General features: G+C 50.5%; 7 protein-coding genes and 1 non-coding gene across 18 annotated transcripts; 5 read left to right on the top strand and 3 right to left on the bottom strand.

The window, feature by feature from the left end:
* Positions 1-55,851: 55,851 nt before the first annotated feature.
* Positions 55,852-146,042, top strand: LOC122393307 (protein GUCD1-like). Of its 8 annotated transcripts, none has more exons than XM_043389212.1 (7): positions 55,852-55,872; positions 138,258-138,385; positions 139,368-139,539; positions 139,764-139,896; positions 140,238-140,457; positions 141,510-141,584; positions 144,103-146,042. In XM_043389212.1, the coding sequence occupies exons 2-7, from the start codon at positions 138,280-138,282 to the stop codon at positions 144,198-144,200; spliced, it is 804 nt and encodes a 267-aa protein (XP_043245147.1). In that variant the 5' UTR covers positions 55,852-55,872; positions 138,258-138,279; the 3' UTR covers positions 144,201-146,042. The 8 variants fall into 8 exon arrangements, with proteins under 8 accessions (XP_043245147.1, XP_043245153.1, XP_043245152.1 ...); XM_043389218.1 differs by lacking the exon at positions 55,852-55,872 and adding an exon at positions 132,660-132,882 and having other exon boundaries at positions 140,292-140,457; XM_043389217.1 differs by lacking the exon at positions 55,852-55,872 and adding an exon at positions 132,798-132,882.
* LOC122393306 lies at positions 66,254-74,041 on the top strand. 3 transcript variants are annotated; one of them, XR_006258676.1, is made up of 3 exons: positions 66,254-66,767; positions 66,875-73,736; positions 73,844-74,041. XR_006258676.1 is itself a non-coding variant. In XM_043389208.1 (2 exons), the coding sequence occupies exon 2, from the start codon at positions 67,597-67,599 to the stop codon at positions 73,165-73,167; it is 5,571 nt and encodes a 1,856-aa protein (XP_043245143.1). In that variant the 5' UTR covers positions 66,254-66,767; positions 67,059-67,596; the 3' UTR covers positions 73,168-74,041. The 3 variants fall into 3 exon arrangements, 2 of the variants coding, with proteins under 2 accessions (XP_043245143.1, XP_043245142.1); XM_043389208.1 differs by having other exon boundaries at positions 67,059-74,041; XM_043389207.1 differs by having other exon boundaries at positions 66,875-74,041.
* LOC122393308 (mitotic spindle assembly checkpoint protein MAD2B-like) lies at positions 133,123-137,670 on the top strand. Of its 2 annotated transcripts, none has more exons than XM_043389220.1 (2): positions 133,123-133,274; positions 136,244-137,670. In XM_043389220.1, the coding sequence occupies exon 2, from the start codon at positions 136,335-136,337 to the stop codon at positions 136,953-136,955; it is 621 nt and encodes a 206-aa protein (XP_043245155.1). In that variant the 5' UTR covers positions 133,123-133,274; positions 136,244-136,334; the 3' UTR covers positions 136,956-137,670. The 2 variants fall into 2 exon arrangements, with proteins under 2 accessions (XP_043245155.1, XP_043245154.1); XM_043389219.1 differs by having other exon boundaries at positions 133,133-133,259.
* Positions 146,043-151,652: 5,610 nt separating the features above from the next.
* Positions 151,653-185,343, bottom strand: LOC122393303. Its single transcript, XM_043389202.1, has 4 exons — positions 185,189-185,343; positions 154,335-154,767; positions 153,561-154,277; positions 151,653-153,464 (listed from the first exon to the last, which is right to left on the bottom strand). Exons 2-4 carry the CDS (start codon positions 154,674-154,676, stop codon positions 151,653-151,655), a joined length of 2,871 nt encoding a protein of 956 aa, XP_043245137.1. The 5' UTR covers positions 154,677-154,767; positions 185,189-185,343.
* Positions 185,344-214,353: 29,010 nt separating this feature from the next.
* LOC122393302 (uncharacterized protein K02A2.6-like) lies at positions 214,354-222,121 on the bottom strand. The gene is made up of 3 exons (XM_043389201.1): positions 222,107-222,121; positions 218,006-218,359; positions 214,354-217,608 (listed from the first exon to the last, which is right to left on the bottom strand). Exons 1-3 carry the CDS (start codon positions 222,119-222,121, stop codon positions 214,354-214,356), a joined length of 3,624 nt encoding a protein of 1,207 aa, XP_043245136.1.
* Positions 222,122-226,019: 3,898 nt separating this feature from the next.
* On the bottom strand, positions 226,020-230,426 carry LOC122393305 (isochorismatase domain-containing protein 1-like). The gene is given in 6 exon segments (XM_043389206.1): positions 226,020-226,470; positions 226,694-226,810; positions 229,009-229,142; positions 229,145-229,208; positions 229,500-229,625; positions 230,350-230,426. Coding segments are annotated over 5 exon segments (582 nt in total). The 5' UTR covers positions 229,623-229,625; positions 230,350-230,426; the 3' UTR covers positions 226,020-226,326.
* A 17,693-nt stretch (positions 230,427-248,119) lies between these two features.
* Positions 248,120-286,504, top strand: LOC122393309 (neurofibromin-like). The gene is made up of 48 exons (XM_043389222.1): positions 248,120-248,328; positions 248,894-249,034; positions 249,548-249,719; positions 250,047-250,161; positions 250,802-251,027; positions 251,262-251,390; positions 251,932-252,061; positions 252,212-252,324; positions 252,675-252,865; positions 253,561-253,711; positions 254,096-254,227; positions 254,585-254,778; positions 255,235-255,418; positions 255,704-255,798; positions 256,452-256,543; positions 257,162-257,203; positions 258,813-259,039; positions 259,209-259,384; positions 259,623-259,794; positions 259,959-260,098; positions 260,362-260,577; positions 260,873-260,989; positions 261,602-261,774; positions 262,045-262,159; positions 262,557-262,653; positions 263,094-263,304; positions 264,200-264,338; positions 264,534-264,667; positions 264,994-265,168; positions 265,460-265,584; positions 265,957-266,071; positions 266,285-266,452; positions 268,804-268,926; positions 269,207-269,345; positions 269,522-269,686; positions 269,945-270,184; positions 270,383-270,563; positions 270,899-271,082; positions 271,589-271,745; positions 274,340-274,501; positions 274,895-275,153; positions 276,322-276,472; positions 276,913-277,133; positions 278,432-278,565; positions 279,832-279,972; positions 285,844-285,931; positions 286,219-286,389; positions 286,497-286,504. Exons 1-48 carry the CDS (start codon positions 248,269-248,271, stop codon positions 286,502-286,504), a joined length of 7,191 nt encoding a protein of 2,396 aa, XP_043245157.1. The 5' UTR covers positions 248,120-248,268.
* Trnal-cag lies at positions 285,641-285,724 on the top strand. Its single transcript has one exon. It is a non-coding gene; the product is annotated as a tRNA-Leu (tRNA).
* Positions 286,505-288,358: the final 1,854 nt, after the last annotated feature.

The following is a 288,358-nucleotide window of genomic DNA, read 5'->3' as shown; positions in this document are numbered from 1 at the left end:
GCCCCTGATGGAGCTAGAGCATCGCGAAAAAACGGGCGTGTGCGCCGTTACGAGACACAGCGACTGGTACCCGATTTTAAGGTCTCAGGTCAACCGGTGAGGAGAAGTCAAGTGGCCCAAGGTACGTTTTTTTTTTTTAATACATAACTTCGCAATAAACGGCCGCAGAGCCGCGATTCTGGCATCATCGTGTTCGCCTCGCTCAGGCACGTCGAATGGTATACTTTTTGTTCGGGTGAGGTCAACTTAAGATGTTGACCTCGGGTCACGGTCAAGTCAGCCCCAGGCCCCCAGAGGTCACGAAATTGGTCGAAGGTCATGTCGCATATCATTCGATTCGGCAGGTCTTCCTGAGCCCATTGGTGGCTTTCCCGACTCGCTAGCTCAATTTGATCAGGTGTTTTTGACGAAAAGATCTTATGACCCTAGCTAGTGACGACATAAATGACGTCACGCTAGGTCAACAATGCAAAAGCGAGCATCAAACCTTGTAAGGAGTGCATGAAATCACGATTCCGTGTGTTTGAGATAGTTTGAGATCGTTCCCGGAGCCAACATAGCAATTTTCATTTATCCCCATTGACTGATAATGGTGAGGTCATGTGACCGACCTGACCTTATGTGACCTTTAGGAAAAATCCGAGATATTCAAGTTGTGAGAACTCTGGAAGATACTAGGTCCTGTATGTTTCATCTCCCTGTGAAAGCTCCTCTGGCACTGAGGGCGTTGCGAAGTCGCGACATCTGAAGGCCATGCAGAGGCGCATCTGCCGGAGTCGACCGACGACTTCAGCTGCGACCGAGTCGCACACCGTCAGCGCGGCCCCCGAGTGGGGGGCTGCGCCTAAATGAATAGCCGACGGGAACTGCGGTCCGCGTCCCGACCACTGGGCGCGGACCGCGCCGGCGGCGATGCGAGGGGAGGCGCTGCCGCCGGCCACAGGAAGGAGAAGGAGGACGAGACGCTACCGACAAAACCAGAGACGGACACCAAACAACCCACCAGAAGAGTCACCAGAGCCATGACAAGACAAGAAGGAACGGCCGATGCCCGAGCAACTGCAACCACTGAAAGTGCAACTCTGCGTAAGGCAATGGCGCAGCTTATCGAGGCAGGAAAGCAGTGTCCCACGGAGGACTTCCAGTTGTGCACAACCGTAGAGGCGGAGACGCTACGTGAAACGATGAAGCGACTCATCCAACGGGGCAAACAGTGCACGGAGGAGGAATTCCGACTCGACAGTGGACTGCTCGAGACGTCAACAGACAAGACGGAACCTGAACCACAAGACATGCCAGCCTCCGGTCCACCGAGACGTAACTCACCTCGCAACACCCGAAGACAAGACACTCGGAGCCCTGCAGGGGACACACGCGAGGATCGGCCGAGGGACGGGGTCGTGGAGCAAGCCCAGCCGGAGAGGCCCCGTCCCTTCGCCGCCCTTGTGAGTGCAGCCAGAGCGCTCCCACAAGAGGACTACCGGCCACCAGAGCATCTGACACGAACAATACGAAGTACAAAACTAACTCACAAGGCAGAACTACACATAATTCAGTTGAACGCTAACGGCATCGGTGCAACAGAGAAGAGGGCAGAAATCCTACGATACGCCGAGGAACAAAAGGTAGATGTCCTCTGCCTCCAAGAAACCAACCTCCGACAGGGACAGGAGACCCCGAAGTTCGAGGGATGGGAGGTGGCGGCGCGGGCTGACAGAAGACAGCATCGAGGAACGCACGCCGGAGAATCCCATGGGTACGGAGGTGTCCTGACCCTGGTCCGTAGAGGATGCGGCTTCGGCTTCGAACCGATAGCGTACGACGTACGAGACAGAAACTCCGACGCAGTCATGATAGATATCCAATCAACGACACGAACTGTAAGGCTGCTAAACGCGTACATAGCCACAGTAAAACCAAGTAACGAAGACACGAGAAGGGACGAGTTCAACCCGGACAGCCTCCCGCAGGGAAGAAACGTCATCATCGCAGCGGACATGAACGCACACCACGAACTCTGGGACTCCAACCGTGCGAGAGACCCCAGAGGGGGCAGGATCGCCGAGTGGATGGACCAACATGACATGTGTGTGCTCAACTCCGGAGCTCCGACGAGACATGATGCGAGCGGTAGAGGCACCACACCAGACGTCACAATCTGCCATGCCGCCCTGAGCGGCGGGATCGAGTGGTGTATCGGGGAAGACCTGGCGTCGGACCACCGCCCGCTACACATCAAGGTGGAAATGCAAGTCAAGACGCCGCCCCCAGCAAAGAGAAGAGCGAGACTGTGCCTGCGGAAAGCAAACTGGACACTGTACCGAACACTGACCGACCACAAATTCAAGCACAAGCTACGCCGCATGACATCGACCGAGGCAGCGACAAGAAAACTCACTAGAATCATGGTCCAAGCGGCAGAGAAAGCCATCCCTCGCGTGCCACCCCGGAGAAACGCGAAAGCATGGTGGTGTGAAGAAGCCGAAGAAGCCGTGCAGCAAAGAAGGGAAGCCCGAGACGCCCTGAGGAGAGACCCTGGAAACGAAGATCTGATGGCACAATGCACAGAGAAAACCGCACAAGCGAAACAAGTTGTAAAACGTGCAAAGCTGAACGCATGGGCCCGCGAATGCGAGAAGATGGACGCGGCGACAGACAACTCGCACCTCTACTCCACAATCAAGGCGATGGATGGACGCGGGAAGAAGCAGGGATCGACAGCTATCCTGAAAGTGCACAGAAGATCTGCAAAAACAGCGAAGGAAAAAGCAGATGTCATGGCTAAACACCATGCCCAAGTCAGCCAATCACAATACTCAGCCTCAAACCAGGAACTCAGAGACCACCAGAAGGCCAGACGACAGGCGGTGAACAAGGCGGTAGCCCAACCATGCAAGCAACACCCAAACTGCCGGGGCAAAGTCTGCCGTCCCTACAGCCTGACGGAGCTGGAAGTGGCCCTGTCTCACATGAAAACAGGTGCCCCCGGCCCGGACGGAGTGATGCCACAGATGCTGAAGGAACTCAGCACGGCGGGCAGGAAGACGCTCCTCAGAGTGCTGAACAAGAGTCTAGCATCGGGAGAGGCGCCCACCGCCTGGCGCAGAGCCAAGATCATACCGATTCACAAGAACGGGAAACCCCCGGAACAGCCGTCGTCGTACCGCCCCATCAGCCTCACCAGCTGCATCTGCAAACTGGCCGAACGCCTCCTCCAGGGCCGACTGGCGTACCTGCTCGAAGCGAATGGTACCCTCGTCCCAGAACAGGCGGGCTTCAGATCCGGCCGGTGCACAGAGGAGCAGATCGCCCGACTCGGCCAAGATATCATGGATGCCATGGAAGCGAAGCCCACCAAGAGAACAGTCCTGGTGGCTGTAGACATGACTGCCGCGTACGACCGTGTCAACAAAACCAGTCTGCTCTACAAGATGACGGACATGGATGTTCCACCATGTATGATGAGGTGGATCAGGAACTTCCTGGCAGATCGAAGAGCCAGGGTGGCATGGGACGAGACGGCATCCGCAGAGGTGAAGATGCGGGAGGGCCTGCCGCAGGGAGGAGTGATCTCACCGCTCCTGTGGCTCTGCTACATCAACGACCTGGCACCAGTGCTGCGGCGGCACGACGTGCAGATCGGCATGTACGCAGACGACCTGATCATCTACGCCAGTGACAGCAGCGTCCCCACAGCCCAGGCCAAGGTGCAGGCGGCAATGGACGAAGTAGAGGAATGGGCCTACGCCTGGAACATGACAATCAGCGCCACCAAAACCAAGACAATCTTATTCACCTCCAACGTACACGAAGTAAACTCAAAGAAAAAGGTGGACATCTGTCTGGGGGACACGACCATACAGCAAACCAGCGAAGTCACAGTGCTGGGAGTCGTCTTCGATACCCAACTGTCTTTCACCCAACATGTACAGCAGCTGAGGGGCAAGCTGGCAAAGCGACTGCAAGTCACCAAGGCTCTGGCGGGAACCACGTGGGGATGCAGCTCAGTAACCCTGCGAAGGATGTACTGCCAGTTCATCCAACCCGTAGCGCTGTATGGAAGCGCGGCGTACATGTCGCTGAGCCGGAAGACGAACAGGGAGAAGATGGACCAGGTCGCGGCCGCCGGAGCCCGAATCATCACGGGCTGCCCCGCCGGCACGAGGACGAGGGTGGTGATGGCGGAGGCCAACATCCGGAGCATCTCTTCTCTGGCTGAAGAACAAGGCGCGATCCTGCGAGAGAGGGTCATCCGTCTCCCTGACAGCGTCCCGGCCCGACAGACGGTCACCAGGAAGATGAGGAAGCGGCTCGTGAACCGGCAGACCTGGCGCGAAGAAGCGACCAAGATCGCGAAGGAAGCGCTGCTCGAGGAGGCGGAGAGGGAGGCAATGTCCCTGCAACCGCGTCCCCCGTGGCTGTCGATGGGGAAAGGAAGGATCAGCTTCCACACGGAATCTGGTGACACCACCTCCAGACATGATCCACCGGAAAGAAGGCGAGCGGCAGCGGAGCGCGTCCTGGAATCCCTGCCGCCCACGGACTCAACCTACTACACTGACGGTTCCACGGAGAAGGGGTTTGGAGTTGGCGGAGGGGGAGTTGTCCGCATCGAGCAAGGCCGAGGCAACGCGACCTGGAGCGTACCGGCCGGCAAGTGGTCAAGCTCGTACCGGGCCGAGCAAGTGGCTTTCCTGGCAGCTGTGAGGGACGCAGCGGGAGCCCCAAAGGAAGTCAAGACGACCCGCCTGTGCACCGACTCACTCTCACTGGTAACCTTCCTCAAACAGGGTACCAGAGGGCCCGCCCCAGAAACCCTTACCGAGATATGGACAGGCCTGAACCATCTCAGTCGCAGAAAAGTGAACGTGCAAATCGTCTGGATCCCTGGCCACGCAGACATCGCGGGAAATGAGCAGGCAGACCAGGCTGCAAACACCGGAAGGACCCTCCCTCAAGAAACGGCCAAGATCGACCTCCCGTCGGCGAAAGTGGCCATCCGTGGTGTGTGCTGGAAGAAATGGTCTGGCACGTACCACACCACCGTGCCCCCGGAGCACACACACCGGAGAGCGACGGACGGGCGCTGCCTGAAGTATGAGAGTGAATGGGCCAGACGGGACCAGGTTCTGCTCCATCAGCTGCGAGCGAACCGCTGTCCACTGCTCCAAGCCACACTAGCCAGATGGAACAGGCCGGACACCGACGGCCTGTGTCCCGAGTGTGGCGTGCCGGAGGACACGGAACACGTGGTCTGTGAATGCCCGAAATACCAGGCGGCGCGGTCTGCGCTCCTCGGCCACACCCCGACACTGACGGTGCTACAAGAGGACCCGGACGCGGTGCTGAGGTTCTTCAGGAAGACTGGCCTCCTGCCGGAGGCTCGATGATCGGCCCGCCGGAATCGCCGGACAACAGAAGAAGAAGGCCATGCAGAGGTCACTTATGACGTCAATAGGTCAGTAACCTGACCTGACCCGAAAATGCGGTAGGTGTCACAAGATCCGCTTTGAATCAATGGTCAGTTATGCCAAGATTCAGCTCTCTATCGCCAGCGTGTTAAAAGCTATCGCGAAAAAAAAAACATAGGGAGGCGGCACCCACCCTCCCCCTCGGCCGGCGAGTATATTTAGGGGGGTCGAAAGGACACCCCCCTCGGTTTTTCGCGAATAGCTCGCGTAAAAAGCGGCCGATCGCGACGAAACTTTCAGTACCCTCCCGTTAAAGGTAGTGTGCCAGCTTTCTTGGACCGTATGGAGTTAATGGCCCAGATAAGGAGAACCGGATTTTTAGAACTTATCCATACCTTCAAAACTCATGGAAACGTCTTAAATTCTTCAAATTTTGAGTACCCCAGTGCGAAATTCGCCCCGACGGGTTGTCGGTCGTACCCCAACCACATTTCACACCACTATGAACAATAAATGCACACACTGAAATCGCTATTACCGATATGCTCATCCAATCAAGTTTCGATAAACCCGTTCATCATCATCTCCTGCGGTTTCGAACACGCCTGTTAGGTGGCTTCTGATGCTCGTCGAGGTCGGAATTTCCAAATACGCGTGGTGCGTCGGGCCGCACGCTCTGACTTCGGCCAAGAAAAATGCGTCAGCTGATCATTGTCATTTCTGCCACTTGCGTGTGGTGAAATGGGGTCATAACTTATAAGACGGCTTTTTCATATCAATTATTTTACATAAAATCATATTTCAAACCATAAATAATGTTCGACAGCCAAATAAAAGAAACAATACCAATACGGGCTTACAGTTTAAGGCTCGACATTGTGTTGTCTACGATTAGACAGCTGATAACTCATTCCCGTACGTCGTATGGTCGTAACACTATAATGACCTTTGCTTATTGTCACAAGTGCGCCGCATTCGCGATTGTTGCCCGACGCCTGTTTGCAGGTGAGCCCACTACAGTTGTTATACATATCTAAAAACCGAAAAACTTTTAGGCGAAAAAGGCACTATTCCAGGCCCATTTTTGATTTTTTTTTGCGATATTAGGTAAAAACAGAAGCTTCTTATCCTAGGAAAAATAAAATGGGAAATCTTTCAAAGGTGGCACACTACCTTTAATCATTTTTACATCTAACATGAAAAATTCATGACCCTGACCCAAATGACCTTTGACCTGTGACCTACTTTTAGAGACCAAGTTTGGCCGGAATCGCGATTCGGCGTATGTCGGCTCGCATTAGCTGGGCGGTTGCAGTTTTTTCGTGGTTTCAAGTGTTCAAACGTGATATGCTGTTGCCCCCATGCATTAGGGTGGGTGTCAAGGTCACCTGAAGGTCAGGTTAGGTCATTGACCTTTGATGACCTCGGTTCACTTTTTCGAGTTTTAGCTGTTTCTAGGCTAGTTTTTAGAGCTGAATTCGAATTTAGCAACCATATGAACATTTACGAAGTAGTTTTGGTGTCTTCGTAACATGTTACGCAGCTGCCAGAGACGGTTGACACCTACTACGAATACCCGGCATGACCCATACTGGTTGACCTGACTTGACCCGACCTGGCCTAAATGCATGAACACATCATCTGTGATCAAAACTAACATCAAATTCGTGATCAGCGCCCCGAAAAAAAAAAACATTGCAGCCACACTGTTTTCCCCACTTTTGGGTCATTGACCTGACCTGGAAGGTCAACCAATGACCTAGGACCTTAAAATTGGAAATCATCGGCTACCTCTCGTCACGGGCAACACGCTCGTTTTTCCGCGAAGCTCTAGCTCGATCAGGGGCGAAACGGCAAGGGGGGTCCAACGGATCTCCCCCCCCCCTTATACGTTCGCGGCTGGAAAAACACCAATAAGGGCGAGGGTTAACCCGCGCCGGGCCAGTGCTCGGCGCCAACCGCGACGGGCCGGGGGAGGGGGTGTTTGAACAACCCCCTCCCGGCTAGCTCGGCTTCTGGGCCACGTAGCGATACGCAATAAGCGGCATTCGAAAGAGCGTCAAAAAATAATGACCAGAAGACTTCGGTCATTCTTTAGGTCAGGTCAAAGGTCAGGTCGCCAGAGGTCATCAAATGTCAAATTTTGTCCATTTCAACAATTTTGGAAACTGCCAACGGCTAACTCCGGAACCGATAGAGCTACAACACCGCGGAAAAACGCATTCGATAGCTCTTTTAGCGTTCTTTCGCCGCCATGTCCTCAGATTTGACATCGGTTTAGCGTCCACTGAGGGCAAAAACTCCAGAAATAGCCGTTTTATGGAAAACGTTTTTTTCTGCAATAACTTTTGACTCGAGGAAGTGACGACATTTATTTTACCAGCATCGTGTTCCTCTTATCAAGACGCGTCGAATGAACTATAATTTGACCTTAAAAGATCATTTCGAAAATTTGACCTCAGGTCAAGGTCATGAACTGACAGAAAAAGGTCATGTTGGATATCAGTCGATCCGTATCGTCGAGCTGAACACAACTGAGGTGTTTTCATCGCTCCATTATCTCCATCAAAAGTTATGGCCAAAAAAATTATGGGGACCTTACATCACCTGACATGACCTCAGAGACATCAGACGAGGTCACAGGCGCCATTTTTCGGTTCAGCTTGTCGAGTTTACATGAAACACGATGTTTGAGTGTTTTGAATGACGTTCGTTAAAAAAAAAACGCGCCTTTCAATTTTTTTCCAATGAATTGCAATGGAGAGGTCGCCGCCGTTTTTGGCACACCTGTTCATGCATCTTTTCCGCACATGTAAGAATTTCAGACCCAGATCACCTAAGGTCAGGTCACCAGGTCACGTCAAACTAGGTCACTTGACGTGACCTGGTGACCTAACCTTAGGTGATCTGGGTCTGAAATTCTTACATGTGCGGAAAAGATGCATGAACAGGTGTAACAAAAACGGCGGCGCGATATCTGCGAAAAACCGCAGGGGGGGGGGGGCGGGTTAAAGGAATTATTAGAGTTCTAGAAATATAAGGAGACCGGCTTGTTTTTGTTATTGCTGGATTGCTCAGGCTAATCTGATGCCAACAAACAAAAGCTCTAAAAGTGCCAGATTATTCCAGGACAGCCATTGCCATTCTCACTTTCGTCAGTTCGAGTGGCTCAGCACTATTTGTAAACAACCAGGGAAGAAGAAAGCGATTTATAACGGTTTAAACCTCGCCCGTGTAGGGGGGGGGTCGAACGGACCCACCCCCACCCCCATGGCATGGCTCAACGTCATGCCCTGTACTCGTACATGTTTACATAACGATACAACGCTCGTGGAAGCTTTCCAAATCAGATTTGTCGAAAAAGGCCATATTTCTGTTTCTGACGAGCGTTCTCAGCGAGAAAAGCAGAACACGGTGGGTTTGCCAGAACTTGCTTTTAATTCTGCATGTCATACTTGCAATGCAAGACCTTGGAACGCACAAAGGATCGTTTCAGGCAAAATAAAGGTATCTCGTGTTAAATTTTCAAGTTTCAATTTTAACAATTTTCAAAGAAACCCTCAATATTATTCAAAATAAAGATATCTCCACTATGAACTTTACTACCAAGATATGGATTTTAGAGCAATAGCTGGAGTCGGATACACCACAAGACAAGTACCTAACTAATGCTTAACCAAAAGCTGTATCAAACTTATCAAGTAGGTACAGCCCTCAGTAGACTGCGTGGTAGGTATTCTTTTTTCGACAAAGCCGATAATAGCTCAAAGGCTATGTTATCAGTCGGTCGGAACTCACTGCAAATAGATGCGCCATGCTCCACTCCTTCGAATGGGTCTATCACGCCTTGTGTGGCAGCAAAATGCAAAAGTTTGTTTTGGGGACAAATATAAACTTTTGGGCTTTTGTTGCCAAACTCGATGGACAATGAACAAGATGATAATGCCAATATAATGCCGACATTGCTATGATGGTATGCAATATGCATATAATGCAGGTGAACTGAAAAACACGGAGCCTAAAAAATGGCATTTATCTTACCTGCTGGGACTCTTGAGCTTCTCTCACTTTGTTTCTTGCAAAGTCAATGCACGATGTACAAATGTGGCGTACTGGCTGGCGTGATATCCCGAAATAATTCAGCACATAGAGCTTGACGTTTAAGCTGTCAGTCCTTCGAAAGGCACGGCCCGCATCAGGGAAAAGCTGTGCGACACTTGCATGTTGCTTACTGCAACAACGCTTTGGTGCTGGCATATTTGTGGCTGAAACACGAAAGACATTGGTAAGTTGTAACATTTGCATAACATAAAGTCGTTATTGCACATCATTTCAACACAAAATATAAGTGTGTTAAGCAATTGTTTCACTTTTCAGGCAGGCACACCATGTGCAAACAGCACTCAGAGTCCAGACTGTCAAAAGCAAAACAACATCAGCGCCAGCAAAGCTGAGTTTATGTTTTCAACTTCACCTTGGGATCCGAAAGCAAAGGAGATGTAATAATTTGAAGGGAACGACAGATATACGAGGGTTGACTCAACTGACTTGCCTGGTTGCGTTCCTCGTCGCTACTGTACAGTCAGTAGGGTACAGCACTACATACAGGGTGTCTGAAAAGTCCTGGCGCCTCTTTTGGACGCCGTCTAACGCGTGTTTTGATTATTGGACATTCAGTCAATCACCATAGACATGACACCTCGTTGATTTCTCAGCTAGGGGTCATGTACCTACATATGCCCTCGAAATCGTTTTCAGTGATGGGTTGATGGGCAAAGATGCACCTTGTCGCTGAATGCCTGCGCGCGGCGGCAGGGTGCGACTTGAACGAGGCGCGAGTTGCAGCGCGATGCGGCGTTTTTCGACAAATGGTTGAGCAGGTTAGCCCTCGCCGGCACAGGGGGGGGGGGGGGTTGACGCAACACCCCCTAAGGTTTTTCGCGAATAACTCTCGTAAAAAGCGGCCGATCGCAACGAAACTTTCAGTACCCTCGCATTGATCAATTTTACACCTACCCTGAAAATTTCATGACCCTGGCCCAAATGACCTTTGACCTGTGACCTCTTTTCCGAGACCATGTTTGGCCGGAATCGCGATTCGGCGTATGTCGGCTCGCATTAGCCGCGCGTTTGCAAGCTTTTCGTGGTTTCAAACGTTCAAACATGTGATTTGATGTTGCTCCCATACATTAGGGTGTGTTTCAAGGTCACCTGAAGGTCAGGTCAGGTCATTGACCTTTGGTGACCTCGGATGACCTCGGTTCACTTTTTCGAGTTTTACATGTTTCTAGGCTAGTTTTTGGAGCTGATATCGAATTTAGCAACCATTTGAACATCTACGAAGTAGTTTTGGTGCCTTCGTAACATGTTACGAAGCTGTCAGAGGCGGTTGACACGTATTACGAATACCCGTCACAACCCCTACCGGTTGACCTGACCTGACCTGACCCGACCTGGTCTAAATGCTTAAAGATATCATCTCTGATCAAAACTAACACGATATTCGTGATCAGCACCCCGGAAAACCACATAGCAGCCACACTTTACGACTTTCTAACAGGTCCCGATTTTCCCGGTTTTCGGGTCATTGACCTGACCTGGAAGGTCACCCGATGACCTAGGACCTTAAAATTGGGTATCATCGGCTTCCTCTCGTGACGGGCAACACCCTCGTTTTTTCCGCGAAGCTCTAGCTCGATCAGTTGCCAAACGCGGGGGGGTCGTACCAACTCCCCTTGTGCCGTCGAAGGACGCAAAATGGCCTGTGCCGGCGAGGGTTAAGGTTTATCTGCTCGGAAATTCCTTAGAAAATATCCTCAGACCGGTACGATCGCGGTATGTCAAAACTGCCGAGAACGTAGCAGCATTTCAGAGGTAACCGAAGAAAATCCGGGGGTTTGATGGACAAAAATGTTCCATCGTCTTCGTCAATGTCAAATAAATGAATAACAGGCTGGTCCACGAGCACTGGCGGATCCAGCTCAGAGTTTTGGAAGGGGCAAACCATAACAATTTAGCGTTTCTTTTCATGCACTGACCACTGTCTATAGGCGTGATGCTAAAATTTTGCCGTTTGGGAGGAGCAAATACCCTATTTGCCCTACCCAGCCCTATTTGCCCTCCCCTGGGTCCGCCACTGTCCACGAGGGGTTCCTGGACAGGCACATCAACCCGAGGGTCAAGGCGAGTTGCCCTGAGGGTACTTCGCATTTCAACAGCACGGAGCGCCCTCCAACCGCCGCCGTCCAAGCCAAACTGACAGAGGGGCCCGGCGTGCCAGATCACCGTGGCGAAATGAGATTAGGCTGCCTTATTCTTCTAGCCTTACCCCGCTCGACTAAGGCGTGCTACGCGTTTTGCAGAATAAGCTCTACGCCACCTCTCATCCCAGCCTGGAGTCGCTGAAGACTCGCATCATGACAGCATGGGAGGACAGGAGATGTCCTGCATCGTCCAAACCCGCAGGCGTTTCCGCCCTTGCGTCGAGGCCATCGTCACCACAGACGGTGGTTACAATGAATGAGCACTTAGCGGAAGTATGTAGCTTGGTGTTCCTGGCCATTGTTTTGATCTATTGTTGAGAATCTATGACCCAAAGGCATTTGTTTTAAAAAGTGTTGAAGTGCGCCAGGACTTTCCGGACACCCTGTACAGCAGTGCAGTCTGTACCAGACTTAGAGCCAGTTATTGGCGAGAATATAGACGAGTGTGGGAAAGGACATTGGACACCACTGAAGAGACGCGCCAGACCGAAAAGTAGGTAGGGGAGACCCGGGAGGTATGGGCCCCCTGGAGGTATGGGCCATCGCAGTTTTGAAGAAGTGTTGCGTGTTTTTACACATTTGACGGCGTTAACTGGTAGTAGCCATTCCATTATACAACCCACGTGATTTTCAAAATCTTCCTCAATCTTCTTTGGCAATGAGCGGTGATAAACTGTTTTTGCCCTCTTCGAGTTAAATACGGTACATACAGAAAATTCATGATAAATTTGAACCAGGCTCGTTTTATGATGTCAGACCATCGCTAACATAAAGTTTAAAGTATGGAAATTATGACTGGATAGACAATTTGAAGCTTGCTAGCAAGATTATGAGCTGAGATGCTACGCACATTCTGGCGTCCTAACCGGGAGGTTCGGGCCACCCACCCCGTTGATCCTAAATAAATAAAAACATGCTTTCATTGAATGTCCCAGTCAATAGGTTTTAGTTTTGTCGCGCAAGGTCGAAAATTTAGTTTCAAATTTCATTCGAACAGAAAAAATATTATTGATCTTATTTCATGGTGCATGATTGAGTTAACCAAAATACATATGTGCCCAAGTGACCTTCATGAAGTAAGCTGTTGGCCGCTTATGCGGTCCCTGGGCTCTAAGAGAGATCAAGGTAGATAACAGCAACGAGTATTGTTCTCATTATCGAGAAAAGAATATGAAACATGGCGCCGGCCCATACCTCCCGAGCCATGGCCCATACCTCCCGGTGTATTTTGATGGATCGAAAAAGCACATGATGTATTGAAAGTTATTTCGAGACAAAATATAGTTGATCCCCGATGCCTAATATCAGGCACACGTTGCAAGCGAAAGGCAATTTCACGTACACAGAGTGAAAACCGGGTCTAGCCACTGCCCACTGGAAGAAAATTGTCTTTTCACAAAACCGGCCCATACCTCCCGGGTCTCCCCTATGGCGGTGCGTCAAGCTTAGCCCATTATGTCGCCCGGGCAAGTGCGTCTTCCGGTGAACTGAGCAGAGTGAATAAACCTGTGTCTATTGTAAGTATCCCTGCATCGGTGTGATAAGCAGAATAGTGAAAAGTAACAGACTCGAAATTCGAATTGTGAAGAAGGAAACTCTGAGGTACCTATTTCATTCATGATGAGTCATCGAGTCAGCCATTGAAATACTTGAAGGTAGATATTTTAGAACTAATCTGAACATGACAGTCTTCAGCGGGGGCAATGGAAAAGATATTAAATATCTGCTGAGTAAAATGTCTATACTCTATCAGCTTTATCAGTTAATTTTATAGCTTCATCCTTAATCAAAGGACATGATTACAGGGTTTGGTGTGTGTATACGAGTATTTGCTCATGAACACTGAACGGTTCGTGAACAACGTGTTTGTTTGTTTATTTGATAGTTCACTAATTCCTCCCTTGAAGGATGTAACGAAAGTTGGCACAGATTCAGCACAGATTCAGCACAGCACAGATTCTGTAGGGGGAAAAGGACCGGGAAGGGGGAAACCTTTATGACCCGTTTTCCCTTAGAAATTATGTCACAAGAAGATTAAAAACTACACCAATCGTCGAAAGCTCTCGTTAACCCAGACACAGCTGTGCAGTAAAATTTCACTTTTTGCCTATACGAAAGTTTTACGGGAAAATCAAAATTTTGGGTCAATGGGGGTCCCTCCCGATTTCGTTCAAAATCGGCACACAGATGCCCCACCACCAGACGAGCAACTTTCCCCAAAACGGTCCCCGTTGCATTGACGTTTAAGGCCCGTTAAGCCCCCAAAACTCGTAATATACCTATCCGTAAAATCGCCCTTGTACGGCCAAAAAAGGGGCGATAGGGTAAAAATGGGTATCAAACGAAAGCTCCCATTTACCCAGACACAGCTGTGCAGTAAAATTTCACTTTTTCCCCATAGGAAAGTTTTTACGAAAAATCAAAATTTTGGGTCAATGGGGGGTCCCTCCCGATTTCGTTCAAAATCCGCACACAGGTGCCCCACCACCAGACGAGCAACTTTCCCCAAAACCAAGGCCATACCCAAAACAGTCCCCGTTGCATTGACGTTTAGAGCCCGTAAGGCCCCAAAAACTCGTAAAATATACGTAAAATCGCCCTTGTACCTACGGCCAAAAAGAGGGGCGATAGGGTAAAAATGGGCATCAAACGGAAGCTCTCGTTTACCCAGACACAGCTGTGCAGTAAAATTTCACCTTTTCCCCATAAGTAATGGTTTCAAGACTCAAGTTATTTATAGTAATAGTTTTTATAACGCTGAAGCCTAAATTGTACATTTCAGAACTTGCATGACGTCATGTATGACGTCAAAAAGGTTGTTTGGAGCAATCTGAGCCTTTCGCTGATAACTCCCGATCAAATTGAGCTACAGAGTCGGTTAAGCCATCGATTGACTCTGAAAGAACTGCCACATCGAATGATATGCAGCATGACATCATCCACGCAGCTTTGTGAACTGAGTGGCTTTGACCTGACCTTGACCTGAGGTCAACATCCAAGTGACCTAATCAAAACAAAACGTATATCATTCGACGCGCCTGGCCACGACGAGTACGATGGGGGCACAATCGTGGCTCTGCCACCATTTGAGGCGAAGTTATTTCCCGGAAACCAAACCCCACATAATGACACTTGACCTGACTTCAGAGGTCACCGTTTGGTCCAAGACCTTAAAATCGGATACCAATAGCTGTGTCTCGTAATGACGCACACGCTCGCCTTTTTCACAAGGTTCTATCTCAACTGGGAGCGAAACGGCTAAGGAGGGGGTCTATCTACCGCCTCTTTACAGTGTTTGCAAACAGTTCATGAACGTTCGCGTACTGTTAGCTGTTTGTTTACGAAAATTTGGCCGATGACGTCACTTGTTCGCGACCACATTTGTTCGTTAACAGTTTGTTTATGTTTGTTTACTTGAAAAATCAAATAAACACCAAACCCTGCTATATAGTTGTGCTCAATGACGATTGTCGAAATGGCTGTTCAAACATTTATGGTTAATGGATAAATTCAAATGCAAAAAGGTGTAGCACGCAAAAGGTCCGAATAGGTTGTAGGTTTGTAGGTTGATAAATGCATACACTTGTAAGAATTTCTAAAAGAGCTTAGGTCAAGGCAAAACAAGACAGCTATGTGTGCTCATCGTCATCAGTATCTAGTCTCCTGTATTAGCATAGGTAGGTACCTACTGCATAGGTAGGCGAGCGCCTGATGCTGCATGACAGCTCGTTCCACGCCTAGACAGCTCGTGCCAAGGCCGCTCGTGCAACCTGCGTGCAATAAACGAGCGTATCAGTGGGGCGAATGGGGCCTTGGGTGGGGCCAGTCAATATACCCTGGAGCCAGTTGGGGCAGGGGGTACTCATAAGGCAGGGGTCACACTTGTTTTTGCAACCAAGGAGAGGTGCTATACCTGGGTCGGAGATGCTTCTTTCTAACCAAACCAAACCAAAACAAAACAAACCTAAACCTAAGCTACAACCTGAAGCCTGAAACCTGCAACCTTCTTGCCTGGTCGGGTTCCCTTGTTCTGCTTTTTATTGAAGGAGGGGTCAGGAAAGGACAGGAACCCTACGCAAGACGTGCCAGCCACAATACAATGGTCAACATCTGTATGGTCCTCTTGATGGCATGAGGTGTGCGTCTCCCATGTTGTTAACACGTGCAAGTTATATTCAAATTAGCTCAATATAGCCTAGTGCTGGCAATTATGAGAGCATCGTATGTAAGCGTAACAAATATGTGATAATACTACACAGAACACATCAGCTACAACTCAGTGACACAAGTCACAATGTCAGAGGCTTGGAGAAAAAAAAAATACTTCATAGACAAACAGGTCATCATGATTACAATCATTGATAAGTTTCTTAAGCGATGTGATGTTTGCAGCTAGCGCGGCTTGGTTTGATTGATAGTTGGTTCCATGTTCCGACACATCGCACGGCAAATGATCGCTTGCGTAAATCAGTTGCTACGGACGGCTGAAATAGCTTTAACGCATGTCCTCTAGTCATGGATGAGTGCGGCCGAGTGAAGAGACAATCCGGGTCAATGCAGGACCTGTTGTTTAGCACCTTTCAGTATTGTAACAAATCTGTGCGCAATAATCGTCCTTTGACTGAATACAAGTTTAATGAGCTGAGACGTTCGGTGTAAGACATGCTGTGGAGTCCATCTATCTGTTTGGTCCAACGCCTTTGGACCCGTTCAAGGAGAGAAATGTTTGTGACGTAAGCCGTGTTCCATACGCAAGAGCCATACTCGATGACAGGCCGGCAGTGGCGTAGACAGGGGGGGGGGGGCATGGGGGCCATGGCCCCCCCCCCCTTTCCGCCCAGCCGCCCAGATGGCGCCCCACTTAGCGCCGACTAGGCTGATGCCGTTTTACAGAGGGAGCATGAATTAAAAAGCGATGTGCAGGCAGGGATCGAACTCAATATCTCTTTAGGGGTGCCTGGACACCCCAATGTTCTCCAGGGCACCCCCAAATAGGACCTGAGCCCCCCCCCCCCCCAATGTTTAAGGGCGCCCCTCCGGAAACCAGAATAGGTATTCCGAACCCCCAGGGTCGATGGCGCCCCTGAAAGCCGCTGGCACCCACCAGAACGGAACAGTCGCCCCATTTAAGGTTAATTGCACCCCTCTGAAGTTCATAGCTGCCCCATTTGGCCCCATCCAAGGTCGATGGCGCCCCCTGAAACCACTGGCGCCCCTCTAAAGCACCCGCATTCTTCTCAAGATCACAGTCGCTCTATCCGAGATCAATAGCGCCCTCAAGAGTCACTAGCGCCCCCCTTGAGACTGAAGTCGTCCCGCTTGAGACTAAAGTCGCCCCATTCAAGCCCAATGACGCCCCTCCAGAGCGCCCGGTGCGCTTCTGAAGATCACAGTCGTCCTCATCCGAGGTCGCTGGCGCCCCTCAAAAGTCACCGGCGCCCATCTAAACGGAGATCACAGCTGCCCCATCTTAAGATCGATGGCAACCCTTTGAAACCAATGGCGCCCTTCTAGAGTTTATTCGCCCCATCCGAGACAACGCCCCTTGAGACTACAGTCCCCCCACCCAATTTCAAGGCGCCCCTCTAGACTGTCCGGCGTCCTGCTGAAGGCAACAGCGGCCCCATCCATGCCCAATGGCGCCCCTCAACGCCCCTCTAAAGATCACAATTCACAGTCGCCCCATCAATCCAAGGTCGCTGGCGCCCCTCAAGAGCCACTGGCGCCCACCTGAACCGGCACTTCAGTCGCCCCATCCTAAATCAATGGCGCCCCTCTGAAACCACTGGTGCCCCTCTGAAAATAACAGTCGAATCATCCGAGATCAATGGCGCCCCTACAGAGCGTCCGACGCCCTACTGAAGGCAGCAGTGACCCCATCTAAGCATTACACCCCTCTAGCCCTATTAGTGGCAGGGGGGGGGTTGTTTTTTATCCACCCCTCAGGTTTTTCGGGAATATCTCCGAAACCGCTGAAGCTACGATGCTGAAATTTTCTGACTTTTCCTAAAACTAAATTGGGCACATTCCCTGAAAATTTCAAGTTCATAACTTTACCAGGGGCGGCTCCAGAGCACTGGGAATTGGGGGTCCTATTCGTGAAGCGAGTCATTTGGGCGAAGATCACGATGCTGCACCAGTTTTACGAACAGTGAATGAAGGGTATCATGTGATAACATATACAAAGTTATTGTGCATCCTCTTTTGACACGTTTTTGCTATAATAGGCGGATCCAGGCGTCCAAAAAGGGGGGTTATTTTTTACCTCCCAACATAGGTGCCCTGACACCGCCTATGCATGACCAATGCAATTTTAGTCGTTCTCTCATAAGAAAATTGTAACATAACAAGACCATTGCCACCCTTTTTAGAAACAGTACCAACAAAAACCTTATTTACTATACTTTTTGTGTACCCCCAATCTCAATGATCTGTATCCGCCTATGATTTTTGAAAATGCATATTTTTAGGATCCATGTGAATTCCTGGTTCATTCTCTATCGATCGGCAAAAGTTGCGTTAAGATTGGTTCAGAAACCTGGCCGTGATAAACAGTCTAAAATGTATCTGCAATTTGCCCGTTTTTACCCCCCTCTACCCCCCTATTGACATTTTTAATTTTATTTTTTTTAGAAATGTAGATCTCGTTGAGCCAAATCGAATGCCGTTTGAATTTTGAAAATCGGCCGGTTAGATCTCGAGATATCAAGGGGGGGTCGTAAACAGCCCCCCCCCCTGCCACTAATATGGGGTAGCCAGGAGCCTGCCACTAATAGGGCTAGATCACCCGGTGCCCTTCTGAAGATCACATTCGCCCTATCCGAGTTCGTTGGCGCCCTCCAGTAGTCACTGACGCCCATCTGAATGGAGACTTCAGTCGCCCCGCCCCATTCAAGATCGATAGCGCCCCCCCCCCCCCCCGAAACCACTGACGCTAGGTAGGTAATTATTTGACAATGGGGCTGTCTCATCGACACCAAGGACCCTTTTCAAGATGCAGCAGCCAGGCGGCGCCGAGCTGGGCTAGGATGTGCCAAGCGTTTCTTATAAGGCAGCCTCGTTAGTGCCACCCCTCGTTGCTATACCGCCCCTCAATGCGACGCCGCCCATTCACCGTACAATGCCACCCCTCAATGCAAGTGCTGCCCCCAGCGCATTGCCCCCCATTATTGTGATGCCGCCCCCGCCTAGCAGTGCGGTGCCGCCCCAGCGTACGCCACACCGACGGAACGATCACTTTTAAAACTATCAGAGATTGATAAGACTAACAATATGTATAAAATGTTTATCTCGGGCTTTTGATATCCATGACCTAAGGTCAGGTCAATTTTGCGACTTCTCCATTAGGTATAAGTCAATTGGAGAAAATTGAAATGCGCCTCTTTTGGACGAATGTGGTTCAAAACCCTCTCAAACATCGGTACATAGGTAAACATAACACACTGAATCGACAAAATGCACCTGTGACCCTTCTGTGTGCCCCTGAGGTCATCTCAGGTCATGAACGGTCACCAGCATTTCTTTGGCTATACCTTTTGATAGAGACGTGCTAAAGCGGTGAAAACACGTCAGATGTGTTCAGCTCGACGATACGGATCGAGTGATATGCAGCATAACCCTGTCCATCAAGGTCATGACCTTGACCTGAGGTCAAATTTTCAAAATGACGTTTCAAGGTCAACGTATAGTTCATTCGACGTGTTTCGACGAGAGGAATACGATGCTGGCAAAATAAATGTCGTCACTGTCTTGAGTCAAAAGCTATTGCAGAAAACGATTTTAATAAAAACTTTTTTTGGAGTTGTTTCCCTCTGGAGGCGTGGCAGTCAGTCACTGGAGGCAGTCATGGATGTCCACAAGTAGGGGCTGCACGCACTAGACATCGCATTGTAAAGGGGATGTGTGGAGAAAAAATCCAGAACGTATGTCAGCGTTCGGTCGCCTCTGACTGCAGTCGCTGCTGGTATGACAATGAGTTGGGATCTCATGGTGGATCTCATGGTCTTAAATGTTCAAGTCTTTCCTTGATTCCAATTTAGGCAATAAGTCGCAGCGTGTATCCTACATACGTGCGCTCTGATATTCTAAACACGGCAACCCCGGTCGACCACAGGCTGCAGCCCACAGGTCACTTCGGATCAGTGAGTGAGCCCGTATATTTTTCTTTTCTTTTTTTTTGCAAAGAATAAAGATTCTGCCTATCGATCAACGTATCGTTATTTTACCGTTTCGAATTCGCATGGATGCGTATTTTGAGAATAAAATGTCCGTAGCCTGAGCTCGTTTCCTATATCATGCTAAAAATTCATCTAGATCAAGGTTTTTTGATAAAAAAAAACACCAGGCTGCAAATTGCATTAATTGGACTTTATGAAAATCAGCGAAAGCTGGTTCTTATTTTTTGACCCGTGGGTATTGGGTTGGTCTGCGTCGATTTGCTTGGTAGATATCCATTTCGTTCGATTGCTTTTTGACGGCCAAGCATTTTGTAAGAAAACAAAAAGATACATCGCATCGAGGTGCCCGTGTCGTATTATCATGCGTTCTACTTAAGAATGATTCGAAAACTGGCGTGAAGTCTTTTGAGGGCCATCGATGAATTTCGCTAAAAATGACAATGTAATGGTTTGGAACATTTACATTTTTTAAGGATACTGTTGCTAATCATGCAAAAATGAAGAGTGAATATTGGACAGAATTGAATGCTCTATCCAATGGTACCATATTCAATTGCCAAAGGTATCAGGTTATGCAGCAAACCCCGTGTGATTAATAAAGTGGCACAAAATTGACAAACACCATTTTCCCCTGTGATTTGCACCACCTTGATTTGGATCAATCAGCTTTTCACAATTTTTATATGAGAGGCGGTACCTTTCTCTTGCAAATAGGCGTTGATTCAACTCGCTCCGTTTAACGGTCACCTAAAAATAAAATCAATTCCAAAATCCGTCCAAAACGTCAATTTTCAACATAAAAGTGCCTTCCCCGGTGCACGTGGCGCGTGCCATCCCCTGCACCGCATACCATTCGATAGCCCGTTCAATTATCTACACGATGCTGTTTTCCCCGTGCTGATCGGGCCCACGGTTACCGAGATATTGCACGGGGATCGGACCCGTGTCGGGCAAATTTAGCCATTTTTGCCCGATTTTGCAAGCCGATTTATACATGTAAAGTCTATGACGCGAATTTGCACTTTTTGGACACGCGCCACGCGCTCCCTATCGACCCGATCGAGCTCAGACCCCTCAAAGGCACGTCGCGCATCCTTGATCTATGAGTTGTGCAAATTTCACCAGGCTAGGTGCAACGGTCTGGCCTGTAGTCCACGCAAAGCACCACCAAGTCGGGACCTCGGTAACGGACAGACGCACCCTCCTCAAATAGTAATATAGACAAGATATCTTGGCTCGCTCCGCGTCGCTTTGGCCATAAAAAGATTCGGGAGAAAATTTGGGATCGAATGGTGTTTTCCCGGTGACGATCGGACGTCTAGAAGCTTCGATATTGGCGAAAAACTTGAACTTGCAAAAGTACTTGGTACTTGCTTGGTACTTGCCAAAGTACTCGGTACTTGCCAAAGTACTTGGTACTTGCTTGGTATTTGCATAAGTACTCGGTATTTGCCAAAGTACTTGGTACTTGCTTGGTATTTGCATAAGTACTTGGTACTTGCTTGGTACTTGTAAAAGTACTTGGTACTTGCTTGGTACTTGCGAAAGTGCTTGGTATTCGCAAATGTACTTGGTACTGCACTTTTGTATGTTTCGACTACCTGGTCTGTTTTGTATGTTTTGAACGTTGTATGTTACGACTTCCATGTATGCTTTGATAAGTGTACGCTGCGGTCTTGTATGCGCCAGACTGCGGTTGTACCGCTAGGTGGCAGCAGCCACCGGTCCGGCCGCCCCAACTGCGGTCCAGGTGGCAGCAGCTGCCGGCAGACTCGGCAGTTTTTCCCGTCGTCGGGCGGTCGGCGGCGAATCTCCGCAACGGAGGGACCGCCACCGAGTTTGTCACGTGAATCAGCCGCATTCCTGTGAGGCGCGCAATGCTGAAGAGATATGTGTGCACGCAGCTATCTCGCAAGCCCTAAGAGAAAAAGCTCGCTGCAAAAACTCAGCGTTTCAAAAAACCCGAAATCCTACTCAAATGAATAACTAAACAAGCGGCTGCGCCACTTGCTTTGCTGCGTGGTAGGAAAAAAATTGCGGCACCAGCCAATTTGCTTTCGAACGGTGGTCGATTCAAATCGATGTGTCGTCTAGAAGCATAGATATGGGCGGAAATGTGAAGAGAATTTAAAAAAAGAACTGTTCTGAGGGCTTTGTTGGATACAATTTGGCTGATACGGGGTCAAGACGGGTCAAAGGGGTCAGCCCCGGTCGCTTTGGGTCAGGCCAGGTCACATAGGTCACCTCTCGTCCGCTGGGATCAGCCCGGGCCACTGTTCTACTTTTGCCTCCACCACTACCCCTACCCCTACCACTACCACTACCCCTACCCCTACCACTACCACTACCACTGCTCCTACCCCTACCCCTACCACTACATCTACCCCTACCCTTACCACTACTACTACCCATACTCCCACCCCTACCACTACCCCTACCACTACCCCTACCACTACCCCTACCACTACCCCTACTACTACCCCTACTACTACCCCTACCCCTACTACTACTCCTACCACGACCCCTACCCCTACCCCTACCCCTACCACTACACTACCCCTACCACTACCCCTACTACTACCCCTACCCCTTACTACTACTCCTACCACTATCCCTACCCCTACCCCTACCCCTACCACTACACTACCCCTACCACTACCCCTACCCCTACCCCTACCCCTACCAACACCGCTGGGTCATGTCAGGTCACAGAATAATTGGATCCAATCAGTACTAAAATATCAGACTTAAAGTGTTCCCAGCCCTGCCCCTATTCGTGCCATTCCATTACCCTTACTCGATTTTGTCGGAAATGGCGCTTTGTGGCAAATGTGGCGCATTGCGGCAAATGCGGCGCATCTGTACCTGTTGTTTGAGCATGCACCCTTGCACCAAATTGTACCCTTATCGGGCCATATTTGACAAAACTGTGCGAGCTGCGGCAAAAATGGCGCCTTGTGACCAGTGTGACGCATTGCGGCAAACGCAGTGCGTTTTTATACTTGTATCACAAACTCTTCCCATTGAATGAAAATTAACACATTTTTTCGCCACTTTTCATTCAAATTAAAACTTGCCCATCCGCCAATGCGAGGCACCCGCCGCCGATCGGCATGCATTTAGCTCACAAAGTTTGTCGACCCCGGCTCTCAATGAAGATCTACGAACCGATCAAAATTTCATTGGCGTTCTTCCAGCGCGCCCCACGCGCGAACCGTACACCCCAGCGAGTCGGAACCTAGAAAAGGCGCTGACTCGCTCTGTCACCTAGAGGGTGTGCAAATTTCAACCCCCTACGTCGTACCGTCTGCCCTGAAGCCGTAACAAATTGAACCCACTACACGGCGTGGCGGACACACACACTCACACACTCACAGACAGACGGATTCTGTTGGAATAGTAAGTTAGATGTATTTTGCAACACCTAGTAAATCATGCATGAACATGACGTTACATTTTAGACTGACGCCCCTGTCACTAGCTGACAATGGCGCCCCTCTCAAAGGAAAAAGTCGCCCCCTCGAGCACCATGGCCCCCCCCCTTTCGCTGATCTCTGGCTACGCCACTGCAGGCCGGATATGTGTCTTCCACAGAAAGAGCATGAACTCTGGTGACCGAGAGACAGTAGACTTTAAAAAGTTGTTTGTAAGAGCATTGGCTTTACGTGCTGCGTCATGGATCAGGATATGATCATGGAACTTCAGTTGTTTATCTATCGTAACACCCAGATCAGTGTGCTTGTCTACAGAGGGGACAATCGAGCCATCAAGGAAGTAGGATGATGGTGTATGTCGTATGACGCACTTGACGGGAGAGGTGGAGGACCTCACATTTTTTCGTGTTCATGTTTGAAGCCCCAGGACCTTGCTGTGGTGAACAGGATGTCAATAACCCTTTGAAGATTCAGGGGAGAGTAGGGCAATCTTTGATTAGTCGGGTGAGTGCACACATAAATCTTCAATTAAACCTATAACCTAAAACCTACAACCAAACAACCTACAGCACCTCTCCTCAGTTGCAAAAACGAGTGCCCCTACCGGGTAGAGTTGGAGAAAAACTACGAGGCATAAGTCTAAAATAATCGATCGATCACGAAATGGATTTTATATGACCATATATGAGCCTCACTGCAACCCTGGCTATTACAGGTAACCGCAGGTTGTTTGAAAAGACAAACACTATTCGTTAGAATTGTGTTTTTCTATTGAAAAACAACCGGAGCGGTCCTTCTCCGGGCTATGTTTTGCATGGTTGGCAGCGAATTGGGGCAACTTGATTGGGGCCTAAACGCGTCGTTCAATCTTCGTAAAAATTTCAGGGTACGGGCTCCCGGCGGTGATCTACCTGATGGCACCGGTCGCTACTCGCTCAGAAATCTTTTGCGCGTGGCACGTGCAATTCCATTTTTCCTATAGTAAGTCAATGGGGCTTTGAGACACTTTTTGCGCGATCGCGAATGGCGGAAAAAATAGCCGTAGAAGGGTTGGTTTGGTTCCCACCGTCTCGTAGCCCACACGTTCAGGTGCACGCCCGTGTGCGCGGTGTACCCGTCAGAACTCATTAACTTGAGTTGCACGACTTTGAAGTTGAACTTTTTTCGCTCCCCATGTTAAGTCAATGGACAATTTTGCAGACGTATTTTCATTCGTTCATTGTACAAAATTATATGATACGATTTTGTTTAAACTTTCAGGACTTGTTGAGCAAAGACCTTAGAACATGTTGTTATGCTTCTTTAAGCTGTGCAAATTCGTTTGTTCTTTTTAAGCTCGTTTAAAAATGATTTTTTTTAACATGGAAAGCCAATGGGAGCGTCTTTGTCGCTTAATAACTTTTTACGTTAAAGATATATTTAGGTAAAAAGTTGATAGGATATACAACTTTTCATGTTCTTTCCAATGATATATAGTAACCGCAGGTTGTTTGAAAAGACAAACACTATTCGTTAGAATTGTGTTTTTCTATTGAAAAACAACCGGAGCGGTCCTTCTCCGGGCTATGTTTTGCAAGTCTGGCAGCGAATTGGGGCAACTTGGTAGGGGCCTAGACGAAACGCTCAATCTTCGTAAAAATTTCAGGGTATGGGCTCCCGGGGGCGATCTACCTGATGGCACCGGTCGCTACTCGCTTAAAACCTCGTGGCACGTGGCACGTGCGATTCCATTTTCCCCATGTTAAGTCAACGGGGTTTTGGACACTTTTTGCGCGATCGCGAATGGCGGGAAAACGAGCCAAGGAAGAGGTGGTTTTCTTCCAAGAATTTTATGGCAAACACGTTTGGGTACACGCCAGTGTGCGCCGTATACCCCTCAGAACTTCGTAACGTGTCTTTGCACGAGGTCAAAGTTGAACTTTTTTCGCTCCCCATGTTAAGTCAATGGGCGTTTTTGCAGAGACATTTTCATTCGCTCATTGTACAAAATTATATGATACGATTTTGCTTTAACTTTCAGGACTTGTTGAGAAAAGACCATAGAACATGTTGGTATGCTTCGTTAAGCTGTCAGAATTCGTTTGCTCTTTTGAAGCTCGTTTAAAAATGAAAAATTTTAACATGGAAAGTCAAGGGGAGCGTCTTTGCTGCTTAATAACTTTTTACGTATAAGATATGTTTAAGTCAAAAGTTGATATTTTATACAACTTTTGATGCTCTTTCCAATGATATATACAACGTTATTGCACGTGCTGCCGTTTTTGAGAAATATAGTAAAAAAGCACGACATTACCGAGATTTGAGCTCAGACCTATATCGTTACGGTGTCAGGCGGACACGAGGACAGGTGGCGCCGCCGCCGCCCGCATAGCGGCGGGAATGTGAACTAACCTGTTTACCATCTATGGTATGGTACCATCGGGGGACCGGCCGCCGTCGGCACCATTTCGGGACTTTGCATCGCAATAAAAGGCTTATTTACAATTGAAAATGGACTAGCGAGATTCGTTATGGAATCAGAATTTGATGCTCTACAAAACTAGGCTATTTTCATTGTGATGGCATCACAGACTACACCGCTAACCCCAATAAAGCAGATTTATGTCGCGTCATCGATGATTACATGTAATGTTTCTTTGGTATATATGTTTGTAGTCGGGTCTTTCAGCTGCCTCCCTCTCCTCCCTCGCCGCGCCGGCGGGTCGGCCATCCGCGGCTTGCCGCCCGCCGGCTGCTGGCCGGTCAGCTGGCCGGTCAGCTGGTCGCCCGCGGCTGTCGGTGCAGTGCGGGATGCCTACTTGCGGGGGGCCGTCGTGGCGGCGGCCCGGGTGGACTGGGCGAGCAGTGAGTTGGGGAGCGCTGCGCTGTCTGGTGCTCTAGTTTGTATTGCGCTCGCATGATACGGCTTGAGCCAATACAGAGTGAACTAATTGAGCTGAGCAAGTCTTTATATACATTGAAAAGTAAAGCACTTTTTACTGCATCTACGGTGAGATGCTAGAGAAAATTTATGGCCTACCTAATGGTACCCATTACTTAACAATTAAGTGAATCATTCTACCTGATGGCATTAGTCGCTACTCGCTTAAAATCTCGTGGCACGTGGCACGTGCGATTCCATTTTTTCCATAGTAAGTCAATGGGGTTTTGGGGCACTTTTTGTGCGATCGCGAATAGCGGGAAAACGAGCCAAGGGAGAGGTGGTTTTCTTCCCAGCATTTTATGGGAAACACGTTCCGGTACACGCCAGTGTGCGCCGTACACCCCTTAGAAGTTCGTAACGTGTCTTTGCTCGAGGTCAAAGTTGAACTTTTTTCGCTCCCCATGTTAAGTCAATGGGCGCTTTTGCAGAGACATTTTCATTTGTTCATTGTACAAAACTATATGATACGATTTTGTTTAAACTGTCAGGACCTGTTGAGAAACGACCATAGAACATGTTGTTATGCTTCGTTAAGCTCTCAGAATTCGTTTGGTCTTTTTAAGCTCGTTTAGAAATGAAAAATTTTAACATGGAAAGTCAATGGGGGCGTCTTTGGTGCTTAATAACTTTGTACGTTGAAGATATATTTAAGTGAAAAGTTGATAGGATATACAACTTTTGATGCTCTTTCCAATGATATATAGAGCATTATTGCACGTTGTGCCGTTTTTGATGAATTTAGTAAAAAAGCACGACATTACCGAGATTTGAGCTCACACCTATATATGGTCTTGCTCAGACAGTATACGAACAGGTGACGGGGATACCTCCCATTGAAGGATGCGATTTAATGCTAAATATTAGCGGCCGGCCTCCGTGGGGACGTTTTTGCACGACTTATATCTCCGCAAGCAGGGGACCGATACACTTGCAGTTTTTTGTAAGGGGTAGCGTATACCCTTCTTACAAGTACTTCACTATGGACGATGCATGCGGGTGACCCCTATTGCACGTGACACGTGTAAAACGGAGAGGTGTCAGTTTTGTAATAAGTGCAATAACTCGGTAATTACTGGGCCGATTGCGCTGAAACTTGGTATGGAGGTAGTCACCTACTAGGCGATTCATTTTTATGTGCCACGGTAGGGGTGCCGCTGCACGTGCGCACGTGCAGGGTGACGCTTCCAGATCTCGTGACCGGCCGGGCCGATTGAGTTCAAATTTGGTACACCGCTAGAGACCGGTTAGTAGGGTGCCGTGCGGAGGTCAGTAAGGACCAATCTTGCACGTGCGCACGTGCAGGGTGAGGCTTTCAGATCTCAGGAACGGCCGGGACGATTGAACTCAAATTCGGCACACTTCTAGGGACCGATCAGTAGGGTGCCGTGCACAAGTCAGTTAGTATGTATTTCCATGTGCCCAGACTGGGGTGCAGCTGCACGTGCGCACGTGCAGGGTGACGTTTTCAGATCTCGAGAACGGCCAGGCCGGATGAGCTCAAATTTGGTACACCGCTAGAGACCGGCGAATAGGGTGCCGTGCAAAAGTCAGATGGGACCATTTTGCACGTGCGCACGTGCAGGGTGTCGTTTCCAGATCTCGAAAACGGCCGGGTCGATTGCACTCAAATTTGGCACACCGCTAGAGACCGGTTAGTTGAGTGCAGTGCACGTCAGTTCGTAGCACACCCACTCTGATCTGCACGTGCAAGGCTCATCCTCTCGTTTGGCGGCGGGCGTTTTTGCGGCGTTACAGAGGTGCTTGCTCAAACAACCTGCGGTCCCGCGATGCGGAGCCCAGCATCGCAGATGCTGGTAACCGCAGGTTGTTTGAAAAGACAAACACTATTCGTTAGAATTGTGTTTTTAACCGCAGGTTGTTTGAAAAGACAAACACTATTCGTTAGAATTGTGTTTTTCTATTGAAAAACAACCGGAGCGGTCCTTCTCCGGGCTATGTTTTGCAAGTCTGGCAGCGAATCGAGACATCTTGACCGGGGCCTAAACGTGCATTGCGATTTTCGTAAAAAGTTCAGGGTATGGGTTCCCGCAGGCGATCTACCTGATGGCACCGGTCGCTACTCGCTTAAAACCTCGTGGCACGTGGCACGTGCGATTCCATTTTCCCCATGTTAAGTCAACGGGGTTTTGGACACTTTTTGCGCGATCGGGAATGGCGGAAAAAATCGCCGATCAAGGTATGGTTTGCTGCACACCATTTTATGACTGACACATTCAGGTACACGCCCATATGCGCCGTCTACCCGTAAGAAGTCGATATTTTTTGTAGTACGACTTTGAAGTTGAACTTTTTTCGCTCCCCATGTTAAGTCAATGGGCGTTTTTGCAGAGACATTTTCATTCGCACATTGCACAAAATTATATGATACGATTTTGTTTAAACTTTCAGGACCTGTTGAGAAACGACCATAGAACATGTTGTTATGCTTCGTTAAACTGTCAGAATTCGTTTGTTCTTTTTAAGCTCGTTTAAAAGTGAAAATTTTTAACATTGAAAGTCAATGGTAGCGTCTTTGGTGCTTAATAACTTTGTACGTTGAAGATATATTTAAGTGAAAAGTTGATAGGATATACAACTTTTGATGCTCTTTCCAATGATATATAGAGCGTTATTGCACGTTGTGCCGTTTTTGAGAAATTTAGTAAAAAAACACGACATAACCGAGATTTGAGCTCACAGCTATATATGGTCTTTGCTCAGACAGTATACGAACAGGTGACGGGGATACCTCCCATAGAAGGATGCGATTTAATGCTAAATATTAGCGGCCGGCCGCCGTGGGCACGTTTTTGTACGACTTATATCTCCGCAACCACTGGACCGATACACTTGCGGTTTTTTTGTGTGGGGTAGCTTATACCCTTCTTACAAGTATTTTACTACGCACGATGCGTGCAGGTGACCCCAACTGCACGTGACACGTGTAAAACGGACAGGTGTCACTTTTGTTGTTATGACAATAACACGGTAAGTGCTGGGCTGATTGCGCTGAAACTTAACAAGGTTGTAGGCACACACCGAACCATGCGTTTCCATGTGCTACGGTTGGGGTGCAACTGCACGTGCGCACGTGCAGGGTGACGCTTCCAGATCTCGAGAACGGCCGGGCCGATTGAGTTCAAATTTGGTACACCGCTAGAGACCGGTTAGTAGGGTGCCGTGCGCAAGTCAGATGGGACCCATTGGCACGTGCGCACGTGCAGGCTGACGCTTCCAGATCTCAAGAACGGCTGGGCCGACTGTACTCAAATTTGGCATACCGCTAGAGATTGGTTAGTAGGGTGCCGTGCACAAGTCAGTTAGCATGTATTTCCATGTGCCACGGTTGGGGTACAATTCATGCACGTGCGCACGTGTAGGGGTCGCTTCCAGATCTTAAAAACGGCTTGGCTGATTGAGCTCAAATTTGGTACACCGCTAGAGACCGGCGAATAGAGTGCCGTGCACAAGTCAATTGGGACCCAGGTAGCACGTGCGCACGTGCAGGAAGTCGCTTCGAGATCTCGAAAACGGCCGGGCCGATTGCACTCAAATTTGGCACACCACTAGAAAGAGGTTAGTGGGGTGCCGTGCACAACTCAAATTTAAGCATCCTATCCCAAAGCTCATGCGCACGGCTAACTCTCCCGCTCTTTCCTTTGTCACCCTAAAAGGCGCGTTGCTGGTATCAACCCTCACCGGCCGAGGGGGGGGGGGGGCAGGTGCCGCTCCCCAGACCTCAGACATCGGAACCTCGCACCGCCCTCAGAGCCAAAAGAACTTTCACAGGAAGATGAAACTTACAGGACGTAGTATCCTCCTGTTAGCAGAAAGTGACCTACCGTGACCTTTCATGACCTGACCTGACCTGGACCCGTGCTAAGTATGGCCACTATACGCACATGACCTGGCCGTGACCTGAAAAATTCGAAGTACAAGTTTGGTACCCTCAGGGTACGCATGTATTCATGACTGTGTAAAAAAAAAATCGAAAATGAGCCTGATCTGGCTTATAAGTTGGTGGTCAGACACCAAATAGGTAACCCGCGCCCTGGTGGGGTCTGTTAATAACGCGACCTGGTGGGGGGATAGTTAACCCGCGCCTGGTGGGGTCTGTTTAAAACGCGACCAGGCCCGATTTCACCAAGTGAATATATTCTTGGTCTACTTTGGAAAAGTACACCGACAGTACAATACTATTCTGTTTCACCCATTAGCGTCGCCACGGGGGGCAAGTGGGGCAGCTTGCCCCCCAACCTCCGGCCGGACACCCCCTGAGATCGATGCAGATTTGACGATACAGATACAGATACAGATACAGATACAGATACAGATACAGATGTATTCAAACAGGATCCCCTCTGAGGAGGGGCTTTTCACATGTTCACGTCAATGAAAAACCGAAAATACAAACAATGAAGCGCATACATAACTCTTTCACGCACATGCATTCGTTCAACATACGTTCATGTCGATGGCGTGGCCAGCAGCACATTTTTGACTTTATAGCGGTACGACAAAATACCTGGCTCGACTCCCAGCTCGTTCAAACGAGCTATGCCACGGTAGCAGAGCCTACGGCGGCCTGCTTCCGTACGAATGGATGGGAGTGTAAAATAGTAGGCGCGCCTGCAGTGTCGTGTCTATGACGCTGGCTAGCCCGCTGGCCAAGTGTACCTCGGAGATATTCGGGCTGTCCGGACGTGATGATGCGCTCTACAGCGCTCACAGTGTGATACGTTACTGTTTGGCAGTCAACCACTTCAGCTCCTTAATGACTGCCACAACATTATCGCGACGCCGCCGACCGGATACGACACGCGCACAAAAATTTATCACTTTCTGCAGTCGGCAAAGCTGCGTCTCCCCACACGATGAGATTTTGGGGTCGCCAAAAAATGGGGGTAGTTTTCGAAAATGTCCTGTGAAGTCAAAATTGGTCAGAGTGGAGAGTCCCAGCGAGTGAGAGTCACCAAAATCTTCCGGACTTTGACTCCAAACTCGGACATGTCAATACTTTGATTCAATGGATGTATTGGTTGGTTTTAGCTGAGTTCAGGTGGCGCCGCCGCCGCCCGCATAGCGGCGGGAATGTGAACTAACCTGTTTACCATCTATGGTATGGTACCATCGGGGGACCGGCCGCCGTCGGCACCATTTCGGGACTTTGCATCGCAATAAAAGGCTTATTTACAATTGAAAATGGACTAGCGAGAGTCGTTATGGAATCAGAATTTGATGCTGTACAAAACTAGGCGCCTATTTTCATTGTGATGGCATCACAGACTACACCGCTAACCCCAATAAAGCAGATTTATGTCGCGTCATCGATGATTACATATAATGTTTCTTTGATATATATGTAGTCGGGTCTTTCAGCTGCGTTCCTCCCCTCCCTCGCCGCGCCGGCGGGTCGGCCATCCGCGCCCTGCCGCCCGCCGGCTGCTGGCCGGTCAGCTGGCCGGTCAGCTGGTCGCCCGCGGCTGTCGGTGCAGTGCGGGATGCCTACTTGCGGGGGGCCGTCGTGGCGGCGGCCCGGGTGGACTGGGCGAGCAGTGAGTTGGGGAGCGCTGCGCTGTCGGTGCTCTAGTTTGCATTGCGTTCGCATGATACGGCTTGAGCCAATACAGAGTGAACTGATTGAGCTGAGCAAGTCTTTATATACATTGAAAAGTAAAGCACTTTTTACTGCATCTACGGTGAGATGCTAGATAAAATTTATGGTCTACCTAATGGTACCCATTACTTAACAATTAAGTGAATCATTTCGTCGCTAAACTCTCGTAAATTCGTATGTCCGCCTCACTATGGAGTTTGGACCGTAACGTATGGTCTTTGCTCAGACAGTATACGAACAGGTGACGGGGATACCTCCCATAGAAGGATGCGACACGATTTTACTGCTAAATAGCGGCCGGCCGCCGTGGGGACGTTTTTGTACGACTTATATCTCGGCAACCACTGGGCTGATACACGTGCGGTTTTTTGTGTTGGGTAGCTTTTTTCCTTCTTTCACATAGTGTGCTACTCTCGATGCATATGGGTGACCCCTAACGCACGTTCCACGTGCAAAGCCAAGAGGTGCCTGTTTTGTAATAAGTGCAATAGCTCGCGGTAATTACTGGGCCGATTGCGCTAAAACTTGGCATGGAGGTAGACACATTCCAGGCGATGCATTTCCACGTGTCTTGGTAGGGGTGCAACTGCACGTGCGCACGGGCAGGGTGACGCTTCCAGATGTCGAGAACGGCTGGGCCGATTGTGATCAAACTTGGCACACCGCTAGAGGCTGGTAAGTAGGGTGCCGTGCACAAGTCAGATGGGACCCGCTATGCACGTGCGCACGTGCAGGCTGACGCTTCCAGATCTCAAGAACGGCTGGGCCGACTCTGCTGAAATTTGGCATACCGCTAGAGACTGGTTAGTAGGGTGCCGTGCACAAGTCAGTTAGTATGTATTTTCATGTGCCACGGTTGGGGTGCAGTTGCACCAGCGCACGTGTAGGGGTCGCTTCCAGATCTTGAAATTGACGGGGCTGATTGAGCTCCAATTTGGTACACCGCTAGAAACCGGCGAATAGAGTGCCGTGCACAAGTCAATTGGGGCCTAGGCTGCACGTGCGCACGTGCAGGGTGTCGCTTCCAGATCTCGAAAACGGCCGGGTCGATTGCACTCAAATTTGGCACACCGCTATAGACCGACGAATAGGGTGCCGTGCACGTCAGTCCGTAACCGCAGGTTGTTTGAAAAGACAAACACTATTCGTTAGAATTGTGTTTTTCTATTGAAAAACAACCGAAGCGGTCGTTCTCCGGGCTATGTTTTGCAAGTCTGGCAGCGAATCGAGACATTTTGGGTGGGGCCTAGACGAAATGTACAATCTTCGTAAAAAGTTCAGTGTATGGGCTCCCGGAGGCGATCTACCTTATGGCACCGGTCGCTACTCGCTTAAAACCTCGTGGCACGTGGCACGTGCGATTCCATTTTCCCCATGTTAAGTCAACGGGGTTTTGGACACTTTTTGCGCGATCGCCAATGGCGAGAAAACGAGCCAAGAAGGAGGTGGTTTTCTTCCCAGCATTTTATGGCAAACACGTTTGGGTACACGCTAGTGTGCGCCGTATACCCCTCAGAATTCCGTAACGTGCCTTTGCACGAGGTCAAAGTTGAGCTTTTTCCGCTCCCCATGTTAAGTCAATGGGCGTTTTTGCAGAGACATTTTCATTCGTTCATTGTACAAAATTATATGATACGATTTTGTCCAAACTTTCATAACCGCAGGTTGTTTGAAAAGACAAACACTATTCGTTAGAATTGTGTTTTTCTATTGAAAAACAACCGAAGCGGTCGTTCTCCGGGCTATGTTTTGCAAGTCTGGCAGCGAATCGAGACATTTTGGGTGGGGCCTAGACGAAATGTACAATCTTCGTAAAAAGTTCAGTGTATGGGCTCCCGGAGGCGATCTACCTTATGGCACCGGTCGCTACTCGCTTAAAACCTCGTGGCACGTGGCACGTGCGATTCCATTTTCCCCATGTTAAGTCAACGGGGTTTTGGACACTTTTTGCGCGATCGCCAATGGCGAGAAAACGAGCCAAGAAGGAGGTGGTTTTCTTCCCAGCATTTTATGGCAAACACGTTTGGGTACACGCTAGTGTGCGCCGTATACCCCTCAGAATTCCGTAACGTGCCTTTGCACGAGGTCAAAGTTGAGCTTTTTCCGCTCCCCATGTTAAGTCAATGGGCGTTTTTGCAGAGACATTTTCATTCGTTCATTGTACAAAATTATATGATACGATTTTGTCCAAACTTTCAACACTTATTCAGAATAGGCCGTAGTACATGCCGTTATGCTTCGTTAAGCTGTCAGAATTCGTTTGTTCTTTTTAAGCTCGTTTAAAAATGAAAAATTTTAACATGGAAAGTCAATGGGAGCGTCTTTGCTGCTTAATAACTTTTTACGTTAAAGATATATTTAAGTGAAAAGTTGATAGGTAATACAACTTTTAATGCTCTTTCCAATGATATATAGAACGTTATTGCACGTGGTGCCGTTTTTGAGAAATTTAGTAAAAAAGCACGACATTACCGAGATTTGAGCTCAGACCTATGGCCTTTGCTCAGACAGTATACGAACAGGTGACGGGGATACCTCCCATAGAAGGATGCGACATGAATTTACTGCTAAATAGCGGCCGGCCGCCGTGGGGACGTTTTTGTACGACTTATATCTCCGCAACCACTGGGCCGATACACTTGCGGTTTTTTGTATGGGGTAGCGTATACCCTTCTTACAAGTATTTTACTATGGACGGTGCATGCGGGTGACCCCTACTGCACGTGACACGTGTAAAACAGAGAGGTGTCACTTTTGTTGTAATGACAATACCACGGTAATTCCTGAGGAGTTTCTGCTGAAACTACACAAGGATGTAGGCACACACCGGGCCATGCGTTTCCATGTGCTACGGCTGGGGTGCAACTGCACGTGCGCGCGTGCAGGGTGACGCTTCCAGATCTCGAGAACGGCCGGGCCGATTGTGCTCAAATTTGGTACACCGCTAGAGACCGGTTAGTAGGGTGCCGTGCACAAGTCAGATGGGATCCATTTTGCACGTGCGCACGTGCAGGGTGACGCTTCCAGATCTCAGGAACGGCTGGGCCGATTGCATTCAAGTTCGGCACACCTTTAGAGACCAGTTAGTAGGGTGCTGTGCACAAGTCAGTTAGTATGTATATTCATGTGTCACGGTTGGGCTGCAACTGCACGTGCGCACGTGTAGGGGTCGCTTCCAGATCTTGAAAACGGCAGGGCCGATTTAGCTCAAATTCGGTACACCGCTAGAAACCGGCAACTAGGGTGCCGTGCACAACACAATTGGGACCCAACTTGCACGTGCGCACGTGAAGGGTTCCGCTTCAATATCTCGAAAACGGCCGGGCCGATTGCACTCAAATTTTGCACACCGCTAGAGTGGTTAGTAGAGTGTCATGTTCGTCAGTTCGCAGCACACCCACTCCGGTCTGCACGTGCCAGGCTCATCCTCTCGTTTGGCGGCGGGTAACCGCAGGTTGTTTCTTCATTAGACAAACACTTTTGGTTAGAATTGTGTTTTTCTATTGAAAAACAACGGGAGCAGTCCTTCACCGGGCTATGTTTTGCATGGTTGGCCGCGAATCGAAATGTGTTTGTGATTGCAGTAGAAGACTAGACCAGGAAGCAATCGGTGAGTTTGCTACCAAAACACTTTAACCTCCGCCTGAGTGGGGGGGGGGGGCGTTTTTAGCCACACCTATCAGTTTTCTTGCGTTTGTTAAGAAAATTACTACGCGCATTGTTATAAAGCTTTGTATGATAGATCAATTTCAGCGGCATGGTTGGACCTCTATGTAGATTGTAGGCACACACCGCCCACCGGCGACAACGGCTGCGCCAATTGCGCTTAAATCTTCATTCATGCGGCTACATACGGAAGAGGTGGCACTGCGGCGCAACATGCTTTCAGGCGTTTGACACTTCTGCGTCATCTAGCGAGTAAAAGGGAATGTTTGGCTAAAATGCCAGACGCATTTACCACAATCGGTAATCGTCCTCTAAAGCTTCAGTTTCGTGCGAGTCATCAGTACTAAAGAGATAGTGGTTTTCCCGGATCCCTCATTACTCCGCCATTCATTTAGGCGGTTATATACAATAGAGTCGGCATTGCGGCACAGCATACATTCAGGCGTTTGACGCTTCTGCCATCTAGCGAGTAAAAAGGAATGTATGGTGTTTTCGGCTGATATACAGATCCGTTGAAGCATCAATATTAACCTTGATATTCGGCACAAGTCAATGACTCTGATTCGAATGGTGACGTCGACGGCGACCGTGACGTCACCATTGCGTCAATATTGATTAACCCTCGCCGGCAGAGGGGCAGCACCCGCCTCTTCCCATGGGGTTTTTCGTGATAGCGCGGGACACGCCAGCTACAAAGTGCTGAAACTTGGCATACCTAACCTATGATTCAAGCCGGATCTTATGACACCGACCACATTTCCTGGTTAGGTAAGGTCACTGACCTATGACGTCATAAGTGAACCTCTGCACTGTCCTCAGAGGTCGCAACTTCGCACCGCCCTCAGTACCAGAGGAACTTTCACAGAAAGATGAAACTTACAGGACGTAGTAACCTGAGCCTCCCAGGATGTCCAACTTGTATAACTCGTATTTTAAAAGTCACATGAGGTCAGGTCGGTCATGTGACCTCACTATTATAAGTTAATGGGAAATATGGAAAATAGTATTTTGGCGCTGGAAATGATCTAAAATTATCTCAAGCGCATGAAATCGTGATTTCATGCATTCTTTGCTAGGTCCAATGTTCTATTTTTTAATTGTTGACAATGCGTAACGTCATTTATGACGTCACTCTAGTCATATGCGTTTTCTGTCAATAACTCCTGCTAAAATTGAGCTAGAGAGTCGAAAAAGCTACAAATGGACTCTGAAAGACCTGCCGAATCAAATGATATGCGATATGACCTCCTTCGACCAACCTCATGACCTGAGGGGCTCTGACCTGCCCTTGACCCGAGGTCAATACCTTAGGTTGACCTAACCCAAACAAAAAGTATATCATTCGACACGCCTTAGCAAGGTAAGCACGATGATAGCGGTTAGTAGAGTGTCGTGCACGTCGGTTCGTGGCACACCCACTCCGGTCTGCACGTGCAAGGCTCGTCTCCTCGTTTGGCGGCGGGCGTTTTTGCTGCGTTCACGGGTTATGCGATATGACCTCCTTCGACCAACCTCATGACCTGAGGGGCTCTGACCTGCCCTTGACCCGAGGTCAATACCTTAGGTTGACCTAACCCAAACAAAAAGTATATCATTCGACGCGCCTTAGCAAGGTAAGCACGATGATAGCGGTTAGTTGAGTGTCGTGCACGTCGGTTCGTGGCACACCCACTCCGGTCTGTCTATTGAAAAACAACCGGAGCGGTCGTTCTCCGGGCTATGTTTTGCAAGTCTGGCAGCGAATTGGGGCAACTTGGGTCAGGCCTAAACGCGTCGTTGAATCTTCGTAAAAATTTCAGGGTACGGGCTCCCGGCGGTGATCTACCTGATGGCACCGGTCGCTACTCGCTCAGGAATCTTTTGCGCGTGGCACGTGCAATTCCATTTTTCCCATAGTAAGTCAATGGGGCTTTGAGACACTTTTTGCGCGATCGCGAATGGCGGAAAAAATAGCCGTAGAAGGGGTGGTTTGGTTCCCACCGTCTCGTGGCCCACACGTTCAGGTGCACGCCCGTGTGCGCGGTGTACCCGTCAGAACTCAATAACTTGAGTTGCACGACTTTGAAGTTCGAGTTTTTTTGCTCCCCATGTTAAGTCTATGGACGTTTTTGCAGAGACATTTTCATTCGTTCATTGTACAAAATTATATGATACGATTTTGTTTAAACTTCCAGGACTTGTTGAGAAAAGACCATAGAACATGTTGTTATGCTTCTTTAAGCTGTGCAAATTCGTTTGTTCTTTTTAAGCTCGTTTAAAAATGAAAAATTTTAACATGGAAAGTCAATGGGAGCGTCTTTGTTGCTTAATAACTTTTTACAGTTGAGATATATTTAAGTGAAAAGTTGATAGGTTATACAACTTTTGATGCTCTTTCCAATGATATATAGAACGTTATTGCACGTTGTGCCGTTTTTGAGGAATTTGGTAAAAAAGCACGACTTTACCGAGATTTGAGCTCAGACCTATATATGGTCTTGGCTCAGACAGTATACGAACAGGTGACAGGGATACCTCCCATAGAAGGATGCGAAACGAATTTAATGCTAAATATAAGCGGTCGGCCGCCGGGGGCACGTTTTTGTACGACTTATATCTCCGCAGCCACTGGACCGATACACTTGCGGTTTTCTGTGTGGGGTAGCGTATACCCTCCTTACAAGAATTTTACTATGGACGATGCATGCGGGTGACCCCTACTGCACGTGACACGTGTAAAACGGAGAGGTGTCACTTCTGTTGTAATGACAATAACACGGTAATTGCTGGGTTGATTGCGCTGAAACTACACACGGATGTAGGCACCCGCCGGGCCATGCGTTTCCATGTGCTACGGTTGGGGTGCAACTGCACCTGCGCGCGTGCAGGGTGACGCTTCCAGATCTCGAGAACGGCTGAGCCGATTGAGCTCAAATTCGGTACACCACTAGAGACCGGTTAGTAGGGTGCCGTGCGCAAGTCAGTTAGGACCCATCGTGCACGTGCGCACGTGCAGGGTGACGCTTTCAGATCTCAAGAACGGCTGGACCGATTGCACTCAAATTCGGCACACCTCTAGAGACCGGTCAGTCGGGTGCCGTGCACAAGTCAGTTAGTCCGTGTGTCACGGTTGGGGAACAATTCATGCACGTGCGCACGTGTAGGGGTCGCTTCCAGATCTTGAAAACGGCTTGGCCGATTGAGCTCAAATTTGGTACACCGCTAGAGACCGGCGGATAGGGTGCCGTGCACAACTCAATAGGGACCCAGCTTGCACGTGCGCACGTGCAGAGTGGAGCTTCCAGATCTCGAAAACGGCTGCCGATTGCACTCAAATTTGGCACACCGCTATAGACCGGCAAATAGGGTGCCGTGCACGTCAGTTTGTAGCACACCCACTCCGGTCTGCACGTGCAATGCTCGTCCTCTCGTTTGGCGGCGGGCGTTTTTGCTGCGCTTACAAAGGTGCTTGCTCAAACAACCTGCGGTCCCGCGATGCGGAGCCCAGCATCGCAGATGCTGGTAACCGCAGGTTGTTTGAAAAGACAAACACTATTCGTTAGAATTGTGTTTTTCTATTGAAAAACAACCGGAGCGGTCCTTCTCCGGGCTATGTTTTGCAAGTCTGGCCGCGAATCGATAACCGCAGGTTGTTTGAAAAGACAAACACTATTCGTTAGAATTGTGTGTTTCTATTGAAAAACAACCGGAGCGGTCCTTCTCCGGGCTATGTTTTGCAAGTCTGGCCGCGAATCGAGACAAGTTGAGCCTCTCCTAAACGAATCCCTCAATCTTCGTAAAAATTTCAGGGTATGGGCTCCCGCAGGCGATCTACCTGATGGCACCGGTCGCTACTCGCTTAAAACCTCGTGGCACGTGGCACGTGCGATTCCATTTTCCCCATGTTAAGTCAACGGGGTTTTGGACACTTTTTGCGCGATCGCCAATGGCGGGAAAACGAGCCAAGGAAGAGGTGGTTTTCTTCCCAGCATTTTATGGCAAACACGTTTGGGTACACGCTAGTGTGCGCCGTATACCCCTCAGAACTTCGTAACGTGTCTTTGCACGAGGTCAAAGTTGAACTTTTTTCGCTCCCCATGTTAAGTCAATGGGCGTTTTTGCAAAGACTTTTTCATTCGCTCATTGTACAAAATTATATGATACGATTTTGTTTAAACTTCCAGGACTTGTTGTGAAAAGACCATAGAACATGTTGTTATGCTTCTTTAAGCTGTGCAAATTCGTTTGTTCTTTTTAGGCTCGTTTAAAAATGAAAAATTTTAACATGGAAAGTCAATGGGAGCGTCTTTGCTGCTTAATAACTTTTTACAGTTGAGATATATTTAAGTGAAAAGTTGATAGGTTATACAACTTTTGATGCTCTTTCCAATGACATATAGAGCGTTATTGCACGTTGTGCCGTTTTTGAGAAATTTAGTAAAAAAGCACGACATTACCGAGATTTGAGCTCACACCTATATATGGTCTTGCTCAGACAGTATACGAACAGGTGACGGGGATACCTCCCATTGAAGGATGCGATTTAATGCTAAATATTAGCGACCGGCCTCCGTGGGGACGTTTTTGTACGACTTATATCTCCGCAAGCAGGGGACCGATACACTTGCGGTTTTGTGTGTGGGGTAGCGTATACCCTTCTTAGAAGTATTTACTATGGATGATGCATGCCGGTGACCCCTACTGCACGTGACACGTGTAAAACGGAGAGGTGTCACTTTTGTTGTAATGACAATAACACGGTAATTACTTGGCTGATTGCACTGAAACTACACAAGGATGTAGGCACCCGTCGGACCATGCCTTTTCATGTGCTACGGTTGGGGTGCAACTGCACGTGCGCACGTGCAGGGTGACGCTTCGAGATCTCGAGAACGGCCGGGCCGATTGAGTTCAAATTTGATACACCGCTAGAGACCAGTTAGTAGGGTGCCGTGCGCAAGTCAGTTAGGACCCATCTTGCACGTGCGCACGTGCAGGGTGACGCTTCCAGATCTCAAGAACGGCTGGACCGATTGCACTCAAATTTGGCACACCTCTAGAGACTGGTTAGTAGGGTGCTGTGCACAAGTCAGTTAGTATGTATATTCATGTGTCACGGTTGGGGTGCAACTGCACGTGCGCACGTGTAGGGGTCGCTTCCAGATCTTGAAAACGGCTGGGCCGATTGAGCTCAAATTCCGTACACCACTAGAGACCGGCAACTAGGGTGCCGTGCACAAGTCAGTTGGGACCCAGCTTGCACGTGCTCCTGTGAAGGGTGCCGCTTCAAGATCTCGAAAACGACCGGGCCGATTGCACTCAAATTTTACACACCTCTAGAGTGGTTAGTAGATTGTCCTGTTCGTCAGTTCGTAGCGCACCCACTCCGGTCTGCACGTGCCAGGCTCATCCTTTCGTTTGGCGGCGGGTAACCGCAGGTTGTTTCTTCATTAGACAAACACTATTCGTTAGAATTGTGTTTTCTATTGAAAAAACAACCGGAGCAGTCCTTCACCGGGCTATGTTTTGCATGGTTGGCCGCAATCGAAATGTGTCTGTGATTGCTGTAGAAGACTAGACCAGGAAAAAATCGGTGAGTGCTACCAAAACACAATAACCTCCTCCCGATTGGGGCGGGGGCGCTTGTAGCCACACCTATTAGTTTTTTTTTGCGTTTGTTAAGAAAATTACTACGCGCATTGTTATAAAGCTTTGTATGATAGATCAATTTCAGCGGCATGGTTGGACCTCTATGTAGGCACACACCTGACACCGGCGACAACGGCTGCGCCGATTGCGCTTAAATCTTCATTCATGCGGCTACATACGGAAGAGGGGGCACTGCGGCGCAACATGCTTTCAGGCGTTTGACACTTCTGCGTCATCTAGCGAGTAAAACGGAATGTTTGGATTGAAAATGCCAGACGCATTTACCACACTCGATAATCGTCCTCAAAAGCTTCAGTTTCGTGCGAGTCATCAGTTCTAAAGAGATAGTGGTTATCCCGGATCCCTCATTACTCCGCCATTCATTTAGGCGGTTATATACAATAGAGCCAGCATTGCGGCACAGCATACATTCAGGCGTTTGACGCTTCTGCCATCTAGCGAGTAAAAAGGAATGTGAGGTGTTTTCGGCTGATATAGATCCGTTGAATCATCAATATTAAACTCGATATTCGGCACAAGTCACTGACTCTGATTCGAATGGTGACGTCGACGGCGACCGTGACGTCACCATTGCGTCAATATTGATTAACCCTCGCCCGCACATGCCATTTTCCCATCCTGGAACGCACATTGGGGGGGGGGTTGCCAACCCCCCCCCCGCGCCATTTCGTTCCTGTTGGAGATAGAGCTTAGCGGTAAAGACCAAAAAGATTCTTTGGGAAGAGACAAATCCAATGGTACCCAGTTTTACCTTCTCAGGTCAGTCATTGGCCTTCCAGGTCAGGTCAAACTAAAAAATGTTGCTGTTTTGGGTCTCCGTTGGATACCAAGTGCGCTGCTTATTATATACCGATGACGATGCCGTTTTCTGGTGCCAAGCCAGCTAGAACCTCTTTCCCACACTACCCGACCAGGTTTTTGCTGCTGAGGTCATTTCAGGTCAAGTTAGGTCAAGGTCAGTTATATGTGTTTGTATGTCTGTGTGTCTGTGTGTATACTGATGTGTGCACCGAATGTTTATGTGTCCATATTACATGAAATCATGATCTGAGAAGCTTTTACCAAAAATGCAGTCAAAAAACTTCACAAAAAGTAAATTCCGCTTGCCTAAAACGCAATTATCTTAGATGACCTAGGTTGACCTTGACCCTGACCTTGACATATGTACATCGTCGAACAACATGTTCCATGATAGGTGGGAGATAAGACTGGCAAAAAAGGCCGAAATCAAGGTGTCAAAAGCTCACAAGGCCCATAGCCAACGCAAGATGTTGGGAATTGGCCATTTGGGTCATGACATGACCTGAAAAAACAAGGCCATATCTCCAAAACCAAAAACCACAGAAACTTGAAATTTTCAGTGGACATCAAGAAAGGATAGAGGAGCAGCTATACGAAAAATCAGCCTTCTAGCTCAAACAATGTTGAGTGCAGAGCAGAAAGACTACCTGGGGGGGTGGCACCCCCCCCCCCCATGTGCGGTCATCTAGCGAGTAAAACGGAGTTACGGAATGTTTGACTAAAATGCCAGACGCATTAACCACACTCGGTAATCGTCCTCAAAAGCTTCAGTTTCGTGCGAGTCATTAGTTCTAAAGAGATAATGGTTTTCCCGTATCCCTCATTACTCCGCCATTGATTTAGGCGGTTATATACAATAGAGCCGGCATTGCGGCACAGCATACATTCAGGCGTTTGTCGCTTCTGCCATCTAGCGAGTAAAAAGGAATGTAAGGTGTTTTCGGCTGATATACAGATCCGTTGAAGCATCAATATTAAACTTGATATTCGGCACAAGTCAATGACTCTGATTCGAATGGTGACGTCGACGGCGACCGTGACGTCACCATTGCGTCAATATTGATAAACCCTCGCCAGCAGAGGGGCAGCACCCGCCTCTTCCCATAGGGTTTTTCGTGATAGCTTGGGACACGCCGGCGACAAAGTGCTGAAACTTGGAAAACCTGATCTATGATTCAAGCCGGATCTTATGACACCGACCGCATTTTCTGGTTAGGTAAGGTCACTGACCTAATGTGCCACGATTGGGGTGCAACTGCACGTGCCCACGTACAGGGTGACGCTTCCAGATCTCGAGAACGGCCGGGCCTATTGTGCTCAGAGTTGGCACACTACTAGAGACCGCGTAGTAGGGTGCCTTGCACAGGTCAGCTAGGCCCCAGGCTGCACGTGCGCACGTGCAGGGTGACGCTTCCAGATCTCAGGAACGGCTGGGCCGATTGCATTCAAATTCGGCAAACCTTTAGAGACCGGTTAGTAGGGTGCTGTGCACAGGTCAGTTAGTATGTACATTGTACATATATTCATGTGTCACGGTTGGGGTGCAACTGCACGTGCGCACGTGTAGGGGTCGCTTCCAGATCTTGGAAACGGCTGGGCCGATTGAGTTTAAATTCGGTACACCGCTAGAGACCGGCAACTAGGGTGCCGCGCACAAGTCAGTTTGGACCCAGCTTGCACGTGCGCACGTGAAGGGTGCCGCTTCCAGATCTCGAAAACGGCCGGGCCGATTGCACTCAAATTTGGCACACCGCTAGAGACCGGTTAGTAGAGTGCCGTGCACGTTAGCTCGTAACACACCCACACCGGTCTGCACGTGCAAGGCTCATCCTCTCGTTTGGCGGCGGGCGTTTTTGCGGCGTTACAGAGGTGCTTGCTCAAACAACCTGCGGTCCCGCGATGCGGAGCCCAGCATCGCAGATGCTGGTAACCGCAGGTTGTTTGAAAAGACAAACACTATTCGTTAGAATTGTGTTTTTCTATTGAAAAACAACCGGAGCGGTCGTTCTCCGGGCTATGTTTTGCAAGTCTGGCAGCGAATCGAGACATCTTGATTGGGGCCTAGACGAAATGTACAATCTTCGTAAAAAGTTCAGTGTATAGGCTCCCGGAGGCGATCTACCTTATGGCATCGGTCGCTACTCGCTTAAAACCTCGTGGCACGTGGCACGTGCGATTCCATTTTCCCCGTGTTAAGTGAACGGGGTTTTGGACACTTTTTGCGCGATCGCCAATAGCGGGAAAACGAGCCAAGGAAGAGGTGGTTTTCTTCCCAGCATTTTATGGCAAACACGTTTGGGTACACGCTAGTGTGCGCTGTATACCCCTCAGAATCTCGGAACGTGTCTTTGCACGAGGTCAAAGTTGGAATTTTGCTGTGTCCCATGTTAAGTCAATGGACGGCGATGTCGAGACTTTGCAGAGACATTTTCATTCGATCTTTGTACAAAATTTTAGAGATAGATTTCGCCCAAACTCTTATATCTTGTAAAGGAAAGAGCATAGTACATGCCGTTATGCTTCGTTAAGCTGGCAGAAATCGTTTTTTCTAATAAAGTTCGTTTGAAAATGAAAATTTTTAACATGGAAAGTCAATGGGAGCGTCTTTGTTGCTTAATAACTTTTTACGTTACAGATATATCAAAGTGAAAAGTTAATAAAACATACAACTTTCGATGCTCTTTCCAATAATGTATAGAACGTCACTGCACGATGTGCCGTTTTTAAGAAAAGTTGTAAAAAAGCAGGGCTCGACTGTGACTTGAACCCAACCACATTAGAGTATACGAATAGGTGACGGCGATACCTCCCGTGTGCGGATGCGACACTGATTATTGCTAAATATTAGCAGTAGGCCGCCTGTGGGGTGCCTGTACAAACCTTATATCTCTGCAACCACTGGACCGATTCACTCGCGGTCTTTTGTGTGGGATAGCTCCTTCCTTTCTTACACGTAGTGTGCTACTCTCGATGCGTATGGGTGACCCCTAATGCACGTGCCACGTGCAAAACGAAAAGAAGTCAGTTCAGTAACAAGTCTAATAACTCTGTAGTTAGTTTGCCGATTGCGCTGATACTTGGCATGGTTGTAGGCACCCGCCGCGCAATGCATTTCCATGTGTCACGGTTGGGGTGCCGCTGCACGTGCGCACGGGCAGGGTGACGCTTCCAGATCTCGAGAACGACTGGGCCGATTGTGATCAAAGTTGGCACACCGTTAGGGCTCGGCGAGTAGGGTGCCGTGCACAAGTCAGATGGGACCCAGTTTGCACGTGCGCACGTGCAGGCTGACGCTTCCATATCTCAAGAACGGTTGGACCGACTGTGCTCAAATTTGGCATACCACTAGAGACTAGTTAGTAGGGTGCCGTGCACAAGTCAGTAAGTATGTATTTTCATGTGCCGCGGTTGGGGTGCAGCTGCACGTGCGCACGTGTAGGGGTCGTTTCCCGATCTTGGAAACGGCTGGGCCGATTCAGATTAAATTTGGTACATCGCTAGAAACCGGCGAATAGAGTGCCGTGCACAAGTCAATTAGGGCCCAGGCTGCACGTGCGCACGTGCAGGGTCACGCTTCCAGATCTCGAAAACGGCCGGGTCGATTGCACTCAAATTTGGCACACCGCTATAGACCGGCGAATAGGGTGCCGTGCACGTCAGTCCGTAGCACACCGACTCCGGTCTGCACGTGCAAGGCTCATCCTCTCGTTTGGCGGCGGGCGTTTTTGCTGCGTTTCCAAAGGTGCTTGCTCAAACAACCTGCGGTCCAGCGATGCGGAGCCCAGCATCGCAGATGCTGGTAACCGCAGGTTGTTTGAAAAGACAAACACTATTCGTTAGAATTGTGTTTTTCTATTGAAAAACAACCGGAGCGGTCCTTCTCCGGGCTATGTTTTGCAAGTCTGGCAGCGAATCAGTACAACTTGGTTGGGGCCTAGACGAATCGCTCAATCTTCGTAAAAAGTTCAGGGTATGGGCTCCCGGAGGCGATCTACCTGATGGCACCGGTCGCTACTCGCTTAAAACCTCGTGGCACGTGGCACGTGCGATTCCATTTTCCCCATGTTAAGTCAACGGGGTTTTGGACACTTTTTGCGCGATCGCCAATAGCGGGAAAACGAGCCAAGGAAGAGGTGGTTTTCTTCCCAGCATTTTATGGCAAACACGTTTGGGTACACGCCAGTGTGCGCTGTACACCCCTCAGAATCTCGGAACGTGTCTTTGCACGAGATCAAAGTTGGAATTTTGCTGTGTCCCATGTTAAGTCAATGGACGGCGATGTCGAGACTTTGCAGAGACATTTTCATTCGATCTTTGTACAAAATTTTAGAGATAGATTTCGCCCAAACTCATATATCTTGTAGAGGAAAGAGCATAGTACATGCCGTTATGCTTCGTTAAGCTGGCAAAACTCATTTTTTCTTATAAAGTTCATTTGAAAATTAAAATTTTTAACATGGAAAGTCAATGGGAGCGTCTTTGTTGCTTAATAACTTTTTACGTTGCAGATATACCAAAGTGAAAAGTTAATAAAATATACAACTTTCGATGCTCTTTCCAACAATGTATAGAACGTCACTGCACGATGTGCCGTTTTTAAGAAAAGCTGTAAAAAATCAGGGCTCGACTGTGACTTGAACCCAACCACATTAGAATATACGAACAGGTGACGGGGATACCTCCCGTGTGCGGATGCGACACTGATTATTGCTGAATATTAGCAGTCGGCCGCTGTGGGGCGCCTTTGCAAAGGTTATATCTCCACAACCGCTTGACCGCTTCACTCGCGGTCTTTTGAGTGAGATAGCTTCTTCCTTTCTCACACGTAGTGTGCTACTCTCGATGCGTATGTGTGACCCCTAATGCACGTGCCACGTGCAAAGCGAAGAGGTGTCAGTTCGGTAGCAAGTCTAATAACTCTGTAGTTATTTTGCCGATTGCGCTGATACATGGCATGGGGGTAGGCACCCGCCGGGTAATACATTTCTGTGTGTCACGGTTGGGGTGCCGCTGCACGTGCGCACGGGCAGGGTGACGCTTCCAGATCTCGAGAACGGCTGGGCCGATTGTGATCAAACTTGGCACACCGTTAGGGATCGGCGAGTAGGGTGCCGTGCACAAGTCAGATGGGACCCAGTTTGCACGTGCGCACGTGCAGGCTGACGCTTCCATATCTCAAGAACGGCTGGACCGACTGTGCTCAAATTTGGCATACCACTAGAGACTGGTTAGTAGGGTGCCGTGCACAAGTCAGTAAGTATGTATTTTCATGTGCCGCGGTTGGGGTGCAGCTGCACGTGCGCACGTGTAGGGGTCGCTTCCAGATCTTGGAAACGGCTGGGCCGATTGAGTTCAAATTTGGTACATCGCTAGAAACCGGCGAATAGAGTGCCGTGCACAAGTCAATTGGGACCCAGGCTGCACGTGCGCACGTGCAGGGAGACGCTTCCAGATCTCAAAAATGGCCGGGCCGATTGCACTCAAATTTGGCACACCGCTATAGACCGGCGAATAGGGTGCCGTGCACGTCAGTCCGTAGCACACCGACTCCGGTCTGCACGTGCAAGGCTCATCCTCTCGTTTGGCGGCGGGCGTTTTTGCTGCGTTTACAAAGGTGCTTGCTCAAACAACCTGCGGTCCCGCGATGCGGAGCCCAGCATCGCAGATGCTGGGTAATTAAAGAGATAACAGGCCAGTACTTGGGGTATGGGGTCCACCCAAAAGATTACTAATAGGGTCGACCCAAGGCTACTTTACCAATAGTAATAACATAGCCTTGGTAATAACTGTAATAACTAGGTAAATATTTACTAAGCTCTTTGGAGAAAAAAGGTTCAATTTTCCATATGGATTAGGAATGGAGCGCTATGAGCAATATGAGTGAATTGGAATACCTGATGACATAAGCGTAGGAACCATGGGTGCAAGGGTACAGCTGCACCCATAACACTTCTCCAGTGGGTGCAGACAATGTATTCTGCGAACCAAAAACCCCTTTTCTCATCAACACTACTTCCCATGCAGCACGGCAAATTCAGGATATGTTGCCTACTATCCATCTTCCGAAGCATTTGCTACTGTGCAGATGGTCTTCAAACTTACATTTGTGCTGAAGAAAAAAAGGAATGGAGCATGTGATTGAACACATACCTAACCGATGACCCACTGTCAAAATTTTTAGCCCGATATCTTCGAAAATGGCTAAGTTGGCCGCTTTTACTTTTTGCGGTAGTCAATATTGACAATATTAACCCTCGCACGTGTGCGGCGTTTTCCAGTGTAGGGGGAGGGGGGGGGGGGGTCGGTCGGACCGCCCTGCTGTTCGGCCCCTGATCGAGCTAGAGCTTCGCGGAAAAATCGAGGGTGTTGCCCGTGACGAGAGGAAGCCGATGATACCCAATTTTAAGGTCCTAGGTCATTGGTTGACCTTCCAGGTCAGGTCAATATTCCAAAAGTCGGGAAAATCCGGACCTGCCAGAAATGCGTAAAGTGAAGCTGTTATCGGGTTTTTCGGGGTGCTGATCACGAATATCTGATGTTAGTTTTGATCACAGATGATTTCTTCGTGCATTTAGGCCACATCGGGTCAGGTCAGGTCAGGTTAACCATGAGGCGTCCTACCGGCTAGGTATCCATAGTAGGTGTCAACTACCACTGACGGCGTCGTAGCATGTTACGAAGGCACTAAAACTACTTCGTAAACGTTTAAACTGATGCTTAATTCGAAATCAGTCTGAAAAACTACCCTAGAAACATGTAAAACTCGAAAAAGTGAATCGAGGTCATTAAAGGTCAATGACCTGACCTGACCTTCAGGTGACCTTCACACCCACCGTGATGCATGGGACGAACATCATTTCACATGTTTGGACGTCTACAATCACAAAAAGACTGGAAGCGCACGGATAATGTGAGCTGACATACGCCAAATCGCGATTCCGGCCGAACATGGTTTCGAGAATCAGGTCACAGCACAGGTCAAAGGTCTTATGGGTCAGCGTCATGAAATTTTCAGAGTAGGTGTAAAACTGATCAACTCGAGGGTACTAAACGTTACGTCGCGATCGGCCGCTTTTTGCGCGAGTTATTTGCAAAAAAAAAAACATGGGGGGTTCATCCTACCCCTTACACATGCGAGGATCAATGCTTCCAAATGCACTTATCGGTCGGTACCTTTTCGAAATGGTACACCCTCAAAGCTCGTAACGAGCCTTCGCTCGGGTGTCCCTCCCTACCCCCCCCCCCCCCCCGCTTCACCCGGCCATGGCTAGATTTCTGCACCCATGCACCCACAATGTTCCAGCCGTTCCTACGTCCATGCTTGATGAAACTTGGCGAATTCATTCATTCGAAAATGGCGATCTGATTTTTTTCCCCCATAGTGCATATGGTGCATACCTATCAGCATTATAAGGATTCAGATCGACTCAGACCGACTCAAACTAACTCAGACCAACTAAACAGACTCAAATCGATTCCGATCGACTCAAATCGATTCCGATCGACTCAGACAGACTCAGGCAGACTCAAACCGAATCAGACAGACTCAGACCGATTCAGATCGACTCAGACTGACTCAGACCGACTCAACCGACTCAAATCGATTCCGATCGACTCAGACAGACTCAGAACGACTCAAACCGACTCAGGCAGACTCAAACTGACTCGACCGACTCAAACCGATTCAGATCGACTCAGACCGACTCAAATAGACTCAGAATGACTCAAACTGACTCAGAATCGGTTTTAGTCGGTTCAGTTTTCAGTTCAGTTCATTGTATTTTATCATATGTAAACAAGAACAACGAACAAAACAATAGAGGATTGGCGCAAAAGCAAAAAGCTTAAATCAAAGGCGCCTCTCCAATTAAGTTAAACAAAGAACACATGACCAAACCAAAGTATCAGAAAGCGTCGACCCCGCCCGAAACCCGCCGAGCCAAAAAAGCAGACAGTACCCGGCCCCAGGCCACGGTTCGTCGGAAGGTCATCTCAGGCTCAAAAGAAACGATATTTACCATTCGAAAGCTGACGGTGAGCTGAATCCAAAAATGTAATTTTTATCAAAATCGATCGATGGCCTTTTTTGAAAATTGCGTTTTTGTAAAAACTTAATATTCTTTTATTCAACGAATAAAAGAAACGAAACGAATGTCCTGGACATTCTTGAAAACATAAACATGTATTTTTGAGTTCCAGTGAAAGCTGAATGCCAAAAGAACAATATTTAGCGAAGCAACATTTCCAAACATTAATATGCGTCTCCCACAGCCGAAAATAAGGCGCAATCACACAGCTCAGTGTCACGATGGACCACAGTCAGCCACACAGAAGCGTGAAATGACCCTTATCGACTCGCAGACCCGGCGCTCTAGGCCCGCCTGACCGGCCACGGAAAGAACGTTCGGCTCTAGTTCTACTAAACACGGAAAACACGGCCACGGAAATGTCATATTTGTCAGTTTAACTGTCCACATCGCTATTAAAGTTATTCAGGATACCTGTGAAGAAAATTCATTGTTCTGTCATCCTCACATCATGCATTAATTTGCATTTGTTCATGTCTACTTTGCTCAATTGAGCTTGGTATCATGCCCATATAAGGAAAATTGGCCGCGCTGAAATGTCAGAGGCTGCACCGGCCTCAGCTCGGGTGGAGTGGGGGTAGCGCCCGGCGGGGCAGGGTAACCTTTGACCGGTCGCACGGCCGAGCAGCTGTCACCAGTACAGCCTCTGACAGTGAAACCCCGCTCACTTCCCCTGCGCGGGCACTGATCGCAGCTGGATGGAACAAAACATGCATAAGAAAAATGTAAATTAAAGCATGCTGTAAATCGAGCAGAACAATGAATTTTCTTCACAGGTATCCTGAATAACTTTGATAGCGACGTGGACAGTTAAACTGACAAATATGACATTTGTTTAGTAGAACGAGAGCCGAACGTTCTTTCCGTGACCGGTCAGGCGGGCCGAGAGCGCCGGGTCTGCGAGTCGATAAGGGTCATTTCACGCTTCTGTGTGGCTGACTTTGGTCCATCGTGACACTGAGCTGTGTGATTGCGCCTTATTTTCGGCTGTGGGAGACGCATATTAACGTTTGGAAATATTGCTTCGCTAAATATTGTTCTTTTGGCGTTCAGCTTTCACTGGAACTCAAAAATACATGTTTATGTTTTCAAGAATGTCCGGGACAGCCCGTTGAATAAAAGATTATTAAGTTTTTACAAAAACGCAATTTTCAAAAAAGGCCATCGATCGATTTTTATAAAAAAAATACATTTTTGGATTCAGCTCACCGTCAGCTTTCGAATGGTATATACCGTTTCTTTTGAGCCTGAGATGACCTTCCGACGAACCGTGAGGCGCCGGACGACTCCAATCGGGCCAGCTTGCGTCATAGTGTCATGTTTTGTGTTTTGTAATGTAATGTAGTGTTATGTAAGCAGTGTGTTGCATTAATATCAATGGTACTTAAATGCACTAACTAAACAGTTATGTTGTATTGGTAAACCGATTTGTCTCTACAATAAATGTCTGAAGGTGATGGGTGATTTGTGTGCCTTGATGCTTGTTTAAGTCTTTTGCAAAGAGAAGGGTATCAAGTTTTAATTTTGCTGAGAAATTGTCAAAATTTGGAGTGATGATTCGAACTGCTTTTATAAGTTTTACTCTTTGTGTATGGTAAAGTGGGCACCAGAGTATGAAGTGAGTTGTGTTCTCATCGTGATAACCGCAAGCACATACTGGGCTGGGTGTGTTGGGGTGTTGTATATTGAACAGGTGTGCCTTGAGAGTCGTCATGCCCACTCTCAATCGTGTGTGTAGTGTGTTACGCGTTTTGTTGCCGAAAGAAAAGAAAGTGGGTGGCTCTGGTGCCCCAAATCGCTGCCAGACTTGACGAGCAAAAGCGGAGCGGGATGTGTTACGCAATGTGTCTGGGAGAGTATTCCAGAGTCTTATTGTCGAAGGAAAAAAGGCTCTATAGAAAGAAGTGAGATTGGTAGGGGGAAAAGTAAGAGATTGAGCATTGCGAAGTCTAAGTCCCGTGGCGTCTTGTCTGGTTTCTGTCAATATGTCTGTAATGTATGAAGGGAGAGGAGGATGATTGAAGTTAAGTCTGTGAAAGAATAGAAGCTTATGAATTAATCGTCTTGTCTCAAGTCGTTCCCATCCTAGTTCGGTTAGTAATGCGGTAGTTGGTGTTCGATAAAGCGTCCCTGTTACAAGTCTGGCACAGCGGTTCTGAAGCGTCTGGAGTCGGATGGCGTCAGTTGATGTCAAATGTCCGTCGTAAACAATATCACAATAGTCGAAATGAGGTGTTATATAGGTAGAGTAAATGTTGTTCAAGACTGGTCTAGGAAGAAGCTTAGCCACGGGATATATCGGTCCTAGGAGAATGTTAATTGTCCGAATGACGTTATTGATGTGTGCGCGAAAGTGAAGGTCCGTCGAGAGTGTCAGTCCGAGATGTTTATGACTTGTCACGGTCGGTATGTCCTGCCCGTCAAATGCAAGTGCTGGAGGACAGCTGTCTCGTCGGTTTGTAAATGTCTGTTGTAGTGTCTTTTTAGCGTTGAAGGTGATGGCCCAGTCAGTCCCATATCGTTTAATCTCGTCCAGGTCGTTCTGCAAGGAGCGTCTGTGATCCTGACTGTCGTGGTGATGGGAAGAATAAAGTGAAGTGTCGTCAGCGTAAAAGAGAGCGTCATTTTTGGTCTTGTTTGATAGATCGTTGAGGTAAATTAAGGCCAGAAGAGGTCCAAGCACCGAGCCCTGGGGGCAGCCGGATAGTATTTTTTGGGATGATGATAGACTGTTTCCAACTCGAACAACCTGTTCGCGATCTGTAAGGTAAGAGTTAAGCCAGGCTAGCAGAGAACCGGAAATATTGCACTCGATTTTGCATTTTAAAAGGAGTCCATCATGCCAAATTTTATCAAAATATTTCGAGATGTCAAGATAGATAGCTGTAAAGTTTTGACTTTTGTTTAGAGCAGAGTATAGTTGGTGAGTTAGATACAAGAGCTGAATTTGTGTGCTATGGCCCGGACGATATCCACTTTGTTTTTCTGAAAGTAAGTTGTTTCCATTCAAATGAGAATATATCTTAGAAAAAACGATTTTTTCAAGAATTTTAGAGAGATTGGGAAGAAGACTAATAGGACGATAGTTTGTTGGATCTGAGCTAGATCCCTTTTGCTTGAAGATTGGAGTGACACAGGCTTTTTTCCAAAGTGAGGGGAACCTTCCTAGTTGAAGTGATTTGTTAAAGAGTTTGGACAGAGGTTCAGCAAGTAAAAGTGCACACATTTTTAATAATTTGTTAGGAATTTTAATCGGTCAAGTCAGTTTGAGTGTGCCTGAGTCGGTTTGAGTCTGTCTGAGGCTGTCTGAGTCGTTCTGAGTTTGTCTGAGTCGATCGGAATCGATTTGAGTCGGTTGAGTCGGTCAGAGTCAGTTTGAGTCATTCTGAGTCTATCTGAGTCGATCTGAATTGGTCTGAGTCTGCCCGAGTCAGTTTGAGTCTGCCTGAGCCGGTTTGAGTCTGCCTGAGTTGAGTCTGAGTCATTCTGAGTCTGTCTGAGTCGATCAAAATTGATTTGAGTCAGTTGAGTTGGTCCGAGTCAGTTTGGGTTGTTCTGAGTCTATCTGAGTCGGTCTGATTCTGCCTGAGTCAGTTTGAGTCTGCCTGAGTCGGTTTGAGTCTGCCTGAGTCTGTCTGAGTCGTTCTGAGTCTGTCTGAGTCGATCCGAATGACTTGAGTTGGTTGAGTCATTCTGGGTCAGTCAGTCATTCTGAGTCGGTCTGAGTCAATCTGAATCGGTCTGAGTCTGCCAGAGTCTGTCTGAGACCTGAGTCGATCGGAATCGATTTGAGTGGATCGATTAGTCGGTTGAGTCGGTCTGAGTTAGTTTGAGTCAGTCTCAGTCAATCTGATTCAGTTTGAGTCGGTCGAGTCAGTTTGAGTCTGCCTGAGTCAGTTTGAGTCTGCCTGAGTCAGTTTGAGTCTGCCTGAGTCATTCTTTTTACGTTATCTTCTATCACCAAGTGACGTCACAGCATGCTTCGGCCTGGCACGGCGGCCTAATGCAGGAAATCTTAACCTCGGACGAAAACGCTACCGGTGACGCCAGGGTTAACGATGCCTTTCTTCCTATCGCCATTTTCTAGTGAATTTGCCGAATTCAATCAAATCATGTTAATCCCTAGTGGAAAATGGAAGCCTCTTCTCTCTGATAAGTGAACACAATACGGCAAGTACCAGCAGTCAGCACGTTATACCGTTTTTCACCCGTAGTAGCGAGGGCTGCATTTATGCCCATGCAATATATGGTCATCAAGAGTCTATTGACCAATCAATTTTTGGATCTTCGCCTCGTAGTTTCCCAAAGGTAAAACTTTTTTCTATTAAACAAAAACAATTTTGATGATCTTAACTGCTTCTCCATGGCTAATTACATCAAAAACAGTTTCAAAACACTTTGCTTCGCAACACTTACCGAAATATAATAAGACATCCCACCTTCCGTACGCTACGTACACACTTGGTACACACACACACTGCCGAGGCCCGAGACGCTTTTTTTAGTGGCGACGTTGTTTTGCCTCTGTTGCGCCAGATATATATTGGATGCGACTACTAAATAAAATATCCCGATATTTGAACTGTTTACATCCAAAGGGACACTGGGAAATACAGGGTGTCCCAGAAGTCTTGAAGCTTTTTTATTTTTGTCGTGTGACCTTGCTATGCCACTGATTAAGGCGAATCATGCCTCAAACGAAAGAGAATGAACTGAAATTTTGTATTTTCATGCGTAGAGCACCACTTTAGTCAGGTGGCCCCCGTTGTGAGTCGCACAAGAACGAGCGCGAGAGATCACGTCTTTCGCTGCCGCCAAGATCTCCCGGTTTGCGAAACACCGGTGTCGCCATGCCCGTTTCTTGTCAGCTTCAGAGTCTTATTCCCTGAAGCGAGCGACATAATATTAGCGACATATATTTGCGACGGGTTGATATTTGTTTTAGTACCATAATAATGCGACGAATCAAAGGATTACAACGGGCTGTTGCTTAGAGCGCTCAAGCAGCTGAGCCTTATTTTCGTAATGGATGCGTGCAAACATGTCAGGAGACTTTCTGATCAGTAAATCATTATGTTGCTAATGTTTTCTCGGAGATCCAATACTCTGTTTCCTGGCTCGCTTCATGAAATAAGGCTCTGAAGCTGACCAGAAACGGGCATGGCGACACCGGTGTTTTGCAAACCGGGAGATCTTGGCGGCAGCGAAGAACGTGATCTCTCGTGCTCAATCTTGTGCGACTCACAACGGGGGCCACCGGACTTAAGTGGTGCTCTAGGCATGAAAATACAAAACTTCAGTTCCTTCTCTTTCGTTTGAGGCGTCATTTGCCTTAATCAGTGGCATAGCAAGGTCACAGGACAAAAATAAAAAAGCTTCAAGACTTCTGGGACACCCTGTAGTATTTTTTTTTTTTTTGGGTGGGGAGAATTTTTCGATTCCAGAGGGAACAAACATAACCTAACAAAACCTCACCTTATCTTACCTTACCTTACCTACCACGTTTCCAGTGGTTCGCGCGCTAAGGACGAAAAGGAGTACCTATATCTTAGGTAAGGGGGTTTATCTTATAGCCTTTGGGTAAGGGTAAATGGAAAAATTCCATTTAACCCTTACCTAAGATATCCCCTATTTGTGGCCAAGGCCACATCATTGCTTCGCGTCGCTAGCAAACATGTTTCACAATCATCCCCACCTGGGCCCCACAAACCCCGATTTCCCAGTGTCCCCTAGCCCCTGGGGTGAAAATAGTCTATTATCGGCATATTGTATTTAGTAGTCGTATCCAATTCTTTTAGGTTACATATCTGGCGCATTAGAGGCAAAACAACGTCGCCATTTTGCGTACGCATGTTTTTTAATCCCACCCAGAAATGACAAACAAGCTCCCTGATTGGCCAGTTGCCGGCCAGTTGGACTTGAGCAGGGAGGCACCGGTTCTGACGTCACACGAAAATATCAGTCGGCTGGTTGTGGCACTGCCCCCTGCCGGCGCGACTGTGCTGCCACCTAGCTAAGCCTAGTCAGCCTAGGACGGGACGGTTTTATTTGTTCTCGTCTAGTGGTGCAGCTTGCGACGACACTCGGTCGACATAGCTGTGCTGCAACATACCCCAGGTTCGGAGTCTCTCGGACGGCCAATCCTGTTCCATAACCACAGCTAAATCCCCGCTGACCTTAACCAGGATTGGCCGGACGACGTTAAATCTTCGTAGTTCGAGAGACACCGAACCCGGGGATAGTCTATCGAAGCCTTGGCGGCTGAAGAAAGGCTAGACATATCTCACTTGATTTTGGCGTGGCCAGCCTCACTTCTGTAGTTTTGATTCACAGAATTCTGCGTCCTATTGAGTTTCCGGTTACGTAGTACACGACCACGTTCAGGAACTCGATGTTTTTTTAGATACATCACGTAATGACAAACTTTTGGCAGCATTTACATTGGTTGCCTGCATATTTTGGTGAGGAAAAATCGCTATCGCAGTAGTACAGTCAAGACATACCACAAAGGATCAGAGCTAAAGCAGCATTACCGCGCCCCACTGGGGGGGGGGGCTATTTATAGCCCCCCCTCCCGTTTTTCTGCAATAACTTCCAAACCGCTTGACGAATCGACGCCAAACTTTCAGTACCTTCGGCTGCATCAATTTGACACCTTGTGTCAAAATTTGAACTTCGTAGCTACCATAGGTCGGCCGGAAATGACGTCAGAGTGACGTCATGTTCGTCCGATTTCGACGCAAAACATTGAACCACGGCAATCGCTCCCAAGAGCTCAGTTTTTAAGCTAGATCCAATTTCTTTGCATGAAAGAACTCAGAATTGACCGCGCTATCAAACTGCTATCTCGGATTTTCAAAATTTTGAAAATTTCGAAAATTTTATATAATAATATTCAAAATTTATATTTTTATATTTTTTTCAAAATTTTTTTGACTTTTCAAAAAAAAACGGAATATATGTGACAGAACGCATGATTATGACTAACTCTAGCAAGTTTTAGCTAAATATCTTCAAAAATGGCCAAGTTATACGCATTATTGCAAAAAATTCACAATTATTAATTTTTCAAATCAATTTTTTAGTACGTATTTGGCATCGTACACCAATATAAATGGCACCATCGTGTTCCTGAGCTCAAACTGCATCCAATAGACACCTTTTTTGTTGAAAAATTTTAACTTCAAAATTTGACCTTTTTTGACCTGAAAGTGACCTGACCTAAGCTAAATTCGACTCAAAATGACCTCGAATGACACAGACGATATCAAATTCGAAATCTATGGCCTAAATGGACCATAAAACATGTGTCACGTGACCGACGCATGATATAATATTTTCGTGACCTGTGATGACCTGACCCTGACCTGAAAATCAAAGTACAAGTTTGGTACCCTCAAGGTATCTAGAGCATCTGGTCACGAGTGTGGAAACCAAAAATGAGCCTGATCTGACTTGTAAGACGGCGGCCAGAGCCCAAAATGTGAACAAGCCAAAGTGCTAATAATTTTTACTTTGACCTGACCTGTGACGTCATCGGTGACCTCGAGGTCAATGAAATTAGGTTTCGCTCGACAGTTTTTCCGGGGCTATCAGACGCCGTTTGAATTTTGACGATCGGCCCAGTAGTTTCGGAGTTAGGAGGGGGGGCTATGAATAGCCCCCCCCCCCAGTAGGGCGTGTTATTCACAGACCCCAGTGGGGCGCGGGTTAACCAAAAGTGTATTGCATTGATCACCAGCATGTTCGTAAAATAAAATACATCAGGAATAAAGATGACAACCAAGCCGCATGGACACTTATAACAAACATGAACGATAAAGTGGCAACACAAATGAAAGAGAGAAGATGAATCTGCCCTTCGCAATCGTCAACTTAAAATAAAACTTCAAATATACAACAGACCTCTGTGCATTAAAAGAACACGAATACACTCGCTTTGTCGTCGACACATAATGGGAACATCCTGGCAGCCCAGCCAAACAGCGCGCCCGCCTTCGAGTAGGAAATAGCAGCGGCCGCAGAAGTGGCCAACAGATAACTACCACATTGTTCGTCACGCCACCTGCACTGGTCTGAAACGTAACAGCTATTTGATCGTGAAATGTAGCTATCCATCCAAAAATGCTGCACTACACCAGCACCACCGCACAGTTAGCAGATAGGTACGGAACGCAGGTCCTGGTCTCTGTCTCTTCCGAGTAGGGTCTCCGGACCGGTCACCAGCGCCACCATCTCCGCGCGGTAGCTAAAGCACAGCTCTCCGGCCGGGGCCCGCAGTTCCTCGGCCTCTTCGTCCAGCCTTGTCCTTGTTTTGACGTGAGTGAATGTGCAAATGTTTTGAATGATTAGATCAGCAGCCGCGGATACGGATTCTGAGCAGTAATCGCCACGCACTTTGTATGTGGATCGCTCTTAAATGTAAATACAAATACAAATACAAATACAGCCAGACCAGCACGGCTCCCGCCCAGCACCTGAAGACTCCGCCCTCCGCAGATCCGTCCGTCCAAAGCCGGACAGCACACAGGGGCAGGAACGCGAGGTGCAGCGTAGCCACGCTTTCCCTTTCCGCCGCCGTGGCCCCAGCCCGGATCGGGCACACGTCCAACCGGAAGGTGACGCCAGCCGTCTGTTGACACGGTGGGATTCTCGCTCTCGCCCAGGCCTGGCGGCCTTGCAATCTCCAGCCTCGGACCGAAGACAGGCGCGCCGGTGCCGAGGCCTTGGCGGTCGCACGCAGGGGGTCCCCTGATGGCAGAGCCAGCGCCCTCCCCAGCAGCCTGGCAGCCAGCGTCCAGCTTCTCTCCTCCATCGGAGAAAGTCGGGCTTCCGCCATTAGTGCGTGGCACGGTGTTGAGCGCGGACACAGGTGATGATGCAGCCGCCTCTCGCAGTCCTCGCTCCAGGAGATTCACGTGCGAGGGGGCGGCCGCCGGCAGCCACGCGACGGCAGCGTGTTCGAGCGCCCCTCGGACGTAACCGATTGGCCACCGTACTAAGGGCACCCTCGTCCAGGCCCCAGCTATTCAACCAGGTCGACGGCGCCGTAGCCGTCACTCGAGCCACGCCACAGAGCTCACGCCTCAAAGCGGTTGGCTCTCCGGTCCTCGGCATCCGGCATCCGCAGTGATTTGGCGTAGCCAGGACAGGTGAGATGCCGGCCTCAGTCATAACCGGAAAGCCTGTAAAAAAAAACAATATGTGATTGACAAATGGAAATATATTGTAAGCATAGAGTTGATAAATCATGACGCACACTGCATTGTGACAGTAGATACTTTAGTGCGATTGGCAGAGGAGGGACTTATTGTAAGAAAACAATGAGCAATTGAGGCATTGATTTGGTTCTGTAGGTAGCTACCTACCCTTCACATATGAATGTGGATGATTTGTACCATTGAGAAAAACCATAGGCGTAGGAGCGGAGGGGGGGGGGGGGACATGCCCCCACTTTTCAGCTATGCTAATTTTTAAAGTAAAATATTTATTTTTCATTTAAATTCAAAACTAAGAGCAAGAAATGGTTCGGCAAGGTGAGATGAGCACGAAACTGCAAAGAATTTGTTCATAGGGGTATTACGGTTCCCACAAAGTGACATTGAAGTTCTCTGCCCCCCCCCCCCCCCAAACTTTACGTGAGGTTCCTGCGCCCATGGAAAAAACACATTGCATTATGTGCATCAACACTTAACCCTTGCACGAGGGCCACAAAGCCCACTATAAAGCCCACAAGACACCATCTGAAATCAAAGCATGACAAATGATAGCATGTAGGCACCTGACGGCTGACCTACTACATATAACCTACTGAACAAAACATACCACATATATCAATATGTATGTGCAGATAAAGTATGAATGCTAGGTTGATACCAAGGCTGTTTAGTAGGTTGTAGGTATGCTGAAAGGATGAAAGATGGGTATTTTTTCAAAAAAATATCTGATCTACAGTTCATATGAACATGCAACATGGGGTTAGGTAAGGTTTGATTTTTGTTTTGTACCAGACTGGAAATAATACACGTTATGCCTTATATGTCTGGCATAGTGGCGGCATTGCGCCGAAAATTTCAGCGCATGTCCGGCGTAGGTAACTTCGCATGCGCCGAATTCGGTGCATGGTGGCAGACGCCAAAGCCTTGATATAGCCTTGATCGGTAGATGTGCACATGTGCTTTATATAAAAAGGGTTTAATTTTTGCACAAATAGGTACCTAATTTTTGGCGCAAATTACACAGAAATTTCAGTGTCTGCGTACCCACCTTCCTGTCAAGTTGATACTTGACACACCATCCTGTATGTATGTATTGTATTTGTATGTATTTACGATCATGGGCGATCCACACATGGCGTGGCGATTACTGCCCAGAGTCTGTGTCGGGTATATGCATGCAGGAACAAAGATCAGTCAAACAACAACAACACACACACACACGCACACACAGGAAGACTATATGCACGATTTCTAACATACCGTGTACTTATATACAAGACGAGTGCCTAATTCAGGTTATCACGATGGTCTATCGTTTTTCCACAGAGACTTGACAGCGCGTGCGAATTTAGAGGGTGGCAGCTGTGAAAGTTCGGGAGGTAGGTCGTTTAGGAGCGCGGCGGCACGGTAACTGAAACGCCGCTTACCGGTTTCTAGTCGGGTACGCTGGAGCTGGAGAAGGTTATCCTGACGTGTATTTCTATCCCTGGTTGAGGAGTCCCGGTTTCTGGCAAACATAGAGGCAAGTGCTACCGGTTCGCCGTAGTGTATCGCCTTACGTGCAGTGGCCATAGTTTGAAGTTTGTACATATATTCGGGCGGCATCCAGTTGAGTTTCTCGCGCAGGTCAGTGACGTGGTCGAATTTGCGGCGGCCAAAAATAACTCGAGTAGCGAAGTTCAGGATCTTTTGGAGTCGATTCAGGTTCTTTTTTGTTCCATTTCCGTAAACTGAGAGGCAGTAATTTACTCGGGAGATGACTAAAGCTGTAACAATGGTTTTGATGACCCCATCGGGAAGACAGTGCCGCACATGGGAGAGGCCGATGAGCAGGCCCATACACCTCCGGCTGAGCTCGGATACATGGGCTTCCCAGGTCAGACAGCTGTCAAAGACCACGCCGAGGTTTCCTGCCTGCGCACATGGTTCCAGCTCAGCGTCACGAAACGGTACGACGACTGGGGGCAAGTGTTTCAGATTTTGACGGCTGCCGAATATCATAAGTTGCGTTTTGCTCGCGTTAACCTTCAGGGCGTTTGAGTGGAACCATTTGTTCAGTGCTTCTAGTGAGGCCTCCATGCGCAAAATAAGGCCACTTACATTGTTTTTTGGACCACTCACTAGAAGCTGGGTATCATCTGCATATTGGAAAACGCATGCATCATCGGCGTGAAGCGCCAAATCGTTTGAGAAAATCGTGAATAAAAGAGGACCCAGGGCCGAGCCTTGAAACACGCCCATAGTGTTAGGGAGTGGTCGTGACAGTACCCTGCGCTGGAATCCATCGGTCATTGAAACGCTTTGTGTGTGACCTTTTAGATATGATTTAAACCAAGGAGTTTCGATGCCGTACAGTGCGAGTTTGTCGAGAAGGAGTTTGTGATCTATGACATCGAAACATTTGCTGAGATCGATAAGGCATAGGAAAGATATTTCTCCCCTGTCCGTGGCCGCTAGGATGCGGTCGGTGACGGACAAAAGTGCTGTTTCAGTTGAATGCTGGGGTCGGAAGCCATGCTGACTAGATGCCAAAAGGTAATTTTGAGAGAGATAGTGTTGTAGCTGCTGCTGGATGACTCGTTCAACAACTTTCATGATAACTGGTACTAGAGAAATGGGTCGAAAGTTGCTGGGGTCAGATGGGTTTCCGGATTTGAAAATGGGATGGACTATGGAATGCTTCCATTGGTCGGGGATGTCAGATTTCGAGATGCAGGTGTTTACGATGTGCTGTATGACGCTGCCAATAGCCAAGAAACTGGTTTTTAGCATGCGGATGCACACACCGTCCGCTCCGCAGGCGGCTGAGTTCCGCATTCTGAAAACCGTGCATTCGAGCTCACCGAGAGAGATAGGCCTCGGCTGAAAACCGCATGCGCCGACGCGTGGCAGCCGTGCGTTTGTGTAGGTACCTGTGTTTTGGTTTCGGATCTCGGTAGCAATACGGGGGCCTACGGACACGAAAAATGAGTTTAGTTCGTCAGCGGTTACATCGGGTTGAACTGTTTTATTTTCTTTTTTACCAGCTATGACTGATTTGATTCCCTGCCACACCTTGCTGGGGCCACGTTCGCTAATTTCCCGCTGAATCACGTTGCGCCGGTCACGGCGAACGGCAGAACGAACTGAACGATTCAGGTCTTTATAAACTGTAGATGCCCGACCATGCAGACGTAGTGCGGCGCGCCGTTGGGCCATGATATCACGGGTGGAGGCTGAGACGGGGGGAGCGGTGGGGTTTCTAATGGTCAGGTTCTTTAAAGGGGCATGGTCATCTAGGACGGGTAAGAAATTAGTCAGAAAAGCTTGCCATTTGTCATGCACGGTCATTGCAGTGAACACTTCGTCCCACTCGATGGACATCAAGTCATGATTTAGGGACGCGACATCGACACGGTTGATTGAGCGGGTAGTGATGACAGTTGCAGTTTTACGCTGTTTAGGTACGTTAACTAGCACGTTTACCAACTTGTGTGGGCTGAAGTGACAGTGTTTTACATGACAGTCGAGCACGAGTTCACGGGTTTTGACAATACATACGTCTAGGAGCGAGCCGGAGCTGTACGTGGGTGCAGTTACCAGTTGATCGAGAGAGTAGTCCGATAAAAAGTCGCTTAGGTGAATACGCGCGCGGAAACTCCGGTGTTTCAGCAAATCGCAGTTTAGGTCGCCGCAGATGACAAACGGAACCTTGGGGTGGTCGATCAGGATCCGTTGCAGCTGAGACTCGAGATCGTTGAAATCAGCGCGTAGGGCAGTGTCCGAGTAGCGGGGCGGTCGGTAGAGCGAGCAGACAATTAGCTGACGATCTTTCTCCAGTTTTAGGAGGATCCACTGGGATTCAAGCTGACTCTCACGGCACGGCGGAACTGTGAGTTTTAGCGCTACAGAGGTGATGGAGTTTTTGGTGGCAATGGCGACTCCACCGTAGCCACTGCCGTCGGGACGATCCTCACGGCTAAGTGAGTACCCGGGTAGCACAACTAGCCGACTGGGCGTGCTGGGTCGCAGCCAGGTCTCGGAGAGTAGGAGAACGTCGAAGTCTTGACTGCTGACCACGTCGGTCAGTTCGAGCAGCTTCGGCTTAATGCTTTGGATGTAGAGCGCGCCGATGAGCAGACCGGTATTGGACAGTCGGTCAGATTGTAGAGTCGCCGCCTCAGTACGACGCGTGCCCCTCCCCCTTCTCCCCCGCGCTCCGCGTCGTTGGGGTCTTCTCCCGCCGCTGCGGGCCGCGGCCGGCGGCCGGCCGGCCGCCGGGGACCGGCCAGGCGGCGAGCTGAGCACACCCCTTCGACCTTGAGAAGGGGCGGGCGTCGCGCCGGCGGGCGATTCAGGGGACTCGGCGGAGACGCGCGCGGTCGTCCTGGGGGCTCGGGAAGATTTGAAATCTGGCGTCCGTTTGGTGGCCGGATCGGAGGCTGAATTCTGGTCGCGGGTGGTGCACGGTGATTGGTAACGAGTATCACGAGGGAGCACTGGTTTTCGGCTGCTGACATGGTGTCTTAGCTTTCCGTCGGCTCCTCCATTTGCTGGTCTAGGTAGCGGCGCAGGGGCTGGGCAGGCCACGATAGTAACGACCCGCACAACCGCCAGCAGGGCCAAAAGGCGGGCAATGTCGCGATGCATGATGAAGAGGCGATGTACGCAGAAAAGAACTTGATTCACCAAATTCACGGGTGGCACGGTAGTGCTATCCTGCTATCTGAGGCGGCCCAGGAACCAGCTCAGGCAATTACAATGAAAGTCAACAGTCGTGCGGGAATTACACCACTCCCCATTAAAATCTGATATCAAGTAATTAGTTAATGACGATAATCCCGCCACCACAAATCTTATGAAACACATCAACATTGACCTTTGATATTCCGAAAAGAAATACCCATAATGATTTAAAGCGAATGTGTTCTTACGCAGCTGTGACATAAGCTGCGCATACGAAAAACACCAGCTAGACCAATTGATGGCGAATAAACCTGTTGATGAAGAAATACTTGTCTCCCATTGGTCTGTGAACACAATCTGCAGGAAACGCAGCTTAAACTACAGCAAAATTTTGCAGGAAATTCTGCAGAAAGTAAGAAAAATGCAATTTAAACATATTTAGCCAATGAGTCTGGCTAATCTGTTGGTATATTCCGATAGATATTGAGCACGATCAGTCATTTTGAAATAATTACGGTCCGACTCTCTTTATTTTTAAAGCAATGACGCATAATATGATTATTGAAAAATTGACAAATATATTTTCTTGGAGGGAAAAGTGGGACTAGCGTTAAGTTAAAAATCAAAACTAATACACTGATCGAGACCTCGCTTTCAAAAGTATATATCAGTGCATTTTCGCATCGAATCTCTCTCAATCATGAACAAACTTGGGCAAAAACAGCAAGATTGCCTGTTTTGTCAATTCACACATTTTCATATTTGGGGGCAATTTTAAAGTTGATGGCCAATGTTTTCAAAGTCAACATTTCCACAGGAAAAAATACAGCTATTTTTCTTCCAAATTCATTCATTTGTAGAGTCCGACTCTCTCTTGTTTTCTCGCAGTTTCCGTTGTGATTTGAGAGAAACGAGCATGTGTATCATAAGCGTTTGGCTCACTTCAAGACGGCAGAATTTGCACTTGCATTTTCTGCCGTGTGGAAGACCAGAGGGAGTCAACTAATTTATGACAGAATGTGCTTAAAAAATGACTGGTGAATAATATCTTTTGTCAGTGCCTGACAAATATTTATATTTTAAATCACGCTCTTCAGCTGTCAAGTGAGCTCCAAATGGCCTAAATTGTCAGCTGTCTATCATCCTAGGTCAGCTCAAGGTCACAGACGTCAGCTGAAGAAAGTGGTGACCATTGGCCCTGTGTTGAGCGGACAAACCGGTGTTACCTAGTATTCTATGTACCGTGGAAGGGGGGTTCGCTCCCGTGCCTTCAGCATTACGAAAAATGGCAACAGCCCGTGAGCAGCATCAGCGCTCACGCACATGTTCAAGGAAAACGACATGTAATGGACTGCTAACGACGGCCCTCTCCACCAATCAGCGCTCGGCATCTCGAGCGCTGATTGGCTGGTAGCAAACGCGTCATATGTGGGTCTCATTTTTTGCGATCAGTGAACGCGTTATTTAATACACAGTGGCCTATGAAGAATGGCACGCGGAACTGAAGGTCAGTGTTTTATTGCTTCGTGCATGCGAATGGGGATATTTGAGTGGCATTTGACACCATTTTCAAAATCTACAGTGAATTTCTGATCGACTCATGTATATATTTTTATGAATTTGACAGTATTAGTGCTACATAGTCGGTGTTTTATGTTGGTGTTGTTTCTCTCGACCTTTGTCTTGGACTCTTATTCTATCTTTTCTCGAAAATGCTTGCCATAACCAGGTCTTAACTGTATCTGTATAAAGGGAATATGTGTTGAATATGAGGAGAAGGTAGTAATGACCATTCTGCCTATCAAACTGCCAGAAGGTGTGCTTGTAAGGTGATTGAAACTGCAGTACGGTTGCAGATGTGGGTTTGACATTATCATTGTTGTTGTAACCCCACTTGCTCTAATAAAATGGCAACATGGGGTTATGTACCCACTATTGCACAGCCTAGTATCAAGATGGTTGATATGTGGAGGATAATGAAAGCATAAAAACTTTTCTTTAGTGAATAGGAGCGTTGTGTCTTGTGACTTATGTCAAGTCATTTTAAATGAAGAAATGATTGTGATTGTAACTTTTACTTCAATTAATATTATTGCTAGTTTTGACCTTTTTAATCATCAAGTTTTATGTGTACCAATTTCATATGCCTGTGTAATGTCTGTGCGGCTTTGTGCAGTGAGCGTGTCTTGAAACAAACCAATTTATTTTGTACCTTTTTTTACTTCAACAAATGTATGTCAAAGGACAAAAATGTCATGTCTATTATCATTGACACTACTACAGTTAACTTTGCCTATATTCCTATCTTTCAGAGGCATTCATCTGCTTTCCAGTGCTGTTAGTGCGCCTGTGAGCCGCGCGCCTGTGTGCGCGTGACGGAGGAGTCATGCGTCTGCAGCGACACCTGCGCCTTACGGTCTGCGCGGTGCGGTGGAGTTTCCCAGACAGCCGCGAGATGGAGCAGCCTGCCCCTTCCTGAGCCGTTCCCGTCCCCCCACGCTGGCTTCGCGCGGTAGCTTTATTGGCCGTGTCTCAGACGGCGCGAACAGCTGATCGATACTTTTGCCCATCTCTGTCGCGGGCGGTACTTGTTCGTTGCGTACGATATATGTGTTATCTTTTTGTGTTGTGTTTCGCGGGATGAGTTTATACGGGGATATTTTTCTGTTATTCCGCATGTTATTTGTTTTACGGATGAGTATGGCATGCTCATGTGTTAATGTTTATGTCCGCGTGTCTGCAGTACTTGCGGGTTCCCGTGACTGGCGGGCTCTAAGTCAGCCGCCATACTCAGTCCTTTTCATGGTGTACTCCGTCGAGAATGGAGGCATGGCGCCTGAGTGGACGAAATCGTTGGTAAGAATTGAACATTATGATTTATTGCTTTATTGCTTCTAGATTATCGCGCTCTTGAATTTGTTCTATTTTTCCGTATCGTTTATTCAATGTTTTTGCCTTTGCAGAAACCGCTAGATGCATCGTTGTTTACCGTGCCTACCTGCGCTAGTGCCAGTTTGAGTTGCCACGCTGCTTCATATGCTGCACCTACGCATCAGTATTCGCTAGTCGACCGCATCGTGACGAATACAAGCAACGCTCTGGCTACGGTGTTCTGCGCGTAACAACGCTCGTCAATCTACGGCTCAGGCGACAATAGTTTCAACGATCGTCTTCATCATCGTCTTCCGGGGGCATCAGCATGTCTGCTTGCTGATTCCGTCGCTACCGGCCGACGCATGACCGCTGCAGACGCGATTGCCTGCCGCCGTGGGGACTGGATCCAGGATGGAGGTTCCAGCAGCCTAATGTCCCTGCGGTGGCGGAGGTTCGCGTCTGCTGGCTGGCACCTACTGGGTGGACGCCACTGCTACTGATGGTGGGTGCTGCTGCTCCTGATGGCAGGGAAAGAGGTCTGACCAGTGATCTTTTCTGTTTGTTAAGACTTTTGAGGCATGCATGGAACAGGTGCAATGATGTGGTGTGTCTGAACCATATGAGGCTGACATTCGTGTAGGTATTCTCGGTGCTAGTTTGACATGTGTTTAGCTTAAGGTTGAAGTGTTCATTCATAACTTATCGTGCCAGCAACCCTATCCTTCTGACCTGCCCAGCCTGACCCACATGACCCCCTCACTTGACGTTGACCTCGCTTGACCTTGCTTGACCGTGTGTGTCAACGATAACCATGGACCTTGACAAGTTGACAAAGGAGGAGCTGGTCGGGGAGTTGACTAGGCGTGGAGAAGATGTGCGGGGAAGAAAGCCAGTCTTGTTGGAGAGGTTGAGAGAGCTCTTGAAGGAAGAAGAGTTCCAGAGTCAGGGAGCTAGGAAGCAGGCCAAGGAAGAGACCGATAAGCTGCATGAAGAGTGTGAGCCGAAGAAAGCCGATGATGGGAAGAGTGTGAAGTCGGGATCATCAAGATCTGGAGGTGGAAGTGCGGCAAGTTCCAAGCCTGCCTCCAGTGTCCGAACATCGGTCAGCATCGTCTCTGCCAGGGCTTTGGAGAGAGCGAGGCTGGCTGGGCTGTCTGCCAAGAAGGAAGCCCTGAAGAAGAGGCACCAGCTTGAAGAAGAAGAAGCTGCATTGAGAAAGAAGAGAGAAGAGCTGGAGATCCAGGCGGAGATAGACGAGAGTGAAGCCAAGGAGAAGGTCCTGGAGGAGATGCTGAAGGTGGAGCATGCGACAAGAGCTGCAAGTATGTGGTTGCAAGGGGCTGCTGCCGCCGACACAGTCCAGCCACAGGAAGCTGCGGTGACAAGAGCTCTGCAAGATGCCGCAGCTCAGCAAGATGCTACATCTCCAGCGGCATCTCCACAGGAAGTGACACCAGAATCCGTTCTGCAAGACGAGCCAACACAGCAGCAAGTAGCTGGCGGGGCTCCGGCTCAACACAGCACTGACCTGCAGATGGTAAGGCGTCTCCACCTGCCATCACTTGACCTGACCACTTTCAGGGGTGACACTTCGAAGTTCAAGCCCTTCCTCAGGACCTTCGAGTCCAACATAGCAAGAAATGTGGACTGTGATGCTGAGAGGCTCCTGTACCTGCTTAAGTTCACCAAGGGAAAGCCACACGACCTCGTTCAGACCTGCGTTCATCTGCCTGAAGAGCAGGGCTATGCCCAAGCTGTCATGTTGCTCCGCCGCAGGTACGACTGTCAGGCTCAGACCGTAGCTAGTCTGGTGGACGAGATGCTAGCCCTACCCACCCTTAGAGCGGATGATGGAGACGGACTGGATGACTTTGGCATCTTCCTCAGGGGCTGCATGAACGCGCTCGAGAACCTGCCACACGGTGTGGGGTCTGTTGACTCGAAGACCATCCGGAGACTGCTGGAGAAGCTCCCGTATCACCTGACTGAGAGGTGGCGCCGGAAAGCTGATGCCATCGAACAGGAAGGGAGACGTCCAGCGAACTTCAGTGATCTTGTCCAATTCATCGAGACTGAAGCAAGGATTGCAACGAACCCCTCGTACGGACGACATGTGCTGTGCCCAGGAACAAGAACCAAGAAAGATGACACAAAGCTGAAGGTGCAGCCCTCAGGAAGGGTAATCGCTGGAAGAACTCTAGCAGGAAGTGTCCAGCCCATGGAGAATGCACACCCATCATGTCTCTTTTGCCAGGGAAAACACCAGATCGAAAACTGCAAGAAGTTCGAGTCCAGGACGCACGAGGAGAGGAGCAAGTTCGTGAAAGAGAAGGGCCTCTGCTTCGCCTGTCTTCAGCATGGCCACCGCTCCAGGTTCTGTAAGGAAAGGAGGACCTGTGAGCGGTGCAACAGAAGCCACCCAACTGTGCTCCATGAAGATAGGATAAGTCCAACACCAAGTGCTACAACAGGCCATCTGGCGCCCAGCGGGGCGGGAGGGGCCAAGCTCCAGGTGCTGAAGGTGATGGTGGGGCTAGACAAGGAGACTGTGGTAACTAACGCCTTTCTGGACAGCGGTAGCACACACTCGTTCATCTCAAAGCACCTGTTGCAGAAGATGAAGGTGACGCCGCAAAACAACTCATCACTGAGGGTGTGCACGATCAGGGGAGAGGCGGTGATGGACAGCTGTCTCGTTCCTGGTCTGGTCATCAGAAGCCTCGATGGGGACAACTGCATGGAGCTGCCGCCTCTGTATGTCCTGGACCACATCCCTGTGACGTCTGAAGACATTCCATCCGAAGAAGATGTGAGTAAATGGAAATACCTGCAAGATGCTGGAGTATTTCTGGAGACACTATCAGGTGACCAAGAGATTGGCCTCCTGATAGGAGGTAACGCGGCCAGTGTGATGGAGCCTGTGGAAGTGTGTCCGAGCCGAGATGATGGTCCCTATGCTGTGAGAACGAGGTATGGTTGGGTGCTGAGTGGTGTCGGGAAGTTCACCAAGTCAGTCAGCATCAACCGCATCAAGATCGTGGACGCACTGGGCCCAGAAGAGCTGTTCGAGGACCGAGCCGACACAAGAAGAGGTCTGTCGGTTGAAGATGTAAGATGGTGCACACAGATGGAGACAGGCTGCAGACGAAGAGAAGGGAGATACGAGATCAAGCTGCCCTTCAGGGAGAGCAAGCCGCTTCTTGACAACAACCGTCAAGTTGCTCTCAAGAGGCTCAATCTTCTGAAGAGGGCCTTTGAGAAGGACCCGAAGTACGCTGAAGAGTACAAGGCTGTGATGGCAGACCTGCTGGAGAAGGGGTATGCGGAAGAGGCCCCAGACAACGATAAACCAGCATGCAAGTGGTACATCCCGCACTTCGGAGTTCGGCATCCGCAGAAAGAGAAGGTTCGGGTTGTGTTTGACTGCGCGAGCAAGTTCAACGGCGTGTCTCTCAATGACACTCTCTTGCAGGGACCTGACCTGACTAACCCACTGATTGACGTGCTCATCCGTTTCCGTGAACAGCCGTACGCCTTCACGGGGGACATCGAGGCCATGTTCATGCAGGTGTTGGTCCCCGAACATCAACGAGACTACCTGCGGTTCCTGTGGTGGCCACGAGGAGATGTCACCTGCACGCCCAAGGAATATCGCAATACAAGACATCTCTTCGGTGCTACGTCTTCACCGAGCTGCGCCAACCTGGCGCTGCACAGGACAGCTGAGGAGTTCGGTCAGAAGATGGAGGAGGCCAGAGACACCGTGAGACGGAACTTCTATGTGGATGACGTCCTGAAGTCTGTGGGAAGCGAAGGAGCCGCGGTCAAACTGGTCGGAGACCTCAAGGCGCTCTGCGCCGAGGGCGGCTTCAAGCTTACCAAGATCAGCAGTAACAGTGTCGGAGTCCTGAGATCTGTGCCCAGAGAAGAGAGGACAAAGAAAGTGAAAGAGCTCACGCCGGGGACAGACGCTCTTCCAGTGGAACGCGCCCTGGGAGTACTGTGGGACACTAACTCCGACATGTTCAGCTTCCAGGTAGACGTCAGCAAGTTGACGAAGAAACCGAAGACGAAGAGGGGGATGTTGTCGGCTACGGCGTCCTGCTACGACCCGCTGGGACTGGTGACTCCATGCATCGTGAGAGCGAGGATCTTGCTCCAAGACCTGTTCCGGCTGAAAGTGGGCTGGGATGAGGAAGTGCCCAAAGCTACGAGAGAATCCTGGGAGCGATGGCTGCGAGACCTGCCGCAGTTGTCTCACTGTTTCTTCCCCAGGTGCGTTACGGCGGGAAGACTGGACGGGACGGTGGAGCTGCACCACTTCGCGGACGCGAGCGAGAGAGCCTATGGCGCCGTCTCCTATCTGCGTACCGTGACGCCGGAAGGACGCGCTCACTGCGCTCTGCTCGCCAGCAAAGCTCGACTGGCCCCCGTGAAAGCGCTCACTATCCCCCGACTCGAGTTGGCTGCTGCCAAGCTGGCGGTTGAGGCAGGACAAGAGCTGGTCCGCGCACTGGACACCCGAGTTGAACAGAACTACTGGACTGACAGTACGACAGTACTGAAGTACATCCGCAACACCAGGACACGGTTTCATGTATTCGTTTCGAATCGGCTCGCGGCTATTCATGACGGGTCGAGCGTCGAACAGTGGAGGTTTGTGCCCACAGGTCAGAACCCGGCGGATCTGGTCTCCCGGGGAGTGGACGCCCAAACGCTGATGGGCAGTAGCCTCTGGAGAGCCGGTCCTCAGTTCCTGAAGGGGCCGCCGGAGACGTGGCCGAGCGACCCAGAAGCTGGAGAAGGAGTCTCCGAGCACGATCCGGAGGTGAAGACATCTACATGCCTGAGCAGCGTCGAGGGCAATGCCGACGCCGTCAGGCCGATGAAGAGGCTAGTCAACCACTACTCGACTTGGAGACGGCTGACCAGGGCGGTGGCATGGATCCGCCGTGTGTTGCGGATGCTGAGGGACAAGAAACGTGGCGGCATCATGTCGTCGCCGGCCGAGCTCAGCGTACAGGAGATTGCAGACGCTGAGAAACTCATCATCTTGTCGGAGCAGGAAGCGAGCTTCCCGCAGGAGATGAAGGACCTGAGAGCGGGCAAGGAAGTACGTCTGTCGAGCCCGCTCGCCCGCCTGGATCCCGGCCTCCAGGATGGCGTGCTGAGAACTCGGGGTCGCCTGAGGAACTCCGCGCTGTGCCAGACTGCCAAGTGCCCAGCGATCCTTCCGAAGAAGGGGCGCGTCATTGATATGCTGATCGAGGACTTTCATTGCAGAGCCGGCCACGAAGGAAGACAGCACGTCATGGCTGACATCAGTAGGTCTTACTGGGTGCTGGGAGCTAACTCGGCCGTCAGGCGCGTGTTGAGCCGCTGCCTGAGCTGCCGCCGAAGGCAGAGACCGCCGGAGACTCAAAAGATGGCCGACCTTCCGGAGGATCGGGTTCGTGAAGGCGAGAAACCGTTCACCAGGACCGGTGTCGACTTTTTCGGCAACTTCTACGTCAAGAGGGGCAGGTCTCACGTCAAGAAGTATGGCGTAATCTTCACGTGCCTCGCAACGCGAGCGGTGCACATAGAGGTGGCGGAAAGCTTGTCAACTGACTCGTTCCTGTGCGCACTGCGCAGGTTTGTCGCTCGCCGAGGCGACGTACGCACCTTGCGCTCTGACCGCGGTACAAACTTCACGGGCGCAGACCGAGAGCTCCGAAACGAAGTCGACAAGCTGCAGAACGACAACAACCGGATCCAGAAAGTTGCCCTGGACATGAAGATCGACTGGAGGTTTAACCCGCCGCACGCATCGCACTTCGGCGGAGCCTGGGAAAGGCAGATTCGCACTATCCGCAAGATCCTGAACGCCATCCTGACCGAACAATCCATGACAGACGAGACGCTTCACACACTCCTGTGTGAGGTCGAATGTATAATTAACAACCGGCCTCTGACGCCGGTCAGTGCTGACCCCAGAGACGAGACTCCGCTCACACCTAACCACATCCTGCACCTCAAGTGTGTAACGCTTCCCAGCAGCAGCGCTACTACAGACTGCGACCTAGTCGGTCGCCGCCAATGGAGACGAGCCGCCTACTTGGCGGAGCAATTCTGGCGCCGTTGGCGCAGGGAGTACCTGCCGTTGTTGCAGACGAGAGCAGGACGATCTACAAGAAGCACGACGAACATGAAGCCAGGGGACATCGTGCTCATGGTGGACGACGCCGTTCCTCGCGGAACTTGGCCGCTCGGACGCGTAGAGGCGGCGCCGGCGGCCGCGGACGGACGAGTTCGCACCGTGTGGGTCCGCGTCCGCGGCACGACTTATGCGCGACCCATCACCAAGGTGGTGAAGATTATCGGCGCTACCGAGGCCGAGTGAAGAAGGAAAGTTTAAGTTTGTTTTGACGGCGAAGTCAAAAAGGGGCGGGTGTTAGTGCGCCTGTGAGCCGCGCGCCTGTGTGCGCGTGACGGAGGAGTCATGCGTCTGCAGCGACACCTGCGCCTTACGGTCTGCGCGGTGCGGTGGAGTTTCCCAGACAGCCGCGAGATGGAGCAGCCTGCCCCTTCCTGAGCCGTTCCCGTCCCCCCACGCTGGCTTCGCGCGGTAGCTTTATTGGCCGTGTCTCAGACGGCGCGAACAGCTGATCGATACTTTTGCCCATCTCTGTCGCGGGCGGTACTTGTTCGTTGCGTACGATATATGTGTTATCTTTTTGTGTTGTGTTTCGCGGGATGAGTTTATACGGGGATATTTTTCTGTTATTCCGCATGTTATTTGTTTTACGGATGAGTATGGCATGCTCATGTGTTAATGTTTATGTCCGCGTGTCTGCAGTACTTGCGGGTTCCCGTGACTGGCGGGCTCTAAGTCAGCCGCCATACTCAGTCCTTTTCATGGTGTACTCCGTCGAGAATGGAGGCATGGCGCCTGAGTGGACGAAATCGTTGGTAAGAATTGAACATTATGATTTATTGCTTTATTGCTTCTAGATTATCGCGCTCTTGAATTTGTTCTATTTTTCCGTATCGTTTATTCAATGTTTTTGCCTTTGCAGAAACCGCTAGATGCATCGTTGTTTACCGTGCCTACCTGCGCTAGTGCCAGTTTGAGTTGCCACGCTGCTTCATATGCTGCACCTACGCATCAGTATTCGCTAGTCGACCGCATCGTGACGAATACAAGCAACGCTCTGGCTACGGTGTTCTGCGCGTAACAACGCTCGTCAATCTACGGCTCAGGCGACAATAAGTGCAGTACCTAGGAGGCTGCAACTGAAACTCGCACAAAGGCAACCAAGTGTCACTTCATCAGCCTACAGTAACAGCCCATCTGTAATCAAGATATGGGTGAAGTGGCGAAGAACAACCAGTAAACATGAAAAGATGTATTTTGTTTTGAACCATTTCTTAGCATAACTGAACAGCAAAGTGCACACTTACTGCTTTTATGTTTGCCCTGTGTGCACTGTGCAGTTTTGAATTATTTTAACTATGAAATGTTTTTTGCTAACTACTCTCTTTACATAAGCTTCCTTTGTCATGCCTGTGTAGTGTGTAATTTTGAGTTTACATGCATGATGTAGGCATGTTAGCATGTATTTCCCTTGGCTTCATAAAACTACTTCCAAGCATTTGTTATGGACATTGGTGCTACCTATATATGATGCTTCAGATGTGTCCAGTAGTTGATCAAGGGAGAAGAGTAATGACAGCTGATAGGCTGATAGCTATTACCAAAAATATGTGCTTGTCTGCACTTCGGGCTGTTCCATCATATGCAGCCTCTATTTACTTTCTTGCGTTAGAAACACCCCATCTTTTGTTTCTTTTCTGTGCGCCCATTGTTTCCGTGGTGCAGTGTCCCAAAATTCCATTCTGGCTTGGGTGTCGGAGGGGAAAATTTCTCAGCAAAAAAGGGGGATGTGAGTGCAAAATTGCTGGTCAGATAAGGCCCAAAAAGAGTGATAAAAGGATAGGTAACATCATAGATAACAGTAGAACAGTAGTTCTACTGTTATCTATGGTAACATAAATTTCTATAAGAGTGTGGTAAAATGTACGATGCAAAATGGCCATCCTCACAATGCTTTTCTCGGTAATGTTGACTGTTGAGAGTAGAAAATTGTTTTGAAAAGTTGGAGGTGAGAGTGGAAAATGACTTCAGCTGGATGTCATTTCGCACCCAAATCAACAAATTTTGGGACGCTGCCGTGGTGCTATAAACGTCAAGTTTGAAGTTGGTATCCAAGTGAGCAAAATTTGCATTATTTCAGGCCGTCTTGAATCATTCGTCTTGAATTATATCCCTAACTGACATCCTGTTATTTGTCCTGCAATGTCTGTGCCTGTGTCCGCCCTTACCTCCGGCTCCAGCCTCCAACCAGGCCTGCTGAGCTCTGTCGCCGGCGCGGTGTGTCGCAACGTGCTGTTTCTCCACTCCACCCGACAGCTGCTAGGAATCATCCTGTGCCATGCGCCATGCGACACAGCAATTGTAAGCTGCAGGTCACATTCGGACTGATTGGCTCCGCATATATCATCCGGCCGAGTGCTAGTCGATATCAGGGACGTGGGTCGGACTGTTGTGGCGGCGTGCACTGTGTTGGTTGAAGTTGTATTTCTGTTAGTGAAAAGCATTAATACATAACCGTGGCCGCAGCCCAATGTTATTGTGGATTTCAGAGGGAGTGACCAGTCAGGAGGGCCCCATGTGGGTATAGATCCAGTGTCCAGTGGGATTGGCTAAGATTTCCGGCGATTGATAAACGCTTCTATGATAGTAAACCTATTGAGTTATGAGGGGAGGTCACGTGAGGGACCTGACCTTACTAAACTCTTGTGAAAACACGACACATACGAACGGTAAGAAACCGACAGCTCTTCTTTCTGCCAAGTGTCATCTTTCTGTGAAGGATTTCTTGGCACTGAGTGTCCAGAAATTGCGTTGCTTTTGGACTGTGTAGAGGCTCACGAGCGATAACATAGGTCAACAACCTGACGTACCTTAAATATGCGACTTATACCAGAAGATCCAGCTTGATCAAAAGATTGTACATGTCAAATTTCAGCTCTTTAGCTCAAAAGAATTTTGAGTTATCGTAAAAACCGTCAGTGTGGCGCCGTATCGCCTCCCCGCGCGGTCGGAAGGTAAAAGTTCGCCGGCTTTAACTAAACAAATAGTTGTCGTATCGCAAATTCATTGACGGCGTTCGAAGCGTCGTTCAATTTACTTTCGAAACATATCCTAACATTAACATTTATCTGCCTAGCGCAATCTCCAACAAGCAAAAGTTCCGTGCATGCATCCTCATACAGTGTTAGCGGCCGCCGGCCGCCGGCCGCTGACCCACATTCGCGTCATCAGGGAATGCCGCAACTAATTTATTGTTTCCAACTTTTTTCCCGGAGCGTTCTACCTGGTTTATATAGCCTTGGTACCTACCACGGACGTATAATTAAACTGGACCCGCAACCGCATATTTACGTCTGGACAACGAGTTGCGGGGAAAAGTGCTGATTGTGTTGCAGTTTTAGGAGCCGGTGATTAGGCTGGATTTTTTGGTTACTTTTTCGTACCGATTCATGTATTTCATAGTGTTTGGCTTTTGAATATTTTAGTTCTTTCAGATAAATATTACTTGCCTTACAACTTTTGTAAAAACGTTTCATTTTTTTATAAGCCGACGTTCAGAGTCCTAAAAATACATCAGCACTACAATCATTGTAAACAAACAAATGGAGCACCACTTGGCTCTGTTCCAAGGCCATTTTTTAGTTTATCTGGTGGTTTTCTTGCTCTTGTACGTCGTTTTGTTGGATAACGAGGCTTGAAATGATCTCACGCATGTCAAAGTGTTTTTATTTTAGGCAAAATAAATATCTAAAACAGTAAAACAAGCTTTCGGCTTGTTTTACTGTTTCATTTCAGTTCATGTTGTTTTCATCAGTACTGTTTCAGTTCATGTTGTAGCGTACGTAATGATACATTGTTCTACATTATTTACTTGCCATGTGCAATGTACCACACTATTTGCAACGTATTGCAATACGTTTAAAAAAGTGAGCTGCTATGAGGATGCCTGGAACAATATGATTGTGCTCTAGCTTTTGAAAATCAAAAACATGTTAATTTATTCAAACTTGATGATGGCGTAATGCCGAAAGCTTGTTTTACTGTTTTAGATATTTATTTTGCCTAAAATAAAAACACTTTGACATGCGTGAGATCATTTCAAGCCTCGTTATATTAATAATAATCATGTCATCCATCCTCGCCCACATAAAAAGTTTTGTTGGATGTTTTGAATCCCTTAAGATTGACTTATATCATAATTAAGAAGCATGTTGATTGAAAACAATCTGAAGTATCCAGGAGGCTGACAGAGGTCCTGACTACTGAGCAATATCAATATCAAGTTGAACAAGTTATGAAATTTTGGTTGATAAACGCAAGTTGATCGGGCTCATATATCAGCAAGAAAAGGTAAAATTAAAAGAGCTTATTGTCCAAAAACAAGCTATAATATTGCAGACCTTGGAGCCATACTGAAGAGCACACTGAGCAGGATCATGCCAGAAAATGTTGACTGATGAGCGCATATTGATGTATTGGTATGAATATTGAATAATAACTTACAACAGCAAGATAAATTAGTGCTAACTATCAAGTTAAAATCTAGAATGAATGGACTTGGGCAGTTTTACTATGCTTAGATGCTATGCAGATTGTAATGTGCATCAGGTACTCAGTGTCTGGCAAATGAAACATGTGATCATTCCATTGCTACTGGAGGAGAAAGCTTGGATCACTAAATCCACTTTATGTTGATTTTGATGTTAATCATCATCACTGTATTTCTTGAAAAAAGGATTGTAGTAAAATTGTCAATGTGACAATCCATGCAGCGATGTGATCATATTATGTGTTCATAGTCATTCGTGATAGCCATTATTGGTCCAATATACAATGGCAAAGCTCTCAGTCTCAGCGTTTCTTCCTGTGGATGGCCAGCAGTGACTCCGAGCTTAGAAGTATTAGTTTTCTTCACAGGGCTGGGATAAAAAGTACTGAGGGTAATCTTCCACCAAGGAACTCTACTTTGACATGGTATGAGATGTAGGCACAAGTAGGTAGGTGCTCAGTTCCTTTCCTATAGTCAGTAGTTATGTATGTTTAGTTGGGTTAGCTTAGATCAGATTGCTAGTTTTTTAATTTGCCAAATGTCCAGAAAAATGTGACCTGAGCAATGAGCATACCCGAACCTGACTAACCTGACAAGTGACAGCTGACCTAACCTCAATCATCACACATATTTGCAGCCTACCCAAGACCTGAGGGTAATCTTCCACCAAGGAACTCTACTCACCAAGATGTACTCACCAACAGGTGAGTTAAACCTGCATGGCAGTAGCACCCAGTTATAGGTAGGTACTCACCCTAACTCAATCTTACCTGCTAACCTTCAACTTGCCAAAAGTTAGCTCACATTGCCAAGCTGTGTCCAGGGAAACAGAATGAGGACAGAGGAACTGGCTCATTGGGTGGCTGGTGTGAGTCTGTGCATTTTAAGTGTTTCTTCTCTGAAGCTACTCTGCACTGCTGTATGTCATGTTAGATGCTCAGAAAATGTGGGAAATGATTACTAAGCTACTTAAGTGCTTTATTAATGCTCGAGACATGAACAAGTACAGATCCTGCAGGGTACAGCTATGAGTTAGGTGCTAGGTGAGTATGTTATGTGAATGTGCTGTTCCCTGTTTGACCGTAAGTATACAAACAAGCACAGGGTCACAGTTATATTCAATCTCCACATAAACATACAACAAAAACGGCCATATAGCCTAACTCCGAACACACCACAGATAACTTAAGCCTTTGAAGGCACAAAAATGTTTTGATTAACAGGACAGGTTTACAATATATCCTCTGTCCTTGGGGGATCTTGCTGCCAAGTTGAGGTATGATGACTGAACTTCAGGATTGATCAACCTTTTCTTAGCCACTGCTTATACATATACGAGAAAGACCAAATGCTTGTTTGTTTTGATTTACAGGACATGTATACAATATATCCTCTGTCCTTGGGGGATCTTGCTGCCAAGTTGAGGTACGATGACTGAACTTCAGGATTGATCCACCTTTTCTTAGCCACTGCTTATAAACGAGAAAGACCAAATGCTTGTTTGTAAACTGCGTTGAAAATTTAATGATCCACCTTCAATTCTGACATGAAGGCACAAATGAAATAGTTCCCTCTCCTTTTGGAATACACAAAGCAAAATATTTAATAAATTTTAGTGGATGGACAAGAGCAATTAGCACAGCTTTCCCTCAAGTTAACTTCTGGCACTGTTGATGAATTACACTGACGCTTATTCGCTTCATATTTTGTAACAAACGCGCTAAAACTGCAACATAACAGCACTATATGCTTCTTGACAAAATGCAATAGTATTAAAAATTTAGCCCTGATGGCATTCATTCTTGGTGGAAACGTAACTACAAAATATTTTGTAGTAACATTTAAATTCTGGCCGAAAACAGTGCACGGTTTAAAAAAGAATCATTCCAATGACGGTCCATTCTTGCGGTCCTGAAATCGCCACTATTTCCGGCCTCTCCAACGCAACTCGTTGTCCAGACGTAAATATGCCCCGCAACCACCTCCATTCAGGTGAAGCCGACAAGGCGCCATTTTACGTTGCCAAAAACCCATGCTCTGAAAGGTCATCGAACCATTACAATTGGAATTGCGTCTAAACGGATGATCGGATCGAGATGCTGGTGGTACTGTTCGATGGGTAATGCTTTGAGGCAGGTGATGATGCATGACACAGGTCATTCGGTGTCACGTGGCGCGTGCCACGTGCCGACAAAGTCGGTAAGGGCAAAAACCTTTAAGCGACGCTCCAAATTAAACGGTGGACGGCACAGGTGCCAAATTCACAGGTCACATGTCCCGGTGTTTGACCATTACCATATGGTATGCTCGGCAGCAGGGGGTGCGGAATGCACGCGCCAGGGGCGAAAAACATGTTTTGAGGATGCATCCTCCGATTCCGGAAAACCTTGACCTAGGCACACCAAATTTGGTACACTGACACTGATGGACACGCGCTTTAAGGTGCTGTATAAATAGGCGTGCTTGGGTACACGGTGCACGTGCTGTGCACGTGCAAACCTTTTGATGTTGTTGCACTCTGTGTCACACATGCGGGTAGGGCGGGTAGCGCTGGCAAGCTCAAAGTGCCAAATTTACACAGGCCACCCAGAATGCATTCCAGCATAGTTATTGAGCATATCTATCTCCTGGTGGACCCCAAAGGTGCGCTCTGCACGTGCAAAAAATTATCCGCGCCGGGCGGTGGGGATGCTTGGACACCCCATGTAGGTTTATGTAAATATCTCGAAAACGGCGTTGTGGAGCGCCGCCGTTTTTAGCACACCCTTTCATGCATCTTTTTCACGCATGCTGCATAACTTTCAGACCCAGGTCACTCAAGGTTAGGTCACCAGGTTACGTCCAAGTGGCCTTACCTTAGGAAAAGTTATAATGCCCGTCATAGCTACACAGACTGAACAATCGGTCTAAAACGTTGGCGGCGATTATTAAGAGCACCATATAGGTATACGTAAAGTATCTTATCCATAGTAAAGTAGCTTATCCATAGTAGGTGTCCACCACCACTGATGGCGTCGTAACATGTTACGAATCCACTAAAACTATAACTTCTTAAATGTTGAACTGAATGCTAAATTCGAAATCAAATCAGCTCCAAAAACTGTCCTAGAAACATGTAAAACTCGTAAAGGTGAACCAAGGTCATTAAAGGTCAGTGACCTTGACCTAATTTTCACGTGACCTTGACACCCACCAATCACCATATTGCATGTGACCAACATCACATCACATGTTTGAACGCTTGAAACCACGAAAAGACAGCAAACGCGCTGCTAGTGCGCGCCGACGTACGCCGAATCACGATTCCGGCCAAACATGGTCTCGTAATAATAACTTAATATCAGATGCTGATTTACCGCTACTCAGTCAAGTTGGAGCCATTTCTTCTTGGCCGCGGTCACCGGTCCAGGCCACCACATAATCGTATTACACCGCGCTTGCTCAATGCTCAGTTCGTATTGTAAAAGCACTGCGGCACAGCATAGATGCAGGCGCTCTGCTCCTGCCATCTATGGGTGAAAGATGAAGATAATGGTTATTGCGGTACAGTATCACTACAGGCGCAAACAACGTGGAAACAAAGATGCCTATGCTGCGCTATCGGGCGATGGTAGCGTAAATTTGCGTTGCTGGGTAGCTAAAAGTTTTGGAGCCCGAATTTGATAAAAGAAATGGTTTGCCGTTTTAAAGACCGTATCAAACAATCTGCGGTTACTCTCAATTCTTGTTTTAAGATAATCGGTGATTTGTTTATCAAACTGTGGTACTAGCTATTGCCAGCACATAACGAACTTCTTCAGGCGACACCGCTCGTCTATGTTTTGTGTCCTTTGCCTCACGTGAGGGTGATGGGTACCTACTGGAGTAGGCAAAAGTGATATCATATCCCATTTTCAAATGGATCAGCACCTAAATGGTGAGCCGACCAGGGGGACCGACGAACGTTGTTGTTGTCGTCATCATCGACCATAGGTGGCCATCGACCATCGACTATCGACCATCGACTATAGGCCAACGTTTTAGACCGATTGTTCAGTCTGTGTAGCTATGACGGGCATTATAACTTTTCCTAAGGTAAGGCCCTGGTGACCTAACCTTGAGTGACCTGGGTCTGAAAGTTATGCAGCATGTGTGAAAAAGATTCATGAAAGGGTGTGCTAAAAACGGCGGCGCTCCACAACGCCACAACGCCAAAAAGAGTGATAAAAGGATAGGTAACATCATAGATAACAGTAGAACAGTAGTTCTACTGTTATCTATGGTAACATAAATTTCTATAAGAGTGTGGTAAAATGTACGATGCAAAATGGCCATCCTCACAATGCTTTTCTCGGTAATGTTGACTGTTGAGAGTAGAAAATTGTTTTGAAAAGTTGGAGGTGAGAGTGGAAAATGACTTCAGCTGGATGTCATTTCGCACCCAAATCAACAAATTTTGGGACGCTGCCGTGGTGCTATAAACGTCAAGTTTGAAGTTGGTATCCAAGTGAGCAAAATTTGCATTATTTCAGGCCGTCTTGAATCATTCGTCTTGAATTATATCCCTAACTGACATCCTGTTATTTGTCCTGCAATGTCTGTGCCTGTGTCCGCCCTTACCTCCGGCTCCAGCCTCCAACCAGGCCTGCTGAGCTCTGTCGCCGGCGCGGTGTGTCGCAACGTGCTGTTTCTCCACTCCACCCGACAGCTGCTAGGAATCATCCTGTGCCATGCGCCATGCGACACAGCAATTGTAAGCTGCAGGTCACATTCGGACTGATTGGCTCCGCATATATCATCCGGCCGAGTGCTAGTCGATATCAGGGACGTGGGTCGGACTGTTGTGGCGGCGTGCACTGTGTTGGTTGAAGTTGTATTTCTGTTAGTGAAAAGCATTAATACATAACCGTGGCCGCAGCCCAATGTTATTGTGGATTTCAGAGGGAGTGACCAGTCAGGAGGGCCCCATGTGGGTATAGATCCAGTGTCCAGTGGGATTGGCTAAGATTTCCGGCGATTGATAAACGCTTCTATGATAGTAAACCTATTGAGTTATGAGGGGAGGTCACGTGAGGGACCTGACCTTACTAAACTCTTGTGAAAACACGACACATACGAACGGTAAGAAACCGACAGCTCTTCTTTCTGCCAAGTGTCATCTTTCTGTGAAGGATTTCTTGGCACTGAGTGTCCAGAAATTGCGTTGCTTTTGGACTGTGTAGAGGCTCACGAGCGATAACATAGGTCAACAACCTGACGTACCTTAAATATGCGACTTATACCAGAAGATCCAGCTTGATCAAAAGATTGTACATGTCAAATTTCAGCTCTTTAGCTCAAAAGAATTTTGAGTTATCGTAAAAACCGTCAGTGTGGCGCCGTATCGCCTCCCCGCGCGGTCGGAAGGTAAAAGTTCGCCGGCTTTAACTAAACAAATAGTTGTCGTATCGCAAATTCATTGACGGCGTTCGAAGCGTCGTTCAATTTACTTTCGAAACATATCCTAACATTAACATTTATCTGCCTAGCGCAATCTCCAACAAGCAAAAGTTCCGTGCATGCATCCTCATACAGTGTTAGCGGCCGCCGGCCGCCGGCCGCTGACCCACATTCGCGTCATCAGGGAATGCCGCAACTAATTTATTGTTTCCAACTTTTTTCCCGGAGCGTTCTACCTGGTTTATATAGCCTTGGTGGTATGGGGGACTCGGCCGGCCTCGTTAGGTGTTGAATTATGTGTTTCGTTGTGCTAGATATTGCCAATTTGCTTTGATATTTGATAAATAACGTTGGCTCATTCTTTGGTGACCTTGCATACTAATGCGACGATATTTTGATACCGATTATTATGCATCAAACATCATGAGACAAATGTGGCGATTTCCACACCCTTTTGCAGTGCCCCCTCCCCTTGTGTAGTGAGTTAACAGGCTTGTAAGAACCAAGTGAACCATTTTTTAGTCAAGTGGTCATGATCGTCCCTACATCTAATGGATAATAGTCTTGCGCAAACTTATAAGGTACTGGCGGAAGCAGAAGTTACGATTTTGGAGTACGCAAACTTGATATTAAAAAATCTCAGGTATTTTGGCTATATAAAGTGAGAAGAAAAGTTCAATTGATCATTTTTATTACAATTGCAATAATGATAATATCATGATAATTGTACTGTCAGGTATTGATAATAGTAATGTCACGTCATGCCACTAACCAGGCACACAGACACAACACATTTTCATCTTTATGTATCTAGGCATAAGGTATTACAGGCATGTTTTTGCACACCTCTCATGTGCGAGTGGGCATGGCCTCCTTCACAGTTAAGTTTTGGCTGATTGTGCTCAAATTTTGTAAGTACCTACATGCCAGTCTGCAAAACATGGCAGGGAGCTCGACAAGATTTTCGGGGCAGACAAAATCCTGCCCCGAATCAATGCTGAGTCAGAGGCAGCCCAATTCCCACCCCTAATTTTGTCTGCCCCGAATATCTCGTCAAGCTCCCTGCCACCTTTTGCAGACTGGTCTGTGAAAATTTTTTAACTTCTCCACCAGATTTTCCTGTTTCTGCCCCAATATTTCTGAAACCTGCCCCTATTTCTGCCCCGACCTGTGGTGTCTGCCCCGACGAGATCTCGTCGAAGCATGCCACGTTTCGCAGACTGGCCTACATGTAAAGGGATGTAGATACAGTTAGTTGGGCACTCTTCTTAATTCAGTTTTGTGCACCACTTCCTGCTTTCACCATGCTGTGCCCACTCTGCTTTACAGTGGACAGCTGCTTCTGTGACACGCATTAATCTTGCGTTCATTGAAACACTTAGTTTTGAGTGTTTTGACTCAGTTTTGTTGTAACGTTACCTGTGTTTATGTTTTCAATAACTTGTTTTGGGCTTCTCATATTTATCTTTTTTTCTTGGCTTAGCAGGTTTAGTGTAAAACAAGTTTTAGCTGACATTTTACATGTTAAGATTACATGAGTGCATGCATTTTATAAAAGCTATTTCAAAGTACTGTAGCCATGTGTAACATGCATATGTCTTAGTGAATGACTACTCAGCATGCTGCTTGGTGCTCAATGGTAATAGTTTGATTTGTTTTTGACATCAAGTAAGATTTGATTTTTGTTTCTGAGATTCCAATGTTATTTGTGGCAAATATTGTCCAAAAATCCTCCATCTAAAGCTTCAACTGAATTCTAAAATGCCTGCATTTTCTACCAGAAACATTATCATTGATTCCTCCTACAATATTTCATTTTGTCACCAGGTACCTGGACTGGTGAAAAGTGAAAATCATAGACGCTTCCGAGACGAAATCATAGACGCTGCAGTGTGGAGAACAGCTTGGAGGTACCTTCGTCGAATTGACTGCTGACGAGCAGGTGAGTATATTCCTCTTGAAGGAATCGCAGGTGAGCCACAGTCACCGTGGTGATGTCGGCTATTGCTGGGTCCGACGTCTCGTAGGTGGACAGCAGCTTCAGGACTGTTTCCTGAAATCTGGCAGATTTCTGTAGCAAATTGAATTTTGGGAGATCAGGCCTGCTGACTCCGGCTCGGCTGTCCCCGACAGTCAAATCAGGCGGCAGCTTGATTTTCGCGACACTCTCCTTGATGGCGCGGAACTCGCTCTGTAGCTCACAGTATGAGCCTTGGACAGCACTCTGTGTCGACTGACGCTGCTCGTCCACGGTGACGTGCCGACGACCGGCGCTGTCAATGTTCTCGCCGGCTGTTGCGGCGCACTGCTGCCCGACGGCGGGCGTGTTTGCAACCAAACTCTCAACAAGCGCCTCCAGACGCTGGAACCTGGATGACAGCTCCGACACACTGTCTGCCAGGCTATCCAAGGTCTTTTCCGCCATTGGCAAGCGGAAATGACGTGGTCGCCTAAAATGACGGCGACCACACCCAAACACACAGGCACAGCACAGCGCACCGGCGCACGCGCACCGGTCGGAGAGCGGGACAGAACTGACCTCGCGAGCGGTCAACCGCTCGCGCATGTAGCGCCTCTAGCGCCGAGTGCCAGCAACGTTGGTTTCTTGAAACTGAAATTCATTCATGTCACCATTATCCTACGACCTACCCCTAAATGGAATTGATCTTGTCTCACAAATGAGTTGTACATTGTACAATGTCTATCAGCTGATGTCTATTGTCTATCCCTCTTTCAGCACAGAAGATCCTCAGTCATAGTTAACAAAATGGAAAAAAAATTAGCTGTCTTTTTAAGATTCCAGTGGTGGCCATCAACTGCTCAGGAAAGCAGCCCAGAATCACTTCACAACAGGTATGTTGATGCATGTACATTGTGCATTGACATCAATGTCTGAATGCTGAAGAATTGTTGAACAGGGAACACATTTACCTAGCCTCTAAAAACCACAAATCCTACATTACTTACATAAACATTTTTCTATAGAACTTATATTATCTACTTTCATCTGGCTAAGGCTTTTTTTTACATTATATTCCCTCTGTTAAACATGAAAATATGAGTTATAGACTAGTATAACAAGCTGGTAATTATATCTGCCTTGTCAGCTTGGCCAACATCTGCATCATGTCTATCACAAAATATGACTGCTTTCCTGACATTTGCATTTGTTCCACTCACCAATTGACCACTTCTACCATCTGCTTGCTCTATGCACAGACATTGTCATAGGGTCTGTTCCAGTGGCAGCTTTCGCCCCTACAAAGTCAAGAAGGGCCCTGCTCCAATCTCCTCTATCTTGCTCTTTGAGGAGTTTAGATGTGTTAGGAAGTGCGACTGGAGCAGACCCATAGCAAAACAGTTTCATCTCCCTGAGTCTGAACTGTCTTTTTCCAGGTTTCCAAAGGATCATCATTCATCAGCACAGAAGGAAGGGAAAGAGAAGGCTGTTCAAATTCTGAAAAGCCAGAGCTGCAAAGGAGGTCAAAGATGCAGTGCAGTTGGCCCACTCAGTAGAGTTTCACTAGTGGTTCTGATGTGGACTGAAGATTACACGCTGGATTGAAGTGGCCGGTCTGGAGCAGCTGTAGTTCATCGTTCTTGCTGATTGTGGACGAGTAAGAGCCCGCGTTGGCCCCGATCGGCGATCGCTGGCCAAAGCCCACCACCAGTTTGGTGATAGGCGTTGGCTGTGATATCTAGTGTCGCCTATGTGTGAAAGGGACAAGTTGATAACAAAACCTGTTGCGCCATGTTATTAACCCGCGCCCGGGTGGCCCTCAGCCAACTTGGTGTGGGGGGGGGACGTGTATTCGGCCACACCAGGTTATCTTGGAATGTAGCAAAGCTGGAAAGACGCAGTAAAATCAATCTATAGATCGCTATTTTTCTTCAGAATCATGCAGGTCATTTTTGATCAGGTCATCGCTGAGGTCACTGGAGGTCACCAAAAGTAAAATGATGACGAATTTTGGCCCCCGATTTTGACAACTTCACAAATTGGTCCATAATTCGGGAACCAAAGAAGCTACAGCGCCGCGGAAAAGCGAATTCGATAGCTCTTTCGAAAATCTTTCAGGTTCTCAGATTTGAGCTAAGGTCAACTAGGGTTAAGCCTCCAAAGGGCAAAAACTGAACAATCGGCTTGCTTCGGAAGTCGTCTTTTCTTTATTTTTTTTTTTTAACTGATACCAACCTTTTATTACGTTGATTTTACCGGCACTGCGTTTTTCTCGTCTTCTTGGCCTAACAAGGTCAGCTTAATAAATTTGACCTCAGGTCAATGTCGCAGAAAATGCCATTTTGCATGTCATTGATTCGTTACATTGAAATTGAGATTAACATCAGTAGCGGCGGAACACCTTCAATTAAGGGGGCATTGCCGACTTTTGGTCTCATTCTTTCCATGCAACGCCCATAGGGCTAATGTTAAAATGCCAAAATCAAAGGGGGCACGGTGCCCCGGTGCCCTCGGCCTGTTCCGCCGCCTATGATTATGATGCTTTTAGCGCTCTGGCCACGTTCCATCTAAAATCGATGTACAAAAATAAACTGTTGGGAGGCGTTACATGACCTGAGATGACCTCAGGAGCATACGATAGATCCCGATGTTTGAGTGCTTTTGTTTCAAAAGCAGAACATTTTGAGTTCCTCATACTGACTGAAACTGGAGACGTCGCAAAGTTGACCTGACCCTAGGTCACCACCGATATCAAAATTAAAGATATTCAAGATGTTGGTACTGATTCTCTCATGCAATAGCTCGAGTTTCAAACTTCTACTTCATGGTGACCTGACCTGACCTTAGGTGACATGGGGTTACTTTTTTCACAATTGACGTGAATCGATGCATTATACATAAGCTATACTAAGTTTCGTGTCGTTTTATCTATGCAAGCACAAAATTGTCAGGTGTGGCCAAAAACGCCCCCACGGCCCACCCACCTGGGGGACGTTAAAGCAGTGATGTATTTTTTTTTTTCGGTGTATTCCACGATGCATCGATCGGTGTACTTGATAATGCATTATTTATTGCTGCGTGTGTACGCTTTTCCTCTGTTCAGTTGTGATCTGTGATAGGAAAACTACCGATATATCTCCACGCGCATGACTGAAAGAGCTGGCGTGATCTATAATATTGGGTGTCTGTTTTTGTTTGGCATTTTATAAATACTGAGTCAGCTGTGATCGTTTGATGAGACACTGGGACAGCCGGCCTGTATGATCAGCGAACGGCAGGCGGCGGGGCAGTGGTCCGGTGGCTGCTGCATGGGACTGACACCAGCAGATTCAGAGCTGCGATATGCGGACGTTATGTTCACAATACCTTTGCAAAATAATATCTGATAGATATCATGTCCTCGAAAATGTTCTTCAATCTCCTGGCTTATTCCATGGGGGGCCGAAACCGATCGTTTTATGCACGCCTTTTTCTGGGCCTCGTTCTCCTCTAAATGCGTGTAGGTAGCAATTTTATTCAAGGGACGATTGAAAGTGCCTCCGATTGGTTTTCAGCGTAGGTGGGATATGGCCGTTGAATGCGAGGCAGTCGATAAGGAACGTCGAGCTGGAACGGTCATTGGGTAGGTACTAGGTAAGGTATGTGAAAGGCAGCAGTGGAAAACAAGGAAGGGAGGCATTTGGTGTGAGGTTTCAAATGCTCTATGCATAAGAAAAGTTCATTTGATTATCCCGCGCCCTGCTGGGGGTCCTGGATTTCCACGCCCTGCTGGGGGGGGGGGGGGGGTGTTTGAACACCCCCCCCCCTTCTAACTCGGCTCCTGGGCCACGTAGCGATACGCGGAAGGCGGCGTTCGAAAGAGCGTCAAAAATAATGAGGAAATCACTTCGGTCAATTTTTTGGTCAGGTCAAAGGTCAGGTCACCAGAGGTCATTGAAGGCAAATTTTCGCCGATTTCCAGGTCGAATGTCGAAAATTTCCAAGAAGCCAACGCATAACTCGGGAACCAATAGAGCTACAGCGCCGCGGAAAAGCGCATTCGATAGCCCTATTAACGCCCTTTCTGAGTAATTTTCTCAGATTTGACCTAACGTCAACGGTTTTGCCTGCAGGGGGCAAAAACTGCAAAAATAGCCGATTTTTTCGGAAACAGTTTTTCTGCAATAACTTTTGACCCAAGCATTGTACGAGCTTACTTTTACCGGCATCGTGTTCCTCTCGTCAAGACGCATCGAACGAACTATAATTTGACCTTGAAAGGTCAACTTGAAAATTTGACCTCAGGTCAAGGTCATGACCTGACCGGAAAGGGTCATGTTGCATATCAGTCGATCCGTATCGTCGAGCTGAACACATCTAAGGCGTTTTCATCGCTCTAGCATGCCTCTATCAAAAGTTATTTGCGAAAAACTGTTAGATACCATTCGTGACCTAAGATGACCTCAGGGCATAAACAGGGGTCACAGACACCATTTTCATGTTCATTGTGTCTAAACCACTTGTAATTCAGTGTTTGGGAGTGTTTATAATGTCTTTCGTCCAAAACAGGCGCATTTCAATTTTCTCCCATTGACTTATAATGGTGAGGTCGCAAAATTGACCTGACCTTAGGTCATCGATATCAAAATTCTGAGATATACATTTTGTACATGCTAATGCTCTTAGCAATCGCTGAAAGTTTCAAAGCGATCGGTCACTCGGTGTAGCTATGACAGACATTGAAACTTTTTATGAGGTGAGGTCACTTCGAGTGACCTGGTGACCTGACCTTGAATGACCTTGGTCTGAAATTTTCACAACATGTGTAGAATTGATGTATGATAAGGTGTACCAAAAACGGCGGCGCTCCGCGCCGCCGTTTTTGAGATATTCGCGAAAAACCACAGGGGGGGGTGTTCAAACACCCCCCCCCCCCCCCAGCAGGGCGCGGGTTATATGACACCGTCCTTTTTATCGCGATACGTGAGCAACGCATGAGACGCTCACTGTTCAGACTTGTAGCGTTAGAGACAGGCTGAGAAGGGCTATTTCCGGGAAAGGATATTCTGGAATTTGAATTGAAATGCACTTAGTTTTGAAAGCATCAGTACTTCTTAACACGATAATGACTCATTTAAAATTTCAATTTTTCCCCATTGCGATAACATAAGAAACAGAGACTGCGGTGTCCCCGTACGCAGGATTCTGGAGACTGCCAGGCGGATGTTAGTAGCTAAAAGCTTTTGTTCTTTATTTAACAGATAACAATCATTTCTTTTAATACTTTGTAACACCTAACTCACTAGAAACAATCTGTACGGGCTTCCAAAAATGCTATATTTTACATGTTAGATCCATTACAATATTTTAGCTGCCCTAACCTGTAAATGTAACGGATGCGTCATTATTGAAAACGTGCTAAAGCATAGTATTCTATTGCTGACAAATATTAATGTAACGGATTGAAGAGGGGCATATTTACGTCTGGACAACGAGTTGCGGGGAAAAGTGCTGATTGTGTTGCAGTTTTAGGAGCCGGTGATTAGGCTGGATTTTTGGGTTACTTTTTCGTTCCGATTCATGTATTTCATAGTGTTTGGCTTTTGAATATTTTAGTTCTCTCAGATAAATATTACTTGCCTTACAACTTTTGTAAAAACGTTTCATTTTTTATAAGCCGACGTTCAGAGTCCTAAAAATACATCAGCACTACAATCATTGTAAACAAACAAATGGAGCACCACTTGGCTCTGTTCCAAGGCCATTTTTAGTTTATCTGGTGGTTTTCTTGCTCTTGTACGTCGTTTTGTTGGATGTTTTGAATCCCTTAAGATTGACTTATATCATATTTAAGAAGCATGTTGACTGAAAACAATCTGAAGTATCCAGGAGGCTGACAGAGGTCCTGACTACTGAGCAATATCAATATCAAGTTGAACAAGTTATGAAATTTTGGTTGATAAACGCAAGTTGATCGGGCTCATCTATCAGCAAGAAAAAGTAAAATTAAAAGAGCTTATTGTCCAAAAACAAGCTATAATATTGCAGACCTTGGAGCAATACTGAAGAGCACGCTGAGCAGGATCATGCCAGAAAATGTTGACTGATGAGCGCATATTGATGTATTGGTATGAATATTGAATGATAACTAAAACTTACAACAGCAAGATAAATTAGTGCTAACTATCAAGTTAAAATCTAGAATGAATGGACTTGGGCAGTTTGTTAGATGCTATGCAGATTGTAATGTGCATCAGGTACTCAGTGTCTGGCAAATGAAACATGCGATCATTCCATTGCTACTGGAGGAGAAAGCTTGGATCACTAAATCCACTTTATGTTGATTTTGATGTTAATCATCATCACTGTATTTCTTGAAAAAAGGATTGTAGTAAAATAGTCAATGTGACAATCCATGCAACGATGTGATCATATTATGTGTTCATAGTCATTCGTGATAGTCATTATTGGTCCAATATACAATGGCAAAGCTCTCAGTCTCAGCGTTTCTTCCTGTGGATGGCCAGCAGTGACTCAGCAGTGACTCAAGAGCATAGAAGTATTAGTTTTCTTCACAGGGCTGGGATAAAAAGTACTGAGGGTAATCTTCCACCAAGGAACTCTACTTTGACATGGTATGAGATGTAGGCACAAGTAGGTAGGTGCTCAGTTCCTATAGTAAGTAGTTGTGTATGTTTAGTCGGGTTAGCTTAGATCAGATTGTTAGTTTTTTAATTTGCCAAATGTCCATAAAAATGTGACCTGAGCAATGAGCATACCTGAACCTGACTAACCTGACAGCTGACCTAACCTCAATCATCACACATATTTGCAGCCTACCCAAGACCTGCATGGCAGCAGCACCCAGTTATAGGTAGGTACTCACCCTAACTCAATCTTACCTGCTAACCTTCAACTTGCCAAAAGTTAGCTGAAGCTCACAATCACATTGCCAAGCTGTGTCCAGGGAAACAGAGTCAACTGAGGAACTGGCTCATTGGGTGGCTGGTGTGAGTCTGTGCATTTAAAGTGTTTCTTCTCTGAAGCTGCTCTGCACTGCTGTATGTCATGTTAGATGCTCAGAAAATGTGGGAAATGATTACTAAGCTACTTTAGTGCTTTGTTAATGCTCGAGACATGAACAAGTACAGATCCTGCAGGGTACAGCTATATGAGTTAGGTGCTAGCCGCTAGGTGAGTATGTTATGTGAATGTGCTGTTCCCTGTTTGACCATAAGTATACAAACAAGCACAGGGTCACAGTTATATTCAATCTCCACATAAACATACAACAAAAACGGTCATATAGCATAACTCCGAACACACCACAGATAACTTAAGCCCTTGAAGGCACAAAAATGTTTTGATTAACAGGACAGGTTTACAATATATCCTCTGTCCTTGGGGGATCTTGCTGCCAAGTTAAGGTATGATGACTGAACTTCAGGATTGATCAACCTTTTCTTAGCCACTGCTTATATACGAGAAAGACCAAATGCTTGTTTGTTTTGATTTACAGGACATGTATACAATATATCCTCTGTCCTTGGGAGATCTTGCTGCCAAGTTGAGGTACGATGACTGAACTTCAGGATTGATCAACCTTTTCTTAGCCACTGCTTATAAACGAGAAAGACCAAATGTTTGTTTGTAAACTGAGTTGAAAATTTAATGATCCACCTTCAATTCTGACATGAAGGCACAAATGAAATAGTTCCCTCTCCTTTTGGAATACACAAAGCAAAATATTTAATAAATTCTAGTGGATGGACAAGAGCAATTAGCATAGCTTTCCCTCAAGTTAACTTCTGGCACTGTTGTGATGAATTACACTGACGCTTATTCGCTTCATATTTTGTAACAAACGCGCTGAAACTGCAATATAACAGCACTATATTCTTCTTGACAAAATACAATAGTATTATAAACTTAGCCCTGATGGCATTCATTCTTGGTGTCAACGTAATTACAAAATATTTTGTAGTAACTATTGAATTCCGGCCGAAAACAGTGCACGGTTTAAAAAAGAATCATTCCAATGACGGTCCATTCTTGCGGTCCTGAAATCGCCACTATTTCCGGCCTCTCCAACGCAACTCGTTGTCCAGACGTAAATATGCTGAAGAGGGGGCCCAGCAGTGCTGCCAGATTTGGAGGATTTCCGCAAATCTGGAGTATTTTGAACTCTATTTGAGGACAAATTTCGCTTTTGGAGGATTTTTGATTCTGGAGGAAAATCTGGAGGATTTGTCGCCCGATTATTATATTCAATTTCATGGAAAAATATAACACATTCAAGACTAAAAAGGCATTTTCCTGCCCAGCGTCACCCTACCCGTTAGGATATATCACGTCCTTTATCACCGTGAGACTGCAGAATGTCTCAGTCTGTAGCTATATCTACGAGGGTACCAAACTACTGGCGGATCTAAGGGGGACAATTGAGGCAAATGCCCCCGGCCCCCCTGCAGCGCCTGAAATCGACGAAAATTTTCGTCGTTTTAGGATAAAACGAAAACTATAAACAACTTTTACAAGAAAAAGTATCTTTTAAACTGCACAGCAGTGCGAAAGGATTCGAAATCCGATGAGTTTTTAGAATTTGGTGAAACTTTTTTGGGGGTATAGCCCCCCGCAGCGTCCAAGACCGCCTTTTTATATCTACCAATAGGATTCGGAGGAATCTGGAGGATTTTTGTAACTGATCTGGAGGATTACAGCCTTCCCCATCTGGCAGCACTGGGGCCCAGGAGAGTGTCTGTGCAAATTTTGAAGAAAATCGTAGGGGCCGCCCCATTGGGCCCCAAATTTCAATTGGGTCCCGTGGGCCCCAGGTGGGCCCCATCGAAAAATGTTACTTGGGTTTTTTGTTTGGGAAATTACGCTCTTTTTTTTAATGATGTGCATATTGCCGGGGTCGGTCGCGAAATTAGGGGCAATACTTAGAAAGGGCCTCTTTGGGGCCCTCTTTGGGCCCCTTACTTTGGATTCCCCGGTAGGTTTCTTCAGCCAGATTGAAGAGGGGGCCCAGGAGAGTGTCTGTGCAAATTTTGAAGAAAATCGTAGGGGCCGCCCCATTGGGCCCCAAATTTCAATTGGGTCCCGTGGGCCCCAGGTGGGCCCCATCGAAAAATGTTACTTGGGTTTTTTGTTTGGGAAATTACGCTCTTTCCAATGATGTGCATATTGCCGGGGTTGGTCGCGAAATTAGGGGCAATACTTAGAAAGGGCCTCTTTGGGGCCCTCTTTGGGCCCCTTCCTTTGGATTCCCCGGTAGGTTTCTTCAGCCAGATTGAAGAGGGGGCCCAGGAGAGTGTCTGTGCAAATTTTGAAGAAAATCGTAGGGGCCGCCCCATTGGGCCCCAAATTTCAATTGGGTCCCGTGGGCCCCAGGTGGGCCCCATCGAAAAATGTTACTTGGGTTTTTTGTTTGGGAAATTACGCTCTTTCCAATGATGTGCATATTGCCGGGGTTGGTCGCGAAATTAGGGGCAATACTTAGAAAGGGCCTCTTTGGGGCCCTCTTTGGGCCCCTTCCTTTGGATTCCCCGGTAGGTTTCTTCAGCCAGATTGAAGAGGGGGCCCAGGAGAGTGTCTGTGCAAATTTTGAAGAAAATCGTAGGGGCCGCCCCATTGGGCCCCAAATTTCAATTGGGTCCCGTGGGCCCCAGGTGGGCCCCATCGAAAAATGTTACTTAGGTTTTTTGTTTGGGAAATTACGCTCTTTCCAATGATGTGCATATTGCCGGGGTTGGTCGCGAAATTAGGGGGCAATACTTAGAAAGGGCCTCTTTGGGGCCCTCTTTGGGCCCCTTCCTTTTGATTCCCCGGTAGGTTTCTTCAGCCAGATTGAAGAGGGGGCCCAGGAGAGTGTCTGTGCAAATTTTGAAGAAAATCGTAGGGGCCGCCCCATTGGGCCCCAAATGTCAATTGGGTCCCGTGGGCCCCAGGTGGGCCCCATCGAAAAATGTTACTTGGGTTTTTTGTTTGGGAAATTACGCTCTTTCCAATGATGTGCATATTGCCGGGGTCGGTCGCGAAATTAGGGGCAATACTTAGAAAGGGCCTCTTTGGGGCCCTCTTTGGGCCCCTTCCTTTGGATTCCCCGGTAGGTTTCTTCAGCCAGATTGAAGAGGGGGCCCAGGAGAGTGTCTGTGCAAATTTTGAAGAAAATCGTAGGGGCCGCCCCATTGGGCCCCAAATTTCAATTGGGCCCCGTGGGCCCCAGGTGAGCCCCATCGAAAAATGTTACTTGGGTTTTTTGTTTGGGAAATTACGCTCTTTCCAATGATGTGCATATTGCCGGGGTCGGTCGCGAAATTAGGGGCAATACTTAGAAAGGGCCTCTTTGGGGCCCTCTTTGGGCCCCTTCCTTTGAATTCCCCGGTAGGTTTCTTCAGCCAGATTGAAGAGGGGGCCCAGGAGAGTGTCTGTGCAAATTTTGAAGAAAATCGTAGGGGCCGCCCCATTGGGCCCCAAATTTCAATTGGGCCCCGTGGGCCCCAGGTGAGCCCCATCGAAAAATGTTACTTGGGTTTTTTGTTTGGGAAATTACGCTCTTTCCAATGATGTGCATATTGCCGGGGTCGGTCGCGAAATTAGGGGCAATACTTAGAAAGGGCCTCTTTGGGGCCCTCTTTGGGCCCCTTCCTTTGAATTCCCCGGTAGGTTTCTTCAGCCAGATTGAAGAGGGGGCCCAGGAGAGTGTCTGTGCAAATTTTGAAGAAAATCGTAGGGGCCGCCCCATTGGGCCCCAAATGTCAATTGGGTCCCGTGGGCCCCAGGTGGGCCCCATCGAAAAATGTTACTTGGGTTTTTTGTTTGAGAAATTACGCTCTTTCCAATGATGTGCATATTGCCGGGGTCGGTCGCGAAATTAGGGGCAATACTTAGAAAGGGCCTCTTTGGGGCCCTCTTTGGGCCCCTTCCTTTGGATTCCCCGGTAGGTTTCTTCAGCCAGATTGAACAGGGGGCCCAGGAGAGTGTCTGTGCAAATTTTGAAGAAAATCGTAGGGGCCGCCCCATTGGGCCCCAATTTTCAATTGGGTCCCGTGGGCCCCAGGTGGGCCCCATCGAAAAATGTTACTTGGGTTTTTTGTTTGGGAAATTACGCTCTTTCCAATGATGTGCATATTGCCGGGGTCGGTCGCGAAATTAGGGGCAATACTTAGAAAGGGCCTCTTTGGGGCCCTCTTTGGGCCCCTTCCATTGGATTCCCCGGTAGGTTTCTTCAGCCAGATTGAAGAGGGGGCCCAGGAGAGTGTCTGTGCAAATTTTGAAGAAAATCGTAGGGGCCGCCCCATTGGGCCCCAAATTTCAATTGGGTCCCGTGGGCCCCAGGTGGGCCCCATCGAAAAATGTTACTTGGGTTTTTTGTTTGGGAAATTACGCTCTTTCCAATGATGTGCATATTTCCGGGGTCGGTCGCGAAATTAGGGGCAATACTTAGAAAGGGCCTCTTTGGGGCCCTCTTTGGGCCCTTTCCTTTGGATTCCCCGGTACGCTTCTTCAGCCAGATTGAAGAGGGGGCCCAGGAGAGTGTCTGTGCAAATTTTGAAGAAAATCGTAGGGGCCGCCCCATTGGGCCCCAAATTTCAATTGGGTCCCGTGGGCCCCAGGTGGGCCCCATCGAAAAATGTTACTTGGGTTTTTTGTTTGGGAAATTACGCTTTTTCCAATGATGTGCATATTGCCGGGGTTGGTCGCGAAATTAGGGGCAATACTTAGAAAGGGCCTGTTTGGGGCCCTCTTTGGGCCCCTTCCTTTGGATTCCCCGGTAGGTTTCTTCAGCCAGATTGAAGAGGGGGCCCAGGAGAGTGTCTGTGCAAATTTTGAAGAAAATCGTAGGGGCCGCCCCATTGGGCCCCAAATTTCAATTGGGTCCCGTGGGCCCCAGGTGGGCCCCATCGAAAAATGTTACTTGGGTTTTTTGTTTGGGAAATTACGCTCTTTCCAATGATGTGCATATTGCCGGGGTCGGTCGCGAAATTAGGGGCAATACTTAGAAAGGGCCTCTTTGGGGCCCTCTTTGGGCCCCTTCCTTTGGATTCCCCGGTAGGTTTCTTCAGCCAGATTGAAGAGGGGGCCCAGGAGAGTGTCTGTGCAAATTTTGAAGAAAATCGTAGGGGCCGCCCCATTGGGCCCCAAATTTCAATTCGGTCCCGTGGGCCCCAGGTGGGCCCCATCGAAAAATGTTACTTGGGTTTTTGTTTGAGAAATTACGCTCTTTCCAATGATGTGCATATTGCCGGGGTCGGTCGCGAAATTAGGGGCAATACTTAGAAAGGGCCTCTTTGGGGCCCTCTTTGGGCCCCTTCCTTTGGATTCCCCGGTAGGTTTCTTCAGCCAGATTGAACAGGGGGCCCAGGAGAGTGTCTGTGCAAATTTTGAAGAAAATCGTAGGGGCCGCCCCATTGGGCCCCAATTTTCAATTGGGTCCCGTGGGCCCCAGGTGGGCCCCATCGAAAAATGTTACTTGGGTTTTTTGTTTGGGAAATTACGCTCTTTCCAATGATGTGCATATTGCCGGGGTCGGTCGCGAAATTAGGGGCAATACTTAGAAAGGGCCTCTTTGGGGCCCTCTTTGGGCCCCTTCCATTGGATTCCCCGGTAGGTTTCTTCAGCCAGATTGAAGAGGGGGCCAGGAGAGTGTCTGTGCAAATTTTGAAGAAAATCGTAGGGGCCGCCCCATTGGGCCCCAAATTTCAATTGGGTCCCGTGGGCCCCAGGTGGGCCCCATCGAAAAATGTTACTTGGGTTTTTTGTTTGGGAAATTACGCTCTTGCCAATGATGTGCATATTGCCGGGGTTGGTCGCGAAATTAGGGGCAATACTTAGAAAGGGCCTGTTTGGGGCCCTCTTTGGGCCCCTTCCTTTGGATTCCCCGGTAGGTTTCTTCAGCCAGATTGAAGAGGGGGCCCAGGAGAGTGTCTGTGCAAATTTTGAAGAAAATCGTAGGGGCCGCCCCATTGGGCCCCAAATTTCAATTGGGTCCCGTGGGCCCCAGGTGGGCCCCATCGAAAAATGTTACTTGGGTTTTTTGTTTGGGAAATTACGCTCTTTCCAATGATGTGCATATTGCCGGGGTCGGTCGCGAAATTAGGGGCAATACTTAGAAAGGGCCTCTTTGGGGCCCTCTTTGGGCCCCTTCCTTTGAATTCCCCGGTAGGTTTCTTCAGCCAGATTGAAGAGGGGGCCCAGGAGAGTGTCTGTGCAAATTTTGAAGAAAATCGTAGGGGCCGCCCCATTGGGCCCCAAATTTCAATTGGGTCCCGTGGGCCCCAGGTGGGCCCCATCGAAAAATGTTACTTGGGTTTTTTGTTTGAGAAATTACGCTCTTTCCAATGATGTGCATATTGCCGGGGTCGGTCGCGAAATTAGGGGCAATACTTAGAAAGGGCCTCTTTGGGGCCCTCTTTGGGCCCCTTCCTTTGGATTCCCCGGTAGGTTTCTTCAGCCAGATTGAACAGGGGGCCCAGGAGAGTGTCTGTGCAAATTTTGAAGAAAATCGTAGGGGCCGCCCCATTGGGCCCCAATTTTCAATTGGGTCCCGTGGGCCCCAGGTGGGCCCCATCGAAAAATGTTACTTGGGTTTTTTGTTTGGGAAATTACGCTCTTTCCAATGATGTGCATATTGCCGGGGTCGGTCGCGAAATTAGGGGCAATACTTAGAAAGGGCCTCTTTGGGGCCCTCTTTGGGCCCCTTCCATTGGATTCCCCGGTAGGTTTCTTCAGCCAGATTGAAGAGGGGGCCCAGGAGAGTGTCTGTGCAAATTTTGAAGAAAATCGTAGGGGCCGCCCCATTGGGCCCCAAATTTCAATTGGGTCCCGTGGGCCCCAGGTGGGCCCCATCGAAAAATGTTACTTGGGTTTTTTGTTTGGGAAATTACGCTCTTTCCAATGATGTGCATATTTCCGGGGTCGGTCGCGAAATTAGGGGCAATACTTAGAAAGGGCCTCTTTGGGGCCCTCTTTGGGCCCCTTCCTTTGGATTCCCCGGTACGCTTCTTCAGCCAGATTGAAGAGGGGGCCCAGGAGAGTGTCTGTGCAAATTTTGAAGAAAATCGTAGGGGCCGCCCCATTGGGCCCCAAATTTCAATTGGGTCCCGTGGGCCCCAGGTGGGCCCCATCGAAAAATGTTACTTGGGTTTTTTGTTTGGGAAATTACGCTTTTTCCAATGATGTGCATATTGCCGGGGTTGGTCGCGAAATTAGGGGCAATACTTAGAAAGGGCCTGTTTGGGGCCCTCTTTGGGCCCCTTCCTTTGGATTCCCCGGTAGGTTTCTTCAGCCAGATTGAAGAGGGGGCCCAGGAGAGTGTCTGTGCAAATTTTGAAGAAAATCGTAGGGGCCGCCCCATTGGGCCCCAAATTTCAATTGGGTCCCGTGGGCCCCAGGTGGGCCCCATCGAAAAATGTTACTTGGGTTTTTTGTTTGGGAAATTACGCTCTTTCCAATGATGTGCATATTGCCGGGGTCGGTCGCGAAATTAGGGGCAATACTTAGAAAGGGCCTCTTTGGGGCCCTCTTTGGGCCCCTTCCTTTGGATTCCCCGGTAGGTTTCTTCAGCCAGATTGAAGAGGGGGCCCAGGAGAGTGTCTGTGCAAATTTTGAAGAAAATCGTAGGGGCCGCCCCATTGGGCCCCAAATTTCAATTCGGTCCCGTGGGCCCCAGGTGGGCCCCATCGAAAAATGTTACTTGGGTTTTTTGTTTGAGAAATTACGCTCTTTCCAATGATGTGCATATTGCCGGGGTCGGTCGCGAAATTAGGGGCAATACTTAGAAAGGGCCTCTTTGGGGCCCTCTTTGGGCCCCTTCCTTTGGATTCCCCGGTAGGTTTCTTCAGCCAGATTGAACAGGGGGCCCAGGAGAGTGTCTGTGCAAATTTTGAAGAAAATCGTAGGGGCCGCCCCATTGGGCCCCAATTTTCAATTGGGTCCCGTGGGCCCCAGGTGGGCCCCATCGAAAAATGTTACTTGTGTTTTTTGTTTGGGAAATTACGCTCTTTCCAATGATGTGCATATTGCCGGGGTCGGTCGCGAAATTAGGGGCAATACTTAGAAAGGGCCTCTTTGGGGCCCTCTTTGGGCCCCTTCCATTGGATTCCCCGGTAGGTTTCTTCAGCCAGATTGAAGAGGGGGCCAGGAGAGTGTCTGTGCAAATTTTGAAGAAAATCGTAGGGGCCGCCCCATTGGGCCCCAAATTTCAATTGGGTCCCGTGGGCCCCAGGTGGGCCCCATCGAAAAATGTTACTTGGGTTTTTTGTTTGGGAAATTACGCTCTTTCCAATGATGTGCATATTTCCGGGGTCGGTCGCGAAATTAGGGGCAATACTTAGAAAGGGCCTCTTTGGGGCCCTCTTTGGGCCCCTTCCTTTGGATTCCCCGGTACGCTTCTTCAGCCAGATTGAAGAGGGGGCCCAGGAGAGTGTCTGTGCAAATTTTGAAGAAAATCGTAGGGGCCGCCCCATTGGGCCCCAAATTTCAATTGGGTCCCGTGGGCCCCAGGTGGGCCCCATCGAAAAATGTTACTTGGGTTTTTTGTTTGGGAAATTACGCTCTTTCCAATGATGTGCATATTGCCGGGGTTGGTCGCGAAATTAGGGGCAATACTTAGAAAGGGTCTGTTTGGGGCCCTCTTTGGGCCCCTTCCTTTGGATTCCCCGGTAGGTTTCTTCAGCCAGATTGAAGAGGGGGCCCAGGAGAGTGTCTGTGCAAATTTTGAAGAAAATCGTAGGGGCCGCCCCATTGGGCCCCAAATTTCAATTGGGTCCCGTGGGCCCCAGGTGGGCCCCATCGAAAAATGTTACTTGGGTTTTTTGTTTGGGAAATTACGCTCTTTCCAATGATGTGCATATTGCCGGGGTCGGTCGCGAAATTAGGGGCAATACTTAGAAAGGGCCTCTTTGGGGCCCTCTTTGGGCCCCTTCCTTTGGATTCCCCGGTAGGTTTCTTCAGCCAGATTGAAGAGGGGGCCCAGGAGAGTGTCTGTGCAAATTTTGAAGAAAATCGTAGGGGCCGCCCCATTGGGCCCCAAATTTCAATTGGGCCCCGTGGGCCCCAGGTGGGCCCCATCGAAAAATGTTACTTGGGTTTTTTGTTTGGGAAATTACGCTCTTTCCAATGATGTGCATATTGCCGGGGTTGGTCGCGAAATTAGGGGCAATACTTAGAAAGGGCCTGTTTGAGGCCCTCTTTGAGCCCCTTCCTTTGGATGCCCCGGTAGGTTTCTTCAGCCAGATTGAAGAGGGGGCCCAGGAGAGTGTCTGTGCAAATTTTGAAGAAAATCGTAGGGGCCGCCCCATTGGGCCCCAAATTTCAGTTGGGTCCCGTGGGCCCCAGGTGGGCCCCATCGAAAAATGTTACTTGGGTTTTTTGTTTGGGAAATTACGCTCTTTCCAATGATGTGCATATTGCCGGGGTCGGTCGCGAAATTAGGGGCAATACTTAGAAAGGGCCTCTTTGGGGCCCTCTTTGGGCCCCTTACTTTGGATTCCCCGGTAGGTTTCTTCAGCCAGATTGAAGAGGGGGCCCAGGAGAGTGTCTGTGCAAATTTTGAAGAAAATCGTAGGGGCCGCCCCATTGGGCCCCAAATGTCAATTGGGTCCCGTGGGCCCCAGGTGGGCCCCATCGAAAAATGTTACTTGGGTTTTTTGTTTGGGAAATTACGCTCTTTCCAATGATGTGCATATTGCCGGGGTTGGTCGCGAAATTAGGGGCAATACTTAGAAAGGGCCTCTTTGGGGCCCTCTTTGGGCCCCTTCCTTTGGATTCCCCGGTAGGTTTCTTCAGCCAGATTGAAGAGGGGGCCCAGGAGAGTGTCTGTGCAAATTTTGAAGAAAATCGTAGGGGCCGCCCCATTGGGCCCCAAATTTCAATTGGGTCCCGTGGGCCCCAGGTGGGCCCCATCGAAAAATGTTACTTGGGTTTTTTGTTTGGGAAATTACGCTCTTTCCAATGATGTGCATATTGCCGGGGTCGGTCGCGAAATTAGGGGCAATGCTTAGAAAGGGCCTCTTTGGGGCCCTCTTTGGGCCCCTTCCTTTGGATTCCCCGGTAGGTTTCTTCAGCCAGATTGAAGAGGGGGCCCAGGAGAGTGTCTGTGCAAATTTTGAAGAAAATCGTAGGGGCCGCCCCATTGGGCCCCAAATTTCAATTGGGTCCCGTGGGCCCCAGGTGGGCCCCATCGAAAAATGTTACTTGGGTTTTTTGTTTGGGAAATGACGCTCTTTCCAATGATGTGCATATTGCCGGGGTCGGTCGCGAAATTAGGGGCAATACTTAGAAAGGGCCTCTTTGGGGCCCTCTTTGGGCCCCTTACTTTGGATTCCCCGGTAGGTTTCTTCAGCCAGATTGAAGAGGGGGCCCAGGAGAGTGTCTGTGCAAATTTTGAAGAAAATCGTAGGGGCCGCCCCATTGGGCCCCAAATTTCAATTGGGTCCCGTGGGCCCCATCGAAAAATGTTACTTGGGTTTTTTGTTTGGGAAATTACGCTCTTTCCAATGATGTGCATATTGCCGGGGTTGGTCGCGAAATTAGGGGCAATACTTTGAAAGGGCCTCTTTGGGGCTGTCTTTGGGCCCCTTCCTTTGGATTCCCCGGTAGGTTTCTTCAGCCAGATTGAAGAGGGGGCCCAGGAGAGTGTCTGTGCAAATTTTGAAGAAAATCGTAGGGGCCGCCCCATTGGGCCCCAAATTTCAATTGGGTCCCGTGGGCCCCAGGTGGGCCCCATCGAAAAATGTTACTTGGTTTTTTTGTTTGGGAAATTACGCTCTTTCCAATGATGTGCATATTGCCGGGGTTGGTCGCGAAATTAGGGGCAATACTTAGAAAGGGCCTGTTTGAGGCCCTCTTTGGGCCCCTTCCTTTGGATTCCCCGGTAGGTTTCTTCAGCCAGATTGAAGAGGGGGCCCAGGAGAGTGTCTGTGCAAATTTTGAAGAAAATCGTAGGGGCCGCCCCATTGGGCCCCAAATTTCAATTGGGTCCCGTGGGCCCCAGGTGGGCCCCATCGAAAAATGTTACTTGGGTTTTTTGTTTGGGAAATTACGCTCTTTCCAATGATGTGCATATTGCCGGGGTCGGTCGCGAAATTAGGGGCAATACTTAGAAAGGGCCTCTTTGGGGCCCTCTTTGGGCCCCTTCCTTTGTATTCCCCGGTAGGTTTCTTCAGCCAGATTGAAGAGGGGGCCCAGGAGAGTGTCTGTGCAAATTTTGAAGAAAATCGTAGGGGCCGCCCCATTGGGCCCCAAATTTCAATTGGGTCCCGTGGGCCCCAGGTGGGCCCCATCGAAAAATGTTACTTGGGTTTTTTGTTTGGGAAATTACGCTCTTTCCAATGATGTGCATATTTCCGGGGTCGGTCGCGAAATTAGGGGCAATACTTAGAAAGGGCCTCTTTGGGGCCCTCTTTGGGCCCCTTCCTTTGGATTCCCCGGTACGCTTCTTCAGCCAGATTGAAGAGGGGGCCCAGGAGAGTGTCTGTGCAAATTTTGAAGAAAATCGTAGGGGCCGCCCCATTGGGCCCCAAATTTCAATTGGGTCCCGTGGGCCCCAGGTGGGCCCCATCGAAAAATGTTACTTGGGTTTTTTGTTTGGGAAATTACGCTCTTTCCAATGATGTGCATATTGCCGGGGTTGGTCGCGAAATTAGGGGCAATACTTAGAAAGGGTCTGTTTGGGGCCCTCTTTGGGCCCCTTCCTTTGGATTCCCCGGTAGGTTTCTTCAGCCAGATTGAAGAGGGGGCCCAGGAGAGTGTCTGTGCAAATTTTGAAGAAAATCGTAGGGGCCGCCCCATTGGGCCCCAAATTTCAATTGGGTCCCGTGGGCCCCAGGTGGGCCCCATCGAAAAATGTTACTTGGGTTTTTTGTTTGGGAAATTACGCTCTTTCCAATGATGTGCATATTGCCGGGGTCGGTCGCGAAATTAGGGGCAATACTTAGAAAGGGCCTCTTTGGGGCCCTCTTTGGGCCCCTTCCTTTGGATTCCCCGGTAGGTTTCTTCAGCCAGATTGAAGAGGGGGCCCAGGAGAGTGTCTGTGCAAATTTTGAAGAAAATCGTAGGGGCCGCCCCATTGGGCCCCAAATTTCAATTGGGCCCCGTGGGCCCCAGGTGGGCCCCATCGAAAAATGTTACTTGGGTTTTTTGTTTGGGAAATTACGCTCTTTCCAATGATGTGCATATTGCCGGGGTTGGTCGCGAAATTAGGGGCAATACTTAGAAAGGGCCTGTTTGAGGCCCTCTTTGAGCCCCTTCCTTTGGATGCCCCGGTAGGTTTCTTCAGCCAGATTGAAGAGGGGGCCCAGGAGAGTGTCTGTGCAAATTTTGAAGAAAATCGTAGGGGCCGCCCCATTGGGCCCCAAATTTCAGTTGGGTCCCGTGGGCCCCAGGTGGGCCCCATCGAAAAATGTTACTTGGGTTTTTTGTTTGGGAAATTACGCTCTTTCCAATGATGTGCATATTGCCGGGGTCGGTCGCGAAATTAGGGGCAATACTTAGAAAGGGCCTCTTTGGGGCCCTCTTTGGGCCCCTTACTTTGGATTCCCCGGTAGGTTTCTTCAGCCAGATTGAAGAGGGGGCCCAGGAGAGTGTCTGTGCAAATTTTGAAGAAAATCGTAGGGGCCGCCCCATTGGGCCCCAAATGTCAATTGGGTCCCGTGGGCCCCAGGTGGGCCCCATCGAAAAATGTTACTTGGGTTTTTTGTTTGGGAAATTACGCTCTTTCCAATGATGTGCATATTGCCGGGGTTGGTCGCGAAATTAGGGGCAATACTTAGAAAGGGCCTCTTTGGGGCCCTCTTTGGGCCCCTTCCTTTGGATTCCCCGGTAGGTTTCTTCAGCCAGATTGAAGAGGGGGCCCAGGAGAGTGTCTGTGCAAATTTTGAAGAAAATCGTAGGGGCCGCCCCATTGGGCCCCAAATTTCAATTGGGTCCCGTGGGCCCCAGGTGGGCCCCATCGAAAAATGTTACTTGGGTTTTTTGTTTGGGAAATTACGCTCTTTCCAATGATGTGCATATTGCCGGGGTCGGTCGCGAAATTAGGGGCAATGCTTAGAAAGGGCCTCTTTGGGGCCCTCTTTGGGCCCCTTCCTTTGGATTCCCCGGTAGGTTTCTTCAGCCAGATTGAAGAGGGGGCCCAGGAGAGTGTCTGTGCAAATTTTGAAGAAAATCGTAGGGGCCGCCCCATTGGGCCCCAAATTTCAATTGGGTCCCGTGGGCCCCAGGTGGGCCCCATCGAAAAATGTTACTTGGGTTTTTTGTTTGGGAAATGACGCTCTTTCCAATGATGTGCATATTGCCGGGGTCGGTCGCGAAATTAGGGGCAATACTTAGAAAGGGCCTCTTTGGGGCCCTCTTTGGGCCCCTTACTTTGGATTCCCCGGTAGGTTTCTTCAGCCAGATTGAAGAGGGGGCCCAGGAGAGTGTCTGTGCAAATTTTGAAGAAAATCGTAGGGGCCGCCCCATTGGGCCCCAAATTTCAATTGGGTCCCGTGGGCCCCATCGAAAAATGTTACTTGGGTTTTTTGTTTGGGAAATTACGCTCTTTCCAATGATGTGCATATTGCCGGGGTTGGTCGCGAAATTAGGGGCAATACTTTGAAAGGGCCTCTTTGGGGCTGTCTTTGGGCCCCTTCCTTTGGATTCCCCGGTAGGTTTCTTCAGCCAGATTGAAGAGGGGGCCCAGGAGAGTGTCTGTGCAAATTTTGAAGAAAATCGTAGGGGCCGCCCCATTGGGCCCCAAATTTCAATTGGGTCCCGTGGGCCCCAGGTGGGCCCCATCGAAAAATGTTACTTGGTTTTTTTGTTTGGGAAATTACGCTCTTTCCAATGATGTGCATATTGCCGGGGTTGGTCGCGAAATTAGGGGCAATACTTAGAAAGGGCCTGTTTGAGGCCCTCTTTGGGCCCCTTCCTTTGGATTCCCCGGTAGGTTTCTTCAGCCAGATTGAAGAGGGGGCCCAGGAGAGTGTCTGTGCAAATTTTGAAGAAAATCGTAGGGGCCGCCCCATTGGGCCCCAAATTTCAATTGGGTCCCGTGGGCCCCAGGTGGGCCCCATCGAAAAATGTTACTTGGGTTTTTTGTTTGGGAAATTACGCTCTTTCCAATGATGTGCATATTGCCGGGGTCGGTCGCGAAATTAGGGGCAATACTTAGAAAGGGCCTCTTTGGGGCCCTCTTTGGGCCCCTTCCTTTGTATTCCCCGGTAGGTTTCTTCAGCCAGATTGAAGAGGGGGCCCAGGAGAGTGTCTGTGCAAATTTTGAAGAAAATCGTAGGGGCCGCCCCATTGGGCCCCAAATTTCAATTGGGCCCCGTGGGCCCCAGGTGGGCCCCATCGAAAAATGTTACTTGGGTTTTTTGTTTGGGAAATTACGCTCTTTCCAATGATGTGCATATTACCGGGGTCGGTCGCGAAATTAGGGGCAATACTTAGAAAGGGCCTCTTTGGGGCCCTCTTTGGGCCCCTTCCTTTGGATTCCCCGGTAGGTTTCTTCAGCCAGATTGAAGAGGGGGCCCAGGAGAGTGTCTGTGCAAATTTTGAAGAAAATCGTAGGGGCCGCCCCATTGGGCCCCAAATTTCAATTGGGTCCCGTGGGCCCCAGGTGGGCCCCATCGAAAAATGTTACTTGGGTTTTTTGTTTGGGAAATTACGCTCTTTCCAATGATGTGCATATTGCTGGATTTTGTCGATGTTATAGGCCTGAAATTGTTGAAAACTTTTATTTGTGCCCCGAGGGCATACTCCCGGGCCCATATATTTGAAGCTGTTTTGTTCGGTTCAGGGGGGCGCTAGCCCCCTAAATTTGGTACCGTTGCACGTAAAATTTTGTCCTCTTTCGAATGACGTGCATTTTTAGCTGTTTTGACGGCTAGAAGTAGGGTTTTCAAAGTTCGTCGATTGTGCCCTGAGGGCATACTGTTTTTTGGGATTTGTGGCCCCCCTGATGGATTCCCCGCATTTTGGCACTAGGATTTTCGATAGAGGACACCATTCTGCACCTCTCCACCAAAATTCAGCGAAATCGTAGGGGCCGTCGATCCCTGCTGAATCCCTGCTGAACCCCTGCTGAATCCCTGCTAACTTCCGTTACATTGCTTTGCGTACGTAGCGTAGGTACATTCGTGTGCGAGACGTCGGCGGGGGAGGAGCTCGAGTTTAGCTGCGATCTCTCGCGCGTTATTGAGGGTGTTGGAGATTGGGTTCATTGGTTTCTATTTTCTGTTTCGTTTGCAAGGCAAGTTCTTTCTTTGAAGTAAGAGGTGATGCAGTGATGGATCGGAGGCGGCCCGTAAAGCGGGTGCGACCTGACGAGTTTTTCTTTGACGGAGGAGAGTCCAACAACACAGGGTCTTTCTTGAAGGTAAAGTTGTTATCTGATGTTTCATTTAAATCAAAGGGATGGCCTTGGGTTCAGCTCGGAATCAGAGGGATACTGGGACCTGATGATAGGTTGGCTAAAGCTAGCCTCTTGGCTGATGGTGGGCTGCTGATGAGGACAAAAAATGAGTCTCAGACTTCCAAGCTTCTGAAAGTTCAAATGTTTGCAGGTGAGGAGTGTCAGGTGATCAGGGATGAACGGCTCAACACCTCCCGGGGTATCGTGCGGGCCCACGACCTGATGGAACTGTCTGAGGAGGAAGTAGCTGGGTGGTTGAAAGAGTTTGGTGTCACAAAGGTCAAAAGGTTCACAAGGAAGGTCAATGGGCGCACTGAAAGGACAGCAACACTCCTTCTAACTTTTGATACCCCCACCTGCCCTTCTAGGATTTCTTTGGACTATGTCACTTACAAAGTTGACCAGTACATCCCAAATCCAATGATGTGTTACAAATGTGGTAAATTTGGCCATTCTGAAACGACATGCAAGGATGATCGTGTGTGTCTTGTCTGTGGGGAACCGAGTCATGAGGGAGAGTGCACTCCAAAGTGCATCAACTGTGGCAAGAGTGGCCACTCCTGTCAGGATAGGAGGTGTGAGATATGGGTCAAAGAGAGGGCAATATGTAGAATGAAAGTAGAACAAGACATTTCCTTTGGGGAGGCGAGGAAAAAATTTGAGGAACAAGCACAGAAACAGAGTCCAAAATCATATTCTGAGGTCCTTAAGGTACCACAGAGCTCATCCCCACAGGAGGAGGAACTGAAAACCAGGGTGGGTAAGCTTGAAGATGCAGTGACAGAGCTGGTGGGTTTGCTCAAGCAGGTTCTGGGCAAACAATTGGATCCCAAAGGCACAGACAAGGAGACAGAGCCTGCCTGCATCACTGACAGCGGTGCACAGGGTGTAGAGAGTAGTGGTGAGATTTCATGCATAGAGACAGAGAGTGATTCTATGGAGGTTCAAAAACATGGTGATGTCGACTCAGATGAAAGACCAGTGACTGGCTTTGACAAGGAGATTGGGAAGTGGCAAACTGTGAGGAAGGGCAAGGGAAAGAAGGGAGGCAACATGCCTGTCCTTCCAGCACTGACTGGGGATGACGAGATTTCGCCGTCCCCCGAGCTGACTCGATTCACTCGAGCCCCAGGGCGAGGTGAACGTGGTCGGCTCAAACCAATGCAGCGGGCCCAAAGTGCTTCGCGACTTCCTTCGTCCAAACAGTGTTGGCAAAACAGTTCCCATCCCCCCAACTCTTAGACAATACCCAGCAAAAGCATCATTTCTGTGTTTGTGGTTTTTTCTGGCAAATATCGAACAATTATTTCCAGTGATTACAGTTGCCTGCGTTTGTCGCAGGTTTTAGTCGGTACCCAGATTATGTATTATTTATTTCCTTATCCTGATTTGCATCTGGTGTCTGGTTCTGGTTTCAGTATCTCATGTGTTATATTTGATTTTGTGGTGGTCGTCGTCAGTCTGCCAGGCGATCCTTTTTTGGGTCGGTTTGGCGGCGGGGCTGATGAAACGGGCGTGTTCTGTCGGAGCCGGGATGGTTCGACCGGGGCCCGGGGCAGTGGGGCAGGTCACGTGACCCGATGTTATCGCGAGGTCGGCGGGCCGGCCCCGGGGCTAGGCGTGGGCCCGGTCCTGGGGCGCGGCGTGAGCCCGACCTCAGAGCCGAGAACGAGCGCAAAGGTGACCTTGACCGTGCTGGGTACTTTTCCGTCGAATAGTTAGTTAGAAACAGCGTTATGGATAATAGTGTGAGGAGTTTTACCATCATGCAATGGAATGCTCGTGGAATGATTGGAAAATGGCCGGAGATTAAACCTGTGCTACTGGAAAAAGGCAAAGATGTGATTTGCATCCAAGAGTCACATTTTCTCCCTAATGATCCTTATGATTTCCGCCTTAATAATTACACTCTTTATAACGCATTTCCCAATACGGACAGGAGACAGGGAGGAGTCAGTATTTATGTTAACAATAAACATCCCCATTGTCAGATAAATCTGAATACTTGTCTACAAGCTGTTGCAATATCGGTCCCAACTGGCAGATGTCGGCTGTGTATTTGTTCGTTGTACCTTCCGCCGAACGAGCGTCTTTCGCAGCAGGTTCTCAGTGGTCTGGTGAGCCAGCTGCCACAACCTTTTATTATATGTACAGACGCTAACAGCCGACATTACATGTGGGGCGCAGATCGTTGTGACCAGAGAGGAGTCATATGGGAACGAGTTATTCGTCAACACGCACTGAATATTCTTAACGATGGCAGCCCGACACGGCTCGATGAATACTCTGGACTATGGTCCCATATTGATTTAACATTGAGCACGGGTAATATAGGTCAGTACTTGCAATGGTGTACCGACTCTGATCTATATTCCAGTGATCATTGCCCAATATACATAACATTTGATCTGCCTGGAACTGACACCTGTCGGAACACAGATTTCACGGGATGGAATACTAATAAGGCCAACTGGTCTGAATTTACTGAGAAGTGCGACTTACGATTTTGTGAAGGAATAGGAATGGAAAACTGCACAGCTATGACCGAAGCCTTACTGAGGGCTGCGGAGGATAGCGTACCTATGAAACGGAACAACTCAAAGTACACTTGTCCATGGTGGACTGAGGAATGTAAAGAGGCGATTCGTAGTCGGCGACGAGCACTCAACCGGTTTCGTCGTAGCCACCAAACTTTACACCTCATGGAATATAAAGCTGCTAAAGCAAGAGCAATGTTGGCAAGCGCTTTTTTGAGGCTCATTGTAAATAAAATGATAATAAGAAACCGTAGCCTCATAATAAGGTTCAATATATTGCCGAATATAATTATAACAAAGTGAGACGACAGTTTCGGGCGTAGCCCATTATCAAGTCTGACATATTTTTTGAAATTTCAAAATGTCTAGCTCACTCGCAAACACAAACATTCATTGAAGCGCATCTTCCTTTTTCTGGGATATCAAGCCTGATATATCTCTCAAACACAGCTACCATACATCAATGCATAAATACACGAAACATACAATGATGCACACATGCAAGATCAGATCGATTCGGGATATTCGTGCAGTTGTGTTACAATACACAGGTGCCGGTACTGAAATGATGAATGTGTCGGTGAATGAATAGGCAACAGAGTGAATGAGTGAATGAAACTTTATACAGTGTCTGACAGCCTATATATGGCCTACTGAGTGCCATAAGGTGGTGGGGCTATGAGTTTCCACGATGAGTTTTGCGTGTTCAGCTTGGGATGAAGGTCTCTGATGTATTTTGACTCTGTGATTTTAAGGGATGCTACGTCTTTACATTTCCGAAGGATTTCTAGATGCATTGATGTTGCTGTTATATCGGTGTCAGGATGATGGGTGCGTACATGGTCACCAAATGGTGTGTCCTCTGTCTTGTTTTTTGCGTCACGAAGATGTTCGTTGTATCTGAGTCTGATTGGTCTTTTTGTTTCGCCTATATAGTCTACATTTTGGCAGAGTGTGCAGCAAATTTTATATACCACGTTTTTAGTGGTGCATTTCCCTTGAAGTCCTGCTGTACATGCGTGGCACTTTTTGTTGCCCGAAGGGCAGATAGGTGGGTTAAGCGCAGAATGAGTGAGTATGTTTGATACTGTTGGTCCTTTTTGCCAAGCTATTTTGATGGGGAGGCCTGATGAGCGAACTTTTGCATTAATTTTGCGGGTTAGGTCGTCGTCAATAAATGGGAGGGAGATGAAGGTGATGTTTTGGTCCTTTTTGTCCTTTCTGTCATTGTGGTTGTTGGGGTGTTTTACCTTCCAGATAGCTCGTTTGATGATCCTGAGTGGATAGCCATTGCCAAGAAAAAGGTCTACGATTTTTTGTTGCCCTCGTTGTATGGCTGCGTCATTCGTTCCCAGTCTTGTCGCACGCGTAAGCTCTGAGTGGAGGACGGCTAACTTTACTTGCATAGGCTGTGCTGAAGTAAAGTGGATAATGATTGGAGAGGCCATAGGTTTGATGTAGAGCTCTGTTTCGTACTGACCTGTGGGTTTCACTGTGATAAGAGTGTCCAAGAATGGCACGCTGGAGAGGGAAGCGGTGTTTGTTTTTTCTAGCGAGAACTTCAGGGATGGGTGAACAGAGTTCATAAACTCATGATATTTGTCGAGTGACTCTTCCCCGTGTGTCCATACGCCTAGGATGTCGTCGATATATCTCAGGTAGACTTCTGGTTGTTCACGAGGGGCCGATAAGATCAGGGATTCAATGGCGTGCATGAAGCTGATAGCTAAGGGTGGTGCTACCCTACTGCCCATGGCTATTCCTTTCGTCTGTTGGTAATATTTGTCGCCGAATCTGACATAGTTATTTTGTAAGCAATGGGTGAGGAGGGTTCTGAAAGCGTCTAAAGACAGACCGAATAAGTCAATTTTATCTCTGTGTGCTTCGATCATGTTACACACAGCGTCGATGGCTTCGTCTGTAGGTATGTTGCCATATAAATTTTGCACGTCCATTGTAAAAACAATGGTCCCGGGCGGGAATGAGTCGGGGTATTTGTTTTTCAGAGTAGAAAGATATTGATCTGTGTTTTTTAGATGCGCCGGTACAAAAGCAAGGAGCTGTGTGACTATTCGTTCGAGGAACCATGTGAGCTTATCTAAAGGGTCGCCGCACGCTGAGACTATGGGCCGAAGGGGTACATTGTCCTTGTGGGTTTTGGGGAGTCCATAAAATTCTGCTGTGCGTGACGCCTGAGGGATGATGTTTTTGACTATCTTTTCATCGACCACTGAATCCATCGTATCATGGATGATCCTTTTTGTTTGGGCTTCGAGCTTTGGTGTTGGGTTTTTTGCCACTGGTTTGTACTCATTTACTATTGATGTGGCCTTAGATATGTAAGTATCTTTAGACATAACTACTAGGCCCTTACATTTGTCAGAGCGCTTGAAAATAACTGAATCATCCTGTTTAGCAGTATTTAGAGCTTGTTTCTCTGACTTTGTGTGGTTTTGTGCTTTCGTCTTGTGTGATTTGTACGCAGTGAGTATTTTTTGCTTTAACGTTGTCAGACTATTTTCTACCGGCTGTGAAGCTACTGGGGCCATTTTTGCATTGCTGTCTGAGAACCTAGGTATAATGTTGAGAGTAGCTGGTGGTGTCTGAGTTTGGGTGTGGTCGTTTGAGTCGTCAGTGTCTGTCTCTGTACGTCGCTCTTTGTCGCCGTGTGCGTTGCTCGTCTGTGCCTGTCTCGACTCTATGAAGTGCCGCCATCTTAGGGCAAAGGCACCTCTTTCGAGACCAATTTCAGCGTCTTCTATTACCCGATTAGTGATAGTTCTGGATAGCGCAAACTTGGGCCCCATATCTAGAAGTCTGGTCAAGTTCGGTGGAAGTGTGGTGTCAGTGAGATTTTGAGTTTTTCCGCTGTCAGAGCCTTTGCCGAGTGTTGCGTTTTCTGACAACTGTGGCTTGTTACAGAGTTCAGTATCTGGGTGTGTTTCCGCTGCTCGTGTTACCTGCTTTGTAGATGTGCGCTTCGACTGGTCTGGTGTACTGCAGGTGAATTGGTCTCTTATCTGTCCATGATCAGTAACATTTAATATGCCTGTGACGTCTAGCATTCCTGACCTATCAAGGCTATCCTCCGCGTCATACCACATCACAGAGTCATCTAGAGTCGCAGCATGATCAGTGAGCGTTACCGACGGAGCGTGGGTGCTGACATCAGCTTCGTTGCCATTGTTCGGTGCTACATAACTCAGGTAAGCTAGTGCATCATACCAAGGTAGACCATCGTCATAGCTATCATCGCTCTTTATACAGTTTGTCGAACTACTCGTTATTTCGGACCCTTGTTCCGTATTGTTGGTTGTTACCAGACTACAACTTCTGTCTCCGATAGCGTCAAACCAAATAACATCAGAATCATCAGGATCGTTAGCGGAGATCAAAGTAGCTACCTTATAGGATTCAAGAGAACTGTGTGCATGACTTGGATCTAGTTTCTTTCCTGTGGTTATCCGGCACTGAGTGTGGATATCACTCACCTGGTGCATTTGTCCTTCTGATGCACCATACCTTGCAGTGAACTCCCCATGCTGACGGATGGTACGATCTTCTTTCGGGTGTGTCCCATAATAGAGAGGCGTGCTGGATGTCCTGTGGTCCGAAGTATTGTTGAGCTGGTGCGCTGGCATTTGGCTCGGCTCAGATGTGTCTGCTTCCGTCGTCAAACTGTCCGTCGGCTGATGGTCGCCTTCTGCTTGGATGTTGTCGCGATTGGTGCTGTGAGCCGTAGGTAGGTTGGACTCTGGTGCTGGTGCTTGAGATTGCTGGTTGACTCTGTGTTCCGTTTTATAAGACGATGTGTTCCGCTGAGTCTTGTATTTTTCGTTTACAAGTTTCTGGTATTTTCTCTGGAGCCTCTTTCTACATTCTTCTGAGTTGACCCAAAATAATCTTTGGGCTTCATGAATTGCCCACTGCGTCATTGGGTCGTGGGCTGCATCTATCTCTTTCATCAGTCTTCGCTTTTGCCGCCACAGAAAGGCTCGCCGACGGAAAGCATCTTGAATGGCTTCTTTTAGTGCCGATAGGGAGAAGGTATCCACTTTTTTGTGAAAACTCTCATTCTTGCTTATCTTCTTTGCATGTTTGATCGTATCCTGGATGAATTTCGGGATGATGTTTGTTTTCTTACATTCCAGGAGGAAGATGATGCGCTCTTGTGTGTTTGCTTGTTTGGTAGCATTTTTTAAGATTTCTATTAGCGCTGAAGAATGGTTAGGCTTATGTTTGATAATGTTGGCAAGCGCTTTTTTGAGGCTCATTGTAAATAAAATGATAATAAGAAACCGTAGCCTCATAATAAGGTTCAATATATTGCCGAATATAATTATAACAAAGTGAGACGACAGTTTCGGGCGTAGCCCATTATCAAGTCTGACATATTTTTTGAAATTTCAAAATGTCTAGCTCACTCGCAAACACAAACATTCATTGAAGCGCATCTTCCTTTTTCTGGGATATCAAGCCTGATATATCTCTCAAACACAGCTACCATACATCAATGCATAAATACACGAAACATACAATGATGCACACATGCAAGATCAGATCGATTCGGGATATTCGTGCAGTTGTGTTACAATACACAGGTGCCGGTACTGAAATGATGAATGTGTCGGTGAATGAATAGGCAACAGAGTGAATGAGTGAATGAAACTTTATACAGTGTCTGACAGCCTATATATGGCCTACTGAGTGCCATAAGGTGGTGGGGCTATGAGTTTCCACGATGAGTTTTGCGTGTTCAGCTTGGGATGAAGGTCTCTGATGTATTTTGACTCTGTGATTTTAAGGGATGCTACGTCTTTACATTTCCGAAGGATTTCTAGATGCATTGATGTTGCTGTTATATCGGTGTCAGGATGATGGGTGCGTACATGGTCACCAAATGGTGTGTCCTCTGTCTTGTTTTTTGCGTCACGAAGATGTTCGTTGTATCTGAGTCTGATTGGTCTTTTTGTTTCGCCTATATAGTCTACATTTTGGCAGAGTGTGCAGCAAATTTTATATACCACGTTTTTAGTGGTGCATTTCCCTTGAAGTCCTGCTGTACATGCGTGGCACTTTTTGTTGCCCGAAGGGCAGATAGGTGGGTTAAGCGCAGAATGAGTGAGTATGTTTGATACTGTTGGTCCTTTTTGCCAAGCTATTTTGATGGGGAGGCCTGATGAGCGAACTTTTGCATTAATTTTGCGGGTTAGGTCGTCGTCAATAAATGGGAGGGAGATGAAGGTGATGTTTTGGTCCTTTTTGTCCTTTCTGTCATTGTGGTTGTTGGGGTGTTTTACCTTCCAGATAGCTCGTTTGATGATCCTGAGTGGATAGCCATTGCCAAGAAAAAGGTCTACGATTTTTTGTTGCCCTCGTTGTATGGCTGCGTCATTCGTTCCCAGTCTTGTCGCACGCGTAAGCTCTGAGTGGAGGACGGCTAACTTTACTTGCATAGGCTGTGCTGAAGTAAAGTGGATAATGATTGGAGAGGCCATAGGTTTGATGTAGAGCTCTGTTTCGTACTGACCTGTGGGTTTCACTGTGATAAGAGTGTCCAAGAATGGCACGCTGGAGAGGGAAGCGGTGTTTGTTTTTTCTAGCGAGAACTTCAGGGATGGGTGAACAGAGTTCATAAACTCATGATATTTGTCGAGTGACTCTTCCCCGTGTGTCCATACGCCTAGGATGTCGTCGATATATCTCAGGTAGACTTCTGGTTGTTCACGAGGGGCCGATAAGATCAGGGATTCAATGGCGTGCATGAAGCTGATAGCTAAGGGTGGTGCTACCCTACTGCCCATGGCTATTCCTTTCGTCTGTTGGTAATATTTGTCGCCGAATCTGACATAGTTATTTTGTAAGCAATGGGTGAGGAGGGTTCTGAAAGCGTCTAAAGACAGACCGAATAAGTCAATTTTATCTCTGTGTGCTTCGATCATGTTACACACAGCGTCGATGGCTTCGTCTGTAGGTATGTTGCCATATAAATTTTGCACGTCCATTGTAAAAACAATGGTCCCGGGCGGGAATGAGTCGGGGTATTTGTTTTTCAGAGTAGAAAGATATTGATCTGTGTTTTTTAGATGCGCCGGTACAAAAGCAAGGAGCTGTGTGACTATTCGTTCGAGGAACCATGTGAGCTTATCTAAAGGGTCGCCGCACGCTGAGACTATGGGCCGAAGGGGTACATTGTCCTTGTGGGTTTTGGGGAGTCCATAAAATTCTGCTGTGCGTGACGCCTGAGGGATGATGTTTTTGACTATCTTTTCATCGACCACTGAATCCATCGTATCATGGATGATCCTTTTTGTTTGGGCTTCGAGCTTTGGTGTTGGGTTTTTTGCCACTGGTTTGTACTCATTTACTATTGATGTGGCCTTAGATATGTAAGTATCTTTAGACATAACTACTAGGCCCTTACATTTGTCAGAGCGCTTGAAAATAACTGAATCATCCTGTTTAGCAGTATTTAGAGCTTGTTTCTCTGACTTTGTGTGGTTTTGTGCTTTCGTCTTGTGTGATTTGTACGCAGTGAGTATTTTTTGCTTTAACGTTGTCAGACTATTTTCTACCGGCTGTGAAGCTACTGGGGCCATTTTTGCATTGCTGTCTGAGAACCTAGGTATAATGTTGAGAGTAGCTGGTGGTGTCTGAGTTTGGGTGTGGTCGTTTGAGTCGTCAGTGTCTGTCTCTGTACGTCGCTCTTTGTCGCCGTGTGCGTTGCTCGTCTGTGCCTGTCTCGACTCTATGAAGTGCCGCCATCTTAGGGCAAAGGCACCTCTTTCGAGACCAATTTCAGCGTCTTCTATTACCCGATTAGTGATAGTTCTGGATAGCGCAAACTTGGGCCCCATATCTAGAAGTCTGGTCAAGTTCGGTGGAAGTGTGGTGTCAGTGAGATTTTGAGTTTTTCCGCTGTCAGAGCCTTTGCCGAGTGTTGCGTTTTCTGACAACTGTGGCTTGTTACAGAGTTCAGTATCTGGGTGTGTTTCCGCTGCTCGTGTTACCTGCTTTGTAGATGTGCGCTTCGACTGGTCTGGTGTACTGCAGGTGAATTGGTCTCTTATCTGTCCATGATCAGTAACATTTAATATGCCTGTGACGTCTAGCATTCCTGACCTATCAAGGCTATCCTCCGCGTCATACCACATCACAGAGTCATCTAGAGTCGCAGCATGATCAGTGAGCGTTACCGACGGAGCGTGGGTGCTGACATCAGCTTCGTTGCCATTGTTCGGTGCTACATAACTCAGGTAAGCTAGTGCATCATACCAAGGTAGACCATCGTCATAGCTATCATCGCTCTTTATACAGTTTGTCGAACTACTCGTTATTTCGGACCCTTGTTCCGTATTGTTGGTTGTTACCAGACTACAACTTCTGTCTCCGATAGCGTCAAACCAAATAACATCAGAATCATCAGGATCGTTAGCGGAGATCAAAGTAGCTACCTTATAGGATTCAAGAGAACTGTGTGCATGACTTGGATCTAGTTTCTTTCCTGTGGTTATCCGGCACTGAGTGTGGATATCACTCACCTGGTGCATTTGTCCTTCTGATGCACCATACCTTGCAGTGAACTCCCCATGCTGACGGATGGTACGATCTTCTTTCGGGTGTGTCCCATAATAGAGAGGCGTGCTGGATGTCCTGTGGTCCGAAGTATTGTTGAGCTGGTGCGCTGGCATTTGGCTCGGCTCAGATGTGTCTGCTTCCGTCGTCAAACTGTCCGTCGGCTGATGGTCGCCTTCTGCTTGGATGTTGTCGCGATTGGTGCTGTGAGCCGTAGGTAGGTTGGACTCTGGTGCTGGTGCTTGAGATTGCTGGTTGACTCTGTGTTCCGTTTTATAAGACGATGTGTTCCGCTGAGTCTTGTATTTTTCGTTTACAAGTTTCTGGTATTTTCTCTGGAGCCTCTTTCTACATTCTTCTGAGTTGACCCAAAATAATCTTTGGGCTTCATGAATTGCCCACTGCGTCATTGGGTCGTGGGCTGCATCTATCTCTTTCATCAGTCTTCGCTTTTGCCGCCACAGAAAGGCTCGCCGACGGAAAGCATCTTGAATGGCTTCTTTTAGTGCCGATAGGGAGAAGGTATCCACTTTTTTGTGAAAACTCTCATTCTTGCTTATCTTCTTTGCATGTTTGATCGTATCCTGGATGAATTTCGGGATGATGTTTGTTTTCTTACATTCCAGGAGGAAGATGATGCGCTCTTGTGTGTTTGCTTGTTTGGTAGCATTTTTTAAGATTTCTATTAGCGCTGAAGAATGGTTAGGCTTATGTTTGATAATGTTGGCAAGCGCTTTTTTGAGGCTCATTGTAAATAAAATGATAATAAGAAACCGTAGCCTCATAATAAGGTTCAATATATTGCCGAATATAATTATAACAAAGTGAGACGACAGTTTCGGGCGTAGCCCATTATCAAGTCTGACATATTTTTTGAAATTTCAAAATGTCTAGCTCACTCGCAAACACAAACATTCATTGAAGCGCATCTTCCTTTTTCTGGGATATCAAGCCTGATATATCTCTCAAACACAGCTACCATACATCAATGCATAAATACACGAAACATACAATGATGCACACATGCAAGATCAGATCGATTCGGGATATTCGTGCAGTTGTGTTACAATACACAGGTGCCGGTACTGAAATGATGAATGTGTCGGTGAATGAATAGGCAACAGAGTGAATGAGTGAATGAAACTTTATACAGTGTCTGACAGCCTATATATGGCCTACTGAGTGCCATAAGGTGGTGGGGCTATGAGTTTCCACGATGAGTTTTGCGTGTTCAGCTTGGGATGAAGGTCTCTGATGTATTTTGACTCTGTGATTTTAAGGGATGCTACGTCTTTACATTTCCGAAGGATTTCTAGATGCATTGATGTTGCTGTTATATCGGTGTCAGGATGATGGGTGCGTACATGGTCACCAAATGGTGTGTCCTCTGTCTTGTTTTTTGCGTCACGAAGATGTTCGTTGTATCTGAGTCTGATTGGTCTTTTTGTTTCGCCTATATAGTCTACATTTTGGCAGAGTGTGCAGCAAATTTTATATACCACGTTTTTAGTGGTGCATTTCCCTTGAAGTCCTGCTGTACATGCGTGGCACTTTTTGTTGCCCGAAGGGCAGATAGGTGGGTTAAGCGCAGAATGAGTGAGTATGTTTGATACTGTTGGTCCTTTTTGCCAACGAAAAATACAAGACTCAGCGGAACACATCGTCTTATAAAACGGAACACAGAGTCAACCAGCAATCTCAAGCACCAGCACCAGAGTCCAACCTACCTACGGCTCACAGCACCAATCGCGACAACATCCAAGCAGAAGGCGACCATCAGCCGACGGACAGTTTGACGACGGAAGCAGACACATCTGAGCCGAGCCAAATGCCAGCGCACCAGCTCAACAATACTTCGGACCACAGGACATCCAGCACGCCTCTCTATTATGGGACACACCCGAAAGAAGATCGTACCATCCGTCAGCATGGGGAGTTCACTGCAAGGTATGGTGCATCAGAAGGACAAATGCACCAGGTGAGTGATATCCACACTCAGTGCCGGATAACCACAGGAAAGAAACTAGATCCAAGTCATGCACACAGTTCTCTTGAATCCTATAAGGTAGCTACTTTGATCTCCGCTAACGATCCTGATGATTCTGATGTTATTTGGTTTGACGCTATCGGAGACAGAAGTTGTAGTCTGGTAACAACCAACAATACGGAACAAGGGTCCGAAATAACGAGTAGTTCGACAAACTGTATAAAGAGCGATGATAGCTATGACGATGGTCTACCTTGGTATGATGCACTAGCTTACCTGAGTTATGTAGCACCGAACAATGGCAACGAAGCTGATGTCAGCACCCACGCTCCGTCGGTAACGCTCACTGATCATGCTGCGACTCTAGATGACTCTGTGATGTGGTATGACGCGGAGGATAGCCTTGATAGGTCAGGAATGCTAGACGTCACAGGCATATTAAATGTTACTGATCATGGACAGATAAGAGACCAATTCACCTGCAGTACACCAGACCAGTCGAAGCGCACATCTACAAAGCAGGTAACACGAGCAGCGGAAACACACCCAGATACTGAACTCTGTAACAAGCCACAGTTGTCAGAAAACGCAACACTCGGCAAAGGCTCTGACAGCGGAAAAACTCAAAATCTCACTGACACCACACTTCCACCGAACTTGACCAGACTTCTAGATATGGGGCCCAAGTTTGCGCTATCCAGAACTATCACTAATCGGGTAATAGAAGACGCTGAAATTGGTCTCGAAAGAGGTGCCTTTGCCCTAAGATGGCGGCACTTCATAGAGTCGAGACAGGCACAGACGAGCAACGCACACGGCGACAAAGAGCGACGTACAGAGACAGACACTGACGACTCAAACGACCACACCCAAACTCAGACACCACCAGCTACTCTCAACATTATACCTAGGTTCTCAGACAGCAATGCAAAAATGGCCCCAGTAGCTTCACAGCCGGTAGAAAATAGTCTGACAACGTTAAAGCAAAAAATACTCACTGCGTACAAATCACACAAGACGAAAGCACAAAACCACACAAAGTCAGAGAAACAAGCTCTAAATACTGCTAAACAGGATGATTCAGTTATTTTCAAGCGCTCTGACAAATGTAAGGGCCTAGTAGTTATGTCTAAAGATACTTACATATCTAAGGCCACATCAATAGTAAATGAGTACAAACCAGTGGCAAAAAACCCAACACCAAAGCTCGAAGCCCAAACAAAAAGGATCATCCATGATACGATGGATTCAGTGGTCGATGAAAAGATAGTCAAAAACATCATCCCTCAGGCGTCACGCACAGCAGAATTTTATGGACTCCCCAAAACCCACAAGGACAATGTACCCCTTCGGCCCATAGTCTCAGCGTGCGGCGACCCTTTAGATAAGCTCACATGGTTCCTCGAACGAATAGTCACACAGCTCCTTGCTTTTGTACCGGCGCATCTAAAAAACACAGATCAATATCTTTCTACTCTGAAAAACAAATACCCCGACTCATTCCCGCCCGGGACCATTGTTTTTACAATGGACGTGCAAAATTTATATGGCAACATACCTACAGACGAAGCCATCGACGCTGTGTGTAACATGATCGAAGCACACAGAGATAAAATTGACTTATTCGGTCTGTCTTTAGACGCTTTCAGAACCCTCCTCACCCATTGCTTACAAAATAACTATGTCAGATTCGGCGACAAATATTACCAACAGACGAAAGGAATAGCCATGGGCAGTAGGGTAGCACCACCCTTAGCTATCAGCTTCATGCACGCCATTGAATCCCTGATCTTATCGGCCCCTCGTGAACAACCAGAAGTCTACCTGAGATATATCGACGACATCCTAGGCGTATGGACACACGGGGAAGAGTCACTCGACAAATATCATGAGTTTATGAACTCTGTTCACCCATCCCTGAAGTTCTCGCTAGAAAAAACAAACACCGCTTCCCTCTCCAGCGTGCCATTCTTGGACACTCTTATCACAGTGAAACCCACAGGTCAGTACGAAACAGAGCTCTACATCAAACCTATGGCCTCTCCAATCATTATCCACTTTACTTCAGCACAGCCTATGCAAGTAAAGTTAGCCGTCCTCCACTCAGAGCTTACGCGTGCGACAAGACTGGGAACGAATGACGCAGCCATACAACGAGGGCAACAAAAAATCGTAGACCTTTTTCTTGGCAATGGCTATCCACTCAGGATCATCAAACGAGCTATCTGGAAGGTAAAACACCCCAACAACCACAATGACAGAAAGGACAAAAAGGACCAAAACATCACCTTCATCTCCCTCCCATTTATTGACGACGACCTAACCCGCAAAATTAATGCAAAAGTTCGCTCATCAGGCCTCCCCATCAAAATAGCTTGGCAAAAAGGACCAACAGTATCAAACATACTCACTCATTCTGCGCTTAACCCACCTATCTGCCCTTCGGGCAACAAAAAGTGCCACGCATGTACAGCAGGACTTCAAGGGAAATGCACCACTAAAAACGTGGTATATAAAATTTGCTGCACACTCTGCCAAAATGTAGACTATATAGGCGAAACAAAAAGACCAATCAGACTCAGATACAACGAACATCTTCGTGACGCAAAAAACAAGACAGAGGACACACCATTTGGTGACCATGTACGCACCCATCATCCTGACACCGATATAACAGCAACATCAATGCATCTAGAAATCCTTCGGAAATGTAAAGACGTAGCATCCCTTAAAATCACAGAGTCAAAATACATCAGAGACCTTCATCCCAAGCTGAACACGCAAAACTCATCGTGGAAACTCATAGCCCCACCACCTTATGGCACTCAGTAGGCCATATATAGGCTGTCAGACACTGTATAAAGTTTCATTCACTCATTCACTCTGTTGCCTATTCATTCACCGACACATTCATCATTTCAGTACCGGCACCTGTGTATTGTAACACAACTGCACGAATATCCCGAATCGATCTGATCTTGCATGTGTGCATCATTGTATGTTTCGTGTATTTATGCATTGATGTATGGTAGCTGTGTTTGAGAGATATATCAGGCTTGATATCCCAGAAAAAGGAAGATGCGCTTCAATGAATGTTTGTGTTTGCGAGTGAGCTAGACATTTTGAAATTTCAAAAAATATGTCAGACTTGATAATGGGCTACGCCCGAAACTGTCGTCTCACTTTGTTATAATTATATTCGGCAATATATTGAACCTTATTATGAGGCTACGGTTTCTTATTATCATTTTAAAGCAAGAGCAAGGCGAATTATTAGACAGGCAAAACGGGACTCTTGGGAGAAACTGCTACATATGTTCAAACATACCACCCCTATGCGACAACTATGGGACATAATACGGCGTTTTACAAAGAAGGAGCGCTACCAGCGGCCATTGCCCGTATTATGCATCAATGGCAATATGACAGACGATCCCAAAGAAGTCGCTGACGTGCTCGGGAATTTCTTCTCGGGGATGTCGGCGTCCATTAATTATAGAGCTGCCTTTAGGGAAAGAGAGAGTGTTTTGCTCGAACAGCTTCCATCGTTTGCGAGCGACAACGACGAGTGCTACAATGACATGTTTACTATTGATGAATTGAGATGGTCAGTTTCCCATTGTGGAAATACCTCTGTTGGGCCTGATAAGATTCACTACATGTTTTTTAAGCAACTTAATGATGAGCAATTGACACAGATCCTAAAGCTGATTAATTACATTTGGCTTTCAGAGCGTCTTCCCGACACTTGGAAACATTCCATTATGGTGCCGATCCTTAAACCCGGGAAGCCAAGTCACCAACCCGAATCTTACCGACCTATACAGCTTACATCATGCTTCAGTAAGGTCATGGAACGAATGGTTACCAGACGGCTGGCGTGGTTTATTGAAAACGGAGGAATGCTTTCAGCCATTCAATGCGGATTTCGGAAGGGACGGAGCACAGCTGATCATTTACTACGACTGGAGTCCAATGTTAGACAGGGCTTCTTTTACAACCGGTATACTTTAGCTGTATTCTTGGATTTTAAGAATGCGTTTAATCTTATTTCGACGGCGGCCCTGCTGACCAAGATGCACGCACTTGGTTTCAGAGGGCGAATGATGCACTTCATTCGATCCTACCTTGATAACCGAACCTTTCAAGTCAGAAATGGCTGCCTCTCCGATACATTTGAACAGGACAATGGCTTGGTACAGGGTGGTGTAATTTCTCCGGTGTTGTTTAACATCATGATAAACGACATATTTGATGGAGTCCCCGGAAACCCAACATGTGCGCTGTACGCTGACGATTGTACCATGTGGGTGCAAGGAAGGAGAATTGCACAATTAGTTGACCGAATGCAGTTAGCTCTCGACCATGTTAGTTCATGGGCTGACAGATGGGGCTTTGTTTTTTCACCGCACAAATGCAATGCCATTATATTCAGACGATATATGAAAGCAAGGGAATTAGCCACTGTGCCCCGATTGAGACTTTACAACGAGCACTTGAGCTACTCCGAGGAGGTCAAGTTTCTCGGGGTTTTGCTCGACACGAGACTGAATTTGAGCAAACATATTAAATATGTGAAGGGAAAGGCAACTAAACGTATATCAATCCTAAGATGTTTGGCCGGAGGGAACTGTGGAGCGGATAGAACGATACTTTTGCGAATTTACAAATCAATGATACGGCCAATACTTGATTATGCATGCCAGATACTGGATGGTCCACGAAACAAAACAGTTGAGTCGCTTGATAGCATCCAGAATGCATGCGTGAGGATTGCTACGGGCGCGCTTAGAACCTCCCCCATACTACCTCTGATGGTGGAAGCAGACGTACCTCTTCTGAGATTAAGACGGTGCGATTTGACCTTACGGTACTGCTTGAGAGTGAAGAGTGACCCCAACCATCCATGTCTTGAATTGATATCACGCGGTGCATCGCTGCCTGCCATTGATAGTGATTATTTGAAGCGAATCGCAGGCTTCCCTGTGTATGAGAGGCTCTCGGCTATATGCGCTGAGACAAACTTTGATATGCCGAACGAATTGACGTCCTTATCTGGTACCATCCCGCCTTGGCACTTGCAGAAATGTGATCTGATTCGACTAACAAATGAGAGAAAAGCAAACTTATCTGATATTGAAGTGCAATGTCAGTTTAATGACCTCAGAGAGAGATATGCAACGTTCTCTTTCTGCTTTACTGATGGATCAAAGAACCATGATGGTGTTGGATGTGCGTATGTACTTGGAAACCGACGTGAAAGGTTTAAGCTGCCAAATAACTGCTCTGTATTTACGGCGGAAGCATTCGCTATACTACGGGCACTGTTATTTGTGGAGGAAAGTGGTATCATGAGATGTGTCATTTGCACGGACTCCCTGTCCGTGCTGACTGCTCTTCGTGGGCCGGTCACTTCCCATCCTACTATCATGAAGATTTTAGAGACCTGTCATCGATTGATTACTTTGTCTGATCGCGAACTTGTTATTTTGTGGATCCCTGGACACTGCAGCATCACTGGGAACGAGCTAGCTGACCGTCAGGCCAGGGAGGCTATCTCGCTGGATCAAATAGTAGTCCTTGAAATGGGTCCCAAAGAGCACTATCCCGATATTGGGTTATCTGTCCGTCGCCTGTTCAATCAGTGCTGGCAGCAGTATAACTCAAACACCAACTTGAAGTTGATAAAGGATGAAGTTGGACCATGGTCATCTTGTAAACGCGCCAGTCGCAGGGAGGAAATCTTGTTATGTCGCATGCGAATAGGACATACACGATTCACTCACGGACATATAATAGATAGAGACCCCAGGCCTGAATGTAACCGATGTTTGTGTCCCCAGTCAGTTAAACATATACTTGTGGAGTGCCCAGTGTATGCTACTCACCGACAATCGATTGTTCAGAAGTGCCTTCAATTGGATGTACCACTTACCCTGAAAACTCTTCTGGGTGATCAACACCCGGACATCACTGACGAGGTTTTCAGGTTCCTACGTGCTACCAATCTCTTCAAAAAGCTGTGACTGCGATGATCTGCGATGAACTAGCTGTGATTATTTGTGTTTGAAGCTATCATGTGCAATTATTGGATTATGTTAGTCTACCTGCCGATTGGCGAACCCCGTCGCGACTGATGCGGAGGGCATGGCCGTCGATCTGGCACATTGATGCGATCTCCTGCTTTTGTAATTTGTGTTGATTGTTTACTTTATCGTCTCTCTGGTGTTTTGTGTTATGTGCTGCGACTGCTCTGTGGACGTCCTCATGTGTGTAACAGTCGTGCATTGTGTGGAAATGATTGGATGAATTGAGATTGAATGTTGAATGAGAAGGATGCGGGAGTGGAGATGCATCGGTGTGAGAGATGGATGCAGTTAGTGGATGAATGAAGAGCAGCCTGTACTGGTTTGCTACTGTAGTTTCTTTTTCTAGATTTCTCTTGGATGTATACCTTCGTTAATCTTTTTTGTACCATCCGGTCCCTTCTTTTGTAGAAGTAGTCGCATAGTTCCGAAGTTGAGGCTCGTTATGATCGGTATGATCATGAGACATGAACCCTCCAACGCAAGTTGATAACTGAGTGAGGTACCAAGAGCAGACTCGTGCCTGAAGATCCTTTTGAACTGAATGGCTCGCTGGACAGATGCGAGGTCAAGAGCGTTATGATTGAATGACTCATAACCAGAAACCATCCTTTTTGTTTCTATTTTTAAGTTTTTAATCAGTTATATGTTAGAAACTAACCGTTACTAATATACTTCACCGGACATTTCCTGCCTGGACATATCCGAAGCCCGCGCATACATCCCCATGCTAAACCTATCATTTTCCTTCATCTGCTTAGTTTCCCTCTGCACCATCTGGCTGCAACCGATTGCAACATCTACTCGATCGAGACAAGAATGGCGCACTGATGACAACAACTACGGACGCTTGAGCCCAACGAGGCTATGCGCCCTAACCCAACAAGTACAAGTAAGTAGCGTAGGTACCACGGACGTATAAATAAACTGGACTGACGATCCCAATGGACCTCCTATGGAAGATAGTGAAGCCGACAAGGCGCCATTTTACGTTGCCAAAAACCCGTGCTCTGAAAGGTCTACGAACCATTACAATTGGAATTGCGTCTAAACGGATGATCGGATCGAGATGCTGGTGGTACCGTTCTATGGGTAATGCTTTGAGGCAGGTGATGATGCATGACACAGGTCATTCGGTGTCACGTGGCGCGTGCCACGTGCCGACAAAGTCGGGAAGGGCAAAAACCTTTAAGCGACGCTCCAAATTAAACCGTGGACGGCACAGGTGCCAAATTCACAGGTCACATGTCCCGGTGTTTGACCATTACCATATGGTATGCTCGGCAGCAGGGGGTGCGGAATGCACGCGCCAGGGGCGAAAAACATGTTTTGAGGATGCATCCTCCGATTCCGGAAAACCTTGACCTAGGCACACCAAATTTGGCACACTGACACTACTGGACGAGCGCTTTAAGGCGCTGTGCAAATAGATGTGCTGGGGTACACGGTGCACGTGCTGTGCACGTGCAAACCTTTTGATGTTGCACTCTGTGTCACATATACGGGCAGAGCGGGTAGCGCTAGCAAGCTCAAAGTGCCAAATTTACACAGGCCACCCAGAATGCATTCCAGCATAGTTATTGAGCATATCTATCTCCTGGTGGACCCCAAAGGTGCGCTCTGCACGTGCAAAAAATTATCCGCGCCGGGCGGTGGGGATGCTTGGACACCCCTTGTAGGTTTATGTAAATATCTCGAAAACGGCGTTGTGGAGCGCCGCCGTTTTTAGCACACCCTTTCATGAATCTTTTTCACACATGCTGCATAACTTTCAGACCCAGGTCACTCAAGGTTAGGTCACCAGGGCCTTACCTTAGGAAAAGTTATAATGCCCGTCATAGCTACACAGACTGAACAATCGGTCTAAAACGTTGGCCTATAGTCGATGGTCGATAGTCGATGGTCGATGGCCACCTATGGTCGATGATGACGACAACAACAACGTTCGTCGGTCCCCCTGGTCGGCTCACCATTTAGGTGCTGATCCATTTGAAAATGGGATATGATATCACTTTTGCCTACTCCAGTAGGTACCCATCACCCTCACGTGAGGCAAAGGACACAAAACATAGACGAGCGGTGTCGCCTGAAGAAGTTCGTTATGTGCTGGCAATAGCTAGTACCACAGTTTGATAAACAAATCACCGATTATCTTAAAACAAGAATTGAGAGTAACCGCAGATTGTTTGATACGGTCTTTAAAACGGCAAACCATTTCTTTTATCAAATTCGGGCTCCAAAACTTTTAGCTACCCAGCAACGCAAATTTACGCTACCATCGCCCGATAGCGCAGCATAGGCATCTTTGTTTCCACGTTGTTTGCGCCTGTAGTGATACTGTACCGCAATAACCATTATCTTCATCTTTCACCCATAGATGGCAGGAGCAGAGCGCCTGCATCTATGCTGTGCCGCAGTGCTTTTACAATACGAACTGAGCATTGAGCAAGCGCGGTGTAATACGATTATGTGGTGGCCTGGACCGGTGACCGCGGCCAAGAAGAAATGGCTCCAACTTGACTGAGTAGCGGTAAATCAGCATCTGATATTAAGTTATTATTACGAGACCATGTTTGGCCGGAATCGTGATTCGGCGTACGTCGGCGCGCACTAGCAGCGCGTTTGCTGTCTTTTCGTGGTTTCAAGCGTTCAAACATGTGATGTGATGTTGGTCACATGCAATATGGTGATTGGTGGGTGTCAAGGTCACGTGAAAATTAGGTCAAGGTCACTGACCTTTAATGACCTTGGTTCACCTTTACGAGTTTTACATGTTTCTAGGACAGTTTTTGGAGCTGATTTGATTTCGAATTTAGCATTCAGTTCAACATTTAAGAAGTTATAGTTTTAGTGGATTCGTAACATGTTACGACGCCATCAGTGGTGGTGGACACCTACTATGGATAAGCTACTTTACTATGGATAAGATACTTTACGTATACCTATATGGTGCTCTTAATAATCGCCGCCAACGTTTTAGACCGATTGTTCAGTCTGTGTAGCTATGACGGGCATTATAACTTTTCCTAAGGTAAGGCCACTTGGACGTAACCTGGTGACCTAACCTTGAGTGACCTGGGTCTGAAAGTTATGCAGCATGCGTGAAAAAGATGCATGAAAGGGTGTGCTAAAAACGGCGGCGCTCCACAACGCCGTTTTCGAGATATTTACATAAACCTACATGGGGTGTCCAAGCATCCCCACCGCCCGGCGCGGATAATTTTTTGCACGTGCAGAGCGCACCTTTGGGGTCCACCAGGAGATAGATATGCTCAATAACTATGCTGGAATGCATTCTGGGTGGCCTGTGTAAATTTGGCACTTTGAGCTTGCCAGCGCTACCCGCCCTACCCGCATGTGTGACACAGAGTGCAACAACATCAAAAGGTTTGCACGTGCACAGCACGTGCACCGTGTACCCAAGCACGCCTATTTATACAGCACCTTAAAGCGCGTGTCCATCAGTGTCAGTGTACCAAATTTGGTGTGCCTAGGTCAAGGTTTTCCGGAATCGGAGGATGCATCCTCAAAACATGTTTTTCGCCCCTGGCGCGTGCATTCCGCACCCCCTGCTGCCGAGCATACCATATGGTAATGGTCAAACACCGGGACATGTGACCTGTGAATTTGGCACCTGTGCCGTCCACCGTTTAATTTGGAGCGTCGCTTAAAGGTTTTTGCCCTTACCGACTTTGTCGGCACGTGGCACGCGCCACGTGACACCGAATGACCTGTGTCATGCATCATCACCTGCCTCAAAGCATTACCCATCGAACAGTACCACCAGCATCTCGATCCGATCATCCGTTTAGACGCAATTCCAATTGTAATGGTTCGATGACCTTTCAGAGCATGGGTTTTTGGCAACGTAAAATGGCGCCTTGTCGGCTTCACCTGAATGGAGGTGGTTGCGGGTCCAGTTTAATTATACGTCCGTGGTAGGTACCAAGGCTATATAAACCAGGTAGAACGCTCCGGGAAAAAAGTTGGAAACAATAAATTAGTTGCGGCATTCCCTGATGACGCGAATGTGGGTCAGCGGCCGGCGGCCGGCGGCCGCTAACACTGTATGAGGATGCATGCACGGAACTTTTGCTTGTTGGAGATTGCGCTAGGCAGATAAATGTTAATGTTAGGATATGTTTCGAAAGTAAATTGAACGACGCTTCGAACGCCGTCAATGAATTTGCGATACGACAACTATTTGTTTAGTTAAAGCCGGCGAACTTTTACCTTCCGACCGCGCGGGGAGGCGATACGGCGCCACACTGACGGTTTTTACGATAACTCAAAATTCTTTTGAGCTAAAGAGCTGAAATTTGACATGTACAATCTTTTGATCAAGCTGGATCTTCTGGTATAAGTCGCATATTTAAGGTACGTCAGGTTGTTGACCTATGTTATCGCTCGTGAGCCTCTACACAGTCCAAAAGCAACGCAATTTCTGGACACTCAGTGCCAAGAAATCCTTCACAGAAAGATGACACTTGGCAGAAAGAAGAGCTGTCGGTTTCTTACCGTTCGTATGTGTCGTGTTTTCACAAGAGTTTAGTAAGGTCAGGTCCCTCACGTGACCTCCCCTCATAACTCAATAGGTTTACTATCATAGAAGCGTTTATCAATCGCCGGAAATCTTAGCCAATCCCACTGGACACTGGATCTATACCCACATGGGGCCCTCCTGACTGGTCACTCCCTCTGAAATCCACAATAACATTGGGCTGCGGCCACGGTTATGTATTAATGCTTTTCACTAACAGAAATACAACTTCAACCAACACAGTGCACGCCGCCACAACAGTCCGACCCACGTCCCTGATATCGACTAGCACTCGGCCGGATGATATATGCGGAGCCAATCAGTCCGAATGTGACCTGCAGCTTACAATTGCTGTGTCGCATGGCGCATGGCACAGGATGATTCCTAGCAGCTGTCGGGTGGAGTGGAGAAACAGCACGTTGCGACACACCGCGCCGGCGACAGAGCTCAGCAGGCCTGGTTGGAGGCTGGAGCCGGAGGTAAGGGCGGACACAGGCACAGACATTGCAGGACAAATAACAGGATGTCAGTTAGGGATATAATTCAAGACGAATGATTCAAGACGGCCTGAAATAATGCAAATTTTGCTCACTTGGATACCAACTTCAAACTTGACGTTTATAGCACCACGGCAGCGTCCCAAAATTTGTTGATTTGGGTGCGAAATGACATCCAGCTGAAGTCATTTTCCACTCTCACCTCCAACTTTTCAAAACAATTTTCTACTCTCAACAGTCAACATTACCGAGAAAAGCATTGTGAGGATGGCCATTTTGCATCGTACATTTTACCACACTCTTATAGAAATTTATGTTACCATAGATAACAGTAGAACTACTGTTCTACTGTTATCTATGATGTTACCTATCCTTTTATCACTCTTTTTGGGCCTTATCTGACCAGCAATTTTGCACTCACATCCCCCTTTTTTGCTGAGAAATTTTCCCCTCCGACACCCAAGCCAGAATGGAATTTTGGGACACTGCACCACGGAAACAATGGGCGCACAGAAAAGAAACAAAAGATGGGGTGTTTCTAACGCAAGAAAGTAAATAGAGGCTGCATATGATGGAACAGCCCGAAGTGCAGACAAGCACATATTTTTGGTAATAGCTATCAGCCTATCAGCTGTCATTACTCTTCTCCCTTGATCAACTACTGGACACATCTGAAGCATCATATATAGGTAGCACCAATGTCCATAACAAATGCTTGGAAGTAGTTTTATGAAGCCAAGGGAAATACATGCTAACATGCCTACATCATGCATGTAAACTCAAAATTACACACTACACAGGCATGACAAAGGAAGCTTATGTAAAGAGAGTAGTTAGCAAAAAACATTTCATAGTTAAAATAATTCAAAACTGCACAGTGCACACAGGGCAAACATAAAAGCAGTAAGTGTGCACTTTGCTGTTCAGTTATGCTAAGAAATGGTTCAAAACAAAATACATCTTTTCATGTTTACTGGTTGTTCTTCGCCACTTCACCCATATCTTGATTACAGATGGGCTGTTACTGTAGGCTGATGAAGTGACACTTGGTTGCCTTTGTGCGAGTTTCAGTTGCAGCCTCCTAGGTACTGCACTGGAAAGCAGATGAATGCCTCTGAAAGATAGGAATATAGGCAAAGTTAACTGTAGTAGTGTCAATGATAATAGACATGACATTTTTGTCCTTTGACATACATTTGTTGAAGTAAAAAAAGGTACAAAATAAATTGGTTTGTTTCAAGACACGCTCACTGCACAAAGCCGCACAGACATTACACAGGCATATGAAATTGGTACACATAAAACTTGATGATTAAAAAGGTCAAAACTAGCAATAATATTAATTGAAGTAAAAGTTACAATCACAATCATTTCTTCATTTAAAATGACTTGACATAAGTCACAAGACGCAACGCTCCTATTCACTAAAGAAAAGTTTTTATGCTTTCATTATCCTCCACATATCAACCATCTTGATACTAGGCTGTGCAATAGTGGGTACATAACCCCATGTTGCCATTTTATTAGAGCAAGTGGGGTTACAACAACAATGATAATGTCAAACCCACATCTGCAACCGTACTGCAGTTTCAATCACCTTACAAGCACACCTTCTGGCAGTTTGATAGGCAGAATGGTCATTACTACCTTCTCCTCATATTCAACACATATTCCCTTTATACAGATACAGTTAAGACCTGGTTATGGCAAGCATTTTCGAGAAAAGATAGAATAAGAGTCCAAGACAAAGGTCGAGAGAAACAACACCAACATAAAACACCGACTATGTAGCACTAATACTGTCAAATTCATAAAAATATATACATGAGTCGATCAGAAATTCACTGTAGATTTTGAAAATGGTGTCAAATGCCACTCAAATATCCCCATTCGCATGCACGAAGCAATAAAACACTGACCTTCAGTTCCGCGTGCCATTCTTCATAGGCCACTGTGTATTAAATAACGCGTTCACTGATCGCAAAAAATGAGACCCACATATGACGCGTTTGCTACCAGCCAATCAGCGCTCGAGATGCCGAGCGCTGATTGGTGGAGAGGGCCGTCGTTAGCAGTCCATTACATGTCGTTTTCCTTGAACATGTGCGTGAGCGCTGATGCTGCTCACGGGCTGTTGCCATTTTTCGTAATGCTGAAGGCACGGGAGCGAACCCCCCTGAGGGGTGTTCACGGGCACCGCACACTGCTGCGTGCGGTGTGTGCGGTACGTCCAGCAGGCGTGGGGGTAGGGGATGGGTAGGCGGCTCTGACGTCACGGCTGCGTGCGGTGGACGGTCCGCTGTGGCCAGTCCCGACCGGCCACAGCTGTCGCTGTGTGCGGTGACGCAAGGCTGACGTAGGGACGCAGTGGGCGGAGCTTGGAGGCTGTGTGCGGTCCGACCGCACACAGGGTCCGTGAACAGCCCTCTGATAAACCGTAGGTACTGATGGTAGCGCGGTTTATTTATTATTTATTATATTTCGGTGAATGTTGTGAATCAAAGTGTTTTGAAGCTGATTTTTATGTAATTGACCGTGGAGAATCAGTATAGCATCGTCGAAATTGTGCTACTTTAATGAAAAAACTGAAGCATTCCCCGGTAGATATAAATTGATTTTTTTTTCAGATTCCTTTCCATGCCTCCAAAAAACTGATGATTCTGTAGGTTCTAAGCAAGGTTCTAAGCATGGGCGTCGAAACCGGGGGGACGGGGGAGTAGTAAAGTAATCTTAGACGGAGGGACTCATTCCCCCTAGTCGAGGAATCTGGGGGGACGTCCCTCGCAAGAAATATTCTAATGAATGATTTAAAGGGTGACTTATGAATTGGTATATAAAAATTGGCCTTTTGTCATTTTGAAATGAAATTCAGATTTAGAATTTGGGTCATATGAATCACTGGTACTGTAGGTACCCTTGCTCACAGGGCTGCAAAGTAGATTTAGTTTTGGTAACTGCGGATCTGGCTTAAAAAAATCGCTCGGAGTCTGACTCCAACCCCCATCTCCGACCACGGCATCCCTCAACCCGCATCAAACTGAAAAAGTTGTGATGTAATGCTTTTGTCTCACTAAATGCTTCTTGGCACATTCAAAGAATACATTACCTACAATGATGAATGAGGTGCAGCTCTAGACTGTCTGTCCCAGGTTGAGGTCCTTGACAGGGAGCCAAAGCTTCAGTTGTAGGGGAGACCACATCCAACAAGGGCTGAAGATCTGTCCCCAAAGTCTCAGGGTGGGATGACAGCTTGCAGAGACCACACATTTTAAGATCTTCGCAACAGTCAAAACTCTCAGCTCACTCTCAAGCGGCCTTCTTCCCGTTTGAGGCCATCCGACATGAATAAAAGGTCTCACCAAAGTCACCATGGCCTTTGAACGCTTTATGCTTGAGTGTGAGAGCCGAGAGGACCTTGTCCCGGTCTGAGAGGGCCCAGGAGGCTGTAATACTCAGTGTGGGCCTACATTGGTTTTACCACGACCCCTACAATCTGCAATCACCACAACGAACAGAATATCCAGCTCTTATCCGACCCATCCTCGGGAAACTGTTGATTGCTTATACCTGTATACTGTCATCCATGCGTGCCGTATAACACAAATGGATGCAAACGGGCTTTATTAGATATTTCGAATAACCAGCCAGGAGCTTGTCTTGAAACCAGAGTACGATGACTCCGACGTTAGGTTCGAAGTCAGTTACGATCTCGATGACTCCAATTCCGTATCCAACCAAAACCGTAGACTACGACCGACCGAAGTCGACTCCAACCCCGCAGTCCTGCAGTTACACTGCACAAGGTTTCCAACTTCTTGGAAATAAGCTGTACGGTTGGCAGAGGACCACATGATATTTTTAGAGGAAGGGCTGCTTAACTTGGTGAACAGAGCTTAGCTGTAGGGGTATCAAACTTATTAGACGGGATGCAAAATTCATGCGTTTTTGAGCTGTTTTCCCCGGCGTTTTTTGCCAATTTTCGCGGCGCGAAGTAGAAAAGAAACATTGTGACTAATGACGCCTTCAGGCTCCACGCGGGAAGAACATGTGTATGCGTTACAAGTAATGCGTAGGCCTGAAAATGTACGGTAAATAACTTTCGGGTTTTTGTCAGTCAATCCGCCCCCCCCCCGTCAAAAATCCGTGGCGACGCCCCTGGTTCTAAAAGATCTAAGTGTTGGCAATGAATCAGCTGGCCATTCCGTAATTTGATCGGCACTAATCTGTTGACCTATTGATCTAGTTGATTTAATGGCACGCTCTCCTGTGGCGCCTTGCCCTGTGGTGAAAAAATGTAACCCCGTGTTCACAGTGTCCCGGACGACAAAGATTCCGCGTGATCTGGCCAATGGCGTTCGGGAACCGCGGCCAAGCCCCGCTGATCTTCAACATGATTGGCCGGACGGCGTAGAATCTTCGTCGTCCGGGAGACTGCGAACCCGGGGTAAACAATCTGTGGGTGGATATAGGAAGTGGCGAATGTGTAAGGCAGTATCTATGACAGTATCTAAGGCAGTATCTATGTCATAGTACCTATGACCGTGGTGTAAGGACGATGATATGAGCGTCAATTACTATTTATATTGTTATCCTTATTATACATTCTTATCATTTTGATTATGTTCACGAGTTTTCTCTGTTGATGTAACATCTAAAAAACGGTGTGCTTTACAGCTAATGCTCAGTGCCAGATTGAAATAAATAATAAAACTTTTATTTTAGTTAGAAGTATAGGTATAGAAACATATGATAAAAACATAATATTGTTTCTTTCTAGAAATGATTGAAAGAACCTGGATAGGAAACTCCTATTCTCATGAGCAGCGTTCCGGGCGATAGCCCTGTCACCAGGTGGGGACTACTTCATCCTAGGCGGTGTTTCACGGGACGCTGCTACCACGCTGCTATCAAATTGCGCGAGCTGACGTCACACTTGCGGTAGTGTTGGAGCAATGGGCCTGTTGATGTTTCCATGGAAACCCAATTTGACACGTGTAAAAGCAGCGTGCTGCTATCACCGGTGAAACAGGGCCCATGATATTACGCAAAACACGCAAACTCGCAAAAAAAAAACGCACGCAGAAGATGCATAGTATAGCCAGGCCTTAAGTATCAGTATCACACAGTACCGCAAGCCACCGTTCCGTCGTTTCCATCCTCAGGAAGTCAAATCCTTCTTCTCCACGCCTCAAATCCTGTTCCGGGCTGGACGGGCAACTTTATCCCGTGCAGCGGCCTCGCTTCATGTCCCCAGAGCAGCCCTCTGACCTGCCGGGCCCGAGAAATCGGGATAGCCCCAGCGTGCGCACCAGTGCGGTTCCACCTGGGGTGCGTGACAGGAAGCGTGCGGTCAAGGCTGTCCCGCGTAGCGGGTGCCGAAAACGATTCGTACCACTCCCGTGTATATAGTTAGTGTACTAACCCAGTATGAATGTGTGCTACTAACGACAAAAGCCCGGGTCGGGCACCAAAAATATTAAAAAAAAAACTTTATCCCGTGCAGAAAGTTATCCCGCCCTAGGGTGCCCACCCAGACCTATGTCTCCCCCTAATTCCTATCGTCCTTCTGGCTCTGAAATGGTCCCGTCGGACGGACGGGAAAGGGCCCTGCCCAACAAAACAAACTACAAAGTAAACTAAGTATCGCAATTCAGTTTGGAATTATTATAACTTTTAAGCATAAACTATAATAAAATTGTAGCAAAAAACTAATTTGAGGAAAGTGGTTCCTATTTTTAATTTAATTTTCCTTTGATGTCCTCAGTTCGCTCTTCACATTTCTCATATTTGTGTTTCAGCACGTAACTTGAAGCATTGGTAGAAATACGAAAAAAATCAAATGAAACCTGGTAATCTGATTGATTGGTAGATTACCAATTACAGTTAATCATGGCCGCCTGTGACATTGCCTTGGAACTTTTAGAAACCATACTTCATTCTGTATTATATCTACGCAAGCTCTACCCTGAAGCGATTTTCCGCAAGCGGCAGAAGTACCGGATCCCCGTGCACATGTCCGTGCACAAGGGTGTCAATGAGTACGTGTCGGCCAGTGTGCGCGCGCTGCGCCCCTACTTGGAGCGGCGGCTGCTCGAGTCGGTGTCGGTGGTCGTGACCGACCCGGCCGGCCGACACTTTGAAACGCTCGCCGTCGAGCTGCGCGTGCTCGACGCGGCGGCCATCTGTGCGCGCGACGACCCGTGCCTGGCGCGCCTGGAGGCGTCGCTGTCGGGCCTGCTGCTGGGTCTGAGCGCCACGCTGGGCGACTGCGACCCGCCGCCGGCCGGCTCCACGTTCCAGCTGCAGGCCGCCGCCAGCCGCTGTCTGCCCGAGTCGCTGGACGCGGCCGCCGAGTTTCCGCTCACCATCACAGACTCGGCGGCGCCGCACGGACCCACAGCGGCGGCCGAGGACGGGCCGGGGACCGAGGGCTGCTCCGTGCTGCCCGTCCGTTCCGTTAGAAACGAGCTGTTCGCGCTGGAGGTGACCCTCCGCAGACCGACTGGATGACGAGGGGACCTGTGAAGTGCCCCTCCGTGGGCTGACCGATGGGTCTGTGGGGTGACCCTCCATAGACCGGCTGACCGGCGGGTCTGTGAAGTGACTGTGAGGTGACCGTCCGTTGGCTGACCGATGGGTCTGTGGAGTGTGGGGTGACCCTCCATAGACCGGCTGACCGGCGGGTCTGTGAAGTGACTGTGAGGTGATTGATGGGTCTGTGGAGTGTGGGGTGACCCTCCATAGACCGGCTGACCGGCGGGTCTGTAACCGACACACCCGCGAGGACCCGAGCGATGGCTGCTGGACTGACTACGGACTGTCACTGTAAAGGTGTATTTCATACCCAGAGATGGATGAGGGAAGCTGCCTTTTGGCATGACATGGAAAGATCAACTGACTGGCTAGGCAGATCCCTAGCATTCTGTTCCGTGCATTTGTGCTTTTTCTGCAACGTGATACTTGTTCGAACAGTTCGAAGTTGATGTGACGCTGCCTGGCTCATGCTGGTGTCAGGTGTTTGTATGTTTTCCGTGAAAACAAATCACTCCATCGTTTGCTCTTTGTTGGTGCGTGAATGAGGTGTAATTTTGAGTTAAATATGCAATCTGTGTGCTCCGCTGCTTCATAGTTCGCTGTTTATCCGCTCGATTTTCTTAAAAACGCTAGTAAGGCTCTGTAATGCTCCAGTCGTTTTGGTGGTCATGCCCTTTGGCTCAAGTCTCAATGTTTGTTTTTTTATGCAATGAAGCATGGCTGGTTTCTGATATCATTGCGCTGGTTTCATTTTGATATCATGTGTTGCGTGACTGTCGTTAACAATTCCTAAATATATTCCTGCGTTTTTGCCTATTACAAAGCAGCATTGATAGCAATCGTGCGACACACCCTGTTCAAGTGTGAGGAATTCAGAAGCCTGGGTCAGTATCTTGATCGGATAACGATGCACCACACTTGGTAACGTTCACTCATACTAACAGCACCCGAAGCAAGATTATTTTGCGTTGAGCAAGTTGAGTGCTTTCACTCAATAGTGAATTTCTTTCAGTCAGAGCACCGATTTAGTTAGCAAGCCCGTGAACAATAGGCGATCTCCCTCGAAAAACATACCCTGTCGAAAAACCACCTGCCCGAAGTGGGAAACAATGTCTGTGTGTGGCGTCTGGAGCAGCCGACACTAGCTCATTACGTCGGTTCGCCGTTTGTTCTTCATGACTACCTACCGGTCATGTCAGACACGGCTATCGTGACATTGTTTTCTTCTCCAACTTTGCCGAACTTGACGGTGATTAAGTGCTCTCGTTGGTTTCACAGAGCGCCATGATGCTGAGCTGAGATGTTTGGTATCGGCTGGGTGCAAATCGCAAGACGTGACTCCGGTGTCAACCATTGCCACAAGCAGAAAATGCCCAAGACCGGACCGGCCCCTAAGCGCGCCAGACGTAAGCAGCTGCATTTATAGGAGGTCGGTTTGCGACCGATGTGTTCCGGGCTCTTTTCACTTTTTATTTTCCGTTTTTAAACCCTGTGACTGATCGTACTGACTGATGTGCGTAATTCTGTATGACCTGATTGACTGAGGTCGGTGCTCTGTAATTCTGTGTGATCCTCTGACAGATCGGTGCTCTGTAATTCTGTATGACCCTCCGAGTGAGATCGCCCCCGCTCACCACTGACTGAGATCGGTGCTCTGTAATTCTGTGTGAGCCTCTGACAGATCGGTGCTCTGTAATTCTGTATGACCTGACCAACTGAGATCGGTGCTCTGTAATTCTGTATGACCCTCCGAGTGAGATCGCCCCCGCTCACCACTGACTGAGATCGGTGCTCTGTAATTCTGTGTGAGCCTCTGACAGATCGGTGCTCTGTAATTCTGTATGACCTGACCAACTGAGATCGGTGCTCTGTAATTCTGTATGACCCTCCGAGTGAGATCGGTGCTCTGTAATTCTGTATGACCCTCCGAGTGAGATCGGTGCTCTGTAATTCTGTATGACCTGACTGACTGAGATCGGTGCTCTGTAATTCTGTATGACCTGACTGACTGAGATCGGTGCTCTGTAATTCTGTGTGACCTGACTGACTGAGGTCGGTGCTCTGTAATTCTGTATGACCTGACCTTCTGAGGTCGGTGCTCTGTAATTCTGTATGACCCTCAGAGTGAGATCGCCCCCGCTCACCGCTGACTGAGATCGGTGCTCTGTAATTCTGTATGACCTGACTGACTGAGGTCGGTGCTCTGTAATTCTGTGTGATCCTCTGACAGGTCGGTGCTGTGCAGTGTGCAATTCTGTATGCCCCTCTGAGTGAGATGTGTCCCGTCGCCGCAGTGCCGGCCGACGTGCCGGAGACGGCGGCGCGGCCGCAGGTGCCCGCGGTGCAGTATGTCCCCCTGACTGATGGCGTTCTGCCCTGTCGCCGCAGTGCCGGCCGACGTGCCGGAGACGGCGGCACGGCCGCAGGTGCCCGCGGTCCAGCAGCGCCACCGCTGGGACTGCGGGCTCGCCTGCGTCATGATGGTGCTGCCCGAGACCAAGCGGCGCCACTTCAGCGACAACTTCGCCGCCGTCTGCAGGGAGGAGGGCTTCGGCAAAAGGTGCGCGTGGCAGTCACTACTAGGACTTGGCTATTCTTCGATGTAATACTCCGTTAAATAAGATGAATTTGGCTATTTTATATTTCAATTGCATTTATTACCCAGGTATATACAGTTAAAGTCAATGTAGTACCGTCAGCACACACTGTCCCAGCCCCGTTTGCACCAAGCAGGTGCTCTTTGTCTCTGGTCTGACCGCCGCCGGCCGCCGCCCGTTCCCCCAGTACCTGGACGATCGACCTGGTGTACTTGCTGCACCGGTACGGGGTACAGCTGCGGTACTTTACCATTACGCCCGGTATCGACCCCGGGTACCACCGACAGAGCTTCTACGGGTACGGCAAGGTGCTGAGGATGGTGAGTATCCCTGAGTAGCGCGGCTAGGGAGGGTTATTGATACTTACTCCGAGGTACTCAAAGTGGCGAGTCGTTCTTTCCGCTCCAGCGTCTTGGATTTAACTGTTACCTCTGTCAACCCGTCGAATCCATAATGCCCCTGCAGTGTTATCAAGCTATTCCCATCGACATTTTTCAGTTCTGTTGGTGCTGTGCTATTCAGCTCGTGCGGTGGCTGCCCACTGCAGGACGTGTCTCACCAGTCCCCTGCCCGGCTGTGTCGGGCAGTCTGTGCGTTAGATGGCTAGGTCAGTGGGTGCGCTGGCTGTTTGATTCTGAGCGGCCGCGTCCGCCCCCGACAGGACGCGGCGCGTGTCACGGAACGGTTCGAGAAAGCGGCCAGTCTGGGCCTGCAGGTGGACGTGCGGCCCGTCGCCGCCGAGGAGATCCTGCGCCACCTGGCGCTGCACGGACCGGTCATCGTGCTCACCGACGCGCGCTTCCTCCGCTGCGACGTGTGCCGCGCCAACCAGGCGGGGTCAGAGCTCAGCAGCTGCTTCCCGTGCGCCTCCGAGTACAGGGGTGAGTGGAGCTGCTGCCTCCGAGTACAGAGGTGAGTGGAGCTGCTGCCTCCGAGTACAGGGGTGAGTGGATCTGCTGCCTCCTCCGAGTACAGGGGTGAGTGGAGCTGCTGCCTCTTTCCGAGTACAGGGGTGAGTGGAGCTGCTGCCTCCGAGTGCAGGGGTGAGTGAACTGCTGCCTCCGAGTACAGGGGTGAGTGGAGCTGCTACCTCCGAGTACAGGGGTGAGTGGAGCTGCTGCCTCCGAATACAGGGGTGAGTGGAGCTGCTGCCTCCGAGTACAGGGGTGAGTGGAGTTGCTGCCTCCTCCGAGTACAGGGGTGAGTGGAGCTGCTGCCTCCTCCGAGTACAGGGGTGAGTGGAGCTGCTGCCTCTTTCCGAGTACAGGGGTGAGTGGAGCTGCTGCCTCCGAGTGCAGGGGTGAGTGAACTGCTGCCTCCGAGTACAGGGGTGAGTGGAGCTGCTGCCTCCGAGTACAGGGGTGAGTGGAGCTGCTGCCTCCGCGTACAGGGGTGAATAGAGCTGCCCTCTCCCAGTACAGGGGTGAGTGGAGCTGCTACCTCCGAGTACAGGGGTGAGTGGAGCTGCTGCCTCCGAGTACAGGGGTGAGTGGAGCTGCTGCCTCCGAGTACAGGGGTGAGTGGAGTTGCTGCCTCCTCCGAGTAGAGGGGTGATTGGAGCTCAGTAGCTGCTCCCTCCGAGTACAGGAGTACGATATACCTGTCGCGGTGCACAAGTGATTGTACGATTCTGGGTCGCGCTCGTGTAGTCTGGCGGAACGGTCTTCAGGAGACACCGCTCTGAGGAATAGTGCCGAGACGCAGTGGACGACTGCTCATTGGTTCTCGGAGCGCTCTTGGGATGTATGTGAACAAATGACAGTTTTCTAGTCTCTTTGTGTTATGAGGCCCGACGATCTTGCTCTGTTTGTATGATCATTTTTTTTTTCTTCGAACTAATGAAGTCACACATTTTGCATTTTATGCTAGGTTTGTTTTACGATGCTGATCAGTACGATGTTGGATGATTGTCACTGATTCCACGGTTTTTCAGGACATTATATCGTGCTCTACGGCTACGATCTTCCAAAAGGGGTCGTCTTCTACCGGAACCCAACGTTCAAAGACCGTAAGTTTTTGCTAGTGTTGATAGACTTCTATCGGAGCAAAAGTTAACCATTCAGGATACCGAATGCCACCTTTTGCCACTTCATGTCGGACATATGCTACTCGCATATTAACCACCATCATTTTACTTGCAAAGCACACGTTGAACAGTTTTACTAACTACATCACATGTCTGCAGTTTTTCATTCAGCTAGCAAGTTCTAGCAACGCCTACTCGAGTCATGTGCATAAAATGTTTTAAGACAATATAACATCCAGTAAGACATGCCTCCAAACCGTTTTCCTCTTTGTGACAGGCGAGGATGCATCTGGGTATCAGAACGCGTCCTGTGTTCAGGGGCTGGTTGGTAGCCCATGGTTTGTCTGATCACCCATTCTTTGCCGCGCCATCCGCCAGTGTGGTGTGTGCTGAGTAGTTCCCCCGTCTGCCGCCCGTGTGGTGTGTGCTGAGTAGTTCCCCCGTCTGGCGCCAGTGTGGTGTGTGCTGAGTAGTTCCCCCGTCTGCCGCCCGTGTGGTGTGTGCTGAGTAGTCCCCCCCCCCACCCCGTCTGCCGCCCGTGTGGTGTGTGCTGAGTAGTTCCGCCGTCTGCCGCCCCGCCAGTGTGGTGTGTGCTGAGTAGTTCCCACGTCTGCCGCCAGTCTGGTGTGTGCTGAGTAGTTCCCCCGTCTGCCGCCCGTGTGTTGTGTGCTGAGTAGTTCCCCCGTCTGTCGCCCGTGCGGTGTGTGCTGAGTAGTTCCCCCGTCACGCCAGTGTGTGCTGAGTAGTTCCCCCGTCTGCCGCCACTGTGGTGTGTGCTGAGTAGTTCCCCCGTCTGCCGCCCGTGTGGTGTGTGCTGAGTAGTTCCCCCGTCTGCCGCCAGTCTGGTGTGTGCTGAGTAGTTCCCCCGTCTGCCGCCAGTCTGGTGTGTGCTGAGTAGTTCCCACGTCTGTCGCCAGTGTGGTGTGTGCTGAGTAGTTCCCCCGTCTGCCGCCAGTGTGGTGTGTGCTGAGTAGTTCCCCCGTCTGCCGCCAGTGTGGTGTGTGCTGAGTAGTTCCCCCGTCTGCCGCCAGTGTGGTGTGTGCTGAGTAGTTCCCCCGTCTGCCGCCAGTCTGGTGTGTGCTGAGTAGTTCCCCCGTCTGCCGCCAGTCTGGTGTGTGCTGAGTAGTTCCCACGTCTGTCGCCAGTGTGGTGTGTGCTGAGTAGTTCCCCCGTCTGCCGCCAGTCTGGTGTGTGCTGAGTAGTTCCCACGTCTGTCGCCAGTGTGGTGTGTGCTGAGTAGTTCCCCCGTCTGCCGCCAGTCTGGTGTGTGCTGAGTAGTTCCCCCGTCTGCCGCCAGTCTGGTGTGTGCTGAGTAGTTCCCACGTCTGTCGCCAGTGTGGTGTGTGCTGAGTAGTTCCCCCGTCTGCCGCCCGTGTGGTGTGTGCTGAGTAGTCCCCCCCCCCCCACCCCGTCTGCCGCCCGTGTGGTGTGTGCTGAGTAGTTCCCCCGTCTGCCGCCAGTCTGGTGTGTGCTGAGTAGTTCCCCCGTCTGTCGCCAGTGTGGTGTGTGCTGAGTAGTTCCCCCGTCTGCCGCCAGTGTGGTGTGTGCTGAGTAGTTCCCCCGTCTGCCGCCAGTCTGGTGTGTGCTGAGTAGTTCCCCCGTCTGCCGCCCGTGTGGTGTGTGCTGAGTAGTTCCCACGTCTGTCGCCAGTGTGGTGTGTGCTGAGTAGTTCCCCCGTCTGCCGCCAGTCTGGTGTGTGCTGAGTAGTTCCCCCGTCTGCCGCCAGTCTGGTGTGTGCTGAGTAGTTCCCACGTCTGTCGCCAGTGTGGTGTGTGCTGAGTAGTTCCCCCGTCTGCCGCCAGTGTGGTGTGTGCTGAGTAGTTCCCCCGTCTGCCGCCAGTGTGGTGTGTGCTGAGTAGTTCCCCCCCCCCCCACCCCGTCTGCCGCCCGTGTGGTGTGTGCTGACTGCTGAGTAGTTCCCCCGTCTGCCGCCAGTGTGGTGTGTGCTGAGTGCTTCCCCCGTCTGCCGCCAATGTGGTGTGTGCTGAGTAGTTCCCCCGTCTGCCGCCAGTGTGTGCTGAGTAGTTCCCCCGTCTGCCGCCAGTGTGGTGTGTGCTGAGTAGTTCCCCCGTCTGCCACCAGTGTGTTGTGTGCTGAGTAGTTCCCCCGTCTGCCGCCAGTGTGGTGTGTGCTGAGTAGTTCCCCCGTCTGCCGCCAGTCTGGTGTGTGCTGAGTAGTTCCCCCGTCTGCCGCCAGTCTGGTGTGTGCTGAGTAGTTCCCACGTCTGTCGCCAGTGTGGTGTGTGCTGAGTAGTTCCCCCGTCTGCCGCCCGTGTGTTGTGTGCTGAGTAGTTCCCCCGTCTGTCGCCCGTGCGGTGTGTGATGAGTAGTTCCCCCGTCTGTCGCCAGTGTGGTGTGTGCTGAGTAGTTCCCCCGTCTGTCGCCCGTGCGGTGTGTGCTGAGTAGTTCCCCCGTCTGCCGCCAGTGTGGTGTGTGCTGAGTAGTTCCCCCGTCTGCCGCCAGTGTGGTGTGTGCTGAGTAGTTCCCCCGTCTGTCGCCAGGCGAGTGCTGTATGTCTCTGGGCGCGCTGGAAAAGTGCCGCCGGAGCTACGGCACCGACGAGGACCTGATTTTCGTGTACGACTCGTGGTCCAGCTGAGACCGGCCGGTGGTGACGTGTACGTCCTGCAGCGGCCGCCTCTGCTCAGTGACCGCCGGCGACAGGTCAGCGCCCTCTGCCGCGGGCAGCTCAACTCGGACCGCTCTCTGACCAGACGCTCAAACCGCCTCACAATGCCTCGACTAGTGCCAGTGCCTAGTGGAAGTAGTGCTACTGCCGACTACGTAGTGCTTCGCCGCTCCATTTCTGGCTCATATCAGCTCTACCTTCGGGGCTTTTCGCCGCTGTGTGCCTGCCTCTGCTGCGGTGCGTCGCCAACGCGTGAGCGTTGTGAAGTACACCGCACGATCCCCGCTCCAGAATCATTGCACTTCCACTGGACACCGCAGCCAGCGGGTCCACCCCCTCTTCTGGTGCACCCGACAGCTCCACTGGACCATAGCTCACCACTCCATCGGACCACCGCTCACCACCTGGACCACCCCTTCCCACTCCACTGGACCACCGCTCACCACTCCACCGGGCCACAGCTCACCACTCCACCGGGCCACCCCTCCCCACTCCACCGGCCCACAGCTCACCACTCCACCGGGCCACCGCTCACCACTCCACCGGGCCACAGCTCCCCACTCTCCACTGGACCACAGCTCACCACTCCACCGGGCCACCGCCCCCCCCCCCCCCCCCACACTCCACTGGACCACTACTCACCACTCCACTGGACCACTGCTCACCACTCCACTGGGCCACCGCTCACTATTCCACTGGACCACTGCTCACCACTCCACTGGACCACCCACTATACCGGTCCCACTAGTCGCCCTGCAGCCTGGTTCAGCCTTCTCCACTGGTCCACCCCCTCTCCCCTACTTCAAGTCTGTTGCATCCCCTTCTCCACTGGTAACCCCCCTCCACTGGTCCACCCCCCCCCCCCACTCCACTGGACCTCCACCCCACTCCAATGCATTCCGGAGCGTCTCCCCAGGCGGAGGATCGGCGTTAGGTGTTGGACGTCCGGCACCTGACACCGCTCCGTGGGCTGCGTACTCAGGGCCTGCCGACGGGTTCAGTCGCCCGTCGACTGGTGTTTGTGTAATCAGGCGCCGGACTGCGGCTGAGCGATACAGGACGGGATGGGACGGGAGGAGACGAGAGGAGATAGGAGACGGGACGGGACAAGATGGGACACGGGTCGGGACGGGACGGGAGTGCATAGTCCGGGAGTGCATGTGGTGAAGTTACTCATCGCGGCTGGCAATACGGACTGCGGTGGTGATATGTTCAGACCGCCACCGGTCAGCTGTCTCCTTACAAGTGTGCCTGTATGCTTGGGATGGGAATCTTTTGGGTATGGCTGGGAATGAGTAGGACACGAGGGACCAAGCAGCACCTATCAATAAGTGTTCTGTCAGTGTCGGAACCGGCACTGAAGCATTGATTCGGGACCACTCCGCTGATTTCTGTTCATTGGATGGATAAATGTTTTATCGGGAATCGTTGATTATATCTGAAGAGCTGACACTTAGGTGTCGTTGGATGACATACAGTGATTTATATTCTTAGTCATATTATTCATCATATACCAAGCTATAAGATTGTGGTTAATGGTGTTAACTGTTAGAGATGCCGCTCATCTCCCATAGCTGATGTGTGCATAGACTGCCCAGGTGCCTTGTGACGGTGCCCTGATGTCGTTCGCTGGCTGGCAGAAGGGCCGCGCGCTGTGGCATTTATCCAAATCACCCTGTGATGCACGGAGTGCCTATACTATACTTAATGACAGCCGTTGTGATTTCAGCGAGTTCCAGCTTTGTATCTAGTCTAGCTTACACCAGCTATTGGTTGTATACCTATTTTTGTAATACATTGCTCAATGAGTTATCATGTTTGTCTGTATGAGGCCTTACACTTTTTATTAACGACTTATGCCAATCCAGCTTGGATAACTTTTTATCTTTCAGTCTGAGCCTGCATCTGCGTGCATTACGGGTTTAAGCGATTGCCTCTGTCGGATGTTATTCATCTCACCACAATGTGTGGGTAAAAGTATCGACATGTATCACCTGCGAACCGTTTTCACCTTCCATCGGCTGGAACACTGCGTTCCTCGCCCGCTGTTCTCTGTTCCACTAACCGTAATCAAAGATCGGGTGAGCGATGACAATAGGCACGGATTTCGATTAGGGGCATTGCTGCTTAGGATCAACGAGTCTCCTGCGAATGTATCCAGCGAATGTTTCCGGCTGCTTTTGGACTCATGTCTGGTCTCTTTCAGCTCAGCGGCAACTGCGGTCTCCGTAAATATCTATTATCCATGTAACTACATCTCCATCCAAGTGTACGTACCTTCTCCACATACTCTGTATCATTTCCGTCGTGTTGTGGGGGTCCCGAGGATCGACTGTTATGAATCTCTGGTCAGCCGCCGTGCGGCAGGCGTCATCGTCACTCGACTCACTCGTCAGCGGGCGTCTCTAACAGTCGGCTGCCGTCACTGGCGGTCGGCTGCCGTCATCGTCACTCGTCAGCCGTCACCGGCGGCCGGCGCGTGGCCGGCAGGTGGCCGCCCACCGATGTGGGTCCGTCGGGCCGCGCTGGGAGTCGGGAGCCGGCTGCCAGATGGGGCGTGCCGCCGGGCCAGGCCGTGGCACAGATCCGGGCTGCGATCCCCGCCGCCGTCGGCCGGCGCCGCCCCCAGCCCCGTCAGCTGCAATGCACGGCCTCCAGCGGGCGGCAGGCGCGCCTCTGCTCCAACTGGCACGCGCCGCAGCTGTAAAAAGTGCCGCCGATGGGCCGCGCGGAGCCGTCGGTCGGCCGGCGGTGATCGGCGCCAGCTGGCGGAGCCGGCGGCGGCCGCGGGCGGCATCGCACAGCCGGCCCGCTCGGGGGAGCGCGCCGGCGGCACGCCAACGGTGACCGGCTTTGTGTCCGACTGTGGACGTCAGGCCTCAAATGGCATCGCTGTGGCGTAGCGTGCATTTCGATGGGCTGTTTTGTTACCGGGCCCCGCTCGGGGCAGCCAGTTGCGGTGTGTGGGTCGTCGGGCGAGCCGCCGATGACAGGAGCGTCCATTGGACGGCGGGTATTCGAAACAGGTGCTAAATGCCCAGTCAGCGCTCTCAGTGGCGCCGCGTGAGACCGGCCACGAAAGTTGGCCGCCCGACACGGCTCGGCAAATATGCTGTATGGGGCCAATCCGCGCGACTGATCCGTCCGAGTTTCAAATATAATTCACTATAAATTACGGCAAAGGAAATATTTTAGAAATCGATACATGTGGTCAATTTTCTTCTCAGTTTACTTGTCCTAATATGGATTGCTCACACAGCTACGCATGGTATCTTTCTTACATTTTCGGTGTTTCTCCCGAATAAATCGAAATACATCCGCGAATCAGAGCGTATAAGCCGGTGGCACTACCGTATTGAAGCTTTGGCTCGGGGAAATCATTAGGTACATATCACGAGTTGGCCGTTTGGCGGCTGCAGTTTCTGCCCCGGCGCCCGGTTACGGCTGTCTGTGCCGGCGCCTCCGGTAACGGTGGGGCGGTGTATGGGGCCGGGGTGGCCGCCAGCCGACGGTGGCTGCCGCACATTTCGTCACACCGTGCACTGGCGCGGCCGCGAATCACCGACACCGCCGGCGCCGCCGCTGCGGTTGTTGTTATTGTGGCCGTTGTTACGGTCTGGCCGACGGTTCTCCGCTCTTGCGCTGGGCTCCCTCCTGGGAACGGTGAACGTGGCTCGTGTTTTTAATTCAGTTATACATAGGTGTGGGGGCAGCATACTTGGAAGATGCATTCCCTGTTTTGTGTGGGAATCGTTAGGCAGGCTGCAGAACGCGGGGTTCTCCGTCTCTTCGTGGTAGAGCCCGTGGACGCTGAGTATCGAGTCGCTCCTGTGCTATATGCTCTGGAGTTTTGACGGGCTGGTCTGGTCTGTGGACTGGTTGGTGGGAACACCTACAACCAGTTAGTTACTGAGTGGAGCGAACAGTCTCCAGATATATGAGCAATAAGTATAACGACTGGTTTGGCTTCTAGCTCATCCCGACCAAAGTTGCCCCATGGGACGGCCGGGATCAGGCCGAAACCTTATGGCCGTGCGCGCCGCCTATCTCTGGCCCAGTGGCCGTGTGCCCGCCCATCTCTGCCCCAGTGGTGTGGTCGTGTGCCCCGCCCATCTCTGGCCAGTGGCCGTGTGCGCCCGCCCATCTCTGGCCCAGTGGCCGTGCTCCCCACCCATCTCTGGTCGGACAGTGGCCGTGTGTGCCCCGCCCATCTCTGGCCCAGTGGCCGTGTGCGCCCGCTCATCTCTGGCCCAGTGAGCGTGTGCCCCGCCCATCTCTGGCCCAGTGGCCGTGTGCCCCGCCCATCTCTGGCCCAGAAGCCGTGTGCCCGCCCATCTCTGGCCAGTGGCCGTGTGCGCCCGCCCATCTCTGGCCCAGTGGCCGTGCTCCCCACCCATCTCTGGTCGGACAGTGGCCGTGTGTGCCCCGCCCATCTCTGGCCCAGTGGCCGTGTGCGCCCGCCCATCTCTGGCCCAGTGGCCGTGTGCCCCGCCCATCTCTGGCCCAGTGGCCGTATGCCCGCCCATCTCTGGCCCAGTGGCCGTGCGCGCCGCCCATCTCTAGCCCATGCAGTGGCCGTGCTCCCCGCCCATCTCTGGCCCAGTGGCCGTGTGCCCCGCCCATCTCTGGCCCAGTGGCCGTGTGCCCGCCCATCTCTGGCCCAGTGGCCGTGTGCCCGCCCATATCTGGGCCCAGACCTCTGCTCCATAAGTGGCTTTGTGTACCCGGCCACAGCTGTCTCAGTGACAATCTGCCACACCACGCCCATCTTCCTTCACACGGCCCGGTGTAGTCCGTAGGTGTTCTGAAAGGGTGACTGACTGGCTCGCAGCTGAGGGCAGCCGGTCGTGTCGAGGCCGGCTCACGGGTGCCACCCCGCCCCGCCCCTCCCGGGCGGGTGCACGGGCGCGGTCGGTGGAGCGCCGCTTCCCGTTTCCCGGAGCTGAGGAGCACGTGCCGACCTCCGGCGGCAGCGGCGCGCGCCTCTCCGTGTGACGGTATCGGTCCGTTCCGGCCCGATCACTTTACGGCGATCTGCCGGGCTGCGCCGAACGGCTGACGGGCGCTGAGGGATGGAGACGAACGCTGACGAGCGCGACGGGCACTGACGGGCACTGACGGACGCTGACGGACGGCTGACGGGTGGCGACGACCGCTGAGCTGGCTCAGCTGGGCCGCTGCTCCTGCGGAGATCCGCGCTTTCGGAGCTTCGGAACAGCGGGAGATTCGGAATCTACTGTAATTGCGATCGGCATTGGTGCTCCGTGCTTCTATAGAGGCTGGTGCTGCTTTGATTCTGGGTGTTTCTTGGGTAGCTTTGAGTAGCTCGCAGCTACTGCGGCATCTGCGCGATCAGTTTCTGCCGGTAGCTGGCTGCACTGCTCCCGGTCTGTGAGCCGGTCGTGACTGCCTGCCGTACCGAGCTGCCCGGCCGGCCATGTGTTACTGGTTCTGTCAGCGCCTCATCGTGCCACTGCCGCTGCTGAGCGACGCGCCACGGTTGGCTGGCACCGCGGCTCCGTTTGACCCCTACCGACCTCACTGCCTCCCGCGCCACTCGGGAGGCGTTGGGAACACATTGCCAGGTGTAGAGGTCACTTCAGGTCACCCGGGTCACTGTGGTGACCACTCGGGAGCGTGGAGGAATCATGGACACGTGCTGGCGGTGGAGAGGTCATCCAGGTCACCACACCCGGCACCGCTCGGCGGGTTGTGGAACCCTGGACTAGTGGGGAGATCACTGGGGTCAGCTCTGACGCGACTGGGCCGGCCGGCGCGACCGTTCGGCGGCGCGTCGGGAGCCACTCAGCGGCTGTTCACATTCCACTCTCTATCAGAGCGCACCACTGATGGATCGCCGATGGATACGCTCTCCAGTAATGGACCGATTTACATTTGTGTCGGGGCGTTTACGAGCGGTTTGTAGCGTCAGATATTATCGTCAGAAGGCAGCGGAGGCCGCTAATTACAAGTGTGTTATGTGTCTGTAAGCAGGGCTGCGGAGTCGGAGTCGGAGTCGGAGTCGGTCGGAGTCGACAGTTGTGACCGGAGTCGGGGTCGGAGTCTGAGTCGATTTTAGAAACCCGAGCCGGAGTCGGAGTCGTAGTCACCGAAAATCTGTCGACTCCGCAGCCCTGCTAGGTCTGCGGAGTCGGAGTCGGGAGTTGGAGTCGGTCGGAGTCGACAGTTCTGCCCGGAGTCGGAGTCGGAGTCGGAGCTGGTTTTTGAAAGCCGGAGTCGGAGTCGGAGTCGGAGTCGCCGAAAATCCATCGACTCCGCAGCCCTGTCTATAAGTGTTCCTCCTCTCTGATGTTCACCTTATTACCGACTTGTAGTCCGTGCCCACCAACGCACTCGCTGTCGTCAGACTTTTTCCTCAGTCAGGTGGCTCGAACATGTTTATCTGCGTATCAATTAAGTGCGTCTCTTCAGTTTAGCGCCGTCGTCGAAGGTCTTTTAAAAGGCATTGGATATTTGCATGCGTATATTGGTACATTTGCTGCACTGAAGTTCATACAATGTTTCACAGTTCAGATGACACAGAGGCTGGGCTACCTGCCTGTTGTTCTATTAAAATCAACAACTAATCATCTCCTAAACTGCGATTACATTGTACCTTGATCGTTCCTGATGCTTCAGCAGTTTTCATTTATGCGGTATTCACATTGAACTCTGATATCCTAAACATCAGCTGTCTAAAACGATGGAAATATAAATAAGTTGATTAGGTATCGATAACGATTTACTTTGCATTAGACAACGATCAGGCAACGATCTGCTTGTCCAAACAAATGTTTATTACATATAGCTACAGTAGGTAATCACGATATGAACGAAATAACGTAACGCAGTAAATTCGGTTAACATGCCAGTCCCACCTCTCACATCACATGGTATAACAGCTCACAAATAACAGCTCATTGTGCTCCCACTGACACAGTAACAAAACAAACAATAACAGAACAACATCAAGGTCAGATGTAACAGAATGGCGGCATTGCCGAACATATACAAAACACAGCATCGTTCGTGTTACGGCAGCGTCATTTCAGTCACAAATGTATGTGCAATTGTCCCGTAAGTTCGTTCATATTTATAGTAAGCCTTTTCAATGTTTATGTGTTTCGATCGGTTGTGCGCGACTCGGTAGCGCGAGTTTTCGGCAGGCTGTTATCAGTAACGGTTAGCAGCAAACGGCGCATCATAATAACAAGTCACATCCTGATCCATTGCAACGAATTCATAAGTTATTTTTGACAAATCAACACTGAGTCACGGGTACACTCTCACTCGTGTCACAACTCAAAGTCCGTCAGTGTGGGTCGGAGCGCTCCGTGAGTTGTCAGCCACCGTGTGTCACTCAGCTCTGGACGGAGCGCGCTCTCCGGCACTGGAGAGCCGAGCGAGTGCGGGCCGCCGGCCTCAGGGCAGGTAGCCCAGCGAGGTCTCCATGTTCTGGTCCGAGTAGCCGTGCCGCGAGCGGCTCGTGCTGGAGCCGCTGACATTCTGCATGCTGCTGTAGGCGTCGTCCTCGCTCTCTGTGCCCAGCAGGTCGGTCGTCTGGTTCAGCTTCAGACCGGAGAACGTGGCCGCGATCTCGGTGGTCTTCTTCATGGAGATGGCGTCGGCGCCGTCGCGCGCCGCCTGCCGCTGCGACGCGCCGCGGTAGACGATCTTGCCGGAGGGGTCGGCCGCCGAGACGAGCAGGAAGCGGCCGCCCGAGCCGACGCTGCTCCGCGAACGGTTCGACGTCGTCGAGAGCGACGATGCCGAGTTCATCCTGTTGAAGATGAAGCCGTTGGCCGACTGGTGCAGGTTGTCGATGCTGACGCTCTTGCGGTCGGGCCGCGCGGCGGGCGGCGGCCGCGGCGCGCTGCCGTCGCTGTCGAGACTGAGCGCCAGGCTGCGGCTGCGCCGGCGCGCCAGCTGCGCGTCCTCGCCGTACTCGGTGCCGCCGCCCTTGTCGCGCATCACGCCCGTGGAGCTGGTGAGCAGCGAGGTGGAGCTGCGGCCGCGGCGCAGCGGCGCCGAGTCGGCGCTGTGCAGGGACGCGGCCGCGTTCTTCCGCCACGCAGTGGACGGCGAGTCGGCGCGGGAGAGGTTGCCCATGGAGCCGTACTCGCGCCGCCGGCCGCGGCCCAGCGTCGAGCGCGCGCTGCCGTCGGTCGTCTCGCTCTCCGAGTCCAGCTTGATCTGGTACACCTTGAGGCCGCTCTTGCTGACGCGCTTCAGCGAGCAGTAGCACTTTTCGCTTTCTGCGCAGCTCTCTGTGTCACAGGCGCACGGCAGGTCGTAGGTGGACTTGGCCTTGGTGAGGCGGCTGCCGGCGCGCGGCAGCGTGCAGTAACACTTGCTGGAGTAGACCGACTCGGAGTCGCAGCCGCAGTCACACGGCGACTCGGACGGCGGCGGCACGCGGTGCGCGCGCAACGGCATCGGCGTCTTGGGCACGGCGCGTGGCTGTGAGCCCGAGCCCGAGGAGGGTGCCGAGAGGCGCGACACGCCCGACCGCGAGTCCGCGCTGACGATGGCTCGCTCGTTCTCCGCACGCGCCAGCGCCGCCTTCTTTTCCGGAGCCCCGCGCGCGTTGTAGAGCTTCTTGAGTGGCGTGTGCTCGCGGAGGTAGGTGGACGGCGACTGGAAGCTGCCCGAGCGCGAGCTGAAGCGCGAGAAGGACTTTTTGGTGGCCTTGAGCACGCTGCTGATGGTGCTGCCGTCCGTGTCGCTCTCGCCCACCGAGGACAGCTTCTTGGTCTGCTTCTTCATGATGTGCTTGCTGCGCTGGTACATCTCGTCCTTGCTGAGGGTGAGCGCCAGCCGGAGCAGCAGCTCGCGGTGCTCGGGCCGCAGGTCGCTGAACGACATGCCGCCCGGGTTGACCACCTGGCGCAGCACGTCGTCCACCGTCCGGATACCGTCGCGCGCCTGGATGTGCGCCAGCAGCTGCTTGATGTCCACCCGGCCGTTAATCTCGGCGAAGCTGCGGCTGCGCGGCAGCCGGCCGGGGCCGCCGCCGGAGCTGGTGGTTGTCTCCAGCTGCATGCCGTGCCGGTCGGAGGCGGAGCGCGTCAGGCGCCGGCTGCGCCGCGTGCTGGCCGCCCGGCTGACGCTGCGGCCGCGCTCCGACGAGCTGCGGCTGCTGTGCTCCGACGAGCCGTGGCTGTTGCGCGCCCGGCTGCGGCTGCGGCTCGGTGAGCGGATCGACGAGCCGCGGCCTGCCGAGACGCGGCCGCGCTGCGAGCGGCGTCGCTCGTCCGAGGCCGGCTCGCGGCGCGCGGCGTCCGGCGGCGGCTGCGGCGCGCGCCGGCGCCGCGGCGGCCGGCGCGGCACGTCCGCCTCCTCCGCGCCCGTGTCCACGCTCGAGTTGCTGCCGTTCGAGGTGTCCAGTCGCGGCGAGCCGGCCGCCGGCTCCGAACGCATGCTCGACAGCAGCGCCTGGTACAGGTTGGCCGCTATCACGATGGCGTCCTCGGGCGCGCCGCACACGAAACCGTGGCACTCGAGCGTCTTGACGAGGCCCGGCTTGCGCATTACGCAGGCGAACACGGGCGGGTGGCTGACGCCGAGGGCCTCGGCCGCCAGCTCGGGTGCCAGCTCGTTGTACAGCGTGAACTTATCCTGGCTCTCGGGGTCGCAGATGAGCGGCAGGAAGGCGAACTTGAGCTCCGGCTGGCCGGACGGCGACGTCTGCCGCTTGGCCACGAACTTGACGGCCGCCCAGACGGCGATGGTCTGGAACGGGTTGAAGACCTCCTGGACGCCGCGGTGCAGCTCGCGCACGTACTGCACCTTGACGCCTGTGTCGGTGATCTCCAGACTGCCGGGCAGCGGCGTCTTGCCGCGCTTCTGCTGCACCCGGTACTCCATGTAGAGCCGCTTCAGCGGGAACTGCAGGTCCTCCAGGCGGGTGGCGCGGTCCTCGATCGCCAGCGCGCCCAGGTAGTCCACTTTGAAGCGCGCGCCGCTGGCCGCGGCCGGCCGCGTGGGCTCTGACCTCGGCTCGCCCGCGGCCGGCCGCCGCGTCACCGGCTCGTCTGTCTGCTGCTGCTGCGCCGGCGGCTGTTCGGGGGCCGGCGCCGGCGGCTGCGGCGCCGCCAGCCGTGCCGGCTCCGGCGCCCGGGCCGGCTCGCGCTGCACGGCCGGCTTCTGCTGCGCCGCGTTACCGGCGAACATCTTCTCGATCTGTGCCTGGACGGCGCTGCGTACCTCATGGAACTGCTGGCTGCGGCCCTCGGGCGCCAGCTCCATCACCTCGTAGTCGCTGTTGCTGGCGGCCGCCGCGTCTGAGCTGCCGGTGGCCGAGCTGGCGGCGCGCGAGTCGCGGAACAGCGAGTCGATGCGCCGCTTGTAGATGGACTCGGCGGTGCTGGCGTCCGAGTAGGTGCTCGACGAATCCGCGTCCAGCCGAAAACTGTAGCCGTCCGTGGACGTGGTGCTCCTCATCATCTTCGAGCGGCGTCACCGGCCAGCGGGGGCCTCTGCGCGCGGCCGGGCCGGGCGCACCGCCGTACCGACCCTCCCTGGCCGCAGCTGGCTCCTGTCCGAACAGAACGGAAACGTCAGCATTGGGGAGCGGTACATTCTTCGAATAGGTTACACGGTTTTTGTTACCATTTGGGTCAAGTGTTACCATTTGGGTCAGGATAAGAACAGGATAAGAATAGGCTACACCTCTTCATGTGACTTGGTATGGGATAAAAAGTATATTGCATTCTGAATTTGTGCAGTGTTAATTCACCTGCAGCTTGACTGTCTGTGTTTATGCTAAATGCTTGTTCCTGTCTTGACTGGCATTGCTCTTGGCTCCTGCTACATTGTTTTAGCCTAATAGTGAGCAATATTCAGGTCATAAAAGCTGCAGTACAACACCTAACTGTATGCGTATCGCCGCATCATCGGACCCGTTTTATATCCCCGCCCACTAACGCCGGAAACATTAGGCGATAGCGACCGCAATTTTGCGTCGGCATGCGAACTGCGGATACTCGCACCTGGATCATTTAGCCGGAGCAGGCCCATGAGCACCTCACTTAGAATAGGCCGCTGCCAACGAGCTGCTTAACTCGGCCGGTTCCCGGCGTTTTCACGGTGCCGCGCACGGCCAGCGGTGCGTGTCTGGCGCGCCGTGTTTCACCGGCTCGGCCTGGGAGCGGGGGCGCCGCGCCGCACACACGAGCTGCTCTCAGCCGGAGCGACGGCCGTTCCGCCCGGACGGCGCCGCTGCTTTGCAAACACCTAATGATGATGGATCTCCGCGCCGCGGCCGAGAGATGGTGGCGGAAGCTGCGCCGTGGTGGTGTGGCGCGGCCGGCGGTGGTTTTAGGGAGAACGCGGCAAGGGTGATCACTCCAGGTAACTGTGTATTTCACGGCCGCCCTGATCGCCCAACTAAGGAGCGCCGTTGCATCTTCATCGACCCTCCTCAGACCCTCACTCCTTGCTGGTTCGGCAAATGATGCCGCCTGCCGGCCGGTCTGCGGGTGCCCCGGTGCGGCAGACCCGGGCACGGTGGCCGCCGGTCGGGCAGCGCACGGCAGACCGACCGGCTGGTCCCGGCGGCAGATGGCACACGGGCCCACTCTGAGCGCTTCGCTCCTCAGCCGGCAGCAGCTCCCACCGCAGCCTCTGGCTCGGCCCCGGCGCGTCCGTTCGCACGCAGTCACTGCCGCGGCCCAATTAGAGCCGGCACTCGGTCCTCAGAGGGTGTCATGCAGCGCGCTGGCTCTGAATGAGAGCGCACTGAGCGCGGCCGGCAGCTGGCAGATTGGAGGGAAGGTGTAGTTAAGTGGAAGCCGCTAACTTCGGAGTTCGAGTGCGAATAAATCATCCAATGGTGTCATTTAGTGACATCTGGCTGATCCGCTGCAGAGGCATTACGATCTGTTGGACCAAGTATTCTTTTGTCTAGTTTGGAGTTTGACGAGAAAGGGACCAGCACAAGTGCATGCCACTGCCATGGCTGCCATGTTACTTTCATGTGACATGTTTTTGCTGAACAGCGAGACGAGGCTGGGCACCGCTCAGCGAGAGGAGTGTCCAAGTTTCTCTTTCCGCCCGGTGTCATCTCCGACCAGGCGTGACGGTCGGCGCTTCCCCCCAGTCCAGCGGTGACGGTCAGCACCTCCTCCCAGTCCGGTCAGCGGTGACTGTCAGCACCTCCTCCCAGCCCGGTCAGCGGTGGCTGTCAGCACCTCCTCCCAGCGCGGTCAGCGGTGACTGTCAGCACCTCCTCACAGTCCGGTCAGCGGTGACTGTCTGCCCTCCCCCCAATTCAGCGGTGACGGTTAGCACCTCCTCCCAGTCCAGTGGTGACGGTTAGCACCTCCTCGCAGTCCGGTCAGCGGTGACGGTCGCCAGCCACCTGGGGCTGGCCGTCAGCTCTGGGCCGAAAATTTTCTCGCAGCTGGTCCGACTGCGAGTTTTCGCGACTCGCGTGTCTCGCGGACGGTCGCCTCCTCAGCGGGCCTCGAACAGAGTATAGGTGCTCTGACGGCGGGCTGTCGCGTGTCTCGCCCACGGTCGCCTCCTCAGCGGGCCGCGGACAGATAAATGTGCCGTTCCGGTGGCTGCGCGCAGACTGGACGGACCGCCGGCGACTCACCAACGTGACAGGATACTCGGCTCTCACTTGGCGTGATGTGTGGCTGGACGCGGTCGAGACGTCTCAAGTGACCCCAAAACGAGCGATATGAAAGCTAAGTGTTTGCAAAGCTTTTGCATTGTTGATAGCATACTAGAATAACTAGGACATTGGAAATCTGAAGCTATGATGGCGAGCGTACGAGTGTTTAATTGCAAAACTTGTAGGTACATACACTTTTTTCATGGGCCAATTATTTTTACATAATACTGGGGGCAGTTGATTATTTTAAGTGCCTATAATGATAATCGTTTTATAGGTACCAGCGCCTCAGGAAAATGTACAGTCATAGGATAGACAGTTACGCTTCTCAGCTCTGTGGGAAGTGACGCTTTTAACCAGTGTTTCTTTCCGCTATTGCTATAGCAAGAAAAACGCTCGATTTGTGGTTGTTTGAAATACTTTTTATTCAGTCATCACCAGAATTCAAAGCGCAGCGCTTACACCGAAGAAATATGCATGATGATTGGATGCTATGGACGTTCGTTCCACAGGACATAGAATTAAGGCTTTTGCGTTAATGTGATTTTCATTTTGAAGTGCATCATTCAGTGACAAAGATCAAAGAATTTGGAGGCGTAGAGGCTCCATGCCCTTTATAAGTTAGATTATTAGACCGTGCATTCTGCACTTTTAATTGGACAATTATTCAGTAATGACTTGTGACAATACGCATTCTGTGTTCCAATGGTACTCTCCACTCTTCAGCGTGGGGAGTGACCTACGGCGAACCTCAAATCAAAATCGCCGAGAAGTTTCCATCCCGTCCGAAAAGTAAGCGTCATCTCCTACATGCCTATAGTTTCTCCCGGGAGCATCAGCATCGGCTCAGGCTCCGGGCCAGTGGCCGCAATATACCCTGAGTGGCCGAACTACCACCTGGCTCGTTACCAATCTGGCCCAATGGCACACGAAGCACACATTTCGCACCTCACTACGACCACTTTCACATCAAAAGAACATTTATTAGATTGGCCACGTCTGTCCGGCGCCCATTGAACCGGTTTATGGCCGGCCGCCATCTGCCGCATATAGTCTCCAGTGCGAAGTGGCCGGCAGCTGCTGGCATTGGAGGGCAGCAATGAATGAAATCACTGGGAGCCTGCTGGCTGGCGCGCTGCTGGTGGGTGCGTGGTTCCGCGACATATTCCTTATATATGTTACAGGGAGTATGCGATTTCAGTTAGTTTGCAACGACCCTAGGGTGGTTGTAACCTCCCTGAACGATCAGTTTGTTTGCAACGACCCTAGGGACGTTACAAAATAACTGCTCGTTCCGGGACGTTGTAACGAAACTAGGGTCGTTGCAAACTCCCTAGTTAGTATGCAACGAACCTAGGGTTGTTACAAAATAACTAGGGAGTTTAAGAATTCATCGAGTCTCGTTTCACAGGAGGGCCGTCAACAATCTTTTCCAATGAAAACTTGTTCAATCTAGTTCAGCTTAAGAGAAAAGGAGAACACAATTTGAACATTGCTCAGGAGTATATGTGGTGCCCGGGACAAGGTACTTACGTAACTGTGATAATTTTGGCTGCATTATATCGCCAGCATATGCTTACATGTAGAAAATAGAGTTACTGGGGTAGGTGTGATGGATATCCGTCGCTATCCGTGTGCGGGTTATCCCTCACACTTTTAGGGGTGCGGGTCGGATAAAACCCCTCGTTTTTTCGCGATTATCTCGCGCTAAAAGCGGCCGATCGTGACGAAACTTTGAGTGTCCTCGAACTTATCTACGTTACTGGTTACACATTCCCTATACAGTACATGATCCTGAAACAAATGACCTTTGACCTTTGATCTGATTTCTGAGACCATAGCAGACCGAAATGATTTGCCGTTTATGTTAGCGCACACTAAATTGCGTTTCCAGACTTCTATTGTGATTACATATAAACGTGCCAACATATGAACTGATGGTTGTCCCATGCATCATGATGGGTTTCAAGTTGACTTGTCAGTTGTCGGCCAGGTCAAGGTCATTGACGTTTGGTGACTTCGGGTGACTGTTCCAAATTGTACGATTTTAAGGATTTTTTAAAGCTTATTTCGAATCCAGCATTCGTTGAGACATTTGAGAAGTACGTATAGTTGTGGTGCCAATGCAACTTGCTACGAAGCTGTCGCTGGTGGTTTAGGTACAGCTGCTATAAATATGTGGTGCGGGTGGGACGCCTATAACTACTTGACCCAAACTTACCCAAACCAGCCTAGCTTAATCCTCGCCCCCCCCTAGTTTTTTTTTTTTTCGCGATAGCTCCGAACACGCCAGCAACAGAGAGCTGAAACTAGGCATACCTGACCTTTGATTCAAGCCGGATCTTGTGACACCAACCAGATTTTCAGGTCAGGTCAGGTTACTGACCTATGACGTCATAAGTGGACGGTCCTGAGATGCCGCAACTTCGCAACGCCCTCAGTCCCAGAGGAGCTTTTACAGGGGATGAAACTTACAGAACGTGCATCTCCTATGTAGAAGTCTCACAACTTGTACCTCTAGGATTTTTCCTAAAGATGACATGAGGTCAGGTCGGTCACGTGACCTCAACACTATAAGTCAATTGAGAAAAATGAAAACTGCTATTCTGGCGCCGGGAGCAATCTCAAACTATTGCAAGCACACGGATCGTGATTTCATGCACTCCTTGCAAAAGTTAGATGCTTCAATTTTGCATTGTTGACGTTGCGTGATTATGACGTCACTAGGGTCATACGAGCTTTTCGTCAATAACTCCCGATCAAACTGAGCTAGCGAGTCGGTCAAGCCACCAATGGACTGAGGAAGACCTGCCGAATCGAATAAAATGCAACAGGACCTCTTTTGACCAATTTCACGACCTAGGTTACACGCCTGAGCAAGGCGAGCACGTTTATGCTAAAATCGCGCTCTGACCTGACCTTGACCCGAGGTCAACACCTCAAGTTGACCTCATCCGAACAAAAAGTATACCATTCGACACGCCTGAGCAAGGCGAGCACGTTTATGCTAAAATCGCGCTCTGCAACTGTTTTTTTTTTAAGTTATTGATCAAAAACCGAACCCGTGTCTTGGGTCACATGACCCGACCTCAGAGCTCACCAGTTGACCTGAGACTTTAAATCGGGTACTAGCTGCTGTGTCTCCTAACGGCACACACGCTCGTTTTTTTCCGCGACGCTCTAAATCCAACGGGGGCGAAAAACGACGAGGGGGTCGTACCAGCCCTCCCCCCGGCCGGCGCGTATGTAGAAAACCAACAGGTCCTGCGGGGTTAACTCTCGCCCTTATTGGTGTTTTGCTAGCTGCAAACGCAAAAGGCGGGGCTAGGTTATTGGTTGACCTTCCAGGTCAGGCCAGTGACTCAAAAGTCGGGAAAATCGGGACCTATGACCTGTTAAAAATTTGGAGAGTTAGTTGATACGAGGTTTTTCGGGGCGCTGATCACGAGTTTCATGTTAGCTTTGATCACCGATGATGTCTTGATGCTTTTAGGCCAAGTCGGGTCAGGTCAGGTCAGGTCAACCAGTAGGCGTCTTGCTAGCTGTCCATAATAGGTGTCAACCAACACTGACAGCTTCGTGACATTGTAGGAAGGCGCCAAAATTACTTCGTAAATGTTCAAATGGGTGCTAAATTCGAAATCAGCTCGAAAAACTAACCTAAAAATATATGAGCCCAGAAGAAGTGAACTAAGGTCATCAAAGGTCAATGACCTTGACCTGACATTCACGTGACCTTGACATCCACCATAATGCATGGGACCACCATCATTTCACATGTTTGAACGTTTACGATCACAAAAAGACTGGAAACGGGCGGATAATGGCCGTTTTTACGAAGGGCTTCCTGGCGAATGTCCATCTAATTTGAACAAATCTGCACCAAATGTGCACCTAATCTGCACAAAATGTGTACTATAGATGGCCGTCGTGAAATACTCCTGAGCTGAATGTTCAAATTTTGTTCCCCTTTTCTTTTTAAATGAGCTAGATTGAACAAGATTGTCATTGGACAAGATTGTTGACGGCCCTCCTGTGAAACGAGACTCGATGAATTCTTAAACTCCCTAGTTATTTTGTAACAACCCTAGGTTCGTTGCATACTAACTAGGGAGGTTGCAACGACCCTAGTTTCGTTACAACGTCTCGGAATGAGCAGTTATTTTGTAACGTCCCTAGGGTCGTTGCAAACAAACTGATCGTTCAGGGAGGTTACAACTGTTAGGGCCAAGTAAAGCTGCATATACCACGACACGGTGTATTGTGCTTCCAGCGACCGAAGACCAAGCACGGACACGGCGACCCGCCGACTGACCCAGTCCGGTCACGGTCGCGCCCTTATATAACCACGGCACAGAGCGCATGCGCGGTGACCGCGCGGCGGTCAGGCGGCTCGCCGGCCGGACGGCCGGGCCGCCGACCCATCCTGTTCCACGGCCCCACACGGCCGGTGCGCGGTCACAATATCCCAACACTCCTCCCCCCATAAAAGAAACGTTTCCACTTGGTCAAGTAACAAAGAAACGCGACACACTACGCGACCGGAACGCGACCGGAAATACAAACTGATTCAGACACTGGTGATGCACATCGAGAGCATCCGAGGCCTAGGATTGAAAACGATCTGGGGGGAGCGACACTCTGCCAGACCTGGTCACATACGCGCCCCGCACAGATGTACCCCCATTCCCCACCGGATCTCGGGCCCGCCGGCAGAGGTAGTACAACGCCAGTGGATCCGGTCCAGTCTCCTCGGACCCCGTCTGCTTCCTGGGACGCGTTTCTGTGGCTGTGTCCGATGCGTCGTCCCTCCGGGTGCTTCCAGACGTTTCCTGTTTGTGGGACTCCCGTTCCACAGCTGGCTTTAGCTGGTTGAAGTGCAGAGCCTTTTCCTTGCCCTTGTCGTCATGGACGAGGTACGTTACTCCTCTCTCTCCTCCAAGGCGGCCGATGATGGTGCCCGGGCCTTTGTAGTACAGTCCCAGCTTCGGCTTCCCGCCGACCGAGACCCTATTATCCCGAATCCATACCCGGTCACCAGCCTCGAACCCTTTTCCGCTCGCGCGCTGGTTGAATCGGGTCGCAGCCTCCGTAGCACTGGCCCGGGTTTTCCTGATAGTCGTCTGATAAGCCTCTGAAATGGCCTTGAGACGGTCTTCAAGGTAGCACCGGATATTTACCGCCCGATCCGGAGGGTTGATGACCGCATCGAGTGGCGTTTTCGGGTGGAATCCGTGCAACAGAAAGAACGGGGAATATCCGGTGACGCTGTGCACAGAGGTGTTGTAGGCCATGCAGTACGCCTTGATGTCAGCGTCCCAGTTCGCTCCTTGAGGGTCAACGTATTTGGCGACCATGTCCTTGAGTGTTCTCATAAAACGCTCTACCATACCATCACTCTCAGGGTGATAGGGCGTTGTACGCGTTTTCTGGATGCCCAGTCGCTTGCACATGCACTGGAACAATGCAGACTCAAATTGGCCTCCTTGGTCCGAGTGAATCCTGTCTGGCACCCCCATGTCGTAAACCCAATCCAACAGCACCGTGGTTACGGTTTCGGCATCCTGCCGTCTGACTGGGTACACCCGGACGTATTTAGAAAAATAGTCCATGATGACTACTGCATATCGGTTGCCATTCTCCGACACCGGCATCTCAGTGATGTCAATCGCAATTCTGCGAAATGGTTGACTCGTGACCTCCGTCACCAGAGGAGCTCGTTTCTTCGGTGCAGGGCGATGGCGCCGTTGGCAAAGGTCACACGTGCTGCAGTACCGACGGATGTCCGCGAACATGCCGGGCCAGAGGAAGCGCTGTCGCACTCTTTCCGTTGTTCGACTCCGTCCCAAGTGTGCGGACGTCGGATGGTCATGGGCGAGCGTCATGATCCTTGATCGCATCGAATCGGGGACCAGGGCCCGGAAGCCCCACTTCGTCCTCATGCCGAGAACGCCCTCCCGCACTTCGAGCTGCGTCCAGCTCCCACGCAGTAGCTCCCACTCGGCGAGAGGGTGATCGGGCGGTGGTTCCCGACTGCCCAGACAGGCGTTCCGCATGACGCTGAGGACCTCGTCCTCTTGTTGCGCCGTCTGCAACTCCGATTGTCCTGGTGCTTCAGTGATTAGGCGTCCCGCCTGGTCACCCTTCACACTAGGTGGCGCAGTAGGCAGTGCGCAGACTTGGTCAAGTTCTGCTGCGCCTCGAGTCTTCCCCACACATTCCTCCTCTCCACCAGAAGCAGGTTCTTGGGCTCTTGTAGCTGCGGTATGCACGGGTGCTTGACCGGCTTCGGCGGGATAAGACTTGCTGCGCTTGCCCGTCCAGATATTGCCGTTGACTGGTCGCTGCCGGGACATCGCATCGGCATTGCCGTGATCACGGCCCGGCCGGACAACCACCCGGAACTGGTAAGAGCTCAGCTCGATGGCCCACCGGCCACGTCTTCCCGTCCCGTCACGTTCCACATTGATGGACTCCGGTACACCCGTGAGTGGTTTGTGATCGGTCACGACTTCGAATTCTGCTCCAACTGTGTACTGGTTGAATCGCCGGATGGCGTGAACGATGGCCCAGAGTTCTTTATCATATGTTGGCCATCTGCGCTGTTGCTTTGTCAGCACCTTACTGTCGTAGGCGATGACTCTCTCCGTGTCACCCACCCGCTCCGCGAGCACTGAACCGACTGCAGAGTCGGATGCATCCGTGTACAAGACGAATGTACCACGGAACGTAGGGAGGGCTAACACTGGAGGTGCAGTCAGTGCCTGCTTCAGATTCTCAAAAGCTGCTTCAGCTTCCGGCGTCCACGTCAGGTGGTCACCCACCACCTTGGCTTCCCTCAGCGGCTTCGTAGATCCATGTATTGTGGGACAAAACGGCTGTAATATCCGCACAATCCGAGGAAGCTTTTCATGCCATCTTCCGTCTTCGGTGGAGCCCAGTCGAGTATCTTCTGGATGTTATGTGGGTCCGGTAGGAGTCCCTCCTTTGCGACCCGGTGACCGAGGAACGTAACTTCGCGCTTTGCGAGGCGGCACTTTTCTGGTTTGAGCTTCAGCTTCGCCGACCTCACTCGCTTGAAGACATCACGGAGCGTTGCGATGTGCTCGTCCTCGGATCTGCTTGATATGATGATGTCATCAAGGTAGACTAAACAGCGTTTCGAGTCCAGACCCGCAAGCACCAGTTCCATGAGTCGCTGGAATGTGGCTCCAGCATTTTTGAGACCCATGGCCATCACCCTGAACTGATGGAGTCCTTTGCCCGTGGAGAACGCCGTCTTTTCCCGGTCCTCTGTGGCCAGCGGGACCTGCCAGTAACCGGTCGCCATGTCGAGCGTCGTGTACCACGTTGCCCCCGCAAGGGTATCCAACGCCTCGTCGACCCTCGGCAGAGGATGCGCACATCCGCGAGTTCGGCTGTTGATCGCGCGGAGATCGACGCAGAAGCGGAAACTTCCATCTTTCTTTCTGGCCAGGACGACTGGGGAGCACCAAGGACTTGTACTCTCTTCAATTATTCCATCTTTCATCATCTGCGTCTTCTGCATCTCGACTTGCTCGCGGAGTTTAACTGGTACCCGCCGTGGTCTCTGCTTCACGGGAGCCTCCTCCCCTGTGTCGATGTGGTGTTCGAGCAAATCTGTCTTGCCGATATCACCCGCATACTGACTGAAGATGTCTGCATATTCGCTGAGAATGGTTCTGAGCTTCTCCTTTCCTTCCGCTGAGAAGTCAGATCCGTCCACATCAAGTACTTCTGTCACCGTCGTATTCTGACGCCTTTCTGTTCTGCAGCTCACATCATCAACGTCATCATCATCACTGTCCTCGACGCCTCCGTCTGCAGCCAGGCACAACTTGTACTCGCAGTCCTTCTCGTTTGTAGCATCATAAAATGTCCCTAGGTCACTGCCTCTGAGAACACGGACTTCTTCAGACCCAACATTTGTCAAAATGATCGAGACGCACCCGTCGTCGTCTGCAACGACCAGAGCCCTTGGAGTCAGGAGTCCCTCCCGCTCCGCTACGGTTGATGGCTCGAATATCCCGGCTGCACCCATTTCATCACTCTGCACGCCGTCCACTCTCTCCAGCTTACCGGCTACCACGCTCTCTGACCGTGCTGGAATGACGACGTTCGACAGTAATCGCACTCGCGCACGTCTTGGTCGAACCTGCTCCCGGCTCGGCAGGGGAACGCTCATGGTTCCAATCTTGAATGAGCCAGCGTCGTCGTCGATGACCGTGCGATGCATGCACGTGAAGTCGCGACCTAGTATCACGTCGTACACGAGGTCGTCTGCCACGGTCACTACCGGGCATCGGAAGCTGACTCCATCAATGCATAATGAGAGGTTTTCCAACTCACCAACTACCTGGAGGGAGGTACCTCCCGCTCCGATAGCATTGCGCGCGCTCGGGCTGAGCCGGATTGCTCTGAGTGCTGGGTTCCCCTCATAAAATCCTCTTCGCATCATGGTGAAGTCGGCACCAGTGTCCACCAGCGCCCATGTCGGAGCGCCGTGAATGACGACCCGAACGGCCGACGCCGTGAGTGGGGACGCTTTCGAGAGGACTGGGACCTGTCCCACGGCTCCAGTCCGGTTCAGTTTTCCTGATGCGCACCGGCGCCCCGCCGGGGATCAGCAGCTCTTGTCTCGGAGTGGCCTCCGCCAGTGCTGCCACCCTGGAAGTATTGGCACCCCGCCATCCAGTGGCCCTGCTGCCCGCAACATAAGCAGAGCGGCAGCGCGCGCCCATCCCTTGTCGACGGCAATGAAATGGGGCAGTGTCGCTTGAGGTGACCCAATTCTCCACAGCCGAAGCATCTGACGCTAGGTGAACCACGGCTACGCTCGGGGCAGTCTCGCTGAAAATGACCCGGCTGCTCGCAGCGGTAGCACCGGGGAAGTCGGCGAGACTTACTCGCATCAGTTGTCGTCTTCGGCGCCATTGTGATGGCCGATATCGACTCGTGTAGCCCGCGAATATGATCTTCGATGGCTGTGAGCCGGTTGTTGTCCGTCACAGTCTTTTCTGCTTGACCCGCGGTTGCTTCACCCCCGACCGGGCGGACCGCCCCGATGACGTCGATCTCATGATTTCGCACTGCCTTGATCGTCTTCCTCGTCTCCTCGAATTCTTTACTAACGCGTACCGCGTCAGTCAGTGTGGATACGTTTTGGCTGATTAACCTCTCTTGCAATTGCGTGTCACGGAGGCCACAGATGAATCGGCCGCACTGGAATCCCTCCATAGCGCTGTGGTCGCTGGGCAGAGCCGGCTGGGCTAGCCCACTCAGCTCTCTGATCCTGGCTGAGAAGTCTTCAACAGACTCCGAAGGTGATTGGCAAACTCGGTTGAGTTCGGCATGAGCCTGCAACGTGCTTATTTGCCGACCGAATCGACTTTTCAGTGCTTCAACCACCCTGCCGTAGTCCTTCCGTGACTCTTCGGTGAGTGACGCGAATGTGTCCAGTGCGACTCCGTCCAAAAGACCCACCATAGCCGCTAGCCGGTCCCCGGCTTTCATGCTCGCCGTCTGAGCTTCGAATCGGCAGAACCATTTCTGCCACACTTCCCCCGACTCTCCACTAAATTTCGAAGCTCTTGAAAGGAAAATGGTAGATAAATCCATAGTTTGTTATACTGAACTCTACTGGAGAGAGCCTCTCACCACCCAAAGTCTCTACTCACCGGCTCCGTCCACCTTTTCCACCGTGAGCTTGCGTAGGCCGTCACAGAACTCTCACCGCAATCTTCTTTCTTAAAAACTCATATGCAGCCCATTTACGTTATTGGTCCTACCGACCGCGCCAAAATATGTTAGGGCCAAGTAAAGCTGCATATACCACGACACGGTGTATTGTGCTTCCAGCGACCGAAGACCAAGCACGGACACGGCGACCCGCCGACTGACCCAGTCCGGTCACGGTCGCGCCCTTATATAACCACGGCACAGAGCGCATGCGCGGTGACCGCGCGGCGGTCAGGCGGCTCGCCGGCCGGACGGCCGGGCCGCCGACCCATCCTGTTCCACGGCCCCACACGGCCGGTGCGCGGTCACAATATCCCAACACAACCACCCTAGGGTCGTTGCAAACTAACTGAAATCGCATACTCCCTGTAACATATATAAATACGAAAAGATAATAGATGACCGCCTTTGTTATTTATTGAATTTAGCATTGCTTGGGAAAGCAATTATTCAGTCATTTCTTTCCTCTCACAGCTCAGCTCTTTAAATAGTAATTTCCCTATTAATGAGTCACTGGGGCTAGTGATTATCCCATACGGTTAGTGGAGATGCGCCGGTTGGCTATCGTTGTGAGTCGGCCGCGGAGGTGGTCAGTGCCGTTACCGACCCGCCGAGCGGAGCGGCCACGGGCCGTGAAGACGGAACGAGCCGCCGCTCTCACGGCGCTGTTTGTGTGACAAATGGCGCGGCCTGCGGCACTGTATAGACCCGCCGGATCGGCCACTCACCGCCGGACGGAGGGAGGGTAATAATGCACCGGGATGAGACGCACGGAAACAGTCGGCCGCGGCGCCGACAGCGGCGGACTCGGTCATCGGTGCTGGTTTGGACACGCCGGTTATAAATAGGATAAGTGGTATTTATTTACGGCGCGCGGTTGGTCGGTGACTCGGTCATCCCGACGGCGCTCGGGTACCGTTCTCGGGCGAGGAGGGCTGTGGAAGCAGAGTGGCCAAGCGTGGCGCGTTTTTGAAGCACCTATACCTTTACACTATGGTTATGCTGTTCATCACGTTTTCACACTTCGCTGAGTACAGAGCACGGCTAAGCGCTATTTAATGGAATGGGTGCATTGCATGCACTTGAGTATAAATAAGAGTCACGTGCTTTAGATCCTTCTTCCTACTAATCCATATTAAATCCTTTCACATCGCATTTGTAGCGGGCCCATTCGGCCTACCAAACCGTGACGGAAGTGCTCCCATTATTTCATCTTGTGCCGAGCTCACTTATCTTCATTGTATCCGAGCTCAACACCGCCTTTCACCCACTGCAGGGTCGTTATTCGGTAACGCTGCCGTCGTTTGCACGTTCCTAACGTGTGGTGGCATTACCTGGCGTGCATAGATAGCAGGTCAGCGGCGGGGTCACACCCATTCCGTCACGGTGGCTGCCCCGCCGCGGGACACGCCACTGACTCTGCAATACCGCCGCGCCACAGGGGCAGTCGGATTAGCTTTATATAACGGTACACACGCCATATCTCACTTACGGCGGTCTGCATCCCGAGGAGATGGCGCAATGTGCAGATCAACCGCCCGGGCTCCCTCCGCATACGTGGGCTGTTTCCTTATCAGACCATTAAACATTATATGTATGTTACAGACCGTATGAAAACCCAGTCCGTTTGCAAACGGCCTGGCCCAGTCAGGCCGTTTGAAAACGGCCTGAAAAAGCCGGCCGTTTGCAAACCGCCTGAAATATCAGGCCGTATGAAAACGGCCCAGGCAGTTTGAAACGGCCTAGACAGTTTGAAAACGGCCTAGTCAGTTTTCAAACGGTCTGGCGAAGTACAACAGCCTCTGAAGATTGAACTTAATGGATCCAGGTTGGTCGATGATCAAATTGCATCCATGTGAATGCTTGCGCATTCCATGCCGAATGACTCGTCTACATACGTCGAACATTTTCTTACTGTGCTGATGCTCGGCCCGGCCGTTTTTCGACAATATTACTAATTATACAAGTTCACGGTCCGCCTGTGTACGGCCATTCAGTTGATGGAGCCTGGTGAAGCCACTATTGGTGGTCACTCGAAACGTATCACTACAAGACTCACCGATTATTTTGCAACATAAAACGCCGGAGCGCGCAATGAACATCAGAGTTCACGTCAGTGGCGCGGAAACCGGGGGGGGGGGGCTATCGGGGGCTGAGCCCCTCCAACTTTTCGGCTGGGGGGGGGGGCTCGTAATGTATTTGAGCCCCCCCCCCCCCCAGCTGGAGGAATCGAAATCGGAAATCTACCAACATAATTTCATAGATTCATACATAGGCGCGGGAACCGGGGGAGGGGGCAGTGGGGGAAGCTTGCTCCCACAGCTCTGGGGCCGTGGGGGCGGTGCCCCACAACTTTTCATGAGGTCAGGAACCGTTGGGACAGCTTGTCCTCCCCAAATTAAGGGTTGTGGGTCACAAAGGAAGAAAGCATGTAAGTGAAAAATCTACCTCTTTCACTGGCTCGGCAACTCATTTGGCAGATTAAAACCTTTATTCCAGGTTGCCAAAACGGTAGTTTCTTCACTCAGTTGAGACGGAATACCTCACTTTTTTGCAAATATTTTCGTTTTTTTGTTGAAAAGGCCAAGGTCTGAAAAATAAGTGGCCTAAAACCGGTGAGAAAACTAGATTTGGGGGTACCCTAGGTTGATCTCTATTATGGTTCAGCCCCCCCCCCGCCCCGCCCCAGTCTGGAAGAAGTTCCTGCGCCACTGGTTCACATTAGAGTCCTCACCGCGCCCGGTCGACCGCCGGCGGCTGGCCGGTGGCGTACGCCGGCAATACTTGACCATTGCGGTGGAAGGCGAAACTTTGAAGTCCGGGGGAAGCCCGGGTCGACCGGGCGCTATACGGACCGGGTCTCAGTTCTGCTCAGTCTGACCAGGCCTGCATTCGTCATCGGGAAAATCAGGGAGAATTTTCCGGAACTAGCGAGAATCATCGGGGATCACGAACGGTATTGCGATAACGAGACATGCTGAAGATAGGCGCTCAACAATAATTTTCCGACGGAGAATATCCGAGTGACAATATTTTCCGGATGCCGAATGCACCTCAGGATTTCATGGTGCCATGTAATGTCATGAAACGGTCGTGCTTCAACAAACTCAACATTGTCCAGCTGTAACTTTATGCAGACCAGATTGTTTTCAAAATGCCTAGACCGTTTGCAAACGGTCTGGTGTCTGGAAAGTTGTCATACGGCCTAGACGGTTTGCAAACGGCCTGAAATTTCAGGCGGTTTGCATATAGCCTGGAATTTCAGCCCGTATTCAAACGGCCTGACTTTTCAGTCCGTTTGCATACTGGATGGGCTGTCCAGGCCATTTGCAAACGGCCTGAATCGGGCCAGGCCGTTTGCAAACGGACTGAGTTTTCATACGGCCTGTAACATGTACATTGGATGCGGTGTCACACCACCCACAGACAGTTCCCCCGGGTCTCGGAGATAGGACTGCACGGGTTGTATCTGGCCTTGACTGTCACTCGGCTCCCTACCATCGTAAGGACACCATACATTAGAAGTTTCTTCGATTGTCTTTCACCGTAACTGTCAGCAGAGCCCAGACCTCTAGCGTCAGGTCTCGGCCGACGGCGGCAAGGTGTACTGTACCTCCCCCTTACGCTGGCTGGCGGTCAGCAGTGTGAGGTCGCTCAGGGACGGCACGGCACAGCCACCCTCCCGTGGGGCACGTACTACCGCAGCTCGTCCGCCCCCTCCCCTCCCCGGGCTATCCGCCACCCTGCACACCAGCCGCGTAAAGCGTGCGAGCCAATGTTGTGTTGATACAGGACGGAACAATGTCGATTACGGCGGCCAGGAGTCGTAAAAGGAGTGGTGCTGGTCGTAACGTCCTTAATCAGACGGTCGTTTCTCTCGGCCGTTTGTTCCGCTCAGCGTCGCCGCTACATGGTATTTCCGCAGGGGAATACTTGACGAACCCGCCAGCATGACGAATAGTTGAATGCACTGTGGATTGTGGCAGGCCCGAGTTAACCCTATTCCTGGCGGGGGGGGGGGGGGGGGCCTCAGGAGCCCCCCCCCCCGAGGTTTTTTGGTTATTTCTCCCAAACGCGTTGAGCTAGGAAGCTCAAATTTTCTGACTTTTCCTAAAAGGCTTCTACGCAACATGTCTGAAAATTTTGAGTTGATCTGACCTCAGGTCAGGTCACCAGAGGCGGTTTGGTGACCCTACCTCAGAAAAGTTTGCAATCACGCCAGAGCTAGAGTTTTTGACCGATCAATTTCTTCTCTTCAGGCTTTAGTTAGGGTACCAGTATGTGCAATTTGTTTATCTCGGAATTTTGATATCGGTGACCTAAGGTCGGGTCAGTTTCGCGACCTCCCCATTATAAGTCAATGGGGGGAAAAATAAACTCCCTGTTTTTACCACTAAAACGGGTCGGAATGGCCCCATATACCATACATGACTTCATATACGATCAACCTTCACTACCTTGAGGTCTGTTTTGCTGTTGGGCAGCTGTGAGGTCATGTGACGTCATCAAAGGTCACCAAAGGTTTTTGGCCAATAACTCCGTACAGGAACAAGATACAGACGCGTGGATGGTCTCATTGTGTTCAGCTCGTCAAGACGCATCGAATGATATACATGATGACCTCGAGGTCACGTGACCTGAGGTCAACCTTTGACCTTGACCTTTCGAGGTCAACATATATATCATTCGATGCGGATTGACGAGAGGATCACGATGATGCCCTTAGTTTGTTCCTATCTTGACTAATTCGAAAGTTATTCGAGAAAAACTCTCCATATCTAGCGCCGCCATTTTGACTTTTTCGACCCCTGTGACGTCATATTTGACCTGACCTGAAAATGACCTTAGTAAAAATTGTAGATCTTGACCGTACGTATCCGATGCCGTTTACCGTTTGTCGCTGCGATGTGTAGTTTTTGAGATCTGAAGGGGGGCCGAATCGCCCCCCCCCGCCAGTTTCTTGTCCCGGCGGAGCCCGCCAGGAATAGGGTTAAAGGGACCCTCCCACCTTAACATTATATTTGAGTTGAGATAGCCAAAATGGGGTCCCTGGCTCACAATTACCGGTTTCGGCACTCACAACATCGAGAAATGCCAGTCTGTATGTCTGTAACCAGTCTGTATCGGAAATATTGAATTTCAAAATTGCAGCATTTTGATTCAGAGGGGCTAATGCATAGGAATACCCCTCTGAATATGTGACGTCAGCGCAGATATCTAACGATTTTTAAATGTTTGACTAAAACGTTTTGTAGCACGCGGTGGTATATGCTGCTTTGCGCGCAACAAGTGCCGCACTTTCAGCTGTCAAACTATTGCTTCCGCTAGGAACAGCGGAGATCCCAAAAAGTAAACAAAAGTAAAAGTCTAATATCTTGAAAACCGGTGAATATTTTTCGGTGAAATTTGGTAGATATTCGTTTTCGCGCTTTCTGAACCGAGCGACATCACTTTCATGCCAATTCATAAACTTTTTTGAAGGTGGGAGGGTCCCTTTAAGTATAACTAGATGCCGGCAGCGCTCGTGCGTTGCCTTGGGCCAGAATTGGAGGAATGGGAGGAATGGAACTGAGTATGGACTGCAAAACCAACTGAAACATCCATGAAATGCTTGAAAGCACGTGAGATTCATGTGAAGATCTACCTACAGTAAGATATGAATTAACTGCACGTGCATAGTTCATGTCCCAGGCACCACAGTGCAGGCATTTTCATAACATCCTGTAGCGTGTGTCTAGTTCTATCAGTGTACCGACTTTTGTGTCGCTAGCTCGACGTTTCCCGGGATCAGAGGATCCATCGTCAAAACCGTGATCCGCGCCCCGCACGCGCAGCTTGCACCCCTCGGATATTATCTCGCCGGAATGTCGTGATCAAATGTATTCTTCTTATGACCTGCAAGTTTTCAACCAGTTAGAGCTGCCGTTTACCCTGCAGGCGTGGCAACGTACGAAGGGGTGCAATCGGCTTGCACGTGCATAGCTCATGCACCACAGAGTTAAGCTCAACCAAATGTGCATTATTTTGGAGGCCTTGCCTGGGACTACCATTGAACCGATTTTGAGGTTGATAGCTTAAAATTTCTTTGAGCCAGAGGACCTCACGTCAAAACGGTTTTCCGACCCCAGCACGTGCAGCCTGCACCCCTCGCAGACGGTGACCCCCTGGAAACTGGTTCAAGGTGTTACAGATGTGTCCCGCCAGTATTGGTATGGCTTTGCCCGTGACCTCGGGTTGACCTGTAGCCTTGACAAAAAAAAAATTCGTGTCACCGAAACTTTGAAGCGGAATAGCATGTGCCACGAAGCACCGAGCGAACCGAGGCCAGCACCAAAAGTTTAACTCGCCGGAGACGAATCAAACGGTCCCACTTTCGTCCCGATCGGTCCACCCATTTTGACTCCAGGTCCAAAAAAGCTTGGACAAACTCACTCACTCACTCACTGACAAACAGGTTCAGCCGAACTTTTTTTCAGCGACCCACCAATGGGAATTTCCGGATGCATCCTCCAATTCTGGAATACATATGTACACCAGTAGCGGCTCTGACACAGCCGGTATGCGGTAGGCGCCTGACGACGAGTGGGACTAGTGAGAGGCCGGTGCGAGTCATGTTTCCCGACAGCGATGACCAAGCACAACCCTGGTCTCATTGTATCATTTTCTCCGCATTGTCCAGCTGGCAGTGAGCCGCCTTTGGTAGCGCGGACATAGAAGCCCGGTTGGTGGACCCATTTCCAACCGGTGATCATCTTAAAATGTTCCCTTTGCCATCTGCCTAATGGTCATGAAACAGAAGATGTGGACGAATCGATACATTATGACTTGCCAGAACATTGCATTGAGCACTTACGAGTAATTGTTTTACTTTTCATTCAAGTTCCCTGCCTCATGAGTCCACGCTGGCTCGGAAGGTTCGCTGACACTCATACACGGGCCGGTGATAAGCACCATTCGTCCGAACATCATATCACCAGTAACGTATCGTGACTGTGCCTTCACAAAGGAATATAATACGTCTATTTCGCTGTAAGAAAGAATCGCGGAAGCCAGACTCTGCATTCCATATGTTTCGCCAAGGATAGAATATGCTATAAAATAGGCCTGTCGTTTGTGGCACAGCGCCTGTCCAATCGAGCTAAGAATTTGATCACACTCCGACACGGTTCCATAAAAAAACTTCCGTAACATAAAACTAGTTTCAGATAGATGGCTGTATTCATCGATTTCATGGACAGTTCAGTTATTACGCCCAGACAACGGGAAAACGGAACCTCGTCAGCGTAATAGTCCCCAGGCGATATACGGTGAGCACGAACTACGAACAATGCCTGAGTACCGGGCATACACAAATAATGGGAATATTGTTCCATTCTGCTGTGGCGTGACAACTATTTTCGTTTCAGGGTACCACCGTCCAGTGTCCACTGGGGGCGAGCCAGTGAGCATCAGCGGTAGCAGACAGATCGAAATGACTGACACTAGCTCCAGCAAAATTTTGATTTGATTACCTGGAGTCGGTATCCTCGTATCCGGATTGGTAACTGGCATACGTATGGTAATCTGGGCTTGTTTTGACGGATACCCATCATCTTTCGTCCAATTCATCAATACAATATGAGACTGGGACCTTTGAAGTAAAGGCCGTCTTCGCCGGAAGTCCTACTGCCCGCGACGGAAGTCCATACTGCCAGCGTCGGAAGGGCGGAAGGGCCGCCACCTGAGGCGCCTCCTCCCGCGGCGGGCGCTTCTTGCGGTCGTGCAGGGCCTGGTCGTCTCGCGCGTGAGATATTGTCTATCTGTGTACGGGAACGGCTCCGCGGCTAACAACGAGAGGCTACTGAAAGTTGTGAACTTTGCCACCAGAGTAGCAGCCGGTCTCCGAAAGTACGATCGTGTGTCTCGCGCGCGGGACGACCTGGGCCTGCACACACCGCGCCAGATGTGTGATGCGCAGACCGCTATCATTGCGCATAGAATCCGTGCCCTGGGCGAGCCCGAGGAGCTCGCCTCACTGTTTGTGACTTTCGCCGACGCACGGCAGTGTAACCGCCCCACTAGACAAGACCGTGACTTGCGCCCGCCAGCTACAAGAACAGTGGTCGGGTGGCGAGGGTTTGCATACCGAGCAGCCTCGCTTTTAAACTCTATGCCTAGTGAAGTGACACGGCTCGAGCCAGCAGCTTTTAAACCGGCAGCGAAACGTTTCTTTTATTTGGAGTGATTGTGCGTGTGTTAGTGTTGTGTGTGCTGTTGTTTCAGCGGATGATTGTTGTGTGCCGTGTCCCATTTGACTTCCCCAACCGTTTTATTCACTGACAATTGACACGTAATAGCCACCGTGTTGTGGAGTGTCTGCTGACGTAAATATATATATATCTATATATATATATATAAATATATATAAGGGCCGGAAGTCCCAGGTACTGCACATTCCGGAAGTCATTGCTACCCACGCTGAAAGGGCCGGAAGTCCTGCTACCGGCGGCAGAATTCCATGCTGCCCGTGCCGGAAGTATCGGAAATCCTGCTAGTGCTGCCCCTGCAGGAAATCCATGCTTCCCGTGCCGGAAGTCATGTTCTTCGTGCCGGAAGTCCCGTTGGCTGTGCCGGAAGTCCTGCTGCCCGTGCCTGAAGTTCTGCTTATGTGCCGAAAGTCCACGCTACCTGTGCCGGAAGTCCTGCTGGCTGTGCCGGAAATCTGTTGCTCATGCCGGAAGTGTTGCTGCCCGGGCCGGGGGCGTACTGGAGGGCCATACCTACTGCTCTGCTCTGACGCCCCGCACCACCGTGCACGCGCCGCTGGTTTTATCGTGGCACCGGACTGTGGTTCAGACCCGCGTCAGTTGTGTGTAGTCCGGCCTCGGGTCTGTTGTCCGGCCTCTCGGCTGTTGTGTGTCCGAGTGGTGGGACGGAGAGTCGGCCGTGCTGCCCGGCGGGCGGCGGTAGGTGTGATATACGACCCACTTGTTCCGCCAGGACGACTTGGCTACTGCGCCGCCAGACCATGGTCCCGCGATAAGGCCGCGCATTTCAGTGACTTTGTGGTAATAAGTGGGTAGTAAAATGTCTGCTCTTGTAAACATATACTGTATTTTTGTGTGTGAGGCATCGTTCGCTGTAACACGTACCCAGGCACCTCGCAGTGCACGACGGTGGGTCGCGGCGCTGCGCACTCCCCTGATAGCGAGAACACACGTCACAACTCGGCAAACCGTGCTCAGGGACCCGCCTGTATGGACAGCAGATGCTGCACGCTTCGGTACCCTCTAAGCCCAGCGCGGACCTTCTTGGCACAGCCGGCCGGCTGGCGGCGTGTCACGCCGTCACGGGGACGTACCGGCTGACCCGCGGGCCGGACACACCCGCGTCTACGCGTCGACCCGGCGTCGGCGGCGGCGGCGGCGGGTCCGGCGGTCGGCAGATGGTGCGCCGGCGACAGATGGCGGTGGTCGGCGGCCGTCCTGCCCCGCCAGCCGCCGGCCGACGAGCAGCCGACCGACGCTCGGCCGCCGTCCGCTCAGCCCCGGCCGAGCCACACCGCACGGCGCCGGGTCTGCGGGGCCGCCTGCACGGTAGCCTAACCCGCACGACACCCGCTGCCAGGGACCCGGCGCGGCGTGCCGCTCGCCGGCCGGCGCGGCGCGGCTCCGTGGCCTGAGGACGGCGGACGGTAGAGCCTATGTAGTGTGTGAGCACCCTTCGGAGGACAGCAATGGAAGTTAGGGGTATTTAATCGAGCTCTTCGATCTATAATAGACTCGGAACGTTTTGTTATTTTAGGAGTGCACGAATGGCGCTGCAGCAGTTGCCCCTCCATACCAGTGTCATGGATGAAAGCTCCTTCATCTATGCCGCTGCTCAGGGTTCAGTGTCAGCTCGAAGCAGAAGGTATCTCTTTCTGAGCTCCAGCTGCTGTTGGCACCGTCTCAGGTCGCGGTGTATCACGACACAGGGCAGTAGCTCCCGGCTGAGGTCACCCAGTGTCGCACCTGCTGTCGGCAGGCACTCCGGGCTCTCCGCTGTCAACACATCTCGGCCATCATAAACACGGGTTCACATACCCCGCCGGCCGCCCGGTCGGCCCCGACGCCCGGTAATCGCGGCCTCGGCTAATGTGCAGGCGGCGTCGACTGGCGGCCACCGGGTCCGACCGTGCCCGCCCCGGCCCGGCCGTGCCCGGTGAAGTGAACCGGAACGGGGCGGAGAGGTGACCCGGCCGGCACGCGGCCTCACAGCAGACCTCACCGCTGCGCCGCTATCAGGGCGCCGTCCCGCACGGCCCGTGTAGTGGTTAGTTAGCGCACCTTATCGGACGGTGGACCGGGTCCGCCCGAGATGGAAATGACTGGAAGGTGAGGGGAACCGGGAGCGGACACTCTTGAGCAGCCATTAGTTTTCAGGTATGTGCAGCTATGCGGATATCATTTCATTCGCCTTATGGCAAACATTTGTGTGAAAAGAAGATTGATGTTTATACCTGCATAGGAAAATTCATTAATCTCTATCGAGACATCACTTTCTAGTGTGATCGACGGAAATGTGAGGTCTGCTTGTGGGATAATGTTTACGTTCAATGCTCAGTTGAGCTTAACTACCGTCGTCCAAGAAGGCCGAATCCAGCCGCTAAACCGCCGCCATTTCACACACACCCCATTGAGCTGTTAACGGTACTGGCACAATTCACAGCGGCGCCTCTTCTCTCGGCTGGGGTTCCCACCTGGCCAGTCGACTGCGTCCGACCAGTGAGCAGACCGTGAGGAATTCCTCATCTCGTCCCTTTCCCTTCCTGGCGCTCCCACACAGACCGAGACGGCCTCGTGAGTCGTGGGCTGAGTGGGGCGGCTGCGGGCTGTGTCTGACTGAGTTAGACGGCTGAGTCTGATAGAGTTATGAGACGACTGAGTTTGATTGAGTTTGACGGCTTGCCCTGACCGAGTTAGACGGTTGAGTCTGATAGAGCTAGATGACTGAGTTTGACTGAGCTAGACGACTGTATCTGAGTTAGACGGCGGTATGGACTGGTGATCCTCAAGGCTCCGAACATGCACGGGCTGTTAGACTTGAGCTTTTATGCTGTCTTTTGCTTGCGTATCGTTTCTCTTAATTGCAGTATTTATAACGATGGGTATTGGGCGTTGGAAGAGAACTAAAGCCGTGGAGATCCTTGGTCGTTTCGCCAACCGTTGGGCGCGACAGAGCCAGTGTTCGACTGTGGCATGGGGCGACAAGACAGCAATGAATGACAGAATGAGTTGTGTGTTTTAATTGGCTTCTGAACACTGCCACATTCAGTGGACGACAGCAAAGTGATTTACGGAACCCTGTATTCGGCCAGGACAGAGCGCCTTCCAGTTTCCGCCCACGCATTAATTCACCTCAGCTTTTTAATTGGCGCGCCTCGGGCGAATCGATGGCAGCGCTTGCGTATCATTTCCGGTCCTTGACAGCGATGGATTCGCGTGGGAATCGCGCGTCCGTGTGTGCGATTTGGTCGGATTCGGAGCCGGGTCCGTTCTCGGTCTGTGCGCGGCGGACGTCCGGCCGCTGTGGGGCCGTCACCGGCGACCGTACCGTAGTCGGCTGTCCGTCATTTCAGGTCCTCCTGGACAGTGACACAGTGGGCGGCCGGGTGGAGCTGTGCGAGTTTACGTATAGTGGGTACCGGACAGCCAAACCTGGGTGGCGGGCGGTCACAAGATCATCGGCGAGGGAGAGAGAAAACTGGGATGGTCACTATGACATGCAAGGTCACTGAGGCGTAGTAGAGACTAGAGTATCACTTTCTGGAACGGAGATGAGCTGCTGAACAGGTTATGCATAGTTTTGGTATATGATAGGCTATTGTTTTGGTTCACAAGGTGCTTGGGTGTCCGTGACCTCCTCAGGATTGAGATACCGTGTCTTACATAATGTATTGTTTCCATATCAGTCCGGTCGGACTCCCGCTGTCCTGACCGGCCGGGCTGCACAGTACCGGCCGCCGTCCTCCCTCCATCGGTCAGTCTGCGCCCCCGGCTGAATGGGCAGTCCGCCGTGCCGGCGCGGTGTGGCGGCTTCACGACATGACAGATGCGCCGGCACGGAGCCAATAAGCGTAATCAGCGTGTGATCGCTCAGCCAGCAGCGGGCGGCCGCGACACGCCCCGCGAACTGAGTGGCCGGCCCACACCGGCCTGTTTGGGTCGCGGGCCGGGCAGCCCGGCCCGGCTGGGGTCACGGCTCAGTTACCGCCGGTCCGCCGACGGTAGCGGCGGATGGGGGCTAAATTTCACGCCTGGCCACGCGTGGAATCTCCGATAGATCGTCTCAAGATTGAACAACGAAAGGCGAACCGAGTGGAGAGAGTGGAGAGCCGCGTGGCAAAATTCCGAGGAATCCATGTCGTGACTCCTTCTGAAACATTTTGCTGGATTTTTACAGTTACTTCTCCTCTCGGATGAATAACAGTATCTCCATAGCGCGTGAATTGGTTTGAGGGCATCCATGCGAATGTGCCTGAATTTCTGGCCGCACACCGGTTGCTGGGGTGTCATCGGTGCATTATCCGATTAATTTGTGCATCGCCGGTTATTCTTGGCTCACCAGGCCGTGGATAGGCACTCAGCGATATATAAACATTCCTTTTTCTCTTTTTCTTCCGTCTGCAAAGCGTTTTTAAACGTTTTGTGGTGGTGCCACACCTATGGGTGAGGCAACACCACACCTACTTGCATATGCAGGTGTGGTGATCTTCAAGAGGGTGCTACCGAGAAGCAGCTCTTGAATTTACCAGATTAAATCATTCCAGCTCCTGAAATTCATTATTCAGTGACTTTGTGCATTTTTCATATTAACAGGTGTACTTTTTCCACTTCAGTGATTCAATGGAGAAAATATGTAAAAAGGCTGCCGTATATTGCTTTGTGAAATAAATGGTACATTCAAACGACACTTTATGGGTGTTTTGGGCGCTTAATGAGCCAATTATAGACAACGAGTCCTATCCCGTTTAGTGTGATTTATGAAGTTCAGTAATTGAAAACCGGCCTGTCTAGTGTGCCCACTGCCCACTGAACAGATGCAGCTTCCATGGGCACAGGAATGGCCATAGAAGGGGAGGACAGATAGGTGCAGTCAGTTTTTAGTCGCTCTGGACGGTGTACAATTGCATACAATGCTGACGGGTAATGACGATGGCCCAGCTCTGCCCGATCGCCTCACTGCGCCCGCGCCGGTAATCCACCGCAGGCCGCAGCTAACTCTCCAACATCTGAGGTCATCGTGGCTGTCGACCCCAGCTGGGTGCCGTGGTCTGTGGCCGTGCCACGCCAGTGCCGCTGTCCGTCCGTCTGACCGTCTCCCTTCTGACCGGTCGAGCCATGCGACCCGTCACCTCTGGGCCAGAGCAGCCGCCGGCGCGGGATCAGCACGGCTCACCTCTCCCGTGCACCGTGACGGCTCTCCGTGCCGCCGCGACGGCCGACATTCCGTGACTGGTATAACGAGACAGCAGACATTCCGTGACTGGTAAACAGGACCGCTGACAGCGCGTCTGGAGTAACACCACGGCGGGCCTTTTCACGTCCGGACAAAACTCCCAGCCGGCACACAGTGCGCCTGCACGCACCGGGCGCGCCGGATTTCCCGGGGCCGCCTGCGGCCGGCGCCAGTCACTCTCTAGTCTCTGTTCACCCCGCCGCCCGCCGGGTGAAGCAGCTCGCAGCCCGTGGGTGCGCGGCCCCGCTCTGAACGAGAGGGTGCCGTGGGCGCCAGTTCCGGCGCCGGCGGCGGTCGAGACGCGCCCACCAGAACTGACACACCGCCGCGCGGTGATGACTCGTCGGCGGCCCTGGGAACCGGCCTGGCCGCTTAGCCGGCGCACTGGCCTGCGTCGGAGCGGCCCCCGCCGGCCGTCACTGGTGTGTACGCGTGTGTGCGTGAATGTGGGACCGGGGGACGGGCGGACAGTTAGACGTACCGCCGCGGGCTGTGATCACTGTCCCGGCAGGAAGTGTGTCCCGATTGACTGGCGCGAGGACGCCTGGAGAGTCTGAGCATTGAGCAAGTCAACAGAGTGATTAAACTGCGCCAATCGGGCCGGGCGCACAGCCGACCGTGGCGCGCCGTGACGTCATGTGACGTGACCATATAGCGTCACAGCTCTGACGCGATGTGAGCAATGAGCAATGAGCGCCGTGGGCCGGGGTTTAGGGATGACATCCGCGTGTGTCTTCTGAGCTCGGATCGAGCGAAGGCGGAACTATCGATTCAGTCAACTGCCGTAAACGGTAAAAGACCACAAGTTTTGTGTGTATGTGCCATTTAGTGGTTAGTTTTTGTGACGAATACCGGTGCTCTTCATTATCTCAAGCAATGGCCGTAACAAATGTAGCAAGAACAATCGAAGAATAAAACACTGAACAGTCAACTGGCAAGGGCTTGTTCTATGGTGTCTGGGTAGGTCTGAATGAAGAATAAGCGACCAGCGGCTGATCGGTGACTGTGGTATAGTGCGCGAACCGCTGCCGCTCTCTGGAGTGTAAAATCCGGTTTGTTGATGCGCCACTGACGAGGCTGATGTTATGATGTAATGATTCCGGAGATGATTATGTCATCAGAACATGGCATGACTGCTGGGATACCCTGACACGGTCATTTGCTTGTCATCATCGGATGAATAACATCAAAGGCACGCCATTCTGATCCACATCAAGACAGATGATGCATAATAACATATTGGGTGTCCGTGCCCGGTCAGTGGTGGACAAAGGCAACTGTTAGCCGAGCTACCGCCACGGCAATCGAACAAATTCAGCTCAGAGCCACATCAGTCTCCGCTGTCTTATTACCGGACGACATAATCGCGTTATATGTCATTACCCCTCATCACTTCTCCATTGGGTTGGTTTAATGGAGTGACACAAGCGATTCGCGCGTGGAAATTGTTAGAAAAAACGGAACGAAGTCCGGTGTTCCTGGTCGCTAGGAAGACGAGCTTGTCCCGGTCATTGAACATTGGCTGATAGGTCACCACGCCCGAGGACAGAGCGTCCGGCTGGTCGGTGCACCGCTGGTTATTCTAACTCATTTGTCCGGGCGCCTCCGCAGCTGTTCCGCCCGCCGTTTCATCTCGGCAAATAAGCCACCGTCCGGTCAGCTCTCACCACTCGGCGGAACACTTCCGCAGCTGTTCCGCCCGCCGTGTCATCTCGGCGAATAAGCCACCGTCCAGTCAGCTCTCACTAATCGGCGGAACACTTCCCGAGCTGGGACGGCAGCCGTTTTATCTCATAAGTATCCTGAGGCTGTGTCTGTGACTTCAGACGTATCACCTCGGTAGCAAGCCTTTCAACGCCAACTTCTCACCAAAAAGTCATGTATGTAGCGCCGCCTAAGAGACGGGTCGGATAGCCCGTGACCCGTGTCACGGTATTTTATATTCCAGTGGCCGCTGCGACTCCCCACTACATTCGAGTAGGTGCATGGATGAGGGTACTGGTTGATGGATAAAGAAATGGTTCACTCATCAAAATCGATGAAGATGCGTACTGTTAATGAGCAGTAGCCAGTATGGTGTCCTCTTTAGTAATGTGCTAAGTAGGCCTCCGCAAATCACGCTTTATCTATGTAGTGCCGACATCGCATGGTCTCAAGTCCCGGCCCTAATGGTCATTTGCCGCCGGGCTGTGCTGTGCTCCCCCAGCGGAGGATCTGTCGCTCTCCGCGGCCGGTGCGCCGACCTTCAGCGGTGCCATTAGCTCGGCTCAGCCCGGCGGCGGCGGCGGCGCGCTGCGTGTGCGGGCACGACCGCGGCGCGTGTGCCGTGCCGCTGCCGGCGCGGCTAATTACCTCGGCCGAGTGGCCAGCGCCGGTGACCCGTGACACCGCTGCAGGGACACACAAACACACGCACACATACAGCGCGCGCGCGGCGGCCGCCGTCCGCCGTCCGCCGTCCGCCGTCCGGTCAATGTTCCGGGAGCTGTGGTCGCGCCAGATGGTGGTCCCGCCGGCCGCGGTGAGCCCACATTCCCCGGAAAGCGGCGCTCGTCTCGTCTGCCGCGCCGCGCGGACGTCGCGCACCGCCGGCCGGCCCGCCGCCGCCGGCGGCGCGGGGCACGGCCGTGATTCGCGCGGCGAGAGTCGGTGTGAGAATCGCGGACTGGCCGCGCAGCATCCGTCCAATCCGGGTGACCCGTTTAGGAGGGGCCGTGACCGTCTTCTGGGTGTTGGTGTGGTGAAAAAAACGGCCGTGTTTTATGCGCACGACTGCGCTCAGACAGCCGCCATCTAGGCTGGCGGCGTCTTTCGTGCGCCATCTCACGACGCACGAGAAGCGTCCTCCGACATAGTCGTCTCGTGGAGCGTCATCCCCGGGCGCCATCGATCTCTCGATGAGTCATTGCCGCCCGGCGACGACCAAGGGCTTCATTCTTCGAGGACCGGCCGTCACTGGCCGGTCCGGAAATCAGGACTGACGGCTCGTGTGGCGCGTCCCGCCGGCGAGACAATCACGGCGCAGAGTGCCACTGAGACAATCACGGCGCAGAGTGGCCACTGAGACAATCATGGCGCGTGGTGGCCACTGACCCAGACGTGGCGCTCAGTGGCTGTAGAGACGATCACGGCGCGGTAGCCACCGAGACAGCCGCGGCCTTTTTCCGATGGACGTCCGGGGCCAATTACAGCGGTAATAAACACACCGTTAGTGGGGCTACGATTCCGAGCGGGCGGTGAATAGGTACGGAACCGACCTGTGGCGGCAGATGAGGATTTGTGGCGGCCCGGAGTGGCGCTGGTATAGCTATACCTACAGCGAACGGTATGCGGTGAGCTGCTGTTGGAGTCCGGTCTGTACATACCAGATCAGGGCAGATTGATGGCCTAATGGACAGAAGAGGAGAATTAAAGCTGCTTCTGGTGTACCGGGTCCGCGGACGGTTACCTTTGCTATGGATGGAGACGTCAGTGTCAGTGAAGCACGACTATTGTCTGAGCGAAGCTTTGTTCTTCATCATAAACAGGTGATTTTATTGGATCCATTTAGTTATTTTTGGACCCAATATCAAAGCATTCCTGTCGATTGATTTATTTCAGTTGAACGAACCGTCTTTTTATCGGTTTGAACGGCAGTTGATGAAGCGAGCTTGTGACATGTTTCGCTACAGCTTTATTCTATAACACATGACCGAGCTGCAGTCGTTAACTTTAATAGTAGGTAAGATCTCTGCATGCTGTTCGGGTGCGCTGACCGCTCCAAAGGCTGACACGCTGATAGTGGGCATAGCGGGCGAGTTTTCATTCACGATTCGCCGTGCCCGTATCACTGACCGGGGTCGGGCCATGCGCTGCCGGTCCGGTCTTTGAGTGCCGTCACCGGACGGTGGGCACGCTCTCAGGCCTAACCGGACGATTGTTGTGACGCGTGCACTGTCACTGAGTGATTTTCCACGGTCGTCAGACGGAAAAACAACAGTCGCGGGTGGTATGAACGGCGCGACAGGGGCGTGACAGGGTGCACGCGATGCCGCCACGTCACGGGGGCGGGCGGTGCGGCGCCGGGCGCGGACGGGGAAGTCCTGTATAGTGCGTGCCGCTGAGCCGTGTGTCGCCGCGGGCTGACAGTGCCCAGCTATGTTCAGCGCTGAGCCGTGAGTAGCTTATTACGGCGCTGGTCAGCAGTGTTCCGCACCGTGCACAGTAAACGCTGAGTGCTCGGACATCGGGCCCCGCGCGGACGTTAGCCGCCAGTTGATAAGCCTCGGATATTACATATATGTGCCAGTTGATAGGCTAGCCACGACGATTGCGGCGCTGAGGTGGTAGTGGCCCCATGGGCCGGATACAATCGCAAGCTCCGTGGGAAAATTGGTTTGCTTGGAAGCAATATTCCACTCACGGAACCGTGAGCCGAGTGCTTAGGATGTCTAAATCGCTGCAGGCGCATCAGTGTGCAGGGTAACGTGCTTCATTTATACGATGAAAGACATATGCCTGTGAGGGAAACGGTAATTAATGCCTTGATAAAACCAAAGTAAAGCAAGGCCAGCAGAAAATATCCACTAGGAACCATAAGGATTCCTCTTGAATAACGGGAGAGGTGCCGCGCGACGATTGTTCCCGAGACTGCGACGACCGGACAAGAACGCAGCGGTGACCTGAGCGGTGACTGCGTCGCCGCACAGAACAGAAACCGTGAGCCCGTGCCGTGACGAATATCTATGCTGAACTCAGATGTACTGAATCCGTTTAACGTCCTCCCAAATCAGTCGACCGTGCATACTCAAGTATTATTCTGTCAATTTCATAAATTTGAAAGGTGCCGGTAACACGAGAAACGTGTCCACTGCATTCATTGTCAAATCAGTGACGATCGGTAGACTATAGACATTAACCTCCGGCTGCGAGCAAATCGTGACAGGAGATGTCGTTTTAGCGACTGATCAATTCAGACACGATAGATCACCTCGCAAACCTCTCAGCAGTTTGATACGGAGGAGAATGTGGAAAACGGCAGAACGGTTGGGCGTTTAGTGGGTTATATGTATGTACTTATAGTCGTTGGCTGAGCTGTTAGCCGGTATTTGGCACTGACCTGATTGAGTGCCGAGTCTGCTGGTCGCTGAGGTGGCCGCTGTGAGTCTGCTGATGGCCCGGACTGACTGACGTTGACCTGCGGGTCGGTGGGTGGCCGCTCTCCTGTCCGGGACCACTGGCACCGCTCGCTCGCGCCGCGCACACGTCGCTGCCGCGCCGTCTCTCCGCCGACTGCCGCGGCGCGCTCGGCTGCTGCGGGCCGTGCGGCGCGAGCGGTCGTCACACACGACGGCAGATGGCTGGCTCCCCGGCCCGCCGGCGGCGGCGGCGGCGCGTCCCGGCGGGCCGCTGCCGTGCCACACACTCTGTGACGGGCGCGCGTGTCACGGCAGCGCCGTAGTCACGGGATATTGGCGACGGGGCGCGCCGAACGAGGCGGGTGTGTGCTGTCGATCCGGGCACGGCGAGCTGCCGACACACGGGGGCCGGGGATGGCGTTCGAGGGGGCTGTATGTAACTTACGATAACCATACGTATGGTAAATGTGTGTAGTCCTTACAGGCCGCTCGAGCCGTCGATGGAATACGGGTGTCGTGACGCCTGACGGTGGCCCGGTCCGATCAGATATCGGACCGATATCTGATTCGCTCGTGACTGGGCGAAATGACAAGCTGCGAGAACGCGGAACTGCTCGTTTGGAGTGACAAAAACAGTTGTCGGCAACTGAGATCGCCCAGATCCTGGTTGAACATCGAACGATATCGAACTGAGACCTACCTATAACAAAAGCCAATCAAAGGTTTCAGCATACAGGACCGGTGTTCTCACATGTGCCATACAATACAGGAATCGGAAAGTTGAGCAGCAAAGGAAAAAAAATGTTTCTTCTTTATAGAGCCAGCTAATGTGATAAATGGCCGTATAATTTGTTGACGGGTCGGTGCATTCGAATACGATCAACCCTCACCTTCTTTGACCTGGTGTTTCATCACCTTCCGGGTGTACGTATTCCCATGCATATTTATTTACATGTGTATTCATATGCATGACTGGGCAGCTGTGTGTAAGTGCAGTTGCACGTCCGGTGACTGGGCAGCAGATGGCACTGATGGACGAGCTCTCATTGGTGTACCGGCCACAAACGGGCACCGGACACGCGCACCTGAACCGGCTGGTGCTAATTGATAGCTCAGTGCGGCCGACTGACAGGTGACTACCCGGCTTAGGATCTGTCGCGGCCGGCGTGTCGCACAGGTGCAGTGCTACTTGTAGTTGTAATTCCATACTCAAAATTAAGTCAGCTAGGTTGTGAATGAGTTAAAAAGAAGCATATGGAGCCTCAGGACAGATTTTGCGGGCAGTTTAGTGCTTAATGTTAATGCAGTATGTCTCACCGTTTCGGCTCTCGGTGATCCGTGTTTACTATACATCGATAAGGATTAGCTACTATGTGCACCTCTTCCCGCACGGCACTCCTTCCCATTCGACATTGAGCCGTAATGACCCTGTAATTTGGGCCGTGTTCCCCTCGGAGGGGCCGCGGCGTCTCGACTCGCTCTGATTCCCGCCGATCGTCCTTGGCCGGGGGCACTCCGGTACCGCTGTGTCGAGCTGACTCGGGATCGAGCGGTCCCGGGCCCTGAGGTGTCAGGCGAGCTGATGAAGCGTCAGTGCTGATTGCGGGTGTTACACGAGACACCGTACTTTTGGGCAGCGTAGTGCGCATTTATAGACCGGTCGCTGGGGTACGGTTGAAGATGGGCTCAAAATGATTACCTGCGTTCTCATCGTTGTGATATCCTGTCCGTTCTGCTGTCTTTTTTTTTTGTCTGAGTAAAATTAGAAATTATGGGTAGGTGCTTAGCCATAGGACCGTTTTCTGATAACTGAGAATGTTATTTTTTCATGTTTGATGTTTTAGAAACACTTCACCAAAGATGCTAAACGTGGTATTTAATTTCAGCTGCGGATTAATTACCTATGGTAAGGCGAAATATAATAAAGTAGGGATCATCTTTCATAATTCAATGAGCATCAAAATAATTGTTGGTCGCTCGTGCAGCAAGTCGTATGGACTACATCTACGGGTGGCGAACGGAGATGGCTGGAACAACATCCACCGTTTTTCACTGCTCTGTGGGCGGCAGTGCATTGTCCCGGTGATGTAAGAGGGCGTGAGTACTTGTTCGCTTGCTATGGTTTAGTATTTCCTTTGCCTGTAATTAACTAGCGTAGGTCGGCCCACCATGTACTGGAGTCATTTTCCGAACAACGGTGCACATCTCGGTACGAGTGTTACATTCGTGTCGGCATTGGCCGTTTGTCAGACTCTCGTGGCTCGCGGGCCGTGGGTCATGAGCGGCCCTGCCCCAACCGTAAGAGTGCCCAGTCACCCGTGACGCAGCCTCCGACTACCGAGTCCAACACGCGCTATAAAACGCTCTTCAAACGTTTACCCACCCATTTAGAGCGTCCGCAGTCGGCTCCTTGTCGTAAAACCCAACGGTGTGCGTTGGTCGGTCGTGACATTATGGTGGAGCCGCGACCGCGGGTCTCGGCTCTCCGCTGCAGGGCACGCCTCCCGGCCCGATCGGTCGGGAACGGCTCGTGAAACGCTGAGAGTGGTCCGTGATGGTCCGTCAGGCACTGGAGATTTCCGTGATGGTCAGACACTGGGGATGGTCCGTCAGGCACCGGACATGGTCCATCAGACACTGGAGACACAGATTGAGGAGTGCTTTGACATTGTATTTCTCGTTATTAGATAAAACGTTACTCGGGATGGGATGTGCCCGTGGCCCGTGCTTTCTATCCAGGTTATGTATGCTTGGCCGGCTACATGCCGCGCTGTCATCAGTCATTGGCGGCGGTGACAGCGGCGGGCCGCAGAGTGGAGTCGCCGGTCCGTTAACCCGGCCATATGTCGGCGCGTCTCTCCGCTGACGGATCCGTCATCGAATCGCAGCCCACCTGCCGTCGTCCGAGATACGGAATCCGAATGCCGCTGAATGTTTTCCCCGTGCACCGCCGACACGACGGCGACACTGCGACAGACGTCGGCTCCGGCCGCGCCGCAGCCGCGCTCCCCGGCCGCTAACGGCAGCCCTCTCGGGCTTCCGGTCACGGCTGAGCGCGCCACTCGGTCTCAGGGTGCGTGTCACGACCCGGCCGCTCGGCAGCCGGCACGGAAGCCGAACATCGCGCCGACCCCGGCACGGCACGGCCGCCGCCCCGCGGAGGAGGCGTCCCGCCGCGCGCACCGGCAGTGCACGCTTGAGCGCGTTCGGCGTCGCGGCGCTCCCCGCACCCCCGTATGCAAATGTTCAGCCAACTCATTTTCGATGAATGCTGTTCTGGGTGGCGTATTTACGGGGCGCGATAGCCGTGTGAAGTGACCCGTGACTCCTCTGCAGCGCAGCGCGGTGCGCGCGGCACGCCACCGCGGGGGCAAGGAACTCAGTCGGCCCGGACAGACGGACTCGGCGTCCGCGCCGCTCAACACGCCACCGACAAACCTCCTGGTGGAGAAGGTCCCGGCCCCGAGAGGCTGTCCCGATCGGGACGGTGCCCGGTTGCAGGGCGTGTTCTTACAAAAATTCCTGGGAACCGATGTAACTAAACACACGTCATACAATACTTATGCCTAACCGGCAGCCACTCCTCATGCTAATGCCATCATTGCGTACCATCTGCGTAAGTAATTAGACGATCGTTTGTTGCGCTGCAGCTGTAAGCTGCCGTATTCCTGTGATTAGCGCCGATGCAATGGGGTGGTGCAGCGGTCGTTTGGAAGCTTTACTGCCACGCACGGTCATCTATGAACTATTAACTTGTCTGAGTGACGGAACTCCTAATTCCACCTATGAACTACTTATTTGTCTGAGAGCCGACTCGCCTGCCCGCCCCGCAGCCGTGGCCAGTGGTCACTGCACTGGCCGGAGCGGCCGTTACCCCGCCGCGGTGTGCCTACAGACCGCAATGGTACTTACCTTCAGCCTCATTACCCGCTCGTGGCCGTAGCAAAAGAGCGCATATATGTCATCAACGCTTTCACGCATTTAAATGTTCACACATTCAACATTTAGTCGGCTGAGCCGTGCCTCAGGCACATATGGGAGCATGAACTATGCGCATTGCGCATATATAGCGACCGTTATACATGCATACGTTCAATATTGAATTGGTACGCTTGAACTTAACACATTTTAATTGTGATCGGTACACATCACATTTATGATAAATTCTGAAAAATGTCTTTACCGCGGTATTTATCACCACTCATTGTTAACCTTATATTTACCCATTGACTATCGAAATATATGTAAAAGTTATAGTCTTTCCACTTTCTCACATGCAGCAACGTATGTACATTGTTCACGCCCCGACGTCCCTTTCCCCTAATCTCTCCTATACCGTTCCCGGTGGGCGGATGGCGGCACGTTGTTCCGCCGCCGGCCGCAGCCAGCGCGGGTGGGGTCGTTCCGTTCGGTCGACCACCGCGTTGGTTAGCCAAGTGCGCACACGACCCCACAGGTGCCTTACGGGTGGCAAAGTGCGCACAGGACCACCCCGCAGGTGCCTTACAGGTGGCAAAGTGCGCACACGATCCCACAGGTGCTCTACGGGTGGCTAAGTGTGAACTGGACCCCACAGGTGCCTTACGGGTGACAAAGTGCGTACACGACCCTACAGGTGGGTCCTTCATTGTCTGTACCTACTCTATACGGTCCGGCCCTATTCCACTATATCTCCCCGCTTAGTCACTTGTGTCCTATCCACATTCCACATCCTTTGCCCTCTCTGCAGCCTCTGCAGCTGCTCTTTTCCTCCCTGACCCCTCTCTCCCTCTCTCTCTCTCTCTCTCTCTCTCTCTCTGAGACTCTCTCCAGTTTCCACCTTTTCTCCTCGCGCCAGGGGCCTCATGTCGCCAGTGATGACCTTTTGATGAGAGCCACCAGAGCGTTGGCCTTGCAGACACTGATTCGTCCTCGTACAGGCCTCTTTGTCACTGCGCTATCCGTGCGTGAACCATTACCCGAGTCAATGTCCGAACCTCCCCAACTGTGTAGCATAAATAACTCTGAATTAGATATGCAATGAAACGATATGTAGCTTTATGCTGTCGAATGAAAGATTGCTACTTTCAACTGATCTTCCACGTCAGGGGGAGGATAGCGCTTCATTGTTTGGCAATGCTAACCGGTCGACCTGTTAGCAGTTCCAAATAGCCCTGCTTCGTCAAACATTCTTGATCATTCCACCTGAGGCATGCTTTGCACCTTGCGCTATTTAACGTTTAAAAACAGAACTAGCTTTTATTTAATGTTTATTTAATGTTTATTTAATGTTTACTGGCTCTCGTACCCCATGGATGAATATTTAGTGTCCGTTAATTATTTGCCTTTGTAGATGTTGGTTACGATCACTGCGTTATGGCAAATCATGTATTGTAAACACTCGTACTTTCGATTCTCTGGACAATCCAAAATTTTATCCAAGTGAACTCACATTTGGCCCTGTCTCGGCTGACGGTCACTCCAACCGTGGACGTTTGGACAACCGATGAAGGAAGGGTTAGCTCAAGAAAAAATGCGCGTTCCCGGGCGACCGTTTTTTCGTTTATTACCTTTCCCAGTACGTAGCCTTCACTTAGAAATCGTGGCGCTCTTGTTGCGTCAGTACTTCCGATATAATGCAGATGTCTCTAACCTAACAGTTTACACTTCTGCCTCTCGGCGACCTGAAAATGCAGATGTCGCTATAACTATTTCTGCTTTTATAATGACCAATGTATATGACTGCACCTACTTTCTCGTGTTTCTGACTGTAGCACACTGAGAGCTGGCGTGACGCACATTACCACCGGTACCCTAACCGGATTGATATGCAGGTATACCGCTGGCGGCTGTCGTTATCAGCCGCAAATCCGCGAGTATCGCCACAGTAGCGGTATCCCAACCACGGGCAATGGGCCCGCTGTACAGCTTTCCGATCCCCTGTGCCAGCCGGAGAGTCGGTTCTGTCAGTCTGGGGCGAGATATTCGACTGTCGGAGATACAAGCCGGTAAACATTTTGTGACTCTGACTAATGACTATATCTGCTAACCACAAAGCCATTTGTTAGTAAATCATGTACCTATGACAAATACAAACGGACATTGTATTTAGCATTAGCAGCGAACCCATTTGTGATGCTCGTTTCCTGTGCTCATGGTCATGTATCTGTGATAGCTCACCCGGATTGACATCCCACTTTGGATGGGATAATGCAAGCGCTAAATGAGGTGTGACCTGATCATTGGAGCGCTGCAAGTGAAAGGACCGACTGCGCTCTCGTCTTGACCGAAAAACAACGCCAGGTCATTTAATATGCGCTGTTGGCGGTCGCAGACAAGTGTTTACAGTGGAGGTATCGACAGGGAATGTCAGGCCCCATTATGTAAAATGTCCCATTCAGTTGTGGACCTCAGCGGTGCGAATAATTCACTTCACCGCTATACTACAGAATGCAGAGGAGAGTGGGGCTCAGAGTCTATGGCCGACCGCGGCAGTGGCTGCGGTGTTCCGAACGGTTCTGAGGTCGCCGCAGCGGCAGATGGCGATCCCCACCTCCGCCACTCGGGTCTCTATCAACAGCGGACAAAACGGCAGCACCGTACCGCCCGCGCGGCATGCACGGGCCCGTGCAGCAGCTGTCGGCGCCGAGTGCCGCGGCGTCAGCCCTCTCGCGACTGACCCCGCCGGCGCCGGGTCGCCACAGACGGCAGATGGCCCTCGGCCCGGCAGCGGCGACATCCACCGACAGCGGCACAGCCGCGGATCCGGCAAAAAGGCCGGCCGATAACGGCGAGTTGGGCGCTGACGGCGCGAAACGCGCTGACGCTGGTTTTACGATAACTGTTTTGTTATGAATTCGCTGCTGGCTGGTCTCAGCCCACTGTGTGTCTACCCGCAGTGAGTTGCAGCCTCCGTCATATAGTGCGGCCGGACTGAGAGACAGCCGAGTACGGCCCGAAGTGAGCTGCAGCCCCCGCCACCCTCAGTGCAGTCGGACTGGGGGGGGGGGGGGGCAGCCGAGTACGGCCCGCAGTGAGGTGCAGCCCCCACCACCCTCAGTGCGGCCGGACTGAGAGGCAGCCGAGTACGGCCGGTCGTCTCTGCGGCCGCCGAGGCGGTATCAGGTGTTTCGGTGGCGGCCGGTTCCCACATTTACCTGCCGTCTGTCTGTCTGTCGGAGCTGTCTGTCCGCGCCGCCGCGGCCGGACAGCAGCTGCCTGTCTGTCGGCAGAGCTGCGCGAGACAGCCGGCCGGCGAGTGTACGAGTATGACAGAGTGCCGGGTCCACTGCTGCACCTGCAGCGGCGGGGGACGGCTTCAGAGCGGGGCACTTCCGCGTATTAATCAACTGCGGGCAGGCCGCACCTGGAAATGCGGTGTGCAGTGCAGCTCTGTTGTGAACAGTCTGATGGAGCACACCCGCTGTGTAAATTCCGGTGGCGCCGACAGAACAGATGGGCTAATCGGAACAGCGCGTTCACACTTATTGTTGGCATGCCATGCATTCCATAGATCTCTGTTAGATAGATAAATGCAAGCATTCACCAGCAATGCATCCGCTGGTGTTGCTACACTTCGTATGGTAGGTATCATCCGAGGAGCTGCGTGCTTCCCGTTTCCAAAGTTTGGTGTTATACGCCGCTGCGTGGCTGCGGTCGCCAAAGTGGTGCTTTACTTGCTGTGTGGTTGCAGTTTCCACGGTGTGCTTTGAGATGCTTTATGGGTGTTACGTAGATGCAGTCTTCATTGAGTTATGCTTAGCTGCTTGGTTGCAGTCTCCAAGGTGAGTTATGCTTAACTGCGTGGTTGCAGTCTCCAAGGGGTGGCGCCATGCTTGCTGCATGTTTCCAGTCTCCGAAGTATGGTGTTATGCCTGCTGCGTGTTTCCAGTCTCCTAAGTATGGTGTTATGCCTGCTGCGTGTTTGCAGTCTCCTAAGTATGGTGTTATGCCTGCTGCGTGTTTGCAGTCTCCATTGGTATTACGCCTGCTATATATGTAGTGTCGGTCTCCACGGTCTCTGTGGTTGTGGTTGTGGTTGTGGTTGTGGTTGGTTGCAACCTGGTAGTGGTTGCAGTCTCCAAAGTGTGGTGTTATGTCTGCTGCGTGGTTGCAGTTTCCAATTTGTGGTGCTGTGTTATTATATGGGTATATTTTTTGTAAGTAGGTATACCTGCTTGTTGCGTAGTTGCAGTCTCCAAGGTGTGATATACCCACTGCGTGGTTGCAGTCTCCAAGGTGTGATATACCCGCTGCGTGGTTGCAGTCTCCAAGGTGTGATATACCCGCTGCGTGGTTGCAGTCTCCAAGGTGTGATATACCCGCTGCGTGGTTGCAGTCTCCAAATTGGTGTTATACCTGCTGCATAGTTGCGGTCTCCAAGGTGTGTGAAGCCTGCTGCGTGGCTGCGGTCTTTGAAGTTTTTTTTTTTATTTAGTCTGACCTCTCTCCAACGGGCTCATGTCCCAATTATAGGAGAGAGCACCTGCTCCTCCCTCCGTCCTATTCCCCCACCCCCCAGGCTACGGCTGAAGTGGGAGCCTACCCCACACCTGGTGACGCAGCCGGGGACGACGCCCGCGGAACGGGCGGAACCGGGAATCGAACCCGAAACCCGGCACCGCCCGCACCGCGGGTCGACGCCTTAACCGACTGCGCCACCAGGGCCGCAGTGGGTTATTTTTTTATTTATATTTCGCCTAACGTGAGCATTGCTTTGGTTTAGACGGATGTAGACAAAATCTGCTCACATGGAACGGTCACCGACAGTAAACTGACCATGAATTCAACTCTATGGACTCCGACTCCGGCCAGAACTGCCGACTTAAACCAACTCCTATTGCGATTCCGCAGCCCTGATTGTGTCGTAAATTTCTTTAAATTGACTCTGGGTTGCGAGCTATTGGGGTGGCCTTTTTCCCATAGATGTGCCTTCTACCTGCCTTCCTTCACTGCTGGAATGATTAGGTACGAGTATGCTTGCACTACCGTTTAGAGGCTTGGACATCAAAAGTGCGCCCAATCCGTCGTAACTTTGATTGCTCCCATCCCTCTGCCGCTGCTGTCACTGTTCCATCATGGCACTGCTGCCAAATGTAGCTCTGAAACAAACCGTTTTAATCATGGAAGCCAGGGTAGCTCGCGGAAGACAGATGTGTGGAAGCCTTTTCAAAATTATTCTTAACGGCCTAGACAGGCTTTAAATGTTTTATTTAGCATGGTTAACTTGACAGTTGCGACTAATTCCATTTCATGACTTAACAATCTAAAAATAGAATATGCAAGTTGGATCTGAACGATCGTGTTGATCAACAGAGGGGACTCGTGGCATGCGCGATAGTCGGATCTACAGTTCCGTGCGGCGATTGTCAATCGTAGTCGTCGGCCACTGACAACAGTTCACACACGTTTACCCACCGATTATCGGTACGTTGTCTGCTTCCAACTCAGTGATACTCGGCTTGCAGATATTTCACGTCAGCGCACATTCGTCCAATCTGCACCCTCTCCCTCTCTGTTGGCCGGACGGCGGCGGCGGCCGGGTCCGAGCGACCCTGCCGTGCCGGCTACCCGTGCACTCAGTATACTACTATATGTGCCCAGCCGACGTCCCGTACATACGCCCTTCCGTGCCATCTGCTGCGGGTGTGTAGTAATTATGTCCGCGCCATCTGGACGAACGTCTGTACGGCGGCCGAGCCGCGGCCAGCGCCGCAGCCGCTCCTCTGCCGCGGAGCTGGTGCACATACGGAGTCACATGACATTACGGCATCGGATCTTACAGAAGTTATCCCTCGTTAGAAGATCTTCTTCAAGGGAAAACAGCAAGAAAGATTGCTGATGTCATTGTTTCATGAGTGGAAAAGAATAGGTAGGTATAGGTCAGAAATACCGCGATTTAAATGGTTCAGAAAGTGGACAGCGTTTGATTTCAGTTTTACTTCCCAGTGGAGTGTTTTCAGCAAGTCACGATATAGCTAATATGCGAAAGACCTCATAGTTAGGTACGTGTAGTGGTTTTTTTTTTTTGAATTTTGCTCCCGACAGGCCGAGGCCCTGGTCGGGGTAGGGGGAAGTTACTAGCTGGCAATTAGCCAGATCTTCCGTTTTACTTTACTTTAATGCCGGCTATGTTACTCCGGCCCAAGGCAATATCAAGAACAAAGTTTACGTTAGCCCGGCTCATGTGACGTCCGGTGAAAGCAAGTGCAAGGGAAAGCCAGAAAGGGTGCCAGAGTGGCAGTGCCGAGAGGGATTTTGAGTACTTACATTTCTTGCTGCTGAATCTTGATGCTGAAATGTGGTAGTGTTGTAATGTGTGCTGTTGTTGTGTTGTGAGTTCCACCAGGAAAGTCCTAACTAGAAAAACCTGGTGCCTATCTTAGAGGGCAAAACCTGTGCGCTTTTGCCAAATTGCACAGGAAAAATCCCTTTGCTTTGATATTACGTTACGTTATATCGCTAATGTGTAAGTGTGTTTGTGGAGCTATCGCCTTCATCCACTCCCGGGGGCCATGGATGCAAGCCACCTAGGCCACGCCCGGGGTGTCCGGCCAGATAGCTTCGGTGTCTCGAGTGGGCCTCAACCTTTAAGAGGGATCCCTGTCGAGAACCGCGAGAGGGATGGGCAGGTCCCGATTGCCGCCGCCGCCGCCGGAGGGACGCAAACACGCGCGCTCGCAAACGTAAGGGAGAACAAGAACAATTGAAACAAAACAATCACAATGAAACACGAGAAAAACCAAGAGAAACCAAGAGAAAATCATGTCTTCAATGAATTGGGGGAGAGGAGCCCACCGCCGCGTGCCAATGGTCCCCGCGGCGGCGGCTGGTGCCCGTAAGCTCGGGGCTCCTGCAAACTCCCACCAAGTGCTGATTTGTATGATGGGAGTAGTGACGTTTCAGTGTGGGCTCCTTTGGTGTGACAATCTACAATAACGGGTCGTTGCGGACGGCATAGTGCCGACACCTCTGTCTACCGAGCAGATGGGGGGGGGGGGGGGGGAGCCCGCCGCCGCGTGCCAATGGTCCCCGCGGCGGCGGCTGGTGCCCGTAAGCTCGGGGCTCCTAAATTGACATGGCCTGTATCGAATTCTTCAGGAATCAAAAAGATTGAGTCCCGCGCCCAGAACCGCTATCGACGGCTTGCCGACCACGGAACTGAGCGCGAGACTGTGCTATATGGATCGGTCTAGCCTGGAATTCTTCAGGAAAGAGAAAAGCAAGTCGAGTAGATCCGGGTGAGAATCGCCGAGGAGAGTAGGAATTGAAAGTGCAAGTTGGTTGTCTGTGATATATTGGATTATAGGTTGTCTCTCAGTTTGATATTGGGGACAGTGGATCAAGAAGTGTTCAATTGTGTATCTTATGTTACAACGTTGGCAGATTGGAGGGGGGCCTTGGTCGAAGATATATTCATGTGTCAATTTAGTATGCCCGATTCTGAGTCTGGCTATAATAACTTCTTTAAGCCGGGTATTTTGATAAGCAGTCGACCAGTGTCCGATAATTGGTTTGATTGGGTGAAAGTAGTAATGTGGATTTACGTCCCATTCAAACTGGACATACTTTTTGTAGGACGCGTAAATGACATTGAGATAATCTGATACCGGGCATGGGAGGGAGTTATTGGGGGGATCACGGAGGCTGGCTTTGGCCGCTTTGTCCGCGCGCTCATTCCCCACAATATTCGCGTGACCGGGTATCCAGATTATCTTAACTTCTCTGTTTTGGTCGGTGATTTGATTAATTTGTCTTTTAATGTCTCGCGCGATTGGGTGCGAATCATTATGGGCCGCTGCGATTGATTGCACTGCTGCCTTGGAATCAGTACAAATCATTAGTTGTCTATCAGGTTTGTTGATTACGTGTCGAAGCGCTGCACTGATCGCGTAGAGTTCGGCCGAAAAGATGGAGTGGTTATCGGAGAGGCGGGTGGATTGTGCGAATCCTTTTATATAGAAGGCGGCTCCGGTCTTGTTGTCCGCCCGAGAGCCGTCTGTGTATATAAAAGTATGGTCTTTGTGGTCGTTTTGGAATTCGAGGAAAAGTTGTTTCATTTCATCAGTGTTCATGTCTTTTTTGTTGTCATCGAAGAGGATGAGGGTTTGGATGGGGTGCCTAGTCCAGTACGGGCTCAGTGGAGGGTTATCTAGAACCTTTGGAGTTTCTATTTTATAGTCCCTAAGTATGTTTTTAAGGTGTCTTCTTATTGTTTGGTACTTGTATTCTCTATGTGTTATTATGTTATTTTCTGGTAGGTTACTGAGTATAGCGTATGGTATTGTATCTTTTCTTGCCATTACTTTCGTGTAATACCTTATAAGCTGGTATTCTCTTCTTCTTTCCAAAGGAGGAATGTTTGAATCAACACGGAGATTCGATGAAGGCGAAGTGCGGAGTGCGCCAGAAATAATGCGAAGAGCGGAATTCTGGATACTCTCGACCTTGTTACTGAGAGTAGTGGATATATTTGTTAGTAAAAAGGCATTATAATCCAAGATGGATCGAATCAGAGATGTATATAGAAGTGTCAGTGTTTTTCTGTCGGCGCCCCAGTGTGTACCAGAGATACATTTCATGATGTTGAGGCGCCGGGTGCACCTTCCTGTGATGTCTGCTATGTGTTGTGTGAAAGTGAGTCCCCTGTCCAGTGTGATGCCTAGATATTTAAAGGTATTTGTTTGCGGAATCTCAACCCGGCCCAAACGGAGCGGGCGTGGAGGTGTGGGGTGTCTGCGTTGTTTGGAAAAGGTTAGTGAGGCTGACTTGTGGGGAGCAATTTGCATTCCCCACTTGTCACACCATTTGTTTACGTGGTTTAGTACCGTTTGAAGTTTTTGGTATGCCGCATTCACATTGTGGTGCGACGTCCAGACCGCCAAATCGTCCGCGTACATGGAATAGTGTACGTTATGTGTTACATTGTGTATATTGTCAAAGATGTCATTTATATATATAAGGAAGAGCGTCGGGGAGAGAGGACTTCCCTGAGGGACGCCGTGATCGAGGTTATGTAGGGTTGAGTAGGTGTTGCCTACTCTGACCTTGAAAGTGCGGTTATTAAGAAAATTACTTATGAAATTGGCCATTCGTCCGCGTATTCCCATGTTATGTGTTTTTATAAGTATAGCTTTGTGATGTACTTTGTCGAAGGCTGCTTTCAGATCGAGGAAGAGTGCAGCTGTAACTTTATTATGGAAAAACCCCTGTTGTATCGTGTCAAAATGTGTATCAAGTTGTCAGCTGTGGAGCGTGCTGGTCGAAATCCGTTTTGGTGTTGTGAGAGCTTGTGTTGTGATTCTAGGTACACTCTGATTCGATTGTTGACCATTCTCTCGACGATTTTAGAGGCACAGCTCGACAATGAAATTGGTCTGTAACTAGCTGGATCGGTGCTATGTTTGTCTTTTTTGAGAATGGGGATGATTATACTTTCTCTCCAGGAGTCCGGAAAGTGGCCTTCAACCCATAGCTGGTTGATGACCTTGAGAAAGTGTTCAAGCCCAAAGGGGGTTAGTTTTCTGAAGAACATGTAGGGCAGTTTGTCCGGGCCTACCGAAGTATTCCCACACTTTACGATTGCATGTTGTAGTTCATATAGGGTGAATAGGTGATTGTAATGTTCTGTGTTGTCGGATTGGAACGTGAGTGTTGATAGGGTGGTGCTGAGGTTGTTGTGTAGAGTGCCTGAGTAGTTGTTGTTTGAGGATATGTTTGCATAATGGGCTGCAAAATGTGTGGCAACTGCTTGTGGGTCTGTTGTGAGTGTGTTTTGTATAATCAGTGACGGAATTTTATATATCTTTGGTTTATTGATGCGGAAACATCTAAGATGTTCCCAGACTTTAGTAATGGGTGTGAAACGGTTGAATTTGTTCGAAAAGCTTTCCCAAGACTCTTTTTTTGCTGCATTGATGACTTCTTTTGCGTTCTTGATTTCGTTCCTGAGCTGAATTTCATGAGCGACACAGGGGCAGGCCCTACATTTCCGTAGGGCTCTGCGGCGCCTCGCGACTGCTTTTTGACAGTTTTCCGTCCACCACGGGGCGTGTTTGTAACCCTGTCTTTGCTTTGTCAATGGGACAGAACGTTCAGCTGCTTCGCCTATTATCTGAAGGAAACTTTCTATGTTTACTGTATCGTTGTCATTTACGTTATTGTTTGTATTGTCGTTGAAGCTAAGAATGTCAAGTTGTTCATCTATGTCGTCCTGGAATGTCGTCCAGTCCGCTTTGTTAAAGTTCCATTTCGGGAGGTATGTATTTATGGTTGACCTTGAAGAGGATTCAACTGTTATATGCATAGGATAATGATCACTAAAGTATTGGTCGATTTGCACTTTTGGGGTAAAAAGCAAGCTGATTTCTGGAGAAGTCAGCACAAGATCAATTACCGAGTATTGATTTGTTCCGTTCATGATTCTGTGGAATGTTGGTGATTTGTCATTAAGGCAAATGAGATTATGTTTGTTAATGATGTTGTAAAGTGTGGTGCCGCGCTGTGTTATGTTGTTGCAGCCCCAGGCAGTGTGGTGAGCATTAAAATCACCTATTATCATTTTAGGGGAGGGGATTTGGCCAAAGAGTCGATCCAGTTGTTGGTACGTTACGTTAATACTAGGTGACAAGTAGAGAGAGATTACATTAACGTCTCGCTGTGCAATTTTGATTGTGGTTGCAACGTAATTTAGGTTAGAGTCAAAGTTAACTTGATGATGTAGAAGGTTGTTAGAGACATACAAAGCCGAACCGCCTCGGCGTGGGGAATCATTTACGTTATTGCAGTAAAGAGAATATCCAAAGAGGTTAAAGTTATATTTAGTCGAGTCAGTGTCGAGGAAGTGGGTCTCTTGGATGGCGGCTACTAATGGCTTTTTATTAACTATATATTCACGGAATTCCGCCCAGTGGGATACTACAGAGTTAGCATTCCACTGGAGCAGGAATTCCTCCGTGTGTTGTGGCATATTACTGTTTCTTTAGAGCGGACCGAGTAAGCGGGCCGGACCTGGCTGACTCCAGCACATCCAGGTCGGCCAGGCTCAAGGGAACGGTGTTGTTCCGGCGGAGCGGTGGAGTGTCGTGGGGCGGCGGTGAGGGGGTGGGGGCGCTGACTATGGTAGTGTCTAGCTCGTCGAGCTGTAGGGAGATAGTGTCGGCCTCTGATTGGCCGCTGCCGAGGCTCTCCGCGGAGCCGCTCGAGTGTTTGGAGAGGCGGGACGGCCTTGGAGCGGGGTCGTCAGTGTCGGTGTCGATGTCGGTGACGGACCGGACGGAGGGCGAGGCCTGAGGGGCGGCCGGTGAGGACTTGGCGCCGGCTTCTGGGTCCTCGGTAGTGCGCTTAGGAGCGGGTGGCACGGAGCGTGCCGGTGGTGAGGCCACCTTATGGGTCGCGCCTGGGGCCGGCAGGGGCGGCCAGTCGTCCCCGGCGAGAGGGGCGGTTGCGGTGTCGGTCGGGCGGGCGACGGCGGCGGCGGCGGTCGGGCGGGCGACGGCGGCGGTCGGGCGGGCGGCGGCGGCGGCGGTCGCGGAACGAGTGGGAGGGGACCCGGTGTCCGACGGCGGGTGTGGGGCGGGGAGCAGCCCGTCGGGCCGCTCCTCCCGGAACCACGTGGCTCCGTTGGGCCGACCGTGGCCTTGGGCCCGGTGCTCCGCGCGGCGGTTCTTGACTTCCGCGCGGTGCCACTGCCTGGCGTCTTCTGCGATAGGGCACCGGCGGTCCCACGCCGGGTGGGGACCGCCGCAGCCGGGACACTGTTCAGGGCCGCTGCACTTTTCGGCGTCGTGCGGCCCGCCGCAGCGGCCACACATGGGCTGGCGTCGACGGCAGGCGCGCTTAGAGTGTCCGTAGGCCCAGCACTTAGTGCAGGGGCGCGGGGCCGGGACCCAGGGGTCCACGGGCACGGAAAGGTACCCGCATCGGATGGCCTGCGGGAGGATGCGGCCGCTGAATGTGAGCCGGACGGTGGGGTTCGGCCCAAGATTTTGGAGGTCGCGGGACCGGAGGCGCTGGACCCGTACGACGCCCTGGGTCTGTAGTTCCTGAAGGAGCTCCGTGTTTGTTATCTCGGTGAGGGCGTCGGAGCGGACCGACCCCTCGACAGAGTTCAGCCGGGTGGCGAGGCTGATCGTGACTGGGGTGCCTCTGAAGGAGGCCGTTCGCATCATTTGGATCGTTTGGGTTTCCGTTTTCGTCTCGATGAGGAGGGCGCCGCTCCTGAGTGCTTTAAGTGAGTTCACCGGACCGATGTATGAGTCGATGGACCGGCGGAGGGAGAAGGGGTTGGTGTGTCTGAAGCTTCCCTCCTTCCTTGTTACCAGCAGGAAAGCCGGTCCCTCGGGTATGGCCTGGGAGGGGGGGGGGGGGAGCTCGGCGGGCTCCTCGGAAGGGTGACCCGGTGCAGGGTCGGTGGTCTCGGCCGAGTCCATGTTGTTGATGTAAATCTCAAGCGAATAGCAAATTTAATGTAGAGATGGGATGTCAAAAGAATCACTAGCGGGCGGAGCCGCAGATTTCAAAGCTAAGCCGACCCGGATAAAAAAATTGGGCGAAGAGGGCCGGCGCTGCCGGTGGCCTCGGATGCCCCCAAACAACGACAAAGGTAGAAAGGAAAGGACGGGGAGGGAGGAGGACAGACGCCTCAGAGAGTGGGAAAAGAAGTGGAATAGAAAACCAACTATTTGACCTACCTACAATGAAACAAGTCACAAAAGGCTGAAGGCCAGGCAAGGCGACCGGTACCAGGTACGCGGACTGCGCTGCAAGAGCGTGCGCCCACTGCGGAGACGTTCCTATCGGTACCGTCTCCACGAGTGTCCTCCGTGTAGTGGTCGCGCCCGTACGTACCTTAACTTCCATTAGCAAACATTCAAACTTGATCAACCTACGCTGGTCATAGTACTGCGCAGCGAGCCATGACACTGGTCCGTTGGTTGATAAAGTGCCCACATTAGCCGCAGGTCGGCAGACATAGACACTAAGTAGACAGCACATATGTCACCCGGGAGACCACCAGCACCAATAACCATCAGATTATCGGCGTCCGCCCGCTTCTCAAAAATGATCATTCATCAGGCAAGGTCATCGTTCTGTATAAATCTGTAAGCTCAGCGGATGGTTAAATCACATTAGCTATAAACCACTAAGTAAGGCCGTCATTATTTCGCTCCCGTGTCCGTTTTAAACATTTATCATCACAATAATTGTGTGTCAGATGTGACGAGATGTTTCTCATCGTGCCGAGTTCATCAGCTGGTGGGAAAGCCTTATCACTGGCTTCTAATGAGTCATCACTTCACTGCTGTGTGCATCTCGCTCCGGAGCTGCACTGTCTTGACAGCAGCCGCGACCGTTCTCTGCCGCCGACCATCGACCGGAAGATGACCAGTCGGACCTCACCGTTTACCCAGCAGGCACCGGTGTTCCGGTCTGAGCCTGCAGGAATCCAGCCCCACCGTTATTCTTCATCTGGCCATCATTTACATCGGGCGCAGCCAGCGCGTCTGATGAGCGGGCAATTAGGGCCGCCGCGCCGCGCCGCGCCGGGGGCGAGCGGTGCGTCGCGCGCGACGATGACCGACTCGGAGCGGCGCCGTTCCCACAGCTCTGCGCGCGCGCGGCGCACCATCGGCGGACACTCATCTCGTGCGGGAATGACTTTACTGCCGCCCCTTTGTCAGCGGGGGCCCGGGGCTCGACCGAAATCAATAATGTGCCAGTTCGAGTCGCCGAGATTAGAGGTTATACAATCGGAGGCACCTATAGCGGTATCATCGAATGTGGAGCACGGCATTCCTTCCGTTCGGTGTTTCTGGGTAGAATTAACCCTCGCCCTGGCAGGGCATTTTTCATAACACGGCCTGGCAGGGGGGGGGGGTCGATGCGACCCCCCCCTCGCGATTGGCTCCTATGGCACCTAGAAACACCAAATTTGGTAGGTAGGTTGGCCCCCTGGAGTTCTCGCCCCTGTGCAAATTTGGTTGCTCTAGGTCAATATTTAGGGGGGTTTTGGGGGGTATAAATGTAAAAATTTCGCTAAAAACAGGTCAAAAGTGTTTCGCTTATAACTTTTAATCTAATTAAGATAGAGCAAAAAGAAAAGCACCAGTGAACTCAGCACGTCAAGGCGCGTCGAAAGATATACTTTTTAGCTTGCTTAAGTGTACTTAAAGTTTTTCTTAAATTTTAAGTAAACTTAAATTAATAAATTAAGTTCAAGTTAACCAAATTGCATCATATTGCATATCATTCGATTCGGCTGATCACCAGGAACACAATGATACCATTTTTTAAGCTCTAGCGTCATTATGTGCCAAGTTATTGGCAAAAACGTCATTTGACCTCAGTTGACCTCATTTGACCTGACCCATGGATAAGTACACCAAACAAAGAAGCACCAAGTGACCTGCTGTTAAGTACCGTGGTTTCAAAGCACAAAAGTGATAGAACGAAGCGGATATCTCCAGTATTTTCCGAATTTAGTATTTTCCCATAGGCTTAACATTACGGCGTAATGACCTCTAACTGACCTCAGGTCAGTGACCTCAAAAAAGCCGGACTATATGTTATACAACTCGGTGAACTTAGCACATCCTGAAAGTTTGAAGGAAATCAGTCAAAAAATGTGAGTTGGACAGGTGCAAAAAGAAAATTGAAATTTGACCGTGACCTTGTACCGGTTTTTCTGACCTGGTGACCTGACCCAAGGTCACCCGGACCTGAAATTTTCAGGTCATATGTAAAAAGGTTGCCCCATAGGCTGTGCCAAATTTGGCGGCGCTGCGCGCCGCCGTTTTTACGCTATCTTCGAAAAACCTTAGGGGGGGGTCGCATCGACCCCCCCCCCCTGCCAGGGCGAGGGTTAAACTATATTTGAACGGCATCGGACGGTCTGTGCTTTATGAGGGATGCAACAGGACCTTTATGACTAGTTCTGTTTAGTACAAAGTCGTACTTTGCGCATATTTGTTCGCTTCTTTGAAGAGTTCCTATAGCCCGCTCAAAACATGCACTTATACCTACGCTACGAAGGATTCCGCCGAAGGGCAACAGGCAGGGTAGACTTAAACATTATAACGGACTCACTGTGCTCGGACAGCCACCAGGTCCCCTCGCCCATCCTGAGCGTCCTTTGGAGGTTACGGACCGGCTCGGACCGGCTCGGACCAGAGTCCGGAGTCCTGCATCCCACGCCGGGGATCTCACGGCGCCCGGTGGACCGGGCCCGACCGACCTACTGGGGCCGGGCCGGCGCTCACGCGTGGTCCTCGTCAGAGGCCGCTGGACGGCCGAGTGACGCTCCTAACCACCAGCCGCGGCCCGAGGACCGCATCTCACCACACCCGTCATCACCGCCGTCATCCTTGGCGTCATCCGCCGCTCCTGGTGACTCCGGGCTCCGCTCGGCTCTCCGCCGGCGCGGGCCGGAGCACACGGCTCACTGGACTCCGGCCGGCGCCGGTCACTGGGATCCTGCCGGAGCACACGGCTCACTGGACTCCGTTGGTGCTGTTCACTGGGCTCTGGCCGGCGCCGCGCTGGTCGGAGGACACGGTTCACTGGAAAGCAGCCGGTGTTGGTGATGGCTCACGAGCCGCTGTTTGAAGTGACGGACAGCTCGTTTGTGGCAGCGCTGAGACGGAGCGCCGTCATTAGACGAGGCGGGCGGTGCCAATCCTCCGGAGCAGGCGTCTGGAGCCTCTAAAACGAGTGACGTGAGATACAGTGGATGAATGGGTTAAATGACCCTGCGCTAAACGCTTACCACTTACGGGGTATGTGCAACTCACCATGATCATGTGGCGCTGGTGTCCGTCTCGTTTTAGGTACATTCAAACGGGAGTTAGCGTCTGCCGTGGTAGCTGTCACGTCATCCGGAGAATGCACGTTTAGTCAGATCAAAACCAAGTTTCCTAAATAAACTTCATGAGGTTGGGGGAGGGAGCAATAACGGGTCCCGAGTCATTTAAACGATACGGGGATGATGCCAAGCTTAAACACATTTTAGAGGTGAGCCAGGAAGAATTATGCTATGTACCTACAATCAATGATGTCAAACCTGACAAACGCCAGGAAATGTTCACTAGACCATCTCAACGTTTATAACTGAATTTGCCTCACTGATAACTGATAAGTAGTAAATTACTACCCTGGACTCTGGTACTCAAAATATAAGATATAAAACATGTTGGCGTGAAAGCTGCTGGGACTGGTGTGCCTGTTGTCAATTTTAAGCGTTGCTGGTCCGTCTCCGTGCTCGTTTCCGAGCTCTGCTGTCGACCCTTAGCACATCTCATTCGCTCAGCCCTCCTAAACCACCCTGTGATTGATATCGCTCCTCAGTCACTCGGCCAGACGGACGGACAGTCGGATCCAGACCAGTGGCCGCTGCCGCCGGTGCCGATCGCTCGGAACACGGCGATGACACGGTGTCGGACGCGCCGGCCGACCGTGAGCCGGGAGCCCCCGCCGCGTCCCGTGACCCGGCTCTGGCCACTCGGCGGCGCAGCGTGGCCGGAACCGGGCCGGCGGACAGTGATTAGATCCTGCCGCGGCGGCCAGCGAAGGCCGGACGTCCTAACGGTCGGCCGCCGGACGTCCATCAGCCCGGCGAGCACCGTGACGCCGCCGGACCGGCGTGGCACGGCAATTAGCATACGTCTTAGGAGCGGCGGCGGCCGGGATAGCGCGTGTGACCGGCAGCGCTAATCACGTGCTGCCCGTGTCGGCGCCCGCTCCGGCCGCCGGCCCACTGAGCAGGTGATTTTGATGGTGCGCCGCTGGACGGAGACCACCATCGGCCTCTCACGCTCACGGCTCGGTATGTAATGAACGACGCGCACCGCTCGCTCGCCGGGGCCCGCCACAGTCGCGGAAATGACCAGATAATGGGGACCACAACGGGAGGATAGTTAGGGGAAGTTGGGGCAATGCCGGAGTTGGGGCAAAGCCGAAATTCGAGATATTTCTAAAACCGTACGACATGGATGCCACGTCTCAGTGATGGTCTGAAGCTTAAGTGACTACAATTATCGCATGTTTGTTACGAGTCGTCATTTGTAATACTTCGGCTGTGAGGGCGCCAAAAGCGTTTTCAAGGTACGTTTTCCTTGTACTACATGCGCCTTTGAAGCTGCATTTCTTACTCATTATGCTACCGTTTGTCTGGCCAATTCGGTCAAGTAATCTTCAGCATGTCTGAACATAAGTGGTATCCCCGAGGGAGGTGCCAATGAAGAAACAGACCGTCTCGTGATCGACACGGCGAAGATGGCTGGAGTCAGCGTTGCGCCGCGCGACATTGACACATCACACCGTATCGGAGTCGCGCGGCCCGGCATGAATCGCACCATCATCGTGCGTTTCAACACCTTCAAGACCCGACAGGAGATGTACAACGCCCGCAGGGAGCTGAGGAAGCCGCGCTCCGTCCCGGGATCCAGCGTCTCCGCTGAAACGGCTAGTAAGGTCTTCTTGTCGGACAATTTAACCCGTGTCAATCAGTTCCTGCTGTACCAAGCGCGTCAATTGAAAAAGGCGGGCAAGATCGCTGCTGCGTGGTCCGATGTTGGACGACTCAAGATCCGCGTCAGCGACAACGGCCCAACCAAAATAATCAAGTCCGAGGACGATCTGGAGAAGCACGCCGGCGTGTCACTTCTGGACTACGTGTCGCGTGCGTCGAAGCCAGCGGCGCCTGGCGCCGGAGCTGAGCGCCGCATGACCAGACAGCAGGCCAGGGCCGGTCAGCAGGCCGAGGACACCACTCAATGATCGGGACTGCATCGGCTCACCGCGCTCTGCACTCAGACACCCTCGCCCCGCGCCTGGCGCCGCCTCTGAACTCAACTGTTCGCGCACGCTGGACGCTAGGTGGCCTCGGTTGGTCATTCCGATCCGTCCCTGGTGGGGCTTGCCTTGCGCCGCCCCTGACCACTGTCTGGTAAGTTGCTGTGCTGTAGCGAGCGCCTATCGCCCCGGGCGGTGGACGCGACTGGCTTGTTAGTGACGCGTGCCCAGACCGACAGGGCTGCGATGAGAGGGGCCGGTGCACGTGAACTTGTTCCGCGTGCTGCCGGCTATTGGCGGCGGTGTGCCGTGACTGTTGGACCGCACGCGCCGGCCGCGGCTGGCTCCCCACCGACTAATGCCACCGCCGCGGGTCGCCTGACATTTCTGACGTGACAGGTCGGTGGGACTCGCCGGGTCGGCCGCTGCTCGGCGAGTGTGTGACCGGCGTAGTCGCCCCGGTGTAGGACGCAGGCGGTGCTGGCCTGGCCCGTCTTCCCGGTGCGTGATGGGGGGTTCTAAGGGTGCGGCCTGGACTGGTGGGGCGGGGTGGGACGGGTTGTGAACGTTGGTGTCGGGTGGGGGAGGAGGGCAGGATTGGGCGGGTGTGTGTTAAGAGTATTACTATCTGCGCGCTTCGTACACTCCGCGAAGTTGACCTGTGCACGCTGGCACGAGACATCTCGGCTGATCTCAGATCTGGACCGTGACGGCGCTGTGGGTGTCCTAGGTACCCTTTGTTTCTCTCAGCTCTAGTCGGGTCGCCGGCAGGAGGTAGGTCCTCGTCGGGGAGAGGTCTGTGGTGATCTCGAGCATTTCACCGACGGGAGTCGTTCGCCGAGTAGCGGCATTCTACTTGACCAGTAAACTTAGCTTGTCGCGGGTGATATTGTTTGTGCCAGCACTGCTCGTAATGTCACTACTTATCGTGATGCTACTACTTAAGGCAGCTCTTGTAATAATACGATTGGTTAATATTTTGCTTTTAGATAATTTATTCGTTCCAAATCCCCTCTGTTTTCGTTTATCGTTTGCGTTCTCGTACATCGTCTGTTCTTTGTTTGCTTGTCTAGCTCAGGCCTTGAAACGTTTCTAACCTCAGTTTCGCTAGTCATTGATTCAGTTTGTACTTATTGCAGTGCAGCTCGCCGCCGCCGCCGTCTTGAGCCCTGCACCCGACGCGGTCTCCGGTGGTCGCCGCCGCCTCTCCCGGGGCTCTCGTTCGCCTGCAATCCCGATCGCCGGCACTGGCCACCGATACTCCCACCACCGTCCCTGCCGCCGGTCGACCCTCACCGCTGAGAGACACATCGTTCACACCACAGAGCGAAACATCCCATCGCGGCTCAGTAGGTTCAACACCTGACATGACTCTCAAAACTACATCTACACTGACTGTGTCACATATTAACATAAATAGCATAACATCAGACAACAAGACAGACGAACTGCATCAATTCATTCTCGACAACGATGTCAAAATTTTAGGCCTGACGGAAACAAAATTAGACTCAACAGTAGACTGTAATCTATATCACATACATGAATGTCATACGCCTTTCACAAGACACAGAACTAGACATGGCGGAGGAGTCGCTCTTTATATTCACTCATGCTTACCAGCACAGCGATTACCTCACCTGGAATTAGGAAACGAGGAGTGGATCTGGGCAAAGGTTAAAACCAGACAATTCACACTTATTATATGCTGTCTTTATCTACCGCCAAACCAATCCTCAAACAGACTTCAAGATTTCCTAAGTAATTTAACAGAAGCCACCCACCAATCGCTAAGACATTCACCCAATGCCATAGTGATCTTGGGTGACTTCAACGCCGGGAACGCTTATTTGAGCGAACAGATGCAGAACAACTGTAGCGGATTAACAACATTTGACTTTTTGTTAAAGGACACGGCTAACGTTTTGGGCATGCACCAGCTAATCAGCGAACCAACAAGAATATCAACAAACTCAGCCAATCTAAGAGATCTTATTTTTACAAACAACCCAGAAATCGTCACATATAGCAGCACCAAGTCCCCATTTGCGAAACTAGACCACTTTCCTATCATCGCCACTCTTAACATAACGCCACCAACGGAAAACGCCATCACCACTACGGAAATATGGGATTACAGGAATACGGACACACAGCGACTGACACAGCAGCTCATGGACACCGACTGGACAAATATTCTAGACAATGACGTTGAGACAGCAACATCACAACTCATAAACGCCATATACGACGCTGCAACTGCCTCCATACCAATCATACGTATAAAACAAATCTCGAATCACAAGCCATGGATTACCGTTAATTTAAAAAGAAATATTCGTAAACGTGAACGGTTATTCAAAATTGCCAAAGCTAATCCCACTGCATATAATTGGGACCGATGGCGATACCAAAGAAACTTTGTAACATCCCTTAACAGACTTCTAAAAAATGAATACATGCGAAAAGAGGTAAAAAAAAATTATTAGATCAAAAACCCAACCCCAAAAAATACCACCAAACACTGCAAAAACTGCTTGGACGTAAGCGAACCGACGAGATACCGCCACTAGAAGGACCTGACGGAGAAATTACTTCAAACGACTATGAAAAGGCAACTTTATTAAATAACTACTTTGCGTCACAATCAACACTAACTATTCCAGAATCACATCAGCCACCAGTAAATTTTGATCCCTCGACCCCAGTGCCAGTTCTTGATACAATAAGTACCAACGAACATGAAGTGTTAAGCTTCTTAAACGCCCTTAATCCGAACAAGTCAACCGGCCCCGACAAAATTCCCGTAAAGTTGCTTAAGATGAGTGCACTTATAATAGCAAAGCCCCTGTCTCTTCTATTTAATAAGTCACTTGCTTCAGGAACCTACCCTTCAACGTTTAAAGAAGCGCACATTAGGCCAATATTCAAGAAAAAAGGTTCTCCCTCCGATAGTGCCTGTTATAGGCCAATCAGTATCTTGTCGTCCATTTCCAAAGTTTTTGAAAAAATAGTTTACCAGAATATCTACACCCATTTAACCGAAAATTGTCTCCTCACCGAAAAGCAAAGCGGCTATCGTAGACATTATGGAACAGAACAACAACTTCTCTTTTTGACGCAAAACATATATAATCACTGGATACGGGACATCACTTTACGGCCATCTATTTAGATATAGCGAAATATTTTGATAAAATATGGCACCGAGGATTACTGTTTAAATGTAAAAAAGAATTCGGAATATCTGGAAAATTGTTAACTTGGCTTGAATCCTATTTAAAAGACAGAAAGCAGTGCGTGCGCATAAACAACACTTTTTCGGACTACCAAACTATTAACGCCGGCTGTCCACAGGGGTCCGTACTCGGACCCCTCCTCGCATTAATCTATCTTAACGGACTTTCCGGACGGACACAGAACGACGTATTATTTTTTGCTGACGACACCTCCTTGTACGCCTCCTATAAAACACAGGACTTACATGAAATTCAACAGACACTCCAGCACGACCTCGACGCTATCCTTCAATACGGTCGGGAATGGGCCATCACGTTTAACACTGGAAAAACGATCCAACAAACATTTTCCTATTCCCACAATCATCAAGCTCCCGCCCTAAAATTTGGAGGCGAAACAATTCCATCACACGATAGCCACAAACATCTAGGACTCATATTATCTAAAGACCTACGTTTCCATGAGCACGTCAACGAGATATGCAGAAAGGTAACCACTTTACCTTTAACCACTTTAACCAGAAAGGTAACCACTTTATCCCATAGCGCAATATTTACCTAGGCCCATTCTCGACCAAATATACAAAGTATACATAAGACCCCATTTCGACTACTGTGACACAATATACGACGGACATATTACCGTACATGACGCGACAAGACTCGAGACGCTACAAAATAGAGCAGCACGACTGACGACAGGAGCACTTTTTAGCACATCTACCGACAAACTCCGACAAGAACTAGGCTGGGACAAATTAACCATACGACGACAAATACATAGACTTGTACTTTACCACCAACTGAGTGTACCAGATTCGAAATTGCCTGAATACATTAAAGAAATGATACCTCAAACGCGACAACGAGCTACGAACAGAACACTCAGAAACGCACGCACTCATACACATGAAAGACCACGCACCACTGCCTATCAACGGTCATTTCTATTGAAAACAAACAAACAGTACAATCAGTTTCCCGACACTGTCAAAAAATCATCACCCAGTAAATTTAAAAAAACACGTAGAAAAACATTTGGGGCTGCCACGACCACCAGAATTCTACACCCTAGGACCTAAAAGAGGCAACACTTTACATACACGACTGAGGAACGACATGTCACAACTCAATTCACATCTCTTTAAAATACAACACACGGAATCACCTACTTGTGCTTGTGGGTCCAGCACAGAGAGTGTTCGCCATTTCATTTTCTCATGCCCATTATACACAAATCAAAGGAACACACTTCTTTACGAACTAACTAATACTCTCCATTATGACATACGTCAATTCCCAATAAGTACCCAGCTGGATACATTACTTCATAGGCGGCGGAACGGGGGGGGGGGGGGGGGGCACCGGGGCACCGTGCCCCCCCTTGGATTCTGCAAGGGGGGCACCAATAGCAAGGTGCCCCCCCTTAAATTTGATGTATTAGTACCAGGGGCGGATTCGGGAAAACTCGGGAAATTCGGGAAAGGGGAGGTTCATGAATCGAAGTGGTGCCCCTACCTATGCCCAAAATTAAAACCTCAACGGATTTCGGCCACTTAATTTTGGTGGTGCCCTATTTTCATTTTTTTTCTTTATTTTTGGTTAGTCATGTGATGACTGGTGCCCCTGCTAAGCCGCTGGTGCCCCTGGAAAGACTGTGGTACCTACCTACCCTGCCCCCTGACAAGCCTACGGTGGGCCCTGACATGACTTAGGTGCCCATGGGCCCTGACAGGCCCGTGGTGCCCCTGACAGGCCTGTGGTGTCCTTGCTAGGCCTGTGGTGTCCCTGGCCTTGGCAGGTTTGTGGTGCCCCTGTTAGAACGTAGGTGCCCTTGACAGGTTTGTGGTGCCTCTGACAATCCTAAATTGCCAACGACAGGCTTGTGGTGCCCTTGACAGGCCCATGGTGCCCTTGCGAAGCCGGTGGTTCCCCTGCGAAGCCGATAGTGTCCCTGACAGGCCTCTGGTGCCCCTGGCAGGTCTGTGGTGCCCCTGGAAGACCTGTAGTGCTTTTGCTAGGCCGATGGTGCTCCTGACAGGCCTGTGGTGCCACTGACAGGCCCGTGGTGCCCCTGCTAGGCCTTTGGCACCCCTGGCGGGCCTGTGGTGCCCCTGTCGGCTGTCAGCCTGTGGTGCTCCTGGCAGGCATGTGGTGACCCCAGGCCCTAAGTCATGACACATGTGACCTCCACCCTGGATTCGCCACTGATTAGTACTGCGATGGCTTCTTGGGAATTATACATGTAGGATAAATGGAATTTATCAAACGACAATAAGGAAGAGACAAACACATAGGTACTTGAGGATCAGCTTAAAGTTAACCACACATACGGGCAGGGGTGTAATTTTCCTAAAATGATTGTGGGTGCCCAGCGGTAGGGGCGCCCGGCGCCAGGCCGTTTGGGGGCGCGATAGATATTCTTTATGTGGGAGCCTAAATTAACACCGAATTTGATAACATTGCTAGCCGAATGGCGCTTCAAGTGACGTGTCTGACTAAGCAAATACACGCTTAAAAGTGGAAACTGACCGGAAGGACGTAAAAATATGTAGAGAGGCGCCATCCAGTAGGAGGGGCACCAAATGTGGAGGCGCCAGACGGTTACGACTTACGAGGGCGCCGTGAGACGATGAAAAGGGCGCCATTCTCTTAGGAGGGCGCCGAGTGATTGAAAACGCTATGTGGTCTAGGGGCGCTAAGAGGCCAGAAGGGCGCCGCACAGTCAGTAGTGCTACGTTGGTGGGGACGTGGGGGCGCCAGATGGTTACGAGGGCGCCTTGAGATCATGAAAAGGGCGCCATTCTCGTAAAAGGGTGCCGAGTGATTAAAAACGCTATATGTGGTTCAGGGGCGCTGAGAGGCCAGAAGGGCGCCGAATAGTCGAGGGATGCACGGTGAACCTAAGAGACCTAAGGACGCGAGACGGTCAGGAGGGCGCCGTTAGACCATGAGAATGGCGCGGTGCTGTCAAAAGTGCGCCATTCTCCCAGAAGGGCGCCGAGTGATGATTAAAAACGCTATCCATGCTCGGGGTTACATGAGCAGAGTTAATACGCATTACAAACGGACTACAATGGTGAGCGAATAGGAAAATCCGTTCCTGATACGCATTTACTTGCTCATGTAACCCCGGTACATGAACGCGAGACGGTCAGGAGGACGCCGTTAGAGCATGCGAAGGGCACCGTGCTCTGGAAAGGACGCTTGCAGCCTTGTAAAAGACTTGTGGGTGCTTTTTCATCATTGTGGGGGCATAATTCAGGATTGTGGGTGCATATGCCCCCACAAAGAGATATAAAATTAGGTACACCCCTGCATACGGGGGTGAACTGCCATTTTCGTTTAGTAAAAAAAATCAAAAAAATCATCGTGTCAGGGCTGTGACGAAAAATAAGTGGCCTAAATCCGATGAGAAAACAGGATTTGGGGGTACCCTAGGTTTGGCTCCTTGAGCCATGGTGCCCCCCTTGTCTCAAATCGTTCCGCCGCCTATGATTACTTCACGGCACAAACCTGAACAGCGGTGAGCGTCTGCCGGTGGCTCGATCCTTCCAAACGTTCCTTATGAACTCACGTCGTTTCGATTCCTGATCCTGTCCTTATACAATTACATACTTTGGGCGCGGTGCTCGGGGAGGGGTGCGCGGCGGCTGCGGGGCCAGTCGGTAGGGGAGAGTGGGGCAAAGCGGCCACCCGGGGCAAAGCGGCCATCCATCGTTTTAGCCCTCCACAGCTGGCGTCAGTTCCAATTTATGATTTCCAATTATACTTCTCTTTGCGGTCTTTCGAATGAGCCAGACCGGGGTTTCAGGCCCATCGCCATTGTTCTGTGAAACACGGAAAAGCATTTCTTGCCAGGTTACCAATTATGTTTACAATTTTTAAATGTTATTTTATTCCATAACCGTTTGGAATTTTTATAAGCGTTTTTGTCCATGCATTGCGTGGTTATCGTACATGCCTTCTGTAGTGTTATGGAATCCGAACTGATATCTGTTGTATACAATGGCCAGGTGGAACGTAAACTGTATTTTCACACAAAATGGCGGAGTCACGTGAGGTCGTGTGAAACGCGCTAAACAACTGCCATAGCGAACACTACACCCGCCGGCCCTTTAAGTTACACTTCCCGCCGATCACGTAAATCGGCGCGGCAAGAATCGGCGGCGTCCTCGGGAGGAGGCCGGCAACTCACGGCGCGGGGTGCCGCCGACGGGCGCCCTCTGAGGTGGGCGCGGCCCACCGGGGGACAGGTCACGAGCAGCGCCGGTGGCGGCCGGCAGCGCGACGTCAGCGACATCTGACGGGCGGGCGCTCTCCGTCGGCGCTGTAGGTGGCGCGGTGGACGCTGTCGGCTGCGGCGATGGCGGCTGGGGCTCGCCGGAGCTCGGAGGAGCCGGGTCGGCCGGCGGCGGCGGCGGCGGCGGCGGCGGCGGTTCCGGCCCGTCGGTGATCGGAGGTGCTGAGCCGGTCGGCGCCGCGTCGGGGATGCGAGCGAGGTGTGCAGCGTTCCTCTTTGTCCCGTCGGACAGGATGAAGGTCGCCGGGCCGAGCTGTCTGGCGATTCGGCGCGGGCTGGAGAACCGACTCTGGTTCTTGGGCACGTGCCCCTGTCGCCGCACGCGCACCGTGTCGCCAGGCTGGAGATCTGACGGCCGGGTGGCCTGTCGCGAGTCGTACCCGCGGCTGTTGCGCTGCTGCTGGGTAGCGACTCGGTGCTGTAGCGAGCTGTCGCGCGGCGGAGTCTCTGTGGTGACCGGCAGGTGCAGACGCATGCGCCGGCCGTGCAGGAGCGCCGAGGGTGACTGACCGGTGGTGCAGTGCGGGGTCGCTCGGTACAGAGCGAGGCGCTGTCGCACGTGTCCGCTGAAGCTGGCGGCCGTCCGCGACTGCAGCTGTGTGGCCTCCTTGAGCCACACCTTCACCTCTCGGTTGAGCCGCTCCACTGCTCCGTTTCCGCGCGGCCAGTAGACGGCAGACGTGTGGTGTCTGATACCGCGCTGGGCCAGATACTGTCGGAACTTGTCGCTGGTGAACTGGGGTCCGTTGTCGGTCACCAGCTCGTCACACAGTCCCTCTCTGGACCAGGCCTGGCTCAGGAACTGGATGACGTCATCAGTCTCGATGGATGACGTCAGAGCGACCTCTGGCCACTTACTATGGTAATCCGTCATAGTAATGGCGTACTTTGCAGACGGTGGGGCGCCGGGGATCGGGCCCACGATGTCCAGTCCGAGCTTAGACCAGGGCCGGTCTGGAAGCTCGACCGGTTGCAGCGGCGCGGGGCGCGCCTGCTGCGTCAGCACGGCGTCCTTTGCGTGGCAGGACGGGCAGTCGGCGACCAGTGCAGCGGCGTCCTTCGACATTCCAGGCCACCAGGCGAGGTCGCGGAGGAGCTGCTTTGTTCGCACGACACCATCGTGCGCTCGGTGCGCCAGTTGGAGGTACTTTGAGCGGAGCGCGGCCGGGACGACGGCGCGGTCCGGGCCGCGCAGCACGACTCCGTCCTGGCGGACTTGCAGCTCGTTCCGCACGGCGAAGTAGTCGCGCGTCTCCGGCGTGCACTGGCGCGCGGCGGCGGGCCAGCCGGTGCGGATGACAGACCGCAGCTGCTCCATGACTGGATCGGCGGCCGACGCGGCACATACGTCGTCATCAGTGATGACGTCACTGACGTCATCGGTGAGCAGGGCGACGATCTCGTCGCCGTCCGTCTCGGCGGCGCCGGTGTCCGGCAGCGGCAGCCGCGACAGGGCGTCAGCCACTGGGATGCTGCGCCCGGGCCGGTACTCCACTGTGTACGAGTACGGCAGCAGGCGGGACTGCCACCTGGCGATGCGTGCGCCGGCGCGGTTGGACGTCTTCGGCGTGAGCAGAGTGGTGAGCGCAGAGTGGTCCGTCCGCAGGGTGAATGAACGGCCCCACAGGTACGTCCGCCAATGCTCGACAGCATTGACCGCGCTGAGGGCTTCCTTCTCGGAGACGGAGTACCGTGACTCGGCGTCGGTGAAGGAGCGGGACCAGTACGCCACCGGCCGCTCCTCGCCGTCCGGCTGGATCTGAGTGAGCATGGCACCGGCGCCGCGGTCGCTGGCGTCGGTCGTCACGATCGTCCGGAGGCGGGCGCTGAAGGGCTTCATCACCGGCCTGGCTGAGATGAGCCGTTTCACCTCGTTGAAGGCGTCGTTGGCCTCCTTGGTCCACTGGAACGTGGCGTCCTTCTTCAGCATGATGGCGAGGGGTCTCACCACAGCGGAGTACTGAGGCACGAACCTGCTGAACCAGCCGGTTGAGCCCAGGAGACTGCGCAGCTCCTTTACGTTGGTGGGAGGCGGGGCCTCGGCCACGGCCTTGGTGGTAGACAGGAGAGGTACCACTCCGTGTCTGGAGAGCTGATGACCGCAGAACTCCACCTCTGGCTGGCTGAAGGAGGACTTCTCTGTATTGATGGTGACATTTGCCTGCTTGAGGCGGTCCAGCACGGTGCGGAGGCGCCTGTCGTGCTCGGACTGATCGCGGCCGGTGACCAGGATGTCATCCAGATAGTGTCCACAGCCGTCGATACCCTGCAGTAGATGACTGAGCAGCTTCTGGAACGCGCTGCCGCTAGACACCAGGCCGAACGGGACCCTGGTGTAGCGCATCAGGCCGTCTGGCGTGAGGAAGGCGGTGATGTCACGCGAGTCCTCGTGCAGACGCAGCTGGTGGTAGGCCGACTTCAAGTCGATCCTGCTGTAGAGGGTGCCACAGAGCTTGGACTCCAGCTCGTCGATTGTGGGCAGTGGGTGGACTTCTGGGACGATTTGGCTGTTCGGCCCACGCAGGTCTACACAGACCCGGATCCTGCCGTCCTTCTTCCTTGAGACGGTCAGCGGGCTGATCCACTGAGAGGAGTCGATCCTCTCGATGATGCCTGCTTCCAGCAGACTGTTCAGCTCTGCTGAGACCTCCTCTCGCACGGAGAGGGGCAGCCGGCGCAGCTTGTAGGCAGTTGGTACTGCGTCCGGCTTCAACTTGATGCGGTGCACGTAGCCCTCGATGGCAGGTAGCTCTGACGGGGCTGAGCCTGCCACAGTGTAGACGCTGTGCGAGGCTGGGTGGAGGGTGACTCCCAGGGCCTGCAGCAGGTCCATACCCATGATGGCCTCCGTCTTGTTGGTGTCCACCAGGTAGAAGTTGGTTGGCACAGCCTGATTATTGTAGGTCACCGTGGTAGGCAGCGTTCCCAGGACTGGGAGTGGCTGCTGGCCGAATCCGTAGAGCCGTGAGCTGGAGGGGCTGTACGCCACACCTCTGAACAGCTCCTTGGCACGGTTCACACTCAGGAGTGAGCAGGTGGCACCCGTGTCCACCTGGAGGGGTACCTCCTGTGTGACGTCACCTGCAGTCACCTGGACGGTACAGGTGAGGCGTGACCCAGTGGTGGCAGCACAGGAGAGCACGTTCAGCTCCTTCACTGCCTTGTGGTGCTGTCGTTGAGCTGGCCTTGCAGGGGTTGCTCCACTGCCACCTCTGCACCAGCTGGCGAAGTGGCCCTTCTTTCCGCAGGAGTGGCAGGTCACTCTGCGGGCTGGACAGGCAGCATCCCTGGGTGCGTGGTCCTCACGTCCACAGTTGGTGCAGAAGTCGCTGCTCGCGCTCTGCTGCTGCTGCTGCTGTCGCTTCTGTTGTGGCTTCCTCGTAACTTTTGCCACGGATGGGACCGGTGGGGCTGCAACTGGTTGGGAGATGGCTGCAGCCTCCCGCAGGGAGTCCTCATAGGTCTCTGCGACGCTCAGGAGTCAGGACCTTGTCCAGAGTGAGGTCCCTGTCCTGAAGAAGTCGCTCCCTCAGGCGCTGGTGGGGGGTCTTCTCCACCACCACGTCCCGGATGAGTTCCGACTCCATTGCGCCGAACTGGCAGGTGCGAGCCAGGCCGCGCAGAGCAGCAACGAAGTCTGCTGTGGACTCTGTGGGGGCCTGCGCTCGCTGTCGGAACCGGAATCGTTCCACGATGACGTTGGTCCGGGGAGTGTAGAACTCCCGGAGCTGGCGGAGGGTCACATCGTAGTCATCCTCGCCGTCACGTTTCGCAACCGGCGGCAGGGTGTCAAACACCCGGTACGCCTCGTCACCGATCGCGCACAGAAGCAGAGCGCGCCGCTGCTCGGGGGGCAGGGGGCTCGTGCCGCACCTGGCCAACAGATAAAGTTCAAATTTTTGTTCCCAGTTCCTCCACGGGACGGCCGGCGTCCCGGGATGGGGCAAAAACGGCGCGGGTAGGGGCGGTCCACTGTCACCGCTCATGGCCGTACCGCGGGCCGACACACAAAAAAAGGTTACACGGAAACTCGCGACACGCGATTTCACTAGAGTCCGCACTTATCTCGTGCTTAGTCGCCAAAATGTAGTGTTATGGAATCCGAACTGATATCTGTTGTATACAATGGCCAGGTGGAACGTAAACTGTATTTTCACACAAAATGGCGGAGTCACGTGAGGTCGTGTGAAACGCGCTAAACAACTGCCATAGCGAACACTACACCTTCTACCAATTTTAATGCTTTTTACCCCACTAATAGCTGAGCTGGAATATTTTGTCTCGGACGGTATGCGCGCGGGGCAAAGCGGCCGGGGCAAAGTGGCCAGCCCCCAATTGGCCATAAGTTGTTTCCATCTGGATAAAAACATTATTTATATTCAAATGTGTCGTCATGCATTCATCTTGGCCACTTTTCGGTTATATGTTACCAAATTATGCAATTAAATGTTTTTCCAAGAAAATTATTTCTTTGTTTAGCAATAGGTGGGAAAATAACAAAGTAAACATCCATCTTCCCTTAAACCTTGTCACCATCAAATACCCTAGTCGTGCATGAGGCAACTATTCTGTTTTCATATCGGGACTTGAGAAGTCGCCAGTGGCCGCTTTGCCTCAGGGATGGGGCAAAGTGGCCAATATGCTATAGGTTTAAAGTTTTGTCAATATCTCCCATATGTGAACGCCTTTGGAAATGAAACGCAGTTGGAATAAAAGACAATTTAATAGGGATCACATTGGTATAGAAAGAATCTTTCCAAGTTTAAAAATCAAGCGTCGGCATCGTTAAAAACGTTAGGGTGGCCGCTTTGCCCCACTCTCCCCTACCTTAGTACGATGGTCGCGGGGTTCGACGTGGCGGCGGTGACAGCAGTGATCACCAATTGCTGGATGTTCTGTTCTGTTCTATTTCTTAGTTGAGAGTTGGTACCCCGAATTAAGCACTTCGTGCTTTTGTGCCAATTCTCAGATATTTCTCATGATGGTTTTGTGCATTGAAGTAATAAACGGAGGAGTGATGATGATGATGATGTCTTTGCATAAGTGTGCTGCCTTTTTGAAATTTATACAGCACGTTTAAAAGTTATGGGCCTGCAAATGAAAGTATGGCTGGGGGGCTGGCTGGGGTAATGCCGAAAACGTGCAATTACGCACGTTAAAGCACGCTACGTGGACTTTACTGCTGTAGAATAGCAACGCGTATTTTTAGTCAAACAAATTACACTTTCAGCCGGCACAACGGCCTGTTACCTATAAGGAATGATTTACCTGGCATTTTCTTATTATATCACACAATTACTGGCATTTTCTTATTATATCACACAATTATAACTTCCACTGTGCACCAAGCGTCCTCAAGCTCTTAAAACGCGTGTCAGCTTTGATGAATTTTTGATAAAGTTTGAGATAAATTGGCAAAACATCAATGTCGGCATTCCTCGTAGATCATTTATCCCATTTTCGGCTTTCCCCGCAGTCCGGGGCAACGCCGAAAAAGTCAGTTCTTTGATATTTTTAGTTTTTGCGCTTAACGGTATGCGAATTCGTCAAATGCGCCTGGTATGTTTGAAAGACAAAAGACTGGCCTCTCGAATGACGCCAACAAGAATAGCTTATGTTGTCTACCTTGCGTGCTACGGGCGTCAGAAAAAAAGTATTCGGCGTTCCCCCAACTTCCCCTATCCATCGGCGGTGACAACCAGCTACTCGACCCGTTAACGATTTAGTTGTGTTGGTAGAGGATGACATTTTTACCAATACGGGAAAGCTAAAACACCTAAAGCGCAACCATCCCTCAGGCTTAGTGCACTGAGCACTCGCTTACAAATTGTAGAAACCTTCGCAGAAAAAGGGTTCATTGAAAATTAGCTGAACAATTGGGGCCAAACGCGAGGGGGCTGTTCCCTCGCAGAGCTGCCTCAACCCTCGCCGGCACAGGCCATTTTGCGTCCTTCGACGGCACAGGGGGGGGGGGGGGGGTTGGTACGACCCCCCTCGCGTTTGGCCCCTGATCGAGCTAGAGCTTCGCGGAAAAAAACGAGCGTGTTGCCCGTCACGAGAGGAAGCCGATGATACCCAATTTTAAGGTCCTAGGTCATCGGGTGACCTTCCAGGTCAGGTCAATGACTCGAAAACCGGGAAAATCGGGACCTGTTAGAAAGTCGTAAGTGTGGCTGCTATGTGGTTTTCCGGGGTGCTGATCACGAATATCGTGTTAGTTTTGATCAGAGATGATGTCTTTAAGCATTTAGACCAGGTCGGGTCAGGTCAGGTCAGGTCAACCGGTAGGGGTTGTGACGGGTATTCGTAATACGTGTCAACAGCCTCTGACAGCTTCGTAACATGTTACGAAGGCACCAAAACTACTTCGTAAATGTTCAAATGGTTGCTAAATTCGAATTCAGCTCCAAAAACTAGCCTAGAAACATGTAAAACTCGAAAAAGTGAACCGAGGTCACCCGAGGTCACCAAAGGTCAATGACCTGACCTGACCTTCAATGACCTTGACACCAACCCTAATGTATGGGAACAACATCAAATCACATGTTTGAACGTTTGAAACCACGAAAAGCTTGCAAACGCGCGGCTAATGCGAGCCGACATACGCCGAATCGCGATTTCGGCCAAACATGGTCACGGAAAAGAGGTCACAGGTCAAAGGTCATTGGGGTCAGGGTCATGAAATTTTCAGGGTAGGTGGGAAATTGATCAATGCGAGGGTACTGAAAGTTTCGGTCGCGATCGGCTGCTTTTTACGCGAGTTATTGGCGAAAAACCTTAGGGGGGGTGCATCAACCCCCCCCCCCCTGTGCCGGCGAGGGTCAACGCACCCGTGCCGTCGAAGATGGCCAAGTCGTACGGTCGAGTATAGCAGAGTGGCTCGTACCGATTAGGATTGAGAAGATACAGTTGTGTTCTGGCTCACCACGGCCGGCCGGACCGCGGACCGGAGTATTTTATGGCCGCCGGCCGACCGCCGAGACGGCCGGCCGCTCCCGCATATTTACGTCTGGACAACGAGTTGCGTTGGAGAGGCCGGAAATAGTGGCGATTTCAGGACCGCAAGAATGGACCGTCATTGGAATGATTCTTTTTTAAACCGTGCACTGTTTTGGGCCGGAATTTAATAGTTACTACAAAATATTTTGTTATTACGTTTCCATCAAGAATGAATGTCATCAGGGCTAAATTTACTACTATTGCATTTTGTCAAGAAGCATTTAGTGCTGTTATATTGCAGTTTTAGCGCGTTTGTTACAAAATATGAAGCGAATAAGCGTCAGTGTAAATCATCATCAGTGCCAGAAGTTAACTTGATGGAAGGCTATGCTAATTGATCTTGTCCATCCACTAAAATTTATTAAATATTTTGCTTTGTGTATTCCAAAAGGAGAGGGAACTATTTCATGTGTGCCATCATGTCAGAATTGAAGGTGGATCATTAAATTTTCAACGCAGTTTACAAACAAGCATTTGGTCTTTCTCGTTTATAAGCAGTGGCTAAGAAAAGGTTGATCAATCCTGAAGTTCAGTCATCGTACCTCAACTTGGGCAAGATCCCCCAAGGACAACTCACCTTGTCAACTCACCTTGTCGGGTTCCATCCACTACCACCAGTCGGCAAGGAAAAGGCTCGATGGATGGAAGGACGGGAGGAACCCTGCTTCATATCAATATGGCGCGCCAGTTGACAATCTCAGGATACATCGTCATAGCATACACGCACATAACTGGAGTGTTGCGCCACCATTTAGACTAACATTGACTACATCGTGTTTTTACAATAGAATAGCAAATAGTAAAAAAAGTGTTCATCATACAACTTACATATACTCGACGAGTCTATCCGGAATAGCTCCTACTAATCCATGTTTAAATGACTGAAGGTCTGGAGCATTAACAACATCTGGTGGTAGGCTGTTCCAGAGATGCACACATCTGTTTGAAAACGAGCGCTGTCTATGTCTGTGTTGGCGTGAGCGACAGTGACAGAGGATATATTGTATACTGTCCTGTAAATCAAAACAAACAAGCATTTGGTCTTTCTCGTATATAGTGGCTAAGAAAAGGTTGATTAATCCTGGAGTTCAGTCATTGTATCTCAACTTGGCAGCAAGATCCCCCCAAGGACAGAGGATATTTTATACCTGACCTGTTAATCAAAACATTTGTGTGCCTGCAAAGGCTTAAGTTATCTGTGGTGTGTTCAGAGTTAGGCTATATGGCCGTTTTTGTTGTATGTTTATGTGGAGATTGAATATAACTGTGACCCTGTGCTTGTCTGTATACTTACGGTCAAACAGGGAACAGCACATTCACATAACATACTCACCTAGCACCTAACTCATAGCTGTACCTTGCAGGATCTGTACTTGTTCATGTCTCGAGCATTAACAAAGCACTAAAGTAGCTTAGTAATCATTTCCCACATTTTCTGAGCATCTAACATGACATACAGCAGTGCAGAGCAGCTTCAGAGAAGAAACACTTTAAATGCACAGACTCACACCAGCCACCAATGAGCCAGTTCCTCAATTGACTGTTTCCCTGGATGCAGCTTGGCAATGTGAGCTAACTTTTGGCAAGTTGAAGGTTAGCAGGTAAGATTGAGTTAGGGTGAGTACCTACCTATAACTGGGTGCAACTGCCATGCAGGTCTTGGGTAGGCTGCAAATATGTGATGATTGAGGTTAGGTCAGCTGTCAGGTTAGTCAGGTTCAGGTATGCTCATTGCTCAGGTCACATTTTTATGGACATTTGGTAAATTAAAAAACTAACAATCTGATCTAAGCTAACCCGACTAAACATACACAACTACTGACTATAGGAACTGAGCACCTACCTACTTGTGCCTACATATCATACCATGTCAAAGTAGAGTTCCTTGGTGGAAGATTACCCTCAGTACTTTTTATCCCAGCCCTGTGAAGAAAACTAATACTTCTAAGCTCTGAGTCACTGCTGAGTGCTGGCCATCCACCACAGGAAGAAACGCTGAGACTGAGAGCTTTCCCATTGTATATTGGACCAACAATCACTATCACGAATGACTATGAACACATTTCACATCGTTGCATGGATTGTCACATTGACAATTTTACTACAATCCTTTTTTCAAGAAATACAGTGATGATGATTAACATCAAAATCAACATAAAGTGGATTTAGTGATCCAAGATTTCTCCTCCAGTAGCAATGAAATGATCGCATGTTTCATTTGCCAGACACTGAGTACCTGATGCACATTACAATCTGCATAGCATCTAAGCATAGTAAAACTGCCCAAGTCCATTTATTCTAGATTTTAACTTGATAGTTAGCACTAATTTATCTTGCTGTTGTAAGTTATCATTCAATATTCATGCCAATACATCAATATGCGCTCATCAGTCAACATTTTCTGGCATGATCCTGCTCAGTGTGCTCTTCAGTATTGCTCCAAGGTTTGCAATATGATAGCTTGTTTTTGGCCAATAAGCTCTTTTAATTTTACTTTTTCTTGCTGATATATGAGCCCGATCAACTTGCGTTTATCAACCAAAATTTCATAACTTGTTCAACTTGATATTGATATTGCTCAGGAGTCAGGACCTCTGTCAGCCTCCTGGATACTTTAGATTGTTTTCAGTCAACATGTTTCTTAAATATGATATAAGTCAATCTTTAGGGATTCAAAACATCCAACAAAACGACGTACAAGAGCAAGAAAACCACCAGATAAACTTAAAAATGGCCTTGGAACAGAGCCAAGTGGTGCTCCATTTCAATTCAATTTGTTTGTTTACAATGATTGTAGTGCTGACGTATTTTTAGGACTCTGAACGTCGGCTTATAAAAAATGAAACGTTTTTACAAAAGTTGTAAGGCAAGTAATATTTATCTGAAAGAACTAAAATATTAAAAAGCCAAACACTATGAAATATATGAATCGGAACGAAAAAGTAACCCAAAAATCCAGCCTAATCACCGGCTCCTAAAACTGCAACACAATCAGCACTTTTCCCCGCAACTCGTTGTCCAGACGTAAATATGCGCCGCTCCCAGCGGGGCTGTGCTAAGATTTCACGGCGGCGCTCCTAGGAAAGCGGCCATCCCGGCGCGCCTCAAACCGCTCAGACCGGTACGATCCGCCGCTGCTAAATATAGTAGGACAAAGCCGGTCACGGCGACAACTCCCATGACTAATATGCACCGCGGTCACTAAAAACCGCGATACTGTGGGCAAACACTGACAGAATGGCGATCTTGGTCAGCGGTTCGTGCATTTTAATTTCGAGCTTTTATTTTTCGTTTATCGGCACTTGATGTGGGACCGATTAATATACCCTGGGACCGATTTATCTCTCCGGGGCCTCATCTTACGACTCGACATCAATTAGTAAGTACATTTGCTCTGATTGAAGATGAAAAGCCGTTTCTGGATTCAGTAGCAATGCTATGAGTTGTTACAAAATGTTTGCACGCTAATCGCAATTCCGTTCATGGAGAGCATCGGGAATCCATTGCTGCAAGATCAAATAACGGATGATTGCGGAGAGCAGATACAGGCCTCTCCAATTCGCTTTTGCTTGCTGTGATTTTCTTGCGCTGTCTCTCACTACAATAGAGCAGGCGCAAAAAAAGTATGCACACGGCGAGTGCAATATCCGTGTCAAAAGTGAGCTGTCGCAGGTTCAACTGTGCCGTGCAGCTTCAGCATCCACGAGCTTGCTCGCACAGCTCTCACGCAAATATGACGACGCCAGGGTTGTGCCTGACTCATGAGTCGAGTCAGAGATTTGACTCAACTCCGACTCAGATGAGTCAGGTATGAGTCGAGTCGGATAAAATGTTGAGCTGTTGAGTTGAGTCAGAGTTGAGTCAGACAAAAATATTAAGGTGTTTAGTTGAGTCAGAGTTGAATCAGTAAAATAACTTTTGACATTGAGTTGAGTCAAAAACATTTAGGAACATGAGTCAGCTGACTCATCTTTCCAGAAACAATATACAGGTAAGCTTTTCGTTCTCCCCGCTTAACAACTTAGGCCTGGCCCTGCTGCCGGATTCCCCCCCCCCCGCTCAACAACTTTTTATCTGAGTCAATTGTCAATTTTGAGTAAATACACTTGACTCAGAAAAAAATTTGAGTCAAGTTTGAGTCAACTCATATTTTCATTGAGCCGCTTGAGTCATTAGTCGAGTCAAGGGAAAAAATCAGCTCCTTGTTTGAGTCAGAGTTGAGTTAGGGCTTTCTGAAGTTGAATGATGAGTCGGCAATTTTTTTTTAGTCGAGCACAACCCTGGACGACGCTCTCGAACCACTTTTCCTCGGTCTGTCTAGCCCTACCCACCTATGGAAATCAGGGTATCCGAATACAGTGAAAGAAATGTAAATAAAACAAAACAATGAAAAAAAGCTGTAAAAAATCGATAAATGGTAGCATTGGACGTGCAAAGATACAAGAGCTTAGAGCACAGACCCCAAATCATCTGGGATACGAATGTCGGCGGCATACAAATTAATTCATAGTACACAGCGTTTGTTTATTGCATCTATGTCAATTGTCACGGTATCTCAGAGCATCAGCTATGACAAAATACAATCATTAAACCGACACGACCAGTCGCTCAGTGAAACGTTCTCTATTAAATACCACAATACAAAATCACAAATATGTAATGTATCCATGAATCACAGGCACTTATCGACTCGCACCTTTCCGAGTTTCTTGATCCATCGGCTACCCACAGTGCCGTCCATGACTATCGCCGATTTCTCGACCCAGCAGTGACACAGGCTCCATCTACCGCGCGGTCGGCGCTCGGCTCCCTAAATCTTGGCGAGCCCCGTGTCCGGTGAGGTCTGTTTGACGAGTCCGCGCACCTCTGCGAACTTGGGGTGGTTCTTGTCGCCCAGCAGTTTGAAGATTATGGACTCGCTGGTGGATATGAAACAGCCGATTTGACGGAGTCGCTGCCCGCACAACAGTCGAAAGGGATTAGAGGGGAGCAAGTACCGGCGGGAGCAGACGTGCACACAACATATATCGAGATGGTATTCTAAGATATCAGGTGAAGGGAGATCCTCCCCTCCCTCACCAGCTGCGGTCCTGAGAACCCGACCCCCCCCACCTGGAAACCCTGACGCCCTTCTCTCACCAGCCGTCCCCCGGGAACCCTGACGCCCCTCCCCTCACCTGCAGGGCCAGCAGGCGGTCCTCCTGAGACCGCGAGCTGACGCCGTCCGCCACTATGTGCACGGTGTAGCCGCGCTGCACAAGCTCAGTGGCCGTCTGCTCCACACACACGTGCGCCTGCGAGAGCGACCCACTTCCGGCCGTCAGCGGACAGCGTGCCTGTGGCTATGGCATTGGTGCAAACTGGCACTGGCAGTACAGCCTCTTCAAAATCAATGGAAATGTATTCGGATAAGTTTGGCTTGCCAGGTTACTCTAATTACATTTATCATGGCCAGTTTTGCGAATAGAAAAATCGCCAGCTTCGGCTATTTTTAGTTCGAACTTCTAAGGATCGCCCGCAGTTTTAGTAAGGAAAACGTGACCGCTGCTATGACAATTAGACCAGTCAGGCTGGCCATGGGCGTAGGAACAGGAGGGGACGGGGGCCATGGGCCCTGGCCCCCCACTTTCGGCCACTTTTAAAGTAAAATCTTTTTTATTTGAATACAAATTAAGAGCAGGAAATGGTTCAGCAAGGTGAGATGAGCACAAGACTGAAGTATTTTCTTCATAGGGGTATTGGGGCTCCAACAAAGTGACATCGAACTTTCGCTGTCCCCCCCCCCACACACACTTTTCGTGAGGTCCCTACGCCCACGAGGCTGGCTGATAGTGTTACGCCGCTGTTTTTTTTGGGAAGGGGGGGGGGCTGGTGAAACTCGCCGACGACTTTAATGCCTAAAAATAACCACAACTGACGATTTTTCTGTTGGTAAACTGACTTCAGCATCGATTCAGGCCCTGGGCCTCGTTTCATAAAGCGAGTCCGTAACTAACGCCGGTTTTTGGGATTGTATTGCAAGCGCATGTGAGGCGATAAATGTATTCCCTTCTCCCTTCTGTTCTTGCTTGCAGATAAATAAATTCAACGATTCAAACTATCGTCATCGCTTCACATGCACTTGCAATACAAGATCAAAAACCGGCGTAAGTTACGGACTCACTTTATGAAACGAGGCCCAGTCCCTATAGGAGCCTGGAGGTCATGTTAGGTACTAGTAGAGATCACCGGTAGGCGGGTAGTTCAATTTTGTGCAACTTTGAGCCGATTGCTCGGAAACTTATTACGCTGCATCGCAGATTAGCGATACCTACGTGTGATTTAGACTAAACAGAATTGTAATTCAATACGTTTACAGTCTTTCTGTGGCACGTGGTCCGATTTCGCCACGGGTAACAGTTCGGCCTGCAGATAGCAAAAACTGTAAACAAGCACGAAGTGTTTTGACCCTCGCAGTTTTAGGGAGAGGGCAGGCTGGACCTCTTGTTTTTTTTTCGCGAATAACTCACGAAAAACCGCGAATAACTCGCGAAAAACGCGGCTGATCGCGACGAAACTTTCAGTACCCTCGTACTATTCAATTTTACACATACCACGAAAGTTTCATGACCATAACTCAAACAATTTTTGACCTGTGAGCTGTGACCTGTTTCCCGAGATCTTGTCAGGCCGGAATCGCGGCTCACCGTATGTCGGCGCATATTATCCGTGCGTTTCCAGACATTTTGTGACAGTGAAAGTGCCAACATGTGAAATGAGGATTGTCCTATGCATTATGATGGTTGTCAAGGTCACTTGAAGGTCAGGTCAAGTCAAGGTCATGAACATTTGGCGAACTCAGGTGACTTTTTCAAGTTTTAAGGCCTTTTCAGGTAGTTTTTAACTGGTGTCGAATTCGGCAGTCGGCACTAGTTCGAATAGCTGAGAAGTGAGAAGAAGTTCGGATGCCTATGCAAAATGTTGCAAAGCTGTCAGTCGCAGTTTACAGGTTACATCCACCATAGATGGCCGGCGGGACGCCTTCCAGTTGACCTGACCAGTCCCAAATGCATGAATACCTCATTTTTAATCAAAATAAAAACCAAATTTGAAATCAGGACCCCCAAAACGTAACAACCTGTCTGTAACAACTTCTATCAGGTCCCGATTTTCCCGGCTTTTGAGTCGTTGACCTGACCTGGAAGGCCGACCAATGACCTAGGACCTTAAAATTTGGAATCACTGGATTCCTTCTCATAACGGGCAGCACGATCCTTTTTCCGCGAAGCTCTAGTTCAATCAGGGGCCGAACGGCAGGGGGAGATCCAGCGGACCCCCCCCCCCCCGTGTACAGCGGCCCTGCACCGTAACGGCTGGCAAAACAAAGATATGGGCGAGGGTGAATAACATTTTTTGCAGTCCATTCAATCAGCATTGTTTTGAAGTTCATTCCTTTCAAACAATTGGGGAAATCACATAACCTTACAAAGGAAGGTTCCTTTCACACACCTACCTCAACTCCCATAATGACGACCACCTTGGGTGCCAATTTCTCCAGCACTGCATCCACCTCCGGCACCAGCATGCTGAAACGGGTCTTCTCGGCAACAACCCTGGCGTGGGCGACGTCCAGGGCAGGCACGGTCTTCCCAGGCCCTTAGGGTACTGTTCTGTCACCAGCAGTGGAACCTCCAGGATCTTTCCTGCAGACAACTGCAGACAAAAGTGAATGAGACATCGATAAACATAAAACATGGTTAATCCACACTTAAAAATATTGGGATGCATTTATAAACCGTTCAGGATGAAGCATGAGCTACACAATCAACAAATGAAGGTAGAATTTTACGACACCCAACACTGCAAAATTAAAGCCTAAAACACAAGCATTGAATCTGAAGCAACAGAGGCAGGTGTTGATAGCATTCTGCAATTCTAAAGGAAATGCAGAACTTTGCCTAGCCTCCCTGTCTGTTATTTGTTAATGGGTTTTCTGATGCTTACCAGCTTGCAACATGTCTGTACAATGTTATCAAAGTGAATTATAACCGGCTGAAATTTCTCTTGGACATCACAGAGGAAGAATACAGAAGATTCCCCCTTTATCTGGCCAATCTTCTCAGACATGATCTGGAAAAATGAAGGTGGAAGGTAGGATTTATTAATCAAAGTTTCATCTCCCTTTAAAATAACACTTAAACTTATATGCCGGTCCCGTAGCTCAGTCGGTAGAGCATCAGACTCCGCGTGGTGAGGTGAGAGCACGTGCTCCCGGTTACAACAGTGCAGGTTCGAAGCGCGATGGGCGCTTGACATTTATGGACTCAAGTCCTCACAGGTCATGGTTGTGGTTTGTGGCAGGCTGTAGCCAGGCTCTCAGTGCAGAGACCGCCTGTGCGTTGAACTCTAAATTCTGCCATAAAACTGGGATTGCTCGATCACAAGGTAGAGGGCACTGCAGGGTCAACGCAACAAGCTTCGCTGAGCGAGGGCTCCATACTTGTGAATCCTTCCAATAATGTTCAGAATAAATTTAGTTAAATAATCACTTTTCATAATAAAGTAATTGAAGCACTAACAGAATTAGCCCAGTCCGATTCCTGGACAGCACGGCCAAGGTTTAATTGTAGACTGTAGCTGCGTTCCGTTTGGTGAAAACTGAAATGTGGTTCTGTGCAAAGAAGTTAAACAAGCTTGATGTATTGCATCTTTATAATAGTAGCCCATGGATCGAGCCCATGCATCTTATAATGATAGCAGAAGCAGATCAAAGATCTAGTTAGATTTAAAGCCTGAAAAAGTATCAGTGAAAAAATCAAATACTGGAAGTAAAATCGTGATAAAACCTATATACTCTTGCTAAAACAAAAAAGAGGCCCGAATCGCGTCAGCTTCCAAGTTCCACGATTCGCTGGGTGTGGCGGGCGCGCTTGTTTACAATTCAAGTTTGTATTAGGTGCACCATATTTGGAATAAGAAGCTAAGCATCCAAATCATTTCAGTCCCACGCACAAGGGGGAAAAGCTCAAATTATTGAGCGCTCAAAATATTGAGCGTGTGACGTCAGAGGCTCCCATGCGTATTTACAAATTGCAACCGAGCTCCGCCGTAGGGTATTTTATTTCCGCCGTAGTGTATTTCACTTGGGGCATTTTCTACCATACATCTGCCTGAGCTTAGGGTAATTACAATTTGTCGGCGACGTTAAAAAATGATGCACTTTTTTTGCAGTATAGGATATAGCATGTGCATATTTCTGCCTTTTTGGGTGCGCTTTATCGGTTTTTCGTGAGTAACTCGTGTAAAAACCGTCCGATCGCGACGAAAATTTCAATGCCCCCGATTTTATCAATTTTACCACCTACCCTGGAAATTTCATGACCCTGACCTAAATGACCTTTGACCTGTGACCTATTTCTCGAGACCATGTTTGGCCCGAATCGCGATTCGGCGTATGTCGGATCGCATTAGCCGCGCGGTTGCAGTCTTCACGTGGTTTCAAAGCGTTTGAAACATGTGATATGATGCTGGTCCCATGCATTAGGGTGGGTGTCAAGGTTACCTGAAGGTCAGGTCAGCTCAATGACCTTTGATGACCTCGGTTCCTTTTTCGAGTTTTACATGTTTCTAGGCTAGTTTTTGGAGCTGATTTCGAATTTAGCAACTATTTTTATTCAGGCCTCCCTCCAACGGGCTCTTGTGTTGTCCCAATTATAGGAGAAGGATTTGAAACATTACAGGGGGTGTAACGAAATTATCCGGACACCTTTCTTCCCGCTGTAATTAAAAAGCAAAACAATCTGGTACTTTTTCTTTTAACTGAGCTTGTAGCCACCTTTCATAAAAACACAGTGGTGAACGTTCTGGAGCATTTCAGCCAATGAATTCTCCAGCACACTGGCTTTGATGCGGACCAACGCCGTCTAAACCTGTGCCTGCGGTTGAGCAGTGCTTATCCCTATTCCTGGCGGGCTCCGCCGGGACAAGAAACTGGCGGGGGGGGGGGCCGATTCGGCCCCCCCCCTGACATCTCGAGAACGAAGCAAGATAGCGACAAGCGGTAAACGGCATCGGATACGCATGGACAAGGTCTACAATTTTTACTAAGGTCATTTTCAGGTCAGGTCAAAGATGACGTCACAGGGGTCGAAAAAGTCAAAATGGCGGCGCTAGATATGGAGAGAGTTTTTCTCGAATAACTTTCGAATTAGTCAAGATAGGAACAAACTAAGGGCATCATCGTGATCCTCTCGTCAATCCGCATCGAATGATATATATGTTGACCTCGAAAGGTCAAGGTCAAAGGTTGACCTCAGGTCACGTGACCTCGAGGTCATCATGTATATCATTCGATGCGTCTTGACGAGCTGAACACAATGAGACCATCCATGCGTCTGTATCTTGTTCCTGTACGGAGTTATTGGCCAAAAACCTTTGGTGACCTTTGATGACGTCACATGACCTCACAGCTGCCCAACAGCAAAACAGACCTCAAGGTAGTGAAGGTTGATCGTATATGAAGTCATGTATGGTATATGGGGCCATTCCGACCCGTTTTAGTGGTAAAAACAGGGAGTTGATTTTTCCCCCATTGACTTATAATGGGGAGGTCGCGAAACTGACCTGACCTTAGGTCACCGATATCAAAATTCCGAGATATACAAATTGCACATACTGGTACCCTAACTAAAGCCTGAAGAGAAGAAATTGATCGGTCAAAAACTCTAGCTCTGGCGTGATTGCAAACTTTTCTGAGGTAGGGTCACCAAACCGCCTCTGGTGACCTGACCTGAGGTCAGATCAACTCAAAATGTTCAGACATGTTGCGTAGAAGCCTTTTAGGAAAAGTCAGAAAATTTGAGCTTCCTAGCTCAACGCGTTTGGGAGAAATAACCAAAAAACCTCAGGGGGGGGGGCTCCTGAGGCCCCCCCGCCAGGAATAGGGTTATGGCGGGTGGCTCTTCATACACCTCCTGCTGAACAAGAGCCCACAGGTTTTCGATTGAATTGGGATCGCGACTTTTTCCAAGTCATAAGCGTTAGCCCAGAATGATTGAAGGTTCTATCGGCATCATTTCCCGTTCTTTTAGGGACTTTTAAGTAGCGCGCCGCCCCGCATGAAGACAGCGTGGCTTGAATCAGGCATCAGTGCGCGTTCAGAAATCGTGCCCTCCTATGCCGTCTGGTTGAGCGCCTCCAATCATGCTCCACCACCTTTCCTGGAAAAGATCCACCCTTGCCTATGGGGCAAAATATAAGGGACAAAAACACAAAACAAGACAGATAAAAACAAAGCAAAATTAACTCATTACCTAATGAAATTCAGGCTGGAGCAAAAACATAGGGAATAGGTATCTATGTCAAATTAGAGTGAAAGATTAAAATCAACCTGACCAGGCCTTACGGTCTGACCTGGTCCTAACCACCTTACTTCGCCTAACTTAACCCAATTCAACCTAGCCTACCACAACACTGCAGAGGTACCTTCCCGGAAAAATGACGCCCAGGGAGGTGACTGTCCAACTTATTGGAATACTACCATGAATGCTTGTCAAAATGTGTGTCATCATGCTATTGTTTGACAAGTGATGTATAACAAATGTGATATTAAATAATTATCTCCTGACTGTTGACTGTTGAGTGGTCAAAATATTCAAATAATCAGGGTACAATGCTGTGCATAGTGCACACTAATCATGTTTTTGTGTAGGCCCTCTGCACATTGTTGTGTGCACTGCTATGTGCACAAAAAAGTGACTGGTGCACAAAAAAGTGACTGGTGCACAAAAAAATGACTGGTGGTACATGACAAAACAAAAGGTTGTACAACTGTGAAGTTCATGCCCTTGGTCAAGCTGGTGCCAAATGCCTATAGCTATAGCAGGATCAGTGAGGGTTGTAGACATGCTAATACATTGTGCAATGTGCATTGAAGATATTGGCACAAAGTTCATCCGTAATTACTATGCTTAACACCTAATGTAGGAAGCGACATAAATGCCCAGATGATAAAACTCTCTGGTCAACATCACACAAATTTATTGACATACTTTGCAGGTACATATTTACATTCATGGCAAATAGGTACTTTCGATTTGATTCAGAAACTAGTTGCTAGTAAGCTTGCATTTTTGTAGGTACAACAACGACCATATATTAAATCATAAAAAACCTTCTCATGGAATTCAGCACATACCTTTTTACCAAACAAGTTGGTACCTAGCTAGGTACCATACAATGATTCTAAAAAACTTTCCGCAATCCATCTATGTCTCAACTCACAACTGACACAATGAATTTGAAATACCCTAACAAAACCTATTAACTGTACATAAGAAGAATGCAATACTACAAGAACTATGAATTTCTGAAGTTATTCTCACATGCTGGAATGTTGAAACTCTACTTTTGTCGTCCATTTCCACGTTTGATTGAGCCATCATATCAAACTGTTTTCGTTCTTCAGTCACAAGCTTTCGCACAAATCTTGAATTTTTACGCATCATCTTGAACCATGCTCCAGTCTTTCCAACAAGGTACAAGGTAACATTGAAGCAATTTTGATGTTACCTATAACAGCTTCAGATCATGATAGGCTTGAGGTTTGTTACACCATTTGCCAGACAAATCTCTACAAAATGTGTATCACTTCCCAAACTAAGTAATTGATCATATCAGTATTATGTTTATATAAAGAAACTCAAATAATCCATAAATTGTTATTGAAACACTCCCACTTCAAGAATTCACAGCAAATAACAGTACAAGTACAGAAGCAAACAAACATTGCGCCAGATTTCGTATGAAACGCGCCATCGTCCTGAAGTTTCTACCACAGACGGTAGTTCAACCGCAGCCGTAGTGCGAAAACCCCTGCCCACCTTACCCCACGGCGGAGCTCGGTTGCAATTTGTAAATACGCGGCTCCCATAGGCGTAATGCTGGGGGCTCAAAAAATTGAGCCGTTTCAGGAACACGTTTTGCAAAAGCAACTCGCAACACCTAGGGAGAAATGGCAACACCCTAGGAGAATCACTAATGATGCAAAACAGATTAGGCTTTCATATTTTTCACTGCTCAAGCTTCAATGATTGGGGGAACACCAATTTCTAGGTCGAAATCTTACGGCATACCAGGATGCCTTAAAAACAGGCCACTATTTATGTCGAAATAAAAGTTATTTTTTGTCCATTCACGTTTTTTACTAGGGTTCTGTTGGAAAGAGCATTTTTCATACTACCCAAAATGATTGCGACTCAATTTCACATTACCCATATCGGAGAATATTTTTCATTTGGCGGCGCCGTTTGTTTATTTCGTCGCGACGTCTCCGGTCGCGTGGTTGTCGTCGTCCTTGTGTTGAAGGTAAGTTTTTATCGTTTTAGTTATACTTAGATGTTAAAAGGTACACTGAAAAGTTTAAATATGCTGTGATTTTAAATTTGGAAACACGTAAACGTCAATCAATTCACGTTTTCCTCGATTTGCGTGCAGATAAGTAACTGTCGACGAAAGTGGCGCCATCCGATATGATGTTTTGAGGGAAAGAGACACAACATATTTACGTGAAAATTTATGTTTTTTAGTGGTCTAAGTGCTTCAAATAGGCTGTGAATGTTTTCTTTACACAATTTTTCATTAGGTATGATGAGGGTAAAAGGTAGTTTCAGTCTTAACTTTCATATAATTGACCTTAAAACATATGATAGTCCACTGCTATCAGTGATTGAGTACCTTGATATTTGGCATTTCTTATTAATTTGAATGTATTCTCTATCCATATGTCCTGATAGTAAGTGACAATACTCTGCCAATATGTTTCCATAGTTTTCACATTCATTTTCCAGTCCTTTACATAACATCACAATTTATAATCAACAAAACTCAACTCCTTCGTTACTTCACAACACTGACAGCATGACAGACTGACAGTCACCTATTGTGTGTGTGAATGCTGAAACAGGATAGCCACTTTGCTGACTGGCTCATTTGAAATAAGATAAAAATGATCCTTTATATCATTTCCATCTGGAGGATCGGAGTCAATGGAAAAGGAAGGCCACTTTCAAGCCTCAAGGTCTAGGCTGCCAGACACCAGTCAGCAGTCACCACCAAATTTATAATAGATTAATTCATTATTATACTTTGAGACCCTTAGGTCACTGGATCGGCATCACATTTTCAGTTTCAATATAGTAAAGGTTTTTATTTGTATGATGTGAAATATTTTCCTGAATCAGAATTTAATTATCCCTAGGTACCTGGTAGAGGTTTCGGATTTAATACTCATTGTTGGTGTGCAGCCAGGATTTTTTGACAGGTCCAGATAGGGAATCCTGAGCAATTTTATAGTAAAGTGGTCTCCTTATAATCACCACACATTTTATCAAAAGCATTTGCAGAATTCATTCAAGGAAAGGAAGAATTTTATCAATGTTGCACCCATTTCTTAGACGACCTGGCTGCATCTTTTTTAGCTCCTGTTGTATGACATATTTTCCATTTTGTTCCACTGCATAAAGAAAAAAATCGTTTGAGATCACCAAACAGCTTTTCTTTTTCTGGCAGGTCTGCACAACCAAGCGGTCGCTGGCGAGGACGTCGGCCGTCCCTGTGGGTAAGGTCATCTGCTCAGCCTTTGTGGAGATCAGCAAGACGTCACCAAGATGAAGACTTCGCTGGAGCAGAAGCCGCTGACCCGTGTCCGATCGGGCAGGTCATGCTCGATGGCACGAGCCACAACTTGAACGACTCGGTGACATCAACAAGATGGTGGAGCAGGTGAATGAGTTTGGCGACGTGTTGTGCGACTGCAAGAAGGGTTGTCTGCGTGTTCTGGCCGGCGGAGCGGCGACGCTGCGCAGTCTGTGCTGGTGGTGAGCAGCTGGCCGTGGTGACCGCGGGCGCCCACATGCGCCGACAACCTGTGCGGCTTCGACGGCCCCGGGACAGCCCGATGCCGCCCACTATGCGACGCCGACCGCGCACTGTCCGCACGGCCACATGGAGGTGTGCCCGCGCCTTTTGCCCGCACGCCGCTACCTCGCAGCTGGTCTGCAACCACGCCGTCGCCGCCTGTAGCCCGATAACAAAACGGCTGTCTGATAATGCCGCGTGTTCTTTGTGATGTTGCTACTGTGATGGTTGCTACTGCTGGTCTGAGACTCGATGTTTCCATTCGTCTTTTACATTTAAGGATTTGATAATGATAAGCTTAGTCCGAGCTTAGGTCGTTTATATCATTTGTTATATGGCATATTTTGGATCAAAGCAGTACGACACTGCCTCCTGCTCTTGTGATGTATGCTGGCAAGACGCAGGTTCCGGTCGCAGGTCACCCGGTTCCAATGTGGTCGGGCTGGCATGCGATAATGTGATGTTGTTTTGCTCGTCTCTGTGTTCCACACTTGATGATGTTTGTGAATCTAACCCACATTGTATAGTATTTTTGTTTGTTTGCGGCCGATGGCCTTGTAAGTTGTAACCGTGGCAATACAGTTTTTCCTGTATAATTCTCCAATATTCAAGCGTGGATGGATATCTTTCTGTAATCACGTATTCCCTTCTCCCAGTACAGTCAGAAAATATCAATGCAGTATTCATACGGATTATCCTTCGCCCCAGTGGGGGGGGGGCATATGTTACCACCCTGTAGCGTTTTTTGCGTGTAAATAAAAAACCGCGGCGCGTAGCGCCGCGCCGCTTGGAGTAGCTTTTGGTACATCAATTTTGGACAATGTGTGAAATTTTTGACCCCAGGTCATGTCAGGTCAGGTCACCAGGTCAAGTTAACTGACCAAGCCTAAAAAAAAGTTTGCAATCATGTCCAGCCTGGAGTGTTTGTCAGAAAGCTTTTAAACTTGGTGGATTGCATGATGTTACGGGCGCCTACAATTTGTATATCTCAGATTTTTTATATCCGTGACCTAAGGTCAGGTCAGTGGCGTGACCTTTCCAATACAAGTCAATGGAGAAAAATGAAAATGCCGCTAGATCTGTGTGTACGCATAGGAACAGTCCAAATATTTCAGAATCACAATGATTTGGACCACCCGTGATGACCAGGGTGTCATTTTTGCTGATAGCGTCTAGAAAGGTCATCCGAGGTCATTTGAGGCTACAAACAGATTTTTGCCAATAACTCGTGATTGGAAAGAGATAGAACGCTTGGGATGGTCTCATTGTGTTTGTATTGCCGAGACGCATCGACTGATATGCAACATGACCTTTTCCGGTCAGGTCATGACCTTGACCTGAGGTCAAATTTTCAAGTTAACCTTTCAAGGTCAAATTATAGTTCATTCGACGCGTCTCGGCGAGAGAAACACGATTCTGGCAATAGAAATGTCGTGGCTTTTTGTTGTCGAAAGTTATTGCCGAAAAACACTTTTCGTAAAAACAGCTATTTTTGGAGATTTTGTCCTTTGGAGGCTAAACCCGTGACCTGAGGTCAATTTTGATAATGACCTGTTCAAAAGAAGAGTTCAAGAGCTATCGATTGCTTTTCCATGCGTTTTTCTAGCTACCATAGTTCCTGAGATAACGGCATGTTTTCTGAAAAATATAATGACCATTGGCAAATTTTGACCTTTGATGACCTCTGGTGACCCCAATATTGCTCTAAGATGAAAAATGACTGAAATACTTTCAAACGTACGCATTGAGAGCTATCGACTGCTTTTTACCGCGTCTTTCTAGCCCTCTTAGTTTTTGAGTTAGAGGTGGGTGGTAACATATGCCCCCCCTCACTAGGGCGAAGTTGGCGGAGACCGCCACTGGGGCGCGGGTTATTCAAGCCCTGTATAATTATTTGAGGTGTGCCGAATCCGAAAGGCGACCGATAACACTACTAGCGGAAAATGTGACATGATGCCATGGGTTTGTGAAAAGTTTAGGTACCACGTAGCATTCAACTTCCTGCATTTCTGTTTCAACTCAGTTTAACGTATTTCAACGAACATAACATCAAAAATGGCAGCCAGTACCGGCTTCACCCGTCACGGAGAAGGCTCAATAAATTGAGTGTAGATGCTGGCCGGCACTCAATTTTTTGAGCGCCAGCTGACTGTCGTCTGTCGTGGCGCTCAATTTATTGAGTAACGCGGTCCCGAACGACAAGTGGCGCTCAAAAAGTTGAGCGTCTTTAGGGCATTTTCTTTCCAAAAACACCGATATAAATTATCACGGCGAGTGTTCGAGAAGAAACCTTGTTGCTCTCTCTTGCCATTGATACCTTATTTGGATACGATATTTGCCGTAGTGTGACGCTAGAGGCGTTGTAAAATACCATCGTTTCGCCTATTCCTTCATAATGGGGCCCGCTCAATTTTTTGAGCGCTCAATAATTTGAGCTTTTCCCCCTTGTGCGTGGGACTGATTTGTGCTTCCAAATTTCCCCATTCCCGTAGTATTTCTCAATAAGACGGAAAATACTAGTATGAGTAACACGAGAACTCCCATAGAACTCCACGTGCATAAAGTTGCGTTATATTCACATTCAGATTCGCGTGCACATTCGCGGACCCCTCAGATTTGGCTCAAAATTGCACAGCCTATATATTTTGAGCTCCTGATTGCGAAAATCATGATTTTATTTCACGCCGTCAAGTGGTTCTCAAAATATTTACATTTGTTTTACTGCTAACATATTCTGGACCGTAACACTTATTGGAAAAATCGGACCCCTCCAAACTTTTCAAAAACTCCTGAGTTGATGTAAACATAAGCGCCGATCCCAAAAAACTAATTTGTACTTAACGCCGTCCCATAGTTTTCTCAGAACGAGCATCTAAAGTTCAAGGTCGTTCAAGGTCATATACCTTTTCTCACCTTTTGGCGCTATTTGACACGTGACAGCTTTATATTTATGATGGATATTCGCACTACCTCCTACAAAAACAATATACTGAAATCCAAGGGGCGTTGCTGTACCAAAATGTAAAAAAAGCGTCAAAACCTCTTTCATACAGCTAACAGTTAAATACAAGGGATATTCGAATTTGCCATACATAAAGCAAATTTGTCGGACATGGTCGGACCCCTCCGATATCGTTCAAAATCTCAGGAATGATGCTCCTTGACCTCCTGAACATGAAAATGGTACTCCCTTTGAACGCCGTCAAGAACTTTTCCAGATATACGCATCCATGCACATTCAAATTGCATAGGTGTTGCATATGGACGTTCGGCGGACCCCTCCGATTTCGTTCAAAATCTCAGGAATGATGCTCCTTGACCTCCTGAACATGAAAATGGTACTCCCTTTGAACGCCGTCAAGAACTTTTCCAGATACACGCATCCATGCACATTCAAATTGCATAGGTGTTGCAAATGGACGTTCGGCGGACCCCTCCGATTTCGTTCAAAATCTCAGGAATGATGCTCCTTGACCTCCTGAACATGAAAATGGTACTCCCTTTGAACGCCGTCAAGAACTTTTCCAGATATGCGCATCAATGCACATTCAAATTGCATAGGTGTTGCATATGCTATGCATTATGCACGTTCGGCGGACCCCTCCGATTTCGTTCAAAATCTCAGGAATGATGCTCCTTCACCTCCTGAACATGAAAATGGCACTCCCTTTGAACGCCGTCAAGATCTTTTCCAGATATACGCATCCATGCACATTCAAATTGCAGAGGTGTTGCATATGGACGTACGGCGGACCCCTCCGATTTCGTTCAAAATCTCAGGAATGATGCTCCTTGACCTCCTAAACATGAAAATGGTACTCCCTTTGAACGCCGTCAAGATCTTTTCCAGATATACGCATCCATGCACATTCAAATTGCATAGGTGTTGCATATGCACGTTCGGCGGACCCCTCCGATTTCGTTCAAAATCTCAGGAATGATGATCCTTGATCTCCTGAACATGAAAATGGTACTCCCTTTGAACGCCGTCAAGAAATTTTCCAGATATGCGCATTAATGCACATTCAAATTGCATAGGTGTTGCATATGCACGTTCGGCGGACCCCTCCGATTTCGTTCAAAATCACAGGAATGATGCTCCTTGACCTCCTGAACATGAAAATGGTACTCCCTTTGAACGCCGTCAAGAACTTTTCCAGATATACGCATCCATGCACATTCAAATTGCATACCTAGGTGTTGCATATGGACGTTCGGCGGACCCCTCCGATTTCGTTCAGAATCTCAGGAATGATGCTTCTTGACCTCTTGAACATGAAAATAGTACTCCCTTTGAACGCCGTCAAGAACTTTTCCAGATATGCGCATCCATGCACATTCAAATTGCATAGGTGATGCATATGCACGTTCGGAGGACCCCTCCGATTTCGTTCAAAATCTCAGGAATGATGCTTCTTGATCTCCTGAACATGAAAATGGTACTCCCTTTGAACGCCGTCATGAAATTTTTAGATGCGCATCAATGCACATTCAAATTGCATAGGTGTTGCATATGCACGTTCGGCGGACCCCTCCGATTTTGTTCAAAATCTCAGGAATGATGCTCCGTGACCTCCTGAACATGAAAATAGTACTCCCTTTGAAGGCCGTCAAGAACTTTTCCAGATATACGCATCCATGCACATTCAAATTGCATAGGTGTTGCATATGCACGTTCGGCGGACCCCTCCGATTTCGTTCAAAATCTCAGGAATGATGCTCCTTGACCTCCTGAACATGAAAATGGTACTCTCTTTGAACGCCATCAAGAACTTTTCCAGATATACGCATCCATGCACATTCAAACTGCATAGGTGTTGCATATGGACGTTCGGCGGACCCCTCCGATTTCGTTCAAAATCTCAGGAGTGATGCTCCTTGATCTCCTGAACATGAAAATGGTACTCCCTTTGAACGCCGTCAAGAACTTTTTCAGATGCGCATCAATGCACATTCAAATTCCATAGGTGTTGCATATGCACGTTCGGCGGACCCCTCCGCCCAGTAAACATGCCGACGTCGGCCCGACGTCGGCCGACGTCGGGGTGACGTCGGCAACTCGGCATCAGCATGCCGACGTCGGCCCGATGTCGGTCCAACCTCGGCACGACGTCGGCTGGATGTCGGATATGCCCGCATGTTCCGACGTCCAGCCGAGGTCCAGCCGACGTCGGGCCGACGTCGGACCGAGATCAATTGCTGAGGTCCAGCCGACGTCGGGCCGACGTCGGGGCGACGTCGGACCGACATCGGCCGCTGTTTTGACCGTTAAAATAGTATAAAATACATGTTTCATGTTTCATAAAGAGCTTCTGTATTCAAAATATCCTCAGGAAACTCAAATCTTCCTCCACGCCGCAACCCCCTGATCCGGACTGGACGGGAAACTTTATCCCATTTGGGATTGCCCGTAAGCCGAGCTCGCCCGTAGCCGGGTGCGGTGAGTGCTTGGGGGCTGCTCGGCCTATCCTTTGGTCAGGCTCAGCCCCGGCAACTCACCAGGGCCGGGCCCAGTTCATATAGAAAGGCCAGTCGGCAAGTGTCACTTTGCCAAAGTGCCACTTATCAAAGGGACACTTTGGGAAACGTTGGTGCAGGTGTGTAAGAGTGGCTATATGAATCCATTGTGGGGTTGCCCTTTCCAATAAGTGTCACGTAACAGCAATGGGACCAGGGACTCTATATGAACTGGACCCAGGGTGCTCGCCAAGAAGACCAATGTCTCCATCCTATGATCCTTCCGGCTCTGAAATGGTCTTGTCAGACCGAAAGGGCATAACCCAACAAAACAAACCAGACACGTTAGCTGGCTGCGTGGTGTAGTGGTAAGCGCACTAACCTCGCATTCGAATGACACGGGGTTCGAATCCCATCGCCGGCTGATGCTTTTGGCGTGTTGTTCCAGTAAACATGCCGACGTCGGCGACTGGGGGGCTCGAATCCCGCCGCCGGTTGATATTTTTGGCGCGTTGTCCCAATAAGCATGCCGACGTCGGCCCCGTCGGTCCAACGACAAACGATCTCGTCAACCTCGGCGAACGATCTCGGCCCGACGTCGGCTCGACGTCGGCTGGACTTCGGCTGGACGTCGGAACATGCGGGCATATCCGACGTCCAGCCGATGTCGGACCGAGATTGAACCGACGCTGGGCCGACGTCGGGCCGAGCCTCGGCCCGACGTCGGGCCGACGTCGGCATGTTTACTGGGCGATTTCGTTCAAAATCTCAGGAATGATGCTCCTTGATCTCCTGAACATGAAAATGGTACTCCCTTTGAACGCCGTCAAGAACTTTTTCAGATGCGCATCAATGCACATTCAAATTGCATAGGTGTTGCATTGCACGTTCGGCGGACCCCTCCGAATTCGTTCAAAATCTCAGGAATGATGCTCCTTGACCTCCTGAACATGAAAATAGTACTCCCTTTTTTGAACGCCGTCAAGAACTTTTCCAGATATACGCATCCATGCACATTCAAATTGCATAGGTGATGCATAGGTAATGCATATGCACGTTCGGCGGACCCCTCCGATTTCGTTCAAAATCTCAGGAATGATGCTCCTTGATCTCCTGAACATGAAAATGGTACTCCCTTTGAACGCCGTCAAGAACTTTTTCAGATATACCTAGAAATATACCTACCTAGAAATCTACGTATACCTAGAAAAGTTATTGACGGCGTTCAAAGGGAGTGCCATTTTTATGTTCAGGAGGTCAAGGAGCATCATTCCTGAGATTTTGAACGAAATCGGAGGGGTCCGCCGAACGTCCATGACTCCATATGCAACACCTATGCAATTTGAATGTGCATGGATGCGCATATCTGGAAAAGTTCTTGACGGCGTTCAACGGGAGTGCCATTTTCATGTTCAGGAGGTCAAGGAGCATCATTCCTGAGATTTTGAACGGAATCGGAGGGGTCCACCGAACGTGCATATGCAACACCTATGCAATTTGAATGTGCATGGATGCGTATTTCTGGAAAACTTCTTGACGGCGTTCAAAGGGAGTGCCATTTTCATGTTCAGGAGGTCAAGGAGCATCATTCCTGAGATTTTGAACGAAATCGGAGGGGTCCGCCGAACGTCCATATGCAACACCTATGTAATTTGAATGTGCATGGATGCGTATATCTGGAAAAGTTCTTGACGGCGTTCAAAGGGAGTACCATTTTCATGTTCAGGAGGTCAAGGAGCATCATTCCTGAGATTTTGAACGATATCGGAGGGGTCCGACCATGTCCGACAAATTTGCTTTATGTGTGGCAAATTCGAATATCCCTTGTATTTAACTGTTAGCTGTATGAGAAAGGTTTTGACGCTTTTTTTTACATTTTGGTACAGCAACGCCCCTTGGATTTCAGTATATTGTCTTTGTAGGAGGAAGTGCGAATGTCCATCATAAATATAAAGCTGTCACGTGTCAAATAGCGCCAAAAGGTTAGAAAAGGTACATGACCTTGAACGACCTTGAACTTTAGATGCTCATCCTGAGAAAACTATGGGACGGCGTTAAATATAAATTAGTTTTTTGGGATCAGCGCCTATGTTTACATCAACTGAGGAGTTTTTGAAAAATTTGGAGGGGTCCGATTTTTCCAATAAGGGTTACGGTCCAGAATATGTTAGCAGTAATACAAATGTGAATAATTTGAGAACCACCTGACGGCGTGAAATAAAAACATGATTTTCGCAATCAGGAGCTCAAAATCTATAAGCTGTGCAATTTTGAGCCAAATCTGAGGGGTCCGCGAATGTGCACGCGAATCTGAATGTGAATATAATGCAACTTTAGGTACTCTCTTAGCAGACGTCACCCCAATTGCCAGATCTAATGGCCAGTTGAAAAATCTAGAGACTTTTTGAAAAGTCTCTAAATGGGCAGGAAAATCACCCCAGGGGTCAATTAGGGGGCGGGGAACACGAATATGACATTTATTTTGGACTAACTCCCCTCCTTCATCCCTTAATCCTCCCTTAAAGGACGGGGCGCGTCAAAAGTGCCTCAAGGATTCGTCTGATCGCCAAAATAAGGGTCACAATCGATTCCTCGCGTCAATATGTGGCCGCAGCCTCACGTTCCAGATGTGTGCAGCGTATCCCTTATCCCTTAATCGTCCCTTAAAGGACGGGGCGCGTCAAAAATGCCTCAAGGGCTCGTCTGATCGCCAAAATAAGGGTCGCAATCGATTCCTCGGGTCGATATCTAGCCGCAGCCTCACGTTCCTAATGTGTACAGCGTATCCCTTATCCCTTAATCGTCCCTTAAAGGACGGGGCGCGTCATAAGTGCCTCAAGGGCTCGTCTGATCGCCAAAATAAGGGTCGCAATCGATTCCTCGGGTCGATATCTAGCCGCAGCCTCACGTTCCAGATGTGTGCTGCGTTTCCCTTATTCCTTAATCGTCCCTTAAAGGACGGGACGGGGCGCGTTAAAAGTGCCTGAAGGGTTCGTCTGATCGCCAAAATAAGGATAGCAATCGATTCCTCAGGTCAATATCTAGCCGTGGCCTCACGTTCGAGATGTGTGCAGACTGCAGCGTATCCCTTATTTCTTAATCGTCCCTTAAAGGACGGGGCGCGTTAAAAGTGCCTGAAGGGTTCGTCTGATCGCCCCCCTCCCTACGGAGCGCGATATAAGGGGCATTTAAGGGGTAAGGGACCGGTGCCAAACATCTGGACTGGAACCCAAAACTGCGGCTAGATATCGACCCGAGGAATCGATTGCGACCCTTATTTTGGCGATCAGACGACACCTTGAGGCACTTTTGACGCGCCCCTTCCTCTAAGGGGCGATTAAGGGGCCAGGGACCGGTGCCACACACCTGGATCCCGAGGCTGCGGCTAGATATCGACCCGAGGAATCGATTGCGACCCTTATTTTGGCGATCAGACGAGCCCTTGAGGCACTTTTGACGCGCCCCGTCCTTTCAGAGACGATTAAGGAATAAGGGATACGCTGCATTCTGCACACATCTCGAACGTGAGGCCACGGCTAGATATTGACCTGAGGAATCGATTGCTATCCATATTTTGGCGATCAGACGAACCCTTCAGGCACTTTAAACGCGCCCCGTCCTTTAAGGTACGATTAAGGGATAAGGGATACACTGCACACATCAGGAACGTGAGGCTGCGGCTAGATATCGACCCGAGGAATCGATTGCAACCCTTATTTTGGCGATCAGACGAGCCCTTGAGGCACTTTTGACGCGCCCCGTCCTTTAAGGGACAATTAAGGGATAAGGGATACGCTGCACACATCTGGAACGTGAGGCTGCGGCCACATATTGACGCGAGGAATCGATTGTGACCCTTATTTTGGCGATCAGACGAATCCTTGAGGCACTTTTGACGCGCCCCGTCCTTTAAGGGAGGATTAAGGGATGAAGGAGGGGAGTTAGGCCAAAATAAGTGTCAAATTCGTGTTCCCCGCCCCCTAATTGACCCCTGGGGTGATTTTCCTGCCCATTTAGAGACTTTTCAAAAAGTCTCTAGATTTTTCAACTGGCCATTAGATCTGGCAATTGGGGTGACGTCTGCTAAGAGAGTACCCAACTTTATGCACGTTAGAACTCCATTGCTTTGAAAAAGGAAGTATTTCATTTTCATAAAATTTTTGCTTAGAAAGAAAGGGAAATGGGAAAAATCAGTTCAAGTTCTAGCTTGGTTCATTTCGCATGCAGAGCGGGTACGAGTCAGGAAGTGCATTCATTTGCTGCCATTCATTCCATTTCATCATTCATTCATTCATTCGGACCTTCATTCATTCGTCGATTGGTCGCCCGCCCCATTTACGAGTGCGTCGCTGTTTTGCGCAGGCAGGGGTCCCCCAACGAGATTATCACTGTGACATCTCCGGAAGTGGAAGTCAAATCTTGAAGTCTTGCTTGAAGCAAAGCTGTGTCAGTGTAGCGGTGGTGAATGACGGTAATTTGAATTGGTGAAGTTTGTATAAATGGTACCAAGTATGTTAATGGTAGGAATTTATCGTGGCCGTGGGTTAGGTTTATGTTTATGTTTTTCGGGTTGAATATAATGCGGAAATTAAATTTCAAGTTCAAGTCAACATTTGAATTCCGCAAGAAATGACAGGTTTTTCACTTAGCCGCTGAGTTCTTCAACAGTCAATAATTATTGATATTTCTTAATGTATGATAGCGGTTTTGTGGTGGAAATTGGATGAAATGTGAAATAATGACCCAAGAGGTCAAAACTAATGTCTTATTGTTATGCAAGGGACAGCACGATGATGAACGAGCTAGTACAAGTATATGATGACTACACTGGTAGGTACTCTTAGCAGACGTTGCCCTTGCTGGCTGCTGCCATATATACGTCTTATGTACGCCACAATTGTCTTTTCACAGTTAAATATATAATAAAACATAATCTAACCTGACCTAACCCTACCTACAACCTACCAACCTACAACCTACCAACCTACAACCTACCAACCTACAACCTACCTACTAGATAGGTATGGCACCAAGGGCAACGTCTGCTTAGAGAATACCACTGCACCGCCACCCACCCTCACTGTTGTAACCATTTGAGCAGCTGCAGGGCAGGCTGTCTAAAAGGGACATTCCCAAATCCCATGTGATCAGAAGTCAGTACAGTTTGCTGCTCAGTGCACTATCATCTGTGCACTGAGCAGCAAACTGGCAGGAAATATTCTGCCAGTTGTGACATCACCTATGGTGACATCACAGGCCTCTGATGGAACTGGAAGAATATTCTATTAAACATTCTGGCAGAATGTTCTACTATGCATCAAAATGCAGCAATCACATTATATCCATCATCCATATGAAAATATTTCACAAGAATACCACTAAAAACACACTAACATGTTTCACAAATATACTTAAGGGGGGGGGGGGGAAGGTAACTCACCAGTTCATGCTATTGCACCTCCCATTACATCCCCATATTGGTAAGTAAGAACTGCCACAATCCACTTGCTTGGTGCACCACACTGAGTAGCAAAACAATCTGTGTCATAAATCTTGTGCCATTCTGTGGCAGACTATTCCACCATGATTTCTTAGGTACTGTAGAAGATCAGCCCCTTGCTCCGCCCACTAATGCCTACTGCCTACTGCCCATGAGTGATGGAATAATATTCCATAATACTTTGTAGGGCTCATAGTTGGTTGTCCACTACACCCTGTCCTATAATCCCATAGCTCTGCAAGGGCCTTTCAGGCTGAAAGAACTTTCTCTCAACTAAGCAAGCATAGCTTAATTTTATGAACTAAGTAGCAAGTAGGTCCATTTAAGCTAGTCAAAATGATTGTTTGATGTGCATTGCTCATGGTGTGCTTGTCTCAGTGGTACCATTAGTTTTGCTCTGTCATACTTGAACAAGTGATGCCTAGTGTAATACTTTTGAGCAATTAAAGTTGACATATTCAGACCCCTATATGTCTCTAAAATTGATATAGTCACCAAATTAATCCAGGAGTGAGATTTGCTATGTGTACACCTACACTACATGGGCCTTTGGTGTTTGTATTATATTTGCCATAGAAGCCACTGGCTGTGGGCGGAGGGAGTTCCACCAATCCCGCTGGTTGGCGACTTTATGCAAAAGAGCTTAGCCACCAAAAAAAAGCTTAGAGCTTCAAAAGAGCTTAGCCAGGAGATGGTGATATGTTGTATGGTCTAGAATAATGAACTTTAACTTTTAACTGTTTTTCTTTACAGGAAGATATTTCAAGAATTGACAATCAATGTCTGTGCGTGGGCCATCAAATGATTTTTGTTTGATGACTTCATTTTCTTATGAGATTCTAATCTCATGATCATGGTTTAATGTGAAATTGAGGTTTAGTAGCAAGACAAGGTTTGAAAATGTCGACACAGAAGCCAGTTGAGTGGGTGAATGCCCTCATCACAAGGTTTGACAGCCAGGTAAGAATGTGCCAACTGCCAAGCATTAAACTTTTCTGGCTAAAGAAGGGGCACTCTCCTGTTTTTTTTGTGTGATGATCTTGAATGCATTACAGAGAAAGAGTTACAATTTTGCTTATTAACTTTCAGTCAAGCCAGAGTGAACTTCTGCCTGGCCCAAAATGTTGTGACTTCACAATGCTCCCAGTACCAGGGAATTTCTTGCTGGCAGATGAAGGCATCTTGGAATCACATTACCATATATGCTCGTTTGTTTTTCCCAATGGATGCAAAACAGTGAGGAGCTCTATATAAAACTTCCTGCCAACCAGGAGCAACCAAAGCCGGTTGAAACTATCAGAAGTCAGATATGGCTAAAAACACATATTTTATGGTCCATCCAGGCCCATAAGAAAGTTGAGTGTTTTCACTCTTAGTGGCCATTTTCATCAGTTTCATCACAGCATAGGTCAAGTTATGGTCACATTAAAAGATAAAATTTTGAAAGCAAAAGAAAAAAAAATCTAACAAAACAGGTGTTTACCAGATGCATAAAATGAAGTTACGATTTTATTTTCTTTGACAGCTTCCATACCGGACTGGCCCTCAAACAACACACACTCGTCTCAACATCGAGCAGAACAAGCAGAGTCTCATTCAGATATCTCACTACCGCTTCTCGCTGGTCATATCGGGACTCACCAAGCGGCTACAGAAGATCAATGAGGTAATTAGAGACAATGGGAGGGCAACGAGGCTGGTTCGAGGTGCCCTGAGTGAATTACTGTTTGCTGATTGTTTAAATATTGATTATAAAGTGGGTGTGCAATGTGCATTGCCCAGTGAGCACCATTCGTTGACGCCGCGTGACTGAAACACTGACAATGCAATGGTGGTGGAAGCAGAACTTTGTAAATCTCGTCAACAAAACGTCTCTTTCCTATGCTATGTGTGGCCACTTCATCATTGGCTCACCCTCCCCACTGCTTTCTTGATAATATAACAGCATATAGTGAATTGTTTACTACCACTGACAGCAGATCAGACGATGTGCTGTTTTCTTTAATAGTTTGATTCACTTTGTTGAGAACCATAATGTAAGTTTTGCCTGACTAGCTACTTATGTATTTACCCATCTTTGAAACGTTTCGCTATTTATCGACTGCTGTGAGCGCTGTGAGTACGGCTGCCTGGCGCCGTGGCAGACCCGCTGACCGCCGGTGCCGCCCCTCTCCGTCAGTTCCTGGCGCTGCAGTCGCACAACCCGGACATGGAGAAGAGCTACTACGAGTCGCTGCTGATCGTGCTCGACACGCTCGAAAAGTGTCTCAGCGGACCGGCCAAGGACACGACGCGCTTCGACGAGGCGCTCAACGTCAAACTGCTGCTGCGGGAGATCTGCCAGTTTGTCTGTAAGTACTCAGAGATCTACCAGTTTGTCTGTACGTATCGACAGAGATATATGCCAGTTTGTCTGTACGTACCGACCGAAAGATCTGCCAGTTTGTCTGTGCGTACCGACCGAGAGATCTGTCAGTTTGTCTGTACCAACTGAAGGATTAGTGTGACACGTGCTGGTATTTGACATATACCTAGGCTTATAAAAGCCTAGGCATTTGTAGGCTTTTGGCCCAGGATAACTCAGTTAGGGCGTAAGCACGTATTTCCGACCGATAAATGACATCGACGCTCATGTAGCTGCATAGAATGCGACATTGACTCGACTGTTGTTTTCTCAGATATGCCGAATGGCGACAACCCGATGGTGGCTCAACTGAGGACTCTGGCATCGAGCGTGCTTTTTGCGCTGAGCCAGAACAACTTCAACGCCGTGTTCAACAAGATTTCCGCCAGGTACGGCGCTTGGCATCGTCTCGAAACCCGGGGCGGTGCTTTCACTGCGGTCATGCGTCATTTACACGCGATATTTGACGCATCCCTGACTAAGAGTAGACTGGACGTTTGAGCACCCTGCTCGAGGGGTCTTTTCCCGGGCATTTCAGCCCGCCGGCCGCACATGTTGCACATTATGAACTAGCATTTGGTGGTGTGCGATGCTGATCCGAAGCCATTAGTTTTTCCGACTGTGTACATTCAACCAACCCAACACCGCCCTCTGTCCCGGCAGTCTGACTCAGCTGAGCTGTACATTTACCCCCCACCGCCCTCTGTCCCGGCAGTCTGACTCAGCTGAGCTGTACATTTACCCCCCATCGCCCTCTGTCCCGGCAGTTTAACTCAGCTGAGCTGTACATTTACCCCCCACCGCCCTCTGTCCCGGCAGTCTGACTCAGCTGAGCAGCTGTACATTTACCCCCCACCTCCCTCTGTCTCGGCAGTCTGACTCAGCTGAGCTGTACATTTACCCCCCACCGCCCTCTGTCCCGGCAGTCTGACTCAGCTGAGCTGTACATTTACCCCCCACCGCCCTTTGTCCCGGCAGTCTGACTCAGCTGAGCTGTACATTTACCCCCACCGCCCTCTGTCTCGGCAGCCTGACTCAGCTGAGCAACTGCAGTGATGAGGCGCCCGACTTCTCCGACATCGAGCTGATTCAGCACATCAACCTGGACGTGGTGCGGCTGGTGAAGCTGCTCAGCGAGGTCACGTCCAAGTTCCGCGCGCTCAACAAGCACTCGCAGCTGCACCTCATGCGCGCCACCGAGCGCGCCATCTGGAACTGGATGGACACCTATCCGCAGGAGTTTGTGATGCTTCAGGTGTGCCACCGGCCGACAAACGCGCCGCCACGGGCGGGGGCACGGGCGGGCGCGCTGAAGGTATAATGGGAACATGTACATGTGATTTAATAAAAATAAGGTGAGGTGTAAGTGGATGAGTTGAAGTGGTCGTTTTTACCGGCCTTGACAGAACATGAATCCTGCCACCATCCACACAGACGTGCCCGGCATTCCTTTTGACATGTGTTGACCATCACCCCGCTGTGCCGACAGAAGTCTCCCAACGAGGACCTGTCGCGCTTCTGCGACCTGCTGTTCGAGCAGATGGACCAGTTTGCCGACAACAACAAGCGGCGCGCCGCCGTCTGGCCGCTGCAGATCATGCTGCTCGTGCTCTGTCCGGTCAGTACCTATTGAGACTCGGCGGGGAGTTCGGGGTGGGTTGTTTGTCAGTGCTCTGGGATGGGTGGTTTGTCGGTGCTCTGTCCGGTCAGTAGTAGGACGCGGAGCGGAGCTCGGGATGGGTTGTACGTGCTCTGCCCGGTCAGTAGGGCGACTCGGCGGGGAGCTCGGGGTGGTTTGTCCGTGCTCTGTCGAGTCAGAAGTAAAACTCAGAAGCTCAGCTCGGGTTGCAGTTATCCGTGCTCTATTCGGCCAGTGGTCATACTCAGACAAGACAGGCCCGCTGGGAGTTCGGGGTGGTTTGTCTTTACCCTGCGTGCTCATGGATTGTTTTCAGACAAGGACGGAAGCTTCGGGAGTTTGGGGTGGAACGAGGCGTCCCGGCAAGTAATGGGTGTGATTCTTAGGATAAAGTTACCTGGTTCATAGCTTTTCTAAATTTTTAATGAAAGGAGCTCGATAGCAGCACAGTTATAATCTCGATGGGAAACACACTAGCGTGCCTTGTCACCACGTTTTTTTTTTAAATTTTTGCCGGCAGAAAATTTTGGAGGAGATAGTGAACGCCGACAGCGGGGCGCCGTGTTCGCAGCGGCACTCGAAGAAAAAACAGTTTATCGACTCTCTGAAAAAGCACCTGGGCTCGCACAGCACCATCAAACATTTAACGGGTAAGCCGTGCCACAGGAGCAGTGGCGAGTAGCACATGCCACAATGAATCCCAACAAACGGCCAGTGATAACATGTTCCGATGTTATGATGGCGTTCTGCCGACACGGATGACCCGACTGACTGAACGCTGTCGCTGGTGTCGCGAGCAGAGGCGGCGGCGGTGGCCTGTGTGAAGCTCTGTAAGATCGCCACCTACATCAGCACCAGCGACTCCAACAACGTGGTCTTCGTGCTCATACACACCATCATCTCAGATCTGAAGGTGAGGTGCTTCACCCCTTACATCTGCCACTAAAGCCATTATAGCCAGTAATCAAATAGTGTTTGTTCCCTTGAGTTGTTTAGTTCCATGGCAAGGTAAATGGGGTATACACATTTTTTATAGTAATTTAAATTACAAAACGTATATCGTCTGGTCAATATGCCCAGCTCTTCCCATGACTGGCCCGGTTCTGAAGGGTGCCCTCCTTTGCTCTGATGCCTGCGTAGCCAGTTGTCCCGAGTCTCAGTACATAGTACTCGGTCCTCAGTCTCGGTAGTCGAGGGTAGTTGTCTGTGTGTAGCGCCCGTCCACCGCCGCTGATCCGCCGCTCGCCGCCCGGTCTGCCACAGGGTCTGCTGTTCAGCACCACCAAGCCGTTCTCCCGCGGGCCGTCGCACCAGATTGCCGACGTCGAGCTGCTCATCGACGGCTTCGTGGCGCTGTTCCGCATCTCGCCGCACAACAACGACATCCTGAAGGTGTGCCTGAGCCTGCAGTCGCCCACCGTCTACCACTTCGTCCTCGTCAGCTCGCTGCACAAGTGAGTCGGGCCAGCCTCTGCACGTGTGAGTTGGGTCACCGCCCTGCACATGTGAGTCGGGTGCGACTCCTGTCCAGAGCAGAGTTGAGGGTAATACAGCGGGTGGAGGCAGCGGTGTGTTATGTTGGTGTGTCTCATTTTTATTTATATTTTTTATAAATTTAGTCCGAACCTTTTGATAGGAAGGATTCACAAGGACAGAGCCATCGCTAAGCGAAGCTTGTTGCGGTGACCCTGCCCTCTACCCTCCGATCGCGCAATTTCAGTTCTATGGCAGAATTTAGAGTCCAAAGTTTAACGTGCGCACATAGCCGCGCACGGCCGGTCCCCTCACTGACTTCGTCTGGCTACGGCCTGCCACCAACCGCAACCATACCTGTCAGGAGGCCCATAAATGTCAAGGGCCCGTCGCGCTTCGAACCCGGACTGTTATAACCGGGAACGCGTGCTCTCACCACGCGGAGTCCAACGCTCTACCAACTGAGCTACGGGACCGGCACAATATATCACAAGGGTTTGTTGTTTTCTCTTGTTTTCATATCCAGTTATTCTTTATGTTTACTTTTTATATACAATCAGGACAATGCGCTGCAGCTGCACGACGGTTTGTTGCTGCGAGAGTGACTGGCGTCAGTGAGAGTGGTTCTGATAGATCTGAGTTCGCCGTATTTCTGACGCTGCCTATGTTCCGGCAGGATAATCACGCAGTCTCGGCTGCCGTGGTGGCCGCAGATCGACATAATGTACTCGCGCTCTGCCCAGCTGCGACACATGTTCCTCGAGACACTCAACAAGGTCACCCAGTCGGCCGGGCCCGGGTCGCACACACCCCTGAAAATGATTCAGGTCAGAGAACGGGCAATGACTAGCTCAAGTTATCTTTAGCCGGTGTAGTGCAAGCGCACCTAGCTAAGTCTCAATCGTCATCATGGAACGTTTGTAGCCCGAATATGTTCTAACGCTGCAATTTTCTGAATAAGTGCGCTAGTTATATCTTTTTTAGTCCACTTTCCGTCAATCCCCGTCTCCGAGGGCCTACGACCAAGAGCCGTGTCTGAATGGAGGTGTCTGACTGTAGTAGTGTCTGACCGTGTCTGGTCGACCCGTGTCTGACTGTATTTGACCATGTCTGACTATATCTGACCGTCTTTGGCTGTGTCTGACTGTATCTGAGTTCTGACCGACCGGTATCTGACTGTATCCGACCGGCCGATGTTTTTTCCCGCTCAGAGTCTGGCGCTGAAGGAGAAGGTGAACCCGATGAAGTTCAAGGAGCGCGCCTCCGAGGACACCCTGACCTGCCGCAGTCTGCTGCTCTGGATGGTCAGGCTCATCCACGCCGACCCCATGCTGATGCTGAATGTGAGCCCACTCACCGGGGCCGGTGGAGTGCCGACTGTCCAGGGGCTGGGTCAATCGCGGGGTGGCTGGTGGGGCTGGCAGAGCTAATCCGATGTACTTCTCCGTAAAGCTGATTTAATTGATAACCTCATTTTTTCGGCCAACTTTCCATTTGTTTTTCTAGCAGTTTGCGTGCCTGTTTTTTTTTTTTTTGCGAAAACCCGCTTTTTCATTAGATCACTAGTACGTCAACGATGATGGTCGTGATATGGGCTTTGGGTTAGGATTGGTTGTGCTTTTGTAAGAGTTTCGATATCACCTTTAATTTGGCAGCCTCCCTACGTTCCCTGTCGATTGACCCTCCCGCTCCGGTCTCAGAACAAGGGCAAGACGGGCATCGAGATCCAGTCGTCGACGCTGGAGCTGATAAACGGCCTGGTGTCGCTGGTGCACAACGCCACCATGCCGGAGGTGGCCGCCGAGGCCATGGAGGCGCTCCTGATGCTCCATCAGCCGGAGAAAATAGAAAACTGGAACCCCGAGTCGGTCATCAACACCTTCTGGGACGTCAGGTACGGAGGACGGTCCGGACCGGGCCGGGCGGCTCGTAACGGCAGGTCTCTTCTGGGTGTGGGCAGAGCTGAGCTGAGGGAACGGAAAATAGAGAAACTGATCCTGGTGAGTGGTGATGCTTCCTGTATCACGAAGTAGATGCGATACTTTTATCCCAAGTTTGTTCGTCATGTTTAGGAAAAATTCATTCCATACATCATTGCAGCGTAGTCTCTCAGGCTATCATCTTGTGGTTCTGTGTCCTGAGGTCCGCCGCCATCCGTCTAGTTCCCTGGTTTTGTTTTAATTCGTTGTTGTTGCGAATTTGTCGCTCTCCATTCAATAATTCCCAGGTGCAGGTGCTCTGTGTTCTCAGTCTGCTGTTCTCTGGCCCAGGAAGCTGTTCTGTGTTCTCAGTCCACCCGCTACCAGGTGCTGCTGTACTATGTTCTCAGTCTGTCTCTCTGTCTGTCCAGTTCGCAGGTGCTGTTCTCCACCACCCAGAAGCTGATCCAGCACCAGATCATCAACTACACGGACATCCTCAAATGGCTGAGGGAGGTGCTCGTCTGCCGCAACACATTCCTGCTCAAACACCGCGACCACGCCAATATCGGCAGCAACCAGGCCATCTGCAAGCACGCGCACATTAAACTGGAGGTGGGTACCGGCCCGCCGGCACCGCCGCCTGGTGCGCGGACATCGGGGACGCCGGGTGGTGTGGGACGCGGGATACAGCTGTTAGCTGAACTTTCGTGTGATCGCACCCTCCCTCACAATATTATACTCAAATTGAGGATTAGCGGCACTATCTCAAGTGTTTATAGTTCTCTACTATCATCGGAAGCAAATAGGTCGATGCAGTTGCTGGCGTTCTGCAGTCCCATCCCGGCCGTCCGCGGTGCCTGCTTACTAACCGCTCCCGTACCGCTCCGTCCCGGCCAGGTGGTGCTGTTCATGTACCTGTGGAGTATCGACATCGACGCTGTGCTCGTGGCCATGTCGTGCTTCTCGCTGCTCTGCGAGGAGGCTGAGATCAGGTACGGCGAGGTTTGACACACAGGGACTATATATCCGTATAAGGTACAACAACCGCGTCTGCTTTTGTAAACGAACGAAGCCTTCCTTGATTCCTAGCGAACTTTATGTACGCTCGCTCGTATTCCATCTTGAGGCGCACCTGCTAATCTTAGATGTACTAGTAAGTGCTTCACTTGGTTCAACTATTGAGCTTTTGCTGGCTCTGTGCTCCTCAATCCGCCCTGACAAGGTGTTTCCCTCCCCCGTCCCGCGAGCCCCTGTATTTTCCGACTCGGACCCGCCGTGTTCGGACGGCAGGTCTGTGTTGGGTTTGTCTCTGTCGGGTGTATAATATTCTGACCTCTGCCCGGACTGCAGGTCTATGTCGCGTGTGTCTATGTCGCCTGTCGGGTACATATTCTGACCTTTGCCCGGACTGCAGGTCTGTGTTGGGTGACGGGTGTTCTATGTCGGGTATATATTCTGACCTCTGCCCGGACGGCAGGTCTGTGTTGGGTGTATCAGTCAGCGGGTACATGTCGGGTATGTATTCTGACCTCTGCCCGGCCTGCAGGTCTGTGTCGGGTATGTATTCTGACCTCTGCCCGGACTGCAGGTCTGTGTCGGGTGTGTCTATGTCGGGTATATGTTCTGACCTCTGCCCGGACGGCAGGTCTGTGTCGGACGAGGTGACGGTGACGCAGCTGCTGCCCAACTACGCCGTCTACCAGGACCTGGCAGCCGCTTCTCAGCTGCTCACCACCGGTAGGTGCCGCCCGGGTGGTCCGCGGCAGGGGACGGTCGGTCTGGGGGCGCAGCGGCCGCGGCAGGGGGGCGGACAGTCTGGGGGCGCAGCGGCCGCCGCAGGGGGACGGACAGTCTGGGGGCGTTGGTCCGAGGCAGGGGGACGGACAGTCAGGGGGCGCGCCGTCCGCGGCAGGTGGGACGGTCGGTCTGGGGGCGCAGCGGCCGCCGGTACACCCACATACCGGGCCACTAACCACCAGCTAACGCACGGACTGGCACACTGTGCGTTAATGTTTTTTTTTTGCACTGACCTGTGGCCAGTATCGGGAGCGTAGATTCCGGAGACCGAAATAAAACTACAGCTAGCTATGAAATATTGGTTGTTTATTTTGTTCCCACGCGATTCCAGGATCCGCTATAGTCATTTGATGTCTGATGGGTTTGTGCGTGATGTACGTACGTCCACATACAGTGCACCTGCCCAATACTGAGCGCGGGCCTGCGGTCGCCGCTGGCCGCTGTGTGGTGTGTGGTCTGCCGCGGAGGGCCGGTAGTGGCGGTCAGCAGACTGGCGGCCCCACTGTCTGTACTGTGCCCGTGTCCCGTGACTGACCGCTGACCGTGCGTCTCGTCCAGCCACGAAGGACGCTCGCTCGCTGGTGCAGCCCACACTCACCGGTAACGTAGCGCCGCCGCCGCCGCTGTCTCCGTCTCCGTCTCCGCTGTCTATGCGGCCGCTGGGGCCGGGGCCGCGCCCGCCGCATGGTCCGCTGTCTGCCGCCGTCCCCCGCCGTCCCGCCCCGCCGCCCGCCCCCTGCCTGCAGCGGCCCGCTTTTCCAGTGTCCCCTCCGCTGTATAGCGTATAATGCCCTCCCGTGGACTCTCCTACAGTCTGCACTGAATCCCTTCACGTCTATTTTAGGTCTCCTCTGTCTGATCCAAGCTTCCCCAGTCTCGTCCAATTTTTCTTAGTCTCCTGTGCCTGGTGTAAGTTTCCTTTCTCTTATCCAGTTTTCCTCTGTCTGGTCCAAGTTTTCCCCCGTCGGATCCAAGTTTTCCTCTGTCTGATCCATGTTTGCCCCGCCTGTCCCTGCCAGCGGTGGCTGTTATTGTTACGGCTCTCATTTTGTTGTTGTCTTTTGTGGCATATGGGTAGCTCTTGAGTAGCAGTCGGTCTTGACGCTAGTCTTTCGGCGCTCTCTGTCGTGTTTGCTTGAACAATCTGGCCGCGTTCATTGAGTAGTTATAAATTTCGTAGGGATATTGTGAGGAGCATTTATTTTCTTTTTGCAGACGATGACAAGAAAATAATTGTAAGCAGATGCTGTTCATTGAAGACACGTTTAGTGCGCAGTGTGTGACTGTGCATGGTCCAAATCTCAAACTTTTTGCATTTGACACGTAGTTGGCAGTAGTTGGAAGATGGCCTTGAAGCCCACTGGCATAATATTGGTTAGTTTTCTTGCTCAGGCTGATGAAAACTTTGTATTTCTTTCGGAGCATACGTAAGTGGATATCTTGTCCAACAAAAGCTCACGTATATCATAGCCCCTGATCCACGAATCGGTGGACATTTGAATGACGTCCGATGGAGATCTAACGGGTGGCTCAGTTTCTCTGACTGGAGGCTGCTGGGCTGGCTGCTCGGATGGACCGCTGCTCGGATCCGTCCGCTGGCGTCTGTCCACCTGTTCTGTTCTGTTCAGCGTGTAGCCGGCAGATGGCACGTTTGTCTGTCTGTCTGTGTGTCTGTCCGCGGCCCTGTAGCTAGGGCAGCCATGCGCGCCTCGTCCTGACTGTTGTGCCCGGTTCCCCTCGGCAGCTGGCGGCGCCGGGAGCTCCATGTTGGTGTTCGGTCGGTGTCGTGTCACTGTCGCCCCGGGCGGCAGTGTGTCGGTGCCGCCGGCCCGTCTCCGCATGCTTCCCGTGTTGGTCGGTACCCGTCGCTGTCGGGTCTGTATGTCTCTGTGGCAGCTGGGACGGGTGTTTGGTATTGTCGGGACGGGCAGTGTACGATGTTTGGATGTCTTTACAGGATCGTCCTACACAAGCAACAGCCTGCCTAGTTTGGTGGCAACCCCTGAATGCCGTGTGTTCTTTATCGCATTTCTTCCAACAGATTTTAGATACCGTTCAGCTAAACTATTATGATTGCTCTTTTCGCTGCATGATTTGCATATACTAGTTTATTTGGGACCGTTCTTTTCTCACCTTTTTGGCAAAATCCATAGTTACCGTTTATGCGGTCGCCCATACGAGCAGTGAGCCTATGACCGTTGCTCTACAGGCCGTGCCGCCCTGCAGAAGCGGATCATGGCGCTGCTGAGACGCATCGAGTACTGCACACCGGGCGGCCTCAACGCCTGGGAGGACACGTACAACAAGTGGAACCACGTCACCCGGCTGCACGTGCTCAACAAGGGCAAGCCGGACGACCCGCAGTTGTCGGAGACGCTGTACAGGAGCGCCGGCAAGCGGCGCGCCTCGCACCAGACCTCCGAACACGAACTGGAGGTGAGCCGCGGACGGAGGGACGAAGAGGGGGTGGGTGCCGGCTCGATGACTGGGGTACGAGCGGCCGCAGCTGCCGGAGGTCTATCGCTGCCTATCTTCCCCGGCGTCACGCCGCCATCCCTCGTCCCTATCGTGTCACACCACTGACGTGGCTTGTACCGTCTCACAGGACCAGATTAACGAGTGGTTCAACATGACGGGGTTCCTGTGCTCGCTGGGCGGGGTGTGCCTGCGCCGACCCACGGCCAGCTGCTCGCCGGCCAACTGCAACCTCAGCGACGCGGCCAAAAAGTACAACGCACTGTCGGGCTCCAGTCAGGACGTTCAGTACTGCCCGGTCACACAGTGAGTAATGGGCAGCGGGGCCTCCTTCAGTTGTCCTTGGTAACGAGTTTTGACGACATCCGATTACATTGGTCGGATGTGAGACAGCGAAGAAGGGAAAAATAGGGGAATAAAGATGGCTGATTTATGTGTCGCAAACAGGGTGGATCTATATGTTTGATAGGTAACAGAGCGATTATTTTGTTTTGCCAATATCACTTCTGTACTGAGTGTGAGTTCTAACTGCGTTTGTTTCCAGATTTATTGGGAACCTTCTGCACCTTCTGGTGTGTTCCCATGAAAAGTTCGGCACCACCATTCAGAAGAACGTCAAAGACTTGGTCGGATGTGAGATGTCGCCACTGCTCTATCCCATTCTCTTCGACCAGATCAAGGCCATGGTGGAGAAGTTCTTTGATCCTCAAGGCCAGGTAAACCGTGGGCAGGATGAGAGAATCAGTAGTACCTGTAAAGTGTAAATATGTATTATCCAGCTTTGATGACAATCATTAACTCCTCAAGTCAAGTTGATATTTTCGTGCCCGGACGACGCTCCGACGAGGGAATCTGTAACCGTTTCTGCCATCCACGTCAGGTGATAATGAACGACAACAACACGCAGTTCATCGAGCACATCATCTTCATCATGAAGAACGTGCTGGAGAACGAGATGGAGCAGCCGGCCGAGCACCTGGGCGTCAGCTCCATCGAGGCCATGATGCTGTGCATCGTCAGGTCAGTCGGCAGCCGCCGTGTCTGACCTTGACAACCCCTCTGTCTGCCCCACACCAGCCGTGTCTGCCCCTGACCGACCCGTGCCCGCCTATAACCAGCCGTGGCTCCCCTGACCGTCCCGCGTCTGCCCCTGACCGCCTCTCCCCCACACCAGCCGTGCCTGCCCCGGACCTGACCGCCCCACGCCTGCCTCTGACTCTGCGTCTGTCCCACACAGCCGCGCCTGCCCCTGACCGCCCCGCGTCTGCCCCGTTTACCCGCAGGTACGTGCGGTACCTGGACCTCACAGTGCACACGATCCAGATAAAGACCAAGCTGTGCCAGCTGGTGGAGCGGATGATGCAACACCGCGACGACCTGGCCTTCCGCCAGGAGATGAAGTTCCGCAACAAGATGGTCGAGTACCTGACCGACTGGGTGATGGGCAACAGTCACCAGCTGGCGCCGCCCGGCTCCGGCGACGTCACCAGCCTCACCAGGTCAGTGGCGTCACGTGGGTCAGTGACGTGAGTGGTAGGCGCGGCTGCTGCCTGGCTAGTCGCCAGCCTCACCAGGTAGGTGCTGTTCTGTTGAGATGATAGTTACCCGCGGGGTCAGTCGTAGTGGTAACTGACAGCTGCCAGCTGTATCGTACACTGTGTGTGCTGTGATGACGTGTACGGTGACGCATGTTGTGCAGTGTGTTATGTTCTCTGTGCGGTGGGCTGTGTGCCGCCGGCAGGATGCTGCTTTAGACTGTGTTTTATTTTACTTGCCCTGTTTCGTGCTGCGCAGGATGCTGGACCAGGCCTGCATGGAAGCGGTGGCCGCGCTGCTCCGCGGTCTGCCGCTCCAGGCCGAGGAGTCTGACCGCGGAGACCTCATGGAGGCCAAGTCGGACCTCTTCTCAAAGTAAGCACCCCCCGGCATTACCAGGTGGAGGCCAAGTCGGACCTCTTCTCAAAGTACGTACCCCCTCTGTTACACCTCTTGGAGGCCAAATAGGACCTCTTTTCAAAGTAAACGCCCCTCTGTTCAAAATAAGCACCTCCCCGGTCCCCCGCTATATCTCATGGTGACCGAGTCGGGCCTCTTTTCCAAGTAAGCAGCCCGTCCGTTATACCTCATGGAGGCCAAATAGGACCTCTTCTCAAAGTAAGCACGCTCTGCTGTACCCGCTGGGCCGCTACTCATGCGCGATTTAGCTTCAGGCGACTGGTGCATCGGCGCAGTGGGAAATGAAACATCGTACGTCATGGATGCTTCGCTGTGGATTACGTAGAATAAGTCTGGACTCTCCACTCACATTCGGCTTCATACAGTTCCCACTCCTATCCCGTTCGGCGTATGGGGGTGTAGTCTGCGCGCCGTCAGGTGCCTGATGATGCTGTTTAGTGTCTGACGATGCCTACCCTAGGTGCCGCCAGGTACCTGACGATGCTGTCCAGTGTCTGACGGTGTACCCTGGTCTCCGACAGGTACCTGATGCTGTCCAGTGTCTGACTGTGCCCCGGTCCCCGTCAGGTACCTGACGCTGTTCATGAACCTGCTGAACGACACGGAGTCACAGGGCGAGAAGGAGGTCTCGGAGCACGGCTACCAGACGCAGGAGTCGACAGCGCTGCGCAACGCCACCATCCAGGCCATGTCCAACCTGCTCGGCGCCAACATCGACTCGGGACTCAGCTACTCGCTGCGTGAGTCGGGAGGTTGGGACAGATACGCCTACACTGAGTCACTTATAAACTGAGATACTGAGATCCTGGGCGGGGACACTTACTGAGCTCTGAGCCATCTATATCGATGCATTTAAGTAACATGGTGTGGGAGCTATACATTCAGATCGATCGTGGTTACAGTGTGCTCCTGTGCTCCCGTGCACAGTTTGACCCATACCGTGCGTTCATGCCATCAGACCGTTTACAGGAGTGTGGTGATTTGACGCGCATTGCGTATGTATCCGACAGCGCTGGGGTACCGTAAGGACCTGCAGACGCGCGCCGCAGTCATCGAGGTGCTGACCAAGATCCTGCAGCAGGGCACCGAGTTCAACATGCTGGCAGAGACCGTGCTGGCAGACAGGTACCTAACAACGAAGAACTATCATTCATGTACCCGGGTGGATACCGTGTGGCCAAATGTGACGTCAGTCACATTTCAATGTGCTGCAATCATTTTCCATTGAATGATATATTTTCATGTTTATTACTCACTTAAAGCTTGCTATGATGTCGATAAACGTTGAGCTACCCATGGTCACTTCTAGGAGGGCCAGAAATGAAGATCTGTGCTCTGATCTTTAACCAGACACTGGTGGACACACCTGCGGCTGCTGATGTTTATACGTCCTGCGATTGGTGCGCAGGCTTTAATGTTCTAATGGACGCTCACAGTCACAGTGATTGTAGCGCAGGTGGGTGTAGGTTGTGGTGGACACCCATAGGTGACCTGAATATGTCTGTGTCTGTTTGGTGCGCAGGTTCGAGCAGCTGGTGCAGCTGGTGACGATGATTGGTGACAAGGGAGAGCTGCCCATCGCCATGGCGCTGGCCAGCGTCGTCACCACCAATCAAATGGTGAGACGGAGGGAGGGAAGGGTCACCGCCAACTAGGAGGGGAGGGGGAGGGAGATGGATGATCAGCTGTAGCTACCAGCACCAACCAGATGGTTAGTGAGGGGAGGGAGGGGTCACCTCACCAGATGGTGAAGTAGAGGGAGAAAATGGAGGAAAGGGCGTGATGTTATGACCAAAGTGGGAGATGGTAAGGAAGCATCGAGCAGTGACACTTGATTGTGTCCAAAAGATGAGAGATAGAATATGATGGATGAAAGGAATTATTTCAAAGGGGTTTGTCTCCTTACTTCTAAGCGTACCTACCACCCACTGATGTCACCTGGTCTCTACGGCTGAGTCTGCTGACCAGTTCCATCCCTCTTTTCCTCCTAACATGACGAGCTAGCGTGTCTCTACGGCTGAGTGTGCTGACCTGTTCCACCCCTCTCCCCTCCCGACAGGACGAGCTGGCGCGCGTGTTTGTCACGCTGTTCGACGCCAAACACCTGCTACCCCAACTGCTGTGGAACATGTTCTACAAGGAGGTCGAGATCACCGACTGCATGCAGACGCTGCTGCGCGGCAACTCGCTTGGATCAAAGATCATGGCCTTCTGCTTCAAAATATACGGCACCAGCTATCTGCACAACATGCTTGAGCCGCTCATCAAAGGTCAGCGGCTGGTCCGGGGAGAGAGTGCGGCGAGCGGGAGGGGAGAGGGCAGCTGAGAGGGGCTGTGTAGAGGAAAAGGCCGATTCTTTAACCCACGAGCCGCTGGGGGGGGGGGGGGCATAAAGTTGCCCCCCCTTTACGTTTTGTGGAATATCTCCGAAACCTGATGAGCTACGAACGTGAAACTTGGCATAGCTTCAAATGAATACCTAGGCAATGTTTGAAGAAAGTTTTGTGGTTGTAGCATCTAAGATGACGTCACAGTGACGTCATAAAATTTTGTCGTTTTCCGATATGGACCGTTTCTGATGACGCTGAGCATGAAACTCAACTGTAAATGAACTAGACAGCACCTGCTGTCATCCTAAAACATCTGAGTACTCTTCCATCTAGTTCCTAACCAATAATCGGCCCTTTATATTCGGTCCCATATACCTGATGTATCGTGAGGAAACTGAGAGTCGCAAATCTATAATTTGACTTATGACGTCACTGTGACGTCATTTCAAATGGGATCGACACCAAATTTGGACACAACCTTGGCTAGGTATTCAGGAAGATGTGTGCAAAGTTTCGCTTCTCTATCTCTTCGCGTTGCGACGATATCGCCGCGGAAGTAAAGGGGGGGCAACTATATGCCCCCCCCCCCCCAGCGGCCGGCGGGTGGCGCGGAGGCCCAGCGGCCGCCGGGTTAATAACGGGAGTGACATGAACTCTGGCACCACTGATGTAATGGTCTGCGCTTTCATAATATTCCAAATCTTACACCAATTTCATGCAGCTAACCGTCCTCAAAACCAGATAACCAAATCCACTGTTCCCAGCCTCCCTTTGTTTGTAACCCCTGCCCGACTGACCCGGCGGCCGGTCCCCTGACGTCGATCTCCGCTCGCAGAGCTGATGACGGAGCCCAACAAGCGGTACGAGGTGGACCCGTCGCGCCTCGAGTCGGCAGAGACAGTCGAGGAGAACCGCAGCAATCTGATGGAGCTGACGCAGAAGGTCTTCAACGGCATCATCTCGTCCGCGGAGAGGTGCGTCCGTCGGGAAAGAGGGCGAGTTACCTCTGGGAGCGTGTCTTGTCTGTTGCGTCCAAAAGAATGTGCAAGATGCTAGTTATTTGCTGAGTCGAGAATCTGAAGCTGATGATTACTCCAACCGTCTGCTGTTCTGACGCCACCCCCTCCCCTGCCGTGCTGACACCACACTCATGACTCGTCTGTCGCCAGGTTCCCGTCCCAGCTGCGCATTATGTGCCACTGCCTGTACCAGGTGCTGAGCAAGCGGTTCCCGCAGTTCCCGCAGAACAACATCGGCGCCGTCGGCACCGTCATCTTCCTGCGCTTCATCAACCCGGCCATCGGTACGGCAAGGCTGTCAGGGACGGGGGTACGATCGGGGGCTGTGTGTCGATTTATTTTATTTTATTTTACGAGGGAAAGCAGTCTTGCTGGGTGAGTACTGGGTCGGATAAGGCTTTCCCTCTGTGACAGGAGCGGCGCGTATATTTCAACGGAGGGCATAGACACACTAGTAAATAGCGGTGCTACGGATTCGTTTCCTTATATACGCCAGTCAGTGAGTGGGTACCGACCTGTCACCCTATATCGTTTTGCTCACTGCATCTCTCGCCTGTTTCTTGTTTCGTCTGTTTGGTGTTTCGCTCACGCCTCCCGCCGCCGTTTGCAGTGGCTCCGTACGAGATGGGCATCGTGGACCGGCAGCCGGGACCACAGATCAAGCGCGGACTCATGCTCATGTCGAAAATCCTGCAGAGCATCGCCAACCACGTCGAGTTCAGCAAGGAGCAGCACATGCTGGCCTTCAACGACTTCCTACGCTCCAACTTCGAGGCCGGTAGACGGTGAGGCCGGAAATCGGACTGGAGGGTACCGTGTAAGGCACTAATCCGGTGATGCTTGAAATCATATAGCCATTTTTGCAGTTGCTTGGTTTGCAAGGTTGGATCTGCACGCAAGCCATAAATACAGGTTGGTTTGTGTGATGTTTGAAAATCTGTTTTTGAAGATGCTGAAGGTCGTTCAATTACTATGCATATTTTTTGTGCCTGGTTGTGGCTGTTTTTTTTTTGCTTTTTTCCTACCGCGTAAGTGTTTCGCTGCCCCTACATGAATCCCTCTGTTGCGCCCCCCAGGTTTTTCATTCAGATCGCGTCAGACTGTGAGACCGTGGACCAGGCGAGCCACTCCATTTCGTTCATCAGCGACGCAAACGTACTGGCGCTGCACCGCCTGCTGTGGAACCACCAGGAGAAAATCGGTACGTCCAGCGGCCGCCCGGCGGTCTGTCTCTACCGGTGTCGTCGCGCCTGGAGTCGGCAGACACTTGTTCGATGAACGGTTATGTAACTAGTCGGGTAATATCGGGTGATATCCGTATGGTATTCACATGTCTGTCTGATCAACTGACGTGGCGCGTGTTTTGCATAGTTGTTCCAAATTCAGCCCCATGTGTCGTGCAGTTAATGGCGAGCAGACCGCACAGCTGCCGCAGACAGCTGCAACCCGATAATTCTGCGGAAGTCTGCAGTAGACTGAGATCGAGAACGTACCATGACAGTTATCGGTCCACCCAGTGGGCAGGAGACCTTTAGTATCCCCGCACCCTTTGACCCTCGCTGCTTTGCTCCAGGCGAGTACCTGTCTAGCAGCCGCGACCACAAGGCGGTGGGCCGCCGGCCGTTCGACAAGATGGCCACGCTGCTGGCCTACCTGGGGCCGCCCGAGCACAAACCGCTCGACTCTCAGTGAGTGGAAACAGACCGGAGTCAGATATCGGCCGCCGAGACATTTATTATCATCATTGCATATTTTTTTTTTTTTGCATTTTTGTTGCCGAAGGCTTGTTTCATATATGTTTGTATTTTTCTGGTTTTTGGAACAATCATGTTTTTTACCAGCGATTTTTCATGCAATACCATTGATGCCGTTTTCTGACTAAATTCCGGCGACGTGTACAGGTGGAACAGCATGGACATGACGAGCACAATGTTCGAGGAGGTCATGTCCAAACACAACATGCACGAAAAGGACGAGTTCAAGTGCATCAAGAACCTGAGCATCTTCTACCAGGCGGGCACATCCAAGGCCGGAAACCCGGTCTTCTACTACATAGCGCGCCGATACAAGTGAGCAGTCACGTGGCTATCGATGTTTGAAAGTAAATGTTTGTGCAACAACATTCTGAAGCCATTTCGTTTAACCCGCGCACCGACGGGGGGGGGGCGGATATCCGCCCCCCCCTGAGGTTTTTCTTGAATAGCGGGAAAACCGCGGCGCGTAGCGCCGCGAAATTTGGTATGACTATTCCCTTATCAATTTTACACATGGTGTGCAAGTTTGAACCTCCTACCTTTCAAGGTCAGGTCACCAGGTCACTTTGAATGACCCAACCTCAAGTCACTTTTTTGCAACTTTGTCACCGTGCCAGAGCTACAGTAGATGTCGGAGGCCTTTGAAAGTTGCAGGATGTTATTAGGTCATTAGTAGCTACAATTTGTATATCTCGGAATTTTGATATCGGTGACCTAAGGTCAGGTCAATTTCGCGACCTCCCCATTATAAGTCAATGGGGGAAAAATCAACTCCCTGTTTTTACCACTAAAACGGGTCGGAATGGCCCCATATACCATACATGACTTCATATACGATCAACCTTCACTACCTTGAGGTCTGTTTTGCTGTTGGGCAGCTGTGAGGTCATGTGACGTCATCAAAGGTCACCAAAGGTTTTTGGCCAATAACTCCGTACAGGAACAAGATACAGACGCGTGGATGGTCTCATTGTGTTCAGCTCGTCAAGACGCATCGAATGATATACATGATGACCTCGAGGTCACGTGACCTGAGGTCAACCTTTGACCTTGACCTTTCGAGGTCAACATATATATCATTCGATGCGGATTGACGAGAGGATCACGATGATGCCCTTAGTTTGTTCCTATCTTGACTAATTCGAAAGTTATTCGAGAAAAACTCTCCATATTTAGCGCCGCCATTTTGACTTTTTCGACCCCTGTGACGTCATCTTTGACCTGACCTGAAAATGACCTTAGTAAAAATTTTAGATCTTGACCGTGCGTATCCGATGCCGTTTACCGCTTGTCGCTATCTTGCTTCGTTCTCGAGATCTCAGGGGGGGGGGCGGTCATCCGCCCCCCCCCGTCGGTACTAAGTTGGCGCAGACCCCCGTCGGTGCGCGGGTTAAAGGTGTGGATTCTGATCACTATTGAGTTTATTTATAGATTTTGCTGTGAGCTGTTGAGAAATGATTTTATATCGTTTTCCTGATGTCTTTAACACGCGCACCGACACGGGGGTCTGCGCCAACTTAGTACCGACGGGGGGGGGAGGGGGGATGACGCCCCCCCCCCCTGAGATCTCGAGAACGAAGCAAGATAGCGACAAGCGGTAAACGGGATCGGATACGCACGGACAAGGTCTACAATTTTTACTAAGGTCATTTTCAGGTCAGGTCGAAGATGACGTCACAGGGGTAAAAAAAAAAGTCAAAATGGCAGCGCTAGATATGGAGAGTTTTCTCTAATAACTTTCGAATTAGCCGATATAGGAACAAACTAAGGGCATCATCGTGATCCTCCCGTCAATCCGCATCGAATGATATATATGTTGACCTCGAAAGGACAAGGTCAAAGGTTGACCTCAGGTCACGTGACCTCGAGGTCATCATGTATATCATTCGATGCGTCTTGACGAGCTGAACACAATGAGACTATCCGCGCGGCTGTATCTTGTTCCTGCACGGAGTTATTGGCAAAAAACCTTTGGTGACCTTTGATGACGTCACATGACCTTACAGCTGCCCAACAGCAAAACAGACCTCAAGGTAGTGAAGGTTGACCGTATATGAAGTCATGTGTGGTATATGGGGCCATTCCGACCCGTTTTAGTGGTAAAAACAGGGAGTTGATTTTTCCCCCATTGACTTATAATGGGGAGGTCGAGAAATTGACCTGACCTTAGGTCACCGATATCAAAATTCCGAGATATACAAATTGAAGCTACTAATGACCTAATAACATCCTGCGACTTCTAAAGGCCTCCGACATCTACTGTAGCTCTGGCACGGTGACAAAGTTGCAAAAAAGTGACTTGAGGTTGGGTCATTCAAAGTGACCTGGTGACCTGACCTAAAAAGTTAGGAGGTTCAAACTTGCACACCATGTGTAAGATTGATGGGAACCAAATTTCGCGGCGCTACGCGCCGCGGTTTTCCCGCTATTCGCGAAAAACCTCAGGGGGGGGGGGGGGGGGCGGATATCCGCCCCCCGTCGGTGCGCGTGTTAATATGCGAACCAATCACTTTCTTGTTTCTTCATCATTATTTTGTATCATTATACATATCGTTATACTACATTATTGTTTGGCGAGGCTCATGGAGTGCAGCCGTGTCTTAGCTCTCCCCACGACCTGAGCTGCTAACGGTTCCGGCACTGATGTTTCGCTGTGTCGTCGCCAGGATCGGAGAGACGAACGGTGACCTGCTCATCTACCACGTGATCCTGACGCTGAAGCCCTACTACCACAAACCGTTCGAGCTGGTGGTTGACTTCACACACATCTGCAGCGAAAACCGCTTCAGGTCAGAAGACACACCCGATACATTTTCGTCACATTATCTGCTCTGATAATTTACGCCTTCACTTCTGCATACTCATCGACATGGTTTAGCCGGTCACGGTGGCATTGGGTGACATGAACTGAGTGCGAGTAAGATGGATTACAAAGATGTTTGTAATAACCTGAAAACGAATGTAATTAATATATAGTGTTCCGAGTGTAATTCGAGCAGCACACACATTTTGGCGCTCTGAGTCTGAGTGGACGCCTCAGCCACTGACCCCTGCGCCGGCTCGTTTCAGGACCGAGTTTCTGCAGAAGTGGTTCGTGGTGCTGCCGCAGGTGGCTTACGAGAACATCCACTGGGCCTACATCTACAACGCCAACTCGTGGGTGCGCGAGTACACCAAGTACCACGACCGCATCCTGGCGCCGCTCAAGGTACCGTCGCTACAACTCGGACGTTCTGCTCTCCTCTAACGGGCCTCAGCTCTGCTTCGTGATCCGTTAATTACTGATCTTTAGAGTGTCCTGGTCTTTCTACATGTCTGTACGCATGTAGCTTTTGTTATTGTCCGTTGTTTGCTGTTTAATCATACCGCCGCTCTGTTTTCCAGAATAACAAGAAGATTGTGTTTCTGGACACGCCGGGCCGGCTGAACGACTTCATCGAGCCCGAGCAGCAGAAGCTGCCGGCCACCACGCTGGCTCTCGAGGACGACCTCAAGGTCTTCAACAACGCGCTCAAGCTGTCGCACAAAGACACCAAGGTCGCCATCAAGGTATGGGCAGGACCTGGCCCGGTGCCTGTTCTGGTTTATCGTTAGTCATTAGAACATATCACAGCAAATTATTCAGTCATTTAGTATTGTGCCAAAGCTTTGGGAGGTGCATTTTGTGTTTTTCACTCTTATTTCTTGCAGTATAATTCTTTGTGTTTCTTTTAGTTTCGCGCATTTTATTAGAATTATGAGTCGGGACCGTTGACACCCTACTGCAGAGCACCACCTCACCTTGCGGTGTGTCTGTCCCGGCGGTAGGTGGGGCCGAACGCCATCCAGGTCACCTCCACCGAGAAGAACAAGGTGCTGTCGCACTCCGTGCTGCTGAACGACGTGTACAACGCCTCTGAGATCGAGGAGGTATGTCTGGTGGACGACAACCAGTTCACCCTGACCATCGCCAACGAGTCCGGGCCGCTCAGCTTCATCCACATCGACTGCGACAGCATCGTCTCGGCCATCCTGCACATCCGCAAACGCTACGAGCTCAGCCAGCCGGTCAGTGGGGGAACGGGAGGGGAGGGACGGGACGAGTTAAGCTGTTATAGCTATCCTAATTGCGACAATGTTTTTGAGAGTCTGTGGGTTGGTCTATACGCCCGTCCACCAGGAGATCCGTCTTGTCCATACACTGTGACCATACACAGCCTGTCCTGTCCGTACACTGTGTGTGACTGGTGTGCGGCGTCCCGGCAGGTCTCTGCGCCCGTCCACCAGAAGATCCGGCCCAAGGACGTGCCCGGCACCCTTCTCAACATGGCGCTGTTAAACCTGGGCTCTCAGGACCCCAACCTGCGCACGGCCGCCTACAACCTGCTGTGCGCGCTCACACAGCACTTTGACCTGCGCATCGAGGGACAGCTGCTCGAGACGTCCGGTAAGGGATGGGGTTAGCGGGCAGACAGCGGGAAACGCGAACTGGCCGGGATGAAAATAGATCTATGGAGGTTTTTTTTTGTAGGTGGATGATCACTTATTGTTCTCCGTCTCTGCTGTTAACTGATCTAAGTGTGTTTTTTGTTTTGATATTTTGTCGCTTATGCTCTGTGCTTGCTCAAAATGACTCGTATTATTTGTTTATTTTTTATCGTCAAACGACCACATGATGATGTCAGTATTCTAGTCTGTATTCAGTGGGAAATCAACATTTTCATGTTGGTGTTTCAGCGTACCATGTAATGTAATGTAACTGAATACCTTCTTTGCCGCCAGGGCTTTGTATCCCGTCCAACAACACCATCTTCATCAAGTCTGTGAGTGAGAAACTGGCCCAGAACGAGCCCCACCTGACGCTAGAGTTCCTCAACGAGTGTATCCAGGGCTTCCGGCAGTCGAGCATCGAGCACAAACACCTGTGCCTCGAGTACATGACGCCCTGGCTGCCCAACCTCACCAAGTGAGTACCACATAGTGAGTCCACCCTGAGCAAGTGATCAACCTCCCCACTCCTCGAACAACGGATGTCCCAGTCTTATCAAGTGAACCCTCATCCTTATGGTGGGAGAGTCTTGTTTTTCTCCGACGATGAAACAAATCGGGATGATTAGTTAGAATAGTTAAGTTAGTCAGAGTGAATAGTAGTTAGAATAGTTAGAATAGTTAGTTCATTGCAGGGAGCTTCTTAGCGAGCTTCGCCTGTGGGAATTGTGCCTACGCTGGTCTTTTTATCAGCAGCTGCAGCGATGTCATTCATATGTGTGACGTTTTGTCTTACGATGCCGCCTTATCTTGCGTATCGTTATGTCACACATCGATTCGTGATCTGAGTGATCTCACAAACAACAGACCCCACAAAAGCCTACATCTGTTGCACCCGGTCACGCGGTCTAGCACACCAGTGCAGTCGCCCGCCGTCGGCCGTCCCACCCGTGTCTGACTGAGCGCACGTTCTCCCCCGGCCAGGTTCTGCAAGACGTCCGAGGACGGCAGCAAGCGGCAGCTGGAGGACACGAAGCGACAGAAGGTGGCGCTCATCCTGGACCGTCTGATCACGCTGACCATCGAGGAGGAGGAGATGTACCCCTCGATCCAGGCCAAGATCTGGGGCAGCATTGGACAGGTGCGTGCGGCGGCTGTGCATCCACTGTCCCCGTGATCAGGAGGTGGCTGGCTAGTGGGGCATTTACTAATAGTGTCTAGTGTCCCGAAGGCTTTTCAGGACGTGGAGACTGAGCGGGGGGGGGGGGGTTAGTGGGGCAGTCATCCGTTTGTGCGTATCCCTGCTGACCCCGTTGTTGTTGTTGTTGTTGACGTTCCGGCCGTCGGGCCCGGTGGGCCCACATGGGGGGCCCGGGAGGGCCCCAGCCCCCCTCGGGGGCGACACTTGCGACGTCCGCGCAGGGAGGGCAGCAGGCCCCCAGGCGGGTTCCGGCGGGCCCAGACGATGGGTAGGGCTGGGAAAACCAGCACCCCGCCAGAGTGTCTAGCGCCGTGGGCGCTCTATAGTCGGCCCAGACGCCGCAGGAACTCGATGACCCGGCACGGGTCAGCAAAGACCTCCCGCAGCGTTGGGTCCTCTCTCCCAAAAACGTCGTGACGGACGCGGGCCGTCGCGGGGCACGACGTCAGGAAGTGTTCCGCGTCCTCCCTGACTCCGCCGTCGCAGGTCGGGCATCCATCGTCCTCCTCCGCCCCGATGAAGTGACGGTACGCTTGCAGGGCAGGAGAGTGGCCGGTCCGGAGGCGCACCAGAGCGGTGCCCTCTCTCCTGGACAGGCCGAGCCTGTCTACCAGCCTGACCCTGCCCGGGCCGACGACATCGTGGTAGTCGTGGCTTAGGTGCGGGCGGGTCGCGGGCGCAGGTCGGGAGTGGCGCGTGCTCTCCATCCACTCTCTGCTTACGTGGCGCTTCAGCAGGCTCTTGGCCGCCGCGAAGGTGATGGGTATCCCGTCCTGCGGCAGCTCAGCGGCCTCCCTGGCCACGGCATCGGCGATCTCGTTGCCGGCGACTCCCGCGTGACCGGGAACCCACTGAAGGTCCACGCGGTGGCGTCGTCCTTGTCGCCGGAGGGATAGCCAGACTTGATCAGCGACCCGTTCAGTCTGGCTGGCCGGGCCCTCCCTCAGACGCATGAGGGATGATAGGGAGTCGGTGCACAGCTGGATACAGAGTGCAGGGTCTTGATCGGTGAGGATGAACTCGATGTATTTGAGTGTCTCACGTAGAGCGAGGAGCTCCGCTGTGTAGCTCGACGTGAAGCGCCCCGCTGGCGCTCGGATCCTCTTCACTTCCCTGCCGCTCCTATAGACGACTGCCCCTGCTCCGCCTCGTTCTGTGCCGGCTGTGGCCGAGCCGTCCGTGAAAGCCTGGACGTTCGGATTCGGCAGTCCGGCTGGTGTCTCCTCGGCGGCAGTCCGTCGCTGTTCGGCGGGGGCGTTGTGTGGCACCGGCCTCACGAGTCCAGTATGGAAGAAAATCGTTTGTGGTGGTGGTGACTCCCAGGGAGGGGTGTTGGCAACCACCAGGAGTGGTTCACGTGGGAAGTCGTCTAGGCCGGCGTCTTTGGATAGCTCTTGGCCCGTCCGTGCCCATCCTCTGTCATAGCGCAGACGTTGCCGGGGCCAGTTCTCAGGGAGGAGGGTCCGCTGCACAGGGTCGTCTGGTAGGTCCCGGGAGTGGCGCTCCATAGCCACAGCCGCCAACTGCCTCCGCCGCGCCGAGAAAGGCAGGAGATCCGCCTCTCTGGCCAGGGCGTCCACTGGTGTGGATCTGACACAGCCGGTGATTGTCCTGCACGCCTGTCTCTGCACCGTTTCCAGCTCCCTCAGGCCAGACTCGCTGAGGCCGGGCATCCAAGCACCGGCGGCGTAGTCGGCGCAGGCACGGGAGAAGGCGAGGTAGGTACTGCGCAGATCATACGGTGAGCAGCCCTACGTCGTGCCGCTGATAGCCCGGAGGACGTTGTTCCTTTGGAGCATCTTGGCCTTGATCGTCTTCACATGTCCCATGAAGGTGAGGCTCCTGTCGAGGGTGATGCCCAGGAACGTCGTGGTGGGGGAGAACTTCACTGGGTGGCCCTGGAAATGGAGTGCCGCTTCTCGCCGTGCCTCAGCTGGGTCGAGGGTGAAGATAGTGGAGGTAGTCTTCTCCAGGCTGACCACCATTTTCCAGCGTCGGGCCCACTCCCCCAGGTTGTCCAGAGCACGCTGCACCTTGGTCTCGGCGGCAGAGACGTCACGGTCGCTGCACCAGATGGCTAGGTCGTCGGCGTACAGCGATGCCGACACGCCCGGTGGGAAGTCGTCGGTGATGTCGTTAATAAAGATGTTGAAGAGCGCCGGGGATGTCACCGCGCCCTGGGGGGTGCCGTCGCGGAGGGCCCGGAACTTGCTCCTTGTGTTATTGAATGTTTATCATGACTTGTCTGACCTGATTCGTCCCTGACCCCGGCCCCGCCGTTCCTGAGATACTCCCCGCAGTGTCCCTGACCCACCGTCCACGCTGCCCCAGGTGTCTGACCTGCCTCCTACCACCCCTGATCTGCCCCTCTGACGCCGATGACCACTGTTATAGTCCGGGCGCCCAAAAACCCCCGATCTGCCCCTCTGACCTGACCCGGCCGACCTTCCCTAGGTGTCTGACCTGATTGACATGGTGCTGGACGCGTTCATCCAGCGCTGCCGTCCCTGACCTGACCCGCCCTGTGCCCCCAGGTGTCTGACCTGATTGACATGGTGCTGGACGCGTTCATCCAGCGCTCAGTGACCGGCGGCCTGGGCTCGGTACAGGCCGAAATCATGGCCGACACCACCGTGGCGCTCGTCTCGCCCAACGTCCAGCTGGTGGCCAAAAAGGTCATCGGCCGACTCTGCACGGTACGGCCGGGGAAATAACTATGTTGACGGCGGAACGTATGCGCGACGCACCGGATAACAGTCGACACTGGGGCGCAGTCGTAACGGATGCGGATGGGCAACTTGCAACCAACTGATATACCTGATAAAAGGGGTTTCGGGAAACGTACTACAAAGCATAATGTCAATTGTCGACAAAAAATAATAATATCACAAGACCAGCAGTTTGTTCTGAATTCTTTTACAGTCGTGCTGTATGTCCAGCTAGAACTGTTTCTTCTCACTGTATGTTTCTGGTTTGCGTTACTCGGGTATGTATGTGCTGCGTCGTCCTATTGACGAAGGGACGATAACCGCCCGTACGGTCCCTTTGTGCTGTAAATAGCCCCTCGGCCCGGCGTGTGTGCCCCGCAGGTGGTGATGAAGACCTGCACCTCGCCGACGGCGCGGCTCGAGGACCACATGAACTGGGCCGAGATCGCCATCCTGGCGCGCTACCTGCTCATGTTGTCGTTCAACAACCGGCTGGACGTGTCGCACCATCTGCCGTACCTGCTGCACCTGGCCACGCTGCTCGTCTGCATGGGCCCGCTGAGCCTGCGCGCCAGCACCCACGGCATGGTCATCAACATCATCCACTCGCTGTGCACCTGCACACAGCCCGTCTTCTCAGGTGGGTACCCCTGCACACAGTCTGTCTTCTCAGGTGGGTACCTGCACACAGTCCGTCTTCTCAGGTGGGTACCTGCACACAGCCCGTCTTCTCAGGTGGGTACCTGCACACAGCCCGTCTTCTCAGGTGGGTACCTGCACACAGTCCGTCTGAGTACCGGCACACAGCCCGTCTTCTCAGGTGGGTACCTGCACACAGTCCGTCTGAGTACCGGCACTCAGCCCGTCTTCTCAGGTGGGTACCTGCACACAGTCCGTCTGAGTACCGGCACACAGCCCGTCTTCTCAGGTGGGTACCTGCACTCAGCCAGTCTTGGTACCTGCACACAGCCCGTCTTCTCAGGTGGGTGATCACACACAGCCCGTCTTCTCAGGTGGGTACCTGCACTCAGCCCGTCTTCTCAGGTGGGCACCTGCACTCAGCCAGTCTTGGTACCTGCACACAGCCCGTCTTCTCAGGTGGGTGATCACACACAGCCCGTCTTCTCAGGTGGGTACCTGCACACAGCCCGTCTTCTCAGGTGGGTGGTCAGTGGTCACACAGCCCGTCTTCTCAGGTGGGTACCTGCACACAGCTCGTCTTCTCAGGTGGATGATCATTAGGTCACCAGCCCGTCTTCTCAGGTGGGTACCTGCACACAGCCCGTCTTCTCAGGTGGGTAGCCGGGGCGGACGCTGTGGCTTCGGAGGACATGATGGGCTCGTGGGATGATCGGACAAAGATGCGAATAGATGTTTCGTCCTGTGAAGATATCCAGAGCACTGTTATGGCGCAAATTCCACAGGGAATGTCTTTTAGAACATGGTCAGTGCTAAGGATGCAGTTCATTTAAACTATGACATGTTTCACGTGCAATTAATGTTTGGGGCAAATTTTTATACTGGTTTTGTCCTAATGAATCTGCTCGCATAACACCACCCAGCGTGATGTCGATGTCTATCGGCTCATATCGTACGCCTCCGTGGTATTTGTTACCCCGCTCTATTTCTCCTTTCGGCTTTCCCTAGATAACACTCGTCCCTGACCCCGTCCTATCCCATAGAACACTCTGTCTTAACCTGTTCCAGAGAACACTGAGCCCCGTCCTTCCCCTCTCGCTCGCTCTATGAACCCCACCCATCTCCCGCTCGCTCTCTGACGCCCCGTCCCCGCCCCTTTTAACCCGCAGAGGACACCCAGCGCGTGCTCCGTCTCAGCCTGGACGAGTTCTCTCTGTCCAAGTTCTACCAGCTGTTCGGCATCAAGCTGCACAACGCCAAGTCGGCGGCCGTCACCGCGTTCCGAATCAACCTGAAAAACCCCGGCGAACGCTGGCTCCGGTACGCTGATTGTGGAAAGATGGGCCTCGGGTGATCTAGTCATCAGTCACCCACTAGGCGAGGAGCTAGGGTTTGTCCGTTGCTTGGTTCCATATGATTCATTCATTCATTCATTCATTCATTCATAGTTCACCTGTCTTAACGTTCTTTCATTTATTTCATTGATTCGTTTGTCCTTATCTTTTAAATGCTCGTTAGTCCTTTGCATTCATTTCTTGTTCACCCAACCAGCTCGTGCTGGGTGGGTGAACTCTATGCCCATAAATTATTTTTCGGCTCTTTTGTTTGCCTTTTATCATGTTACATTTGTTTATATGATTTGATTTGTAACACACAAGATGCCAGTGAAAACTTATCGGTTCGCATGTACAGCCGATTCAGTGTGAACGCCGGACGAGTTGATCATTAGCTGACCTGAGGTTTTTGTGCGGCGTTGCCAGGGTGCCGGACCGTTCGACGCTGTCGGCCGCCGACCGGGAGACGCTGCCGCTCAGCTCGCTGGAGACGGTGACGGACGCCCTGCTGGAGATCATGGAGGCCTGCATGAGGGACATCCCCGACTGCGACTGGCTGGACGTGTGGAACGACCTGGCCAAGAGCTTCGCGTTCCGCTACAACCCGGCGCTGCAGCCGCGCGCCCTCATCGTCTTCGGCTGCATCAGTGAGTGCCTCCGCTGGGTGCCTGAGCGGAGCGGACTGCAGGATGGGAGAGGGATAGTGGCGGGAGATGGGATTCTGTGTGTCTGTGCTTAGCAGACAGAGGGGTCTGCAGACATGGGGAGGGAGGCGTTGGGCTAGACGGGGTTTGGTCTAATGGGGGCGGGTGCGGCGCACATTCCGTAATCTGCAGCCGCATTAACCCGGCAGTTGCTGGGGTATTTCGCCACCCACCGTTTGCTGGGGGGGGGGGGGGCGTTAAACGCCCCCAGCCGATAACTCGAGAACCAATAGGCGCAGCGAAACGCACGAGGCGGCAAACGAAAGAGCGCGACGAGACGCTTCAGATGAGTACTTCAAAGTTGAATTTTGAGGTCACAGGTCGGGTCAAGGTCAGGTCAAACACCTGAAATCGGGCTTTCAGTAGCATGGACTTCAGGACTTCGCAATGGGCGCCTCTCGCCATAAACTCTGTCAAAACGGTGCACAATCCAATTTATAAGGCTTACAAGAGTGTCAGCTTCATATAGGGGTCAGTCAAGCATAGGTCAGGGTCAAGGTCAGGTCAACCGGGTAGGCACATATCCCCGAAAATCAAAACTGATATTCGCAGCCTGTGACACATGTTTTATAGGTAATTTGGGGCGTAGAACACGATGGTGACATTCATTTTATCATATGTGTACGTGTTTGGCTCAAAAAGTTCAATTTAAGAAATTCATGTATCATGGTCGTGAAGTAGTCACGAAAAATTGCCAAGATTCAGTTCAAGATTTTGGAAAATGCAGAACGATAATCAATAATCGAAGATAGCCATTTGATTGATCATGGTATTGGCAGTCTAATGGCGTTTACGGCATGTCTGTATGTCTGTTCTGTGATTTTATATGATTTTTTGAACATATGCCGTTTTTGGTCGAAAACTCAGAAATCATGACGTCACTAAAACCTCGATATCTCAAAAATTTTCCGACCAATTTTTTTTTTTTAAACTTTGTCACAATAAACTTCAATCAATTCCCTACAGGTACACAAAATTTGGCGCGCCTGCGGCGCGCCGTTTTTATGCTATGGCCCGGCGAAAAAAGTGGGGGCGTTTAACGCCCCCCCCCCCCCCAGCAACTCGCGGGTTAATGACCCGGGCTCGGCGTTGATATCGCCGGCCGCCGCAGTAGTAGCTTATCCGGCAAACCGTAGTAATTGTGGCTCGTTTGCCTATTATTGGCTCGACATCTGTTCAGCATTAGCCCGTTTGTCTCCATACTAGCATTGGCCGTTTCATTGCTCTGTTCTGTCCGGCAGGCCGGTCCATCACCGACTACGACATCAAACAGCTGCTGCGCATCCTGGTCAAGGCACTGGAGCGGTTCACCGACATGACCCTCATCGAGGCCATCATCATGTGTCTGACGCGGGTGCAGCCGCAGCTCCGGCCGGTCAGTGACGCCTCCCCAGACCCCTTCCCCTGATCCCAGCCCCCCCCGTCTCCTGAGGCAATCGTCGTATGTCTGACGGGTCAGTGACCTTCGACCTCACGCCTCCCACGGTCCCATACATAATCGTAAATCGCGGGTGCAGCTCCGGCCGGTCAGTGGTACGAGTCGGGTCTCCTCCCCGGACAGCTGGGCGTGTCGGGTCGCATCCAGCAGGATAACAACGTAATTATGTACTTATTGTACGCGTTTATTTAGTTGTCCCTATTTTATTCCACCCTGTCCTTTGTCCAGCCTCCTTAATCTGCCGGATCCCTCTGTCTCCGTCCTGTACATACAGGAGTCGTCGATCTACCGAGCACTGTTCTGCGTGGCCTCTCTGACCCCTCTCTTGCTGACCCCTCTGACCGCCCTTCCTCCAACCCCTGTGTCCCTCTGACCTCTCTCTGACCTCTTGCTGACCTCTCTGCACGGTTCGTCGGAAGGTCATTTCAGGCACAAAAGAAACGAAATATACCATTCGAAAGATGACGGTGAGCTGATTCCAAAAATGTAGTTTTTATCAAAATCGTTCGATGGTCTTTTTTTAATGCGTTTTTGTAAGAACAACTGTCAGAGGTTGTACCGACCTCAGCTGGACTGGAGTGGGGGTAGCGCCCGGTGGGCAGGGTAACCTTTGACCGGTCGCGCGACCAAACAGCTGTCGCTGGTAGTCTCTGACAGTGAAACCCCGCTAACTTTCCCTGCGCGGGCATCAAGCGCAGCTGGATTCATAACAAAATGTAAGTTAAAGCATGTTGTAAATCTAGCAGAACAATGATTTTGCTACACAGGCATCTTGAATAACTTTGATAGCGATGTGGACCGTTAAACTAACAAATATGACACTCGTTTAGTAGAACGAGAGCCGAACGTTCCTTCCGTTGTCGGGCGGGCGGGCCGAGCGCCGGGTCTGCGAGTCGATAAGACTCATTACAGGCTTCTCTGTGGCTGACTTTGGTCCATCGCGAGACTGAGCTGTGAGATTACGTTTTTACAAAAACGCAATTTTTGAAAGAGGCCATTCGAACGATTTTGATAAAACTACATTTTTGGATTCAGCTGACCGTCCGCTTTCGAATGGTATATTTCGTTTCTTTTGTGCATGAAATGACCTTCCGACGAACTGTGTCTGTCCCTGTGTTACACAGGAGTCGCCGATCCATCAGGCGCTCTTCTGGGTGGCTATCTCTGACCTCTTGCTGACCCCTCCGTCCCTGTTTGGTACAGGAGTCGCCGATCCACCAGGCGCTCTTCTGGGTGGCCATATCGGTGCTTCAGCTGGACGAGAAGACGCTGTACGCCTGCGGACTGGCGCTGCTGGAGCAGAACCTGCACACACTGGACACGCACGGTACCTTCGACCAGGACGTGAGTAATGAGCACCCCAGCCACCACGGCACAGTACACACGGCAGTGGCACAGCCTGGACACGTACGGCACTTTCGACCAGGACGTGAGTACCTACCCTAGCCAACACTGCACAGTACACATTGCCTACACAGTACACACACATTACACACGGCACACACTGGACACGCACGGCACCTTCGACCAGGACGTGAGTAATAAGTACCCCGGCCGTCACGGCACAGTACACACGGCAGTGGACACGCACCTTGGACGCGCACGGCACTTTCGACCAGCTGGGCCTCGTTTCATAAAGCGAGTCCGTAACTTACGCCAGTTTTTGGGCTTGTATTGCAAGCGCATGTGAAGCGATAAATTTATTTGCCCTTCTCCCTTCTGTTCTTGCATGCAAGATAAATGAATTCAACGATTCAAGCCATCGTCATCGCTTCACATGCACTTGCAATACAAGACTAAAAACCGCCGTAAGTTACGGACTCGCTTTACGAAACGAGGCCCAGGACGTGAGTAGCTACCCTAGCCAACACGGCATACACCTACAGTACCTACGCAATATGTATGTGCCTACACACGGCACACCCTGGCTGGACGCGCACGGCAACATCGACCAGGACTCTAGTCGACAATGCACAACCTGGACAGTGGACACGGACGGTACGGTTCTCCAGGGTATTAGTCGTTGGTCGCTCGGCGGGCGGGAGGGCAACCAGTTCCGCCCCTGTATCGCGTGACCCCTTGCTCCGCCCAGTTACGCACGAGCGTACTCCACGCCGCGTAGTAGCGTGGGGAGGGGAGGGTTAGAATGGTGGCATGTGTAGAGGCTAGAACCGGTTTCCACCGCCATGCCACCGCCCAGCGACATGGAGCGGGGTCAGTGACCAGGGCGCAAGGAAAGGTCAGAGGTCGGCTATAACGTAGAGCTTTGTGTCTCCCTCCCCTCCGCGTGTAACGACCGCACGACAGCGGCCGGCCGCCGATCAGGCTTGACATGTCAAGGTCACCCGCAGTCAACGGGCTCAGAGGGTTGGTCGAGTGCGCGTCCGTGGCTGACGACAGTCTCGACCATGTCTTCATCTTCATCTTCATCTTCGTGTTATCGGGGCAAGAGGCACGATGTCCTGTAGGGCCCGTTCTCGCCGATTTCCATAACTTCACTTAGTACTCAGTCTGTTACAGGAGTGGAGTACCAGATCGACTCCCAGTGTGCATCCAGCCTGTTCTTAAAGACGTTGACTGAGGGCGAATGTACAATTTCTGCTGGAAGCCCGTTCCAATCGTTAATACACCGCACAGAAAATGAATTCAGTCTGGCACGGCAGGTTGCACGAGGCTTCCGTAGTTTAAGTGTGTGACCCCGAGTTCGCCTTTCAGGATTCGTTGCCAGAAGCTCTGAAGGATCAGTATCAACGTGGCCGTGCAGCATCTTGTATGCGTGAATCATATCCATGCGTCTACGCCGATAGTACAGTGACGGGAGCTTCAGTCTCTTCAGCCTTTCAGGATATGGAAGGTGGCGGATGCTCACCACTAACCGGGTGGCTCTTCTTTGAACCCTTTCGACTGCCTTCTGATCAGCTCTATTGAACGGACCCCAAACAAGACTGCTGAACTCCAGGTGAGGCCGCACGAGAGATTTGAACAGAAGAGGCAGGGTAAATTCATCTAAAAAGGCGAAGGACCGGCGGATGACCGCAAGAACTTGAGACGCTTTGAAGACCGCCGTAGACGCTTGCTGTCGAAACTTCAAGATTGAGTCGACCTGCACACCCAGGTCTCTCTCGACTGACGTGTTTGTCAGTCTGTCCGACCCCATTTGAAATGAGTGGTGGTCCTTGGCTGCACCAACATGAAGCACTTTGCACTTATTCTCGTTAAATGGCAGCTGCCAAGTTCTAGACCATTCCACGAGGGCGTTCAGGTCTGCCTGCAATGTCCGCACATCATGTTCAGAAGAGATGCCTGAGAACAGCTTTGTGTCATCTGCGAACATTCGCACATTTGAAGTGACAGCATCTGGCAAGTCATTGACATAGAGCAAGAAGAGCAATGGGCCCAACACTGAGCCTTGGGGCACACCACTGCGCACAGGGACCAAATCTGACAGGTTTCCATATAGGGACACTTGCTGCATTCTGTCTTCCAGGAATGATTCAATCCAAGACAACACTCGGTCACCAATACCATAGCAGCGCAGCTTGCCTATCAGTCTCTTGTGTGGGACGGAGTCGAACGCCTTTCGGAAGTCAAGGTAAATCACTTCGACCTCCGTCTTGTCCTCCAACAGGCGGCTCCATGAGTCTATAGAGTCAAGCAGTTGCGTATCACAAGATCGCTTCGGGCGGAAGCCATGTTGGTCCTTGGACAGCAGGTCATGTGCTATTGGTGCCGATAGACTAGCGTGCGTAATAAGCTTTTGTTCAGTGCATATGGCTGCTGGGGTGTGTCATCTTGATATGATGCTTTGTAACGTCTATGATACGCTTAAAACCTCGCTGGCAGTGGCCGAGAGGGGGGGGGGGGGGGGGTGGCGGGTGCCGCCTCCACATATTTATTTTTGTTGATAGCTGCGAGAGCTGAAATTTGGCAAGCCTTTGATTTGAGCTGAAGCCTTTGATTCAAGCTGAATTTTTATGACAGCAGCTGTATTTTCACCCTCGCCCATATTGGTGTTTTGCCAACGTCTATCGTAAAGGGTGGAGGAGGGTCCGTTGGACCCCTTTGCCGTTCAACCCCTGATCGAGCTAGAGCTTCGCGGAAAAAGTGCGTGTTGCCCGTGACGAGAGGAGGCCGATGATACCCATTTTTAATATCCTAGGTCATTGGTTGACAGGTCAAAAGTCTAAGTTGACTAAGTTGTCAAAGTTGACAGTTCAACAACTCAAAAGTCGGGGAATCGGGACCTGTTAGAGCTTCGTAAAGTGAAGCTGTTATGGGGTTTTGCGGGCTGCTGATCACGAATTTCAAGTTAGTTTTGATCACAGATGATGTTTTCGTGCATTTAGGCCAGGTCAGGTCAGGTCAGGTCAGGTCACATGTTACGAGGGAACCAAAACTACTTCTTAAATGCTCAAACGGTTTCTAAATGCGAAATCAACTCCAAAATCTACCCCAGAAACATGTATGTAGAACTCGAAAGAGTGAACAAAGGTCATCAAAGGTCAGTGACCTGACTGACCTTCACGTGACCTTGACACCCACTAGAATCCATGGGATCAACATCCTTTCACATGTTTGATCGCTTAAAGCCACAAAAAGACAATAAAACGCGCTCTACTCGAAATACGCCAAAACCGCGATTCCGGCCAAACATGGTCTCGGAAAACAGGTCACAAGTCAAAGGTCTTTTGAGCCAGGGTCATAGAAATTATAGGGTAGGCGTAATATTGATTAACCGAGGGTACTGAAAGTTTCGTCGCAATCAGCCGCTTTTTGCGCGAGTTATTTGCGAAAAACTGAGGGTAAGAGGTCTGTTCGACACCCTCCTACAAGTGCGAAGGTTAAGGTCAGGCTGTTGACCAATGACATCAAAAGTGAACCTCTGTAAGGTCCCAAAATGTCGCGACGTCGCAGCACCCTTCGTGCCAGGGGACTTTTCAACGGGGAATGAAGCTTATATGATCTAATACTATCTCCCAGAGGCCTCACAACTTGTATGTAGCTATCTCGTATTTTTCTTAAGAGTCACCTGAAGTCAGGTCGGTCACGCAACCGGCAACCTCATGATTATTAGTCAATTGGGAAATATGAAAGCTGTTTTTTTGGCGCCGGGAGCCATCTAAAGCTGTCGCAAGCGCATTAATTCGCGATTTTATACAATCTTAGCAAGCCCCAGCATTCACTTTTCCATTCTTAAAGTTAGGCGACTTCATTTATGACGTCACTAAGGTCACAGGAGTTTTAACCAAAAAGTCTCGATCAAATTGAGCCAGCGAGTCGTGAAGCCATCAGTGGACTTTGAGGACCTACCGAATCGAAGAAGCGATATGACCTCCTTGAACCAGCCTCGTGGCCTGAGTGGCTCTGCCCTGACATGACCTGAGGTGAACACCTTAAATTGACCTCAACAAAAACAAAGCGTATACTATCCGACGCGCTTGAGCATGCAAAACTCGATGGTGCCATTGTCGTGGCTCTGTAACCACTTATGGTAAAGTTTACCAAAAACCGATCCCGCGACTTGGCCAGCACTTATACTGACCTCAGAGTTAATCGGTTGACCTGAGACATTCAACTCGGGCACCAGTTGCTGCATCTCATACGACGCACCCGCTCAGTTTCATCCGCAAGGCGCTAGCTCAATTACGGGCAAAAAGACGGAGAGGGGTCGTAATCGCTCCCCCCCCCCCCCCTCGGCCGGGGTATATGCAGAAAACCTAAAATTCCGTTGAGGATTAAGCACTGAAGTAATATATTATGATGCGAGAAGGTATAGTTCAAAACAAGCATGCACACGAGGGGATGTGAATAAAACTGTGTTTGAGGTATGCCTTTTTTATTACACATTCGATTTGCTTTAGTTATTGGTAAGAACAGATACAACCAAGAAGAGCGCCCCTGAAGAAAAGGTGGCGCACCGGCCGGGTGCGATTTTAAGGTCTAAGGTCAGTCGGGGACCTCTAAGTTCGGATCAAGCGCTGCATGTTAGGGGTAAAAAACAAATGGGGGCAAAAAAGCATCCCGATTTTGGCAGCATCGTCATGCTTTGTCACGGCACTCATCCACTCCCTCGGCCGAAATGTTATTTCCTTTTTGTATGAGTTCTGGCATAATCCTGCACATTATGCTGCATGTTGTTTGCGATGAAAAAAAATGCATGTTCAGCTACGTTCTACGCAGTACGCACTAACCTAACCACCATCCCATCATCCACCACTAGCCATCATCCCGTTCTGTGCTCCCTTCACCCCACACGAATCAGCCGAGATACTAGTCAGTCGGGCTGGCGCTATCCTATGCTCCCTTCCTGACTGCACAGCGCTAAAACCCAGAGCCGAGACTTCCCGAGCGCGACCTCTGACCCCACGCGGTCCGAAGGGTCGGCCGATGCCTGAGGGCGCGCCGCGCGCCGGCCACCCGGATAGCCTCTGCCGAGTCTCCCTTTCATACACCGTTTACTACGCACTCGATTCATTCATGATTCTGTGTTTCCGCGTTCCTCTCGTTAGATGGCTCTACTGATGGCATAGGCGACCCCAGGAAGATTGCGGCCAGAATACCCCAAACGGCAGAAAATGAGGTTTTTGGTGAATATCTCGGAAAGTATTTGGCATATAACGATGCAATTTCACAGTCTCGTGGTAAATGTGCATACACATAATTCGGGTTGATACTTATGCATTTGAACATTATATAGGACCAGATATGTCCGAAAAAGCAAAACCAACAAGACTTTTACTGGAGAACCGTACATACGACCTGGGGTATGAACACAATCGCGGTCTGCCGGCCCGGGCCGTCATTGAAGAGCGGGGCTGCATTTGTTGGGCTGTGGAGCTACCAGGCCTGTATAATACGGCACCCATGTTTGTATGCAATATGCATATTTCTATAATCCTATCAGCCTTTTTCCAGCTGGAACTTCACATTATTTATAAACGTGGACTACTAAAAGCGAAGGATGAAGTGAAGGACATGGTCCTGTCGCGTGTTTCAGCCGCGTTCGTCCAGTGTCAGGATGGCCGAGCGGTCTAAGGCGCTGCGTTCAGGTCGCAGTCTGGTTCTCCAGGCGTGGGTTCGAATCCCACTTCTGACAAACTCTTTTCGTTTTCCCTGCACTGTGCGCTGTTCCACCGTACCAGCACATTTTGAACATTCATTTACTGATTGTTCGGTTTGTTTGCGCAAGCTATTGACGTTTTTATCTGCCCGCAGAGCCTGGAGGAGGTAATGATGTCTGCCCGCGAGCCGCTCGAGTGGTATTTCAAACTGCTCGACCAGTCCGTCGGCCTCAGCTTCAAAGGTGGGCACACGTCCTGTCTGACTGTAATTGGGCCTCGTGTAGTCGGGGAAGGACCAGGACTGGATCCACAAACAATGTATAGGGCGATGTTTGATGACACTTGGGGTTATGATTGCCAGAAAAGCTCAAATACACAAAGTATCATAATAATTCGAGTTCGGTGCATTTGAGGCGGTGCGACTTTCCGATTTGTCTTTTACAGCTGCACCCGTATCTGCGTTGTTTGTTCCAAGGTTTGTCCTACTGCTGCTTGTTTACTCATTACTGACCGCTCGCTTTCCGTTCAGCCAACTTCCACTTTGCGCTGGTGGGTCACCTGATGAAGGGTTTCCGTCACCCGGACTCGACGACGGTATCTCGCACGGCCTGGGTGCTCACCATGCTGCTGGGCATCGTGGCCAAGCCGCACGGCCGCGACAAGTTCGAGGTCACCCAGGAGAACATCGCCTACATGACCGGTGAGTGGCGGCGGGACGGCGGCGCGCTGGGGGTGATGGCGGACCGGTGCACTGTTGGGACTTTGCCCCTCCTAGCGCGACTTTACTCCTGCGGCGGTACGCCACAGTCAGCTGACCGCCGCGGCGCCGGGCAGCGCGGCGGAGCGCTGAGAGCCGCGCGACATCTTCTGCTTTGGTATCTCGTATTAGCTGCTTGGACAAAATTGGGCAAAAGATAAGAGTTGATTTCAATGCAGAATTTATGGGAGAATATTTTGATATGTGTTTCCACACGTAACTACTGAGGCGACAGCTGATCGCCGCGGCGCCGGGCAGCGCGGCAGAGCGCTGAGAGCCGCGCGACATCTTCTGCTTTGCTGTCTCATAGTAGCTTTTGGGGCAAAATTGGGCAAAAGATAAGAGTTGATTCCAATGCAGAATTTATGGGAAAATATTTTGATGTGTTCCCACACGTACCACCACGTATCAAACTTTGTAAGGCTATGATTTGCCGAGTCAAATCTCCGAGACAAGTGGCATATTAACATTTTTCGTATTTCATTCAAAAATCATACCTTTAGATTATTTTTCGAACTTTTCATGCATATGCTCATATTCCTCATTGAATACAGATTATAAAAACATGTCGCAACATAGAATGGGGTTGGGAACTCGATTTTTTAAGAATGCATGAAAATGATCAAACTATTTTCACAGAATTTATGGTGCATACCATTGCCTCATAAAATCAATAAGCTGAGAGAAATGGGGGAAGAAAGATAGGAAACTTGTTTTGAAAAGTTCTTGAAAAAAGATGCTCTTGATGCTGTTACGTCACATGTCACCTTCTGCGGTTGACAAATAATGGCGCATCTGGCGCACCACAGATTACATGTTATATCAATGGGTGAAAGATGTTGTTTGCTTCACTCTGCCATTCGCGCTGTTTTTAACTTTAAATTATGCTAAAACATTTACGGATGAAATGTTCAGTGTCAAAAATTGATGTGTCTGCCGTGTACTATATTCCCACTTAACATGAGCGCGTGATAAACATTTTATGTACCTCGAATTTTCAAATGATAAAGATGATGAATCGGAGGATGCTGAAAAGCAAAGCTCATTCCAATATTTGGACTACTTTACGATTAAAATGTTTACATTCCTGTCATCTTATTGATCATTTATTTGTTCTTTTTTATGAAAATAACTTAAGGCGTTGAGAACCGAGGTAATTTCTATCTACCGTGCCTTAACTTACCAGCAACAGCAATCTATCTACGCCCTACGGTGGCAACTGGCAAGGGAGACTGTGAAAGAAGCGTAAGATGGATTCTAAACAATTCTTTTGTGATATACTGAAGGGCAAAGTGCAGAGAAGAGCGTACAAGTCCTGTTTTGTGCCAGGCTGTTGCAGTAGCACTTATGAAATTCCGAAAACGATCTTCGTTCATGTCCCGAACAACATTACCCTGTGAGGAGATGATCGTCTGCAATAGCAGGAAGAGCTGATGCAAGTACTTTGAAATCCACTATCAAGTCGGTGCTATTGTTGTAATGATCACTGTGAGGTGAGATATTTTGTGCAAGGGCTGAGTGTAATGCCCAGGAAATGACCTCCATTCGCCCCCTGACCGGTCAGGGTTATAAAATTTGAGTGGATGGCGGTCCGTTTGGGGTTCAGATGTCAATTGTATTTTGTTACTGTCAAACAATACATGTTATGCTGGCAGCGAATGTGTGTAACGTCGTTTTTCGAAACAGAAGTTAGAACTGTAACGGCAGAGTGCTTGCTGGTCTCATCGTAAGTATTGTAAGTGTTGTAAGCAAAAGCATTGTCAATATTGTAAGTATTGTGAGCATTGATGTATGGTAGATATCACCTCACATGATCTCGGCTCAGATAACCCTCTCCGGTGTCCCTGTCAGTAAATGGCACCTGGATCATTACAGATAAGATAATTTGTCATAATTCTTAAAGAATTTGGTG

This window comes from Amphibalanus amphitrite, unplaced genomic scaffold (genome assembly GCF_019059575.1).
Source record: "Amphibalanus amphitrite isolate SeventyFive unplaced genomic scaffold, NRLGWU_Aamphi_draft 000529F_arrow, whole genome shotgun sequence".
NCBI lineage: Eukaryota > Metazoa > Arthropoda > Thecostraca > Balanomorpha > Balanidae > Amphibalanus > Amphibalanus amphitrite.
This window is presented reverse-complemented; position numbering and strand designations above follow the sequence as displayed.

What these genes read in the sequence shown, in the direction of transcription:
- LOC122393306 (XM_043389208.1), top strand. Translation starts at nt 67,597, where the DNA reads ATGGACCTTGACAAGTTGACAAAGGAGGAGCTGGTCGGGGAGTTGACT.
- LOC122393308 (XM_043389220.1), top strand. Translation starts at nt 136,335, where the DNA reads ATGGCCGCCTGTGACATTGCCTTGGAACTTTTAGAAACCATACTTCAT.
- LOC122393307 (XM_043389212.1), top strand. Translation starts at nt 138,280, where the DNA reads ATGTTTGGTATCGGCTGGGTGCAAATCGCAAGACGTGACTCCGGTGTC. An exon ending in GAGGAGGGCTTCGGCAAAAG is followed by an intron (nt 139,540 to 139,763) that starts GTGCGCGTGGCA and finishes CCGTTCCCCCAG; the next exon opens with TACCTGGACGATCGACCTGG. An exon ending in GTGCGCCTCCGAGTACAGGG is followed by an intron (nt 140,458 to 141,509) that starts GTGAGTGGAGCT and finishes ACGGTTTTTCAG; the next exon opens with GACATTATATCGTGCTCTAC.
- LOC122393303 (XM_043389202.1), bottom strand. Translation starts at nt 154,676, where the DNA reads ATGATGAGGAGCACCACGTCCACGGACGGCTACAGTTTTCGGCTGGAC. An exon ending in CGGCCCGGGCGCCGGAGCCG is followed by an intron (nt 154,278 to 154,334) that starts GCACGGCTGGCG and finishes CCGCCGGCGCAG; the next exon opens with CAGCAGCAGACAGACGAGCC. An exon ending in CGGGCGCGGAGGAGGCGGAC is followed by an intron (nt 153,465 to 153,560) that starts GTGCCGCGCCGG and finishes CGCCGCTCGCAG; the next exon opens with CGCGGCCGCGTCTCGGCAGG.
- LOC122393302 (XM_043389201.1), bottom strand. An exon ending in GGGACCTCACTCTGGACAAG is followed by an intron (nt 217,609 to 218,005) that starts GTCCTGACTCCT and finishes TGTACCGTCCAG; the next exon opens with GTGACTGCAGGTGACGTCAC.
- LOC122393309 (XM_043389222.1), top strand. Translation starts at nt 248,269, where the DNA reads ATGTCGACACAGAAGCCAGTTGAGTGGGTGAATGCCCTCATCACAAGG. An exon ending in GGAGATCTGCCAGTTTGTCT is followed by an intron (nt 249,720 to 250,046) that starts GTAAGTACTCAG and finishes TTGTTTTCTCAG; the next exon opens with ATATGCCGAATGGCGACAAC. An exon ending in AACACCTTCTGGGACGTCAG is followed by an intron (nt 254,779 to 255,234) that starts GTACGGAGGACG and finishes CTGTCTGTCCAG; the next exon opens with TTCGCAGGTGCTGTTCTCCA.